The 288358-nt window shown below is 41.7% G+C and overlaps 1 protein-coding gene across 1 annotated transcript; it reads right to left on the bottom strand.

Moving 5' to 3' along the window:
* Positions 1–83429: 83429 nt before the first annotated feature.
* On the bottom strand, positions 83430–261532 carry LOC124744475. The gene is made up of 8 exons (XM_047248929.1): positions 261278–261532; positions 254099–254248; positions 244826–245307; positions 244649–244733; positions 204158–204271; positions 193526–193681; positions 117497–117658; positions 83430–83633 (listed from the first exon to the last, which is right to left on the bottom strand). Exons 1-8 carry the CDS (start codon positions 261530–261532, stop codon positions 83430–83432), a joined length of 1608 nt encoding a protein of 535 aa, XP_047104885.1.
* Positions 261533–288358: the final 26826 nt, after the last annotated feature.

The raw sequence follows: 288358 nt of genomic DNA, 5'->3' as shown, positions 1-288358 counted from the left end.
TATGCAGCTTGATTTGATCTCCCACGCACTAGTTTAAATGCTGCAACAAGGGAACAATGTAGAAATATGTCTATTAATAGGATGGTTCATGAAGCAAAGCGTGGGCAGATGGGCTAAAATTCCGAGGAATCTGTTTAACAAGGATCACAACTACTGTACTATGTTCGTGGGCTGCCATCATGGACAACGAGTCGCCTTGCCTCATGCTTAGTTTTTTCTCACGAACATTGTGGCTGATAGCGATCTCACTGCTCGCAATTATATTTGTTTGAAATGCTTTGGTGGATGACATGAAGCTTCGTTTTGCTGCTTCCAAATGTATTTTTTATCATTATTGTCATCCGTTCTATGCAACATAATAATAAGATCATTTAAATAATTCTTCCAAAACTGCGAAGACTGCAATGAAACTGAATCCACTATAATGCGTTCACAGTAAAATAATTAGAATAGTAATGTGAATGGTAATTTTCTACGATACATTCCTTTAGCACTTATATGCGTTTTTATTTTGTTTCGATATATTCAGGGTGTTCCAGCAGGAATAGTCAATATTCGGAGGTAACAATCATTCGAGGCAAAAAATAAATTAATAAATAAATAAAAATAAACAAGTATACATGGGCTCTAAAATGCATACTTCAAGAGCTACTTAAGTGAAAGCGCAGTATGCTGCTCCACAAACAAGCTGATTCAATGAATAGCTACAGTGGCGAATCTGCAGGCTGTTCCTTGGCACGTCAGGCTACGAAGGTGAGTATTAACTGTAATGCTTTTTTGGCAACAGCTGTTGTCAACACTAAACACAGTAATCTTGTAGGGCGCTGCTAGATACAGCGAGCCAGCTATCCTTTATATCTAAGTGCATGGTAGAGAAACTGAAACGAGGCAAAGAGCTATTTACTTTGAATGGCATAAGCAATAGCGTTGCAATCTCAGTGTCGTATACCTGTAACACTGAACTGTCGTCTAGGCTTCACTACTTTCACTATGGAACCTGTTGTGCCGTTGCGGCTAATATCAGAAGTGACTTAACAGCGACCTGTATGAACAGGAGATAGACTGTCCCGTTTGATCAAACAGTTGATGATCCATAGTTCATCAAACATGTGATGCCGTAGGTACGGAAAGATTGGAGAAATCAAATCATTCAACACTGGTCGTAATAGAATTTAGATGGATTCTGAGGATTCCTTCAGCTTCATACAACGTGCCTCGGTCTGCTATCACCACATGATTTAGAGACGACAACATAGACGCCAGCCTGCAAAGGTTTTGGGATGCAAAGAAACTGACTACCAAAACCAAAAGTAAACATGGTTACTAGTGAAGCTTGACTGAAAACCTTAGGTGAATCACAACAGGTCCCTCGAAGACTGGAGCATCTAGAGAGGAGATTTAACAGGCAACCTAATCTGAAAAGGGGATGTTCATGCATGACTTTACTGAACTATAAAACGTGAAGATCTCTCCAAAATTTTATCGCTCACATCATGCTCTCTTGGAGATGTGCAGCTCCCCTGCTTCTGCCGCTTCTAATGGAATATTTCGCAATCGTGCATTGGCGGTAGATTCTACTATCCAACTAGATTTATTTTTCGTTATTATAAAAAAAATCGCTCCTTTAATGTGGCTTGATCAGCTGAAATAGCAAAATGTAGCACCTAGTGCCTGTCCATCTCAGTAATAGGAACTTGCAGAGGACTCTGGCGGGAATCACAATGTGTACCGATACACGAACACGACTGTGGCGAGCCACTTATGGAACCGCTCCTGCAGCATTTCGTGGTTAACAGTGGCATCAGATGTTTTGCTGCCCAGGTCCTAAGTGGATGAAATTTTAGATGAGGCAGCTATGGAAGCCAAATTTCAAGATCTTCAGACTCATTTGATTCAACTACTTGCTTCTGGGGATTTCCATTAAGAAAGTGGTCTTTCAGTAGCCACACGGTTACGGAACAAATTCCAGTTCAGAAACCTCGTTGCCTTGCCGTCTCACTGGTGAAGAAGCTACATAAACATTAGGCATCTTATGGCACTGTGACTCTGATGCACTGCAGTGCCATGCGCAACTCATGAGTCACCAATACTCAAAGGCTAGCAAGCCTAATGTTCCGTCTAAATGGCATCTCTTTTAGACCCATTGAGACCTCTGGGCCAAGCAGTCATAAGTTGTTACGGCGCCAGTGACAATTAAGCCTTGATTGAGATGAAATTCTTCCTTCCAGTCTGATTTAGAAATGGAATTATCTGTATGTGCATTGCCTTCCCTATATGGTATCTTGATAGGAATGAAAACCATTCCTTGTCCTTATTCCATTAAATTGAAAATTCATGCTTTTTGTGATGCTTCAGAAGTGCATCTGGTATGTATGTGTGTGTGTGTGTGTGTGTGTGTGTGTGTGTGTGTGTGTGTGTGTTTGTGTACACATTAGACGCTCTCTTTGAAAAATACCAATGTTTTAATCTCTTCGGCTGCAGCCAAGTCTCGTGTAGACTTGACCAGCAACGATCTCTTCCACGACTGACATTATGTGGTGCTGTGCTTCTCACGCGAATCAGCGCCTTAGACATCATCAACAATAGTGACATCTATCTGTGAATGAACTCTAAAATAGTCTTGTCCTTGCTGAAATATAGAGCCAGTCATTGCAAAACCTTCGTTCCCAGTAGATTCTGTGATATTTAGAGACTGAGTTCAGCTTCCAATTGCAGAAATATCAAATTTAAAGAGCACCCTTTTGATCATTTATTACGTGGTGTTAATCCCGCATCTTTCAGTTCACTTCTTCAGTGAGGGCCTGGCCCTTAATGGCTACCCAATTACGATCTAAACTGTGGCACTTGTCCTTTACTTGCTGTAGAAGATGCACCGGGTAGAAGATGTGTGCAAGTATCCTTGGTGTGAGTCAGCAGTCTTGATGTTGTACTGTTGTGTTTGTATTACTCATTGAAGAAAACTTAACAGGGCCTTGGTTTACGCACTGGGGTTAGCTCGCAACTCTAGGTAGCAACAAGCAGCCTAGATAACTGTGCCACTCACCACACAGGAACGCCATAACGCTATCAAAACCGCCTTTGCCGCCGTTCAACATAGTATGGTAACGAGATCGCTTTGTTAAAGGCCAGTTCTGCTATTCCGTATAATAGCAGGTTAAGGGATTTGCACCCATTTGTTGACACAATAGATATATTACAGGTGGGAGGGAGTCGAATGAAGGTCGATGTACTGTATGACGAGCAACATCCTATAATCATACCTCTTCAGCGTCGTTTGGCGAAAATTCTCAATTCTCACCATTTATGAACACGAAAATCTCTTGCATGCTGGGTCAAAATGTCTGCTGTCTATGTTGCCTAGGTTTTGGATTCCCAACAGGCCTAACAAAAGCAAGTCAGTTACTGGGAAATGTACAAAATGCCTTATGTTGAAGTCCAAGACTGAAGTTCAACTTATGGGTTAATTACCAGTATATAACGTAAGCCAGACTCGTTCTCCTCACTACTGTCGAGAGAAATATGTAGGCCTATTACTGGGAAGCCTGGTGGAAGTCGGAGTAAGGTTAATATCAATATCTATATAGTTTCATTCATTTCAATGCCAACCAAGGCCATCCATCTAGATTTAGTTAGTGACTTAGTAACAAGCTCATTTCTCGCTGCCCTCAGGAGATTCATTGCGAGAAGAAAAAAATTTTCTCACTTGTGTAGTGATAATGTCATTACATTTTTAGTTGCACACAATGAGTTTAATAGCTTTTGTGATGATGCTATAGTTGAAAATGTGGTGAACTTTTCGACTTCAAAGGGAATCAATAAGAATTTTGGTCCACCTTGTGCTCCTCACTTTGGTCGATTGTGGGAAGCGTGGGCGAAATCTATGATTTCAGACCTCAAATGTGTCACTGTGAATGCAGTTGTGACATTTCAAGAACTAACTACGATGCTAATTCAGACAGAAGTGTCCTTAAATTCAAGGCCGTTGTGTGCTGTCTCTGATGAGTTAGATTCCCTATCTGCCCTCACTGACATATCCGGAAAGGGCAGCCACTTTGCGCCCATCTTGACCCCTCTATCATTGGGATTCTGAACAACAGGCTGCACAGGTGGCAACCTGAGCACCAGGTTCATCAGTACTTTTGGAATAGATGGTCCACTGAGTACCTGTATCAGCTGTAGCAACGCGGTAATCAGCATCTGAAGCACCCCTAGTTCTGCATCATGTGCTGGTCGAAAAGGATAACTTTTGCCTCTCATGATTTGGAGAGCGGTGTTTTGGAGCAGCTCTTTCTCGGCCATGTTAAGCCTGTGTGTGTAGTGATGGTGAAAGCTGCCAATGGGCAGGTTAACAGGCTCGTAACAAAACTGTCCCCTCTCCCTAAACAGTGAACCACTGATGTGTTCTCTCTCTTTCGCTTTGCAGTACACAATGAAAGCTCATGGCTACTTTGCTATTTACAGCAACAAACCGTGCCTCACAGTGTCAGGATGGGAAGCTGTAAATGTTTTCTCATGGATTGATTGACAGTTATCAGTATAGATTTATATGCCCTGATATTGTGTCTACTAACATCAAATTTTATTTTATTCCATAATCTGGAATTAACTTTCTCACTTACTGTTTATAAAATTTATGTTTGCTTTGCAAATGATAAGAATGATTTCAGAGTGGGAGTGTGGTGAGATCTGCAACTCACTTTGGAACCCCTAGTGTCATCTAGTGTGATCCTGCAAACTAGTGAGATCAACATGTCCAGTATATTTTGCTTCCTGTCGGGAAATGTTGTAACTTTGTGTGCGTCTAATGGAGCCTTCCGGGCTCTTTGTGCACGCAGGTACTGTTGAGTGACCACGGAGAGCGCATGTGTCAGGTAGCGTGAAGAGTCTCCCAGTAGCAGACGTATGTCTTGACCAGCCAAGGACCACAGGTCGTGGGAACCTTTTGAACGTTACAAAATATTGCGCGAATAAACTAATTTTACATACGAATATGTGTTTTGTCTTAATACTGGAGCGCAAATACGAGGAGGCCAGCGAAGGAAATGTACCAATGCAGCGCCAGTGAATTGCGTGCAGTGACCAGAATATGAAATGAAAGAACAACAAGTTCCTTCCACTACAATATGTGGACTCGCTTATGTACAGGGCATTTACATCTGGTTCATCGTCAGCAGCTGTATCTAGAGCTGTTGCTCCATAAAATACTGTAGTGTGGTCTAGAATCGATCACTAGTTATTGCATCCAAATCACCTATGGTGAACTGTACATATCCATCGCTGCTCCCTCTGTGGCAAAATTACTGTGACCTCATCCACTTCGGAGAGCATTCAAGATTCCTAAAGACTCTTCAGATTACCACAAACAAAACAAACATTAGTAGAAAATACAACAATTCTCTAAATGTAGGTTATTTTCCTTACTAACCTGAGAAGTATTTGATGATGCTGAATGTTCTTCGCCAATTGTCGATGCATCTGTTCACCAGAGACACAGTCTGCATAAATCTTAGCACAAGATAAAACCAGTGTTTCCTTGGTTGTCTGATATTCGCCAAGTTCTCCTCGATCTCTTGCTCTAGCAGGCTGCTCGTAACTGTTCTGCACAGCAGAAAAATTGTCGCTCAAAACTTCAAACTCAGTCCCAAGCACCTGCATCAAGTGGATAAAAAAAATGTCCGTGCAGAATGAACACACGCTCGCGATAGTCAGGGCAACGCACTGAGCTGCGTACAGAATCTCGTAAGTGGGTGACGCGTAGACATCACCAGGTAACCAGAGTGGCAGCGGCAGCTGCCGGCCGCTTTCGTCGTCCCCCAGAAGAGCTCTGGACACCAGCGGTGATGACAACCAGTCAATCAAACCGGTGACGACGGCCACCTTGCGAGCAAATTGAACATATTGTTATCCATGTCATTAGCCAGGGTACGTTTCGTTTACAAGGGGCGCCCAGAAAGTAATGCACCGCATTTTTTTCTCAGCCGAAAACAATGCTACGATGCGAAACGTTACGTATGTATTGTTTGAAGTCTCCTTAGTGAGCGCGCCAAGCCTCCGTCGCTTGCGACAGATAGCGTAGCTGCAGCACGTTACAAGCAACATGCCGTCGTTGAATTTCTCACTGCAGGAAAAGAAACTGTGGGGAATGCCACAAACGCTTCTGCATAGTCTATGGAGCATCCACTGTCGACAGAAGTACAGTTAGTAGCTAGGCACGGAGGTTAATGTCATCAGAAGGCAGTTCGGAGGAGCTCCACGATTTGCAGCGGTCGGGGAGACCTTGCACGGCTGTCACACCTGACACACCTGACCTAGCCCCGACGGTCTTCCACTTGTTTCGGCGATTAAAGGACACCATTCGTGGAAGACATTTCGCGGGCGATGAGGAGGTGATTCACACGGTGAAGCACTGGCTCCGCCACCAGAATGAAGATTGGCACCTACATGGTACACATTTCCTTGTTTTGCGCTGGAGGAAACCCTTAGAACGGGATAGAGGTTAAACTGAAAATTAGGGTGTGTAGATAAAACACCATTTTTTCGTGTATGTAATTTTCGTTGTATTCAATAACGAATTGTTGAAGAAAAAAATGCAGTGCATTACTTTCTGGGGAACCCTCGTATAAGGAGGGGAGAGACACAAGGCATCTTAGGCAGCTGCAGCTCGAAACACTTTCGAGTACCTACGCCTATTCACAGTAAGTTGATATGAAACTTCAGCGCGGGATTAGCCGAGCTCAGGCGCTGCAGTCATGGACTGTGCGGCTGGTCCCGGCGGAGGTTCGAGTCCTCCCTCGGGCATGGGTATGTGTGTTTGTCCTTAGGATAATTTAGGTTAAGTAGTGTGTAAGTTTAGGCATGATTATCTTAGCAGTTACGTCCCATAAGATTTCATACACATTTGAACATCTTTTTTTGAAACTTCAGCGCACACTCCGCTGCTGAGTAAAAATCTCATCCTAGGAACATCCTCCAGGCTGTGGCTAAGCCATGTCTCCGCAGTATACTTTCTTTCAGGACTGCTTGTTCGAAGGAGAGCTTCTGCAAAAAATGGGACGTTACTACGTAAACCTAACTAACCTAAGGACATCACACACAACCATGCCCGAGGCAGGATTCGAACCTGCGACCGTAGCGGTCGAGCGGTTTCGGACTGAATGGCCTAGAACCGCATGGCCACACCGGCCGGCGCTTCTGTAAAGTTAAGAAGGTAGGAGACGAGGTACTGGCAGAAGTAGAGCTGTGAGGACGGGGCTTTAGTCTTGCTTGGGTAGCTCAGATGGAACCCTAGGTATGCCACACACGCCTGAGCAGAACATTGAATTCTTGGCCGCCTTTCACCCAGATGACGTTTATGGTCTTCTCACAAACTGACAGGTATGATTGGGCTCCCCAAAGAATTTTATGTGCATTTTGACGCCACTTGGGTATCACATTCATATCGAAGAAAGTGTTAGGAAGGGAGGGAGGGGAGGGGGGGGAGGGAGTGGAGGGCAGTTGTGCTTGCTCCATTCAAGGTGTGGAAGACTGTGTTAATACCTAAACATCCTGGTTGTAATACAGTTGAAAATTTTCGTCCTATCACGTTACTGAATTTTGGTTATAAGACAGTGGTGAAGGCGGTAAACCGCAGGATGTCAGCCTTGCTGGGAGCTGCTGTCAACGAGTATCAGAGTTGTCTATCTGGCCGCTCTGCTCTTACCTCTGGAGCCGAATGGTATGGTGTGATTTCGGTTGGACTTTCTGTTTCGAATTTTGGAGATGATCGAGTTTGTTGTTGAACCTCGTAGGGGGCTATCGAACATGTTCACAAGCATTTCACCTTCGGTAGTTGTGAAGGGGCAACTGACGGCCATCCGTCTGCCAGTGCCACAGGTGAGCTCCCTCTCGATATCTTTGTTCGTCTTATGGAGAGAGCCGCTACTTGGGAAGGTGCGTCCCAGCTTCAGAGTTGGACGCTTTCTGGAAGAACCCTCGGTGTTTACGCACTCGCTAATAATGTAACGGTTTTACTCTATCGGCAAGCAGATATATCTCTGCCGAAGGCGATCATCGATGGTTATTGGCGTGTCTTACGAGTGGCACTTAACGAGGGCAAGAGCAAACTCCTTACATTAAGGGGTCCACTGCTACGGATCGTCATACGCCCCTAGGACCTGTTATTGACTGTTGTCCGTTCCATATGGCGACTTTCAGTTGTGAATCCAGGGACCCTACTGGAATATGAACGACGTTCTCTTTCCCTTCTTCAGAAATACTAGTTTTGGACAGTGTATATTGTGCAAGGCCTATTACATCGCACAACTACTCGTGCTTCTCTCTATGATGGCTAAGAAATTGAAACAGCTGTCTGGTCGCTTTTATGGTAGCAAAAGATCCTCAAGTGTGTGTCGGTGTGTGTTGCTCTGAAACAAAGTTTTAATATGCCAGGAAGTTTCCAGATTAGACTAATTATATCGCGCACACAGCCTTCTGAGAAACCATTTTTTCTGCAGTCCTTACGTGAATGGAATGAGAAGAGCGCCAATAAACAGCTGATACAATGGGACGTATTCTGTGACCTGCGTTCATAATTGAATTAGGAATATAGATGAGGATGAATATGCAGAAGCAGTGTGAGAGTTGGCGTTCAGTAACTGTTACAAAATACTAACAGAGGAGAAAGTAAAGCGATGGGAGAAAAACGCAAAGGAGACAGTGGTTCACAACTTTTAGGGTAGTATATATGTTGATGAATTTAACGTCAGTGCTCGACAAAAGTTAATAAAATTGCATTGTTTACTGATAAGTTGTTCTGTCATTGTAAGAGGAAGTGCCCAAGCTGGGAAGAAAAGCAAGAACAAGAGGGATGTGATCTGTTCGTTTTACTTTCCTTGCAAAAGTATCAGAATGTTCTGATTCAAGCTATAAAATGGAGCCGTTGAAATTACAAAAATCATAAAATTATAAAAATGCTTGCTTGGTCAGAATTAGGCGCAGTTTGTGTGAAGTTGATGTAAGTTGGGACTCACATACTAAGAGAGTATTGAACAGAGCCATACAGTATCGCTGAGGGAACTTGTTTTTGCGTAATGCGAAACTGAAACTAGCCTAGTGAAAATCTCAATTGATTTCGATAATCACTTGTTTCTAACATTTCTTGGCTCGATTTTGTAGCTGGAAGAGTTTGGCTAACAGTGTAATAAATATCACAACTCGGAAGAAAATGTGCGCCAAAGGGTGCTCAGTTAATACCTTGTATAAAATCTATACTTTGGAAAGAAACCGAGAATATCGTATACGGCGTTTCAAGTCACATTGTCTTATTTACGGTTATTTGAATTTCTTAGCAATGAGAAACTGTTTTGTTTCGTTACAAATACGACTTCTAGATTCGTACCTGAGTGGACACATACGCATTGTGGGGCGAGATGCTGAGTCGCGGGTAACAGCAGCGGCACAACATTGTGTCGTTATAATCGTGTGCCAGCGGCGATTCGGGGGTAGTCAAGTAAAAACTATACGAAGTACGTACTGGCGATGAATTACCATACACTGTTCAGAACATTTTTGATTCTAACCGATGCAAGATTTCAGAGACATATCATTAGCAGTCTCTTTTCAGTGCCAGAATGTTAATTACTCTATTTAATATGCTAGAAATTAAAAGTGAAGGAAAACGTAGAATGTCCGTGAACGGTTAGATACGTGTATATATTTCGAGTGGATGTGTTACCTTTCAGGGGCTCACCTGTGTCGCCGAAGTAGGCGCTATTGGTTGTTTGAAACAACAGTATTGATATCAGCTGTTATGGAATGGCCATTTCTTATAGTAAATCACTTGACCACAACCCAGAAATTTCAAAGTGGTCGTTGCCACACTGGAAAGAGGAACCCTTCTGTATGTGCTGACTATCGGTCACAACGTAAATTGCACCACATCTGAGTAATACAGACTGGTTCCACCTAACGCGACCACTAGACGGGATGTCTCTCTAGGTTCCCAGGTAAAGCAAACACATGTACAGTCACATTATGGGTACAGACAATGCTTCCTTTAAGAGTATCCTTTGATCTTGTTCTATGAGAATTTTCATTGTTATTTTCTACTGAAAAAAGACATTTTGGTCTTGACCGTTACATTTTAGGCATAGTTTCCTAAAGCATACACTTGAATGTAACATACGAACCTTTAAAAGCAAATATAGACGTTCCACATGCCTCTGGCATCGGCGTCGTTTGCACTCATCGCCTGTTACTTCGTTATGCTGCAATCTGGTCTTAATCAACAGTTGTATCAGCTGCCGGAAAGTGGTCCCATGCTCGATAAATAGGGCAACCTGAAATTTCAAGCACAAATCAATTATTATGGTAACAACAAGAGCGAACGTTTGCAATCTACAGGTGCTTCACGTAACTTCTGCACAAAGGTATTTACAGAAATAATCGTTCCGTTGTTTTTCGACTTAGTCACCGTGTTTTCCTGTACACAACCTGTCTAATGAAAAGAAGTCGCTTCCATCTGTTATTTTTGGCAAAGTTGCTTGTGAGTGACAAGATGACCTAAAGTCAATTTTTTATTACTATATAAATAGCTTTATTATATCATAGAAAAGTTCTGAAGCAGATAATTAGAATTAACCATAATGGAATCGCCATTTTGAAATAAAATGGGAACGTGAAGACCATTATCTAATACTAAGGACGACACTGGAATTCGACTAAATTTTATTAGAAAAACCCTCGGATAACAAATCAACAGCGTTCGTCCATCAACAATCTGTAGTTCTCATGCATACGTTCGAATCATTGTAGCTAATTACAGTAAGGACGATACAGCAGATTTGACCTTGGGAGAAGGAGAGAAAAACTTTCTACTGTGACATGGAAATATACAGCTTCTTACTGGGCGCCTTCCATTCTAGCAGGAAGCAGTTTAAAATATATGCTGCTCAGGAACGCGCACTCATCAGAGCAGTAGACAAGTATGTATTCTCAGAAATATATGCCTTCTACTCAGGTGTCATATGAACGTTGTCAAAAAGTAATTTCATCAATGGGTTGATGCACTGCGATGTCACTGTAAGAATCTCCAGCTTGTAAAACAGTAGTTTTCGTCACATTCGCGAATTAATGGGACATGTAGCCCATATCGTATTCTTTTTTCGTCTGAAATGAGTTACAAATTACGAGCATAAGCTCAGCTATGTCTGCTTTAAACTTAGAAATCCTAATTAAGTTGACCTGCAGACGGAATTGGTGGCATACTTTTACTTAATATCGTTCTATGATGGTATCTTCTGGGACAATGCAGTAAAGTAATTAGTCCACGGAAGCGTGATGCGTGCAATAAGAATACTGAGTAAACTCGGTAACCGAAGGTCTTACAGGAATTTCTTCAAGTTCTTTGTGGTTCTTAAACTTGTATACCAGTGCATAAACTGTACTTTCTTGTGGTACGTGGGGTTAGTAGCAAAAGCGAACTTAGGATCAACTGGAGAATTTACAACCACAATACTAGAAGTAAATACAATTGCCAGACAAACTATGCTTCCCTATCAAGGATTCGTAATGTGTTGCAAATGTCTACAACAGATTCCCTATCAAGGATTCGTAATGTGGTGCAAATGTCTATAACAGATTACCCTTATACATGAAATTAAAAATTGAAAATCCTCAGATATTCAACTACAAAGGAAAAAAGTTGTTTGTTAGTTACTCCTGTTACAATTTTTATTAGTATTTGGAGTCTGGGATGTAAATAAGGCATGCTCCTAATGTTAATATTACAGATCTTGAATTTGCCAGTGGCTTTTTATTTTTTTCAAAATAGGTGTTTTCTCACGATATGCAGGATGATTATAATTAAAGTTAAACTTCTAAACCGCTGTAGAAATAACACCACTGGTCAGAATGACGTCAAATTGCAACGTAATATTATCGGAAAAGGGAGAAAACGTATGGCAGAAGAAAAAGAAATGGTTTCAAAATGTAGCAATAGATGGCACTGTAAGCATCATAATTTTACAAGGTCGGCTACAAATGACAAATGACACAACAATGCCTAAGATGTACGTTTGACGTTAAAAAAAAAATGTGTGTGAAATCTTATGGGACTTAACTGCTAAGGTCATCACTCCCTAAGCTTACACACTATTTAACCTAAACTATCCTAAGGACAAACACACACACCCATGCCCGGGGGAGGACTCGAACCTCCGCCGGGACCAGCCGCACAGCCCATTACTGCAGCGCCTAAGACCGCTCTGCTAATCCCGCGCGGTGACGTTAAACAAACTGTACTACTCAGTGTGCATGGGTGTACAAGTGTGATACTGTTAGTTACATACGCCCATCCATCACGGCAAGGTCATATCAGATCGGATGGGAAAAAATCGGTTTTTAACAGCCCTGAGGCCAAAAACCGCATAAAAAGCACCAATCAAAATCACATGGTATTATTAATTACCGTGTAACTGGCGCAAAATATGTTCAGTATACTGTCCACTGTTTCCTGCAACAAGTTAAATTCGAGAAACAGCATGTTCCAGAACTGATCGAAATGTTTCCAGGATCAAAAATGGCTCTGAGCACTATGGGACTTAACTTCTGAGGTCATCAGTCCCCTAGAACTTAGAACTACTTAAACCTAACTAACCTAAGGACATCACACACATCCATGGCCGACGCAGGATTCGAACCTGCGACCGTAGCGGTCGCGCGGTTCCAGACTGTAGCGCCTAGAACCACTCGGCCACTCTGCCCGGCATCCAGGATCACGTTCAGAATGTGTTGGGCAATGCGTGCCTTCAGTGCACCTAATTTTGCAATCGTAACACTCAGCACAACATCTTTCAGATAGCCCCAAAGCTAGAAGTCACACGGATTAAGATCAGGTGATAGGGACGGCCAGGCTGTAGGGAAATGGCGGCTGATAATTCTAGCATTTCCGAAATGGCGCTTCAGCAGCTGCTTAACTGGATTTGCAATGTGCGGAGGTGAGCCATCTTTCATAAAATGATCCCATCCACACATCCACGCTGTTGGAGAGCTGGAATGAAGTGGTTGCGCAAAAAACACTCTTAGCTCTTACCAGTGACGGTACAGGTAGAAGGAACGGAAGCACCTGTCTCTTCGAAAAAAAATACGTACGTATGGTAAATGATGCCGAAAAGGCGCACCACACAGTCACCTTTTCAGGATGAAGTGATACTGATTGATTTTGGATGTGGATTTTCCGTTGCCCATATTCAACAATTCTGTGTACTGACATATCCTGTCGGATGTGTCTCGTGGGGTAGCCGCGCAGTCAGTCACAGTTCGTGCGGCTCCCTCCCCAGCCCCCCTCCCCGTCGGAGTTTCGAGTCCTCCGTCGGGCATGGGTGTATGTGTGTGTGTGTGTGTGTGTGTTGTTCTTACCTTAAGTTACTTGAAATCAGTTTAATTATTGCGTAAGCCTAGCGACCGAAGCCCTCAGCAGTTTGGTGCCGCAGAACCTTACCACAAATTTCCGGTCACATGGAAGTGGGCTTCGTCTGTCCACAAAATCTTCCATGGCCTACCAATGTCCACTTCCATGCGAGCAAGAAATTCTAAAGCAAAGGTCTCTCTTGCTGGCAGGTCAACAGGAAGTAATTCGTGCACATGGGTAATTTTGAATGGATAGAAAAGGAGGACGTTCTGTAAGATTTTACGCACTGTGCTCACGGGTATGTCCAACGTTCTGGCAATTCTCCGTGCACTATAGTTTGCACACCACCACACGTCTCCTCCTGCATTGCTGTGGCCACTGCTTCCACTGACGTCGAATCAATTCGTTCTCTCCCTCTACCAGGTTGCACGTCAAAAGAAGTCGTCTTTCCAAATTTCCGAATCATTTTCTCCAGACCAACGGCAGGAATCGGACCAACTTGTTTTTTCAAACCCTTCAGTGTCCGGAGCGACGTTTGCATAGTCATCATTCTTGTAATATAGCTTTACAAGCAGAGCGCGATCCTCCATTGAGACAGTCATGGCGAACGTCGCAGACGCGAAAGGAGGAAAAGCCGTGTACCCGGCGTGTTTACACCAACTTCAATGGGTCGTGCGCATGACAAGAGTTTTCATTTACGTATTCTGACACATACAGCGCCATCTACTGATCAATTTCCAAACTATTTTTTCTTCTGTCATACGTTTTATCCCTTCTCTGACAATATTCCGTTGCAGTTTGACGTCATTCTGACCAGTGGTGTTATTTCTACAGCGTTTTGAAAGTTTAACTTTAATTATAATCATCCTGTACATAAAAATATAGGAAGTAATTTGGAAGTAATTCCCGCAGCCGTCAGTATGAGAGTCCACTGTTTCCGGTGTGATACTTCAGTGGAACCATGAAGGGGCACGTACAGCACAAAAGCGTACAGGCCTACTTTGTCTGTTGACTGACAGAGACCACCGACAGTTGAAAATGGTTGTAATGTGTAATAAGCAGAGATCTATCCAGACCATCATACAGGAATTCCAAACTGCATCAGTGTCCACTGCAAGCACTATGACAGTCACTCGGGAGGTGAGAAAACTTGGATTTCGCCGTCGAGTGGCTGCTCATAATCCACGCATCACACCGGTAAATGCCAAACGACGCCTCGCTTGGTGTAAGGAGCGTAAACATTGGACGATTGAACAGTGGAAAACGTTGTATGGAGTGACGAATCACGGTACGCAATGTGGTGATCCGATGGCAGGGTGTGGGTATAGCGAATACCCAGTGAACGTCATCTGCCAGCGTGTGTTGCGGTGTTATGGCGTGGACGTGTTTCTCATGCACCCATTCCCGTTTTGCGTGGCACTATCACGGCACAGTCCTACATAGATGTTTTAAGCACGTTCTTGCTTACAACTGTTGAAGAGCAGTCAGGGGATGGTGATTGCATCTTTAGACACGCTCGAGCATCAGTACGTAATGCACGGACTGTGGCGGAGTGGTTACACGATAATAAAATTCCTGTAATGGACTGGCCTGCGCAAAGTCCTGACCTGAATCCCATAGAACACCTTTGGGATGTTTTGGAACGCCGATTTCATGCCAGGCCTCACCGAGCGACACCGACACCTCCCCTCAGTGCAGCACTCCGTAAAGAATTGATTGCCATTCCCGAAGAAACCTTCCTGATTGAACGTATGCCTGCGAGAGTTTAAACTGTCACCAAGGCTAAGGGTGGGCCATCTCCCAACTGAATTCCAGCATTAGCGATGGAGGGCGCCACCAACTTGTAAGTAATTTACAGCCAGTACTTTTGATCACATATTGCATCTTTTTTTAATCGTTTAGCAATTTGTTTTGATCTTCTGATGACGTAACTAGTCGATAAGCGACGGCATCATCTGCAAACAACCTAAGAGGGCTGCTCAGATTGTTTCCTAAACCGTTTATATAGATGAACAGCAAAGGGCCTTTACACTACCTTGGGGAACACCAGATATGACTTATGTTTTACTCGACAACTTTCCGTCAATTACTACTGACTGTGACCTCTCTGACAGAAAATCACACATCCAGTCACATAACTGAGACGATGTTGCATGAACAATACAATTTCGCAGCAATGTCGTCGATAGTATTCCCATTGCTACCGCGCAGAGAAGGCATTGACTGTGTTTTGTCGCTAGCGTGCTTTACATACGACTAGAATTTTTTGGGATTTTCTGCGAGGTTTTGAGACAAAGTTTCGCTATGGGAATTATTTCTGTTATAGGCATCTCGCACTGATTTCTGCGCTAAATTTCGAGCTTCTGTAAAAGATGGCCAATCTTGGAGATTTTGCGTTCGTTTAAATTTGGCATGCTTTTTTCATTGTTTCTGCACCAGTGTTCTGACCCGTTTTGTGTACCATGTGGGATCAGCTTCATCATTTATTAACTTATTTGGTACAAATTTCTCAATTGTTGTCGATACTATTTCCTTGAATTGAAGCCACATCTGGTCTACACTTGCAATGTTAATTGGGAGGAGTGGCAATTATCTCTCAGGAAGTCGCCAAAAGAATTCTCATCTGAATTTTTGAATAAGTTTATTTTTCATTTGATTTTAGAGGATATGGGGGTTACAGAATTCAGTTTCGCTATGACAGTCCTGCGTTGACTAATCCCTGTATCCATTTGGATGTTTATTATTAGCTCAGGATTATTGGTTCCAAAGAGGTCAAGTGTGTCTTGACAACCGTTTCGTATTCGCGTGGATTCATGAACCAATTGCGTGTAATAATATTCAGAGAACACCTTTAGGTTGTCCGCCTGCTTAGTTGAGTGGTTGCGTGCTTGCTTACCATGCAGCGGTCCCGTGGTCGATTCACGGCCGGGTTGGAGATTTTCCCCGCTCGTGGACTGGTTGTTGTGTTGTCCTCATCATTTCATCCTCATCACCGGCACGCGAGTTGCCCAGTGTGGTGTCTAGTGGAATAAAGACTTGCACTCGACGGCCGAGCTTCCCCGGATAGGGCCTCCCGGCCAACTATGCCATATGCTCATTTCATTTACCGTTAGATTCTTCGCAAAAATTTCGGCTGAACTTGTCTTTGAAAAGTAGTGCTTTCTAATAGCGCTTTGAGCTCTGGTACTTTCCCAGCACATCTACAACAATTTACAACTGTTATACCGATGGTTCCTGTATCTGCGTTCTTCCTACGTTCGATCTGCACCCTTTGAGACTTAAGAACTTCTTGTATTTCTCCGAGACCCTCTAAACTAAAAAACCGCCCAGTCCACGCCATACAGTCCCTGCTACCAGTGCAGCCTCCTCCTGCGTGTAGTGAGCCCATGACGGTGTTGGAAAGTTCGACTTTCTGATACGGTGTCTGTAGAGCTATTAGGCTGCTGTGATTGTACAGTATATGGTACGTTCACACCTCACCCGCAACATAACACGGAAGTTGTTTCAAGTACAAGTGTCTGTAAGCTATATTGTAGTTGATTTTTTGTTGCTAAATGCACCAGGACATTGTGCATACTAAAACGGCACGGACATTTATGGTTTTGATCGGCCTGCGGCATTCGCCAGGTATCAGCTCCGCTGAACACCAGTTCAACTTCAATGAGCGATGTAAATGGCATGTCCCTGCATCTGTCGCAAAATGGTTAGCGTTGCTACATCATTACAACTAGCACATCTCATTACAGCAGTGGCTCATCGGATGCTGATATACGGAAGACAAGAGAACAACATTTTGATTATGTAGATATAATTGTAGTCCGATTAAATTACTTTATAACTGAACTTTACACGTTGGAACTGGTCTCCTCCAAATAGAGCTCTCACTGTCCGGCCCGAACCGCTTACCGTTGCCAGATTGCTACAACAATAGGTGACTTTACTTGCAATTTCTTGTCCGGAATTCTTTCTTGTTAGGATACAGAATCATGGGTCTCGCACTTTTATTTCGTATTTCATCACAACCGCCCACTCACACACACACACACACACACACACACACACACACACACACACACACACACACAAAGAGCGATGCTAATGAAATGCACACTTCCAAAAGCCATACTAACCAAACACTACTGGGTAGCTCCACAAAAGTCGCAATTTAACATCACAAAACCGCCTTCGTAATCACAAAGGTCGGCTTATATCAGATAAGCCGAACTTTTGGAGGCTGCCATTCATCTTTGCGACTGGAGCACCAGAGTCATAGATTTAACCATTAACCGAATGTTGTGGCGTAATACAAGACCCTAGCGTGCAGAAGGTAGTGGATAGCGATTTTTTTAATTTCGAAATTCAGTAAAAGAGTTTCATTATTTTTTATTCAGTTTATTTGTTTAAATGTATTTTTTATTTCCAATTCTTTGATACTTTATTTTAATCAATGTACTGACTTTTTTTATTTGCACTTATCTATCTTCCTTTCATTCTTTTTTCCTGCGAAGAACATTGAACAGTCTAGATAGCATAAATATTTCGTTACTTAAAACAACTGGTTTCGATGGACTTTACTGTCATCTTCAGGTCTTTTTGTTATGAAATGTGCTCGTTTTGCGTTGGACCTCACACCAAGTTGTCATGGGGATAAAAATTGGCATATTATAAAACGTTTGTGATAATTAAAATATTTAAAAACGTAAAATACCTTGTACAGTAGACCATATCCACATATACATCGCTAGCGACATCTTCGTGTTATATATGGTGATTTTTATCCACATGACAACTTGGCGTGAGGTCCAATGCAAAATGAGCACGTTTCATAACGAAAATATTGTTGAAGACCTGAAAACGACAGCACAGTCTGTAGAAACAGATTATTTTAAATAAAAGAATATTTACGGTATCTTCGTTGTTGAATGTTTTAGCAAGTAAAACTGATTGATCCTTGGGTTTTCTCAAAATGATGAAATTGTGTCATTATTTTTTCGTTTGGTATCTGTCTTTGTCGCCTATAACGTGCAACCTAGGGCCAACGAGGACCGCTGTTACGCTTTCGTATGAAGCAATTGCGCAACGATTGAAATTCACGAGATCCAGTTTCATGGCGCTATACGGTAATTTGGAAAAAGCTTATGGGTACTGAAGGCGGCAAAATGAATTGCCGAAACTGGATGGTTTCAGAATAAAATAAAATATCTTAAAGCGTACGGCTGTTGGTAAATTTTATTGACACTGAAAAGCACGTACCAGTCGATGTCCCCTGACCGTAATGGACCAACAAGGAACTCCCAGCGTTGTTGCGCGTTACACGTTAACAGTATTTGTGAAGTGACCAGCGGCAGCCGGCAGACGAAGTAACAATACTGCAGCGGCAAATGACGGACGTCAACTACCGAGTAATTTTAATCGGACTACTACTGTCAAAAACTACATGCAGCAGAAACCATCACAACTGGAATACTCGCCCTCATCCACAACAAGCCGCAAACGATGGCGATACAAAAACACTGTGCGAGCTCTTCCAACTCTTGCGGAGTGTCCACGCACAGCTTGAGAGCTGCGCTGACCGTGAGGAAAGCGATGGAGGCGAGTGTCAGGCAGCCGCGAGCGGCGGAAACCAGGCGGCAGGCAGCCTCCTGTGGCTGCCACATCCCAACCAGCCGCATCAGACCCTCTCCGGGGCCCAGTAGCGACTCACGATCCACACTCAAACGGGCCATGACCGCTCCTGCGACACAGAACCCGAAACACAGTATGTTAGAAATTATCGACTTTCTTGTCCACGAATGAAGAATCGAATGTCTGTCCCTGGCAACATACTTGTCATCTGGCAATTGAATTATACCGCATTAATGCACAACATCAAAATACATCATAAGGTGCAAGTCTCACGAAAAAGAAAACCAACCCTCTTTTCGGCGAAACTAATTCTCCTTGACTTCTTAAGTAATAGAACCCAGTACGTTGTCCTTGATGGTGAGTTTTCATCGGAGGTGATGGTATCGTCTGGAGTGCCCCAGGAAGTGTGGTAGTTCCGCTGTTCTTTTCTATCTACATAACTGATCTTTTGGATAGGGTGGATAGAAATGTGCGGCTGTTTGCTGATGATGCTGTGGTGTACGGGAAGGTGTCGTCGTTGAGTGACTGTAGGAGGATACAAGATGAGCTGGACAGGATTTGTGATTGGTATAAAGAATGGCGGCTAACTCTAAATATAGATAAATGTAAACTAATGCAGATGAATAGGAAAAAGAATCCTGTAACGTTTAAATCCTATATCAGCTGTAAATTTCGTATTCTGAAGTTAAACTAAAGGTATGATAATCCGTCACCAGCAACAATACTGCTTAGAAAAGCTCACTGAACGAACTGAAGACATTCGAACAAAAATGCGGACATAGTCATCCCTTTGGGTGTTTTTTGTTTTCGTATTACACAATGCCCGACTTCTGCATCTTGTCCACTGGATAAGAATATCGCACGAATGTTAAATGGTAGCAATTCAGCACGTTTCCCAGTTTCCGGGACTTTCTAATGTGGAAAATCATTCATGGGATAACAATATTTCTTGAACCGAAAAAACCATTTTGTGACGTGATTGCTCCGATGGCATTCAACCCACACATGGTACAAATGTTTCGAGTGCCATATGCTGCGTTCACATGTTATTAAATACATAGGGAACAACCGTCGCAAATTATAGACGTTTTTCCATTTGAGTCTCTATTTTGCAGCAGTTGAGAAATATTTATAAGTTTCAAGTACGCGAAATCCAAAACGTAGCCTGTCATACAAATATCAGAACTTCAAGAAAAAATTACACTTTATAAACACACTAATAGTAAAATACTCGCCTGCACGCCAGTCATAAACGCTTCAGATTCATAAATCGACCTAATTTTGCTTTAGGTAATTATTAAAAGTGGTACTAGTTTACACGCTTCAGTATTCCGCACGTATTACCCGATTCCGATATTACTGTACTTGGCCTCTCGTGGACTTTATCAGAAACACACGGTAGGGATGGCGGTTATCACTGAAAACAACCAGTTTTCGGTTATACCGTTTTCTTCAGCACCAACTTAACCGCACTGTCATAACCACTCAAAATAACCGGTTTATGAGGTAACCGATTTTCAGTTTCTTATCCCCATTATTTCCAGTAGCAAACTTAGCAGTCGATGAAAGATTGGAAAAATTTTACTCCCTCAGTATAAAGATATATAAAATCAAAATATTAACTTAAATAGGTAAATAAAGTAAAACTTAGTCCGTGTACCATTTGCTGCTTTTTTGAACAGCGATAAGCGGTTGACTACTACAATATATCCCCGGTATTCTCGTACTTATTCTCCGTTTTTGAGAGCTGCAACCAGACAAAGACATATTATGTGTACACAGGCATCAGATCAACGGCTTTCTATTTTCAAATACTATGAATGAACCGTTAAGTTTCAAGTTTTCTCCTTACAGTGTGTCACAAGTTTGTTGTGGCTTCTCCCGTATTGAATCTTTTAAAGCAAATAGAGCATTTTACTTTAGTAACGCCGCACTTCGGTAAAAAAACTTCCAGACTAGGAATGGTGTCATTCTGTAATACAACTGATGTCCGGCTACGACAGTGGGAAAGTTCCATACAGACCAGATGGGGCAAGTCTTGCACATTGCATGTACACGTGTACTATCTAGTAGACCACACCACATGGTTACATGTCCGTTATTGCCGCAGTAATGTTGTACCCCTTCATATACCATTTGTTTGTTGCTGTTTCTGTCGGCATTGTTATTAAAATAACACTGATCGCTTTTCCGATTTTCTGTAATAACCCAATATTTCACAGCAAAGAAAATTTTACAAATAAAACTTGCCCATTCTGTGACAAAGATCTGCTTATTTAAAAACGAAAAGTCGTAGCACCGCTGCTATGGCTAATTGTTACTCCTACTTTTAACCCGGTTATTAGTACAAAAGAGCATATGTTATAACAGAGACCAAGAAATACCGGAATATACCGGTTATTCAGAACTGAGGTACCGCTATCGGCTTTAATCGGTCTGTTTTTCCCATACCTGCACATGTAATGATGTTGCAGTAAGCAATCACAGTGGTGACCAAGGAAAACGCATCGTATCGTGAATGACATCAAGACAGTTGCGCATATACTATTAAGTGGTTCTGCGTGTCCTCGTGAAATATTGCGATAAAAAGTCACGATAAGTCGACAGAAGCGCCCTCAATCCAAAGTGCAGTAATATTGTGGTCGGCTAGTACTATGCGCGTGAGGAGCGGCCGGACCACTGAGTTACTGCAAACCATTCACTAGATTTATCGAAGTTACTTCCCGCAGCCCGGCCGGCAAGCCGCGCGGTTTAACGCGCTGTTTCCCGAGCGGGAGGCGTTTTGGTCCCCGGCACGAATCCGACCGGCGTGTTAGTGTCGAGGTGCGGAGTGCTGGGCAGCCTGTGGGTGGTTTTTAAGGCGAATGCGGACTGGTTCTCCATATTCCGCCTCAGTTTCACTGTGTCGGCGATTGCTGCGTAAACACCGTTTCCACGCACGCGTACACCATAATTATTTTACCACGCAAACATTTGGGGCTTAATCTCGTCTGGCACGAGGGCCGAACCGCACAATGACCCACGGTTCACTGTGTGGTAGGGGTGGGGTGGGTGGACTACTGTGACGTGGGGTTGTGAACCACTGACGGCTACGATGGGACGAAGCCTCCCTGTCGTTTCTAGGTCCTCGGTTTAATACATACATACATACTTTGCTCAGAAAAATCGAAGTGCACTAGTAGAAAAATTTATGTTTGCCAATGCGAGAGCAGAAACCTGCCCCAAGAGCGCGGCGTCGCGGTCACCTGAGTGGACAGCGGTTACGTGAGGTCGCTGGTGGCCGGTGGCAGATAGTGGGCTAGCCGTTGGCCGCTGCATGACGAGGACACTTGAGAGCATAAATTGTTCTGATCTTTACAGACCTGCGAGCTCTTACGCAAAATGTTTCGGCAAGGTTTTAATCTCACTGGTGGATTGGAAAATGGAGCAGATTGTTGTGTCTAGACAAGACAGCCTAGACACAATGAGAGGAAGCCGAAAGGCACGCGCTTAAACTCACGCAGTCTGGCGTGAGGTCTGAAACAGGATACGTAATGAATGCTATAAAGAAAAGTACGTAGCTTCTGGAATACTTAACTTTAATCCACATTTGTAGAACATCGCTCTTGATGATACATTAATAGAATCTCAATATCAATTGAATACGGCACCTTGCTAGGTCGTAGCAATTGTAGCTGAAGGCTATGCTAACTATCGTCTCGGCAAATGAGAGCGTAGTTGTCAGTGAACCATTGCTATGAACGTCGGCTGTACAACTGGGGCGAGTGCTAGTACGTCTCTCTAGCCCTGCCGTGTGGTGGCGCTCGGTCTGCGATCACTGACAGTGGCGACACGCGGGTCCGACTTATACTACCGGACCGCGGCCGATTTAAAAGCTACCACCTAGCAAGTGTGGTGTCTGGCGGTGACACCACACAGATTATCCTTGAGACTGTATCCGACTGATACTTTTGTGGATATATTGCGGTTTACAAATTAAAGTAAGGAGTGAACTTCAGTGTGTTACTTTGCATCTACAAAGCACGAAGTTTGTACCTACACCACATGCAGCTACAGCTGTACAGAACCTCGAGTGGAAAACAACACGTCCTTTCCAACTTTTCGCTTCCTACGATGTTGAAAGAGCGTGCACTTGGCCGGACTTAGAATTCTGTGAAGCTCCCAATTTTATATGCAGCTTATGGGATCGAGTCTGACAGTTTCCATGCCAAAGACCGAACTTAGCTCTTGATACGCTATGAGCTCAGAAGCATCGACACCTCGCCTCTCTTACCTGCCGTGTGTAGATCTTTGCCAGCAACGCAGTGGCTGGGCATCTACTTCCGCAATTTAAGCTGTTTCCCAAGGATCACGTTTACGGAAATAATTTATGAAAACCCTGAAGAAATTTAAGTCCTTTGGCGATGCCTCATTTCAATTCGTGACTTACAGCCTATCTTTTTACGAATTCGTCTCTGCATCACTATCTAAAAAATACACACGTCACATTTATAATACATCTCGTCATCTGAAAACAGGACTTTAAAGTACCTGTCACAAGCTTCTGGTATCCGTAAAAACGTCTGCCTAATATCATACGACTGAGCGTCATAACACGTATCAAGTGAGTTCGAAGCTCTTAACACGAGCGAAGTATCCGTCTTTTAATGCCATAGGTCATTATTGTTCGTCTATTCTGCAACTGTTAGCTGGAGAAAAACACAGTGATTCCGAGAATAAAACTTTTCAGAATGTAAGCGAGACGGTTATATAGTCTTCCGTCATTTATGTTGCATGTTTATTGATGCCTGAGGAGCTACGCGATTATTCGAAAATGTTTTCAGCGTCCCTCTGGTATTAATGTCGACACAGTTTCTGCTAGTATTGTAATTCTCGCAAACGTTAGTGGGGTGAAATAATTCGCTAGAGACATAAAAGAAATTAAGAGGTTTATGATCCAGTAAACTCAGTTTTAAACATTGCAAATCGTCGATCAAAGTTTTGCGCGCGATCTGTCCATTATAATCAATTACGTGCCAGTCCCACAATAAATTTAGAACCTGTGGTTCTCTCCTTCTCACTTCTCTTCTGATGTTCTGTCTTCTGTTAAGAATCTCATAAGTATCCTGCCAGATGAATAATACCATTTAATGGTGTTTTACATAATCTCGATTCTCTGAAGTTTCTCTTTTCCAATCACAGCGTTATACTGTCGCAGAGCGTAAGTGATAACAAGACAGTAAATGACTCATTTGCATATATAAATGAGTTCTCGTTCCTCCATGGGCAGTATTTTGCCACTGTTACTATTAATTCTTGTTGCATCTCCTGCCGATATTCTAACGAGGACGACATAGCATTGTGGTACAATACTACCCTCATACACGGGAAAAAGACAGTTCAAATCCACGTCCGGTAATCTCGATTCTTTGTTTCTGTCGTCTACCTAAATATATTAAGGCAATGACCGGTACGTCCCCTGTGAAGAGGAAACGCCATATTTCCTCCCCCATCTTCCCCCACCCGAAAATATACTTTGTCTCTAACGAACTCGCCGTATACGCAACGTTAAACTGCGATCTTCGTTTCGTGGCAGATAGTGAAATTATTTCTTGAATTCGATTAACACATCTGTTACTCGACATAGTTTAAAAAACAAGATTAAAAGGTCTGGCTTCCTATCACATACACATGGAATACCTTAGTATACGGCATCGTTATGTTGCTTACGAATGAACTATTTTCTTCTTCATTCTAATTGCATGGATCTCTATAACATTAATTAAAAATCATTACGTATAGAAAAACTGAAATTGTCTCGTAAGCAGTTCTGCAACAATAGGAATTATTGCTACCATTTTGAAGTCTTTGAGTTGTCGCACACATAATAATATTATCGTTGCTTTCATGTTCCATTCAGTAGTACCTGACAGATGCCATGATTAGTTCGAGGAACATTGAAAGAAATAAAAAACGAAGCCAGAAGTATACGGTTAAAATTAGAGCGAATACTATAGTATGCATGTGAATAATATTCGAATACTTTAGTATGAATGTGAAGAATGTTTGAATGCTGTAAGTCAGTTTGGAGCACAATAATCCCACTGCCGGACTTCCCTGAAATGTTTTTTCTGTTGTGTAGGATTTTGTCTCCAGTTCTGCATGAGAATTGTACTCTTGTAATATGTTCGTCGCTTAATTCCTGACTATGTGTTTGTCTCCCCTTTCTCTAGAAGCTAAAGGCAATAAATTGCAGCCCATTATTTCCGGCGAATAAAGTGTAGGTAAGGAAGTGGTCTTCCAAACTTGAAGTGTAGCGTGCTTTGTAAACAATTTATATAGCAGTTTCCAGTAAAAACGTGTGTATCTCGTAGTACCCACGTTTTTCGGTTATCCGCGCGGTCTCCAGCCAGCTTCAACCTGGATAATCCCGCGTTTCCTGTATTATCATGTTTTATGAATAGACACAAATAGTAAGTAGAGGTAGGCCGCGCGGCGTAGCCGCGCTGTCTCGGGCGTCTTGCCACGGTTCGCGCCGCTCCCTTCGTCGGAGGTTCGAGTCCTCCCTCGGGCATGGAAGTGTGTGCTGTCCTTAACGTAGGTTAGTTTAAGTTAGAGTTAGTAGTGTGCAACGCTAGAGACCGATGTCGTTAACAGTCTGATCCCATAGAACTTACCACAAATTACCAATTTAAATAGAGCTAATGAGACGCCAAGAGACGCAAAGGCGAAATAACTGTGGAAAAATGGGAAGAAATCGATAAAATGTTGGTCGTCAGGAGGACTGATTAAGCACATAGACGTGTCAAGTCGATCTTCGGAAAAATTAATAACAAAGAGATCAACATTATAGTCCAAGATGAATTCTGTTGTTAAATGCGGAGGAGAGAACGGTGAGGAAATTTGTGATAAGGCCTTATGAGACCAAACTGCTGAGGTCATTGGTCCCTAAGCTTATGGACTACTTAATATAACTTAAACGAACTTACGCTAAGGACAACACACACACCCATGTCCGAGGGAGGACTCGAACCTCCGACGGGGGGGGGGAGCCGTGCGGACCGTGACAAGGCGCTCATAGACAGCGCGATTACAACGCTCGGCGAGAACGGTGAGTGGAAACTGCAAACTGAAGTCATCTACGAAGGGGAAAAATTGTCTGGCAACATGACAGAAGAAAAACTGGGAGTCGAAATGGAAGAAAAAGGAGGTTAAGAAGCAGAGTTTAACAGTAGAGGAACGGTTAAGGATGATGACTGTTTGTTTCAGCATGATAGTACAGTCTGTCATGAAGCGTCTTCTGTGAGGCAACGGTTTTAAACGATGACGTTCCTGAACCGAACTGGCCTGCCGGAATTCCGACGTGAACCCAACGGAACACATGTGTTATATACATCGAATTCGCTCCTAACTCCAAAATCCAACATCACTACCTTCTCTAGTTTCGGCTCCTGATAAAGAATGGGCCGCATTCCCCACAGACAATCAAACACCTCTTTTAAATGGCTCTGAGCAGAGTTCAAGCCGGCCTAAAGTGGAAGGTTGGACACACCATATATTAATGTGCGACAATAGCTGTCCGGTGGTGTGTAGAGTTATAGATTACATGGTTTCTATACATTTAAATTATCACAGGCATTACAAGCAGAGACTGTGAACTTAAGTGGAAATAATGTGACCATTTGAGGCAGATACCTTATACAACTAAGATCCAAAGATGTAGGAGGCAAACACCGTTGCGGCAGACTTGGTGCTGACCGGACGCATTAGTTCACTTTAGGTCGAAGCATTTGTATAACAAATTTTTGCTCTTTATTGGTTTTCGTATTATATTCCTCAGTGTTCCACTTCCTTCATTTTTTAGAATGTTTATAATGACAAACCGGTAGGGCTTCGAACTATAAGAAATCAGTTCAGTGTAAAACCCTGTGTTACTGTAGGTTCGAACTATCAGCTTAATAAGTCACAGCTGCAAAATTCTAACACGAATTCTTTACAGACGAATGGAAAAACTAGTAGAAGCCAACCTCGGGGAAGATCAGTTTGGATTCCGTAGAAACACTGGAACACGTGAGGCAATACTGACCTTACGACTTATCTTAGAAGAAAGATTAAGGAAAGGCAAACCTACGTTTCTAGCATTTGTAGACTTAGAGAAAGCTTTTGCCAATGTTGACTGGAATACTCTCTTTCAAATTCTAAAGGTGGCAGGGGTAAAATACAGGGAGCGAAAGGCTATTTACAATTTGTACAGAAACCAGATGGCAGTTATAAGAGTCGAGGGACATGAAAGGGAAGCAGTGGTTGGGAAGGGAGTAAGACAGGGTTGTAGCCTCTCCCCGATGTTGTTCAATCTGTATATTGAGCAAGCAGTAAAGGAAAGAAAAGAAATATTCGGAGTAGGTATTAAAATTCATGGAGAAGAAATAAAAACTTTGAGGTTCGCCGATGACATTGTAATTCTGTCAGAGACAGCAAAGGACTTGGAAGAGCAGTTGAATGGAATGGACAGTGTCTTGAAAGGAGGATATAAGATGAACATCAACAAAAGCAAAACAAGGATAATGGAATGTAGTCTAATTAAGTCGGGTGATGCTGAGGGAATTAGATTAGGAAATGAGGCACTTAAAGTAGTAAAGCAGTTTTGCTATTTGGGGAGCAAAATAACTGATGATGGTCGAAGTAGAGAGGATATAAAATGTAGGCTGGCAATGGCAAGGAAAGCGTTTCTGAAGAAGAGAAATTTGTTAACATCCAGTATTGATTTAAGTGTCAGGAAGTCATTTCTGAAAGTATTCGTATGGAGTGTAGCCATGTATGGAAGTGAAACATGGACGATAAATAGTTTGGACAAGAAGAGAATAGAAGCTTTCGAAATGTGGTGCTACAGAAGAATGCTGAAGATTAGATGGGTAGATCACATAACTAATGAGGAAGTATTGAATAGGATTGGGGAGAAGAGAAGTTTGTGGCACAACTTGACCAGAAGAAGGGATCGGTTGGTAGGACATGTTCTGAGGCATCAAGGGATCACCAATTTAGTATTGGAGGGCAGCGTGGAGGGTAAAAATCGTAGGGGGAGACCAAGAGATGAATACACTAAGCAGATTCAGAAGGATGTAGGTTGCAGTAGGTACTGGGAGATGAAAAAGCTTGCACAGGATAGAGTAGCATGGAGAGCTGCATCAAACCAGTCTCAGGACTGAAGACCACAACAACAACAAACAAGAACTGTAGGTGTAGGAAACGTGCACCAGCGTCCAGCAGTTAGGGAGCCTGCGTCAGTTGCAATAGAAAGAAGAAGGTTCTGCTGTTAGGTACTTCTCATGGCAGAGGTGTAGGCCAGCATTTGCGAGAAGTGTTGGGGAATGAGTACCAGGCCACTAAAATTGCCAAGCTTATTGCCGAATTGGCTTAGATGATCTTTAACGTAGAGGAGTTACGCAGAAATTAAAAAAAAATAAATAGTTGAAATGGGTCTGAGCACTAAGGGACTTAACATCTGAGGTCATCAGTCCCCTAGAACTTGAAAACTACTTAAACCTAACTAACCTAAGGACAGAACACACATCCATGCCCGAGGCAGGATTCGAACCTGCGACCGTAGCAGCCGCGTAGTTCCGGACTGAAGCGCCTAGAACCGCTCGGCCACAGCGGCCGCCTCAGAAATTTTACGAAAGAGGATCAGGTAACTATTGTGGGTGCAGGTAGGAATAGTTTCGATAGGGACGGGAAGTATGATATAGCTCGTTCCATCGAAAAGATAGCTACTCATATCGATGGCGCAAAAGTACATTTCATGCAGCTGTTTCAGCGTCATAATCGGCCTTATCTTACTAGAGCCGTCAGGCATATTGATATTAAGCTTGAGAAGGCACTGATGGCGGAGGGCATAGCTCACACTGTAGTCATGTCACTTGAGTCTCTCAACAGGGAGGGTTTCACAAGGCATGGCGTGCTCCACAATAGATATGGAAGGCTAAGTTGGCTAAGTTTGTAGGTGACAGCATAGTGGGTGGTGGTGGGTTCACTCATGGGAAAATTTCTTTAGTATTTGGTGTTAGAGCTGTACCTTCTTCAGATTGACGTCAGCTGGTAGTAAACCTGTTTGAAGGTGGTCTCTCTAACAAAGGAACGTCTTTCGACAGATGTTAGTTTTCGAAGTAATGACAGACTTAGCATATTTCACTAAAATATACACTGAAAAGCCAAAGAAACTGGCACCCCGCCCCCCCTAATATTGTGTAGGGCTCTCGCCAGCCCCCAGCAGGCAGAAGTGCCGCAACTCGACCTGGCATGGACTCGACTCTTGTCTGAAGAAGTGCTACACGGAACTGACACTATGAATCCTGCAGGTCTGTCCGTAAATTCGTAACAGTACGAGGAGGTGGAGATCTCTTCTCAACAGCACGTTGTAAGGCACCCCAGATAGGTTCAATAACGTTCATGTCTGGGGCGTTTAGTGGCCAGCGGAAGTGTTTATACTCAGTAGAGTGTTCCTGGAACGACTCTGTAGCATTTACGGACGTGTGGGGTGTCGCATTGTCCTGCTGGAACTGCCGAAGTCCGTCGGAACGCACAATGGATATGAATGGATGCAGGTGATCAGACAAGATGCTTGCTTACGTGTCACCTGTCAGAGTCGTATCTAGTCGTATCACGGGTCCCATATTACTCCAGCTGCACACGTCCCAAACTGTTACAGAGCCTCCACCAGTTTCAGCAGCCCCCCGTTGACATGGAGGGTCCTTGGATTCATAAAGTTGTCTCAATAACTGTACACGTCCATCCTCTCGATGCAATTTGAAACAAGGCTCTTCTGACCCGGCAAGATGTCCAATGTCGGCGTCGACGGGCCCAAGCCAGGAGTAAAGCTTTTGTAGTGCAGTCATCAAAGGCTCTCGGCTCCGAAAGCACATATCGATGATGTTTCGTTGACTGGTTCGTATGCGGACACTTGTTGATGGTCCAGCATTGAAGTCTGTAGAAATTTACGGAACAGTCGCGCTTCTGTCACGCTGAACGACTTTCTTCAGTCGTCGTTGGTCCCGTTCTTGCAGGATCTTTTTCCGGCGGAAACGATGTCGGAGATTTGATGTTTTAGCAGATTCGTAATATTCACGGTACATTTGTGAAATGGTCGTACGAGAAAATCCCCACTTCATCGCCAACTCTGAGATGCTGTCTCCCATCGCTCGTACGACAACTGTAATGTGGCGTTCGCTGTGTTTTTCAGTGGTTTGGTATTTAACTAATTTGTAAATGAAAATGATACTCTTATTTTATTACATCGAGTAGTTACTAAATTATTTTTTCTCCCGGCTAAAGATTTGGTCAAGTTGCTAAAGAACTCCAAGTTAACGTTGTGTTAAAGTGTTGTCTGTAAGTTGTGTAAGTGGCGCTAAATCACAGTTCATACAACAGATTCTATACAACTATTGATTAAGATGAAAGCAGTTATCTTCAGCAAAATGATCATTAAAACCACCGAATAGCAGCCGCGCACAACACTGACATATGTTACCTAAAACAATATTCTTCGCAACTCGTGCGTAATTAATTTCGGCTCCATACATCAGCTAGAAAAGTTTGTTATAACGATCGTGCTATGAGCACTGCTTTTAATGAACCAATTCGATTCGAATTATTTTCATTAAAATGAGTTCGGAACCACCGGTGCACATTTATTTTTACACATTTGTATTACGTTCGGCATTTATTCCTGCAGAGTTGCGTAATTTGAATTTGCCGCTGAGATAATTGTTAAGATGGCGGCAGACAATTGATAGAGACTTTCTATTGTTAGACCAAATAAGTAAGTATTTGAAATGATTATTAAACATTACTTTCATATTGGGCACTATTTAGACTTCATCAAGCAAACATCTGATTTTTTTCTAAGGAAAACACAGACAAAAACGCGATACAAATCGCTATCATCAATGGCTGCGCTCTTTGCAGCGGAAAGAAATAATTAACACAGATAATGCTTACTGAGAGAGGAATTAAAGTTACAAATAATTATTCACTCATATTTATAATATTAATGAACTCTACTGTCAAGTAATAATTAACAAATAATTATAATTTCTTAACAGACCTCAGTTTGACACGCGTCCGCAACCTACAAAAGCCAACCAACAAAAGGTAAAAAAAAGAAGGAAGACAAACGCAGATCATAAAAGGAATTTACATTTATCATTGTCTTTGTATGATACACATCGATATGTCCAATTACATCATAGAATATTATATAAATAATTAATATATATAATCGTTTTCATTGTCTTTCATACGTCGAATAGATAATGTTTATAACTGTTAGAGGCATAATTTCCTGTCGTCGCACTGTAGCCAAAAATTTATCACGTGGATGTTACAGTAACATCAAGTAAAAACTGACTTAAATCTTAATAACCTGCCACTGTAGCAGCAGTAGCCGATCTAACAACTGCGCTAGACACTTGCTGTATTATATAGGCGTTGCCGACCGCAGCGCCGTATTTTGCCTGTTTACATATCTCTGTATTTGAATGCGCATGTCTATAACAGTTTTTGTGGGCGCTTTAGTGTACAGGGTATTAGATTAAAGTTAGTGAAATCCTTATAGATATTGACTCTGATTATTGGTGTATCAGTGTACTGCTTAAATATTGTGACAATTTAGAGGCTTTCTTTACGAAGATACATGTTAGCTGGCTGTTTTTCTACGAGTTCTTCGCGGTCTGGGAAGTGGCCGTGTACGTGAAAAACGGAATTCCATCTGAGTCCAATGATATTTTAAAACGCTGCATGGAACGGGTATTTAAATGTTGTGCAGGTGTGATTGAATTTAGTGGAAGTAAACTTTTATTGTTGTTATTTATAGATCCCCTGACTATAATTTCAGAACAGCTAAAGCAAGAGGGGGTTCTAGGTTAATTTTATAGGAAATACCAAAAACTAGTTGTATGTAGTGACTTCAATATTAATTGTGTAAATGAGTGTGCAAGAAAGAGGATGCTGGTAGGTACCCTTAATTCATATCATCTGGTGCAAACTATTCTTTCCAACGAGAGCGCAGGGAGGAGTAGCACAACCATAGAAAACATTTTTGTTCATTCTTTATTACTAGAGGGGCATGCTGTTAGCAAAAAGGTGAATGGCCCTTCAGAGCATGACGCACGTAACTTAATGCTAAAAGCTTTTTTGCCGTCGCATCTTAACTATAATTATAAACAATTTATAATAAGTAATTCAGTTCCAATAGCGATCTTTTTAAGACTCAATAAGGAAAAAGAGTGGTAGAGCGTCCACAGTGCTAATAACCCAGACGATAGATATAATACTTTATTCCATACATTTCTCGTGCTATTTGAATGTTGCTTTCCATTAGAACGTTCAAAACAGGGTACTAAAGGTTTGAGTTGCTGACTGGTGGGATAAAAGTTAGAAGCAAGCACAATCGAGCTGTAGTAGTCCACTAAAGACAGTATTGTAACATAGTTACAAATGTTATTAGAAAGGCGAGAACTATGTCGCACGCAAATAGAGTAGGTAATACTCAGGATAAAATTAAAACCACATGGTCAGTAGTGAAGGAAGTGTCTGTCAGCAGCGCCGGATTGAAAATGTAAAGTCAGTGCATAATGCAAATGTTTCAGTTACTGATAATTCGGCCCTATGTACAGTATTTAATAATCACTTTCTGAATATAGCAGGTGGACTAAATCGAAGCTTATAAGTCTCTTAGAAATTAGCTTTCCGAGACTGCTATCTGAATTACTCCTCCATGATACTGACAAAGGGTAGATTGAGTCAATAATTAAATCACTAAAGACTGAGGACACTCATGGACATGATGAAGAATTTAGCAGAACAGGCCTACCAAAGCAATGTTCTCCATACGTTAGCCAAGTACGGTGTGATCAGAAAGTCAGTATAAATTTGAAAACTGAATAAATCACGGAATAATGTAGATAGAGGGGTACAAATAGACACACATGCTTGGAATGACATGGGGTTCAATTAGAACCAAAAAATACAAACGTTCAAAAAATTTCCGACAAATGGCACTTCATCTGATCAGAATAGCAATAATTAGCATAAGAAAGTAAGGCAAAGCAAAGATGACGTTCTTTACAGGAAATGATCAATATGTCCACCACCATTCCTCAACAATAGCTGTAGTCGAGGAATAATGTTGTGAACAGCACTATAAAGCATGTCCGGAATTATGGTGAGGCATTGGCGTCGGATGTTGTCTTTCAGCATCCCTAGAGATGTCGGTCTGTCACGATACAATTGCGACTTCAGGTAACCCCAAAGCCAATAATCGCACGGACTGAGGTCTGGGGACCTGGGAGGCCAAGCATGACGAAAGTGGCTGCTGAGCACACGATCTCACCAAACGACGCGCGCAAGAGATCTTTCACGCGTCTAGCAATATGGGGTGTTTTTTTGTTCTAATAAAACCCCATGTCATTCCAAGCATGTGTGTCAATTTTCACCTCTCTATTTACATTATTTCGTGTTTTATTAAGGTTTCAAATTTATACTGACTTTTTTATCACCCGGTATTTAGCCGTATCTGCAAATTTTTCTTTCGGAGTGGCTTCCTGACCTATTAAAGTACTGAGTAGCGAATCCACTTTATAGTAAAGAAGAAAAAGGTAATGTAGACAATTTCACACCTATTCCTATGCCATCAGTGTTTGCTAAACTTATTAAAAGGGTGTTGGTTGGTTGGTGGATTTGGTGGGAGGGGACCAAACACCGAGGTTGTCGGTCCCATGGGGTTAGGGAAGGATGGGCAAAGGAAGTCAGCCGTGCCATTACAAAGGAACCATCCTGGCATTTGACTGGACCGATTTAGGGCAATCACGGAAAACATAAATCAGGATGGCAGGACGCGGGTTTCAACCGTCTTCCTCCGGAATGCGCGTCCAGTGTGCTAACCACTGCACCACGTCGCTCGGTGAAAAGGGTGTACATGCAAGGGTAACTGATCATTTCGGATCACGTAACTTCTTGTAAAATATGTAGTTTGGTTTTAGAAGTGGTTTAACAAATGAAAATGCTATATTCTCTTTTCTCTGTGAGGCTCTGAACAGATTAAATAAAAGGCTTCCTTCATTTAACTAAGGCGTCTGATCATGTTGACCACAAAATATGACTGTAGAAGTTGGACCATTGTGGATTAGGATCGTGGCCCACAATTGGCTCACCTTTTACTTTAAGAACAGACAGCAGCATGTCATTCTCCAGTACTGAGAATGATTACGACTTGCATCCCTGTGAGACACAGTGAAGTGAGGGATGCCCAAGGGGTCGGTTCTGAGTCCGCTACTGTTTCTTATTTTACTGAAGAATGCTGTGTGCAACATTGACACAGTCTCAAATAATGCCGTTCAAGACATAAGTTCATGGCTCATAGAAAATAAATTGATGCTACATCACAGCAACTAGTTTCCAACACATAGTGCAACAAAAACTGACATTTTGGTTACCCGGAATGGGCATATGATTAGTGAGACTGAACGGTTCAAATTTTTAGGCTTTCAGATATATAATAAGCTGTTGTGGAAAGCCCAAGTTCAAAATCTTGGGCAGCGCGGGATAATCCGAGCGGTCTAATGGCGCTGCAGTCATGGACTGTGTGGCTGGTCCCGGCGGAGGTTCGAGTCCACCATCGGGCATGGGCGTGTGTGTTTGTCCTTAGGATAATTTAGGTTAAGTAGTGTGTGAGCTTAGAGACTGATGACCTTAGAAGTTAAGTCTGTGAATTCTGACATTGGCCTCTCAGTACATATTTTCCTTAACGTCGTTGTTGTTGACAACATCAGCTTATGTCTCAGTTAGCAGCTGTCACTCTGTTAATACTGGTCAGAAATCGAGTCTGCATTTGGAATGCACTTCCTTGACTCTTGTGCAGAAAGGCTGCATCTGTTTTCAGTAAGATGCCACAAGAATTCAAATATCATAGCTACAGTCAGCGCACTCTCAAGTCTAATCTGAAGAGTTTCCTCATGGCTCAATCCTAGTCTGTCGACGATATCTTGGAAAAATTAAAAGATTAAGCTAATTCCCCTTTTACGTTGTTGGTTATGTTGATTTAAACTTATGACTTTTGGTTTGCATAGAATTCGTATGCATTTTATTTTATCTGTTATTAGTCTTCTGTTATAATTTTATGTACAACCTCGTTGCATGATAATGGAGACTTGTTCCTCAATTTAGTTCTACAAAACACGATATATAAATTAAAAAAAGCAAAATAAATAAACTAAACCAACATCTGCTTTTTCGGCTGCCGTATGCATTGTGAAGTCTGACTAACTTCACGAAGAAGTAGTGTCATCGGTACAACAGCAGAGCACCGATTGACGGGCGCTTCTGCAGACGGCGCGACTGTGATTAGCGACGCTATTGTCTTGTTGGCTCAAATGGCTCTGAGCACTATGGGGCTTAACTGCTGAGGTCATCAGTCCCCTAGAACTTAGAACTACTTAAACCTCACTAACCTAAGGACATCACACACATCCATACCCGAGGCGGGATTCGAACCAGCGACCGTAGCGGTCGTGTGGTTCCAGACTGTAGCGCTTAGAACCGCTCGGCCAAAGCTGCCGACTTTGATCAAGGTTCACACAACTTATGTCACTAAATTTCCCTTTGAAGGCTCTTTACAATTTCACAGGAAACGTACGTAACTCTATTACAAAGTATAATTCTACAGGTGTAGACGTCAAAAATTACTTGCATATGTCAAAAATTGCACCAGATTATGCTCTATAATTCAGTGCTATGTATTTACTCTTTTTGTATACAACTGTGGAGGTCCATCTTAGCTACATCTATGTCTTTGAAATCTGCAAAGACGCAGCTTACTCGTTAAATGAGGACTTCACAGACCTGCCGTTTTGCGGGAAAAAATCTGTGGAATCTTGAAAAAAACAAACGTAAATGTACAGCTGATCCCCTATTTGCTATTGACGATCTAAATTACTATTTGGCCACGCCGACAGCTTTACTTGACCATCGCACCAGGGCGCAGGCCATCGAGTCCCTTAAACTGTCCGTGAGTGGGACAAACGAACATTTTTTTATTTCAGTCGGTAAAACGCAACGTAGCCGGGAAGTCCATTGTGCAACTTCGTACGGCAGCTGCACGACACTATAATTTGCTGATCACGGCGCAACTAATCAGTCTTATCATTGATGCACTGCTGCCCAAGAAACGGACAACTTTTACCATTCTTTCATTTCCAGCATCTTCCCAACAGCTTGGAAGCATTGGCTCATAAAGCCATTACCCAAGAAGAAATGTACCAAACAACGTTCCGACTACAGGCCAATTTGCTTTCTACCAGCATTGTCCAAAGCTTTAGAGTACATAGTCCACGAACAGCGTACTAATTATTCAACGTCAGATGATCATTTAGATGAATACTAATCCGGTTGCTAGCAAAATCGCACCACGGAAAACAACAGTTGATTATGCTTTGTGGATTTCAGCTCTATTTGTGAAACTCACAAGACGAAGTTTTTCTTCAAGTGCTGTGCAATCGCTCAACTCACGCCTGGCGTTCTGCCCATGATCGGAAATAAAAGCTCACAGTGGAAGAATGTAGCCTCAGAGGTCCCGCAAGTATCAGTATTGGGCCAATTACTTTTCTCATTTTATGTTAATGTCAACTATTCTCTCCCGCTGCAAATATCAACTACAGGCTGACGACTTTCAGTTATATCTAAGTGCAAGAGACCTATATATGCTGATTTACTTGCTTTATCAGAATGGGCGCAGAACATAGATTTCAAACACAACCTATTTAAAACGTAACCAGTCTCAACCGCTCACAAAAGACTTTTTACCTCGCAGTTCTGAGAATTTCTTCCATTCATAATCCTAAAGGTCACAGAAATAAAGTCTTTTTTGCAAAGAACTTGGCCATAATTCTGGGCCACCACTTAGATTGGTCTGAGCACACAACTGCAGTCTGTAAGAAGGTGTCAGTGACCAGCATCACTTCCCTCACCACAGAAACGTAAAAAAATTCCTTTAGAGCTTAAAAAGAAGTTCGTAAATTCACTAACACTCCACATACTTGATTTTGGTGACGCTGTTCCCCAAGGACTTTCGTACGAAAGCTCACGTAGGCTAGAACTGGCGGTGAATGCTTGTGTGCGATACATGTGTGTCGTACACTGTTTCGACCATATCATGCCGCCGTACAAACAATTATCGTGGGTAAGTATCGATAGGTGTACAGACTATCATACTTAATCTGTGCTTTATCGTGTTCTCAATCACTGCACTCCCTCTTATTCATTTCAACTCTTACACTATTGTCTCAACAGTACAGCAGAAATACTTGTTCTCAACAAAGCAAAGTCCTCCATGAATCATCACGTATTACTGCTATGTTTTCTAAATCATTTTCTGTTTCAGAAACCTGACTTAAAATATCAGACAAATGAAATTTCTCCCAAATTTCAAAAGACGGCTGATGACCCACCCTCTATCAAAGTAGCCAACTCTCCCACATGTATGTCTGCAGCTCACTCTCATCAACCCGCAGAGCCCCACAACTTTTCCCTCCCCGTTATCAGTCGAGTTCTACATTAAAATTCTTTTCTTCCCTAACAGCCACTGTCACTGACATTTCAAACTTCTCTTCCTTTATCCCTTTCGCTTCTGATAATACTAAACAAGGCTTCATATTACTTTATATGAGATTGTTTGAAAACATACTTGTTGACTTTTTTATATATAATGTAGTACAAAATTCAGTTTTGAACAAATTCTGAGGATAGTACAAACTTTTTGCAGTGTTTGAAACTAATTAGCATTTTTTTAATGTCGGCATGTGCCTTAAAAAACCGAAGTACCACGGAAAGAATAACATCAATTCAAAAAATTTAAACATATTTTACTACTGCACACCACTTGTTTAAAGTATTCCATCTTCGTTAACACCTACTGTCAATTCTTAGTTTCCCAAGAGCTGCACTGGACCATATGGTGTGTTTTCAGGTTTTCGATTTTCAGAGACATACTGTTGTAGCTGAGGATAATTTTCTGCCTAGAAAAGTTTCTCTCCACATCACACTATATCACAGGGGCATATCTGAAGGTGTCGAAGTCAGTGCAGGCCAGTTTTGGTTCATCGTCTTCAAATTTTGTGGCATACCGAGAAAGACTGTCATCAGTTTTGCACGTTGTAGAATATCCAGTATACCGCTGGAGAACACTTCACCATTTTTTATTCACTTTGATAGTTACATGCCCACAAACTCGCCCCAACTCACTCTCCCTATGTTGCACAAAGTCAACAGCATCAGCAGCTTCCAGTCGTGTGACGGCGTTTGATACCAATGAAAGTTGGATTTTATGTTTGCGAAGTTTCCAAACAAGGTATTTGTAAAGATCTCTTTTACAGTTTTCACACCACTTGACTCTTCGCTATCAAACTCAAGAAAGATTGTCTTCATTTTGGTGTAGTTGGTGCAGTAATACTCTACAGCACTAAGCCAAGAACCCCACTCAATCAGACCGGGCTGAGAGGGGAGGGTAGTGAAGGCACTTGTTACTTGAATTTCTGCACGGGTAGCGGAGCTCTCAATTCGATTTTTTCCCCCAGGAAATTAATTTGTCCACAGTAGGGTAATAGGATTACACATCCTCTCCAACACTGTGTTACGCATGTGCAAGGCAAGTGAACTACACCATACTGCGGTACAAAATCTAAACCCCTTAGGCTGCTTTAGCCATGTATGAACTACTATCTTTTGCTAGTAGCAAAGCGTTGTCTCTATGCCCACCACCCGACCACAGTGGCTTCATAGGGTTGTGAAACTAAATGATAGTTGTCTAGTTGTTTACTCTCTCGAGATCCCAGACCCATCAACGCTTAAAACACCACAAGAACAACATTTGTAACATAATGCTCACCAACATCTGTTGTTTCGTCTGTGACACTTAGACCACTTAGTCAGCAACACTGAACCGTGTTTTGCGGAGCAACTCATCGTTGCGTATGGATAAATATTTCTTTCTCAATGTAGCTTCAACTGAAAGTGGATGTGTTGTGTATTTATCTGGAACGTTGATTGCTCAGCTTCTCCAGCGCGATGTTGCAAGACACCATCATTTCACTCAGTTCCTTGAAGAATGATTGCACAGTTGATGATGGGTCCTGCTGTTGAAGCACTTTATATTCTACATGTTGAATCAGACTGAGTTTGGACCACGTGTGCCATTTTTATTACGCCGGAAGCAGCCATCTTGGCGTAGAGAGCTTTTTATGGATCCCATACAACAATATCTTACATCAACCAACCGATTAGTGTGTTACACTGCTCACTACAGTCCCGAAAAATAAAGCTTTGTAACAATTGATGTGTTTATTTGTATGTCATCTGAAACATGTGAGTAACATTTTTGTCTTTTTTTTGTTGTGTCTTTAAAGATGTGACAAATATATCTATTTTTGGCGAAATGTTACCTAAATATGGCCCATTACTAATAAAGGCGCTTCAGTCTGGAACCGCGCGACCGCCACGGTCGCAGGTTAGAATCCTGCCTCGGGCATGGATGTGTGTGATGTCCTTAGGTTAGTTAGGTTTAATTAGTTCTAAGTTCTAGGGGACTGATGACCACAGATGTTAAGTCCCATAGTGCTCAGAGCCATTTGAACCACTTTAATAAAGGTGTAAATATGACTTTATATGAACAGTAATAAAACATTTTTCTGTACTGCACTACCCGGCTTCGGATATAAAGCTCAAGGAAAAACATATGAATTTCATTAAAATCAGGGACACAATTACTATTATTATTACTATTGTTATTACTATCAGAAATGTTTCTGTAATGTCTTGGGTATTCTTTGTTCCTCGTCAGATGTGATAGAAGGCCGTAAGACTCTAATCAGGTCGGGCTGAATAATGAATAAATAAATTAATAGGTGTTACTGTGAGAATATCCACATATGCACATGAAGGTTGTCGTGGTGTGTCAGTGCGATAAAGTCGCCTCGCGCTTCTTGCCGTGTGAATCCTCTGTTCACGACGTTTTGGAGGACATGTTCTCTCCTTTCATCTTTTGTCAAATGCCCGAGTCCTGCTGTCTGTCTCCCCATATAGTCATCAAATATGGCGGACATTTAAATCCCAGTACCAGTCGTTCGCAAACATTTAACCGCTTCCGGACCCCAAAGATAATGTTAAAGTGTCAGCATAAGATATACAACACTTAACAAATGACGGTAAATTTCATCTTAATTTGCGATCCAAAATTACGCAAGACCCTTGGGGAAATGTTGTTACAGTTTTTAACTAAATTACCCCTCCCCCACCCCCCTCCCCCCCAATAACCCTAATACCGAATTTTCTTGGTTGTCAATAAAATAAGCATGAAATTTCCCGGCAGATTAAAACTGTGCCGGACCGAGACTCGAACTCGGGACCTTTCCGTTTTGGGGCAAGTGCTCTACCGTCTGAGCGACCGAAGCACGACACACGTCCCGTCCTCACCGTGAAGGGCAAAGGTCCCGAGTTCGAGTCTCGGTCCGGCACACAATTTTAATCCGCCAGGAAGTTTCATATCAGCGCACACTCCTCTGTAGAGTGAAAATCTTATTCTGAAAATACGCGTGTTAATACGAGTCTTTTAATGTTTGACAACTGCCACAGTGCGTCATTTAAACTAAACTCTTGCTGTGTACCACGTCTACATTTCACTGCAAGGAACTTCCTCATGCTTTACTAATGTTTTAAGAAACAGGGACAATGATGTCACTAATAGGATGCCTTAGAGGAACCAGTCACTGAAAGATTACAGTGTCTGATTGGCAGACTGTTCGCTGACACTATCAACCGCTGTTTAATGAAATGCTGAGTGCCTCGACTCCCACCTTATGCCTTGCAATGAAAAATATCACAAAGCACTGAGAGAAAATGCTCTGTCTCGGCTGACAAGATTTAATGTCAAGCGAATTTCGGTTGCCTCCACAATAATACTGTGTCAGGTATAACTCGCTGTGAACATAACAGACGTAATTATGAAACCAAATCACAGCTTCTCCGTTAAACTATGCTGATCCACTGCTGATTTTCCTCGCTGGTCGCTCTTACGTTGTGTATTGTGTTCAGTCCAAAGTACTGGACACAATCACAGGGAAAATTAACGTTATTTCTGCTATATCAAAGAAAACCACACAAAAATTCTCCGTCTGTAATTATGCTTTCACATTTCATTTATGCTATATTACATGGCATCACGTTCAGCTCTCAGTTTCTAAATTATCGTTGCAACAGGGCCATGGGGGTTACTATTTAATTCTCCTGATTTATGAAAAATGTGACCTTGAGTATCAGACTACTCTATGCCATGTCAGAAAAAAAATTTAATCACATGCAGGAATCAAATATCATTTTTTTTTGTGTAAGAAATGATAGCTTGACATTAGAAATGACGAAAACTTCAACGATAATTGAAAGCTACATAATGAAATAATACAAAAAGTATTGCATACATTACACATCTTTCGTCAACATAGCAAAATAACCAATTATGCAACTGAATGGTAGTCATATAATATACAAACGGTCAAAATTCTTGTAGTTAAATATAAATAAAGTATTGAAAAATGCAAATCTAGGAATGAAAAGGAAACACTACTATATTTTTTTACAAATAATTTGAGAAAACATCATTTAATGTAAACATCTGAAATATGAAAACTTTGTTATTTTTGCACAAGTGTATTGGACTACTGAGAGTAATTCCAGGTGCATCAGTGCGATCTGTGCATAGGAAAAGTATGAATCCGTTAATAACTGAATATTAATGTCATTTTTAGAATTGAAGTGAATAAGTTCGGAAAACATTCATGAAAAACATTATCTTGTATTGGTCGACACATTTTGGTCAAATAAATATATTTTACCACTTTTCCATATCAAACACAGTTCAAGACAATTACGTTTCGGATTTGTGTAACAGAAATTACTTGTTAATTAATTCACTTGCAGACTCTTAGTATATCCTTTTATGTCACATTTCTTGTTTGGGTGGACCTTAAGAATTTCTTCAATAAAGTTCTTTGTTCTTACTTCCATCATAATTTCATCATGTGTTAACCCCATACTCTCATGATTTAAACAGTTCATTATACTTCCTAAAAGTACAGTAATTCCCCAGTAACTGTTATGTTGTTAGCAATTTGGTTTACAGATCCTCTATACACTCTTACATAATGTACTGTTGGATTGCCGGCTGGGTGGTAGATTCCTACATATTTCAGTTCAACACCAGATTCCATCAGTGTATTTTGCCATACTTTAGACATCAACTGGGACGAACAACCCAGTGACATCGTTTTACGATTACCTACTTGCACAAAGTAATTTTTAAGCATTTTCTATCTTACTACAACAATAGTGGTTTTTCTTAAAGACTATAGTTTAATATATATATCTCCTGTGCCGAGAATATAAACAAATATCGTGAAGTTTTTGGTAATTGTTCGAACAAGACAATAGCAGCTAATTCTAACACTTCATTAAGTAAAATGAGTTGCCTTTTCAAATTTGGAACTTTTACCTTTTGACACTTGTCACATGTTATATACACTCCAGCACTTCCTAGACATACTGTAATAAATTACTACCAACATTAATTTTCCCAAAAAGTTTTCAGCTCCACAATAACCACATGGTAAATATACACAGTCAATAAGTACTCGTACATGTTTTTCTGGTCAGCACGCTTCCATTCAGTGTTCCTATCTTTGCCTAAACAGTTTCCCTTCAAATGCTCGAAAGTGCTTAGGCAAATTAGTATCTTCTGGTTTCCCCAATCATTTTTTCATCAGTTTTAAACATTCATCATTATTTTGTTCCCTACGCAAGTATTTATATATACTGTTTATTTCCTTCTGTTAAGACACTTCCTTTTAAAAAAAACATTTTCAACTTTTCCTTCATAATTATATCCCCATCATTCTCCTTCATTATCACAGGTTGCCTAGATGAAGCATCCAGCACTATATCTTTTTCCCAATAAATGTATAATTTTAAAGTTAGATTGCTGTAAATAAAGTACCCAATGTGTTAGTGTACTGTTCACCAGCTCACATAAATTAACCTAGGTCAAAGTCTTATGATCCATAAAAATAATCATTTTATGCACTCAAAGAAACTTTACCCCATATGGTAGCAAATGCCAATTTTTCTCAAATGCAATAATTCTTTAAACATTTAGTTAGTCTTCTACTTGCAGATTCTATTATTCTGTGCTGTTCACTTTTATCAATTTCTATCAGTTCGAAAAATTGACATCCAATGCCACACACACTGCTGTCAGTGCTCATACAAAATGTTGGCTCCGATTTGGGTGACAGCATCTTTTCCTCACCCAAAGCAACTTTCAACTTCTCAAAACTCTCTTGATACTGTCATTTCCCAATTCAAGCTTAGTTTTTCGCTTTTATCATTTTCAGTTCCTTCAGTTGTCACTATATATCCCTGAAATTTTGACTCTGTCCCAGCAATTTCTGAACTTTTCTTCAATTTCAAAGTCAGGTCACCTTTTTGTAATCCATGAAATGCCTTTTCCATAACTCTACAATGACTCCCAATCTTTGATTCCTAGTAAAATACCATACACATATATAGTTTTTTTAGTTCAGCTGCTTCCCCATAATGGAGTATAATGCTCTAATGAACAATAGGACAGAAATGTTTATCACATATGTGAGAACACATTATTGGTTACCTTTTTATGCAGTAAAAAGTTGCAGTTTATTTATAAGACTCCTTAGATAACGGCATTTGTCAGTAAATTGGTGTCAGGTAAAGAATTTTTATAAATTTAACAACGATAACCCTTGTATAATATCTTCTTATTGTCTGATTTATCAAATTCGCTTTGCACCATAGCACTGGACTCTCCAGTGTCTATTACTACCCATACACAGAGTGCACGTCAGAACCACCTCGTCAGTTTCAGACGCACTTTCATTCCCACACCAAGTCCAGAAAACCAAATCTCCTCTGGAGAACGTGACCTGATGAAGTCCTCACTCCTCTGCCGTACGCCACGGAATCTTGTCCTCTCTCTTCCATGGATTGCAGCCAAATCCTCTGACCGTCACACTATCTGCCTAATTGCGGAATAGATTTGTGTGGAGTTTCCACAACAAAGTAAAACTGACAATTGGAAACTCATAGAACACTCCCGCCCTAATTTCCCATCACTTGGCGTGCCATACAGCCTCTCCCCATAAGACGAGAGAAACTGTTCCTCCAACCCCACCACATTAACACGCATCCACTGTGATATTTATGATATCACGGACTGTGGTCCAATCAACAGATTGAGATATTGCACACATGTGAAACCGCGTGGTCTGGAGTGTCAACATAACCTAGAAAAAAAGTCACATCTTCCGCTGATCGAGATGATACTGATCTTAGCTGAAGAAGGAAGCAATACGTGGCCGCCTGCCGAAATGGTGGACTGCACTTCACATCGTCTTGGAATAACTGCAGCTCTCACATTCCCATGGAAGTCAGCAAAAGAATTTATGAGAGCCGGCCGCTGTGGCCGAGCGGTTCTAGGCGCTTCAGTCTTAACCGCGCGACTGCTACGGTCGCAGGTTCGATTCCTGCCTAGGTTAGTTAGGATGAAGTAGTTCTAAGTTCTAGGGGACTGATGACCTCAGATGTTAAGTCCCATAGTGCTCAGAGCCATTTGAACCATTTGAATTTTTTAGAACTGTTTTTCCTCTGGCTACAGGGACAACATGCTGTGGCCTCTGCTCCTGGCTCCTCACTCCTTGTGAGCAGTGATATCGGGACTTCTGTCGGGTCCTTTGTGACAGCTTCTGCTGCGAAAGCCCCATCATAGCTACCCTTCTCAGAAATGGCACCGTTAAGCCTCACTTGCAGCAGCCATGGCTGTCTGGCCAAAAACAAATATCTGTATGCAAATAGCTATGACTGAATTCAATGTTACAACCCTCTCTAATAATATTACTGACCATAGAGCATCTGATTATCAGTTTGACTTTCAAAATGTAGCTGCAATAGGGCAAGCAAAGCCTAATGCATGCCAGAAGAAGACGAAACCGTAGTACAGCTTGGAAAACATTTACAAACACCACAGTGTTGCGAGCTAACATCCCATAGATTTTCGGGCTCACATGCGGTTCTTCTTCGTCGAAATGTTTTGGCTCAAACTCGTTTAAGGGGTTCAACCGAACGTGTGACATTACACGCCCAAAATTGGACACCTGTGACCATTTGGCTAAATTGTCTGGCCGATGGCAAGTTTGCGAAATACAGTGTTAACATAACCTATAATAACAGCGGTAATAACCTCTGGAACTAAATTAACGACTCATAAATAATATAGGCCATACACTTGCGATTAGGTTATAGTGTTTAGGCCTCAATAGACAATAGACGTCTGTGAGTCCCCTATCTCGTGGTGAATCTGCGTCCTATGAGGCACCCGGTCCTGGACGACAGGGTTCGTTTCACAGTTCCTGAAGGCTGACTCTTTCGGCCACATACTTAAATGAGAGTAGAATGCTCGTTATCTCACAGTGTGCACAGGTGGGATGTGCGTTTATTGGCAAAGTCGTCGGGTGTAAGTACGACCTAGTGAGAGCAATCTGGATTCCTACATCTAAACAAATCATTGTTCTTTACAAGATAATATTGCCTCAGCACTGTGTTCTTCTTTTCTCTCTGTTTTTCTCCCTTGCTTTCCACGAAAAAGGATTCTCATCTGGCTCTTTTGCTGTGTCCGTAAGAGAATATGGTATTTAATTTTAAGTGCAGTATTCTTGAGATACAAATGGCTGAACCTATTCTCACGGTAATCTTCTTCAAATGGTACAATTGAGCAGACATTTGTGGACCTCTGCTGCTGACAATAAAACAGTGGTTTTTGGCGTTGTTCTACTGTCACTTCAGAAAAATATGAAAAACTCTCAGCGACAGGTTCATTCCATTGACAGCTGAGGTAACAGGTATTTCATCACTGTAGGCGTATATGATAACAAATTCGAACCACATATAACGCAAACGACACATAAAATGGTGTTGAAACAGTCGCATCAATAAACGGTGTACCCCCATCTTCTGACAATGCAGACATGTGTTCTCACATTCAAATAATCATAAAAGTGCCAAACGGCAGTCTGCAATAGATTGCCCCAAGAATCTTGTTGCAATTCGGCAATGGTTCTTGCAGGCTCTGGGGGATGAATAAGTTCCTGCCTCATCATGTCCTACACATGTTCAGTTGGCGAGATATCGGTGACCTGTAAGGATGTATACAACTTGGTCTATAAATGTGGGAGTGTTCCACAACCCACTGCTGGAAGCAGCGACAGGATACCGTACACTGTGCCCAACACCCGCAGCAATCCGTCGATACATCTCTCCATCTTCCCACAGTCCCACGTGACTCCGTTCAAATAGCTGAAGATATTCAACACGAATATGTACTCATTGGTGGGGCATGGTTGTACTCTAGAATGAATAATACAAACACTGAGCACCATATGATCACTGATGAAAGTGGCAAATGTATCACTACCGCTTCAACCCCTATGAACGTACGTATTATACCTGTGTGACATCGAACACAATCCTTAACGGTGATGCACTTTTTTCCGTCAATGTATTTTCTGAAAATTCAGACATTTTATGTCACGGAAGTCCACTTCCAAGTCTCTTTCCAATAGCAGCGGAGGTATATCAGTCCTGGGACAAAGTGTCCATTGTTCTCCATATGTAGACAGACTGGTCATTTACCTTATAATCCTATCTCCCCTTATCTAAAAACAACTGCTCATTTAGCCTCTTACTTTCCTTTATTTAAGACCTCATTAATGGCTCATAACTGTCATATCAAATACAACAATTTAAGTTCCAAGATGGGCACTGAGTAGTGCAATTGTGCTTATGTTTACACAGGTAACCACATGTTTTTAGCCTAATCTTAACTATCATAATTTTGATCCAGAAATGCCAACTTCTCATAGCTCACTTGCGCAGTGCATTCTTATTAATCCACCATCACCACCACCACTAGTCTGTCCACCACCATCACCGTTCTTCGCTACAAAGCGTCATACAGAGGGACTTAACATTCATACTCTGTACCTCAGTCTATCATCACCATCAAACGTATGGTGATATCTACAGTTAAAAAGACGCACGTCAATGTTTAACATCAAGTAACTCCACAGTGCAACCTTAATTTTCCACGTTTCAACAAATATGCCCTTTCTACTCTGTCTGTTAAAAAGTTTGGCTAGCCTGACACTATAATATTACAGTAAAAAACAGCAGAAATATTCCTACAAATGGAATGGGCGAGCTATGTTTAAGAACGACCACCACTGTGCATTATTGAAACAAATGCACTGATATTCCAGTAGTTCAATATTTTAAAATTATCACAGTGAAGCAGATATGTGAAACGATTACCACATTGCAATCATTTACCAAATTGCATGGACGTCACACATTAAACAATTTCTATAGTGCATTATTTAACAACAAATATGCTCATGCTATGTGTCAAATATATATTTTACGAAAAGGAACTTATCCATGCAATATTAGCGTGTTAAAAAGCAAGGATGTCTCTAACAGGCGATATAATAAGACTCTGATAGCATGTAACGCTGCGGACTTGTAAATGATGAGGGGAACATTTCTACAGAAAGTAAATACATCACTAATATGTGTCGCCACCATCAGATTATGTATAGGAGAGCTAAGCACTTTATTCAAAAGCACGCAAATGTAGCTTGCATTCTCTACACAGTGTATTCCTATCGCACCACAGAACACGCTCTTACAGGAAGTCACACCTGTCTTTGCCGCACCCCTCGCCCCACTGTGATTATGTTGGTATCCTGATGGCTGCCGCATTGCTTCTGAGCATGAAACGCCGTTTTCGCCAAGGGCTCCCTACAACAGCCACGCGTGAAATAACATATGCATCCCCACCTCCCTGCACTCACAAGGCTGCACGGTAGGCACAGGATCCTTGTATGATCGGCTGAGATTTGCCGCCTCCAGCGATGTACTGGCTGCTGTAGGAATCAGCGGTATTAAAAAAACTTACACGTTCACTCAGGGAGAACACTTAACAAAGTGTGTTCCAGAATTTGCTCCCATTTCAGTATTTTAAGACTGACGGGAAGTATCACTACTAACGGACATAAATGGGAGATCCATACATTGGTCGAGTCGCTAGCCGTACTGAAAAAGAAAAATCATGACAGACTAATTAGTGATTAGCGAAGCTGTGTAAGTGCTTCGTTTCTTCTAGGTATTGTAGCATAATACCCTCTAGGACCCCCCCCCCCCCCCATGAACCATGGACCTTTCCATTGGTGGGGAGGCTTACGTGCCTCAGCGATACAGATAGCCGTACCGTAGGTGCAACCACAACGGAGGGGTATCTGTTGAGAGGCCAGACAAACGTGTGGTTCCTGAAGAGGGGCAGCAGCCTTTTCAGTAGCTGCAAGGGCAACAGTCTGGATGATTGACTGATCTGGCCTTGTAACAATAACCAAAATGGCCTTGCTGTGCTGGTACTGCGAACGGCTGAAAGCAAGGGAAAACTACAGCCGTAATTTTTCCCGGGGGCATGCAGCTTTACTGTATGATTAAATGATGATGGCGTCCTCTTGGGTAAAATATTCCGGAGGTAAAATAGTCCCCCATTCGGATCTCCGGGCGGGGACTACTCAGGAGGATGTCGTTATCAGGAGAAAGAAAACTGGCGTTCTACGGATCGGAGTGTGGAATGTCAGATCCCTTAATCGGGCAGGTAGGTTAGAAAATTTAAAAAGGGAAATGGATAGGTTGAAGTTAGATATAGTGGGAATTAGTGAAGTTCGGTAATGCGGGAGTAGGTTTAATAATGAATAGGAAAATAGGAATGCGGGTAAGCTACTACAAACAGCATAGTGAACGCATTATTGTGGCCAAGATAGATACGAAGCCCACACCTACTACAGTAGTACAAGTTTATATGCCAACTAGCTCTGCAGATGACGAAGAAATTGAAGTAATGTATGATGAAATAAAAGAACTTATTCAGATTGTGAAGGGAGACGAAAATTTAATAGTCATGGGTGACTGGAATTCGAATGTAGGAAAAGGGAGAGAAGGAAACATAGTAGGTGAATATGGATTGGGGGACAGAAATGAAAGAGGAAGCCGCCTGGTAGAATTTTGCACAGAGCACAACATAATCATAACTAACACTTGGTTTAAGAATCATGAAAGAAGGTTGTATACATGGAAGAACCCTGGAGATACTAAAAGGTATCAAATAGATTATATAATGGTAATACAGAGATTTAGGAACCAGGTTTTAAATTGTAAGACATTTCCAGGGGCAGATGTGGACTCTGACCACAATCTATTGGTTATGATCTGTAGATTAAAACTGAAGAAACTGCAAAAAGGTGGGAATTTAAGGAGATGGGACCTGGATAAACTAAAAGAACCAGAGGTTGTACAGAGATTCAGGGAGAGCATAAGGGAGCAATTGACAGGAATGGGGGAAATAAATACATCTACATCTACATCTATACTCCGCGAGCCACCTTACGGTGTGTGGCGGAGGGTACTTATTGTACCACTATTTGATCCCCCCTTCCCTGTTCCATTCACGAATTGTGCGTGGGAAGAACGACTGCTTGTAAGTCTCCGTATTTGCTCTAATTTCTCGGATCTTTTCGTTGTGATCATTACGCGAGATATATGTGGGCGGTAGTAATATGTTGCCCATCTCTTCCCGGAATGTGCTCTCTCGTAATTTCGATAATAAACCTCTCCGTATTGCGTAACGCCTTTCTTGAAGTGTCCGCCACTGGAGCTTGTTCAGCATGTCCGTAACGCTCTCGCGCTGACTAAATGTCCCCATGACGAATCGCGCTGCTTTTCGCTGGATCATGTCTATCTCTTCTATTAATCCAACCTGGTAAGGGTCCCATACTGATGAGCAATACTCAAGAATCGGACGAACAAGCGTTTTGTAAGCTACTTCTTTCGTCGATGAGTCACATTTTCTTAGAATTCTTCCTATGAATCTCAACCTGGCGCCTGCTTTTCCCACTATTTGTTTTATGTGATCATTCCACTTCAGATCGCTCCGGATAGTAACTCCTAAGTATTTTACGGTCGTTACCGCTTCCAATGATTTACCACCTATGGCATAATCGTACTGGAATGGATTTCTGCCCCTATGTATGCGCATTATATTACATTTATCTACGTTTAGGGAAAGCTGACAGCTGTCGCACCATGCATTAATCCTCTGCAGGTCCTCCTGGAGTACGTACGAGTCTTCTGATGTTGCTACTTTCTTGTAGACAACCGTGTCATCTGCAAATAGCCTCACGGAGCTACCGATGTTGTCAACTAAGTCATTTATGTATATTGTAAACAATAAAGGTCCTATCACGCTTCCCTGCGGTACTCCCGAAATTACCTCTACATCTGCAGATTTTGAACCGTTAAGAATGACATGTTGTGTTCTTTCTTCTAGGAAATCCTGAATCCAATCACAAACCTGGTCCGATATTCCGTAAGCTCGTATTTTTTCCACTAAACGTAAGTGCGGAACCGTATCAAACGCCTTCCTGAAGTCCAGGAATACGGCATCAATCTGCTCGCCAGTGTCTACGGCACTGTGAATTTCTTGGGCAAATAGGGCGAGCTGAGTTTCACATGATCTCTGTTTGCGGAATCCATGTTGGTTATGATGAAGGAGATTTGTATTATCTAAGAACGTCATAATACGAGAACACAAAACATGTTCCATTATTCTACAACAGATTGACGTAAGCGAAATAGGCCTATAATTATTCGCATCTGATTTATGACCCTTCTTGAAAATGGGAACGACCTGCGCATTCTTCCAGTCGCTAGGTACTTTACGTTCTTCCAGCGATCTACGATAAATTGCTGATAGAAAGGGGGCAAATTCTTTAGCATAATCACTGTAGAATCTTAAGGGTATCTCGTCTGGTCCGGATTCTTTTCCGCTACTAAGTGATAGCAGTTGTTTTTCAATTCCGATATCGTTTATTTCAATATTTTCCATTTTGGCGTCCGTGCGACGGCTGAAGTCAGGGACCGTGTTACGATTTTCCGCAGTGAAACAGTTTCGGAACACTGAATTCAGTATTTCTGCCTTTCTTCGGTCGTCCTCTGTTTCGGTGCCATCGTGGTCAACGAGTGACTGAATAGGGGATTTAGATCCGCTTACCGATTTTACATATGACCAAAACTTTTTAGGGTTCTTGTTTAGATTGTTTGCCAATGTTTTATGTTCGAATTCGTTGAATGCTTCTCTCATTGCTCTCTTTACGCTCTTTTTCGCTTCGTTCAGCTTTTCCTTATCAGCTATGATTCGACTACTCTTAAACCTTTGATGAAGCTTTCTTTGTTTCCGTAGTACCTTTCGTACATGATTGTTATACCACGGTGGATCTTTCCCCTCGCTTTGGACCTTAGTCGGTACGAACTTATCTAAGGCGTACTGGACGATGTTTCTGAATTTTTTCCATTTTTGTTCCACATCCTCTTCCTCAGAAATGAACGTATGATGGTGGTCACTCAGATATTCTGCGATTTGTGCCCTATCACTCTTGTTAAGAAAATATATTTTCCTTCCTTTCTTGGCATTTCTTATTACACTTGTAGTCATTGATGCAACCACTGACTTACGATCACTGATACCCTCTTCTACATTCACGGAGTCGAAAAGTTCCGGTCTATTTGTTGCTATGAGGTCTAAAACGTTAGCTTCACGAGTTGGTTCTCTAACTATCTGCTCGAAGTAATTCTCGGACAAGGCAGTCAGGATAATGTCACAAGAGTCTCTGTCCCTGGCTCCAGTTCTGATTGTGTGACTATCCCATTCTATACCTGGTAGATTGAAGTCTCCCCCTATTACAATAGTATGATCACGAAACTTCTTCACGACGTTCTGCAGGTTCTCTCTGAGGCGCTCAACTACTACAGTTGCTGATGCAGGTGGTCTATAGAAGCATCCGACTATCATATCTGACCCACCTTTGATACTTAACCCAGATCATTTCACATTCGCATTCGCTAATAACTTCACTGGATATTATTGAATTCTTTACTGCTATAAATACTCCTCCACCATTGGCGTTTATCCTATCCTTGCGGTATATATTCCATTCTGTGTCTAGGATTTCGTTACTGTTCACTTCCGGTTTTAACCAACTTTCCGTTCCTAATACTATATGCGCACTATTTCCTTCAATAAGAGATACTAATTCAGGAACCTTGCCCTGGATACTCCTGCAGTTTACCAATATTACGTTAACTTTTCCTGTTTTTGGTCTCTGAGGACGGACGTTCTTTATCAACGATGATAATGTCCTCTCTGGTAAGCCGTCAGGTATTTTATCGTTTCGCCCAAGGGGGGGTCCCTCTAACCTAAAAAACCCCCGTGTGCACGCCACACGTACTCTGCTACCCTAGTAGCTGCTTCCGCTGTGTAGTGCACGCCTGACCTGTCTAGGGGGGCCCTACAGTTCTCCACCCAATAACGGAGGTCGATGAATTTGCAACCATTATAGTCGCAGAGTCGTCTGAGCCTCTGGTTTAGACCCTCCACACGGCTCCAAACCAGAGGACCGCGATCGACTCTGGGCACTATGCTGCAGATATTAAGCTCAGCTTGCACTCTGCGTGCGATGCTGGTTGTCTTCACCAAATCAGCCAGCCGCCGGAAGGAACCGAGGATGGCCTCAGAACCCAAGCGGCAGGCGTCATTCGTTCCGACATGTGCTACTATCTGCAGCCGGTCACACCCAGTGCGTTCAATAGCTGCCGGAAGGGCCTCCTCCACATTACGGACGAGACCCCCCGGCAAGCACACCGAGTGCACACTGGCATTCTTCCCCGACCTACCCGCTATTTTCCTGAGGGGCTCCATAACCCGCCTAACGTTGGAGCTCCCTATAACTAATAGGCCCGCCCTCTGTGACTGTCGGGACCTTGCCGGAGAATCGGCCACTGGCCCAACAGGCGAGGCATCCTGTGGTAGCTCGGAAACGATGTCATCACCACTAGGAAGCACCCCGTACCTGTTGGAAAGGGGTAAGGCAGCTGCCACGCTGCCAGATCCCACCTTCGCCTTTCGGCCAGGCACGCGCGAGCCCACCACTGTCCGCCATTCACCCTGGAGTGATGGCTGACCGGTAAGATGCTCACTGCCGGAAGACGCAGCGACATCAGGGGTTCCATGTGATTCCAAGGCCACCGAAGTAGGCATAGGTCTCACCACAGTTGCCCCAACGCCACTACGAGCCGTCGTCTGCGCCTCGAGCTCGATGAGCCTAACAGACAAAGCCTCCACCTGCCCCCGAAGAGTGGCCAATTCTCCTTGCGTCCGCTCACAACAACCACAGTCCCTACACATGACTATGTTTACCCTACTCTATACGGTGACAAATTCCCAAGATAATCTTCTGATGAGCTACTCTGATAATCAAGAAACACTCACTGAAATACGAGACGCGAAAACTACGCTAGGTTTTCCCAGAAAAACTATTTAAAAGCTAAGCGCAGCAAATAAGTACTAAAACGCTTTATACAAACAGTACTCGCTGCTGCTGGTGCTCTCGCTCTGGCTGTCACAAGACAACTGCTGATTCAAGTGACTAGTGGCTAACGGCCGCGAAACAAACAAAAGACGGTTTTAGGGCGCTTTCTGTTGTAAACGATCAAGAAAACACTAAGAAATCTAACACGAAAACTACGTAAAGTTTTATCAAGAACTGTTAGTTACTATGCAGAGCAGATAAACACAAATAGAATCCCTTCCTTAGTGGAAGGTCGTAAACAAAATGCAAAATAAACGCTTTATACAAACAGTACTCGCTGCTGCTGGTGCTCTCGAAGAAGAATGAGTAGCTTTGAGGGATGAAGTAGTGAAGGCAGCAGAGGATCAAGTAGGTATAAAGACGAGGGCTAGTAGAAATCCTTGGGTAACAGAAGAAATATTGAATTTAATTGATGAAAGGAGAAAATATAAAAATGCAGTAAGTGAAACAGGCAAAAAGGAATACAAACGTCTCAAAAATGAGATCGACAGGAAGTGCAAAATGGCTAAGCAGGGATGGCTAGGAGATAAATGTAAGGATGTAGAGGCCTATCTCACTAGGGGTAAGATAGATACCGCCTACAGGAAAATTAAAGAGACCTTTGGAGATAAGAGAACGACTTGTATGAATATGAAGAGCTCAGATGGAAACCCAGTTCTAAGCAAAGAAGGGAAAGCAGAAAGGTGGAAGGAGTATATAGAGGGTCTATACAAGGGCGATGTACTTGAGGACAATATTATGGAAATGGAAGAGGATGTAGATGAAGATGAAATGGGAGACACAATACTGCGTGAAGAGTTTGACAGAGCACTGAAAGACCTGAGTCGAAACAAGGCCCCCGGAGTAGACAATATTCCATTGGAACTACTGACGGCCGTGGGAGAGCCAGTCCTGACAAAACTCTACCATCTGGTGAGCAAGATGTATGAAACAGGCGAAATACCCTCAGACTTCAAGATGAATATAATAATTCCAATCCCAAAGAAAGCAGGTGTTGACAGATGTGAAAATTACCGAACTATCAGCTTAATAAGTCACAGCTGCAAAATACTAACACGAATTCTTTACAGACGAATGGAAAAACTAGTAGAAGCCAACCCCGGGGAAGATCAGTTTGGATTCCGTAGAAACACTGGAACACGTGAGGCAATACTGACCTTACGACTTATCTTAGAAGAAAGATTAAGGAAAGGCAAACCTACGTTTCTAGCATTTGTAGACTTAGAGAAAGCTTTTGACAATGTTGACTGGAATACTCTCTTTCAAATTCTAAAGGTGGCAGGGGTAAAATACAGGGAGCGAAAGGCTATTTACAATTTGTACAGAAACCAGATGGCAGTTATAAGAGTCGAGGGACATGAAAGGGAAGCAGTGGTTGGGAAGGGAGTAAGACAGGGTTGTAGCCTCTCCCCGATGTTGTTCAATCTGTATATTGAGCAAGCAGTAAAGGAAACAAAAGAAAAATTCGGAGTAGGTATTAAAATTCATGGAGAAGAAATAAAAACTTTGAGGTTCGCCGATGACATTGTAATTCTGTCAGAGACAGCAAAGGACTTGGAAGAGCAGTTGAATGGAATGGACAGTGTCTTGAAAGGAGGATATAAGATGAACATCAACAAAAGCAAAACAACGATAATGGAATGTAGTCTAATTAAGTCGGGTGATGCTGAGGGAATTAGATTAGGAAATGAGGCACTTAAAGTAGTAAAGCAGTTTTGCTATTTGGGGAGCAAAATAACTGATGATGGTCGAAGTAGAGAGGATATAAAATGTAGGCTGGCAATGGCAAGGGAAGCGTTTCTGAAGAAGAGAAATTTGTTAACATCCAGTATTGATTTAAGTGTCAGGAAGTCATTTCTGAAAGTATTCGTATGGAGTGTAGCCATGTATGGAAGTGAAACATGGACGATAAATAGTTTGGACAAGAAGAGAATAGAAGCTTTCGAAATGTGGTGCTACAGAAGAATGCTGAAGATTAGATGGGTAGATCACATAACTAATGAGGAAGTATTGAATAGGATTGGGGAGAAGAGAAGTTTGTGGCACAACTTGACCAGAAGAAGAGATCGGTTGGTAGGACATGTTCTGAGGCATCAAGGGATCACCAATTTAGTATTGGAGGGCAGCGTGGAGGGTAAAAATCGTAGGGGGAGACCAAGAGATGAATACACTAAGCAGATTCAGAAGGATGTAGGTTGCAGTAGGTACTGGGAGATGAAAAAGCTTGCACAGGATAGAGTAGCATGGAGAGCTGCATCAAATCAGTCTCAGGACTGAAGACCACAACAACAACAACAACCCTCTAGGAATCATTAACAGCATTTCGATATTGCTTAATGTCTTTTGGAGACGAAATAATGTGATTATAGTAGTGTTTACATAATGTGGAAAGGAGAGGGGACAACTGTATTATCATCCCACAACAGTTCTAACGTACAACAAATTCATACAAAAAAGAGACTGCCATACACCGCACTTGTTCACCAGTCCTCTCGGCTATCGCTTCACAGTACAGGATCTTTACTCGATAGGACCGAAGGAAGACAAAAAAAATTCCTAAGAAGGGTGAATCCTATTCACATTATCGAGAAATGGATTGGAGAATGTCAAGGACGATCTTTCCCCACGTAGGCTCGCACGCCATTCAGAAGACGATTGGGATGATTGCACTGATGCGTTTCAGTTAATAAAATAATACGAGCATCGGGTCAGATTTGCGAATGATTTTATTCGTAGTCGAAGAAACTTCAATACAAAGACGAAATCGACTCATGCAAACTAACGTATTGGTGGATCACAACAAATCTATTCCTAACTTTTGTCATGGTAGCGACACAAGTGTGGGGTGACCAATTAAGCTATTCTGGTACGTCAATATTGTAATCGAACTGTAATCGATGTATCTTCTTATTGATCCTCATTAAGTTACGTTATTTTTGTGCAGACTCGATTGTCAGTCCCTGCGCTAATCGTCGATCTCCTACAGATCACCCTGCATTTCATTAGAGTTGTCTGACGTTGCAACTTTCAATAGACAGTGTGTAACGTTCTTCAAGTACGAAACTGCCTCTTATTCTCATACAATCCGCGTTTGTGTTTCTGTTGTGTGGCTGTTGATTGTCACTATGTTTTCGTCTCTCTATAAACTGTGACAGACTAAGTCTCAAACAGTGAGGATGGGTTCTATGCCTCCATATTCACGGCTATAGACTGTGACTCTGTTCTCCTCCTCTCACCAGAAACCGAGAAAAAATAACTCTCAAAATAACTCTCAGGATTACTGCCTAACTTGTCGACTTTTGTGAGCAGTTGTGATCCGAATTGCTACTTCATTGCACGTCCAACGCGGTTACTTAACTGAAGAGTAACACGTACTTGTTTGGAAGTTCTATTGATAGAAGAGTCGGGATCCTCATTGTGAAAACAAGTCATCAAAATCTAATTCCAAGAGCTATACTAACGTGTGTTCCTGTAACTTTGAAGCTGTCGTTGTTTCAGCTTTCTTCGGTGACCCCAGTGTTGACCAGATATGGGACATGTGAACTAATACTGGATCAACTATCGTTATTGACCACTGAACTGCGAGATTTTATGGAAGCTATACCTTCTCCCCAGCAGGCTCGGAATCGACGTTACTGCTCTCTAAAATTTTAGGCACTACGTATTACATCTAAATGGTGTTCCTTACTCATTCCCATTAAAAATTAAGTACGAATGTTATCTTGACAATAGATATTTTGTGCAGAAGATTGGTCGTGTAAAAAATTTAAACAAAAAAATGAATAGTTGAAGAGTGGACGATACATCTGAATGATAACAGAATCTGACGACCAGCAGTAAAATCAATGTTCGCTGTAATTGTACATTTCTATCGTTCTCATCACCAGTGTATGATTAAATTTAGAACCAGTAAAATCAGAGCTAAGGAAGCGGAAATATGTTGTCTGTAAAACGGGCAGCTGCTATTAACTGCCCGGTCATCAACACTGCACCATTTTTCCCGAATTTTTCGGAAAAAGAGGGCCGAGAAGGGCAATGCAATGCCTCTCGTCTCTATGAGCACCGTGTTGCCCACAACATAATCTCTTTGATGGTTTCGAGCAGTAAGCCACTCAGTGATGCAAAACACCTCTCTTGCTGCGTTTACCATTGCTGATCGATTTTAACGTCATACGCAGATTAAACGATCCCATGACAAAACGCGTTGATCTTCTATTAATCCAAGCTTGTAGGGATCTCAAGTTTAGACAGATCCTAAAAGTATCTTGTAATCCACTCATGTGAATGAATTATTACACTTTTACGTGTGGTCATTGCACATTAACTCCATATGGACAGTAACTCCTTAGTGATATATATTTGGCTATTACTGCTTCCACTGATAGTGTAATTGAACAGTAATGGTGATTTGGACGCTGTTCGCCCATTTACATGCATCTAGATCCCTGTAGCTATCACATTAACCATGAAACAGGCACATCATTCACGATCTTGTGCAGTGATGCGCTATATACTGCAACGTTTTCCATTATTGTGATCCCACACACATGATTCTATACTGACTGATGAAACTTTCGAGTGGCTGCTTGGAGAAGTATACCGACCATACGATCCTGGAAGCCACATGATATCTTTCTTTCTCAGATCACGCACAACCAGTCACATGACTTGATTTTATCAGTATTAGTTATGAGTAATTAATTAAACCTAAATGAGTAAACTTAGAGCACAAGTGAGCGTTTTGTTTACATAAGGGGAACTAAAGCTAGTGGCTGGTTCCTTTACATAAGGAGAACAACGAACCCTTTTTCCCAGGCACGACACATCTCCAATATCTCCAATGTCACAAACAAATTATTGTCTGCAGGTAGATTAAAAATTTCTGTGGTACGATCTGACAGCTGTAAACGTTAAACACGACCTGTATACTTCAATAAATTCGACTAGTTGTCCTCTGTAACTTAGCGATAACTGTGAAACGTCCACTTAGAAAAATTATACATAACTGTGCTTAAACTGACACACAGTACTTTTAGCGCAACGCAATCGGACTTTCAATAATCCCGACAAAGGAATGGCCCTGACTATCAATAACCTATACCTTTCATGAATCACTTACCTCACAAAAATCTTCGTTACTCAAACTACTGCTATACAGCGAGCGCCACTACTGCCCGTTAAATAAAAGATTCTAATTACTGAAGTCACTAACTACTGATAGGCATAGTTAGCAAATGAAAGATTTTGATAGAGAACAAACAATTTATTTACCGTAATAGTGTTAAAAAGTCATTATATATATATATATATATATATATATATATATATATATATATATATATATATATATATCAGTCCATGATATCCAATATTACAAATTTACTCTTTCTGATGGACACACGTCCAGATCGTCCGCTCTCAAAATTCCGTCATCTCTCTCCCCACATCCACCACTGCTGGCGGCTCACCTCCAACTGCGCAACGCTACGCGCTGTTAACAGCCAACTGCCCAACACTACAATAGCGAATATTACAACAATGCTAACCAGCCACAGACTGCACACAGCACAGCCAGTGATTTTCATACAGAGCGCTACGTGGCGTTACCAATATAAAAACCTAAACAGCCTACTTACGACTGCACCTTATCAAACTTACTTTTTCTGCACAATATTGTGGAGACCAGTCTTAGCTACCACATACTCGTACACTCATGAAACTTCTAGTGAGGTGTCAGTGCTAGTACTTTGTCGACATACAGGAAGCCTGTTGGACTGATTTACCACAAAATGCGTTGTATTTCTTTTAAAGCACTATTAAAATATGATCTTGGTAGGAATTAGTTCAGTGATGTCGCAGATCATGTAGAATAAATACACTGTAGATCTGCAATAGCAGCTAGTGGCGACTCATTCCGACCGAATTTTTGCATTTACCAGATCTTACACTACCGTCTCTCTAGGTCTCCTGACGCGTCGACACGTCATTACCGTTCAGCTACCAGCATTGTGTTATCCGTACAGGTTTTCTTTACTGATTAAGAGATTTCATGTCTACACTGTGTAAAAAAGTTTCGTCTAATCGCAGTTTTACCCTACGTGATTTTCATAAATATCAGGCACTTATGGACAGGGGTGAATAATCGAAATGTAACCCCAGAGGAAAAGGTCATTTCACGTGTCTTAATCACTTTGTAACTTCACAATAGATAATTTGTTGCTCCCTTTCTGAATCGATACTGATTGCACGTACTCACTAACTATAAACTGCGTATTCGTAACGTCTTAGAACAACCGTAATTTAAAGAAATTAGGCAAAAATCAATGGTGAAATCGTCAAGGACTGACCATGAGACAGAGTCTTGCAACTGTATAGACAGTTGTGTAACGATGTCTACTTATTTGGTGTAAGTATGTGGGAAGAGTTCTAGAAGTATTTTTTTTCTACTTTGTGGAATACTTATGTTTCTCTAGTATAACTGTTTAATGTCAGTTACATTGTTTGTAAAATGCACTTTGATCAGAGAAATAAGCGACCTAACGTGTGATCTATGGAACAAGTCACATAAGCTAGTGGGGAATTTTGAGATCCGAGAATAGAAAATGTGGTAATCTATGAAAAGACGTGAAATTTCAGCGATGCAGCATACGACTATTTTCGTATTGGTTAGGTTGTCTTCTGGATAAAAAGCTGGTACAACCTATGAATGTATTCGAGGGAAAGAGCTTGATACTGAGAATTATTAATCGTTCGAGTCTCTTTCGAGAATAGTTAATCTCGAGACACGGAAAGAAAATATACGTAAAGGCGAGACTTGTTTGTATCAGTACAGTATTTTCCTATTTTGTGTTTGGTAATATAGCAAACACCACAGCACGTAATAAACAAACGGATCGTCTGACAGCTTCCCGGAACTTATTTGTTATATTTGATATTACCCTTCTCAAGTCTTCAATTACATTGGACTTCTCTTACTGTTCGTGTTTTTCATTTGAATCTTTCAGAGTACCTATATGTTGTCTGTATCTGACTGCAGTGGGCGGTAAACTTAGATATTTCACCTATTGGACGCTATAAATTTTATGCCACGCGTACAGTTTCACCCAGCTCATCTGGATCAAAGATCTTACGTTATCGCTGTTCACCAAAGAGGTAAATGGACTCTCGCTTACTTGTTGACAATTGTATGTCGCCGCTATTAAGACGAATTTACAACAGGAAAATTAAGCTAAAGCCATATCTGACAGGGAACATCAGTCAGCATTTAGTGCGCAGGGGATTATCAAGACTTTGCACAACAAAACAAAGATATAGACAAAATTGCTTGAACTGTAGGAAACGAAATTTCAAATTTGTGACACCTTACATTGCGTTAGCTGTTCTACATTAGTGTTTCTCTTAGGTTTTTAGTCATGTCAAGAACGTGTGTGTAAGATTTTTATGAGTGAATCTTATAAAGAAACAGCATATTTCCCGTAGTCAGAGAAATTAACGATGATTTACATTCTCTGTCTGAGAAACTGTAAATAAATCTTCAAAAATAACACTTCTAGAATTAACTTGTGAAATATCACCTGCCAACTATATTTTGCGATATCACTTCTATAGTAATTAAGAAATACACCTCCTTCCTCAGTCATTGCACTTAGGAGGAGGGCATCCTGGATGTTCTCAAAAATGTTAAAAGTGTGTGAATTCTTAAGGGACCAAACTGCTGAGATCATCGGTCGCTACACTTACACACTACTTGATCTAACTTAAACTGACTTATGCTAAGAACAACACTTACACACCGATGCCCGAGGGAGGACTTGAACCTCCTGCGAGAGGGGCCGAGGAGTCCGTGACAAGGCGCCTTAACTACGCGGCCAATCCACGCGGCTTGGATGTTCTGGACTATTTTATCTGCTTTTTATTTTCTGACCAGCAAGCCACGGCTGACTTACCGGTGGCTTTGCCATCTCTTTTAGGAAATACTCAAACGGATGTGGTTAAAGTTTTAAGCTTCTGTGACTTGTCCAACGTTTTTACCAAGATTTTAGGCAGAGGGTTTTAATTTGCTCACAGGGTGACTGGCTAGCCCATATTTTACGTAAGTGGCCAGCCAGTGAAAATTTCCTGTGGCATCCTTGACACTCCTTTCTCGTTTTCCTTACGTTTTATTTTCTTGTACAGCATTTTTCATCTTTTCTCGCATACTTCGCATGTATGCTTCCATTTTACTAAATTTGTGTCTTGTAATGTGTGTCAGGGCGCTGATGACCTCGACGCTGAGCGCTCGTGAGCGCCAACACACACACACACACACACACACACACACACACAGGAAATACACATTCATAAAGTAAACTAGAACGATTTAACTATGAACTTCGGTTGGTGATTAATTGGATATAAGCTTCACACCTCGCTATATGATATAACTGTAGTTACATGTAATTTAATGTTATTTTTCTTGTAATGTTGCTACCAAATATACGTCAATTAGTCCTGAGTTCGTGATCCGTTCTGTGTGTCCTGAGTGCTACCACAGTGTAAGGCATATTTATATGTGGTGGATGGAAAAGGATTCTGTAAAGCCTATATTGTATGTAGAACTGAAAGATCACTGACGACTAAAAATGTGTAAATATTTTATTGAACTGACGCTAGCAGTGAATTTTTGTTCAGTACACACAAAATTATCTTTGGTCTGAGTCATTTACGAGAGCTAGCGGAAGGAAGACCATGTGATAGTTGTAAAAGGGTGTCTCTGCAGTATATTGTTGCACATAACTATGTTCAGCGGAAGTAACATAGCATGTAGGTTAAACGTCTAGCAGCTGGAACATAATCTTCTTACGTATCCCATCTTTGATTAACTACATTATTTCAACGGATAATCATAAACTATTCCACAGATAATTCAAGAACATCATCCGTCTGTAGTGTGTGGAGCTATACCGAAGAACAGGGACTGGCCCTTTGCATCTGTTTTCTGTATACTACCCACAGGGTCTGACCCCAACAACCATGAAGTGGGACCCATGTGAATCCCTATTAGACAATTCACACATTGTCCTATAACAATTGTAACGGAAAATTTATCTCTAATGATAAGTCTTTAATCTTTTTAATCCATGTATGTTTATTCTCTTATAACATTTTGAGTATTTATCATATTAACGCGGGAAAGAATGGTGTGGCCCCAAATACTGGAGGCTATGTGCGTAACTGCGTAAAGTTTTACGTCAATGCGGGAGATATTTCAAATTTCTAACTCGTACGAATCGTTTATATCTCATTCCTACCAAATAAGTATATGGTATCATTGTGAATGGTGGGACAGTTACCTATTTTACGTTGTGAATATGTACTGTAGCCTTGGGACAACGCATTATTCGTAGACATAAAAGGAGTGATGTCATCACCGTCACATAGTGGTTCAAATGGCTCTGAGCACTATGGGACTTGACAGCTGAGGTCATCAGTCCCGTAGAACTTAGAACTACTTAAAACTAACTAACCTAAGGACATCACACACATCCATGCCCGAGGCAGGATTCGAAATGGAGAGAAGGAAACGTTGTAGGTGAATATGGATTGGGGGTAAGAAATGAAAGAGGAAGCCGCCTGGTAGAGTTTTGCAGAGAGCATAACTTAATCATAGCTAACACTTGGTTCAAGAATCATGAAAGAAGGCTGTATACATGGAAGAATCCTGGAGATACTAGAAGGTATCAGATAGATTATATAATGGTAAGACAGAGATTTAAGAACCAGGTTTTAAATTGTAAGACATTTCCAGGGGCAGATGTGGATTCTGAACACAATCTATTGGTTATAAACTGCAGATTAAAACTGAAGAAACTGCAAAAAGGTGGGAATTTAAGGATAAACTGAAAGAACCAGAGGTTGTACAGAGTTTCAGGGAGAGCGTAAGGGAACAATTGACAGGAATGGGTGAAAGAAGTACAGTAGAAGAAGAATGGGTAGCTCTGAGGGATGCAGTAGTGATGGCGGCAGAGGATCAACTAGGCAAAAAGACGAGGGCTAGTAGAACTCTGTGGGAAACAGAAGAAGTATTGAACTTAATTGACGAAAGGAGAAAATATGAAAATGCAGTAAATGAAACAGTCAAAAAGGAATACAAACGTCTCAAAAATGAGATCGACAGGAAGCGCAAAATTCCTAAGCAGGGATGGCTAGAGGGCAAATGTAAGGATGTAGAGGCTTATCTCACTAGGGGTAAGATAGATACTGCCTACAGGAAAATTAAGGAGACCTTTGGAGAAAAGAGGACCACTTGTATGAATATCAAGAGCTCAGATGGAAACCCAGTTCTAAGCAAAGAAGGGAAAGTAGAAATGAGGAAGGAGTATATAGAGAGTCCATACAAGAATGATGTACTTGAGGACAATATTATGGAAATGCGAGAGGATGTAGATGAAGATGAAATGGGAGATACGAGAGTGCGTGAAGAGTTTGACAGAGCACTGAAAGACCTGAGTCGAAACAAGGCCCCCGGAGTAGACAACATTCCATTAGAACTACTGATGGCCTTGGGAGAGCCAGTCCCGACAAAACTCTACCATCTGGTGAGCAAGATGTATGAGACTGGCGCAATACCCTCAGACTTAAAGAAGAATATAATAATTCCAATCCTAAAGAAAGCAGGTGTTGACAGATGTGAAAATTACCGAACTATCAGTTTAATAAGTCACAGCTGCAAAATACTAACGCGAATTCTTTACAGACGAATGGAAAACTAGTAGAAGCCGACCTCGGGGAAGATCAGTTTGGATTCCGTAGAAATATTGGAACACGTGAGGCAATACTGACCTTACGACTTATCTTAGAAGAAAGGTTAACTAATGGCAAACCGACGTTTCTAGCATTTGTAGACTTAGAGAAAGCTTTTGACAATGTTCACTGGAATACTCTCTTTCAAATTCTAAAGGTGGTAGGGGTAAAATACACGGAGCGAAAGGCTATTTACAATTTGTACAGAAAGCAGATGGCAATTATAAGAGTCGAGGGGCATGAAAGGGAAGCAGTGGTTGGGAAGGGAGTGAGAAGGGTTGTAGCCTCTCCCCGATGTTATTCTATCTGTATATTGAGCAAGCAGTAAAGGAAACAAAAGAAAAATTCGGAGTAGGTATTAAAATCCATGGAGAAGAAATAAAAACTTTGAGGTTCGCCGATGACATTGTAATTCTATCAGAGACGGCAAGGGACTTGGAAGAGCAGTTGAACGGAATGGACAGTGTCTTGAAAGGAGGATATAAGATGAACATCAACAAAAGCACAACGAGGATAATGGAATGTAGTCGAATTAAGTCGGGTGATGCTGAGGGAATTAGATTAGGAAATGAGACACTTAAAGTAGTAAAGGAGTATTGCTATTTGGGGAGCAAAATAACTGATGATGGTCGAAGTAGAGAGGATATAAAATGTAGGCTGGCAATGGCAAGGAAAGCGTTTCTGAAGAAGAGAAATTTGTTAACATCCAGTATTGATTTAAGTGTCAGGAAGTCATTTCTGAAAGTATTTGTATGGAGTGTAGCCATGTATGGAAGTGAAACATGGACGATAAATAGTTTGGACAAGAAGAGAATAGAAGCTTTCGAAATGTGGTGCTACAGAAGAATGCTGAAGATTAGATGGGTAGATCACATAACTAATGATGGAGTATTGAATAGAATTTGGGAGAAGAGGAGTATGTGGCACAACTTGACAAAAAGAAGGGATCGATTAGTAGGACTTGTTCTGAGGCATCAAGGGATTACAAATTTAGCATTGCAGGGCAGCGTGCAGGGGAAAAAACATAGAGGGAGACCAAGAGATGAATACACTAAGCAGATTCAGAAGGATGTGGGTTGTGGTAAGTACTGGGAGATGAAGAAACTTGCACAGGATAGAGAAGCATGGAGAGCTGCATCAAACCAGTCTCCGGACTGAAGACTACAACAACAACAACGACCGTAGCGGTCGCGCGGTTCCATACTGAAGCGCCTAGAACCGCTCGGCCACACCGGCCGGCTCACATAGTGGAGTATTGTTGAACTAGTGATTCACGATCACTCGCAAAAATCACTCCCATTTACACTCATTATCCAATAGTTTTTCGACTTTGGTACAATGTCGAGTCCAACGATATTCGTCACTGTCATCATGCATTTCGTAATAATTGCTGTTCATTTGTAACAAGATATAACCTGTCACACCTAGTAGGAATCACATAACATGCACCAGCTGTTATAATATCATGTTAAAACTGATGCTGCTAGAACTTTAAATGACATAAGTTTTTCTACCGGTTTCCAAGCAGCTAAATGAAGAGATTAACATGTGCACTAATACCGTTTCTGACGAGTAGCTGTAATCACCATCGAGGTATTAACTAATTTTGTGAAATTTACGGGGAAGATGTTGAGGAAATTCGCGTGTATTTTCGAGATTATGTATCCTTATTAATTTTTCCTATGTTTTTACCATTGTTAGCGTCGTCATTCGTATCGGTAGTAGGAGTAGCTCTACCGTCACACAAACTATTGTTATTGCCGACTGCAGCTCCTCCGTCTACATCTGTACCCTACAAACCACTGTGAAATGCGTGGCAGAGGGTACTCCCCATTGTAACAGCTATTGTGGTTTTTTTCCGTTCCATTCACGTTTGGAGAGCGGGTAGAATCACTGCATAAATGCCTCCATGCGCGCTGTAGTTAATATAATCTTGTCCTCATGATCCCTAAGGGCGTATTCTACCAATAAACCGACGCTGCCTCTTGATTTACTTATGACTGGGCCTTGGTGATAGTGCCCTTTCGTATCCCTACAATGTGTTACATCCAGTTATTTGTATCGGTTGACGCATTAACATCATAGTCGTAGGACCCTATGCTTTCTTTTTCGTTTACTGAAACGCACAGTTTTACATTTCTGTACATTTAAATCAACTTGCCAGTTACTAAACCTCTTTAAAATCTTATCAAGATCTGCCTGAATATTTGTGAAGCTTCTTCCAAACAGTATTTCATTATAGATCACTGCACCACGTGCAAAAAGTCTTTGGTTGCTATTAGCATCGTCCGCAAAGGCTTTAATATACAACGTGAACAGCAAGAAGCCAACACACTTGCCTAGGGCAGACCCACACTTGAAGTTACTTTGAAATCTGTCGATGACTCTCCATCCACGGCAACATGCTGCGTCCTCCACACTAAGAAATACTCACTGCAGCCACAAATTTCACACGACACACTAAAAGATTCTGCTTTTGATAATAAACTTAAAACAGGCACAGAGTCAAGCGCTTTTGGAGAATCAATAAATGCTGCATCTTCTTGATAACCTTGATCCAAAGCTTTCAGTATGTCACGTAAAAAAAGTGTGCCAGTTGGGTTTCACATGATCGATGTTTTTGAAGTCCACACTAGTTGGCATCGGTGAGGTCATTATGTTCGAGATACCTCGTTATGTTTGAGGTCAGAAAATAATCTAAGATTGTAAGACGAATGGAGGTCAAGAATATTGATACCTGTTTAGTGGATCACTTTATCTTGACGCCACTGACACTGTTATCTATTTCAGTCATCTTTTCAGTGGTACGATAATCAAATAGGGCAATAGTCCTGGATTTTCCTTTGCAAAGGAACTTTTGAAAACAGAGTTACGCATTCCTGCTTCAGCCTTGTTACTATCAATTTCTGTGTGTCTCGTCCATGAGTGAGTAAACTCTGAAGCCTCTAGCAGCCTTTACTAACGACCACAATTTCCTTCGGTTTTCTCAATGGTCTTTTGAAAATATACTGCTAGGGTATCACAGAAGGCTTCACTCATTGTTCTCTTGACAGAAAGAAGCGTTTCATTTAGCATTTCTCTATCTACACTCGTATGCTTTGTTTTGCACTCATTATGCAGTAAACGATGTCTCTTTAAAAGTTTCTTTACAGTGACTGTATACCATGGAGGGCCCCTCTCATTATAAGCTGCCTCAACTAGGTACATATCCACCCAGTGCATGGTCAGCTACTCTTTTAAGCGTGAGCCGTAGTTCCACTACATCCTGTCCTGAGTTAAAAGTTTCAAGTTTCTCATTGAAACATGTAACTATTGCTTCTTTGTCTATGTTTTCTGAACATATAAATTTTTCTACTTGTTTTACTCGTCTTTCGTACTTGCAATAACTGCTTCATGGTTACTGTTACCAGTTCCGCTGCGGACGTCCTCAACCAAATTAGATGTATTTGTTGCCATTAGATCCAATATGTTTCCATCATGAGTAGGTTTCAGAACTGTCTGTTGAAGGTACTTTTTCAGAGAAAGCATTTAGTAATATTTCACAGGAAGTCTTGTCATGCCCACCACTTACAAAATTGTAATTAGCTCAGTTGATTGCTGAATGATTAGAGACTGTTCCTATGATTGCAGTATTATTGGGGAACATACGCTGGTATAATTAAGTTCTAGTTACTTTCTATACAGTTTTACGTGAGTGCTTGTGTAGTTTCTCAAGGAAGGTCATACCGAATTACTTCCGCAGTAAATGTCATGTGTCAGTACTCATCCTTTCATGATTACTGTCGGATTCGCAGCAAAGCTATTTTCATTATGTTCCCAGCTTATTAACCTATTTGATGCTATAATCAGTTTTAATCTTAGATTGATATGCCGGATGAGATGAAATTACTTCAGTATTTCGCAAAGTATTGCAATAATAGACCTTGTGCAGAGTTATGTTACGTAAGTCAATGTTCGAGTTTGGTAAATAGCAGAGGACTGCTGTTTCCGTTCTATGGTGAGTGTAACAAAGCAAAGTGGTGAACACGCCATTGACAACTCGACTGTTAAATAAAAGAGTAACATTTTTTCAACAGGTAATGTGGGAGCGTTCGAAATTCATAACGGATTTCTTTTACACTGCGATTAATGTGTTACTAATCCATACAAAATCAACAAGAACTGATGAATGTATATGTATGAGAGAAGAAATGTCGATTACATAACTGAGTAATCCCTTCAGAATGACTTTGAGGTGTACATCGACATTCAAAGAGTAACATCTACTACTGTATATGAAAATGTCAAAGAAGACCTGCATCTTCGCAAAACCTTTCCAGTCATAGACTGCTTGAATAGCAAGCAACTGCCCACTTTGTACTACTGGTCTTGAGGCAAGTAAAATTATTCGTTGTTCAAGAAGTTCGATTGGAGTTCTAGATGAAAACGTGTCGCTAATAGCTTGAATCCTTTTTTTAAACGTATTATTAATACATTTCGTTCAATCTACTTTCGCAAACAGATCTCTCGTCTTGTGTTTATATGAGAAAATTTGCAGACCGTTGTTACTCGGGAGTGTTTAATCATTTGTTTCAGAAGCTCCTTCATTCATTATCAATATCTGATGCTGCGCTCTCCCGTAAAAATTTGTAACTAATGTCTCTAGAGTTATGTACGGTACATCAGTGCCTATAAACCTCATTATGGGAACCAGTGTGCAATTGTAGGTGCAGTTCATGGTTAGACTGCATCTATATGTCGCGTAAACTTTTGATTTTGGGAAACACATGCATCAACTGCAAGAGACACAGCGACCGTTGTACTTAATGTAAAGAACATAACCACACTTCATATCATTTGATTTGTTTTGACATGTTCCTCTCGTCAGACCTGGACGTCGTCATATATTCCCATATGGGCAAAACGTTACAAGTGAAATGCACACCTTGGTGCCATCGTCAACACAATGTGGCCACGTTCTATACAATCACTATGATTTTTGTGGTACTTTCACGTATCGGCACTTGCACTGGAAGACTATGTACTCATTGTTCCTAAAACACAGCATGCCCACTCCCGTGAGAAAACGTATTTGTCTTCTGTAGATTATTTATGCGGACGATGAGAAACTTTATTATACAAGTCGAGTTGACAAGATTAGATAGTACGCTACAAATTTTGCTTTCGTGACTAATGACTAATTTTTACACCATCCCATACCATTCCTCGTCACTTTACCTTCATAGTTCCTGCTCTTTTCGACTGCCCTCTAACGACTGCTCGCTCACTCCCTGTTTGCACGTTACGCAGGCACCACCATGCTCACACTTACTTACAGTGTTGCTGGTCGACAGAGAACATTGTGAAGATCAAAAGGAGAGTCACCAACTGCGGTAGACCCTCAACCGAGACTATTTTCTGTTGAGTTTATTTTAGAATCCGTACCTTCTGTGAGATGTGATATATCGAGTGCAGCGCAGAGTGACCATGCTATGAAGTCCGCACGACAAGCTGCGAAGTTCCTCATCGACAGACGTAAAGGCGGAAACGAGCTTAACTGAACTGGGCTCCATTGGATACCGGTGATGCACAGCGACCATTGAATATTCAAATGTAAGGAAGGACAGCAGTGAGTCGCAGAAATCCATACTTTATTGCAGATCTAGAATTTCTCTACAACATACACATCATCGGCGCATTACCGGAATAGGCATGTAGGTGTGGACATTTCGGAGCGTAAGGTACTGAAAATTGACGCTGACATTTATATCACAGTTGGATGTGTACCTTATTTTCTTCATCTACTAGGAATCGATTGTCTAGAGTGTTCCCTTTGTACTCGCCATCTTTGTTCGTCTTGTATTACGAAATAATTTTACAGTAGCTTTTGAGTTTTCTAAAATGATCAAAATTTCCTTCTGTATTTGGTAAATATTTCATGTAGGTTAGTATGAATAAATCATACATGCATGCTTACATTTGCACCAGACAAAACTATGGCAGCCATAACACCTATATGTTTGAGCCACAGCACACCCCGAAGAATAACGGTGTTTCACATTGATGCTATGTAAATCTTACTAACAATTTTAGATACCTTTTGACATACTTTGTTGACATCAGTATCGAAAGTTTAATAAAATTAACTATAACATTTTATTCGGAAACCTACTTATGATCGAAGTATACTAGGCCAGTAGCAACTCATTTACCGGTTCCCTTTAAGGCACTGAAACTGGTGTCATTGGTTCTTACATCCAAGACAGAAGGCGTAAATGTTGAGCTAGTTCCAGTAGAGACCACAACAACAGGGAGGGTACCGCCGTAGCAGGAGTGCCACCAACAGACTGTGGACAGTAACAAGGAAGTCGACTCCAACAGCTCGTCATATCCCTACAGTCGACATATGAGGGAGACACCAATCTTCCACTCATTTTCAAATTATGCCTACGGCACCATGCGACCTAGACCGTTCTGCTCTTCCAGGCTTGGCCAAAATCAGATACAGAAATATCGTGTTTAATTTTCTCCTTACTCCGTCCATTTAATGTTCAGTACACCACCTTGATGTCCTGGACACTGCTCACGGATTAACTAGTGATTGCTGTCCATCGAACTTTGCTTCCGCATACCATACGGCCTCCGCTTACGAACTGTCCCTGTGATTCCGTTGTGTACTGTGTTGCGCATGCAAATAAATTCTTGTTGAAACAGTACAAGAAGAACATGAGGAAGTTACATGACTGCTAAAGTACGAAGTGCAGCTAAAGCAAGAAGAAAGGTTTACACGTTCAGTAATGTAGATAAAGAGGTAATCGTGTCATATCAAAAGGAGGAACCCGGGTTCGACTCAAGTCGGTGTCAGGGATTTTCACCTGCCTCTAGATGACTGGGAGTTTATGTTGTCAACATCATTTCACCTTCATCCATCAAAGTAGCGAGATTGGACTGAGCAAAGGTTGGCAATTTGTACGGGAGCTGAAACCCCACAGTTCAGCACCCCACAAATCAAACATCATCAAGTTTAAAAGAATATTTGTCCGTTGTTGTTGTGGTCTTCAGTCCAGAGAGTTGTTCGATGCAGCTCTCCATGCTACTCTATCCTGTGCAAGCTTCTTCATCTCCGAGTAACTACCGCAACCTACATCCATCTGAATTTGCTTAGTGTATTGATGCCTTGCTGACCCTCGGCGCTTCCATCCAATACTAAATTGATGACCCCTTGATGCCTCAGAACATGTCCTACCAACCGATTCCTTCTTCTAGTCAAGTTGTGCCACAGATTCCTCTTCTCCCCAATTCTATTCAGTACCTCCTCATTAGTTACATGATCTACCCCTCTAATCTTCAGCATTCTTCTCTAACCCCATATTTAGAAAGCTTCTATTCTCTTCTTGTCTAAACTATTTATCTTCCTTGGTTCACTTCCATACATGGCTACACTTCATACAAATACTTTCAGAAAAGACTTCCTGACACTTAAATCTATACTCGATGTTAACAAATTTTTCCTCTACAGAAACGCTTTCCTTGGCATTGGCAGTCTACATTTTATATCCTCAAGACTTCGGCCATCATAAGTTATTTTGCTCCCCAAATAGTAGAACTCATCTACTACATTAAGTGTCTCATTTCCTAATCTAATTCCCTATTTATAATTCAGCTGATTTAATTCGACTACTTTCCACTGCCCTCGTTTTGCTTTCGTTGATGTTCATCTTATATCCTCCTTTCAGAACACTGTCCATTACGTTCAACTGCTCTTCCAGGTCCTTCGCTGCTTCTGACCGTTAGTCTGTCTGTCACCGTTAGTGATTGCAAAAGTATAATTGACAGCGCGTCACTGGAATGCGCCAGCTTTACTCTCAAAAGAACACACTCAACGATTGGTGGCCTGTGCAAAACCATCCTGGAAACGCAACTAAGAGCACTGTTTGCCACTGCAGAGACCGTACTGTGAAAGACTTAGTAAAGACAGAAGTTTTCCGCCGGCAGCCGGCTTTCCGCGCTCAGAAAAGATATTATTCGCTATACCTTGGAAGCATAACGAGAAGCTAACGTTCTTGCCGGTGTGCGATGCCGTGAGCCGTAAAGCAGCGGAATAAAACCGCTAGAATGCTTGCTGGACTCTTATACATGAAAGTCCGCCCACAAGAATTGGAAATTGGCCCCCGGGAACGAGAAAAAGATATACTGCCCAGGAAAAATCGTCTGTTGGTTGGCACTGAATATCGTCAGCCAGTGACAAAATGTGAGAAAATTTCAGCACTCTGGAAGAATGGGAGAACAAGAGGCCTGTATCAATGCGGTGAGTTCGATGGAGTAGGGATTCGCTGAACGTATGGTGGAGATACTCCGACAGGAATGAGACTTCTTTCGAGAGACTTCGTGTTTGGACTTCACTTCAACACTCTGTATTCAGGTTTTCACTTATCCTTGGGAGTAGTCCGACGCCGTGATGACTTCAGATTGCTAGGCGTTGTTCAGATTCTCATTCCAGTCTTTCCTGGATTTCATACTGATCCAGTCCCTATTCTCACAAGCATTTAGCTTTATTTCCTTTTCTGAAGTCGTCTTCTGTCTCCCACGTGATGCTGATTCTGCCGTTCAATTTCAATTCTGTTACGAGTTTTGACTCTCCTGCCAATCAACCATTCCCAGGATCATCTTCATCCGACTCAAATTAGTTTCCTTGGGTGCTGCCTCTGTAATCCTGCTGCATACCAAACTTCGGAGAACTGACCCCTCGTAAAGGTGCTACAAGCACGGTGAACGCTCCAATCGTTTAGCGCTCGGCAGCGGACGGCGGCGCTGGTCCTCCCGGACTCCACAAACGAAATAGTCCATTCAACCGCCAACAGTGGCCAGCCATCCCTCAAGCGTTGCCCACTCACAGAGATGAATGACAAAACAGCAGACTAAGACGCACTCCGCCGCAGACCGACGCCTGACGACAACCAACTCTACATCTACATCTACATCTACATGATTACTCTGCAACTCACATTTAAGTGCTTGGCAGAGGGTTTATCGAACCACAATCATACTATCTCTCTACCATTCCACTCACGAACAGCGCGCGGGAAAAACGAACACCTAGATAGATACTCCTCAAGCTACCGGACAGCGCGTTGCGGCGGTTACCGCGCATTATTACTAGTCATTTCCTTTCCTGTTCCACTCGCAAAAAAGGGTGAAGTAAAACGACTGTCTATACAGGGCGAGTCACCTAACATTACCGCTGGAAACACCTCCCAAACCACAACAAACACTGAAAAACCAATTACACAGACCGAAAGTGAGGAGAGAGGCTTGTGGAATTGGCTAATATACAAACCATTGAGAAATGCACGGAAGTTAGACTTTCAGCACATACATTTTATTTATTTATTGGAAACCTGTTATTACTTTTAGCACAACTGAAAATAGAAACAAATACTAAATCAATGCCTTTTGTTACATTGTAAAATGTTACGTTCATCCGAAGTAATTTGCAACGTGAAGTTGACGCTTCAAGCCTCATACCTCCTTTTGTAACAAACAGCAAACAGGATGTGTAGGGGTATGTTTACGAAGCTACGATGTTTACGAGTTTGTCTGTCTCAGTGTCTGGATTTAGCGCTTGCTGAATTAGTCCTTGTACTCAGAAAAACTGTAGTACACTGTGTTACCGGACGCCTGTGATAGTGTATTGTACACAAGTAAGAATAGAAGTACGCACATTAGGAACTTGAGAAGGTTGCAAGTACAAAAGTGTGTACAGTGTTAAAAGAACTGTAAAAATGGTTTATTCTAACTCAGAAAGGCAGAGATGATACTCATCTATGGATAGTCTATACAAAATGGAGCTGCAGCCATCAGGTTGTATGCAGAAAAGTACCCGGACAAAGATCATCCTACGCACCGTACATTTGAAAACAACTACAAACAATTGTATGCAACAGGTATGGTCGTAACACACATACGGGTCTGTAAGAGATCCAGCAGAGGAGAAGCAGGTGCAGTTGGTGTGTTAGCTGCTCTTGCCGTGAACTCACACATGAGTTCAGGTTACATTGCTACAGGCAGTGCAATGAGTCAAAGTACTGTAATGCGTATACTTCAGTGTCACAAATTTCACCTGCATCATGTGTTGTTGCATCAGCAATTACATGTAGATGACTTCGATAATCGATTGAATTTCTGTCAATGGGCATTAACAGAGAATGCGTTGCAGTTCTACCTGTTTACCGATAAAGAATGTTTCACAAACCACGGCGCAGTGAAATTACAAAACATGCATTACTGGTCCGTGGACAATCCTCCTTGGCTTCGACAGATTAGATTAGATTAGATTAGATTAGTTTTTCGTTCCATAGATCCGTGCTGAGGAGATCCTCGTGGATGTGGAACATGTCAAATTTTTTTAAGGTGAAATAACAATACTAATAGTATGAATATATACAATACATCGTTTGTTTCTATTAAAAAATTCGTCAATGGAGTAGAAGGAGTTGGCCACTAGTAAGTCTTTCAGGCTCCTTTTAAACTGATCTATATTTGTAACTAAATTTTGTATGTTTACTGGCAAATTATTGAAGATGTGTGTTCCTGAGTAGTGGACCCCTTTATGAACTAAAGTAAGTGCTTTTAAGTCCTTGTGCAGATCATTTTTGTTCCTGGTATTGTATGTATGAACTGAGCTGTTTGTTGGAAAAAGAGATATATTATTTAGGACAAATTTCATTAATGAGTAAATATACTGAGAGGCAGTAGTTAGTATACCCAGTTCTTTGAAGAGGTTTCTACAGGACGTCCGTGAATTTTCTCCTCAAATAATACGTATTACACGCTTTTGTACTCTGAAAACTTTTGTTTGACTTGAAGAGATACCCCAAAATATTATATCATATGACATTATGGAATGAAAGTAGGCAAAATGCAAGCTTTTTCATTTTTATGTCGCCTATGTCTGCTAACACTCGCATTGCAAATACAGATTTGTTAAGGCGTTTCTGGAGTTCTGTGGTGTGCTCCTCCCAACTGAATTTATTATCAAGTTGTAATCCCAGGAATTTAAGACTGTCAACCTCTTCTATCTGCTCTTCTTCGTATTTTATGCGTATGCTGGGTGGAAACCTCTTACAGGTTCTGAATTGCATATAGTGAGTCTTTTCGAAGTTTAATGTCAGTGAGTAGGCTTTAAACCATTTATTAATATCCATGACAATATCATTAGCAGATCTTTCTAGAACTACACTTGACATACTATTTATTGCAATACTTGTGTCATCTGCAAACAAAACGAACTCTGCTTCTGGCAGTGTAACCGATGAGAGATCATTAATGTACACAAGAAAAAGCAATGGCCCTAAGATGGATCCTTGTGGGACACCACATGTAATTTCTTCCCATTCTGATGATGACTGATGACTTAATTCACTAGTCCCTTGCACTGACACCCTTTGTTTCCTGTTAGTGAGGTATGACTTGAACCATTTTGCAGCACTGCCCGTGACACCATAGAATTCTAATTTACTTAAAAGGATGTTGTGGTTCACACAATCAAATGCCTTTGACAAATCACAGAAAATACCTGCTGCTTGTAAATTGTTATTTAATGAATTAAGTACATTTTCACTGTAGGTGTAAATAGCCTTCTCGATATCAGAACCCTTCAGAAATCCAAACTGTGTTCTTGATAATATGTTATTTGTGGTCAGATGGTTGAGCAGCTGCCTGTACATTACTTTTTCTAAAATTTTTGAGAATGCTGGCAAAAGTGAAATCGTTCTGTAGTTTGATGGTATCTCTTAATCCCCTTTCTTGAATAGAGGCTTAATATCTGCATATTTTAGCCAGTCAGGAAATGTCCCAGTTATAATTGACTGGTTACACAAGTAACTTAGAATTGTAATAAACTCACAAGAACATGCCTTAATTAACTTTGTTGATATTTCAGGTAGAGCGACAGCGATCATGGCATGTAAATGTATGGTGTGAAGTAATTGCTGGCCATCTCACTGGTCCTCACTTCATTGAAGGCACCCAAACAGCAGCAAAATACATCGAGTTTCTACAAAATGATCTGCCAACATCGCTAGTAAATGACCCGCTAGAAAAGCCTAGACGTGTGTGGTGTTAACATGATGGTGATTTTGCACATCCTGCAATTAACACTAGGCTGACTCTTGACAGAATGTTCGACGGGCGTTTCATAGGACGTGGCGGACGCATAAACTGGCCAGTCCGTCCTGATCTTACACCTTGAGACTTATGTGGGGTACTTTAAAGGAGAACGTGTACCGTGATGTGCCTACAACCCCAGACCATATGAAACATCGTACTGAGGGAACCTGTGACAACATTATACCAGACGTACTGCGTCGTGTAAGACATTCATTACGCTGTAGTGTAGTAATTAGATTGCAAATGTGTGCAGCAAATGATGGGCACCATTTTGAACATTTATTGGCCTGAAATGCGAGGACACACTCTTTTACATTCTGTAATTGAAAACAAAAAACAAATTTGTAAGTTTAACTACAGTCTCATGCTAATGTACATTTTCTTCTAAAAAATCAGTGCCGTACAGTATTCTTCAGAGAAAGAGACAAATAAAAATGTTAGCATTTAGACGTAACATGCTGCTCATATCTCATCTGTAACTACTTTATAACACTGTTGTTTTTCTATCCCTAATGTATTCGGTTCTCTCCGATACACACGATTGAACTGCTGAGGAGTTACACAAGCGTCAATTTTACGTTACAAATTACTCTGGATGTAATTAACATTTTACAATGTAAGAAACGGCATTGACTAAGATTTTCCTATTTTCAGTTATGTTAAAAATAATAACAGGTTTCCATTTTAAAAAAATATACATAAGTATATGTTGAAAATCATACTTCGTGCGTTTCTCAATGGTTTGTATTAACCAGTTTCACTAACCCCTCTCCTCACTTTCGGCCTGCGGAATTGGTTATTCAGTGTTTGTTGTGGTTTGAGAGGTGTTTGCAGTGGTAATGTTAGGTGACGCACCCTGTATGCCTCCGTATGCACTCTAATTCTTCGTATTTTATCTTCATGGTTCTTACGCGCAATGTATATTGCAGGCAGTAGTATCGTGTGGCAGTCTCCTTCAAATGCTGGTTCCCTAAATTTTCTCAATAGTGTTTCTAGAAAAGAACGTCGCCTTCCTTCCAGTGTTTCCCATTTGAGTTCCACAAGCATCTCCGTAACACGTGTTGTTCGAAATACCGGTAACAAATCTAGCAGCCCGCCTCTGAATTGCCTCGATGTCTTCCTTCAGTCCGATCTGGTACTGCTCCCAGACAGTATAGCAGTAATCAAGAATAGGTTGCACCAGCGTCCTATATGCGGTCTCCTTTACAGATGAACCACTGTTTCCTAAAAATCTCCTAATAAATCAAAGTCGACCATTAGCGTTCCGTAGCACAGTTCTCACATGCTAGTTTCATTACATATCGCTTTGTAATGTTATGCACTGATACTTAATAGACTTGATTGTGTCAAGCTGGACACTAGTAATACTGTATCCGAACATTACACTTTTGTTCTGCCTACTCATTCGCATCAATTTACAGTTTTCCACGTTTAGGGTTAGCTGCCTCTCATCACACCAAGTGAAAATTTTGTCTAAGTCGTCTTGTATCTTCCTTTAGTTACTCAACTTCGACACCTTACCGTACACCACGGCATCACCAGCAAAGCACAGCAGATTGCTGTCCTCCACGTTCGCCAAATCATTTATGTATGTAGAGAACAACAGCGGTTCTATCACTCTCCCTTGGGGCACCTCTGACGATAACCTTGTCTCTGATGAACATCCGCCATCGAGATAAACATACTGGATTCTATTACCTAGGAGGTCTTCGAGCCACCCACATATCCATGAACTTCTTCCGTAAGCTCGTAACATCGTTAAAGCCTGCCAAACGCTCTCCAGAAACCTGTAAATATGGAATCTGCCTGTTGCCTTTCATCCACAGTTTGCAATATATCATGAAACATCCCCCTAGCAATCTGACTTTCAATAATCCCTACAAAAGAATGGCCCTGACTAACAATAAACTATACCTTTCATGAATCACTTACCTCACAAAAATCTTCGTTACTCGAACTACTGGAATACAGCGAGCGCCAATACTGCCAGCTAAATAAAAGATTCTAACTACTGAAGGCACTAACTACTAATAGGCATAGTTAGCAAATGAATGATTTTGATAGAGAACAAACAATGTATTTACCTTAATAATACTCAAGTCATCATATATATATATGCTCTGGGCGAGAGATTCACGACAGAAGCAGGCTAGGTAAACGGCCAATGGCGTAATGTATTATTTCTCAAACCGAATTGGGATTTTATCTGGACCTGGTGATTTATTTACTTCCAAATCTTCCAGTTGTTTCTCTGGATGAGGATTGCTTATTACAATGACGTCCATAAGGGACTCTCTCTAATTGACAAATGACAGAATGTTTGCACGATTGTCTTGTGTGAATGTTTTCTTGAACGTGAAATTTAAAATTTAGGCTTTTGTTTTGTTATCTTCAACTGCCGCACCGGAATGGCAAACAAGGTACATAGGACCAGATTTTCTCGAGATCTCTGCCAGACCTTTTGCTAAGGTGCGACGGTGGTCGTTGTATACTTCGCACGTAGTTCTTTTCCCAGACGCACGAATCCCTACTAACCTCCTTTTGTCGTTATGTGTGCGTTCTCTTTTATACCGAGAATGTATCATCCTTTGCTTCCGAATTTCTTTATAAAACCATGATAGATCTCTTCCATCCTTTATCCACTTACTAGGCACATATTTCTCAAGACCATGATTTACAAACAGCTTAAACTTTGCCCAAAATTCCTCTGCACCGTACTTACTTGAACTAAGTGATGTCAGTTCACTGTGTAAGTGACTTTCTGCGCTGCTGACGGCCGATTCAAAGCTCTCCTCGGATCTAACTAAGAAAGCAGCTCTTCGTGGAACCCATTTGTGTCGCGTCTGCTCAGCTCAAGCACCCTCGTATACTTTCTTCAATGCTGATTTTATTTTGCTGGTTACTGTAATAAGTTGTATTGACCTTACAAGCTACGCTCACCTGTCTGTCATTCCTATTTGCAGCACACGTCCAGTGAAGGAGTGTTTTGATAAATGTTGATCAATTCTGTCACACAGCAAACTTGTAGTCAAATACCGCTCCATTAAATATCAATTGTCCAGCCGGAAAAATTCGTGTTTTTCTCCTAAAATTTAGGCTCTGTATCCCTCAACCATCTGAAAGCTTCATTCAGAGTGAGACACCACCACTAAAATTTCTCAGTCACTTCCTTTTAGGGTCCAACGTGGGACTCGAACATTTTGTTTCCCAGAAAGGGGCTCCATATATGCTACAGTTACCACACCGTGAAATTGGTACATATATATGTAGTGGAAAAACTAATGATGGGACGGATGCTGTATGATATACAGACGCAATAAAGAATGAACAGTGGCTACTGCGTAATAGGTGCACAACCAAAACTTGGGCTACAGATAGAGAGATGCTGGATAAATTACATTTTTCTGTCAAGAGGGCAATGGGCGAAGCTTTCAATAACCACCTTACACCGTCTTATGGAGAGACCTCCAGCAAAACTTAGGGTACCATAGTTAGTGTGCAGACACACATGGGTGGCACAGAACTGAAACTGAGCGCAGTTAGGCACAGAAGAGATGTTGAAACGGTTACGAACCCTCCTCTAAAAAGGAAGATACAGAAGTACTGTCCAGCTTACTTCTGACGAAAAAGCTTCAATGAGTGATGCAGATATTAGTCTCATTGGTGTTGAGAAACAATTAAAATAAGTAAAATTGAGTAAGGCTCCAAGCCTGTCCGATTCTACACAGAATGTACCGTTGAGTTAACTCCCATTTCAATTACAAACTGAGCCCACTGATTGGAAGAAAGCGCAAGTCACACTCATCTATAAGAAGGGTAGCTTATCTCATTGATTTCCATCTGTCGCAATATCCTACAATCTATTCTGAGCATTTGTCATTGGTGATGTAGTCGAGTCAACATGGGAACGCGCAATTTTAGCCTGCTGCAGAGCTCGATGATCAACAATGTGCGCTGAACAGTGAGATCGGAAACACTTGTCCCAGCACAAGCATTGTACCCTGTTGTCAGATCTGCCAGAGATCACCATCCATCCTGTTTTAATGAGACGACAAGCCTTTGACCCCCACATTAGTGATTGGGTGTGGACGTCCAACATGGTACGCCTTCTCATGGTTACATTGCCTTTCAACCACTTTCCATAGAAACTCACAGCAGTGGCATGTGAACAGCAGACCAACTTCACCCTTTTCGAGATGTTCGTTCCTATGCGCGAGGCCATACCAATCTGCCCTTTGTTAGTGTCGCTTACGTCAACGGATTTCCCAAACTGAGGCCCATAACATCGCTAGAATAATGCCAATTTGTCTCTCCTCCGCATATGTAACATCTTTTCCTCGTCACGTGTCCACAACGCCACCAGGCAGTACACAGCCTCGCAATGGGCAGTGATTATAATGTTCGGCTCATCTGTGCATGTTCCATAATCTGGTGCCCTGTGGAAAGCCACACGTAACAACACTCACATAATCTTACTGGTCACTATGTTCTGTCTGATCTCTGCACATCAATATGAGGGCTACTGTCCCGCTATGTTTTTCCCTAGCAGCCTGTTGAATTTCTTAATGCCACAAAGGAAGTAGCGAATGGTTTTGCGTATGGGTGGGTGCACAAGGTATAAGAGAGACTCAGTGCTTACATCCTAGATGAGTGGCGTGGACTGCTTTGGTAAAGTGTCACACAGAACTATTTTTGTGGAATTTGAGAAAAGTTTACTTCTTCCATTTTTCGGCGTGCACTCAGCCTCGTGATGCCAATTGAGGAGCTACTCGACCGAATAGTAGCGGCTTCGGTCAAGAATACCATCATAACGGCCGGGAGAGCGGTGTGCTGACCCCCGGCCCCTCATATCTGCATCCTCCACTGAGGATGACACGGCGGTCGGATGGTCACGGTAGGCCACTCGTGGCCTGAAGGCGGAGTGCTTTTTTTTTACTTCTTCCTTTACGAAGTGTGAGCATTATTTTTTGATAGCGACCTTTTCAGGTAAGGGGCTGAAAAGTTTTTGGAGAGTAAGTCACGTGTTTTATTACAATGAGGGAGAGCGGTAAGTGTGAAACTCGTGAAGTTAAGTGTCAACACGCCATATCATTAGAGCTGCGAAAAGGCTTATTAGCTTGTCTGGCGTCTTACGCCTTATACTTTTCATTAGTACCAAAAGGACACCGAGGAAGGATCGCCACCAACATTGTTACAATGAAATCACCCATTTCAACGTAAATGACATGTTATGAAGGAAATTTAGAATCTGTGCATCCTCCGTCTTGTATCTTAATCCTCTCTAGGCAAGGGAGAAGTGAGAAACACCTTAGTGAAGGTGAAGAAATTGCAAATACTCTGTAGAATAAATTTAATTTCTCACATTAGTAAAAACACACCTTTGTTTGCAATTCATTTGTCAATTAATTTAAATGTTGAAAACACATGCTACTAAATGTATGTTACATCATTTGTGTACAGTATTTGAATAAATCATAGTTCGCATGATATTCTTACGATATGGACTGTACTTTTTCAGTTTGTGTTAGACCGCCAATCCTTCACAGACTGCTGTGGAAATGATAAAGCATGTTCAACAGCCCATACGTTCCATTTAGCACCTGTGGAAGAAAGGAAATAACAATGCGATAATTGAGCTTTTATTTTTTCAATTGAAGGTTAAGTAAAAGGTTACTTTCATACGTTAATGAAAACTAAAGTAAATAAAACTATCGTAAATAGAACAGTTCTTAATACTTATTGTTATGATTGCCTCAGGTTTCTGCAAAAATTAGGTGATTAAAAGTTGGTCACATTACAGAAACAAAAGCAACAGAGTTCTCTTACAGTTATACAGCACATTCTCACACAATGATATAATTGGTTATCAAGTTCATCTGTATCATATGTACTATTCCGCACTGAAACTTCACATGACACTAAAGTGCCGTCAGATAAAACTCATTACCTAAAATTAGAACTAGTCCAATCAGCTTATCTTTATTTGTTGGAACACGCATTGCATTTTCGGTAACGGTCATTTGAACCCTACTCATCAGCCTCTGGTTTTTGCTAGCCCAACATCAGCCGTGTTTGTAGAACAAGTTATGAAACTTGGTTTCTACCCATTTATGCAAACCACAAATTACTTTTATATTACTTTTGACCAAAAATGTTTCTTTGAAAAGTGTGAAAACGAAACACATCTTACAAAAAAATTACCCACCGCCAGGAACACGCAGCCCCGTAAAGCGGGTATCCACGTTTGAAGTACGTTTCAGTTTTGAATGTGGGCTCGAAATGCGAAGTTATAATTTATTTATTCTATAGCTGCAGGTTATTAATATATTTGTGATGATTGTAAACGAAATAACGAAAAAGGCGTTGAAATAATTGGTGTTAATGTGTGATTGTGCTTGCTAATAGATGATTTTGGTTTCCGGAAACTTATTAGGTGAATATATGGCCAAGCTACCCTTCGCGTTTTAAGTGGATAACGCTTCCAGAAAGCCAGTGTACGCTGCATGAAATGACAACTATCTGAAATGGTGGATACGTGGGAAGTTCAGTGCAGTGACATATGTATTTCAGATTGCCATGACAAGGGTGATCTTCCCAACAACAGACTGTCTTTCCTGGGCCTCCTAAACTATTCATTGGACCACAACAGAATAGAAAAATGATGTTCATTTGATTAAGATTTCAGCACCTATGTGTTGATGTATGGGTGCCAGTCGTCCCACCATGCACGTTCTCTTTTGTAAGTGAGAAAGAACCGTAGGTAATTAGAGACGGATACAAAATTTTTTACTAAGCCAGTAGGGTTATTGTAAGTTTATTGAAGGAGATCCCACACACTACAGGGATGTTATTTCCCGGCTGTTGGGAGATGGATCAGTACTGACCTGGAGCAGCGTCTGCTTAGACAGCTTGGTCGTCTTCCCTACTGTGATCTCGACCGGTCGCACTGACGACGTCATGAAGATCTGCAGGCTGCGTCTGAAGCGGATGTCGCACTCTGTCCAGCCACAGCTGAAAGCCGACTGCATCAGCTTCTCGCTCTGAAACACGGAAATTTGAGTGTTATGGAATGCAAGAGCTTCCATGCAAGACACAATACCTTCCTAATGAAATAAAAAGTTTTATTTCTTAAAAGTGTACTTCAACATCTTCATTTCAGTCGCATTCAACGAGTTGGTGTAGCAGGTAGACCAGAGTTTCCCAAGATTTCTGAGACGATTACCCCTGAGTGCAATCAGAATTGGCTATTCTCGCCCCCCCCCCCCCCCCCCCCAAAGTTTCCAGCTAAAAAGATGAAAGATATTTAGGTTTTGTAGCTGTTTTATTGAATCACAAACTAATGAGTCAACGAGAAAACGGGTACTGATTATTTATAACAACCTTCTTTTATGAATAACGAAACAATTCTCAGTGGGTCTTCGATGCTATCTACAACTGCATCCCAGAAAAGAAAGCTAACTATCCACATTGAGGGCAGACACTTGTTACAGAACGTGATTCCTCTGCACCACTCCTCCTCCTACCAACTTTCGTATCAATCACACCGTGCACCCCATTTAAAATCAGCCAAGTTAAAATGTGTGTCACCGTACTCAGTAAATCGTTTGATTTCTACTGGAGTCCTTGTTTTTGAAAGGGCAGAAATTGGAAGACTTTAGGCTACCAATCTTTTGTCGGACCTGATGTTTCCCAATAATAATAATAATAATAACACTGTGTAGGCCCTACAGTAATGCAGTAGCCATAATAGTATGGTAGATGCTTACTGTTGTGTTGTACAGTAATTTTATTCGTTTACTGTTGCAATGTGAATAACGAGGCAATTCCTGTTCTGCTTCATAAAATACCTACATCTGTGGTCATCAGTTTTTTCGTAACGATTCTCAAGCAGTCATTGTTGCTTTGTGGAGTCTCATTCCAAAATCATATATTGTTACCATTTCCGATTTCATACCACAACGTATAGGCTTTTATTATTATTGTTGTTGTTGTTATTATTGTTACTGAGAACACGAATCTTATGTGATGTCGTATGACACACCGTATTATAGAACATTACTGAAAACCAATGAGATGCATATGCATACATACTTGTATATCATTCGGCATGCTCACAGTCCAAGAGAAAAGAGTGTCGATGAGGAAACTACGCAGAGTCTATAAAATTATTCCTCTAGTAAACAAATCCAAACCAAATCATATGTTTCACTGATCTAAAACTTAAACGTGTACGCAAGACGATCCGAAGAGATGTGCTAACTTAAGGTGGAATTCCTAGCTTTATGACCAGCAGTAGACCAACATATTGGTTAATGTGTCCTAATAGATGAGGTACTGGGGTAAGGTTTAAGAACTGTTAACTCTTACCATTGCCTGGAACCTAAGGACTTATTCGGAATCGGAGGATGGACGGGGATACAACATTACTGTTCATAATGTTCTGTCGATAGCGACGCTTTTTTTTAAATGATTAATAGTTCACCAGTTTAATTAGCAAATAGGGGAATAGTATTTTCTTTATCATGCTGATATTTGATTCTGTCCCTGCAAAACATACGTCCATTGTTTAACGTCATGTCGCATATTTTGCAACACTGGAGGTTTAATACAAGAAAGAAGGTTTAAAAGATATTGAGCCTGTGTCTGGGATTCCCATTTGAACCTGACAGTTTTCAAAGGGTGTAATGTACTACACCGTTTTCTATTAAAAGTCAGTCTCGCCTTCTAAAGTGCGCAAGTACTATGTAATGCAATCAAAAGAATATTTTGCGCCATATTAAAATAGCCTGGAGATGTAAACTGGAATAATGGTGCAGAGGTATGTTGCTGCGTATTATAAAGTTCTTGAAGTTTGCATGGCTAAATAGAGACAAACACTTTTCTTTTAATAGACCATACACTTTGTATGTTGAAAGATTTGTTTGTGCGTGATATACTGGTATAAAAACATAATTCCAATGGTATTAACCATATGAGGTAACATTATTTCGGAAAGAAATGACTCAAAAATGATTTACATTTATTGAGTATTTTTTGTTACGATTTGTTGGGCAAGGAGCAACTGTTTCGGCCGGAGGAAAAATGCGCCAATAAAAACTGAACTTTACATAGTGCAGTTAACATACGGTTTTAAACTTCTACACATATCCCAACTGAACAGCCATGCTAGGAGTGTGCGATGAAGACATCGCTGTTCGAAGGAGCTCTCAAAGAGTCCACACAGGAGCTAGGTGAGGCAGGTGCGCAGCACTTCGGCAGACCTGGATATGAGTGATTTTGTGCACACCCAGACTCCAAGAATAGAAGCAGTTTTGAGAGACGTATCGAAATTAGCCGTTTTGAGACATTTCTGTTCCTTTCAATGTGGGAAACTGACCACTAGATGTCATGATAGGTGGACGCGTTAGTATAAAAGGATATGGGGAGTACTGTGTTGTCAACAGAAAGGCAGTGGCAGCAGAATGGATCGCTCAGGAGAGCTCAGTGGCTTCGAACGTCGTTAGATGTCACTTGAGTATTAAATCCATAAGGGACATTTTGACGCTCGTAAAGCTGCCGAAGTAGATTGTTGCCGATGTGAGTGTGAAGCAGAAACGCGAAGAAAAAGTCAGATCTAACCCAAGACCAGATAGACCCTTTGTAGTGACGTGCAGGGACCGTGCAGCATTGCGGTTTATGGTTGTAAACGATCTCATGAAATCTGCGGAAGAAATCACTGGTGCGTTCTAAAGTGATACCAGCAATTCACCTAGTACAGTTACTATGCTTAGGAACTTAAGAAGAATGGGGGTACAGTGGTCGAGCAATTTCTCATGTCACACATTTCTGTAGTCCGCCACAGCAGGTCCCAAGCCCGGTTGAGAAAGGAGGAAGGAGAGGAGTAACATCTTTTTTAAAAATCTCGGTGCACATGGGCCAGGTGATAATACAACGTGTCGGTCGCAACGGTCGACAAGGTAACATGGGACCAGGCGTTCCCCACAATGACTCGAAGGGCGGAAGGAGCAACTCTTTCTGCTGGTATTTAATTAAAAGAAAGTGAACGCGACGTAGATGTCTTAAGCTCTGGTCGGCGTTGTACCTAGGAGAAGGTAATCTGATTTAAAATCCGGTCTTCCAGGGTGGGGTTGTATGATGGCCTGGCTACCTATGCATATAAAAGAAACAACAACTAAGTCTCTAAGGAAATAGGCGGATAGTTGTCAAAGACGATGACAAGGCCATGATGAAAAAAAACGAGTTGCTGTTAAAGATATATTATCTTTAGGTACATGGAACGTACGAGAATATTTTAATACAAGGGAGTTAGAGTTTACAGAAAATTTTAAACAAAGAAATAGGAACATTGCTGAAATAACAGAAACAAAGAAGAAAGTGGGAGGAACAAAAACTTTAAACAGTTAAAGATTAATTTACAGTGAACTAAAAACGAAATAAGCAGTGAGTGGAATAGCGTTCATATAGGTAAGAAATGAAAAGAAATTTAGATTGTTATGACTACATAAATTACAGGATAGTAACTGCTAGACTCAGAATTCATTCAGGATATTTATGTGTTGTAGGCGTATACGCAGCAAATGAAATAAAAATTCGAAGATTCTGAAACATTTTATGAAGAGCTCCAAAAACAAGTAAATAAATATAATAAAATTGAAATATGTTAATAGCAAGAGGCTTAAACGCAAGAACTGGAAAGTTAGCAATAATTGGTGCAGTAGGTTCATTGGGGGAAATTACTTTAAATCTAAATGACAAGCTGTTAAGAGATTTTGCTACATTTAATCACCTGAAAATAACACTTACTTTCTTCAGAAAGGAAGACATAAACAAATACAACTGGAATGCAAGAGAATCATGCTCAGTAACTGACTGTGTAATAGATAATAGAAAATAAGTGCACGAATTCGAGATTTCATGTATTTAGGGGTAATGATTCGGCTCTGATCGTTTCCTAGTCCCTTCGAAAATTGAAATAGGGGCAACATGGAAAACAATAAAATGTTGAAATACTAAGTTCATCCTCTACAGGAAGAAAGGGTAACGAACTTACACCAACAAAACCTCTCACAGGAATTGCAAATGGTTGAAACTAAAAGCATTATTGAAGAAGAATGGAAAAGATTAAAATCAGCAATGCTGAAAATATCTAATGAGCTAAGAAAAAGTAAAGTATTAGGTCAGTAAAGGGGCCTGAAAATACAGAAGACAGCAACTCCTAACAATAATTTTTAAAAAAGCAGGGTGCGTAAAATGCTCATTTACAAACATGAACAAATGAAGCCAGGGAAATACGTAATCAAAAAGTAAATAAAACAAAGAATTTCATAAAACAGTACTACAGTGAATCCTGGGGAAGATTCGTTGCTAATTTGATACATAACATTCACAGAAGACAGAGTATAGCTTTCAAATTTATGAAAGAAGTGAATAAGTGGAGAAAGATACTGCAAACATTAATATATTAACAGAAAATTAATGGATACACCATTACAGAAATTTGTTGTATGATGGAGATAGTACAGAAAGTTATTGTGAAAAAATTTACAATAACTCTGTAGTTGAAGTACAAATAAAAGAATTAAAAGCGACCTTAGATGTACCAAAAAATAAAAAATCTGCTGGCCCATATAGCATTAGTGCTGAATTAATGTGATATGGAGAATCCATTTTAGAATTTGATTTTCTCCGTTTTTCAAATATGTACTGGAAGAACTGTTCTGAACCTAAAGATCTGAACTCAACTATAAGTATTTCTCTATTTAAAATAGTCAGTAGGAAAGACAGGAAATTATCTAAGAACAACTCTACTAAATCCAAGATATTAAATTTATGTCAAAATTTTTAGTCAAAGATTACACACTATTAATGATACAATAACCTCAGAAGAACAACCAGGCTTCAGAAACGGATGTTTGTGTAATGATAATATACAGATAGTAAGACAAATTATTGAAAAACACCATAAATATAGCTGAGAAATGCATTTGCATTTATTCAGCATAAAAAAGGCTTTCATAAGATAAACGGATACACTTTGTTGAAAATACTGAAAATAAAAGGTTTCCTTGTTAACACCATAAAGAGTCTACGTAGAAATACAAAAATAGTTGTAAGTTCATGTTTGTAAATGCCAGATGACAGTTTAATCAATCAAAGCAATCGACGAACATGGAGTCTTTCACCTACTTTATTTAATTTGTATATTGACGACCTAGCTATGATGGAATACAGTTAGACATTAAAACATAGTTGATGACAAGATAATTACACAAGAAATACAAAATACTTTACAAAGAGCGGTATACAGATTGAACCAAACCGCAATATATTAAAACATAACTAATTTGTAAATAGACAATGACAATGCGTTTCAAAGGAATGAGTCCAGTCAGATCGAAGACAATAATAAATGAGAAAATTTTAGAACAAGAATCCCATTTCTGTTATCTGGGATGTGATATTAGTTTTAACTGTGAAAACTACAGTGAGAAGAAGGTTTTTGAATATCAGACCATTTCCAGAACAATTGGAAGAACTTTGGGACGAAAAACATGATAATAATTACAAAGGAAATTCTATAGAGCTATGGCTGTACCTGGTCTTGTATATGCTTCCGAATCGTGGACAGTAACAAAACAGGAAAATCGCGTATATAGGCAGCAGAGATGAAGTTCATGAAACATTTAAGAGGCTGTAACAAAATCGATGAAATGAGAAATGAAACAAAAAGTATAGTTTTAAAAATCTTTGCAGTTTAAGACAAGATAGAAGAGTACATAATAAAGTAGAATGATCATTATGATAGCATGACAGATTACAGATTGCCAAAGACGATAATGTATTATCGGCCGATTGGAAGGAGAGAACCTGGTAGGTCTCATAAGAGACTGATAGAGGATGCTAGGGACTGGAACGGGTGATTACAACACCTTGTTCTTGAAAGGAGATGATGATGGTTTCTGTAGTCAGTGCTGAGCACCGCTCGAGACGACCTAAAGAACGACGCCACTGTACAGTCGACAAATGGAAACGAGTGACCTGAGTGATAAAACACTCTATATCCTGTGGCAATCTGATGGGATGCTTTGGGATTGGCGAATACTTTTGAATGTTACCTACCAGCATATGTAACGCCAGCAATGAAGTACAAAACAGGTAGTGGTATGGTCGAGGAGTTTTGACAGTTAGGGTGGGGTCCCCTTATTGAGCTTAAGAAAATACTAAATGCGGAAGGCTATGAACACATTTTATAGTATTGTCTACTGCGTAGGTCGAGAAACACTTCAGAGCATGAATGCTTCCTGTCATAATGTAGCATCTGTGTGACAATGGTTTGTGGACAATAACATTCCTAAAATGGACTGCGCGTCCAGAGTTCAGACCTGAAGCCAGTGGAACACCTTTGGTATGAGTTAGCATTTCGACTTCACTCCATACCCCAGCATCCTACATGACTAGCTTCCCTGGTTTCGGCTCTTGCGGAAGAATAGGCTGCCATTACTCCAAAGACGTTCAGGAACCTCATTGTAAGCACCCCCAGTACAGTTCAAGCCTTCATAAGGGCCAAGGATGGACTCACGCCATATTAATGCCCACCATTAGGTGGACAGATACTTTAAATGAAATAAGGCAGGTACTCAAGAACAAATTCATCTCTGTGAGGTCATCAGTATGATCAAAATAATTTTCATTAAATTTGTAGAATTATTTATAAAACTGCATTGTACAAGCAGAGATGAGTCGTGCATTAAGAAGTGCTGTGCTAGAAGTACGGGAGAGCAATTTGTTATTTTGACGGTCTGTACTGTAGGATCTACTCCTAAATTGGAATGAAATATAGAAAATAATCAGAATATAGGTAAGAGTCGAGAAGAACATATTTCTATGATAATTTTGAGGTCTGTAGATGAAATGTTTGGATACAGAAAGAACTGTTGACATTACAAAAGTTTTGTTTACGTAGTAAAATATCATAAGACAACTAAAGTAATGAAGACATAAATCTTAGTCTTGCACAGAGAAAGAAAAGTTTCTTCAGCAAAAGGCAACGTTTATGTGGTAGTGTAGTCCTATCTTGGAAGGAATATAATAAATTATCACTTTGGATCATATTGTAATTTCAAAGTGAATCAGAGAGAAGCCGAAGGTTCGAGATGTAGTCGGATGTATTTGAATCCCCTAGTCACATGAAACAAGTAGAACTAATGAAACATCGCAAATGTGCATCGTGCCGGGAAACCTGCCGACTATACACAGAGCTATTCCATTTGATGAGTGTGAACTCGCCTCACTCACTACCTCGCAGACATAATGTGACGCCCTCTTTCTTTTCTAAATTCCACAGAAGACCTCCTGGGACTGAGGATATTGCGGAGCTCCTGGCTTTAGCGTTGAAAATGGGTTGCACCCTTTCGCTTCAAAACAGCGATTAACTCTCCAGAAGGAAAAAAGCTTTGAAATTATAATAACCACTAAATAATGAACTCATCGGTGTGTGCTTCGAATACGAATCACGTAAGTGTGCTATCACGCCCAGAGGACCACTCGTTGCTGATCGACTGCCATGTTACTTTCTCCCCAGAGCCATCGGTATGGAAGGAGGTGGCACGACCAAACTGCTCTCTCAGCTTTTGTGAGTTTTCCACAGGTTTCAGCCGCTACCTCTCATTCAAGTAGCATCTCTGTTGACCTTACGAGCGTGAGTGCACCGTTCTATCAATGAGAAGTCCTTAGCAATACTGGGTGTTGAACGCTGGTCCGTCGCACGGCAGACATAGGTGCTTACCGATCAGCTACGGAGGTGGACACTGTCACATCTCAGTCTGACTGTGGAGCTTCATTTGTAGCCTAATGTGTAAAAAGTTACAAATTATTTGTGAGACTAGAATTTGAGTACTGTTAAATTGTAGTATGTCAAGGGTCTTTTTTCAGAGAATTTGTAGTTGAATCCCAGTAAGTGGAGACATTGGCAGGAGGAAAATTTCAATCTTGGTGTAAGTCGCGCTTACCGGAAGCAAAAGTGACTGGCAAAAATGACAGATATCATTTATATTCTCCGTCTGAAATACGTTCAGCCGTTACTTCCGCACTGGCTTTATTACAATAGGGAATGTTATAATTACATATCTTAGCTAACATAAATTATTATTACTCGTAGACCCTAAAACTGATAAGAACTCCTGATGGCTGGTTTAGTTTCGCATTCTATATCATTCCCTTGCGCAGATATGACAGCATACGAATTCCTGAAATATCTTAATTTTTATGGATAATTCGGACTTTTTTCACACATAATATGAAATGAAAGCAGCACGAGCTACGATAGTAACAAGGTAATACTTCGCCACCGTTGACAGTAATACACCTACCTTATCGGTTAAGACCTGGCCAAATATGCAGTACATTCCAGTTTCGTAGAGGACGGGAGGTATTGTCATAAGCGCTTTCAGTGCTTTTGAAACGTTTCCGTCCCTCTGTAATAGCTGTCAATACGACAAACATTACAGTGTTAGCAAGTTTATAGTAACTTATTATCCTGTGGGGGTAATAAAAAAAACATATACACACATAATGGGTTCTCTACTAAGCAGCACACAGTTGTACACGTAAGGCTATGGAGCTATAAACTGCCATAAAAATAAACCTAAAAAAAAGATAGAAAAGTGGTAAATCATGTTAATAAAATGGTCCCGCTCTCAGTCTTTTTCTTTTTTCAGAAAAAGAGGCACAACTTACTAATTTGTGCCGGTGAAGCGTTGCAACACCAACGACAAATATATCAGGTGGTAAGGGAAATATAATGGGGGTGGAAACTTCAAAAGTCTCCTATGCCCATAATGATGAGAATTTTAAGAGGACCTTCTTGAACTATTAAAACAACATAGTTTAGCCACATTTGCTCTTCAAGTAAATGAAAATCTTCCGGAAAGATACAGTTCAGTAAGTTAACCCTTTTTTTGTAATTTCAATCACTAGAGTCTTATAGTGTAGTAACTCATATTTAAGAAAGAAAACTATCATGATCATAAAACATGCTATAAGATTCATCTACTACCAGGTTTTAGACGACTACTTAAGAAGTGTAAATGGAGCATAGTGGCATATGAATAATTTCTTGTAGATAAGCAATTACAATCGAAGAGGACAATAATGCACGTAATTATTACACCAAATTAAAAAACACCATTCATCATTTCACACTGAGATTGAGTTTGCCCAAAAGGATATGCACTATGGTGTAATGAAAATTTTTGTTCACCTACCCAATTATGTAACTGTCTGACAGAAAACAAACTGAACCGGTTTCTCGTTTGACACCACCTTTTGTACAGAATAAGAATTTCTATTTATGTAACATCTCACATCTGATGGGTTCGAGATAAGACGCCGGTTCCGGGAAGAGCAGGTGTGCTGGCACCAGATTGATTGACGATGGGAGTTGATGTGCTGACCAGTCTGGGTGCAGTTTTTAGGCTGTTCCTCACGTCCCACCAGGTGAAAACTGGGCTGGTGCCCTGGTCCCCCCCCCCCTGAGTTACACAATTCGCAAACATTTAAAAAAATTTCGCTCACTTTCACAGGAATAACATTAAACGTAGACGTATGGCGTACACATATTTCGTCCCAGGGGGAAGGGGGAGGATGGGGTAGGGGTTAATGGCTTGGTACAAGAGAGGTGTGCGGCCACTCCTTGAATTAACCACGCCAAATTTGTTAATAACCATGCCAACCAGCGTCGATGGGGGTCGAAGGCACAAGAAAAAAATGTCAATGATGATTACTAATATAGACCTGAAAAAGCTTGTAAATAGTCAGAATGTAGCCACATTGAATATGAATATGTAATATGGACGTAAAGTGATATACTTGTCATCATTCTGAGTAAAAATGCGTGAAATATGAGGATAATTAACTATCAATAAAACATCATCAACTTGGCCTCGTATTATGTGGAGAAGAAAGCACATCTGCAAGACATATGCTCCAGAAACCGAGCAAGTACAAACAAATGGAGCACTCGAAATTTTAAAAGCTACACATTCAGAAGCCCATAATTGCGTACTCTTGCTAGCGTGATTGTCCTTAAAATATGAGGTAAATGTTTTCATGGTTTAGTTTTAGTTTAGTTTCATGATACAATGTTCCATAGATCATTTTCACCATTATTTTATCGATATGATGTGGAAAAAGTCAGATTACAAGATATATATACACACACATGAATAGTGCCAATTACAGATATTTTTAGTTCTACACATGCAACTGCATTTAGAGGTACATATCTTTTTTACCAATTCTGAAACAGAAACTCGTCGATGGAATGGAAGGATTTGTCCAAAAGAAATGATTTTGAGCTAGATGTAAAAGTTGATCTGCTACCTGCCAGACACTTTATGTTGTTGGGAAAATGATCAAAGACGTTTGTTGCTGAATAATGTACTCCTTTTTGAGCAACTGACAGCTTCAATAACGGATAGGAAAGGTCATTTTTCCCTCTGGTGTTGTAGGTATGAACATCACTGTTCTTCGCAAATTGAGAAGGATTATTTATAACGAATTTCTTTAGCGAATATATGTACTCTGATGGTGCAGTTAAAATACCTAACTCCTTGAACAGGTGCCTACATGACGTCCTTGGGTTAACACCACTAATTATTCCCACTGCACTCTTTTGTGCAATCAATACTTTATGTCTAAGTGGTGAATTACCCCAGAAAACTATTCCATAAGACGTTATTGAGTGAAAATATGCAAAGTACGTTAGGAGGCTGATCTGTTTATTACCAAGACTTGTGATTATATGAAGAGCGAAAGAAGCTAAGTAATATGCTTCTTCCAGTTCAAGTAGTCATCAATGTGTACATCAGAAAATTTGGAGAAATCTACCCTGTTAACTGAGCCCTGTTCATATTCTACATCTATTGTTGGTGTCACTCTATTCGGTGTACAGAACTGGATATAGTGAGTTTTTTCAAAATTAAGGAAGAGTCCATTTTCTGAGAACCACTTAATAATTCTTTGAAAGACATCTTTAACAATATCTTCAGCTGCTTTTTCTGGAACGGAATTTATTATAACACTCGTGTCATGAGCAAAAAGTACTAGTTCTGCATGCCGAACGTTAAGTGAGAGGATATTCACATGAATAAGGAACAGCAGAAGACCAAAAATTGAATCCTGTGGGGCTCCCTTTATGATAACTCCCCATTCACTAGAATTTACCACCCTTCCAACACTATTTGTGTTATTCAGCACCACCTTTTGTTTTCTGTTCGTTAAGTGTGATTCAAACCAGCTTGGTGTATAGCCTTCAATTCCATAAAACCTGAGTTTTTCTAAGCGTGTGACATGATCAACACAGTCAAATGCCTTGGAAAGGTCACAAAAAATACCAACTGGTGATAATTTGTTATTTAGATCTTGTACTATTTGATGGGTACATGTGTAGATACCATTCTCAGTATAGTAACCCTTCTGGAATCCGAATTGTGACATGCTGAGTAAATTATTTTCACTTAAATGTGAGACTACACTTGAATACATAACTTTTTCGAATATTTTAGAGAATGAAGTCAGCAATGAGAATGGTCTGCAATTATTCAAGTCACTCTTGTCCCCTTTTTTTATGAAGAGGTTTGACAATTACATATTTCAATCTGTTTGGAAAAATTCTCTATGCCAGTGAAGCATTACATATATCACTAAGGACTCCATTTATTAAATTAGAACAACACTTCAGAATTCTGTTAGAGACTCCATAAACATCACATGAGCTCTTGTTTTTCAGTATAATTCTCTTAATTTCAGTGGGGGATGTTGATGCTATTTCTAAAGGCCTAAAGTCCTGGGGAATGACATTTTTAACATATTTTTGGCTTCTTCAGCTGAACCCTTTAACCATATGTTTGCTGCTATATCCAGCAAGTGATTGTTAAAAATACTTGCAACTTTTGAATTATCACTCACAACATCATTTTTCACATCATCATTTAACTTTATTGCTGTAGTATGCTGTGCACTGTCAGGCTGCCCTGTCTCCCATTTGACAATAATCCATAGAGTTTTAATCTTACTATCAGCATTATTAATTTCAGTCATAACACACATGCTTCTTGACTTCTTAAGAACTTTCCTTGGAATATTACAGTATCTTTTGTAATAAGCAAGTAACGTCATGTCTTGACTTATTCTGGCCTGTCCATATATTTCCCTCTTCCTCTTACACGATATCTTAATTCCCTTAGTAATCCATGACTTACTTGACTTTGTAATGGCTTCTTTGGATAACGTTTCAGGAAAGCAACTCTCTAATACTGAGAGAAATTGATGGTGTAATAAATTGAATTTGGCATCAGCATCATTTTCTGTGTATACTTCATCCCATTCTACCTCTTCTCGGCTGCTCTTAAAACTCTGTACCCTATTCGCATCAATAAGCCTCCCAGCCTTGTATGAACCTACCTGAAGCCTATGAGGTGCTATATGTGTTATTTCCATTAACTGTGCATCATGATCAGATAACCCATTAACAACTGGGTACACTTTAATGGTTTCTGCCTGAACACTGTCTATGCAAATGTTATCAATAAGTGACCTACTATCCTGCTGCACATGAGATGGAAAATTTACAACGGATACTAGATTGAAACAACCGAACAAAGATTCTAGCTGATTTTTCCTATCTGTGTTTTTTAAGAAATCTATGTTAAAATCACCACAAACCACTAACTGCTTCTTTTTGTCAGACAGGTATCTCAATAAAGCCTCTAGATTTTTCATGAATAGCTGAAAGTTACCTTGAGGGGACCTGTAGATTCTTACAATTACTGTGGAAGTATATTGCAGTAGCAACTCACAAGCACATGCTTCAAGAATCTGATCTACACAGAAACTATTTGTTTAAATATTTTTGACTTTGTGTCCAATTTTTATATAAGTAGCAACTTCTCTTTTTTCCATGTTCACTCTACATTAATAAGATGCTAATCTGTAATCCCTTAAATTTAACTTTTCCATCGCTGCGGTTACATGGTGTTCAGAGAGAGACGAATCATCTATAGCTTCAGAATTTAACCAATTTTCTAGGAATACAAGAAGCTTATCTGTCTTATTTTTCAGTCCTCTAATGTTCTGGTGAAACACACAAATTTTATTTATTTGGATACTGCTACAGACATTATGGCACTGTTCTGTTTTAATCTCTTTCAATACTCTCTGTCTGTAATCTGATTATAACCTAAAAAATGTGTCCCTCCGACTCCAGTAATCACAGGTATTTTGTCTTGTGTGCATGTGGCCCCCTTATACTGTCTGCAAGAAGATCAACTAATCTATCGTTCCCCTCCTAGTCAGGTCATCCCAATCGCATCAACAGGCACAGCACAGATATGAGATTTAGTTTCTGCCAACTCACCCCCCCCCCCCCCCCTAGCTACCTGTTAATACGGTTGACAGCCGTATTAACCCAGGGCTGGTCATGGCGCTGCAAAACATTCACAAACCCCACACGAGTGTGAGCTGTTGCTGCACCTATTACATACAGGTCACACCTAATACTATAGTCCAAATTGCTCATCAGGTTGTTACCTGCTCCTCCTACTATAAGAAGATAGTCCTCCCCATCATAAAAATGGTTCAAATGGCTCTGAGCACTATGGGACTTAACATCTGAGGTCATCAGTCCCCTAGAACTTAGAACTACTTAAACCTAACTAACCTAAGCACACCACATACATCCATGCCCGAGGCAGGATTCGAACCTGCGACCATAGCACTCGCGCGGTTTCGGACTGAAGCGCCTAGAACCGCTCGGCCACAATGGCCGGCCCTCCCCATCATAATCTTTGCACAAGGCCCCTTGGTTTTCTGTAACTTGGCTAAGCTTAGCACTGGGTTTCACAATGCTTGTGACCTTGATCTGGACTCCTAGCCTATCCTGTAGCTACTGGCCTACACTTCTCCCATGGCTGCTACCTAACAGCAGGACTCTTATATTTCTGCTTGACTTTACTCCCGACCTAGCATTACAATTGTTACTATGAGTCCACTGCGCCCTACTTTCCTCAAAAACTGTTTGAGACTCATCTACTTCAGGTAACAAATCAAACTTACTGCTCACTGGACTCTGAAAAGTTGTTTCTGGGGTTTTCTCCTTCTGACTACTACTTGTTATCTGTTCCCAGCTCCCATTGTCTCTTTCCCCCTTCAACCCGTCTAATTCGAAGTACACCATTTCTAGTTCAGCCTGAAGGGCACAAATCTTTTTACCCTGTTCCACGATAATCTACAACTCCATTGGTGAGCCTCATCTGGCACTATAACAGCTTCCTCGCTACAATCACCGCAGTGAAAAACTAACCCACAGTCGCGATATTTCACTCTCGTGCTGACTAATCAACGAAAACATCCGCATTTGTTACACATGAGGGCAGATTAAACAATACAAATTACACTACAAACAAACAACACAAATACAATCAATACTAACGATTCCGCTACACCAATTAATAATTAGTAGAGAGTAACTTAGCTTCTGGTGAGATGAGCAGAGAACCCTGTTACTCGTTCGTGAGTTTCTGTGTACTACTGCACTTGTGTTTCCTTCTCCACCAGTTTTCAGTTCCATTATATCCTCCATTGTGGTTTTACCCGCTTTCGTTAACATACTAGAAGTCCAAACACACTTTCGTTGTACTAATCTCGGTAGTTCTCCAATTCACACAAAATTTGACGATTACTGGAAGTCGATGGTTGAAAGTGAGACTTTCATATTTTACCTATCTCGTTACTATTTTTCGACATGTAGCATATTCAAGTTCTACATCATATACCCCAATGTCTTGTAACATCATACACAAATAGAAATACTGGGAGACGATCCAGTCTCTGTTCCTCATTAGTGGAGGATTTCCTTATTTTTATTCCTTCTCTGTGCTATAAAGCTGGGTGACAACCGTCTACAGTTACTAACAAGACTATCAATTAAAAATCACACGGCAAAGAGCCAATAGCACCACCAAAGTCTTCATATCAAAACGAAGACTAGGTTATGTATTAGTAATTGTTATTGAAATCAGCAATGTAAAAATCATAAACAGAGTTTAAAATCAGTAAGCCAATGTTCGCCTGCTTCACCAAGCCATTTCATGGACTTTAAACAACCTAGTCTGAAACCTCACGTCCCACAGTACCTCGCTTGTACTAAGTTCGTCGTTAATACTAGGATAATACAGTACACGTGCCTCGCAGAGATCCCGGGTCCCAATACGATTGCCGTCTCCAGATTTGGAGAGTCTCTCGTTAGGTATGCGAGTTTTTATGATCTTACAGACCCTATCGCATTGTTCAGTCCCTAACTTGTATGATGCAGTCTAATCAGTTCTACAACGCACAGCAAATATATCCCGATGATAATTTTCAAACCAAGAAAACCAGAGAAAGTGTGATTTGAGTGGCGTTGGTAACGTCCAGGAACACGCTCTGCTACGTTCCGAAGCAATCTTCGTCAACTATAGCACTGCAGTGAAGAAGCTTTCATAATACATGCAGAACCCGCAGGGTACTCCTAATGTGTAGTTCTGACGTGTTTTACAGTAACAGATTTTACATATTCCAACTCAAGGGATGCCCCGAAACAGTGCGTCATGCTGTGAGGATTCCGTAACGTCTCAAAATAAGGTATCTGTTGTGAGAAAGGCTTCCCAGGGAAAGTGTAAGGGACACAAGGAAAAAGACTTTATTATTTCAAAAGTAAATGTCATAACTATTAACACATTTATCCCACTGTGAGGCAAAATGTTCAAAGCCTCCTTGGAAAAATGTTTGTGGTTGACTTCGAAAGGATGATTGTACCCAGGCGTGCACCTCTTTGTCAGAAGCAGATCGACACCACTTAATGTCTTTCTTCATGGCTCCAAAAAAATGGAAATCGCATGACGACGGATAGGGACTGTATGGAGGATGTGTTAGGACTTCCCACCGAAACTCCCGCAGCGTATTAGAAACAATATTGGCAACATATATATACGAACAAAACTTATGCATATAACCGACGTATCGAGCTTTTGTAATTACACTTTCTGTATACTTTTTACTGAGTTCTGAATATATGTAATTACTGTGTTTCACACATCCTATCAAAAAATCGGAACAAAGCGAAGACTGCTTAAGTATTTCATGTATCACAGTAACATTTATGAGAATTCCTTTTTTTAAAGAATTATTTTCACCTCTTGAGAGGTTAAATATTTCACGTATGTTACACATAGTCTTTTCTCTCATTCTATGCACATGGTGAGCTGCTCGGTTACTTTCCGAAGTCTCTGAAACTGTCTAGTCGGTGAATTCTCGCCTATATCAGCAAGTCGATTAGGTAACTTCCCTACTTGTCAGAAAGCAGTCGTGAATTACAGTTCACTGCAGCTCTTGAATTAAGCCCACGTTGTGTTGGTATGTGAATTGTTGGCTTGGAGCTAAAGAACTGACGTCTTGGTAGTGTACTTATACAACTACATGTGTACTTTGCAAGACACCTTATGGCGGGTGGCAGAGGGCACTTCGTCTATCAGTGCTTCACTCCCCTTACCTTTGTTGGTAAGAATCCGTTTGGCCTTAAGTCTCTCAAATTTTATCTTCATGGTCTTTCCGCTAGTTATACTCATACATAAGCAATATTTTGTTGACTATTAAAGGAATACACGATCACAGAAATTTAATAGTGAACAACTCTCTGATGAACAAAGCCACTCTTCTAACTTTTTCCATTTGTTATATTTCCTCTGTCAGTCCTGTCTGGTGTGGATCACAGACTGACGAACAGTATTCACGTATATGGCGAACAAGGGTTTCGTAAACTACCTCCTTTGTGGTTGTATTACACTTCTTGAGGATTCTTTCAATGAAGCTCATTATGGTACCTGCTTTACCTGCGATTAGTTTTATGTGGCTGCTCGACTCGAAATCGCTCGGTACTCATATTCCTAGATACATGTGTTTGTTCGCCAATGTTGCAATCGGCAAAAACAGCTATTTTTGCCTATTTATTCGAAATATATTGCCTTCATTTACGATGAGTGTCAACTGCTTGTCTCTACACCAGGTGGCTATCTTCTGCTGCTCTTCCTTCATTTCGCTACATTCTTGTAGTATTGCGACTTCTCCATATACGACGGCATCGTTTGTGAATAGCCTCATGGAGATTCTGACGTTATCAACTAATAAGGGTACCTTACGTATTTTCTTCATACTTATAGCACATGAAGCTCAGTGTCCAGACATCTTTTTTGTTATGGAATTCGATGCGATTAAAAAAATTCGCGTTTGAAGATTGGAATATTTCCGGGCACTGTTTAGTACACTTCTGGCTTACTAAAGTATTTTCTGGTAGTTGAATTCGTAAAGTCTGTAGCTCGAAAGCCACTAGTGTCTTCGTTTATTTTACTTTTCTTTAAATTTCATATTTAATAACAAAAAGAATCATTAGTATAATTTTTATACTTTTATTAAAATTCCTTATTTAGTAAGAAACAGAAATGTTACTAAACAAAAATTCTCTCACATTATTTCATGACAATAATGTCTTTATCCCAAATTAAACTTTGCATGAAACTGCGAGTATCAGCAATAAATTAAAAATTTGTAAATTTTATTACAAAAATGCAGAACATCAAATAGAAAATAAAAATTTTTTATATGTAGACATTTAACAGTATTATTTCTGCTTTATTTTTTCATTTAAGAAATAAATTTCGATTGTCTATATTAAATTATAGCTTATTTTCATAGACCAATAGTAAAAAATAAAAAATGTTATTTTTATTAAAATGTAATTTAACATGTATTGATGAATATTTACATTTGTTAATCAATGTGGAAGTAAAATAAATAGAAGAAAAGTTGCGCCAAGCGAGATTACTTACCCTACCTACTCAACCACCGACTAGTTCCTTACTAATCTAGATATGTTTTGTGCTAAGCAGCACTTGTGAATTTTCTAATCTTCCTTCGAGGTGTTTCAGAATTGCTTCGTACTCTATTGAGAAACTAATATCGGAGCAATGACCTCCAAGTTCTAAAAGTATGAAGAAAATCGAAGAGAGTTCCTTGTAGTCATTCAAATGTAATGTAGATCCAATAACACTAGGCTGGGGTACGCCCGAAGTTACTTTTATATCTGAATTTTGCTCCCCATTCAGTTTCACTTGCTGTGTTCTCTGTGCTATTAACTGTCCAATCCAAACACAAAGCTGTGTCTATATTCCTACGTTCGTATTTTGTTCATTAGGTAGCAGAGCGGAACTGTACCGAACGCCAGCTGGACGTCAAGGTGTTATTTAGGAAGCCGGTATCTACCGACTTCTGGGTCTCGTGAACGGACGGAGGATGCTAGGTTCCACACCATTGTTTTTTCCGAATCGATGTTGCTAAAATAACATGCAGAAAATTTAAAAACAGCACCAATACTGATTTGAGACGACAAGCACGTTTTCGTAGTGAAGGCAAGAGCGAAATGGACATTGTGGCATAGTAGAGTACCTGATGAATGAGGACTCTGCGTTCAGAACACTATACAAGAAATTGGTCTTCAGATCATCAATAAGCCTCTCAACCCCACTATTTTCCGAAATATTGTGGATGAGGCACAAATATAGACATCACTCTCGCAGATACGGAAGAGAGAACACATTGCAGACTGGAAGGTATGTGATGAATTTGCAACCTACCATAATCTCATTTAATTCACAATAACAGACACAGGCAATGACTTATACGATAACATCGAGTACGAGCAGCTATAAAATCTACGCAAAGCCAACTGGGAATTTTAAAGGCTGAATTCAAGCTACAACCACTGCAAGGAACGGTGTATGATGTTAACGCAAAAACCTACGAATTGGTGCGATCGTTGCAGACGGTTCAAGAGAAATCGATCCCATTATCTGTTAGGAAGTCATAAGGGTTTTCAATTCCCTGGAGTTGCGCCCTATAGTCTTTAAGACGCAGAGCAGGGAAGGCAAAAAGATACTACCAGAAATTCTTATGCGAAACAGAACGAAAAAGAAGGCTGAGCCTCTATCGAACAGTCAAACAACAATATGAAGAACTAATACACAAAATAATACTGTAAAATGGGAGGTGTACGTTAAGGGCCAAATGGTAACAAATTTTTGGGGATTTACCTACAAACTTGAACAAACAATGCTCGATCACCCCCTGTATAATCAACCATGATACGATCCAATGCACGATGACGACGGACTGGTAGACATTAAAGTAGTATCTACCCAGAACTTTGTTGCCGAACGATACGACGATGGAAGACATAGAGAACCATGAGCAGCTTCGCTCTGAATTACAAGAGGAAGCGAGGATGGTGATAATGAGGTTAAAGAAGAAGAAAGCACCAGGACATGATAGAATACTGGCAGAAGTGTTGTATCATCTAGTGGACCAGATTCACACGTGTATGTTAGTGTTGTTAAACGAATGTTTTATTCCGGGATAGGTACCCAGAATCTAGAGTATCTCGAATATAATTATACTTAAAGAAGGGGAAGATAAAGACCCAAGAGGACTGTAGTATTGTAGCCCGATATCTTTGGTAAATGCTCTACTCAAAGTACAGAAAAATGTTCTGTGTCGTCGCTTTAGGGATCATAGACAATTAGTAGGCATGAGCGCCTTGCAGTACGGTTTTAGGAATGGGAAATCCACCAAGTATGCGTAAGTATGTAGGTACCTCCATATAATCATTGGCAAAAAACAAAACTTCCACGCACGTGAACAAAATACAGTACCAACTTTTGGCCAAGAATGTTTTCAGCTGCCACTAGATGCAGTAAGAACCTACTACAAGGCAATGTTAATTCCTAATGTTAGTTACTGGACGAGCGTTGGGCTCTTAGGGGCAAAAAGATATGGACAGCACAGACGCTACGGTGAGCACAGAGACGTGTACTCTTGCGCTTGACAGACGCGTATAGGACGACACCGAGGCTGGTGAAACTTGGCTAACGATACGTGGTTTGCTGCCTATGGCGCAGCAGCAAGGAAGAGATGTGCACAATGTTAACTTAAAAAGGCAAATATGGTTAGGTAAAGGACGTACTGGGCAAAAGAACCACTTGAGAGCCTTGCATTGATAGAGAATGGAAAGAAATCTAGGACAGGGTAAAAACAGAGAGGGGAACTCACCAGTTCCTTCCTAACAAAAAGAAAGATTAATATCATACTTTCTTCTGACCAAGGGGGCTATACACTTTCTCTCGGGACGTGGGCCATATCCCAGCTACTTAATAGAAACGAATGTGGAGCAATCGGCACCACAAGGCACACTTTCTGGGAACGGACCATTAGACAAGGTGTTACAGACCAATACAGGAACTTTTTTGGTTATACAATAGTCCATAACATAATAAAGAATGAAAAATTGTGGTATAAGCTGAACTCGCAGTTAAGCTTATGAAATGAAAGCTTGTAGGGGTGAGAAAAGCAAGAAGAGGCCTGTATTATGGAAGTTTTTTTCTGTGGCAGAGGAGTGGTATAGATAGGCCGCTGCCGGACTACCTTTCTGTAAAGGTTTTTAAATTATAATAAAGAATATTAAAAGAAGAGGCCATACATTACGACAAGACGAGGCACCACAACAGAATGTCCTCCTGCAACAACCTTCCGAAAGTAGTATGAGGCGAGCCTTGGCGAAGACTACGAAGTATTTTTCGGGACCCTGACATTCGTCTCTCAATGCGTACACGTTGGGTGGCACAGCAGCACATACCATGTGAATCCTGAGTTGCACCTGCGAAGGGGTGCCGATTGAGCTGTGCGGCTATCTATCCCGATACCAAGTACAGTAGTGTAGCGTAGTGGACTGTTGTGTAGTGAATGTTGTATAGTGGTATAGTTCAGAATTATAAATTTACAAAATGTGTTATGCAGCAGTCTACAGCAGTGTAGGAAACCTAGCATGTGCCTTCTGGAGTCCAGATGAATATATATCTGTGCACCAGATGGCGAAATGGAGTATGTAGACTTTTTTCCTTTTAAGTAGATTGTTTCCTCCTTGAACATCATAATTGACCTATACAAACACGTCTGAAATTATTCTAAAATATTATGTGCGATATTCATATCAACTCATGTGCAACATTTGGTCTGTTCTTGTACCTAGATAACAGTCTAAAGGAAAATAACACATTAAATAAAAATAATATTTCATGTTGCGTCCTATATTGGAGATTTTCGGACTTCAGAAAAGATGCGATAAAACTGTTGCTAAGTGTGGATTTTGGGCAAAATTTTTTAAATGTTGGCAATAGTTCCTTTTGATATAGGTCCCAAGTCGCTGGTACTAACCCATTCACGAAAACTAGAACGCATTTGTCTTAAATCTCCAAAGCTGTCAATCATGAAATGAATTCCTTAGAGATAGATGCCCCAAGCATGTGTTGCCGCTATTCTGTATCTTTTCAAGACCGTGATGAGCGTTAATGTGACTTTGCTTCTCAGCTGAGACACAATTTATAAAAGCTAACCACAGCATCACCGAAACAAGAAACAGATTGTGTGGCAACATCATACTCAGTCTCAAAGATTTTGGGAGTGAGACTATTTCACTTATTAGTGCAAATCACGATATATGGATAGAAATGCAATTCTAAAGCAATGAACAATTGGCCTTCTGTTAAAGTATGAAATATATTTCTTCATTGAAAAAAATTGTTTCAGGGTTTTTGGGAAATCTTTATTTTTCAACATTAAGTCTACTGTTGGACTGATGACTCTTTGTTGGTACTTAAATATCACTAAGATACTAAGTGTAACTGTATATCTTCTTCTTGATGATTTCCAAGTACTACTTTCAGTTTACAGAAAAATGTTTTCTGATGTCAGTATTAGCATAAGTTTAGTGTAACTAACCGACATGTCCCTATAAATATACGTTTAGTGTAATTAACCAACTGGAGTATGAAATTGGTGTGCTTGCCAGATACAGTGTGTGGTCCGTATAATGATCTACTGACAGCCTGACATTCGAGGTCAGTATAATTTAAATCGACATTCTGTGACACGTCGGGAATTCTTTAATACATTGTGACTGACACTTATTATTTCGCCTGGGTTAATGCACTCAGAAGATACCTGCGTTCGAAATACGCCGTAGTTCGATCGAATGTGTGGGAGAGAATGACGTAGAACCTGGAGGTGATCCTAGCAACTGAATATTTGCAGCCCAGAGGAGCCTAAAGTGTACATACCGCGTGTGACTTCCTCCAGCGATACCTCAGAATATCGTAAGTTCTTAGCTATATCGTAGCTGTAATTAAAATGGGTGGATTGTACACAAACATAGACAGATCGTTCAAAAATGGATACGGAAAATCACACTAGAAGCACTCCCTTTTGTCCACGAATTAGGAGATTCTCCCACACTATACAATTATGAACAGACAAATATGTGTACATAGAAAGAACATTCACAATTATTTCATAGCAGGGAGAAAGAAATGAAACTCCAAAAGAAGAAGTAAGATTTTCTACCGTTCATACCAAGACACCAGCGGTTTGAAAAGACGGGAAACTAACGGAAGTTAATTTTGTCCATTGTGCAAACACGTCTCACAGGAAAACTGGTTTTCCACTTATTTTTATAATAACCTGTATCGAAAGCATTCTATATTACCTTAATTTTCTTTTCCACCTCGTTATTTGGACCAAATTATGAGGTTATCTGAAAGTTTTTTTCGTAGAAATAACTTATTTATTACTCACCACGGCAGCAATAAATAGATTTGCACACAGGTTAGCCATGTTGACGAACAGGAGTATAAATATGGGCACGCTCATTGTCGTTTGCAACAGGGAGATGGATCTGCAACAAAATTACGGCAATATTTTTAACCTGAAAGTAATGGAACCAACAGAAAATTTTCTTTTGATTTTGTAAGTGTAGCCATCTATTCTCCAGATCACTTAATAATGCCTTCATTTCGTATTATCTGAGGACATGACACACAGGAAGTCTGTCATAGAATTTTTACAGAATCTATCGCCTTTCTAAATCTCACCAGTGAGACATGAAGTAGTCCACAAATCCTGAGCACATATCCTAGAAAAATGCAACTTCTTCTGGTAGTTACTTCACCCAAAATTCCTCGCTTACTAATTTTACTCGTTACCAATGGCTATACGCATTGACACAGCAATTGTGAGTGTAGATCTGAGATTACGAGGTGATATCAGGGGAGTCGATTGTACGGAATCAGTATGTAGCAATGACAAAGAAACGACGTAGATACATTATGGGAAAGTGAAGAAAGCTTCGTAGCTGTAGTATTAATATTGACGTGATTGAACTTTTTTCGCTAGTTTCAATGTAAGTAGGTTGTTTAGGTTTTCATGTTGGTAACGCCACGTAGCGCTCTGTATGAAAATCACTGACTGTGCTGTGTGCAGTCTGTGGCTGGTTGGATTCATTGTTGGAATATTCGCTTATGTATTGCTGGGCAGTTGGATGGGAACAGCGCGTAGCGTATCACAGTTGGAGGTGAGCCGCCAGCAATGGTGGATGTGGGGACGGAGATGGCAGAGTTTTGAGAGCGGACGACGATATGGACGTGTGTCCGTCAGAAAGAGGAAATTTGTAAGACTGGATATCATGATCTGATATATATATATTACGACTTTTGAACGCTATGAAGTTAAATACATTGTTTGTTCTCTATCAAAATCTTTCATTTGCTAACTATGCCTATCAGTAGTTAGTGCCTTCGGTAGTTAGAATCATTTATTTAGCTGGCAGTATTGGCGCTCGCTGTATTGCAGTAGTTCGACTAACGAAGATTTTTGTGAGGCAAGTGGTTCATGAAAGGTACAGGTTATTGTTAGTCATGGCCATTCTTTTGTAGGGATTATTGAAAGTCAGAGTTATACACTATTTCATCAACAGTACTCAGACACTTACTGGTGGGGTGCGTCCACCTTTCGCCTCCGACGTTTAACTCTGCTGGAAAATCTTTCAGTGAGGTGTGTCTTTTCATACGGCGGAATGACATATTCTTCTATAAGAGCTGAAACCAAAGAAGGTAGTGATGACGGACACTGGGTTCTTCGATGAAGTCAACGTTCAAACTCATTCCAAAGGTGTTCCATTAGGTTCAAGTTGGGGCAATGGTCACACCAGTCCAGTTCAGGAATGTTATTGCCCACAAACCATTGTTGTACATATGCGGCTTTATGACGCGGTCCACTGTCATGCGGATTCAGTCACTGCCTCCGATCTGGTTCTCTCCCGTACACAGTACACAATGCTGTAAATGTCATATCCTTACACATTCAGCATTTTAAGCGCAATAAAGAGTACACAGCCTGTCCACTAAAACACCCCCATACAGTCTCACAGCCTTATCCATGTTTCACTGTTAGCAAGTAACATTCTCCACGCTTTGGCCAAACTCAGATCCTTCCACAGGATTGCCACAGCGTATAGTTTGATTCACCTCTCGAAATCAATCATTTCAAATCCTCTGTTCTCCAGTGGCATCGTTGCTTACACCACGTCAAGCGTCGCCTAGTATTTTTTACAGAAATGTATGGATTATGGAGAGCTGCTCGACCGTTGTACAGCATTATTTTTAAGTCTCTAGGCACTGTTGTTATGTTGGCTGGACTACTGGTAGCACTTTCGAACTCTCCAGTGATTTGATCCGCTGGTTATATGTGATTTTCCACAGCGACTGCCCGCAGTGCTCGATGGTTCCGGACCATCAGTGTTAGAGCCTCCGTTGTCTTGATTTAGCTGTGGTTGTTCCTTCGCGTTTCCACTTCACCTAAACAACAACCGTTGGCAAGGGCAGCTTCAGAAAGGGTGATATGTCCCTGATGAATGTATGAATCCGGTGATATCCTGTTATTAGACCACTTTCGAAGTCACTTACCTCTCGTGGCCGACTCACTCTGCCGTTACCGTTTTTCTGCTTCTCATGACATGTAGAGGTCAGTTCTGTATTCCATGGGGGTGTCCGGACATTTTGATCACATAGAGTATTTAATCCAACACTTTGCAATATTCTATTCCTCTCTGAAACAGGAAGCTGAACTGACACTGTTTGCTGATGATACAAGCATCATTTTTAATCCAGTAAAAGAAAGTCCAATTGAAAATGGAACAAATAAGGTATTTGGAAAAGTCATTAATTGGTTTTCTGCAAATGGGCTTGTTCTAAACTTTGAAAAAACAAAGTACATCCAATTTTCTGCTGCAAAAAGTACAGTTCCTTCAATAAATATAACACATCAACAGAAGTCAGTAGAAACGGTACAGCACACTAAGTTTCTGGGTGTACATATATATGAGAATCTTAATTGGAAAATTCATATTTTGGATCTCCTAAAGTGACTAGGTTCAACAACTTTTGCGATCCGAATAATTGCCAATTTTTAGGATATAGAAATTAGTAAGCTAACATACTTTACATACGTTCACTCTCTGATATCACATGGAATAATATTTTGGGGTAACTCAACATTTAGACAAAAAGTATTCACTGCTCTAAAGAAAGTGGTTAGAATAATGTGTGGGGATCATAGTCGCACATCTTGTAGGCATCTTTTTAAAAGATTGGGAATTCTTACAACAGCCTCACAATACATGTTCTCACTAATGAAATTTGTTCTCAACAACATGGACCAGTTTAAAAACGACAGTGATATTCATGATTATAATACCAGAAAAGAGAAAGACTTACACTATCCTTAGCTCAACCTATCTTTGGCACAGAAATGGGTAGAATATGCTGCTATAAAAATTTTCGACAAATTACCAGATGAAATAAGGGGTCTGACAGACAGCAGTAATAGCTTCAAAAATAAATTGAAATCCTATCTCCTTGACATCTTCTTCTATACCATAGATGAATTCTTGAATAGGAATAAATAAATCTATAAATAACGTATATGCATTTTGTGCCATTTAAGGGAATGGGGTAAATAATAGCAATACTAATCTTTAACTCTGTAGTATATATATATATATATATATATATATATATATATATATATATATTAAGAAGATTTGTTTCATATGTGCATTTCTTGTTCATTTGACACATTCCACATCATAACGACTACCGTACCGTGTGATTGATCAATGGAACACGCAACCAACCAACTAACTTCAAAAAAATGGCTCTGAGTACTATGGGACTTAACATCTGTGGTCATCAGTCCCCCAGAACTTAGAACTACTTAAACCTAACTAACCTAAGGACATCACACACATCCATGCCCGAGGCAGGATTCAAACCTGCGACCGTAGCAGTCGCGCGGCTCCGGACTGATCGCCTAGAACCGCTAGACCACCGCGGCCGGCTAACTAACTTCCTGGGGTGTTGTTACTCCGGGGTGGATGAAAACCCATTGGCAGTAGTGACCAGCGGAACTCATGCAACGGCATTAGGCCAGGTATACGCCCTACTGAGCTATTTCTCATGCCTTCCCAGAATAAACGAACAATAATGTGAATCGTAGAATGAAGCCCCTTTTTATTTAGGATCCATAGTGTCATGGCTGTGAAATTTCATCAGTGTTAGAGAACGCACGGTGCATGCAACGCAGGATCGGGAGGAAGTGGAGGGCTGGGACCCAGCATTCCCAATAAGCAGAGCTGAAAGTACTGTGTTCACAGCAACGGTAGCTGCAGGGCAATAACATATCTGTATGCAACACCGTCTAGAAAGCTGAGTAAACGAGGAAATATTAGCAAGGCCAACAATGTTTGAGCGTAATCCCAACCAAGCATGGTCTATTCCAGAAATTAGGAAGGCAGTCAGGAGAAAATGACACTACAGGAGGAACGCGCCCCAGAACCCTGAAAAATCAGGGCAGAGAAACGATTCCGTCGTAGTAAACAGTTAGTCGATGTTGTAGTACCAGTCAACTGCACGTTACACGTCGCAGAGTCGTTGGGAGGAATACGACTTCCGAGCTTCAGGGCACTATATAGCGACACCTTCATGCTGCTGCTACAAGGCTCCAGAATTTTGTACATATTCGACTATGGACAACAGAGTTTCTGATAAGTATCCAGCAACAGTTATTATCTTGAGTCTTCTGCCCGTTAGAGAAGAAAAGTACTATAGTGTTTGTCTACAAACGCAACGAGCCGTGTATGATATTTTCTGCGTGCCTTAATATAAGAACCCACAAGCGCCACCTTGCACATGCCTCCAATTGTGACTAAGGTGTCAGACAGTGTACTGTCTGACCGAGTCGCAAGCAGAAAGCTCGTGTCTGATAGCAATATGTAGAATGCAGGCGCGGGGAAGGCATACAATACTAAGTGCTTGATTCGCAAGAGTGAGTACCCACTGTAAGACAACTGTTAAAGTAACATTAAACGATTGGGAAAATAAATAGATTTTTAATTTAATTCTTAAGTGGCTGCTCCCCTATTCACTTCCTAAGAATCGCAATCTCTCCTCTCCGTTCGAGACTCACCACTGCTAAGCAACCTAGGAGACTTTCCCCCTATTGCTCTGTTAAAGCTTGCTTAGTAGACTTCACTATAACAACATCGTCGTCAACGTACTAAATGAACTACCCAGGCCACTCTTCTACCCTAGCTGCTTACTGGACCTATGTCGGGATGTGACATAAAAATTTGATCACATGTGTAAGAGGCGTGCTTTGTAGTTGCACTAGGAAGCGGGGAATCGGGTGACAGGGTATCGGACGAGAAGCAGGAAGACTAGAAATCAGTCCTTCGAGTTGTCTGCAGCAAAAAGACCAACGACTAGGCCTGTGAAACAGATTTAAAAACGCAGAAGCCATCCCGAGACCCTGTCAGAAACTTGGCGATATGGTCTAGGCCAGGCGACTTGCTGTAAAGTACAGCAGAGGAAGAAATACTTACCGAAGCACTACAAGAAGACCAGAATAACTACATAAAGAGTGCAGGCAAGCGATAAGAGGAGTAGTGTTAAGACTACGTGCAGAACGTACTTTGTATTAACGTAAGATGGTTTCATCTAGTAATTGAGAAGCTAAAGCATCAGTTTATTAGTAAGTACACTGAGGTGACAAAAATCGTGGCATAGCAGGAGGCACATATACACATGGCACTGGTCTCGCGTACACAGCGTATACAAGGGCAGTACATCGACCCAGCTTGATTTGTACTCATGTGATTCGTGCGAAAAGGACTTCGACGTGATTATGGTCGCAGGACGGGAATCAACAGACTCTGAACCCCGAATGGTAATTTCAGCTGGACGTATGAGTTATTCCCTTTCGTAAATCGTTAGGGGAATCAATATTCCAAGAGCCACTGTATCAAGAGTGTGCCGAGAATACCGGATTTCAGGTATTATCTCTCACCATCGACAACGTATTGGTGTGGTCAGATGGGTCCCGATTTCAGGTCGTAAGAGCTGACGGTAGGGTTCGAGTGTAGCGCAGGTACAACGAAGCCATGGACCAAAGCTGTCAAAAAGGGACTGTCCAAGCTGATCGTGGCTCTGTAATGGTGTGAACTGCGTTTACATGGAATACACTGGGTCGTCTGGTCCAAATGAACAAATCATTGACTGTAAATGACCATCGTCGGCTACCTGGAGACCATCTGCAGCCATTCATAGACTTCGTGTTTCCAAACAATGATGGAATTTTTTGGATAACAGTGCGCAATGTCACGTGGTCACGCTTATTCGCAATTTATTTGAAGAACATTCGGGACAATTCTAGCAAATGTTTCGGCCACCCCAGTCACCCGATATGAATCCCATCGATCAGTTACGGAACATAATCGAGCAGTTAGTTCGTGCACAAAATTCTGCACCGGCAATGCTTTCCCAGCTATGGACGGGCATACAGGCAGCATGGCTCAATATTTCTGCAGGAGACTTCCAACAACTTCCAACATCGCCATGAGGAGCTCCTTCACTACGCCGGGCAAAAGAAAAGCCCCGTGTACTGCAACCATAAAGCATGTACCCAGTGTTCCCAGAACACTAAGAAAAGTTCGTGAATGTATATCTGTTTAGACTACTGGAAGTGCAAAAGGCAGTTTTACAACAGCAAATAGAGAAAATTGTTAATGAGGATATAATCATTTAAAGTTAGAGACCATCAAACGCTCCTGTACTGCTAGTGTCGAAAATACGAGATGGCACTTTTCCAATCAAATATAGACTCAGAACAAATGACAGAAAATTGTACGAAATTTCTAGGAGATAAACCTTTCCCATTTCTAATATAGGTGATATATTGTACCAACTGCGGAAAGTGAAGTATTTCTGCACTTTAGACATCGGCAGTGAATATTATAAAATTTAAAATGGAACAAGCAGTTAGGGAAAGTACAGCATTCACTGCAAATTACCAGTGTAGTTTACAAGAGAGTGACAGTGTAATCAAAGTATTCTCGAAGTACATTTTCGAGAGTAACTACTGTCATTTTTGCAGGATTGCAAGAGAAATACCGTTTAGTGTATTTGGATAAAATAATTTGCTATGGAGTTCATTAAAGTGACATAATGAGAAGCTGCAAGAAGTCTTAGACTGACCAAGGACACATAGGATACAGTAACAATCAGATAAATGCAAATACCTGAGAGAGGAGGTGATATTTATAGGGCGCAACATGAAGAACAAAGGTGTAGAGACAGATGAATGTAGCGTGTAAAAGGTGAAGAACTTTCCAGTTCCAAAGTGGATGGAGGAATTAAAAGGGTACATAGAGTTCGCTGGATATTATTGGTTGCTCATCCCAAGATTCAGTAAAATTGTGGATCCATAACAGATACTGTCCAAGACTGAGGTGCCATAGGCGGCCGGAGTGGCCAGCGGTTCTAGGCGCTACAGTCTGGAACCACGCGACCGTTATGGTCGCAGGTTCGAATCCTGCCTCGGGCATGGATGTGTTTGATGTCCTTAGGTTAGTTAGGTTTAAGTAGTTCTAAGTTCTAGGGGACTGATGACCTCATACGTTAAGTCCCATAGCGCTCAGAGCCATTTGAACCATTTTTGAGGTGCCATATGATTAGGGAGATCAGCAAGAAGCAGCATTTGAAGAACTGATTAGGATATCCTACCATATTTAGCTATCGAGATTTTGGGAAACGACAGATGTCAGCTGACAGGCATTAGGAGCAGTATTATCACAGATGGAGATACACATAGTTTTACCAATCATCTATGCCTCACATTACTAAATAACGAGAAAAGGAAGTACTCTGCAACCAAGTTAGACTGCTTAGCACTAGGAGGGACACTGTCCCTGATATTCGATGGAATTCAATTGTTGTGAAGACCTGAGATACCGTTATAAATATCAGGGTTATCATTCACATTTCCATTAAGACGTATAGTGAAGAGGTTAGACGAACTAAGTGTGGAAGGAAAAAGATTGTAGGATGTGAAGTAACTGGTTAATAAACAGAAAAAGGAAATGGACTACGAGACAAGAGTCCAACCCTATTCGATAGTGTAATGTTAATTATAGCAATAGTTATTTATTTCTGCTGCTCGCACTGCTCATGATGTAGATATTTATACACGTATCTTACAGACTGTTTCGGCAGTCGAACTCGTTGAAACACAATCTATGTTAAGGCTGCGGTAGTTGATACAACCGAGTCTGCTTCATTGTGAAAGACACCTGATGTAGCCATCTATGAGAGACGTCCTCATGAAGAAGAGAAATATGTGTACTTAAAGAATAAGTTGTAGAAAAACAAGAATCACCTGATCACCTGAGTAGATTGTGAGAAACACTGTGTGACCTCAAATGTATTTACAGTTTTTAAGGAATTAATGGCACGTAAATTACTTTAGGGGACGCGCAATGCACGTAACTCAGGAAGTGGTGCCACCCTAGCGTTCCCACCATACAGATGAAAAAGTACTGTGCTTGCAGCCATGGTCGCTGCAGCGCAATAACGAGTATATATGAAACTCCGCCTGTTCTTAAAATCAGTGAAGAAATATTAGTAATGTCAGTCTTGTGTGAGAATCATTGCAAAAAGAATGGGCTTTTCCAGGAATTAGAAAGCAGTCTTGAAAAAACGACAAAAAGAGAGAAAACATCCAAAAGCCTTGCAAAATGAATATATAATCGGCCAGGGCACATAAGCAAGTTAGTCAGTAGTGAACAATGGTAGTCCGATGCATTAGCAGCAGTCAAGCACGCAGTACTATACCCGAGCCTGAAGGTATCATATAATGACACTTTCAGGATGCCGTAAGAAACCCCCAAGAAGTCTGTACGCATTTGACGATGGGGAACCGACTTTACAATAAGTATCCATCAACTCTTATTGAGTTTTCTGCCTGTTAGAGAGGAACAAGCACTATAATCTTTCTCTTTAGTTGCAACGGGTAGTAGTTGGAATTTCCTGCCTGTTAGTGTATAAGGACGAACATTCCTTGTCTTACAAATGCCTACGATTGTGGTTCCGTATCAGATTGTGTACTGTCTGATCGAGTCGTAAGCGGAATGCTCGTCTCTGATAGCAAAAGATTGAATGCAGAAACCAGGAGTTGCCGCAAAGACATACAATACAGAATGCTAGGTTGTACCCATTGATTTCCAAGGATTTGCATCTAGTGTAAGACACCTCCTCGAATAAGATTGAACTACTGGGAAAGTAAATGTTTTTCTAATTCAATTTTTTTTAATTTAATTTTTAAGTGATTTCACACGTGTTCCCTTCCTACCTTCCACAATAACATGTGGGGCTAAGCAACTTACGAGACGTTTCCTCCTCTAATTTCGTTTAATTCTACTTAGTAGACCTCAGCTCACAGTCAAAAAATTTCGGGCAACGTGCTGACTGCACTACACAGGCCAGAATTGGCGGAATTCCAATAACAGAGAAAGTCGTCAGCTGATAGGTCTTGCCCCTTCTGACACTTGAATCGTTGCCTGTCAGCCTCGTGCAAGGCATTCCACGACATGGTGTTGGAGGTGCTTCGTTCATAGGCAATGGATCGTGTGCTGTTTCTGGCGTCTCCACAGTTCCTTTAACACACCTTCCTCCAACTGAACATTTGCCACGCTCCGAGATCCAGCAGTTTCCAGTCGGTCGGGGTTGTCACGTCTTTGAGATGTGACACGATTCGGTAAACGTGTCCGTGGGAATCGTTCCACATACAGGTGCCTTAAGATTCGACTCATGCATTGCGCCTCTCCGTAATGGTATGCATTTCATCTAATTCATTTAAAGTGTAACCAGAAATTAAGAACGAGTAAAACACCTGTGCAAACTTTTACGTAAACAATACGTAACATAAACTATAATAACGCAGTTGTTTATCCACAGCCGTAGACACCGCCACCAGCATTGAAAACTTGCCCTTCTCAGCAGTAGGATATCATTTTGTTACAAATTAGATCCCAATGTCAATATCTTGCATACGAAGCAGTCGAAACAACTACGAACGATGGCCCAAGGGAAGTCCAGTTTCAAACCATTCAAGGACACCTAGAGGGGAAACAGTAAACCTATGACAGTTGCGTCTCGTAACAAAAATGTTTGTTTTCTCTAATAACCATGTATTTTCTTTACACCACTTTAAATAAATGATAAACAGTCTACACTCGTACTTGTGATTCGCTAAATATACTCAGTTTACCTTAAACATTACAGGTGGAGATAAAGTAAAAATAAATCGTTACATTAATAAATAGCTAAATGACAGTTAAGGGGAGGACTGAGGGACATGAATATATTTTATGCAGCTACATTACAAAGGATCATTCATAACCTCCGAACGAAACTAGAGAATGTAGCAATGGATATGAATCATGGTTTTGCATAAGATTCTTAAATATCTGAGAACAGTTTTGACTCATTTCAACATAGCGTGTACTAACAGAGCTTGAGGTACAGGCCAGTGATTCAATTAGCACGTTTTTTCTTCAAAACGTAAACATTTATTGAAGGTTTTGTTGAGACTGAAGTATATTGTTCTTTCTTTATTTATGTTAATTATTATTCACTTATTGAATTTTATTACGATTAATTTTTTCCTGTTATTTTTTCTAGTTTTTTTCTGGGTGTAAGAGTGCTTTGGGATTTTATTTCAGTTTCAATAATTCAGTCCAGTAATGATTTCTTTAATTAGTGCAGTGATAGATCTTTCATTGGACTTCATCAGGACCGTGGGTAATCCACCATTGGAAAAGGAGTTATACAATTACAACTGCTGTTGGTGGCCCTGGAGGAAATTTCAGGTTCTTCAACTCAGGAATATTTCCAGAATGAGATTTTCACTCTGCAGTGGAGTGTGCGCTGATATGAAACTTCCTGGCAGATTAAAACTGTGTGCCCGACAGAGACTCGAACTCGGGACCTTTGCCTTTCGCGGGCAAGTGCTCTACCATCTGAGCTACCGAAGCACGACTCACGCCCGGTACTCACAGCTTTACTTCTGCCAGTATCTCGTCTCCTACCTTCCAAACTTTACAGAAGCTCTCCTGCGAACCTTGCAGAACTAGCACTCCTGAAAGAAAGGATATAGCGGAGACATCGCTGCTCTTCATGAAATATCAAATTAAATAAATAGCTGTAGCAAACAAAACTATTCCAGGGTTGTAAGATACTTTCCTTACTAACCTGAGAAGTATCTGATGATGCCGAATGTTCCTCGTTAATTGTCGGTGCATTTGTTCATCTAAGTCATATTCTGTACAAATGTCAGCACAAGATAAAGCCAGTGTTTCCGTAGCTGCCTGACATTCGCAAATTCCTCCTGCATTTTTGACACTAGTAACCTGCTCATGGTTCTTCTGCAAAGCAGAAAAGTTGTCACTTAAAACTTCAAACTCCGCCCCAGTCACCTGCATCGTGTGGACGAAAAAAATGTCAATGCAGGCAGTACACTCAGCAGCGACAGTCAGACCAACGGACTGAGCAGCGTACACAATCTCGTAAGCGGGTGACACGTAGGCATCGAAAGGTAGCCAGATGGGCAGCGGCAGCTGGCGGCTGCTTTCGTCGTCCCCCAGAACAACTCGGGAGACCAGCGGCGACGACAGCCACTCGATCAAAGCGGCTACCACGACAACCTGGCAAGCGAAATAAACCTATTGTGAGCCGTGTCATTAAGGGGGTACAGTAGATTTACAAAGAGGAGAGACATAAAATAACTTAGCTGAGGCACGAGACACGCATTGCTTTCTCGAGTATTCTACACCACTGACATAATCTAGGTAAAATTAAATGGAAATGGAAATAGAAAAGGTCACCATTCATTGCTAACGACAGTCACGGTTTAACAGAAATTTTTAGAGCTCGCAAAAACTAACGTGGCCGTGGACGTTGACAATTGAACCTCCAACAGCAGTACAGTACCCTGCCCTGCCTCACACTCTGCACAAGTGTTACACGTCAAGTCACCTTGTGCGCGCTCTACTGTAAACCATATTGCTCTTTTCATTCTCTACAGTTGGACATGATTGAAAAACTAGGTTGGTGTTACTTGTGAAATATATGTAATTCCGTAAGGCCACCTGTCTGAAACTTTTTCTCCGTGATGGAATCTTAAAATAAGATTTCAACTACAGACTCAGCTGCGAGGAGCTCTGATGGATGAATCTCTAGCAGATCTATATACTTACCATGTGGAGTGGTCGGAGAATTATCTGGGTCTGGATCATATTGTTATTTGTTTTATGCGACGCCTGGTGTAAGCCTTTTGAAGTGGAGATCATCTCTCATGGCTTGTGTATCGGGTGAAAATATAGACCCAGATCGCAATGTAGTAGTGATGAAGAGTCGGCTGAAGTTTAAGAGATTGGTCAGGAAGAATCAATACGCAAAGAAGTGAAATGCTGGAGTACTGAGGAATGATGAGATACGCTTTAAGTTCTCTAAGCCTATAGATACATCAATAAGGAATAGCTCAATAGGAAGCACAGTTGAAGATGAGTGGGTATCACTAGAAAAGGAAATCATGGAAGTAGGAAGGAAAAATATAGGTACAAAGAAGTTAACTGCGAAGAAACCATCGGTAACAGAAGAAATACTTCAGCTCATTGATGAAAGAACGAAGTACAGGAATGTTCACGGAAATTCAGGAGTAAAGAAATGTAAGTCACTGAGGAATGAAATAAGCAGGAAGTACAGACAAACTTAAGAAGAAATGGTTGCGGAGAAAATGTGAAGAAATCGAAAAAGAAATGATTGTTGGAAGGACTGACACAGCACAAGGAAAGTCAAAACAACCTTCTGTGAAATTAAATTGTGAGGGTGTAACATTAAGAGTGAAATTGGAATCCTACTGTTAAATGCAGAGGAGAGAACAGATAGTTGGAAGGAGTACATTGAACCCGTCTATGACTGGTAAGATTTGTCTTATGTGATAGGAGAAGATGGAGTAGTCGATTTAGAAGACATAGGGGATGCAGTATTAGAATCAGAACTTAAAAGAGCTTTGGAGGACTTAAGATCAAGTAAAGCCTAAGGGGTAGATAATATTCCATCGAAATCTCTAAAATCTTGGACGAAGTGCCAACAAAACAACTATTCACGCTGGCGCAGAACGTGTGAGTCTACGGTCTTTCTTTCGGAAAAATATCCACTCAATTCCGAAGACTGCAAGAGCTGACAAGTGCGAGAATTATCGCACAAGCAGCTTAACAGCTCATCCATCCAAGTTGCTTATAAGAATAGTATACAGAAGAATGGAAAATAAAAGTGAGGTTTTGTTAGATGACGATCAGTTTGGCTTTAGGAAAGATAAAGGCACCAGAGAAAGAATTCAGACATTGCTGTTAATAATGGAAACAAAGCTAAAGAAAAATCAAGACACGTTCACAGGATTTGTCGACCCCGGAAAAGCGTTCGAGCATGTAAAACGGTGCAAGATGTTCGGAATTCTGAGAATAATACGAATACGTTATAGGGAGAGGTGGGTAATATACAATATGTGCAAGAGCCAATAGGAAATAATAAGAGTGGACGACCAAGAACGAAGTGCAGGGATTAAAAAGGGTGTAAGACAGGCATGTAGTCTTCCCTCCTAACGTTCAGTCTGTACATCAAAAAAGCAATGATGAAAGTGTAAGGTTAAGGAGTGGAATTAAAACTCAAAGTGAAAGAATATCAATGATACGATTCGCTTATGACATTGCTATCCTGAGTGAAAGCGAAGAAGAACTACATTATATGCTGAATGGAGTGAACAGTGTAATGAGTACATAATATGGACTGAGAGTAAATCAAAGATAGACAAAGGAATGAGAAGTAGTAGAAATGAGAACAGCAAGAAACTTAACATGAAGACTTTTGGTCACGAAGTAGATGAAGTTATGGAATTCTACTTCCTAGGCAGCAAAGTAACCAATGACGGACAGAGAAAGGAGGACATCAAAAGCAAAGTAGCCCTGGAAAAAAGGGCATTCCTGGCCAAGAAAAGTCTGCTATTATCAACGGATTTGAGGACAACATTTCTGAGAATGTACGTTTGGAGCACGGCATTATATAGTAGTGAAACTTGGACTGTGGGAAAACCGGAATACAGACGAATGTAGAAAAACTAAGGAATTAGGAAGTTCTGCGCAGAATCGGAGAGCAAGGGCTATGTGGGAAACACTGACAAGGAGAGGGGGTAGATGATACTACATCTGTTAAGACACGAGGGAATGACTTCCGTGGTACTAGAGGGAGCTGTAGATGGCAGAAACTGTAGAGGAAGAGAAGAGATTAGAATAAATCCAGCAAATAATTGAGGAAGTGGGCTACAAGTGCTACTCTGAGATTAAGAGTTTGCTATAGGAGAGGAATCCGTGGCAGCCTGCATCAAACAAGTCAGAAGACTGGTGACTCAAAAAAAGTGCATTTTAGTGCCGTATCTGTGTGTGTGTGTGTGTGTGTGTGTATGTGTGTGTGTGTGCGTGTGTGGTGTGAGGCGGTGGAGGTTGCTGTGTGTGTGTGTGTTTGTGTGTGTGTGTGTGTGTGTGTGTGTGTGTGGAGGTTGTTGTTAGCGATGGTGAGTCTGTGATAATGTTGATGGTGTGCTGACGGTGATCAATGATGATGATTTAAATGACAGAATGGAGAGGCTGACCCTGTGTCAGTACATGGACGTTTCCTCTTGAATGCCATCAAGGGTGCCGTCTATGCGACATTCGCAGTTCATGGATGGATATCCAAAAGGTTTTCACGTGTATTATGAATTGTGGAGGCGTACTGCATCCTGTCATCCACCACCAAGGACTTTTCTCGACCTCCAAACAGCTCTGTCTTAGGAAAAGGGTTGACTGCCTGTAGAGCTCTTGAACCGCACCAAACCCAGGATTCCACAGAGTTGGCAAGCTTACACGTCAAGTTGAGGTTGCTATACAATAAGAATTTTACTGCATTGTATTTTAAATGTGCATTTTCGACATCAGTACTTTTCTAATGACTATTCTGAACATGGTTATATGCAAAATGTTTATTGATTAAGCGTTACCTTGTGTGGCTCACGTCTGAATGTTGAGTAACCGACGTTTCCTTACCAGATCGTCTCACAATTAGAAAAGTAATACAGAAAGAACGGCTTCGATGTTGCGAACAATACTTCAAACTTCCCATCGACTGCAGTCAAAAGAGCAAACACCTCGGAAACAAATTGAAGGTGACAGCGTGGAAGTGCTATGTGGTATTACCTCGTTCCATAATATGTAAGATCTGATACAAGTGGTTCAAGTATTTTGCTAAATTCTTATGAATAAATCAATCTGTTGCTGATTTGATGTGAAGTATTACACTGTGAAGCAGAGGGGTCTTAATGACTGTGGTAGTAGCACCTCTGTTAACTATAATCTACCGTATGTCCCTTGAACAGAAGACCGTGACCAGTAGTCAGAAGAAAGCGCAGATCAGACACGTCTACAAGTAGGATACCGTTCAAAATCGTTGAAATAATTTACTATAGAATCTTATAACATATTCTAGGTGGTATCTGGAACACAATGACATTCTCTGTGCCAACCAGCAAAAGTTCCGGAAACAACCTGGTGTAAAACCAAGCTGTCACATTTCTGACTGACATCCTAAAAGCCATCGATCAAGGTAGTCAAAAAGAGGCAGTATTTTTTATTCTCCTTAAATCACTTGATTCAATAGGATACCGACGCTTATTATCGAAAATATTATCATATTGGGCATGAAGCGAAACGTGTCCCTGGAGGGAGTCTTTCCTGATAGATAGGTCAAAGCATGAAAAATCGTAGATATATGTAGATGTACCTTCCAATATGCCCCAGAGTAGTGTTTTGGGACCGTTACTGTCCATACTATATATTAATGTCCCAGCGGGTAATATAATCGTGACCTCAGACTTTTCGCAGGTAATGTGGATATCAGACGGAAGTATTATCTGGAAAATGCTGGGCAAATATTCAGTCTGATCGTGAGAAGATTTCAAAGAGGCGCTAACATTTACGGTTTGCCTTAAATCTCCAGACATGTGATACCGATCTCTTAACCAAAGAAAAAAATTACTAGTGAACCAGAATTAGAACCTGTCAACGCATCAAAATATCTGGATATAACGGTTTGTATGATATAAAACGGAACCATCACATTGGCTTGGTCGAACCCTGCGTAAAGCTGGTGACAGACTTCGAATTATTGGTAGAATACTACGGACGTTCTATCAGTCTACACACAGATAGCTTACACTCAGCTGACAAAAGTCACGGGATACCCCCCCCCCCCCCCCCCCTACTATCACGTCGGCCCCCCTTTTGTCCGGTGTAGTGCAGCGTCTCTGATTATTAATCAAAACGTCCTGGTTCCCGGGTTCAAAACGCGAGAGCGCTTAAATTTTGATAAATAATCTGCATTGGCAGCCGAAGACTTCCAGCATAAGAAGTCACACACATTCCGCCAAAGGCCTCGTCAAATACGGAGGAGGTGAGAGGTTCAGGACTCCGTCTTGTCCTTAAGGTGGGGAACTGCCCCTAAAGGCGGAAGAATCAGCAATGATGAACGGCATGAGAATGCAAAAGACAATGGAAATCACTTCATTAAAGACTCATAATGTGTATCCATAGAACTGGTGGCCTATAATTGAAAAAAGTGATATGATGATATCTCCATCGACAAAAATTCCGGAATCGCCCTCATTCGGATCTCCAGGAGGGGACTGTCAAGGGGGAGGTGCCAATGAGGAAAAGACTGAATAACCAACAAAAGGATGACGTTCTACAACTCGCATCGTGGAATGTCAGAAGTTTGAACGTGGCAGGGAAACTACAAAATCTGAAAAGCGAAACGCAAAGGAACAAAGGAAAAAATACATGGATTTCTGGTCAGATGAGTGTAGGGTAATACCAGCAGCAGAAGAAAAAGCCACAATGGGAATAGGATTCGTTATGCATAAGAGAGTAGAGCACAGAGTGTGTTACTGTGAACAGTTCAGTGAAATGTTTGTCCTTATCAGAATCGACAGCACACACCAATAGCGACAACGATAGTTCAGGCATACATGCTGACTTCGATATCAGAGGCTGAAGAAACAGAGAATATATCATGACGGGATTGAAAGGGTAATACAGTATTTAAAGGGGGATCAAAATTTGATAGTCATGGTGGACTGAAATGCAGTTTACGGGAAGGAGTGGAAGATAACGATACAGGTGTGTCTGGGCTTGTGACAAGGAATGAGAGACGAGAGAGACTAATTGAGTTCCGTAGTAAATTTCGGGAGGTAATAGCTAATATCTGTTCAAGAATCACAAGATGAAAAGGTATACATGGAAAAGGCTGTGTGATACGCGAAGACGTCTACTAGATTACATCACGATTAGACAGAGATTCCAAAATCAGATATTGGATTGCAAGGCGTACCCAGGAGCAAATATAGAGTCAGATCACAATGTAGTAGTGATGAAGAGCAGGCTGAAGTGTAAGAGATTTGTCTGGAAGAATCAATACGCAATGAAGTGGGATACAGAAATACTAAGGAATGACGAGGTAAGCTTTACGTTCTCTAAGGCTATACGTACAGCAATAAGGACTAGCTCAGAAGGCAACACTGTTGAAGAGGAGTGGACACCTCTAAAAAAGTCAGTCACAGAAGTTGGAAGAAAAACACAGGTACAAAGAATGTAACCGCGAAAACCATGAGTAACAAAAGTAGCACTTCAGTTGATCAATGAAAGAAGGAAGTACCAGAATGTTCAGGGAGATTCCGGAATACAGAAACATAAGTCACTGAGGAATGAAATAAATAGGAGGTGCAGGGAAGCTAAGATGAAATGGCTGCATGAAAATTGTGAAGAAAACGAAAAACAAATGATTATCTAAAGGACTGACTCAGCATATAGGAAAGTCAAAACAACCTTCGGTGAAATTAAAAGTAAGGGTGGTAACATTAAGAGTGCAATGGAAATCCCACTTCTAAATGCAGAGGAAAGAGCGGTAAGGTGGAAAGAGTACATTGAAGGCCTGTATGAGGGTGGAGACTTGTCTGATATGATAGAAGAAGAAAGAGTAGTCAATTTAGAAGAAATAGGGGATCCAGTATTAGAATCAGAACATAAAAGAGCTCCGGCGGACTTAATATCAAGTAACGCATAAGAGATAAATGACATTCCATCAGCATTTGTAAAATCATTGGGGAAGTGGCCACAAAACGAATATTCACGTTGGTGGAGAATGTGTGAGTCTGGCGACATACCATCTGACTTTCGAAAAACTGTTATCCACACAATTCCGTGGACTGCAAGAGCTGACAATAGCGAAAATAATCGCACAAGCAGCTTAAAAGCTCATCCATTCAAGTTGCTTACAAGAATAATATACAGAAGAATGGAAAAGGAATCGAGGATGTGTTAGATGACGATCAGTTTGGTTTTAGGAAAGGTAAGGGCATCAGAAAGGCAATTCTGACGTTGCTGTTAATAATGGAAGCAAGACCAAGAAAAACCATGACACGTTCACAGGATTTGTCGACCCGGAAAAAGGGTCCAATGATGTAGAATGGTGCGATGTTTGAAATTCTAAGAAAAATAGGAGTAAGCTGTAGGGAGAGATGGGTAATATACAATACGTACTACAGCCAAGATGGAAAAATGAGAGTGGACGACCAAGAACGAAGTGTTCGGATTAAAATGGGTCTAGACTGGGATGTAGTCTTTCGCCCCTATTGTTCAATCCGCACATCGAAGAAGCAGTGATGGAAATAAAACAAAGGTTCAAGAGTGGGATTAAAATTCAAGTTGAAATGATATGAATGACACGATTCGCTGATGACATTGTTATTCTGAGAGAGAGTGGAGAAGAATTACATGATCTGCAGAATGGAATGGACACTCTAATGAGTACAGAATTTAGATTGAGAGTAAATAGAAGAAAGACGAAAATAATAAGAAGTAGCTGAAATGAGTACAGCGAGAAACTTAATATCATCGGTGATGGTCAGGAAGTAGATGAAGTTAAGAATTCTGATACCTAGGCAGTGAATTAACAAATGACAGACGGAGGAAGGAGGACATCAGAAGCAGACTAGCACTGGCAGAAAGAGCATTCATGGTCAAGAGATGTCTACTAGTATTAACATAGGCCTTGATTTGAGGAAGACATTGTTGAGAATGTATGTTTGGAGCACAGCATGATATTGTAGTTAAACATGGAATGTGAGAAAGCCGGAAAAGATGAGAATAGACGTGTTTGAGATGTCATGCTAAAGGCGAATGTTGAATATTAGGTGGACTGATAAGGTGAGGAATGAGGAGGTTCTGCGCAGAATCGAAGGTGAAAGGAGTATATGGAAAAACAATGACAAGGAGAAGAATTAAGATGATAGGACGTCTGTTAAGATATCAGGAAATGACTTTCATGGTTCTTGAGGTATCTGTAGAGTGCAAAAACCGTAGAGGAAGGCACAGATTTGAATACAGCCGGCAAACAATTGAGGACGTAGGTTGCAAGTGTTACTCTGAGATAAAGACGTTGGCACAGGAGAGGAACTCAAGGCGGACCGCATCAAACCAGTAAGAACACTTATGACTCAAACAATTGCGGAACTAGACGTGGGACGGACTGAACAAGTCGTTGGAATTCCCCTTTATAAATATTGAGTGTTGTTGCTTCTATAATTTAGCAAGTGTTGCCGGTGCAGGATTTTGTGCACGAACTGGCCTCTCTATTATAACCCATAAATGTTCGATGGTATACATCTCGGACAATGTTGGAGGCCAAATCATGCGCTTGGATTGTCCAGAATGTTCTTCAGACGAACTGCCAACAAGGGTAGTCTGGTGACATGGCGCATTGTCATCCATAAAAATTTAATCATTGTTCGGAAACATTAGGTCCATGAATGGCTGCAAATGGTCTCCAAGTAGCCGAACATAACCATTTCTAGTCAATGATCCATTCAATTGAACCAGGCAACCCAGTCCATTCGATGTAAATGCAGCCCACACCGTTACTAAGATACCACCAGCTTGTGTGTGTGTGTGTGTGTGTGTGTGTGTGTGTGTGTGTGTGTGTGTGTGAATTTCTAAGGGACCAAACTGCTGAGGTCTTCTGTCCCTAGACTTACACACTACTTAAACGAACTTAGGTTGAGAACAACACACCCATTCCCGAGGGAGGACTCGAACCTCCGGCGGGAGAGGCTGCGCAATCCGTTACATGGCGCCTCAAACCGGGCGGCCACTCCGCACGGCACACCACCAGCTTGGACAGAGCCTTGTCGACAGCTTTGGTCCACAGCTTGGTTATGCCTGCGTTACATTCGAACCCTACCATCAGCTCTTACCACCTGAAATTGTGTCTCATCTGACGAGGCCATGGTTTTCCAGTGGTGTGTGGTTCAACCAACATGGTCACGAGCCCAGGCGATTTGCTGTTAGCAAATGCACTCGTGTCTGTCGTCTGTTGCCATAGCCTATCAACGCCAAATTGTGCCGCACTTTCCTAAAGGATACGGTCGTCGTACGTCCCAAATTGATTTCTGCGCTTACGCCAAGCAATATTGTTGTCTTTTTTCACTGATGACTCTACAGGAACGCCGCTGTTCTCTGTCGTTATCAGAATGCCTGCATTGTCAGTGGTGAGCGGTAATGCCTGCAGTATGTTATTCTCGACACACTCTTGACACTGTGGACCTGGAAAATTTGAAATCCCCAACGATTTACGAAATGTAACTTCCCACGTGTTGAACTCTAACTACCATTCCGCGTTCAGAGCCTGTTAATTCCCGTCGTAGGGCCAAAATCATTTCGGATACCTTCTGATATGAGCCGCCTCAGTATAAATGTCGGCTCCGTCAGTGCATTTATACCTTGTGTACGCGATACTACCGCCATCTGTATCTGAGCCTATCGGTATCACTTGCCTTTTGTCACCTTAGTGTACAGCCATATTATTAGAACAAATAATTGATCTTTGGCCATGTTTTTCATGAGGTTCTTCCGAGTTATTTTCTATCCAAAAATGACACTTTCGTCACAGATGTTACATTTCAGACACAGTCTTCTAAAACATAAATTTTAATGTGAAAATCGAACCTGTAAAATCAAATACACACGTTGCACGTTCCTCTGGTAGCGGCGTCTTGTGCACTCATTGCCTTCTCCTTGATTGTGCTGCACCCTGGTGTCAGCCAACATCTGCACCAGCTGCTGAAGCGTCGCTCCGTGCACGATAAATAGGACAGCCTGAAATTTGAGTCACACGACAGTTACTACGGCGATAAGAAGACCAATGTAAAGTAATTAACAGTTAATTCACCGTAAGACTTGTACAAAGTTATTTACAGATTTGATCGATCGTTTGGTTTTTGATTTAGTCATCATGTTAGGGGGCACTCAGCTTGCGTAATAAAACGCAATCATTTTATCCTTTTATTCGTGACAGCGTTCCTTGTAGTAAGCTAAATGACATGAAGAATTTTTTTAGTATTATGCAAATATGTTTATTATATAGAAAACATACTGCAATGTTCTCTCTCAACTAAACACATACAAATGCCGCTGGATGTGTTCTTATGAAATAAGATGGGAACGTTAGGTCAATGGTCTTATGTCAAGGCTAACATGGTCATCTGATAGTAGTTAACAGTAAAAACCGTCGGAAAAGAAATTAAGATGGCTCTAACTGATAACAGCATATATTCCTCATTCATTCATTCGAATCATTCAAACGAATTACAATAAGGACAATGCAGCAAATTTGACTTTGGGAAAGATGAACAGGTTTACCGAGGAAAAAGCTGTCGATTGTGGCATGGAAATATTCAGTTTGTCGCTCAGTGACTTCGGTTTGTCTCGAGGTAAGCTGTTGAAAATATATGCTGGACAGAAGAGCATATTCTTAAGAGGATTAGACAAATACATATTTCACATAAGTGCATACTTTCCCCTCTGGTGTTGATTGAGTGGCTTCAGATGCTTCTGTTTAATAAGTTAATGTGGTCAACAAGAAATCCACAGCTTGTAAAATAGTAGCTTTCATAGCGCTCATGCATTAATAAAACAGTCAGCCTATATCGGATTCTTTTCTTGCCTGAATGAATCAGACATTACGGACGTAAAATATTTTACCCGCCAAAAAACCCTCGAACAATATTTTAAGCACAAATAGCCCAAAAGCAGATTATTCCACTTTTAATCTAACCAAAACTAACCTAAAGTAATCCCTCTTACACTTTAAGATACATTTCTTATAGTGGTCTTATAGATCCTGACTCGCTCTGGAGCAATGTGTCCTTGAATGGATATCTGGGAGTTGGAGTACTCTTCAAAAACTGTGACGTTTGCTCGTGCCTCTAGTGTACGTATAAAGGCTCCAAACGTACCTATACTAAACAGAGGCATGTGAATAATGGAAGAGGTTTACAGATGATTCAAAGCAAACAGTGCAACCCATACTCGTACAACTAATTTAATTACTTAGTTTTGTGCTCAACACACCTTTTGTTCTATTAAATGGTGTAGATTCAGTCATATGACATTATATTTACACATCTATGTGTAATTAGGAGTACATGCTAAACATGAACAGGTTTTTTTTAATACAGTTGCGAAATAGTATTTCCTACCCATCACATTTTACTTTTTACATAAACAGAACAGACTCGTATTAAGCAGTTCCAAAGAAACTACGATAACTTACTGGCAATGGAAATAGCTACCAGAGAGCACACACTTGAGTGTGAATTGCTTGGGCATCCAGATGAATAATAAAATGAGTTGGCACTGGCACTTGTATAAGCTAACCAAAAGTTCAGTTCTGCCCGCTTTGAACCTAGAAATCTTTCTTGTGTTGCTCAAAAGATCAAAGTCAGTGGCACGCTTTCCACACTTTCAGTATCGTTCTGTGGCGGGATCTTCTAGGGAAATGAAGGTAAGATCAGAAAAGCAAATTTCTCTACCGAAGAGTGCAGTAAAATTACTGAGCAAAATCAGTAAATGTAGATTGTCATCTAGCATTTAACGTCGGACAGCTCGCAATGTGCTGCCACATTCACTACGCACCTGTCTGTAACAAACTGTACTCGAGTCATCCAATAAAATACGGGTGTCATACACGGTACCTCTTTAGGTGGAACAACTCTTCCCGAGACATTTAGATGCTCCGTTTATTTTAGCGCTTGTAGAGAAACACCGAGAAGGGAAATTTTTCAGGACGATATCCAGATCTTTCTTCATTACGTTCCACGACGTTTGTGGGTTGTAACTGTGGCGCGTTTGAGTTTATGGGCTATACTGAATTCTCAAAGTTGGCGATCAATTACACTTTTACATTTCTAATCAGTGGTGTATTTTATGCTTTGTGGAGGGGGAGTAATTTCAGGTCAGCTGGTTGCATAAAGCAGTTAGTGATTAGACCAAAAAATGAACAAAGTTCATTCTCAACCCGGAAATCTTCGTTGTATAAATTGTAATGCCAAAGTATTCCTTTCTCGACTAGATTCATCGTTAATTAGCATATTATCGCTTTCACAGATAAGGTCAAATTCAATTGTAGTCGTCAGTTCACAACTTAGTGTCGCTACAAAATAATGTATTTCATTTCGTGCAAGCACAAGTAGAAAAAGAGTGTATAATAAAAAAGTTGGTGTTTAAACTGTAATGACAAATACACGTGCGTTGGTGAACAGTTATATTAATCAGTTGTAAGTGAATTAGCATTCGTTTATAAAGGCCAACAAATAAAACAGAATCGTTGCTCGGTGGCTTAGGGGCTGAGAAATCTTACGAGCGTTGGTGGTCGATAATAGACAAATAAGCAACCAAGATAATCTGGAAAGGCTAGAAAGACCGTACAAAAATATGTTCCATGTGTTTCAAACTTCAGATTTAAGGCCGCAGAATTATAACGAGCCAGCATGCTGAATTTATTGGTACGTTGTGGGGCGGCTGGTAGGAATTGTTATGGTGGTTTATATAAATATGTTTGAATGGAGAAACACTTCCCGGCCGATTAACTATATGAGGGGCGGCGGGTGGAATTAATTGTTATATAATGTTCCTATTATTTAGAATGTTATTTATGCTGTCTTTCGCCACTCTCAAGACTGGCTCTCTAACTACAATATTGGCAACCAGAAAGAGATTAGCAAAACGTGAAGCCTGTAATTAGAATTCCTAATGCCCACTTCATCTGAGAATACACTTATAGTTACAGCTTATAGCTCTGATGAATTAGGAGATTGTCTGGGATTTATAATCAAAAACGGTCGTGAAAAAACGTTCTGTATTCTGAAAGTCACAAATGAAAACAAAAGAATCCACACAATCTATCTAACAGAGCAGTTCAGAGTCTAATGCGCTGATGCAACTATAAATGTCCAAATTAAATGTTTAAATGAATGCTCGCCATAATTTGATGATTAGGTTCATCACACGCCACGCTAAATAATGGTAGAATGTTTGTCCCGCGGCGGCACGTGAAATTACGACAATACGCAAACTGAAGATCGATAATTAAAGTCATCCCAGAAATAACATTTCACTCGAAAATGATTTCCTGGTTACGCGTATCCCGAGTAACTTACTACGGCATCCCAGGCTGTTTATTGCAATGATACCGACGCGACGCGACTTCCGACACAGATGGCGTGCTATCCAGCGTCTGGAGAGAACTGGGGCCTTGCTTCCTCGCGCAGCGTTCTTATATATAAAGCCGCGGTGCGGACGGCTAAGGGAACGCCTGATCAAATCGGCTCTACCGACTAGCCGCTGGGCTAGTAATGCACCACATTAAGTTATTGAATAAATCATAGCTTCTTTTGCTGATGGCCGATGAAGCTCTCAATTTAAATGTGCATTCAGCACACAGGTAAGTAATCATAATAAAAGTTTGACGTGGCTAAGTTAAATATTTTGGGCGAGAGAATTAATTTAATTACACTACACGCAGTAGATGAGCTCTGAACCTGCCCTTTGGAGATACGCTATCGCTATAGTTTTACAGTTATTGAGTTGAAACTTCTCACATCTTTATGGTTATAGCGGATCTCCCTTCTACTTAAATTTAAACATCCTAGCCTTATTTATTAGCCTACTTAATCTATCTTGCTTCCTTAAGTTTTAAGACAAAAACCAGAAAATTATGAATTTCAACTAAAATCTTAATTTGTGAGATCCAAAGTACTGTTTCTATTAAATTATTATTGAAAAGCAATCTAAGTATAAATTTTTAAATCTCTAGCTCTTTTCTGTTGCGCCAATGATTTTTACAGAAAAACGTCCAAATTTCGAAAATGGTTAAAGTTATTGAACTGATATTCAACACATATTAATTTAGTATTACTCCTGACATGCTAGAAACATTTTAGGTTATTTACTTGATTTTTAAAGTATTGCGCAACATTTATGACGTCAGAGCTAGTTACAGCGGACTGGCTGGCACACAATGGAAAGACTGATGTGCATTTATTACGGCATGAGAAGGCTGCTTCCCTACAACGTCTATATCTAATACATAAAAACAAGCTACCTACGAGAGGCCACACTGAGGCAATCCTCAGATTGGTGCACATCCATCAGACAAAGTAACGAAAAAGTAGAAAGCGTGAAAAAATTGTGCAACAAATGTACATTAGCAGCCGTGATATCTGCAAAAAAAAATTTTTAAATATCAAACACGAAACAGCTTTAAACAGTTTTGAAATAGAAACACGGTAACTGTTAGATTCCGTATTAAGTTTCTACAGTAAAATGTACCTGAAACACAACAAACATTTTTTTGAGTCATCATCCTGACTGGTTTGGTACTGCCCGCCACGAATTCCTCTCCTGGGCCAGCCTCTTCGTCCCATAGTAGCACTTGAAACCTACGTCCTCAGTTATTTGCTATATGTACTCCAATACTTGTTTTCCCTCTACAGTATCCTCTAGTACCGTGGAAGTTACTTCCTGGGCTCTTAACAGATGTCCTACTATCTTGTCCTTTCTTCTTGCCATTGTTTACCACGTATTGCTTTCCTCTACGATTCTGCACAGAACCTCCTCATCCTTACCTTATCAGTCTACCTAATTTTCAACGTTCGCCCGTAGCAGCACATCTCAAATGCTCCGAGTCTCTTCTGCTCTGGCTCTGTCACTGTCCATGTTTCAAGGGCAGAAAACTTTTGCTCAAATTGAGGCCTATTTTGATACTAGTAGACTTATCTTGGCCACGAATGCCCTTTCTTGGCAGTGTTACTATGCTTTTGATGTCTTCTTTGCCCCGCGCATCTTTGGTTATTTTATTGACCAGGTAACGGAATCCTTTAACTTCATCTACTTCGTGACCATCAGTCCAGATGTCAAGTTTCTCGCTGTTTTCTTTCTGATAGTTCTCATTACTTCCTTCTTTCTTAGATTTACTCTCAGTCCATAGTCTGTATTCATTAAACCGTTCACTCTATTCATGAGATCTTGCCATTCTCCTTCACTTTCACTGAGGACAGCAATGTCATCACCGAATCTTAACATTGATATCGTTTCACCTTGAATTTTAATTCCACTCTTGAGCCTTCTTTTATTTCCCTCATTGCTTCTTCGATGTATAGATTGAACAGCAGGGGCGAAAGACTTCATTCCTGCCTTACATCCTTTTTAATCCCTGCACTTCGTTCTTGGTCTTCCACTCTCATTATTCGCTCTTGGCTCTCGTACATGTTATATATTGCCCTTCTCTCCCTACAAATTACCCCTATTTTCCTCAGAATTTCGAACATTTTTGTACATTTGACATTTTCAAACGTTTTTCCAGGTCGACAGATTCTATGAACATGTCTTCATTTTTCGTTAGTCTTGCTTCCATTATCAACTGTAGCGTCAGAATAACCGTTCTGGAGCCCTTACCTTTCCTCAAGCCTAACTGAACGTCATCTTACTCATCCTCTTCCGACCTATCCAGCTTTACCCTCTGCATTTAACGGTGGAATTCTCATTGCAACCCAATTACGATCACTCTTGATTTTTATTTCACCGAAAATTGTTTTGACTTTTCTATAAGCTGAGTGAGCACTTCCAACGATCTTTTTCTTTTTTATAGATTTCTTCACATTTCTCATGTCACCATTTCGCCTTAATTTCATATTTATTTCATTATTAAGCACCTTGTACTTCTGTATTCCTGAATTTTCCTGAACATTTTTTACTTCCTTCTTTCTTAGATCAGATGAAGCGTTTCTTCAGTTTGACATGTTTTCATATCACTTATCTTCTTTGTATCTGTATCTTCAATTCCAACTTCTGTGACTGCCCTTTTTAGAGATGTCAATTTGTATCTATATTTTTCTTTCCAACTTCTGTGACTGCCCTTTTTAGAGATGTCAATTCATCTTCAACTAAACTGCCTACTGAGCTATTCCTTCTCGCATTATTTATAGCCTTAGAGCACTTAAAGCGTATCTCTTCATTATTTAGTGCTTCCGTATCCCATTTCTTTGCGTATTGATTCTTCCTGACTGATCTCTTAAACTTCTCCTACTTTTCATCACTACTAAATTGTGATCTGTGTCTATATCTGCTCCTGAATACACCTTACAACCAAATACCTGATTTCGGAATCCCTGTCTGATTATGCTGTAATCTAACTGAAATCTCCCCGTATCTCCCAACTTTTGCAAGTACATCTCCTCCTCTTGCTATCCTTCAACAGAGTATTCGCTACTAATAACTGAGATATACTGCAATACTGAACTAGTCTTTCTTCTCTCTCATTCCTTGTCAGAAGCACATTTTGTTCTCCAATCATTCCTTCTACTCCTTTCCCTACAACCGCATTCCATTCCCCCATGACTTTTAGATTATCACCTCCCTTTACGTACTGAACTACCTGCTCAGTAGCCTCGTGTACTTTCCCTACCTCTTCATTTTCAGCTTGCGACGTCTGCATGTCGATTTTGATAAGAACCGTTTATAATAACACACTCTTTTCACCACCTTCCTATTCATAACGAATTCTACTCCCGTTATACCATTTTCTGCTGCTGCTGATATTACCCTATGCTAATCTGACCAGAAATCCTCGTCTTGTGCCTAGATTGAACCTTATCATTTACCTTTTTAATTTTTCTGCCTTCCCTGCGACGTTCAAACTTCTGACATTCCACACCTCGACTGTTTGAACGTTACCCTTTCTCTGATGGTCACCTGCACCTTGGCAGTCCCCCCTCGGAGATCCGAATGGGGGACTATTCCCAAATATTTTGATAATGCAGTGACTGTCATGACACTTTCTCGATTACAGGTCACATGTCGTATGGATACACGTTTTCTGTCTTTAACGCAGTGGTCTCAACTGCCTTCTGGATCTTCATGCCGTTGGTCAAGAATCAACATTCTTCCGTCTTTAGGGGCAGTTTCCCACCCCAAGGGAAAGAGAGTTCCCTGATCCTCTGTCCGCTCCTCCGTTCTCTATGGTAAGGCACTTGGCACACTAAGATTGACTTCTTATCCCGGAAGTTTTCGCTCTCCGTTGCTGATGATTTTTACTCAGACTTCAAGCGATGGCGCGTTTCGAACTCGGGACCAGAAAGTTTTAATAACTAATCAAAGACGCTACTTTTAGATCACGGGAGACCAAATCAGACTTCCATAATTATTTAAGCGGCATATCATAACCGTGAAAATGTTTCCACATGTGGTAATGATACATGAAAAAGATGGTCGTTGAAGTGAAGTGAGTTCTGCTAACGGAAGCAAAGAGGGGATTCACACGAGGAAAGTAGTGCTGCTAAGAGTGGAGGGGAAAGTAGTTTGAAAAGAACTTGGTCTCAGTGACTTGAAACGTATGATTCTAAACTCGTCTACGATATATCCATTTGTTTCTGGTGTCCGCTTGTTTGACAAGTATATGCCTCCACATTATAGCCATGACCTTGTGTTTCCAGCTCAACCAAATACTCTTAATAGCGTAAATCTGTTCTAAAGAGAGATGTATGAAAATCACTGAGGCGACTTTTCACCCAGAAATCACAGTTGTTCAACGACGATGGGATTGTGCATTCGCCTCAGTCTTGCGAAAGGTAGTCGAAAGATATAACTCTTATTTCGTATGACATACTTACTTTAAAATGAAACTTCTCTCTAGTTTGCGTTAAAAAGTTTCTTTACAACCCTTACTTCACATTAAATCGTAGGCTTCTGTACCTACCTGTGGAAAAATATAGAGGGTAGAGCTGTATTGTCAAGTTACAGATTAAAAAGTACATAATTTCGGAAATGCAGTCAATACAGTGCTTGCTGATGCAACCTGGGCTAATACTTGACTATCCAATTTCCAGTTTAGTGGTAGTCACACTCATTCTTCGAAATACATGCAAGTGTTTATCTCTGCAAGACTCGATCGCATCGCAGAGTTCCATCTTTTCTCTCAGATGAAAGTGCTGTCGACGTTACTGAACATGTTATCCGTGAACATTCTTGTTCAAAACGTATCGAAAAACTCGGATAAAATACAGTTGTACTGTTATTATTAAACGAATCTTTCAGTCCTTCATTCTCTCCTAGCAGAATTACATCTATCTGGAGCTTTCAAGTCATCTACCTCTGGAGGGCTATGAGTAATCAAATTTCATTCGCACAGATATGAAATTCGACATATCGAATCCACAAACTCTACAAAGATGGATGCATGTTTGTGTATATGTGTGAACTGCTACATATTTTCCTAAACCAACAGATCGATATCCACGAAATTTGGTACAGATGAGGATTACCGTCAGGCAGCAGTTGTTTTGGGAGTAAGAACCAGCTGCCCATCACAGTTCAGGAGATTTTCGGTTTCAAACAACGAGATGCATGAAAAATGTCCGAGTAGTGCATGACGTTTAAATTTATTACTTAGTTCCTACCATTTCTGTTCAAAGTAAATTTTGCAGACTGTATGCACATACGCTGCTGAATGTCCCCACATAATTATAGCACTGTATGCAGCATACATAAGGAGATATGACGACATAAACACTGAGATACCTGAAAAACTGCTTCATCCTGCATGATGTTTAAATTTGTTGCTTCTTCACTACTAGCTCTGTTTGCAAAATATCTTGCAGACACACTTGCCGTGCTCAGATATGCCGCTGAATTTACCTAAACAAATATATCATTTTACGACACATAGTTCAAGAGATATGTCATGTAAACACCGAAATGCGTGAAAAAATGCCGCATGATGCCTGAAGATTTAACACATATATTCTTTACTCAAGACACTCCTGCAGTCGAGTGAGCTTAAGTAGATCACTGATACCTGGCAGCGCTTTTGACAGCTTTTAATTGCGAAGTGCAAACCGCTGTAGGCGAAAACAGTAACCGTTCGTAGAGCTATAACAAAACCATTGCCTCAGAGACTGTACTTATATCTCTGCACATTATACAATTTCTTTGTGTGACTGTTCCATTATTTCAACGGTGTTTCCACATACAGAAGGAAACCAAATTTTTCAATATTATACTGCAAACACAGTTCTGTGTTTCTTTTTTTTTTTTTTCTTTTGGCCTCTAATAGAAAACTGACGAAATGTATATCCGAGCAATGTCAGGTATCAAGCTAGTTTTAATATAATGTCCAATGAGTTCTATTGCGTGAACGTATTTTATAGCAGTGAAGTCACCTTTTTGTATTAATGTTTCACAGAGATAATGTTCCAATGCTAAAAATCGTCAAAAGCTTAACTCTTAGATGCTCTAAATATGATTAGCTTGTTTTATAAGGTTTTACATGTGGGTAAAAATCACAATTTTTTCCAGTTTCTGTAGTTTAAAATGAAGTCGTTGAAGTGATTAGTCATATCTATCGAAAATGCCGAGTCATATTCCAAGCCCGAAATAGAAAACCCTCTAATGGCTTAAGTTGTACCTTTCAGATTCTGGAGAGCCACCAAATTTCCGCACTATTGCAAGTACTTCTAATATAGTCTATAAAGAAAGAAAAGTAAAATAACGACGCACCACACAGCAATTATACAAATGTGATGGAAATCGGTGTGTCTGAAGTACATGTACAGACAAAGAGTTATTAAAATTGCACAAAAATTGGATGATTTATTCAAGAGAAAGGTCTTCGCAAACTGAGCAAGTCAGTAACGAATTGGTCCATCTCTGGCTCTTATGAAAGCAGTTGTTCGGCTTGGCAATCATTCACAGAGTTGTTGGATGTCCTCCAGATGGATCTCCTGCCGAATTTTGTGCAAGTGACGTGCTAGATTGTCAAAATGTCGAACAGCGTGGGCGCCCTGAAAAAAAAGAAAGTGGGGGGAGATCCGGCGACCTTGCTGGCCAAGTCAGGGTTTGAAAATCAGCAGCAGAAACTCTCGCAGTGAGCGGGAGGGCATTATCGTGCTAAAATTTATGCCAAGGGTGGCTTGCCATGAGAGGCAATGAAATGGATTGTTAGAATACTGTCGAAGGACCGCTGTGCTGTAAGGGTGCCACGAATGCTGATCATCGGTGCTCGAAGCGAGTTTCATCTCTGAAGACAATTCTGGTGCAGTTAATGAGATCCCAGGCCGAAGACGAGTCTGGAGATGGCCCGGGCAGGGGTGCGGTACCAGTCTGACTCTCACCAGCCCTACGGCCCGGTAACAAGTGGTGGTAATCTGGGGTGCCATTTCGCTTCATAGCAGACCCCATTGTGTCATATGCGGCACCCTTGCAGCACAGCGGCACGTCGGCAATGGTCTGTGCCCGTTTTGTTACCCTTCATGACAAGCCATCCCGGACATACATTTCAGCAAGATAATGTCCGTTCGCACACGGCGAGAGTTTCTGCTGCTCGTCTTCATGCTAACCAACTTTTTCCTGGCCAACAAGATCGCTGGGTCTCTCCCCAACTGAGAGTGTGTGGAGCACTATAGACAGGGCCCCCCAACCATCTAGGGATTTTGACGATTTGTAGGGCCAATCGGATGCAGTTTGGTACGATATCTCTGGAGAATATCGAAAAACTCTAGCAATCAGTTCCAAGCCGAATAATTGCTTGCGTAGGGTCAGAGATGGACCAATGCGTTGTTGAATTGCACAATTTGTGAAGGGCTTTCTCTTGAATAAATCATCCAGCTTTTTATGAAATTATCATCACTTATTTGTCTCTAAATGTACGGCACATATACCTTTTGTATTTGAGTATATAAATAAATTGTGCACTAACACAAACCTCAGTGTTCTCCTTCATAGCGCAGAAAAGGTAGTAAATTTACCAGGACTTTCTCTAAGCACAGACAGCATTTGTCCTTCTATGTCTTCCATTGACCTCGTCACTGATTTGGCAGAAGATCTAACAGTTTAGAGTGATAAACTCCTGGCCAGTGTACGATCTCTTATCTATTATACGAAAACACAGTAACTGGCTTGCAAAGCAGGAAGGTGTTCGCTTGTTTTCCTTTTAAACATATATAACTCCGACATCAGTCTAGTTTTTAACGAGACAATTTTGTTGTGATAGTCAACACCTATGAGAGATGACTACTGGTTCGTAGGCAGCTATTCGTAATATCTCTTGATGTTGTATTTATTATGAACGAAAACATATTCATAATACATAAAATATTCTATTATGATCCGACGCAACAATCAATCAATGAAACTGTATCCCTCCAAAACAAAAATATTTCCTCTATAATTACAAACAAGACAGTTTTTCTTTTGTTGTACAAAAAGATGTCTCTGTCCATTAAAGATCTGTTTCCTCTTATATGTCTTTAACCAAACACTATTATTCTGCCCGTGGAAACATACCGCTAGGTGAATAGACTCTTCTGTAGATTCCTAGGTGCAGAACCCCTTATGCTGCATGATAAACGCCGAATTGACTTTTGTGGCTGTGTGATTGTGTAGCCCGCGAGAAAATGTGTTTCTAATCGCTGTATAGAGACAATAAACTCCGAAATATTAAACAGCAAAAGAATATTTCAGTGTTCTGTGAAACTCGTAGAGTACTACAACCAATATATCACATATCGTTGCTTTGTTATCTTTTTATGTTCTTTTCAATCAGCGAAATTTTTTGGATTTTAGATAAAGAACAAAGTGGCTGTGTATTCACTTCGCCGACACGTTTACCGGTCTAGCGTCCCAGATCTGCTGAAATCAAAGTATATTGTGATTGCGTCAATTCAGTAAAAATAGCCATAGATAGCTGGCGCTATATGTTGATAAAAGGGGTCAACATCCGTTTGGAAGAATGTTTCGTGCCAACGGGACGTATTGTCGTGGACTGTCACACCTCCTAATGCACTATTTCGGGTACACCGAATGATTTGTTTGATTTTCTTGGCGTAGAAGGGAGCAGATAGCTGTCTTTCTTTGATTATGGTAACTGAATACGGATTCTTGGTAGTTTCTCGGCTGCTGACAAAGGTGAAATGGCACTGATGCAAAAGCGTGTTATTACAGCGAGGGGCTAGCTCAAACGAGGCGGCAGCAGCAGGGAATTACCAGCAAGGACTGCACTATGCGTTTATTGTAAATCACAGCATCGGTTATAAATTTTAATTAATCGGGTGGAAACTCTGTGCAGCACGACTGCAAAATCTTGCCTGTAATTCAAAAAGATTTGTTGTGATATTCAAATGAGAGTTAATTAAAATGCAGAAGATTCACAGATCACTGCTGTGAGATGAAACCGGGGCGACCTGACACACCTGTATAGAGACGGCGAGTGAGGACAGAGGGTTCCCTTATGTCGTGTAGGTCGCAGTGGTGACATCCGGTACTGACCAGACATCAACTCTACTGACTACCGACTACCAGCATTTTCTGGACCGATTTATGGAAATGATGGTAAACCTAAGTATGGATGGTCGGACGCACTCTGTGCGTAACTGGCATTGCAGTAAGACTGATACCAAGAACCTGGCAATCAGGCAGTTTTTGAATGGTAAAACCGGCTTATTCCTATTACCTTGTGACCTGAAGATGTTCCTTTACACGTAAACCGATTGTGACGTAAGAAACTAACTTGTAACAACAGCTGCGGTGGTTTTTATCAACATTAAAATTGTTTAGCTTTAGAGGCACAAAATGATCCAGATTAGTTTCGGCAGTATTGCGACATCACCCTTCGTCAGTCAGAAATTTCAAGGGAGCAACCGTCAATCTGCAGATTCCAGCCACCGTCAACAAATAATGTCTGGGTGCGGACTAACATTACTAAGTGTCCTACGACCACAGATGTTCGTAGTGAGGATCATCCAGGAGTTTAAGTAGTAATTCCGGCGCATGTTGTAAATGATGATACCGCACACAGTTTTATTAGTGGTCTATCAAAGCTCATGAGCTAAGCTTCACGTGCACCCAACGCAAGAGCGTCACCCAAAATAACTTATCAAATACGGAGACAGTATCAGATTTTATTGTTGACGGCGCTGGAACTGTCGAATTTATGTTTCTGATCTAGTTTCTTTGGTCGGCGTGTGCGAGTTCGGTGGTCATCGCGTGACCAGTCTTGTACGGTATTTGTGGTGCCTCAGGTCCCTGTGATGGTACAGAATGGGGTAAAAAAGTAAAGTCGATGACATATTTGATTGGGAGACCCCAACGGGCACATCACTCCTTCGCGCGGAGTGGCACCTTTTCTTCGCGAAGTGTGATATTTGTGTGTCACGTGTATCTGATACGTTTAGATGTCTGTAATGAATGCGTGTATGTAGAATGGTATCATGCTTGCGTTGCATGATGATGAGAGGACGGAGAGCGTGAAACCCGGAGCGGGCACATAGCCGAATAGCACCAAGGTGACCGCCGAGTGTAACGTGTCCGTCAGGCTGACTGACCACCATCAACAGTACGACACGCCCTCGCTGCGTGAGACACTGCGAAGAGGTTTGGTACTTAAATCAAGGCACTGGCACAAGGTCTGGGGATCGGGAATTGTACTCTACCACCCCTCGTCCTCTTTCTGGAAAGGCAACTGGAAAATTCCGAACTGCGGTTCAAGTACCCCGGTGGTTAGTCATCCAAGTACTGTCCACTTCTGGCGTTGCATAATTTCGGTGATCTGACGGTAATCGATGTGTTCAAGAAGGAAAGGCCATTGGCCTACAGTATGGGATACATTCACACATCAAGAAACCGAACTTCTGTCGATCGCTGAAGAACACGGAATTATTTTCAATAATCTGTGTATGCTACAACGTAGCTGTAGTTTTTCTACTGAACACGCTTGGACTTCATTGAGGGGCGCACCTGGTCTGTTCCCTGCAGTCGACGCGTATTGATGCGCAACGCCACAGGTTTAGTATCGAAACATCTCAGTACAGCACTAATACAATGGATACTAATGTGCAGGTGGCTAGACGAACAACGTTTTGTTAAGGTAGACATAGTATCTTCTCACACATTTCATTAAACCGAAACTAACATGAGCGAAATACTCGCCTTGATCCACATTACGCTGCAAATGAGAGCGACAAAAGAACAATGTGCGACGTCTTCCAACTCTTCAGGAGTGTCGACGCAGAGCTTGAGAGCTGCGCTAATCGCGACGAAAGCGATGAAGACGAGTGTCACGAAGCCGGATAGGGTAGACAGGAAGCGGGAGGTAGCTTCCTGTGGCTGCCAGATTCCCATCAGCTGCATCAGACCAGCTCCAGGACCCACCAGCGACTCACTGTCCACACTGAAGCGTCCCATGACCGCACCTGTGACACTGGGCCAGAAAACACATAATCAACATAGTGCCTCAAGATGGAAGACATCGATTGCCCGTCCCATGTTACGTACTTGTCATCTGACGACAAAATTGTATATCATCGCTGTCAAACATTCAAATACGCCAAGAAGTGTGAAACACTTAAAAAATAGAAAACTTCATCTCTTACCGGTGTAACTGTTTCTTTTATCGTTTTGAACACATCCGGATGATGTAAGCTTCCTCCACCTTAACTGCTGCCCACTATTCTTTCCCTCTTACATTGCATTAGCTTATTACTCTCTTCCTTCCACAGTGTTTCTTTCCTATGTCTCCAAAATATTTGGTAGCCTCGAGCTAATGCGTTCCTCTTGTAAATCGCTGTATTTTTGTTTTCTTTCTGAGAAATTTCAATGTCTAATGTGATAATTTTTAATATGCAATCTACGGATTTACTTGAAGAATATACTTCTTTCCATGACTTTGTCCGAGAACCTTTCTGTCGGTCTGTATTGTCCTGGTTTCCTTCGTCCATATAAACCGACTTCTGTTCTTCGAAGTCTTAATATTATTGCGGCCACATGTAGTAAGCGTTGCTTCACGCAGTGGAGAATGGCAAAACAGAGGCAGCCGGCGATCGAGGCGTTGCGAAGTAAGCGCGGCACAGATAGCCTTGCTAGAGTTGCAGTCTACCAGCAAGCTGACGCAAGGACGCCCACAGACTGAGCGCCGAGTGAAGTCTGGAGAGTGCTGAGTAAGGAGAAGTGAGGCCAGCACGCAAACTTACGCTGCAATATACTGCGGGAGTAATAACAAGAAGCTGCCAACGAGGGTAAAAAACGTCCTCCTGCCGGATATAAATAGTGGAGCGCAGGCAGCAACGGACAGAAGCCATCAGGAAGCAGTTCGGATCTGAGGACGGACGTGGTCCGTGTCCGAATGTTCAATCACCGTAGGCGACGCTTCCGGAAGTCTGTTCCAGCTCGCAGGAATCATCCGTTCGCCGCCAGATGTCAACTTCAGCTCTGGGGGTCGGCCGAGTTCGGTCGGCACCCTGGCTGACTAACTACAGCGAGAACTTCCAGCAGGACCGGCCGCAGCGCGGTCTTGGTCACAGGCGCCGCCGGGGACTGACGCCCGGACTTCACGGCAACATGGCCCCAGGGCGCGTCGTCCATCCATGACGGGACCTCGCGGTCATCGCGACTGATGGCTTCCCAGCCGTCGGTGCAGTAGGCATCGGCAGCTGACCTCACGGCGACGCGGCTCCGTGGCCGTGCCGTACTGGGGCGCCGAGCGGCGACGAGTTCATCTCAACCATAGGGCATCCTAGCTTCAACGGAGCACTGGTGGCGCTCGTTGCGCGCATTGTCGGAGAATCTACACAGCAGCAGCCAGGCGAAGGGATCCGCAAGGCTCGGCAGCGACGATGAGAGAGAAATTGTAAAGAAAGTTCAATAAACGATTGTAAAACCACGCCGTCTCAGTCTTTGGCGCAGACACTGCGCCTGCATACGGCCGTAACAAGATGCTCAGAAGCCGTAACAAGTACTTCAGAAGTCGTAACAAGTGTCCATCTGTCATAACAATATCTACATGACCTTATTTATCGTCAATCCTGTTCCTATTAGCGTCAGACACTCTGCTGCATACTGGACATACTGGACATATTAGAGAATCACTGTCTGCTAATTCCTTAGATCTGCGTTGAACAAAGGATTGATCTATTTATGGTTTTCATATTGGATGTTGTCTCCTAGCTGAGTAGGAGGTGTGGTGCCACAGTAAAGCGAAAGTTGCTTTCGTGCTCGGTTCCAATCCCATCGGTGTTTCCTGTGATAGATCTATAGACGACCAGATCGCATATCAGTAAGGAATTCTTAAGAAGACTTCTCCATTACTCGTCATCTCGTCACCTCCAACACTTGTAGTCCAAGGGTGAAAAACTTACTGCACGCTTCATAATGCACTTGTTTTTCTGTTTATGCGCAGTAACTTTTAATTTGTAGCGAAAACACAAATTTGGCACAAAATTTAACTAGGTTGCTTTATGCGTCTGCTCCAACTAGACCATTTCTGTATTACTTGAGAATGACATAGGATAGCACTCACACACAGACTGTTTCGAAATCCAGTGTGCATAATGTCTTACTAATTTGTGACGATTTAGGTACTAATGTGTTATAAATAAATCTTAATTTATTAAAATAGACTTTTGTCTTATGGTTGTCATGATAAGCTGTGATTCGTTTGTGTTACTGCAGTGATATTTTTATAGCGATTCCCTTTAGTTTGTTAAAAACACCAATAAAAGTAAGAGAGAAATTATTTATTAAACTGTCTCACATTATGTAAAACAATCTGACAACTCTTAGGTAGTTAACCGAGTCCACGGTTATAGAAACGCACTGATTCGAAGTAAACGATGTCCTCAAGTAAGGTCTGCAGGGAATTTTTGTGAGGAAAGGAGTTTTCTTGATAGCTATTCGAAAAGGAGCGACAAAGATAAAGATCTGAGTGCGTAAAAGTAGAAGAATAAGTGCAGGAAGGTAGGGTAGGATGACTTACGGAAAAAGCAACTACACTGCTTCTTTCGAAAGTAGCGACACTTGATGTAGTGTTAGTGGCTCTTCTTTACACTGTCGTCAAATGGCGTCTCAGTTATTGATAACAAATGCTAGCTGCTATGAACACAACATCACAACACAGTGGAGCAATTCATAGTATACTATGTCCTTTTTGTACCACCAGAGCTAAAATATTATTCGTTGACATTTCCCTTTGATTCAGGAGGTGCCTTTTGATAGTGTTCACTGCTTATGAAGTTATGTGTCATAATTGGTTACAATATTGCTCGCGAGTGCCGGATAAACGAACTGAAGACGTTGAGATAAAAACGCAGATGCAGTCACCCCTTTGAGTTTTAGTGTTTTGAATTACAACTTGCAGTACTCTTGCCTCGACTTTTGAACATTTCCCATTAAATAAAAATGCCGCACGAAGGTTAAATGGTGCAGCTCATCAAATTTTCCAGTTTTTGGAATCTCCGGCTGTGGAAAATCATTCATGCCAGAACGACCTCCATGAACGCATAAAATTATTTTCTGACGTGACTTTCCGATAGCACTTGACCCACACATGGCACAAACGTGTCGAGTGATCTTCTCTACCTTGACCCGTCAATTAAACCCAAAGCGAACAATATCCCGCAAATGATAGACTTTATTTGATTCGAGATTCTATTTTGTAATGCTTAAACAACATTTTAAGACTCAGATATTAAAGATGTTAAACTTGGCTTTGAAGCAAATACTATCACTTATGTAATAATGGCACACGGTAAATGGAATCATAGTAACCCCCCCCCCTTGCCAACTTACCAGACATAAACGTTTCGAACTCATATTAACCGAATTTTGTTTTATGTAACTGTTAACTATGATGCTAGTTTACACACTTCATTATGCGTAACGCAGCATGCTGTGTCAACAATAACGGCACTATTGCGTTACTGCAGTGTTCACTCTGTTTATCCAAATTATTTCCCCGACAATTCATTTTACAGCTGTAAACAATTTTCTACTTGCCAATGCGAGAGCAGAAACGCGCCAAAGATGCGTCGAATCCTGGTCACGTGAGCGGACACCGATTAGTGTCAGGCGGCTTGTAGCCCATGGTAAATGGCTGATGGCCGGAAGCTGGCAGCCGCTGCATGATATTTGCAAATAACTTTATAGTCTGGGCAACGACAGCCACGACAAATCAGGTTGCGAACTATAACAGCTTCAGCTATAAAATTCTTTTATTCTTAGGCACTACCGATTTCACAGCATTTATAGCTGCATCTCCAGGTGCAAACTGGAGTCATGTCATAATAAACGTAGCATATTATGGGGATACCCAGCGTTCATACTCAGTTCCATGCAATAGATTTTACGCAAAAAGGCATATGGTGGAAATCGCTCCTGTAAAACCGAACATCGTCATGTAGAGGGGAACGCCCACTGTCACCCGATATCCAGCCTACAGCCCTTAGGCTAAAAACTTTTGTCGCCATAACAGCAGTCTATCAGGGAAAATGGACTGATTATGAATGCTGTTTTTCTCATAATACGTTATGTATATGATGACTTGGCTGTAATTCACATCTGAAGATGTAGTTGTTAAGTGCTGTAAAAAAGGTACTGCGTAACAGTAAAAAGATTTTAAAAGCTGAAGCGCTTTTCTTTCTCTCTGATCTTTACAGAAACACTAGCTCTTTTGCGGAAGTATTTCTGGAAGGTTTTGCCAATAGTGATGTGTTAGATTGTGTGAAGTCTTTGAGATTTCAAGTGGCCGATACTTTTTTGTACAAATGAAACTCGCTTTAAACAGTCAAAGTAAGGTGTGGACATGAACTCGTATATTTGCGTGTACAGTTCATAATGTCCACTCCAAGACAACGGGTAGGTACAACACTACAACAGCTCGAATGGAAGTACAACAATTTCTCCAAACACTTTCGCATTCTGCAATGTCGCCAGATTGTACAGATGGCCAGTCAATTTTATTGGCGCCGTATATGAACGATGTGACTTAGTCTGTACCTCCGCCCGACAGTCGCCAGGTTTTACGTCAAAGACTGCACGTAACACTTGATACGTTAGTAACTCAAGAGCGTTGATAGCTTGCCTCTGTTTCTCACGTCGCTCTCTTACCTGCTGTGTGCGGACCTCTCCCAGCAACGCAGGAGCTGAGCATCTTCTTCCGTAATTTAAACCATTTCTCCAGGATCACGTGGACGGCAATAATTTAACGAAACCCCGAAGAAATTCAGTTCCTTTGGCGACGCCTCATTTCAGTTCGTGACTTATACCCTACCTTTTCACGAAGTCGTCTCTGCATCACTACTTGAATAATACTCGCGTCATGTTTATAGTAAATAGCGTCATTTGCAGTAAAGTATCTATCACCAGTTTCTGTCCTCCGTGAAAACATCTACCTAATATCATACTACTCAGCATCATAACACGTATTACGCCATTTCGAAGCTTTTAAGATGTAAACCGTCAATTGTTTCATCCCTTGAGTCATTATTGTTCGGCTAATGCCCAGTTGTTAACTAGAGAAAAACACAGTGATTTCAGGAAGCACAACTGCTAATATTACAGAATAACACTGCTCGGAATGGAGATGAGATCGTTATATAACCCTTTCTCATTTGTTCTGTACGTTTATTAGCCGCTGATGGGCTACGCGCCTATTTTAAAATGCTTCTCTTGCATCTTTGATCACCAATTGCGATTCAGTATCTGCTAATACTGTACTTTTCGCAGATGTTCGTAGGCTGAAATAATTCGCAGGGGACGTAAAAGAAACTGAGAGGTTTACCCTCCAGTAAACTCAGTTTTCAAACATCGTAAGTCGTCGTGGAAAAAAAATTTTCTCACTTCCGGTCCATTTAAATAACAAGTACCACTTCTGTAAACTATTCGACTTGTCATTTTATAAATGTAGTAAATGGAATTCTCTCTTTCTCATTTAACTCCCGTCGTTCAGCATTCTGTTAACAGTCTCATAATACACCCCCGTTTCCTAGTATGGAATCGTTGTAGTTTTTCTTTTCCAATTGTAGCGGTACACCCTCGTAGAGCCTGTAATGCTGCTTGTCCTACATGGGGAAATCCTGAGAAATGTTCAGCGCCTTGGAATTGACTACGATGTCCCTCTATGGTAACAGAACAATAACTGATTCTACATCTGCATCTACGTAACTAATCTCCAAGCCACCGTACGATGCGTGGCGGAGGGTACCCTGTAACACTCCTAGCCATTTCCTTTCCTCTACCATTCGCTAATAGAGTGAGGGAAAAACGGCTGTCTATATGCTGCCTCAGTATGAGCCCTACTTTCTCGTATCTTATCATCGTGGTCTTTACGCTCAATGTATGGCGGCAGGAGAATCGTTCAGCAGTCAGCTTCAAATGCCGGTTCTCTGAATTTTCTTTGTAGTGTTCCTCTGAAAGAACGTCATTTTCCTTCCAGGGATTCCTATTTCAGTTCCGAAGCATCTACGCAACACTTACGTGTTGCTCGAACCTACTAGTAACAAATCTAGCAGCCAGCTTCGTTGTCATCCTTCTATCCGGCATGGTACACATCCCAAACACTCGAGCAGTACTCAAGAAGAGGTCGCACCAGCGTCCTGTAGGGAGTATCCTTTACAGATAAACCACTCTTTCCTAAAATTCTGCCAATAAACCGAATCCCTGTGCATACCGGGGGGAGTCATTCCGGATGCGGAAAGGGTGCTTCCGGATGCCATGAAGAGTACAGAATGCAGTCAACTGCAGGTGGTGGCCCATGACGATACCAATGACGTGTGTCGCTTTGGATCGGAGGAGATTCTCTCTGGTTTCGGGCACCTAGCGGAAAAGGTAAAGACTGCCATCGGATTAGGGCGGAGCTCACCATCTGCAGCATCGTCGACAGAATCGACTGTGGCCCTTTGGTGCAGAGCCGAGTGGAGGGTCTGAATCAGAGTCTCAGGCGGTTCTGTGATCGTTAAGGTGCAGGTTCTTTGATTTGCGCCTTCGGGTGGTGGGTTTCCAGGTTCCGCTTAATAATTCAGGAGTCCATTACACACAGGAAGCGGCTACACGCGTAGCTGGGGCTGTGTGGATGAGACTGGGAGGTTTTTTAGGTTAGAGGGTCTCAGGAAGCCACAGGAAGGGCGTCCGTATAAAAGGGGCAGGTAAAATACAGTAAGGTAGTTGTAGAAAGCTTCAAGCCCTAATAGAAAGCACTGAAGCACAAATAGTTATAGGTACGGAAAGCTGGCTAAAGCCGGAAATAAGTTCAGCCGAAATTTATTCAAAGGACCTAACAGTGTTCGGAAAGGATAGATTAAATACAGTTGGTGGTGGAGTACTTGCTGCTGTCAGAAGTAGTTTACGTTGTAGTGAAATTGAATTAGATGGTTCCTGCGAAATAGTATGGGTCGAGATTACACCTGACAATCGGACTAAACTATTATTTCGATCGTTTTACCGATCCCCCGACTCAGATGATATATGCTGAAGAGTTCAAAGAAAACTTGAGTCTAATTTCAAATAGGTACCTCACTCATACAATTATAGTCAGTGGCGACTTCGATTTACCCTCGATATGCTAGAAAAATTATACGTTTAAAGCCGGCGGCAGGCATAAAGCGTTATTGGAAATTGTACTGAATGCTTTCTCAGAAAATTATTTTGAGCAATTAGTTCATGAGCCCACTCGAAGCGTTAATGGTATCGAAAGCATGCTTGCCCTCTTAGCAGCAAATAACCCTGGACAAATTGGAAATATCTTGACGAATACAGGGATTAGCGACCACAAGGCAGCTGCTGCTAGGCTGAATACCGTAACACCCACAACCACGAAAAAGTAACGCGAAGTACGTCTATTTAGAAAAGCTGTTAAAAATACTCTTAACGCCTTTTTAAGAGACAGTCTCCACCCCTTCCGATCTGATCATGTAATCGTCGATAAGATGTGTAATGCTTTCAAAGAGATAGTATTGACGGCTAATGAGAGATATATACCACATAAATTAATAAGTGATGGCACTGATGCCCCACGGTACACAGAACGGGTCAGATATGTGTTGCAAAAGAAACGATAAAAGCAAGCCAAATTTTAAAAAAGGCAAAATCACAAAGATTGGCGAAGTTTTGCAGAAGTTCTAAATACAGAGCACGCTTCAATGCAAGCTGCTTGTAATAATTTCCATAACTGAACTCTGTTTCGGAATCTGACCGAAACCCAAAGAGATTCTGGTCATATATATAGCACACCAGTGGCAAGACGCAATCAATACCTTCACTGCACGATAACAACGGTGAAGTTAATAAGGGCAGTGTCAGTACAGCAGAGTTATTAAATACGGTTTTCCGAAAATCCTTCACCAAAGAAGGCGAAGTAAATATTTCTCAATTTCAATCAAGAGCAACTGCGAAGATGAGAAACATAGAAACAGATATCCTCGGTGTAGCAAAGCAGCTTAAATCACTTAATAAAGGCAAGGCCACCGGTCCAGATTGTGTACCAGTCAGGTCCATTCAGAGTATGCTGATGCAATAGCTCCATATTTAGCAATTATATACTACTGCTCGCTCACAGAAAGTTCTGTACCAAAAGACTGGAAAATTGCTCGAGTCGCACCAACCCACTAAGGGAAATAGGAGTAAATCCGTTGAATCACTAACGTCCATTTGCAGTAGGATTTGGGAATATATACTGCGTTCGAACATTATGAAGTACCTCGAAGAAAACGATTTGTTGACACATAATCATCACGGATTCAGGAAATTTCGTTGTTGTGAAACACATGAGGTAACTAGCGCTATCGACAGGGAATGTCAAATTGATTCCATATTTTTAGATTTCCAGAAGGCTTCTAACCAAACTGCGTGGCTATGGAATATCGAGTCAGTTGTGCGACTGGAATCGTGGTTTCCTGTCAGAAAGGTCACAGTTCGTAGTTGTAGACGGAAAGTCATCGAGTAAAACAGAAGTAATATCCGGCGTTCCTTAGGGAAGTGTTATAGGTCCTCTATTGTTACAGATCTATATTAACGACATAGGAGACAATCTCAGTAGCCCTCTTAGATTATTTGCAGATTATGCGGCCATTTACCATCTTGTAGTCATCAGATGACCAAAAGGAATCGAAAAATAATTTAGATAAGATATCTGTGTGGTGGTGAAAAGCGTCAATTGACCCCGAATAAAAAGTGTGAAGTTATTCACATGGGCTTTGAAACAAATCCTCTGAATTTCGATTACACGATACGTCACACAAATCTGAAGGCTGTAAATTCAACTAAATACTTAGTGATTACAATTACAAATAAACTAAATTGGAACGCTCACATAGATAACGTTTTGAGTAGAGCAAATCAAAGACTACGATTCATTGGCAGAACACTTAGAAGGTGCAATAGATCTACTAATGAGACTGCTTACACCTCGCTTGTCCGCCCTATTCTGGAGTACTGCTGTGCGGTGTGGGATTCGCATCAGGTGGAACTGACGGATAGCATCGAAAAAGTTTGAAGAAGGGCGGCTCGTATTGTATTATCGTGAAATAGGGGAGATAGTACGACAGACATGATACGTGAATTGCAGTGACAATCCTTAAAACAAAGGCGTTTTTCGTTGAGACGGGATCTTATCGCGAAATTTCAATAACCAGTTTTCTCCTCCGAATGCGAAAACATTCTGTTGGCACCCACCTACATAGGGACAAATGGTCATCACGATAAAATAAGAGAAATCAGGGCTCGCATAGAAAAATTTAAGCGCTCATTTTTCCCGCGCCGCGTTCGACAGTGGAACGGTAGAGAGTGAGCTTGAAAGGTGGTTCATTGAACCCCCTCCAGGCACTTAATTGTGAGTAGCAGAGTAATCACGTAGATGTAGATGAAGCCGGGCGTTCGCCTTCCCTACCAGAGGTCTTAAGTACTCGTTCCATCTCATATTGCTTTGCAACGTTACGCACAGATGTTTAAACGGTGTGCATGTGTCAAGCAGGACACTAGTAATACTGTATCCGAGCATTACCGTTTTGATCTTCCTACTCAACCGTATCAGCTTACATTTCTCTACATTTAGGGCCAGCTGCCGTTCATCACACCAACCGGAAATTTTGTCTAAATCGTCTTGTATCTTCCTACAATCACTCAACTTCGACATCTTACCTTACACCACAGCATCATCAGCAAACAACCGCAGATTGCTGTCCACCTGGTCCGCCAAATCATTTATGTATATAGAGTTCAACACCGTTCCTATCACACTTCCCTGGGGCACTCCTGACGATACCTGTATCTCAGATGAACACTCGCCGTCGAGAACATACTGGGTTCTATTACTTAAGTAGTCTTCGAGGTACTCACATATCTGTGAACTTATTCCACATGTTCGTACCTTCGTTAAAAGCCTGGAATGGGGCACCGTGTCAAATGCTTTTCATTTGAATGTTGTTGTTGTGATCTTCAGTCCTGAGACTGGTTTGATGCAGCTCTCCATGCTACTCTATCCTGTGCAAGCTTTTTCATCTCCCCGTACCTACTGCAACCTACATCCTTCTGAATCTGCTTAGTGTATTCATCTCTTGGTCTCCCTCTACGATTTTTACCCTCCACGCTGCCCTCCAATACTAAATTGGTGATCCCTTGATGCCTCAGAACATGTCCTACCAACCGATCCCTTCTTCTGGTCAAGTTGTGCCACAAACTTCTCTTCTCCCCAATTCTATTCAATACTTCCTCATTAGTTATGTGATCTACCCATCTAATCTTCAGCATTCTTCTGTAGCACCACATTTCGAAAGCTTCTATTCTCTTCTTGTCCAAATTATTTATCGTCCATGTTTCACTTCCATACATGGCTACACTCCATACGAATACTTTCAGAAATGACTTCCTGACACTTAAATCAATACTGGATGTTAACAAATTTCTCTTCTTCAGAAACGCTTTCCTTGCCATTGCCAGCCTACATTTTATATCCTCTCTACTTCGACCATCATCAGTTATTTTGCTCCCGAAATAGCAAAACTCCTTTACTACTTTAAGTGCCTCATTTCCTAATCTAATTCCCTCAGCATCACCCGACTTAATTAGACTACATTCCATTATCCTTGTTTTGCTTTTGTTGATGTTCATCTTATATCCCCCTTTCAAGACACTGTCCATTCCATTCAACTGCTCTTCCAAGTCCTTTGCTGTTTTCTAAATAAATTCGTTGCATTCGTCTGTGGCTGATGTTCCGTTAGTGTTACTTTCAATTCCTGTAGCGTCTCCTAACGATATTGTAACGTTTTGTGTCGCCCTTCTTCTGAATAAAGAACCTCATAGCGAATCACAGAACGAGGTAGCACTGTGGTAAAACAATGGATTCGCCTTCGGGGGAACGACGGACCAAATCCACGTCCTGACATCCCACTTTAGTGCTTCTGTGGTTTTCCTAAACAGACTAAAGCAGTGGGCGGGATGATTCCTTTGAAGATAACACGGGGCATTGAGAACACGGAACATTTCCCTTCTCATCTTCCCCCATCCCAGACTGTGCTCGGCTTCTAGTGAAGTCACCGTCAACGGCACGTTAAACATTGATCTTAATTTCGTAAAACATTGTGCAACTATTCTTTGGATCATTGCATTTCCCTTAGTCGAATGCAGTTCGTAGACAAGATTAGAAATTAGAGGAATATCTGCTTATATGAAATCGTTGAGCCAATTTAGAATTGTCTATGCGAGACTGTACAATGCAGAGTATAAATATTATCTTCTTTTTTTATCAATGGCCACGTCGTTATAACTTTATTTAAAAACTCGTATTCACCCAAAACTGAAATTCTTCCGTAACCTGAATTGTGTAGTAATGCCAATACGTTGAAATCATTTTGAAGAAATTGAATTATTGTGTACATAGTTATATTTTTGCTCTTTTCATTTGACATTCAGAAACAGTAGACAGATAGCGTTTTGATATGTCTTACGCAGTGCGGTTTGCTTAAACATCGACTTCTAAGCTCGAAATGAGAATCCTGTGCTGTATATTGGTTCTACAGCAAGTTCTCGATTAATTACTCGGTTTGAGGATCATCGACGCATAATGCGGCGATTCATTAAAAAATAAGAATACAAGAAACAAGCTTGAATAATTCTATAATAATACTTTTGCTTAGAGATCTCTGTTGTGTTTATGAGTAGTGTTTCATGCCCAAGAAGCACCCGCAGCTCCCTGCAGTATTTTTCGTTGTATAAGATTTTACATAGCGATACATGCGAGAAATCTGTAATTTTAACAAGTTTGCCGGCGAATTCCTATCTGTATGTTGCCTAACCCTTTCTCTGGGACTTCAAATTCGACATTTTTCTACACACTACGTAAGGCAAATAAAGCGTAAGTAATGCAGTGGTCCTTCAGATGTGATGTGTGGCATGGTTTGTACATACAGTAAACGTCAGTTTCTAGTAAAAACGAATGTATTTTGGAGTACTCATGCATTTCGGTTATCCGACGTCTCCATTCCGCATTACCTCGGGTAAGCGGAAGATTTTTGAGTAGAGCCGTGTGGGTGTTAGGGAAGGTAATGAGACGCCAAGAGAAGCCAAGACGAAATAACAGCAGGAAAAGTGTGAAGAAAGGTAGAATGTTATATTGGTCACAAGGAATAATTCAAGACAACATACGGGAAAATTAATAGTAAAGGCGTTAAAATTAACAGTGCAAGAGAAAATTCATTGTGAAACTGATTGGAGACAGTGGGAAAATGTAAAATCGTTCATTAAAGGACCTTACTAGGGTTAGGAATTTTTGGTAGGAGAAGAAATGGAAGTCGTTATAGAAGACATAGTATTAGAGTTTAACAGAGCTTTGGAAGACTGATCAAATAAGGCAGAAAGCACAGATAGTTTCTTTAAGAATTACCGAAATCAGTGGAGTTAGAGACAACGAAACAATTATTCTAATTGGTTTGTAGAATCTATGAATCTGGAGACACACCGTCAGAAAAAAAATATTATTCACACAATCCCAAAGATGAAAATGGCAGTGCGAGAACTATCGCAGAATAATCAACTTTCCACTGCATGCATTGAAGTTGTTGAAAGAATAGCGAACAGAAGAATGGAAAAGAAAATTGAGGACCTCATAGGTGATGAAAAGTTAGCCTTTAGGAAAGGTAAAGGCATCAAGAAGCAGTTAAGACTTTGCACTTGATAATGGAAGCATGAAAAATGAAGACACGTTCATGGAATTTGTTAACGCACGAAAAGCGTTCTACAGTGTAAAATGGCGAAATTCGCACGGAAATATATAGAAGCTATAGGAAAAGACGGATCATACGCAATGTGTACAAGTCTCAAGAGGGATAAATGTGAATGAGAAACCAATATCTATGTGCTCAGCTTAAGGAGGGTGTAGGGCAGAGAAGGACTCTTTCACCCCTACAGTTCAAGATACACACCGAAGGATTCTTCACGGAAATAAAAGACAGGTTCGAGAGTGGTATTAAAATTATAGGTGAAAGGCTGTCAGTGAAAAGATTCACTAAAGACACTGCCACCTTCGATGGCAGTGAGGAAGAATAAGAGGACCTGAGTGAATAGTGTAACCATCATTCACTCTATGTAGAGGAGAAACAAAAAAAAAAACAAAAAAAGACGAAAGTAAAGACGGGCACCGGAAATGAGATTATTGATAAACTTAACATAGAAACTAGCTACCACAAAATAAACGAAAGTAAGGAATTCTGTCACCTTGGAAGCAAAGTAACAAATAACGAACAGCCTATGTACTCATAAAAAGCAGAATAGCGTAGGAAAATTGGGTGTTCATGGCTGCAGGAAGACTCTTAGTATCAAATATTTAGGCAATAATTTCTGAGAATGCATATTTTAGCACAGTATATTACTGAAATGAATCATGGACAGTGAGAAAACCGGAAAGAAGGCAATCGAACCATTTCAGATGTGGTACTATGGGGAATGTTTAAAATTACGTGCACTGCTGAGATAAATCAGTAACAGCGTGCACTGTACGTGCTTGTCCGTTGTCCTGCAAAATGACAGTCAGGTCCTGCAGAAAGTGTCATCACTTCCGTCTCTAGGCTGGTCGTAGGTTATGTTACAAAAATGAACCGCATAGAGACAGAAATGACGACACTTTCTGCAGGACCTGATAATCATTTTGCAGGACAATGCACAAGCACGTACAGTGCAAACTGTAACTGGTTTGTTTGACTGATGGGGCTGCTAAGTGCCATACCACCTACTGCCCTCCACTGACTTAAGCCCTCGTAAGTTCAACTCGATTTCTAAACTGAAGGAAACATTTCACGTCATTCGCTTCAGAACTGCTACAAATTCGTCGGGCAATAGACCGCGCCGCTTGCACTGTGAACACGACTTGCACTGCTAAGAGTATCCTACGACTTCCACATCGCTAGCAACGGGTTATACACAATGCTGGTGATTACTTTGAACGTCAGTAAACCTTTGAAACACTTACCTATTTTGTACGAGCGGTAAATAAATAGTTGCCACTATTAAAGTTCCAACCCTCGTAGATTCGAATAGGCGTATCTTGTAGTAGTTTTGCTGATAATATGAGACTAGCGTGAAGAGCTACATCACTCGCTCTTTGCACTGGAGGAAACAACGATGACGACGAATACGACTTATTCCATTCAGGTACTGTGGAGTCAACTAATTCATAGGTGAAACCTGAGTTTCACTTGATATATAAAATCATTCATCTTACAAGAATACTGACAGGTGACGTCATTGCCGGCCGTTGTGGCCGAGCGGTTCTAGGCACTTCAGTCTGGCACCGCGCGACCGCTACGGTCGCAGGTTCGAATCCTGCCTCGGGCATGGATGTGTGTGATCTCCTTAGGTTAGTTAGGTTTAAGTAGTTCTAAGGTCTAGGGAACTGATGACCTCAGATGTTAAGTCCCATAGTGCTCAGAGTCATTTTGAACCATTTGACGCCATCGACAACCGCTAATATTTCGTCAGGTCCAGCGCTGTGCAACAAAATTTAAAACGTCGATATACAGGGCTAGGCCGAAGAAGGAAATAATAATACGGCATATGCGAAAACACAACACACAGACACCATAAACAACGAGCACAGCCCCACAAAAACGACCATCGGTAGGGAAAAGACTTAATTAACCATTAAATCTGCCCTTCTTTTCTCTGGCCATAGGGAGAGCAGGATTCCAAGCATAATATAAGCAAAAATCTCCGACTCTATTTAGATAATTGCTTGCTAATTTAATCTCAACTGGTTTCTTACAAAAAAATTATGGCGCAGTCGCACTAAAAACAAATGAGAAGCTGAAAGGCTACACCTCTAGACTTCCACCTCTTTCAGTAGGTGCACGAACGTGCAAGAATCTCTGTAGTGTTGTGTTACATAGGATGACCCACACGAAGACAACAATTAACAACATTTAATTTTCTCGACTGTTGACGGGTGTGTAACGGTTATGCTGTATACCCTGGTCCTCCATGGTCTTGATGACTTGATGGTTTGATGACATGATACAGCTGCAAGCGATTCAGAAGACATCCGCCTTATGCAAACCGAGATTACTCTTTACAGACCCTAAAAGAAACCAAAAGAACCCTAATCGTAACGTGCGTAAGGCAAATAAGCCGTAAACGTAGCTGCCACCTCATTATTTGTATTATTCTCATGATTCACGGTTGATCAATAGCGCATCGCGAGCCTCATCTGTCTTTCACTATTCTGGCGTAAGATGGCTTTGGGGTGGGAGAAACTTCCAAGATCTAAGAGGACGTGGGTCAAACTGAGTCAAGAGTGCAAGAAACTGTTTTCTCAACTTCTCTGAATTTCAATATGAAACCATGATGAATATTTTGCATCCTTACTCCGTCTACTCCTTGCAGACAGCTATACAGGTCCATTTCCAATAAGACTTTACTCTGATTCCTGTACGGCCACCATGTGGGAACTAGATTACGTCCATTCATTGTCCAGGTTGGATGCTAATCACTGCTTATCCGATCTTTCAAACATTAAAGCTCTCCTAGCGTACTTCTTGGATTTACTCATAATAACTTTAGTGACCATTGTCACTATTTAACAGCAATGTGTTACTTGACAAAGAATCAATGTTCATGTCAATATCTACACTCCTGGAAATTGAAATAAGAACACCGTGAATTCATTGTCCCAGGAAGGGGAAACTTTATTGACACATTCCTGGGGTCAGATACATCACATGATCACACTGACAGAACCACAGGCACATAGACACAGGCAACAGAGCATGCACAATGTCGGCACTAGTACAGTGTATATCCACCTTTCGCAGCAATGCAGGCTGCTATTCTCCCATGGAGACGATCGTAGAGATGCTGGATGTAGTCCTGTGGAACGGCTTGCCATGCCATTTCCACCTGGCGCCTCAGTTGGACCAGCGTTCGTGCTGGACGTGCAGACCGCGTGAGACGACGCTTCATCCAGTCCCAAACATGCTCAATGGGGGACAGATCCGGAGATCTTGCTGGCCAGGGTAGTTGACTTACACCTTCTAGAGCACGTTGGGTGGCACGGGATACATGCGGACGTGCATTGTCCAATTGGAACAGCAAGTTCCCTTGCCGGTCTAGGAATGGTAGAACGATGGGTTCGATGACGGTTTGGATGTACCGTGCACTATTCAGTGTCCCCTCGACGACCACACGTGGTGTACGGCCAGTGTAGGAGATCGCTCCCCACACCATGATGCCGGGTGTTGGCCCTGTGTGCCTCGGTCGTATGCAGTCCTGATTGTGGCGCTCACCTGCACGGCGCCAAACACGCATACGACCATCATTGGCACCAAGGCAGAAGCGACTCTCATCGCTGAAGACGACACGTCTCCATTCGTCCCTCCATTCACGTCTGTCGCGACACCACTGGAGGCGGGCTGCACGATGTTGGGGCGTGAGCGGAAGACGGCCTAACGGTGTGCGGGACCGTAGCCCAGCTTCATGGAGACGGTTGCGAATGGTCCTCGCCGATACCCCAGGAGCAACAGTGTCCCTAATTTGCTGGGAAGTGGCGGTGCGGTCCCCTACGGCACTGCGTAGGATCCTACGGTCTTGGCGTGCATCCGTGCGTCGCTGCGGTCCGGTCCCAGGTCGACGGGAACGTGCACCTTCCGCCGACCACTGGCGACAACATCGATGTACTGTGGAGACCTCACGCCCCACGTGTTGAGCGATTCGGCGGTACGTCCACCCGGCCTCCCGCATGCCCACTATACGCCCTCACTCAAAGTCCGTCAACTGCACATACGGTTCACGTCCACGCTGTCGCGGCATGCTATCAGTGTTAAAGACTGCGATGGAGCTCCGTATGCCACGGCAAACTGGCTGACACTGACGGCGGCGGTGCACAAATGCTGCGCAGCTAGCGCCATTCGACGCCCAACACCGCGGTTCCTGGTGTGTCCGCTGTGCCGTGCGTGTGATCATTACTTGTACAGCCCTCTCGCAGTGTCCGGAGCAAGTATGGTGGGTCTGACACACCGGTGTCAATGTGTTCTTTTTTCCATTTCCAGGAGTGTATTTAAGTTGTTTGGATGACAGACAGCTACTAAGATTTATAGTCTACTGATAGAGAAAGAATTCGCAAAATAAATTACGTTTTAATCTGTCGATGTCACAATAAAATCTAGAACATAAAGTACCATGTTGTGACAAACAGTGTTAGACGTCAGCTACGAATAGAAGCCAAACTACATCGACATCCAGGGGATGTGTACGGAGGTGTCTTCCGTTTTCTCCAAGCTGTAAATGGAGAATGGTCGTAGATAATGCCCGCAATTATCGCACACGGAGAATTTTATTGATATTGCGTAGTGTTCTGCGTTGACGGACTTGGTGTGCTGTATGAATCTAGCGATTCAGTTGTGACCAGAGAGACTTATCGCGTAATGGTGTTGAGGTGTGTGTGTGTGTGACAAAAAGTCAGCTACTGGATTGTTAATGCGTCGTAAACATGGTTAGCAAAGGGACTGTTCTCGAATTATAAAAAATTAGTTATTACGACAAGTACTACCGTAGTTTACAAGGGCGCAAGTTACCAATAAAACTAATTCTTAAATTTATATCCCAACGAAATGTTATCGTACGTATGAAACGAATTATGTGAAGCAATATCCAGTAGTTCCCTACAAAGTACGTAATGCAATGTGTTTTAGAGAGAGAGAGAGGGAGAGAAAGAGAGAGTGAGAGGTCCGTATTACAAGAAATCTTCAAGAGCTTAAACGATCAGAATCAGAAATAATATAGGAATGTTGTTGATTCACGTGACTTTTCACTGTCGATCGATAATGCGAGCTTGCATTAGTTTATGGAGCTACTGTACGCAACAGGCTGTGTAGCATAGAAGTTATATATTCTCAGGTTGTCATTTCTTTCGATTTTCTACAATGCGAAGCGTTGAAAACTATTTTTTGATATTCCGATTAAATTATTATACGTTTCAGTCATAAGATCAGTTGTTATAGCGTGACGTTACAGGCTCCAAGTCTTGTCAGAGATGAACGAGGGGAACTTACACTGAGGTGACAAAAGTCAAGGGATTTCATATCCGTATACAGGGTGTCCCATTTATCTTGATCACCCTAAATAACTGTTTGTCCAGATGCAAATTGCAAAATGTTTCAAGCAAATGTTCTTTAGCCCTCAGGGGAGACATCAATCAGCATGATTTCCTCCGTTGTAGCTTTGTTTTTTACAAAGAATGAGCAGTGGTATGACTTTTTGAAATGGCGCCCTGCATTTTTTATTCGGTAATTCATCTCCTCTCCTAAACGCCTATTCAAAAATGCATCACAGTGTACCATTCACTGAAACACAACGTTATTAACTACATAACACAACACTGACGTTGACGCTCCCAGCGCTTAGTGCAGGTACTCGGTTTAATGAAACACATCCACGTGCTAACGTTGACAGAGGACAAATGTAAGCATATTTAGAATGCGCACCCGTCATTCCGTCAACGATCGTGAGTTGAAGAGTTGTGTGAGAAGAATGTACATCCAAAGAAGAGAAGGTAGAAATGTTACTCATCTATGGGGAATGTAAGTTGTCAGAACAGTAATTGCAATACTGTTTTGTTATTTTCAGGTACATTTAGTACAGTAGTTTATTCCTCTTAAATACTGTTGTGTAAAGTAGGTGTACAGTAAAGGCTGTCCTTCCTACAAACTGCATCGACATAACGTTTCTTTTATTTTTCTTATTGTTGTTGAAGGTAGGAGAAATGCTACGCAGGCAGCGGAACTGTACAGAGAGCGATATCCTAACAAGAACCCACCTTCCCGACGTACGTTTTCTCGTCTTGCTGCGACGCATCAGGAAACGGCAGGTTTCAACCCAAGACAACGCAATCATCATAGCACTTGCACAGACGAAGCTGCCGAAGTTACTGTACTCGCTTCCGTTGATATGAATCCAAATGTGAGCACACGACAGCTTAAACATGAGATTGGCATTCCTAAAACCAGTGTACATAGTATTATTCTTACACGTCACCGGTTCCATCCTTACCATGTACACCTACATCAAGAATTGCATGGGAATGATTTCCATAATCGTGTACTGGTCCGTCAGTGGTCACAGCAGCAAATCCTCGCCATCCTGAACTTCTTCTCCAATGTTCTATTTACCGAGGAATGTTCCTTCTCAAATAAAGGACAGGTAAGTACAAGGAACATGCATTATTGGTCCAGCGACAACCCACGATGGCTTAGACAGGTGGAACATCAGCGTCAGTGGAGAGTTAAGGTCTGGTGTGGGATGCTTTGTACTATAATTATTGGCCCTTATTCATCAATGGTAGCCTAAACGGCACAGCGCAGGCCAACTTCCTCAGACGAATTCTTCCTCCTCTTCTGGATGAAGAGCTGCTAAGAACCAGACTGCTTATGTGTATCAACAAGATGGATGTCCAACACATAATGCCTTGCGTGCACGCCGTGTTCTGAACCGGAAGTATCCTGCCAGATGGATTGGTCGAGGAGGAACAGTTACTTGGCCTGCCAGGTCTCCTGATTTAAATCCTCTGGATATTTTTCTTTGGGGATGCATTAATGACGTTGTCTGTCGCGATATTACAACAACTCCGGAGGATATGCAGGAACGTATCGTGCTTTCTTGTAATTCTCTTCAGCGGGCAACACTGGAAGTAGTAAATAATTCTTTCATTCAACGAGTGCACCAGCGTATCGGCGTCCAGGGTCACCTGACGGCTAAAGAACGTTTGATTGAAACATTTTGTAATTTACATCTGGACAAACAGTTGTTTAGGGTGGTCAAGATAAATGGGACACCCTGTATACAGATGGTGGTATTGTCACTAACAGAGGATAGGAAAGGGCAGTGTATTGGCCTCGCTGTCGTTTGTACTTATTCAGGTGATTCATGTGAAAAGGTTTTCGATGTGATCATGGCTGTACGACAAGAATTAACAGACTCTGAACGAAGGATGGCAAGAGGAGCTAGACGCACGGAAGACCCACAGTGTCAAGAGCGTGCCGAGAATATCAAATTTCAGTCGTTGCCTGTCACCATGGACAACTCAGGGGTCGGCAGCCTTCACTTAACGACCGAGAGCAGCTGCGTTGGTGAAGGGTTGTCAGTACTAACAGACAAGCGACACTGCAACTACAGAAATCAACGGGTAATGTACGATGAACGTATCCGTTATGACGGTGTAGCAAATTTTGGCGTTAATGGGCTATGGCAGCAGACGACCGACGAGAGTGCCTTTGTAACCGTACGACATCGCCTGCGGCCCCAGTCCTGGGGTCGTGACAAGATCGATCACGGTGGTCTGATCGGATGAGTCCCGATATGAGTTGGTAAGAGCTGATGGTAGGGCCCGAGTGTGGGGCTGATCTCCAGAAGCCATGGATCCAAGCTGTTAACAAAGCACTGTGCTAGCTGATGGGGGCTCTGTAACGTGTGGGCTGTGTTTACATGGGATGGACTGGGTGCTCTGGTCCGACTCTGCCGAACATTGGCTGGATATGGTTGTGTTCGGCTACTTGGAGACATTTGCAACCATTCATGGACTTAATGTTCCCAAATCACGATGGAATTTTTATGATGACCTTTCACATGTCACCGAGCAACAATTGTTTGTGATCGTTTTTAAGATCATTCTGGACAATTCGCGAGCCCGACATGAATCATACTGAACATTTATGGGACATAATCGACGGGTCAGTTCGTGCACAAAGACCTGTCGTGGCAACACTTTCTCAGTTATGGACGGCTAGAGAGGCAGCAAACCTCAGTATTTCTGCGGGGGCTTCCGACGACTAGTTGAGTCCATGCCACGTCGAAATGCTGTATTAAAAAGAGCAGCTTGAGGTCAACAGGATGTTGCAACTGTCCCATGACTTTATTCACTTCAGTGTGGTTGGCGGTTGGAATGGGTGAGATTTGCTCAGGTACCTATACGGGATGTGGACACTATATGTTTAGCAGAGACTGAGAAAGGGACGTGCGGGATTAGCGGCGAAATGCCCACACGTGTTCCTAGGACTTTTAACTTGATTCAGCGAAAGGTGGTTCTTGTGTGGTGTTAAGCGTCTGTTATTGTGTAATAGTCACACGAGTTCTGAGCACTAAGGTCACTATTCCATCGACAACAGCCCAACAATTTAGGACTGATTTGAAGTATAGAATTAGCCGTTGTTTTAATTGTTTACTTTGGTTCACTTGAATTAACTTCGGCAGCTGTGTCCTGATGAAATAACTTACCAATACGGTATTGTGGATTGTGGATAGTCGTCGAATTAACTGATGAACTTCGTGCAAGGATTTGTGCTAATCCGTAGACGGTAGAATTATTGCAGGTGGGAACTTAGACAGGATCAGTTTTTTTGCAGAAGCTCACCCGGAATGAACGGTTTAAATAGTGTGGCAATTTTGATGGCCCTGAAAAGAGTAGTGGGCCCCTAAACGGCACTCGTAGCAGCAGGGGAACGGCGGCAGCGGAGCACCTGTAGCATCGGCCACCTTCTGCTGTTTCACACAACTCGTGACAGCGACCGCAGCGGCTGTTTCGATACATGTGGCAGTGGCAAGCGGAGCAGCAACAACACTTTGACCACGGAGCAGACGATGGCGGAGGCAGCACACCGGTTGCGGAATACCAAAGTTAAGAAAACGAAGCAGATGCATTTATTTTTCTGTTCTATTGTCAGTTATTTCGTTAGCCAGAATGAATTACTGAATGAAGAGGAATCTAAGCGATAACGACTCAGTGAGCAGCAGAGAGCCTGGTAAGTCATCTAGGTCGGAGTTTCAAAGTGAAGAAGTTGCACTTACGTTAGTGTTCAGATAAATTGTAGAAAAGTGCATCCATGTGTACCTGCAAACAAATTTCGAAATTGAAACAGACAATCTAAATAATACACTTGAAGAAAATATCAAGGATATTAAAACTAGTTTCGACACTAAAATCGGCGAGGTTGACTCATTAGTTTGAACGAAAAAGTGCAGGGAGATAAAATAAAATTAGAACTACGACGATTTGCTGTAAAGTAAGATTTGTTTCATTTATAAAACTTTAAGCGTTTATCGCATAAAAAATTCAGGAGGCATTACCTTCCAGCACACCCTTGTAAGAACTAAATTTGGGCAAGAAGAAAAGAAAGTAAATACAAAAACAAATTCAGTGAAAACTGAACAGCAAGAAAACTGATAAATGTGGACATCCAAAGACGAGACAAAGGCTGTTGCATGAGTGGAGTTCGTGAGCTCTGCAGAACGAACCTCGATGAAAAATCGAAGATAAAAGCAGTGATATTGAAAAGTGCAGCACTAGGATAAGTAACTTAGAATTCTGCAGTACTGCAGCTAGTAGAAATAATCCTGCAATGCAGAGTCCGAGGCTAAGATTTCCTTGAGTCTTCCAGAGACAGTTTTTTATTCGTATGAGCGATGGAGCTTACGTTTATAAAACTGCTGCTGGAGGGTCCGGTTCACACGTAGGCGAACCAGGACCCAGTCGATTACATACCATATGATGTGATTGAGCGTTTAATTTCCATTGAATGCTGCAGTGAAGCAAAGCAGGTATGTTTGCAGAACGAATCATTAAATGTTCTAGTACAAAGGACATGGTTTTCTTCGTAGAAATTCTATAGTGAGGAACTTATAAAGCTAATTCATATCGGTAGACCCCTACATGTATTCAACAACGTTTCCACCTTGAAGACAAGAAAACATACAGTGGTCTTAATTCGTAGTCCCACAGGTACAGTCAAAGATTTCTTACACTTCGTAGCAAAGCTGGATGAGTCAGCGATGCACAAGTCGACTGGGTGAACGAAAAGCGGCTATATGGCAAACAAAATCCACACAGGCCTCACTGGGCATTTAGTGGAATGAAAAGGAGCTATAATAGCTGGAGGAAGAATCAGGATAGATCTGAAGGAGCCAACAACTTTCAGAGAGGGAACTGCCACCGAAATAGAGTGTGCGGGGCTGAAGAGGCAGCATGGCATGTCTGACAGAAGAGAGCAACCAAGGTAAAGTCGAGGATCTAAACTGTGTTTTAGATGTGGCCCAAGACTAGAAAACTAATGGTAATTTAACGAGGACTACTAAATGGAACTACAAAAAGAGAATCAAAGGGAAGTTGTTCTGTAAAGACAGTAGTAAGGAAAGCAATGAAAAGCGAATCTGTGCAACGAATGCAATTTTAGGAAATTATGTGTTATCGGTAGGATTGAAAAGGTTCAACAGAACTAGAATGACAAACGTAGAAGGAAAACGGGGAAGATGCTTGTGAAGATGGGAGTGACATGAAAAAAGTGATCCGAATAGAATGAAACAAAAATTAAAATGTATGGGTTAGTTATCAAGCAGTCGTATATTGTGTCTGAGTCGCTGTGTGCTGGGAGTTTTCATGGAATAAATGTGGCAGTTGACGATGAATGGTGATAACAACAAACTTAAGATTAGTTGGAGGTTGTAGAAACATCTGAATTTTGTTGTTAAGGTTGTGGGTCATGTGGGTATGAACAAAGTAGTGGAGTAGAATTATTATAATGTATACAGGCTGATGGATTCATGTTCCAATAGTTTTAATTGAGTAATCGTGAGCTCCTGTCGTTCTGTTTAGTGTGATGAAATTAAATTTGGTAGTTGTTGAGAAAATAACTTAGGATTGGTTAAATGTGCAACCTAGTACAAAATCGTTCTCGAAAACATGTGTAATGGGCGATTACAAATCGCTCCAGTAACCACTCTTTGGCTAAGTTGGCAGTAGAGTAGTCGATTTCTTACTGAGTGTCCCAGAAAATGAAGTGAACTGCAACTATGACAGCACTTGATAATCAAATTAACAAAACACAAATGTTAAGTAAATGAAGAAGAGAACCGTTTATGATTTAAAAGTAAACAAAATTACTTTTAATAAATATAAACGATTTCACTTGTGAATGGTGGCCTCATAATAGAAGAAATGAGATAGTATCGGCTTGCACATAAACAGTTCATCAGCGGAGTTCCTAAATGGGCACAGTGGAACTAGCAGTATATCAAATCTGAGCCCAGTGATCTTCCATACCAAGTTAACATAACATCTTGGCACTCAATTAGAACGTCTGAAAGCGCCTTAACATTATAAAATGGAAATTTAAAGTTGAATTTGTGATACTATATTCATTAGATAGTAGTCATAAAGCTGTCCAATAGCATTTATTGGGGTTACTCAACAGCTGTAATAGTTCTAGAGACACAAATTAAACTGCCTTTAGTTATCTCCAGCCCACTGCGGCATCCCATGTAACATAGTGTTTCAGCTCCCTTCGGAGTCTAAATCCACCGAAAGTTAGAGTTCTCGCAATCTGCGAATAGCTATCCGTGACTTAACGAATTATGCGAGTAGTATAGCCTAACACATCTCACACAGTTTAAAACAGTAGCAGATTCAGGGTTCGATTCTGGGAGGGTTACAGTTTAATGTTGTCTCCCCACATCCCAAATATAACTTGCGTCACCCTCACTTTTAAAGTACCATAGATGCCTACAATATTAATAATAATAGCAATAATACATACGGAGTATTGTAATATATTAGGTTGGTGCATGAGTTCATAGCGCTTTTGTTCTGCATATTGGTATTCCGGGTGCTATGGGCTTATTTACAAATTGTTATTTTTATACTGTAGTTCACTGTTGTTATTTGAATTTACATATTGTCATTTCATCGTTTGGAGGTAGTGAGTGGAGCTGTGGAGCTGTGGACACTAGAAAATGGACTGCCACATCGAGAAATCAGAATATTTCTGACATATTTGACATATTCTGACATTAAATAGAGACGTGGCAGCAGCGAATGTAGCCAGAAATATTTGCACCATGTATGGCTACAATGCCATTTGACAGAGCATGGCCAGAAAATGGTTTTCTCGTTTCAAGGAGGATCGTTTTTACGTTAATAACTCTCCACGTTCAGGAAGAACTTCGGGGTTTGATGAAGATCATTTAAACGTGTCAATCCACAATAATCCACGTTAGTGTAGTCGATAACTAGTAAATGTGATGAACTGTGATCGTTCCACCAACGCGACACATTTGAATGCAATGGGGAAGGTTCAAAAATCGGGTGGGTGTATCGCATCTTCTAACCCAAAATCACAATTATCAGCGGGTGGTCATATGTGCTTCTCTGCTTGCTCGTCAACTTGCTCGTGAACAACACCGACCATTCCTCTTCTGTATCGTTAGGGGTGAGAAAAAATGGTGTCTTTATACAACCGGTATGGTGTACTAAGAACTGCATTCCCACAATGTAACCATCACTGCTCACATTTATTGTCAACAGCTGAGATGTCTTGCAGACACAATCCAAGAACAACGACTAGGAAGCCTTCTGAAGTGATGCTGTTCCACAATAACGCTAGCCCGCATTATGCTGGATTGACAAAAAGACTATACACGAGAGGGTTTTGGAAATCTTCCAGCACCCGCCTGACTCACCTGATCTTGCTGCCTAATAGTTTCACCTTTATTGCTCTCTTTCCAAGAGCCTTCAAGGAACTTCCTTTCCGAATGGAAATACGCTCCGAACATGGCTAAACGATTTCTCCGCCTCAAAACCACGTCATTTCTACAGTCACGGTATCTAAATGTTACACCAGCGTTAGCAGACTGTTGTAAATAGTGGAGGAGTATATATTATTGATGACTAAAATCTCTGTAACGTGTTTCTATTGTTTTTATAAACTTATAGAAAAACGCTACGAAATTATGCGCCAACCTAATAATAATAATAATAACAATAATAACAATTTGCAAACATTCTCTCCAAAAATTTGAGATTAAGTATGTCACGCAAATGATTTAAGGATTACAATAGCACAAAACTCTGTCGACATTCAGAGTATCAAAATTTTCGTAATATAAAATGTGCACCAGCCATTACAAGTATGTCACAAAGCTTATTGATTATAAACTATTTTGGCTATGCGAATGTGTAATGTAGGAAAATTCTGCTTTCAAAGCGTTTCCAATTATGTCCAGGAAATCTGTATTTATGTTGCTTCTTTTTTCCTCAGTGATCGGTCTTTTCCTTTTGACTTCCCTTACGCAGCTTGCTGTGGTTTGCGGGTTCTACCTGTGCACTCTCGAAACGTGTTGTACTTCTTGTTGACAGCAGGTACAGTCAACCTATGGATGGACGCTTTTACCAGGATGGAATGGTGCTGCTCAGGATACAGTCCTTTCCACAGTGACAACCCTCTGGCAAGCAATTGAAAATTATTCTCTGCTAAACGGCGTTGTAGCTTCTGCAGCTCTTTGCTGTTTGTGAGATTCAAATTATATATCACTTTGTCCTCCCAAAGTCAGATATGACACTTGTAAGTTGTTATATGTCACAATATAAACATTTCTGCTAAAAAAATTGGGACGAGAATCATGTCACCCCCTCCCCTGTGCTTGGATCTTCGCTTGGCACTTTTAAGTCTTTCACAAGCAGCATGACTGACAAATGTCTACTGCGCTGCCAACAGCTAAACATTCACGATACCAACCGTTGAGACTAATGAGGAGGGCGTAAGGACTCGACGCCTTAGATGATCTTCATAGGATTTGAAGCTCAGTGTTCAGACATCAACATCGAAAAGTTTACGACTCATTTCACAAACTAAACTTGAAAAACTCGCTTTTAAAGATTAGAAAAGTTCCAAGACCTGTTATGCACAAAAAAATGATTATTTGTTTACTTACGTAGTCCATACGAGTAGCGTGAAAGTCAGGTAATCGTGAAGTTCCAGGTATTAATCTGACTTTCCTTAATTTTGTTTGGTTGTTTGGTTGATTCACAAACTAAACTTGAAAAACTCGCTTTTAAAGATTAGAAAAGTTCCAAGACCTGTTATGCACAAAAAAATGATTATTTGTTTACTTACGTAGTCCATACGAGTAGCGTGAAAGTCAGGTAATCGTGAAGTTCCAGGTATTAATCTGACTTTCCTTAATTTTGTTTGGTTGTTTGGTTGATTCGATGGAGGGGATCAAACAGCGAAGTCATCATTCCGATCGGGTTAGGGAAGGAGGAAGTCAGCCGTGCCCTTTCAAAGGAAACATCCCGGCATTTGCCTGAAGCGAGTTACAGAAATCACAGAAAACCGAAATCAGGATGGCCGTAGGCGCGTTTGAACCGTCGTCCTCCCGAATGTTAGACCAGTGTGTACTTTTATTTCGATTTCAGTTTAATAAAAAATATTAACGTTAGTTAACAAATAGTGACTCATAATTGTTAATAAAAGTAACGTATTTTATTTACTACTTGTACAAAAACACGCTGAAACTATTTTTTTTCTTCTCCTGTTTTCTGCAAAAAATTACTGCAAAGCAACGCTGTGCATAATACTAACACCTTATCCTCTTTCTGAGTTCAACAAATCACCCTTTACAGAACTATGCTTTCTCAGCCCTTTATGGCAACAAATGTGAAGTTCCGGCACACGTAATGGAAACCAAACATCTTTGCTAGGGCCTGACGTCAGCTGATAGTGGAGCGTTACATTACTAATCAATGTTTATAGGATGTGGAGTGACTGGCAGTGAGAAATAAGTGAATAGTGTACCACTACCTTTCTACATTATTAAGAAACCTATTTGAAAAACATTACTCTACTCTCGGTTGACGAATCACTTTCTGTAAACAGAAGAGCCTTGTATTCTGGAGGGTGGAGTCTCCAGTCTCCATCCGACCATTCTGATTTTGGTTTTTCGTGGTTCTCCTAACTTACTTCATGCAAGTGCCGGGATGGTTCCTACTATAACGCCTCGGCAGTGTGTGTACCATTCTTGTCAAACTAAACGTCTAAATATGTCAATTTATATATATATATATATGAATAAGGTTCTTCTTATTGCTCTTAAATTTAAATACCATGACATGTCCAAAATCCATGTAAAAGTAATCAACAGACGAAAAAGCTACTACTACTATAACTACATAACTAAATAAAATTTCCTCGGCATCAGTCCATCTATTAGTGAAAATCGTATCAAAATCCCTGCAGTAGTGCCTGAGATTATCCATTACATGTAAATAGCCGAACAGTTTTCAAACGTCCTTATAGGGCGGAAATAAAATTAGAATTTTTGGTTTGCTTGTATAGTATACATATGAGGAAGTAAATTCTTAGTGTAATCCTGGTAAAACATTTGGTGGATAAATTAGACATCTTGAAAAGCGTTAATAGGCTTCAAGATATCCAACTGTGTTAACAAGGTTAAAAATTATATTTCTTTACATGTCACCATAATCAGTACAGTTTAAAAAATCTGGGTTTTTGATTCACATGTTAAGAGATTAAAAACTATTTTACCTAGAAGGAGAAGTGAGTATTTGTGCAAAAGTCAGAATAAGGTCTCGGATTTTTTTTTTTTTTTTGGTCAGTAACATATATATTGTGTCATATAGACTGATCGTTTGTTTGAGCTGTGTGCTGATGCATCAAACGTCTAATGGAATTTCACATTCTACTGTTATGTTTAATTTTAGAAACTCATTTTCACTTGGTATCAAGTTTGCGAAAGTTCTAATGACAATGTATTTCGTAAGCGAGGTTCACAGATGTCAAGGAAGACAGCACCAACATTATGACAAATTAACAGTGGGACAGGATTTAAACATGATTCATTTATATTAGGATTAGGAAACATTTTTCTTAGTTTTCAATTTTCCTGCTTCGTTTTATGTACTTAAGTGCATTATGCTTTTGAGTGGACATTTGTAACTAACCATTTCATTTTGTGCTACTTGTGACTCCACTGAGACCTGAGTTTCTCCTGGCGTATACAACTTTCAAATAACTTCCGGGAATTCAGCCAGGTAACACTTTCAGCGACCGCCGATATTTCGGCGGGAGAACACCCCGCCATTTTCAAGGCAAACTGCAACGGACAGGCGACGTACATGCAAATTTAATACCTCGGTTCTCGGACCCAAGCAGGAAAGATAACACACACACACTGAACACTAGTGCCACCAAAGATGGCCAAAGTCAGAGCTATCGATAGTGAGACTATGAATTCGCAGGTGAGGTAGCATTGAGTCTGTCCCTCTGTTTCTTGACAAGGGAGAGAGCCGGATTCCAAACAGAGTTTAAACAGAAACCTCCATCCCTGTTAACAAGGCTGCTCGCTAATTTAATCTCAACTGCCTCCCGAATCACACTGTCCCAATAGCTGGACGTGCACGCCAATATCTCGGTGTTATTATATAACATGGAGTGACCAGTATCCAAGCAATGTTCGGCAATAGCAGATCTATTTGGCTGCTGTAATCGTGTGTGCCGTTTATGCTCAATACATCTGTCCTCCACGGTCCTGATAGTTTGACCAATATATGCCATGCCGCAGCTACAAGGGATACGATATACACCCGCCTTACGCAGTCCAAGATCATCCTTAACGGAACTCAAAAGTGCTCTAATTTTAGATGGTGGTCGGAAAACACATTTCACATCGTATTTCCGTAAAATACGACCGATCTTATTGGACGTGTTTCCTACGTAAGGCAAGAAGGCAGTAGACTTAGGTGTTGACTCAGAATTATCATCAATCACCTGATGTACAGTTGGTCGATAGCGCAACGCACGTTCAATCTGTCTATCACTGTAACCATTTTGACGAAATGTAACTTCAAGATGGGACAGCTCAGCTGGCAAAGTCTCAGCGTCAGAAACGATATGTGCCCTGTGTACCAAGGTACGAAGTACCCCTTCACGCTGAGCCGAATGGTGACAACTATTAGCTTGTAAGTACAAGTCGGTGTGAGTACGTTTCCTGTAGACTGCATGTACCAATGATCCATCATCCTTCCTCCTAACCAACACGTCGAGAAAGGGAAGGCAACCATCCTTTTCCACCTCCATCGTAAAACGAATGTTCGGGTGGATCGAGTTCAGATGTTCTAGAAAGACATTCAAATTCTCCCTACCGTGAGGCCAAACAACGAAGGTATCGTCAACGTATCTATAGAAACAGGTGGGTTTTAAAGGCGCCGACTCCAATGCACGTTCCTCGAAGTCTTCCATAAACAAATTTGCGATCACAGGAGACAACGGACTACCCATCGCAACTCCATCAGTCTGCTCGTAATACTGGTCATTAAATAAAAAGTAAGTGGATGTCAACACATGCCTAAAGAGATTAGTTAAATCAGCACCAAACCTGGCTTCAATTAACCGCAACGAATCAGACAGTGGAACACGAGTGAAGAGAGAGACCACATCGAAACTCACTAAAATATCAGAGTCATTCAGCCTCAGTCCCTCCAAACGACGTAAAAAATCAGCTGAGTTCCTGATATGATGTTCACACCGTCCTACTTGTGGACTCAACAGAGATGCAAGATGCTTGGATACACGATATGTCGGGGCGCCGATGTTACTCACTATAGGCCGGAAAGGAACCCCTTCCTTATGAACCTTTGGAAGGCCATATAACCTAGGGGGAACCGCACTATACGTGTTAAGCCTCTTGATTGTGTCCTGCGACAAACCACTTTTCTTCAGGAGGCTGTTGGTCTTTCTCGCAACACTTTTCGTGGGGTCAGCATCGATTCTGCGATACGTTGAATCAGATAGTAAACGTTGCATCTTTTTCACATAATCATGTTTATTTAAAACAACGGTGGCATTGCCCTTGTCAGCAGGTAAAATAACAATACTGGGATCCACCTTGAGAGAGCGTAAAGCAGCCCTCTCTGCTGCTGTTACATTACTCTTGGGTGGACGAGCCCTAGTCAAAACACGGCATGCCTCCCTCCTAACTTCCTCTGCAGCGTCAGGAGGTAGTTTGCAAACTGCCTGTTCAATTGAACTAATAAAATCAACTACCGGCAAATTCTTCGGAGTGGGTGCAAAATTTAATCCTTTCCCTAGCACGGATAAGGTTGCGTCGTCAAAAGATTTCTCTGTGAGATTTATCACAGAACGTCGAGATATAACATCCGACTCCGCGCGATGAAAACGTTCAAACTTTGCCAAATGCCGGGCAGTAACGGAGTTGTACTCCCAGTCAGCTTGGGTCCATGAGGCACCGTCCAACCAATCCCAAGTGAAATCAGACACTTCAGATGCAACCATTAAATGAAAACGATACAATTCTTTGGAAACAGAATCCAAACGTCGACGAGTAAAACGAATCCTTTCGCGAACAAGAGCCAAGCCAGCACGTTGCTTAATTCGGTTGGCGGCAGGAGAATTAATATGGTGCACAACCTTAGCAAATGTTGGGACATGATTTTCATCACGACACCTCAATAAAAACGACAAAGCACATTGCAGTCTAACTCGACAGCTACGAAGTTTATCCAACTTACGTAAACACCGATACATTTCCTCCCCGTAGAGGTAAACAATGTGAGACCTGAGTTTCTCCTGGCGTATACAACTTTCAAATAACTTCCGGGAATTCAGCCAGGTAACACTTTCAGCGACCGCCGATATTTCGGCGGGAGAACACCCCGCCATTTTCAAGGCAAACTGCAACGGACAGGCGACGTACATGCAAATTTAATACCTCGGTTCTCGGACCCAAGCAGGAAAGATAACACACACACACTGAACACTAGTGCCACCAAAGATGGCCAAAGTCAGAGCTATCGATAGTGAGACTATGAATTCGCAGGTGAGGTAGCATTGAGTCTGTCCCTCTGTTTCTTGACAAGGGAGAGAGCCGGATTCCAAACAGAGTTTAAACAGAAACCTCCATCCCTGTTAACAAGGCTGCTCGCTAATTTAATCTCAACTGCCTCCCGAATCACACTGTCCCAATAGCTGGACGTGCACGCCAATATCTCGGTGTTATTATATAACATGGAGTGACCAGTATCCAAGCAATGTTCGGCAATAGCAGATCTATTTGGCTGCTGTAATCGTGTGTGCCGTTTATGCTCAATACATCTGTCCTCCACGGTCCTGATAGTTTGACCAATATATGCCATGCCGCAGCTACAAGGGATACGATATACACCCGCCTTACGCAGTCCAAGATCATCCTTAACGGAACTCAAAAGTGCTCTAATTTTAGATGGTGGTCGGAAAACACATTTCACATCGTATTTCCGTAAAATACGACCGATCTTATTGGACGTGTTTCCTACGTAAGGCAAGAAGGCAGTAGACTTAGGTGTTGACTCAGAATTATCATCAATCACCTGATGTACAGTTGGTCGATAGCGCAACGCACGTTCAATCTGTCTATCACTGTAACCATTTTGACGAAATGTAACTTCAAGATGGGACAGCTCAGCTGGCAAAGTCTCAGCGTCAGAAACGATATGTGCCCTGTGTACCAAGGTACGAAGTACCCCTTCACGCTGAGCCGAATGGTGACAACTATTAGCTTGTAAGTACAAGTCGGTGTGAGTACGTTTCCTGTAGACTGCATGTCCCAATGATCCATCATCCTTCCTCCTAACCAACACGTCGAGAAAGGGAAGGCAACCATCCTTTTCCACCTCCATCGTAAAACGAATGTTCGGGTGGATCGAGTTCAGATGTTCTAGAAAGACATTCAAATTCTCCCTACCGTGAGGCCAAACAACGAAGGTATCGTCAACGTATCTATAGAAACAGGTGGGTTTTAAAGGCGCCGACTCCAATGCACGTTCCTCGAAGTCTTCCATAAACAAATTTGCGATCACAGGAGACAACGGACTACCCATCGCAACTCCATCAGTCTGCTCGTAATACTGGTCATTAAATAAAAAGTAAGTGGATGTCAACACATGCCTAAAGAGATTAGTTAAATCAGCACCAAACCTGGCTTCAATTAACCGCAACGAATCAGACAGTGGAACACGAGTGAAGAGAGAGACCACATCGAAACTCACTAAAATATCAGAGTCATTCAGCCTCAGTCCCTCCAAACGACGTAAAAAATCAGCTGAGTTCCTGATATGATGTTCACACCGTCCTACTTGTGGACTCAACAGAGATGCAAGATGCTTGGATACACGATATGTCGGGGCGCCGATGTTACTCACTATAGGCCGGAAAGGAACCCCTTCCTTATGAACCTTTGGAAGGCCATATAACCTAGGGGGAACCGCACTATACGTGTTAAGCCTCTTGATTGTGTCCTGCGACAAACCACTTTTCTTCAGGAGGCTGTTGGTCTTTCTCGCAACACTTTTCGTGGGGTCAGCATCGATTCTGCGATACGTTGAATCAGATAGTAAACGTTGCATCTTTTTCACATAATCATGTTTATTTAAAACAACGGTGGCATTGCCCTTGTCAGCAGGTAAAATAACAATACTGGGATCCACCTTGAGAGAGCGTAAAGCAGCCCTCTCTGCTGCTGTTACATTACTCTTGGGTGGACGAGCCCTAGTCAAAACACGGCATGCCTCCCTCCTAACTTCCTCTGCAGCGTCAGGAGGTAGTTTGCAAACTGCCTGTTCAATTGAACTAATAAAATCAACTACCGGCAAATTCTTCGGAGTGGGTGCAAAATTTAATCCTTTCCCTAGCACGGATAAGGTTGCGTCGTCAAAAGATTTCTCTGTGAGATTTATCACAGAACGTCGAGATATAACATCCGACTCCGCGCGATGAAAACGTTCAAACTTTGCCAAATGCCGGGCAGTAACGGAGTTGTACTCCCAGTCAGCTTGGGTCCATGAGGCACCGTCCAACCAATCCCAAGTGAAATCAGACACTTCAGATGCAACCATTAAATGAAAACGATACAATTCTTTGGAAACAGAATCCAAACGTCGACGAGTAAAACGAATCCTTTCGCGAACAAGAGCCAAGCCAGCACGTTGCTTAATTCGGTTGGCGGCAGGAGAATTAATATGGTGCACAACCTTAGCAAATGTTGGGACATGATTTTCATCACGACACCTCAATAAAAACGACAAAGCACATTGCAGTCTAACTCGACAGCTACGAAGTTTATCCAACTTACGTAAACACCGATACATTTCCTCCCCGTAGAGGTAAACAATGTGAGACCTGAGTTTCTCCTGGCGTATACAACTTTCAAATAACTTCCGGGAATTCAGCCAGGTAACACTTTCAGCGACCGCCGATATTTCGGCGGGAGAACACCCCGCCATTTTCAAGGCAAACTGCAACGGACAGGCGACGTACATGCAAATTTAATACCTCGGTTCTCGGACCCAAGCAGGAAAGATAACACACACACACTGAACACTAGTGCCACCAAAGATGGCCAAAGTCAGAGCTATCGATAGTGAGACTATGAATTCGCAGGTGAGGTAGCATTGAGTCTGTCCCTCTGTTTCTTGACAAGGGAGAGAGCCGGATTCCAAACAGAGTTTAAACAGAAACCTCCATCCCTGTTAACAAGGCTGCTCGCTAATTTAATCTCAACTGCCTCCCGAATCACACTGTCCCAATAGCTGGACGTGCACGCCAATATCTCGGTGTTATTATATAACATGGAGTGACCAGTATCCAAGCAATGTTCGGCAATAGCAGATCTATTTGGCTGCTGTAATCGTGTGTGCCGTTTATGCTCAATACATCTGTCCTCCACGGTCCTGATAGTTTGACCAATATATGCCATGCCGCAGCTACAAGGGATACGATATACACCCGCCTTACGCAGTCCAAGATCATCCTTAACGGAACTCAAAAGTGCTCTAATTTTAGATGGTGGTCGGAAAACACATTTCACATCGTATTTCCGTAAAATACGACCGATCTTATTGGACGTGTTTCCTACGTAAGGCAAGAAGGCAGTAGACTTAGGTGTTGACTCAGAATTATCATCAATCACCTGATGTACAGTTGGTCGATAGCGCAACGCACGTTCAATCTGTCTATCACTGTAACCATTTTGACGAAATGTAACTTCAAGATGGGACAGCTCAGCTGGCAAAGTCTCAGCGTCAGAAACGATATGTGCCCTGTGTACCAAGGTACGAAGTACCCCTTCACGCTGAGCCGAATGGTGACAACTATTAGCTTGTAAGTACAAGTCGGTGTGAGTACGTTTCCTGTAGACTGCATGTCCCAATGATCCATCATCCTTCCTCCTAACCAACACGTCGAGAAAGGGAAGGCAACCATCCTTTTCCACCTCCATCGTAAAACGAATGTTCGGGTGGATCGAGTTCAGATGTTCTAGAAAGACATTCAAATTCTCCCTACCGTGAGGCCAAACAACGAAGGTATCGTCAACGTATCTATAGAAACAGGTGGTACACAGGGCACATATCGTTTCTGACGCTGAGACTTTGCCAGCTGAGCTGTCCCATCTTGAAGTTACATTTCGTCAAAATGGTTACAGTGATAGACAGATTGAACGTGCGTTGCGCTATCGACCAACTGTACATCAGGTGATTGATGATAATTCTGAGTCAACACCTAAGTCTACTGCCTTCTTGCCTTACGTAGGAAACACGTCCAATAAGATCGGTCGTATTTTACGGAAATACGATGTGAAATGTGTTTTCCGACCACCATCTAAAATTAGAGCACTTTTGAGTTCCGTTAAGGATGATCTTGGACTGCGTAAGGCGGGTGTATATCGTATCCCTTGTAGCTGCGGCATGGCATATATTGGTCAAACTATCAGGACCGTGGAGGACAGATGTATTGAGCATAAACGGCACACACGATTACAGCAGCCAAATAGATCTGCTATTGCCGAACATTGCTTGGATACTGGTCACTCCATGTTATATAATAACACCGAGATATTGGCGTGCACGTCCAGCTATTGGGACAGTGTGATTCGGGAGGCAGTTGAGATTAAATTAGCGAGCAGCCTTGTTAACAGGGATGGAGGTTTCTGTTTAAACTCTGTTTGGAATCCGGCTCTCTCCCTTGTCAAGAAACAGAGGGACAGACTCAATGCTACCTCACCTGCGAATTCATAGTCTCACTATCGATAGCTCTGACTTTGGCCATCTTTGGTGGCACTAGTGTTCAGTGTGTGTGTGTTATCTTTCCTGCTTGGGTCCGAGAACCGAGGTATTAAATTTGCATGTACGTCGCCTGTCCGTTGCAGTTTGCCTTGAAAATGGCGGGGTGTTCTCCCGCCGAAATATCGGCGGTCGCTGAAAGTGTTACCTGGCTGAATTCCCGGAAGTTATTTGAAAGTTGTATACGCCAGGAGAAACTCAGGTCTCACATTGTTTACCTCTACGGGGAGGAAATGTATCGGTGTTTACGTAAGTTGGATAAACTTCGTAGCTGTCGAGTTAGACTGCAATGTGCTTTGTCGTTTTTATTGAGGTGTCGTGATGAAAATCATGTCCCAACATTTGCTAAGGTTGTGCACCATATTAATTCTCCTGCCGCCAACCGAATTAAGCAACGTGCTGGCTTGGCTCTTGTTCGCGAAAGGATTCGTTTTACTCGTCGACGTTTGGATTCTGTTTCCAAAGAATTGTATCGTTTTCATTTAATGGTTGCATCTGAAGTGTCTGATTTCACTTGGGATTGGTTGGACGGTGCCTCATGGACCCAAGCTGACTGGGAGTACAACTCCGTTACTGCCCGGCATTTGGCAAAGTTTGAACGTTTTCATCGCGCGGAGTCGGATGTTATATCTCGACGTTCTGTGATAAATCTCACAGAGAAATCTTTTGACGACGCAACCTTATCCGTGCTAGGGAAAGGATTAAATTTTGCACCCACTCCGAAGAATTTGCCGGTAGTTGATTTTATTAGTTCAATTGAACAGGCAGTTTGCAAACTACCTCCTGACGCTGCAGAGGAAGTTAGGAGGGAGGCATGCCGTGTTTTGACTAGGGCTCGTCCACCCAAGAGTAATGTAACAGCAGCAGAGAGGGCTGCTTTACGCTCTCTCAAGGTGGATCCCAGTATTGTTATTTTACCTGCTGACAAGGGCAATGCCACCGTTGTTTTAAATAAACATGATTATGTGCAAAAGATGCAACGTTTACTATCTGATTCAACGTATCGCAGAATCGATGCTGACCCCACGAAAAGTGTTGCGAGAAAGACCAACAGCCTCCTGAAGAAAAGTGGTTTGTCGCAGGACATAATCAAGAGGCTTAACACGTATAGTGCGGGTCCCCCTAGGTTATATGGCCTTCCAAAGGTTCATAAGGAAGGGGTTCCTTTCCGGCCTATAGTGAGTAACATCGGCGCCCCGACATATCGTGTATCCAAGCATCTTGCATCTCTGTTGAGTCCACAAGTAGGACGGTGTGAACATCATATCAGGAACTCAGCTGATTTTTTACGTCGTTTGGAGGGACTGAGGCTGAATGACTCTGATATTTTAGTGAGTTTCGATATGGTCTCTCTCTTCACTCGTGTTCCACTGTCTGATTCGTTGCGGTTAATTGAAGCCAGGTTTGGTGCTGATTTAACTAATCTCTTTAGGCATGTGTTGACATCCACTTACTTTTTATTTAATGACCAGTATTACGAGCAGACTGATGGAGTTGCGATGGGTAGTCCGTTGTCTCCTGTGATCGCAAATTTGTTTATGGAAGACTTCGAGGAACGTGCATTGGAGTCGGCGCCTTTAAAACCCACCTGTTTCTATAGATACGTTGACGATACCTTCGTTGTTTGGCCTCACGGTAGGGAGAATTTGAATGCCTTTCTAGAACATCTGAACTCGATCCACCCGAACATTCGTTTTACGATGGAGGTGGAAAAGGATGGTTGCCTTCCCTTTCTCGACGTGTTGGTTAGGAGGAAGGATGATGGATCATTGGGACATGCAGTCTACAGGAAACGTACTCACACCGACTTGTACTTACAAGCTAATAGTTGTCACCATTCGGCTCAGCGTGAAGGGGTACTTCGTACCTTGATACACAGGGCACATATCGTTTCTGACGCTGAGACTTTGCCAGCTGAGCTGTCCCATCTTGAAGTTACATTTCGTCAAAATGGTTACAGTGATAGACAGATTGAACGTGCGTTGCGCTATCGACCAACTGTACATCAGGTGATTGATGATAATTCTGAGTCAACACCTAAGTCTACTGCCTTCTTGCCTTACGTAGGAAACACGTCCAATAAGATCGGTCGTATTTTACGGAAATACGATGTGAAATGTGTTTTCCGACCACCATCTAAAATTAGAGCACTTTTGAGTTCCGTTAAGGATGATCTTGGACTGCGTAAGGCGGGTGTATATCGTATCCCTTGTAGCTGCGGCATGGCATATATTGGTCAAACTATCAGGACCGTGGAGGACAGATGTATTGAGCATAAACGGCACACACGATTACAGCAGCCAAATAGATCTGCTATTGCCGAACATTGCTTGGATACTGGTCACTCCATGTTATATAATAACACCGAGATATTGGCGTGCACGTCCAGCTATTGGGACAGTGTGATTCGGGAGGCAGTTGAGATTAAATTAGCGAGCAGCCTTGTTAACAGGGATGGAGGTTTCTGTTTAAACTCTGTTTGGAATCCGGCTCTCTCCCTTGTCAAGAAACAGAGGGACAGACTCAATGCTACCTCACCTGCGAATTCATAGTCTCACTATCGATAGCTCTGACTTTGGCCATCTTTGGTGGCACTAGTGTTCAGTGTGTGTGTGTTATCTTTCCTGCTGGGTCCGAGAACCGAGGTATTAAATTTGCATGTACGTCGCCTGTCCGTTGCAGTTTGCCTTGAAAATGGCGGGGTGTTCTCCCGCCGAAATATCGGCGGTCGCTGAAAGTGTTACCTGGCTGAATTCCCGGAAGTTATTTGAAAGTTGTAACTCCACTGTCACTTTGTTTTGTTGAGCTCAAAGTGAAAGTGTTGTGACATTACAGACTCTAAGCCTTGTCTTATGCAAACGTGAGAAATGTAGGCAGCGCCTGGAACGGGCGACGTTTCCAGGTAGACAAGAAAACATTGCTTAAGTACCTTCTTGCAGGATGTGAGCATTGTATGACCAGCAATGACGGAGGAAGGTGAAGAACCAGGTGAGCGGCGAAATCTCAGCTTTAGGTTGGAAAACTTAATGTCGTACAGCAGGTGTGAATTGCTATAAGCGGACTTAAGCGTGTATTATTGTACAACGGTTGCGTGACCTCTGAGGATTTACGCCAATGTTCCAGTCACATGTATGATTAGTGTGTGTTGAATCCCAAAGTAGCGAGCATCGAAAACATGCCCAGGGACTGCGGACGGGCGGCGTTGGGTGGGAATATGGGGCTACCGAGTGACGTGCCGAGATAGTCCGCGCAATTTCGATAAACACAGCATGCAGGTGTGCAGTGGTTAACACAGGTTCCTGGTAAGCAAGAGATCCCTGATTGGATTCCAAGTCCGGTACAGATTCTCGATCGTCACTTAAAGTTCCGAGGTGGCCGATATCAGTAATCCCTTCCCTTTCCTTTTCTTTCTCCCCCTTCCACTTTCAAATGTTCTAGTCTCTAGCAATTTACCCTTTACTATTATACAACGGTTTCACGAGTTATGAGCTCTTATGCCGATGATACAAGCCGCCAACAATTGTAGGCTTGATCTGAAGTACAGAATAAACTGCTTTTTTCACTTGAAAGTTTTGTGTTCTCCTATGCTAAATTTGGTAGGTTTTCTTGTTTGTAGCAGTTCCCCAGGACTGTGGATAATCATCGAATAATCTGAAACATTTAAAGTGAGTATTTCTGATAACTCCAGACGGCAGGATTCTCGCAGTATATAAGGAAAATGTTTGTATTTTCATACAGACACTTTTTCATTACAGAGTGAGATTAATTATTTGCTGAAGAGGACAAAATGACGGCTTTGCAACGGAAAATAACTAATTGTTAGGTTATTCAGGGTGTGTATAATGTCCTGTCTACCACTGTCATTGGGAAGGAGAAATGAGCATCTGTTTTAGGTGACTTACAAAGAGGTACGGGAAAGTGGACCAAAGACATGAATCTCTCTTCTGTATAATCATTTTAAATAACCAGCATGGATTGTTCAGTTATAACGCATTTCTTCACCACTATTTTGTTTACTTTTCACAATCACACACCAAAAAAGTTTTGCATCACCCAGGATCCCAGAACTCCTCAAGATAGACGTTGACTGTGGATATTGTATAACAGACACGGTCCCTTTGGCTGTTCAAGGATGCCACTAAACCAGCGCAAAGATATAAACAACCATGCATGAGCTGCGCTTGTTAGATGGAGGTGCTCCGACAACCTATGGGTTCCAGTCATTCCACCAGGAAGGAGGTGCACGGTCAACACCTCGGTTCTATTGCGTCCGCATTGTTGCTTTGTGACAGGAAGTGCTTTTAACAAGGGAAGCGTCCAGGCGTCTCGGATTGAAAGAAAGCGATGTTGTTAGATACAAACAGACAGGAACTATCGACGACATGCCTCGCTCAGACCGCCGAAGGGCTACTACTTCAGTGGATGACCTCTACCTATTGATTATGGCTCGGAGGCACCCTGAAAGCAACGCCACAATTTCGAATAATGCTTTTATTGCAGCCACAGGACATCGTGTTACGACTCAAACTGTGCGAAACAGGCTGCATGATGCCCAAATTCACTCCCAACGTCCATGGCGAGGTCCATCTTTGCAACCACTACACCATGCAGCGCGGTACATTTGGGCCCAGCAACATGCCAAATGGACCGCTCAGGATTGGCATCACGTTCTCTTCACTGATGAGTGTCGCATAAGCGTTCCACCAGACAATCGTCGGAGACGTATTTGGAGGCAATCCGGTCAGGCTGAACGCGTTACACACACTGTACAGCGAGTGCAGAAAGGTGGAGGTTACCTACTGTTTTGGGGTGGCATTATTTGGGGCTGGTGGTCATTGGAGGCGCCGTAACGGCTGTATGATACGTGAATGTCGTCCTCCGACCGATAGTGCAACCATATCGGCAGCATATTGGCGAGGCATTCGTTTTCATGGACGACAATTGGCGCCACCATGCTGCATGTCTTGTGAATGACTTGCTTCAGGATAACGACATCGCTCGAATAGAGTGGCCAGCATTTTCTCCAGAACATGAATCCTATCGAAAATACCTGGGATAGATTGAAAAGGGCTGTTTATGGACGACGAGACCCACCAACCGCTCTGAGGGATCTACGCCGGATCGCCATTGAGGTGTGGGAGAATCCGGACCAAAAGTGCCTTCATGAACTTGTGGATAGTATGCCATGACGAATAAAGGCAAGCATCAATGCAAGAGGACGTGCTACTGGGTATTAGAGGTACCGATCTGTACAGCAGTCTGGACCACCACCTCTGAAGGTCTCGCTGTCTTGTGATACAGCATGGAATGTGTGGTTTTCATGATCAATAAAAAGGGCGGAAATGATCCTCTTTGGCCCACAAAGTAGATAAGAACACTGTTGCAGAAAGAACGAAACAGACATTCCAAATTTAAATAGAAGCAAAATTTCCAAGGATGTCGATTTTTTACAGAAGCTCGAGATTTAGCACAGACTTCAATGGGAAATGTCTATAATAGTTTCCACGGCGAAGCTTTGTCTCTAAACCTCGCAGAAAATCAAAAGAGATTCTGGTCGTATGTGAAGTATGGAAGCGGCAAGACACAATAAATGTCTTCTCTGCGCGATAGCAATGGAAGTACTATCGAAGACAGTGCTGCGAAAGGAGAGTTTTTAAACAGATCCTTCCGAAATTCCTTCGCCAAAGAAGACGAAGTAAATTTTCCAGAATTCGAATCAAGAACAGCTGACAACATGAGTAACGTAGAAGTAGATATCGTCGAGGTAGTGAAGCAACATAAATCACTTAACAAAAACAAGTCTTCTGGTCTAGATTGTATACCAGGTAGGTTCGTTTCAGAGTGTGTTGGTACAGTAGCTCCATACTCAACAATCATATACAACCGTTCACTCGACGAAAGATCCGTACCCAAAGATTGGAAAGTTGCACAGGTCACACCAATATTCAAGAAAGGTAGTACCAGCATTCCACTGAATTACAGGCCCATATCACTAACGTCGATACGCAGGAGGATTTTGGAACATATATTGCGTTCGAATATTATGAATTACGTCGAAGAAAGCGGTGTATTGACACATAGTCAACACGGATTTAGAAAAAATCGGTCTTGTGAAACACAACTACCTCGTGAAACATAACTAGCTACTAACTGGCACAAAGTGTTGACTGCTATTGACAGGGGATTTCAAATTGATTCCGCGCTTCTGGACTTCCGGAAAACGTTTGACACTGTACCACACAAGGGGCTTGTAGTGAAATTGCGTGATTATGTAATATCGTCTCAGTTATGTGACTGGATTCGTGACTTCCTGTGAGAAAGGTCACAGTTCGTAGTAATTGACGGAAAGTCAGCGAGTTAAGAAAGAAGTCATTTCTGGCTTTCCCCAAGGTAGTGTTACAGGCCCATTGTTGTTCCTTAGCTATACAAACTGTTTGGGAGGCAATCTGAGCAGCCGCCTTAGATTCTTTGCAGATGACGCTGTCGTTTATCGACTAATAAAGTCATCAGATGATCAAAACAAATTGCAAATCGATTATGAAAAAATATCTGAATCTTTCGAAAGTGACCATTGACCCTAAATAACGAGAAGTGTGATGTCATCCACATGAGTGCTAAAAGGAATCCGTTAAACTTGGTTATACGACAAATCGGTCAAACCTAAAGACCATAAATTCACCTAATTACTTAGTAATTAAAATTACGATCAACTTAAAACTGAAGGAACACATAGGAAATTTTGTGGGTAAGGCTGACCAAAGGCTGCGTTTTATTGGCAGGACACTTAGAAAATGTAAAAGATCTACTAAAGAGACTGCCTACACTACGCTTGTCAGTGCTCTTTTAGAATACTGCTGTGCGCTGTGGGATACTTACCAGATAGGATAGACACAGTACCTCAGAAAAATTCAAAGAAGGGCAGCACGTTTTGTATTTTCGCGAAATAGGTGAGAGAGGGTCACTAAAATGATTCAGAATTCGGGGTGGACATCATTAAAACGTAGGCGTTTTTCGCTGCGGCGGAATCTTCTCATGAATTTCCATTCATCAAGTTTCTCCTCCGAATGCGAAAATATTTTGTTGACACCGACCTGCATAGGGAGAAACGATCACCATAATAAAATAAGGGAAATCAGAGCTCGCACGGAAAATACAGGTCTTCATTTTTTCCGCGCCATATTCAAGACTGGAAGAATAGAGAATTGTGATGGTGGTTCGATGAACCCTCTACCTGGCCCTTAAATGTGATTTGCAATTATCCATGTAGATGTAGAAGAACTTAATAAGTAACGAAGGACCATATGCTCAGAACTGGTCGTGCGTTACGAGGCTGATTCCGAGATTATTTCTGCTGCAGGACGTTGGTTTCGACGTAGACCAAGGTGGCGTAACGCCGTTGCACTCAACGTAGATTGTGTTTAAAAATAGGTTTTTGTAGCCGAAAGAGTAAGAAATGATATGGTGTATTGTAATCCTGAATATAACTAACCTACTTTCAGAAAGAAAATATGTTGCGTTAAGTGCATTACTTGTTGATGATGATGTTCGGTTTGTGGGGAGTTCAACTGCGCGGTTATCAGCGCCTGTACAAATCCCCAATCTATATCCAGTCCAATCTGGCCAATTTCATGTATTATGATGATGATGAAATGATGAGGACAACACAAACACCAAGTCCACGGGTGGTAAAATTCCCAAACCCGGCTGGGAATCGAACCCGGGACCCTCTGATCCAGAGGCAGCAACGCTAGTCACTAGACAACGAGCTGCGGATATTACTTGCGCACCTAGTCGATATAAATATGTACATCTATTATTGTAAGAGCTATATTCGACCATTGTCTTTGTTGGCTGGTAAATATAGTCTAACGCTTACAAACTGTATAGATCTGTTAGCATAGGAGGAGAGGGGTATGATGGGAGAGGGGTGTGGTAGGGGGGGTTAAAGGAAGGGGAGATTTTGGGAGAGGTGTGAGGTATGGCTGAGTGATAAAATGAATTTTACGTCTGCATATTCCACTTAATTTCAGAACGAACTTTATTAATGTTAATAATTTCATAATCTACTATTTACAAAACCTGTTATGTAGTGTTACTGCCTAATGTCCGAAAATATGCCGTGTATGGCTTCTTTGTACCTGAGGTTTGTATTTTTCACTTAGTGATTTTTGCGATTCTTCGTGTATTCCACGAACCACTTGTTAAGAATGTGTTTCATGCACAATTCCTTAAACCTTGTTTGTCTTATAATAAAACGTCAAAATCGTCGGACACACGCTGCCACTACCGACCTCGTATGTCATATGGACGCTGTAGGCATCTCTTACAGGAATTTCTCGCTCTGACAGTGATGTGTGCACGCGGAGGCCACGTTATCTTTTTATTGATTTCATGGCCAATTTTCCATTTGTTTGACTGCTGTAATGCAAGACTTACATTAATGGTATGTGATATGTTTTGAACAGTAGAGCTGTAGAGAATAAGTAGCGATTTAATGCATTTTTAAATCTTATTGCTATATACTGTGACTAAAGAACCGCCGTAGATGGAACTAATTTTTCACAAATATATTTTACTGGAAAAAAACATCTAATCCAACGAACCAAACCAAATTAACACTAAAAAATGAGTGAAAAGCTGAAGACCTTTGTTCCCCAACTCATAATCTCGTATTTTTCGAGTTTTCTACGGCTGCACACGAAAACCGGGTTCCACAAGAGTTTACTTGCGGTACGGGCACAACGATATAGATCATTGGAAAAAAATAATATAGTCAATCTTCTACCAAAGTAGTGTGAACCAGGTACAACATTCAACTACAAGACTGGACCGTCGATGGAGCTGCGGAGACTAGGCAGTTTCCGTCGTGGAAGGAGCTGGTCGGCAGCAGGAAGTTGCGTCGTAGTGGAAAGGATTTCCATCTGGCTCGACTTGAACTCACTCTGCATGCTCGCTGCAAGGGCCTACATACGTCGCAAAATAGGTCCCCCGCCCCCCTCCTCTAAGGCCACAATACCTGGGGGCGCAGCTAGGGGCGTCTACTGGAACTGCTACAAAACTTCCATGGTGCAGAGAGATTGCGTGGCACGTAGGCAACCCGCGATGTTTTTGAGCTAGGCGGGTTGCCAGCCGTACAGGTGGAACGCCGCAACATGTCAGTAAAATCTATCGTATTTTATACCTCAGGCCTTTTTGGTAATGAACAAATAGTCCGAAACTAGTCATCAACAAATAAATGTTCTTCCTGTGAAACTTAAGATGATTTTTCGTAGCGATTATTGTAATCACAAAAAAATTGGTGGCTCCATTATAACCCAGCGTTAATCTTGTTTTGGTTTACCTGCTTTTATATTATAATAAGAAAATTCAATGACCAAAACATAGCACACTAAAAGTTCATCGCATTTAATTGTTGAAGTACAGGGATAGGATAAAAGTATGGAAACAGTGCCAGAAATTTATGCTTAAACATAAATGCAGATGCTAGCCATTCCTTCAGGTTAAGTTGTTGTATTTGACAACAAACGGCACCTGTGCAATGTCCTCAAAGCACTGTATGTGTCAGTAGTGGCCACAACAGTGTTCTGCGTAGTTGTGAGAGCATTTTGTCGGAACTAAGTGAATTCGAACCTGGGCAAATTGTTGGTGCTCGTGTGGTGGGTGCTTTCATACCGCAGTAGCTGCTGTGTTTGTTATTTCAGGAGGCACCGTATCGAAGATGTACAGTATGAATCACCTAAAATATTGCGGGAATAAAAACTACTGTTGAAGTGTGGTTCTCACAGCAGCACTGTAATAATAAAGTGTATTTTGTGCAAACACAGACTTTTTTAAATGGAACAGTGCCTACTATTATTAACAAACTAAAAGTAGAATGAATTAGAATGTCAACTGTGTTTGTTGGAGGATTATAGTGCAAGTTGTTTACAAGATATGGTATTTAGAAAAGTTCCCACACTGTTGTTCAATACCTGTGGTAGAACACAATAAAAAACAACGAAAGTGCGTACGATAGTTACGGGGATTCTGACCAGTAATGAGACAATTCACCATCACAGGCTGTGTTCAAAATGATCAACAGCAGTGGCAATATACTCTTCCAGTTAGCTATGGAATGACTGCTGCACACGTGGACACGTGCTAGCATTCCAGAAGAGAGGTCTAAGTTGGCTGCAGTAATACTTCTTTGCATATCATCGGGTATAGTTGGTATTTCCTTGCAGACAGCGTCTTTCGGCTTTCCCCACAGGCGCCAAATCCAGGGAATGGGCCGCCTAAGGCACAGGTCCTCTGTTCCCGAGCCAACAACTTGGAACAATTCATGAAGACATGCTCTAGTACTTCGTGCACTGTGGGTTGTACAACCAACATTTTGGTACCGCTGGTTTCTACTAGTCTGCAGAGAAACGTCCTCTAGCATCCGTGGAAAATGGTCAGCTAGGAGGCTGTAATACTTGTAATCGTTCAGTGTTCCGTCTATGACAAGCGCACCTATGAGCTGACGCTTCACTATCCCACACCACACTTCACATTCCATGGACGCAGATGTTCCACCTGACGAGGCCAATGAGGATTGTCAACGGGACAATACTACATGTTTCGTCGGTTTACCTGGCCATGAGTCCTATATGTGGAATCACTGTACAAGATACATGATATATCTGGAGTATACTGTCTTAGTGCCCATGTACAGAAGTCAAAAAGATTCTCATAATCGATTTCATGCAGCTCTTGATGGAAAGAGATGCGATAGGGCCGGCACCTTATGTCGATGGAGAATGCATAGACACTTGCCTCAGTCGTGCTATTTCCTCGTGCGTTTGCGCAGCAGCTAACGTGTACAATGAGCATGTCGGCTTTTTCCTTTCTTTGGTTAATACCATCATTCACTCATGAACTACTGTTGGGCTGTCACACACTAACTGACCAGCAAGTCGTAAAGCACTCAATGAACACACAAGCACAATGTAAGCAAAAATAACGCCGTAGTACTTAGCAACTACGCAGGTTGAATAGCACAAAGAAGTGTTGGTGTGCAAACGTTTCCAAATACGGTATCTCGTAAACGACTTCCACTAGAATCCAGCAATAAACATCACTGGCATTCTAATTTCTCCTAATTTTAGTTTGCTAACGTCGTTAGGCATTGTTTCGTTTAAAGAAGTGTATGTTTACACACAAAAAATACTTTCTAAGTATTATACACTCGCTTAATTCAATAATAGCACGAGCCCAATTCGTATTAGGCTAACAACACCAGCCCCTGTTAAAACTGCACATCAGTAGCAATTTCCATTTCAGCAATATTTGCGGTTCGTGTTTTAGGTGATTCACCCTGTGTATCACATACAGAGAAAGAAGACTAACAGTATCCGCTAAGTCACAACTCGGACGAAAGTGTGTGTTGAGTTATCGTGACAGACAGTCATTGAAGGGTATTGTGACGAAAAATAAGAGGACAACAGCTGGGAAAATCAATGAAGAACCGAATGTCCCACTCGCGAATCCTACCAGCAGCAAAAATTCACGATTGGAGCTCCCTCAGCTGGGAGCTGTTGTAAAATTTCGGCCGATTTTACGTCGTAAGAGCGAAACACGGTGACGATTTGGGCAGCCATATCGTTGTATCCTAAGGGCCCCATAAGTACTCCTTAAGGTCACAAGTATTATGTGACCAATATGGCTGATCAGGTCCATTCGATGGTACAATGTTAGTTACCAAAGGTTGGTGTTGTATTTCAAGACGACAGGCCCCCTGTTCACACATCTAGCATCGTCCAGGACTGGTCTCGTGCGCGGAGGGAGGATCATGGCCGCCAAAGTTAACAGATCGCAGTACTGTTGAGCCTGTATGGTATATTACGGAGGGAAGCGCACTTGATCGCTATCCACCATCGTCTTTACATGAACTTGCAACAATTTCGCAGGAATTATCGTATAAGACTTCTTTGAAAATCGTACCGGTCATATATTTATCCGTTCCGAGACATGGTTGTTGTTTTGAATGCCACCAGGTTTCTTACACTGTTTTAGGCAGGTAAATGTGTTTTTGGTATTTCATTATTTGGGCCACACCTCTAGGTTTGCTTTGTCAATATTTCACAAAATTTTGTAGGAAACTTACCATTTTAGGGCATCCAAAGAAGACTTTGATGCATGCTGGTAGCCGTGACGATACAGCTGATATCAGTGTGACTGGTTTACTTAAGTCTTTCTAGGCATTCCAAATGGCGTACACTGCTTGTAATTCGTCTTTGTCATTTATCTGACAGTGATTTCAAATGAGACTTCGCCTTAGATTTAATGAATTCTGATTCTCCTATACCCTTTACTGGGGTCGTTGGGGACAGATCAGGAAACTCCGATTCCTGCTCCAGCTGCTGCAGATGATCTTCTTTTGGCTTCGTCTGTCATTTATGGAGTTACATTTCAAGCATGAAGAGGTTCACTCAAATGAATGTGTGTTTGTGAAAATGGTGAAAACTGGTTTACACAGATTTAATACTTCATAGTATGTTATTTGGTGCCCTTTTATTATAATAAATTCCATCAAACCAGCACCTATTTTTTGGTACACATCTCCTAAAATGCATGTTTTCACTAACAGTGAAATTAACTAAATGCTTCATAGCACTCCTCTGGAGACATAAATTCACTTTATTACAAACATTTCAAGCAGTTTTCATACCCATCATAATTATTAACATTTAAGAGCTAGCAAACTGACATTCATTAAAAGTTACGTAATACATCTTGTACCTACCACACCACTGGTCCCAGAACTTTCCGTTATGTTTATGTATTAGTTTTCATGTTAGCTACAGTGATGTACCAACGATATTTATTGCACGTAACGTACACAGTCAGATCAAAAGTATCCGGACACACGTAATGCGGAACTGACCTGCAAGATGTCATGCCAGGCGAACTTGTCAGTGTAAATGTGAGCGGGGTTATAATGTTTTGTCAGCAGAGACGCAGTAACTACAGGGTGAGTCGATCAGTAAAATTCAGTAACTTCAAAGATTGTCTAGGCATTGGACGTCACCTTACTAGCAAATTCTTCAGAGACGTTTCACCCCTTATAAAGCTGCCCAAGTCGACCATTAGCGATATGACTGTGAAGTGTAAAAGGCAGTAAACAGCCACAGGTAAACCAAGACCAGCCAGACCTCATTGTAATGACGGACAGGGACCATCGAGAATTGAGGAGGGTGCTTGTAAGAAACAGCATCAACTCAGCGGAGGAATCACTCATGAGTTCCAATGAGCTACCAGAAGTCCGGCTGGCGCAGTGACTGAGCGAAGGGAGTTAAAAAGAACGTGGTACAGTGATTCAGCAGCTTCTCACAAGTCCCACGTTTCTGTAGTCAACGCTAAACGACGTTTGAGAGCGACGCCGCCGGACAGCGGATGACTGGAAAGGAGTGAACGAGTGATTTACAGGGATGAATGACGCTATTCTCTGTGGCAATCCCGTGGAAGAGCCTGGGTTTGGCGAATGCCTGAGGAACGTTACCTGCCACCATATGTAGTGCCAACAGTGAAGTACGGAGGACGTGGTAGGGAGTGCCCTTCTTATTAGCGTGTAGTCCCCTTATGTAACTTAAGAAAACGCTAAATGCAGAAGGATAAAAGACATTTTACAAAATTATTTACTCCGTACACTAGAGAGATTATACCAGCATGAGAACGTAAACTATCATAAAGCAGAAACTGTGAGGAAATAGTTTGTGGATGAGAACATTCCTGGAATGGACTGATCTGTCCAGAATCCCGACTTGAACCCATTGGAACAGGTTTGGAATGAGTTAGAATGTCGAATTCACTCCAGACCCCAGCGTCCATCATCACTGCCTTCTTTGGTTTCTGCTCCTGATGAGGAATGGACTGCCATAAATCTGCAGACAAGCAGACATAACCTTCTTTCACGACTGGCACTTTGTCGTAGCATCAGCGATTTCAGCTGCATTAATAAAAAAGAAAACACAGTCTGAATCGCAGGGTCTTTTATTGACGGCTGCCGGTTTCAGTGGTAATTCGTACCATTGTTGACAAACTGCACGTTATGACTCCACACCTGACGCTGATCCACAGGTCAGATGGAAACGGTAGTCGGCAATAAAAGGCATTCCGATCCAGACAGGGTTTTTTTCCCCAAGACCCTTCTTCGAAAGTGTCCCCAGTGGAGTTCATACTCTCATGAAGGCGAAGGGTGGACATCAACACATCCACTAAAAGATGTCTGAATACTTTCGATCACATTGTGTAGTGTTCTTGTCTGCGGCATTGCGCGTGGCACACTCACAACGCAGAATACACGTAGTGTACTGTAGAGCCGGACTGACACTGATGTGCTCCGTTTCCTGGAACTTTTTCTTTTCCGAGCTGCAGTAAAAACAAGTTTGGTTGTTTACATTCACACCGAACTGCAATACAACTATGGCTCCGTTAAATGTCAACAGTGTTTGTACCATGATTACCGTATAAGACTATATATCGCACTTGAAAATAGTTTTTCATATTGAAGACGATCAATTTTTCTACAATATTAGAAAGAATTAAAATATCTGAGTACTTCAAATCTTAAGTCAAGACGCTTACAAGTCATTCTGTGGAACTTAATGATCGAAACGTGCAGATGCGTTGAATAGTTAGTGCAGTTTTTCACTTCGTCGTCTTATGTTGATATCTATGTGTTTATTTATAAATCATAGGAGCACATATACTGTAAAGTTAACAATTTTCCAGTCTTACCAGTACGAAAAATCTTTATTTTGAACAACTTCGCGAAGAGCAGATTAGCTTAGATATATATTTCGTTCCAAGGACCCATCATTTTTTGTGGAACATTTGAAAATTACAGATCCATGTCTAATACATGAATAGTTATACTTCGCTTTCATGTTTATTCAACAAATCTTAAGTTAAGTGGTCCTCCAGCAGACCACGTAAGATAACGGTTGAGCGGTATACTTGCAACAAAGGCTTCACAGTCAACAAGTAAATTTCGTCAACTTTATTAACATGTGCATTACATTCGAGTTTCATTCGGGTCTGTCACCTAGGTGCCGTTTCATTTGCTGCTTTGTAGATAGTAGAGCATATTCAGTAAGCCGTACGTTCCGTTTAAAACCTGTGAAGAAAGAAGAAAAAAGTATTTTTGAAATCATTTCATCATATACGCAACAAGAACTTGAAAGTCATAGACGTTTTCACCATTACAAAGGACTCTAGGAAAGAAAAGATACGTCAGCCGTTCACATCTCTGAAACTATGGTAATTTTAAGATGCCTCAAGTAAGAAATAGATGGCAACTGATAAGTGCACTTGAATTGCCCGAAGCGTTTTTGGGAGGTTAGTCTATCTAAATCGTTCCAATTCAGTAAAATTTTCTGGAATAGATCAAATAATCAAAAAATCATCTGCATGTTCTTGATCCTCGTTTGTGAGAGCTCATTCACAGGATGTTCCTGAATTCCTTTTACAAACTTACGAATCGCGTAGAGATTGCCTATTTGATATTTAATTGAGTATGAAACCATGTAGGTAGATGGTTCGTTTCCGTGTTACAGAACGAAGCACGTAAAGCAATTTGTTCTACGGTACAGGGCTTGTTATGTGGGTACTACCTTTACAGCCGATTACTTATTTAACGTGGAATCAATTTTCAGTGCAAATCAAATATCACATCACAGACAGCTTTTCTTCTTCCACGTATGGTCCATATCGTATTCCACTGCAAGGAAGATGACCATCAAACAAAAGTGTAATTTGTATATGATGACCTATAACGGACAACTTTATCAGTATCTTTGATAATACTTCACATCGGTGTCACTCACCTGGAGCAACATCTGTTTCGACAGCTTGCACGTCTTGCCCACCGTGATCACGATCGGACGCACAGACGCCGTCATGAAGATGACGAGGCTGCGTGTGAAACGAGCGTCAGTGTGAACCCAGCCGCAGCTGAAGGCAGAGTTCGTCAGCTTCTCGCTCTGAAACGTGTTAATTACGCCTGTTACGCACATGAACGACCATACAAAAACTATTACACAGTGATATATTTTTGTTGACGTAACCAAACGCAGTTTGGTTAATCACTGGCATGCACAATAGTAACACAGGGCTGGCAAAATAAAAGTGGTCTGGGAACAATTCCTGATATTTTGAAACAATTTAATGTAAGCATAAAAAAAGCTAATAAAAATTGGAACAGATGTATCTGAGTGTGCGAGCTTGATACCTCATATTACTGAGAGACGAAGTAGTCTGCGCTTCTGATATTCAAAGGAGAACGATCTGCAGGAAGTGGACAGAATGTGGGAAGGGTATTTAAGGCCCTGCTGCTAGTACATCTGCAAGAAGTCACAGATAAACTTGCCTGGAGAGTTTTCTCATTTCCTAGTCGACAGTGTGTAGTGGTTTCAAGAGTCCAGGGAACTAAAATGCAGTAACGATAGCAAATACGGTGTTTATTTCAACAAACGCACCCTCGAGAGCTCCTAAGCAAGGAGATCGTCAGGGTGTGGCCAAGCGCTGGTGAAGATTAGTGACAACATCAAGACAACAAACCAAGAGGACTTCCCGTAAGGAACAATAAGCACTTTAACATTAAAAAAATGGAGGGTCGTGGATTATGGAGAGATGACATATATATATGTGAGAGAGAGTGAAAACAGTGTGAGTAGTAAGTGGCTGGCGACAGAATGAGAGACAACACTTCTACAGCAGCTTGAGGAGCGATCGGCTGTGCGATTGACGAAACGATACGACGTTGGACCATTTCATCTGAATCAGATAAGCGTGAGTGGATGAAACGCGAGCTAGTTTGTCATACGAATAGATGTGGTATTATCAAACTGAATAGCAGACGTTAATGGAAATAACCTACTGAGCTTGCGATAATAGGCAGTACAAGGGCATAGTGTCGTTTACATGTTTCCAGCGCTGAGGCACCGTTCGTAGGCATGGTATATAGTTGATTAACTCTACTTTACCAAGCGGACACGAAATGGTTCAAATGGCTCTGTGCTCTATGGGACTTAACATCTTAGGTCATCAGTCTCCTAGAACTTGGAACTACTTAAACCTAACTAACCTAAGGACATCACACACATCCATGCCCGAGGCAGGATTCGAACCTGCGACCGTAGCAGTCCCGCGGTTCCGGACAGCAGCGCCTAGAACCGCACGGCCACCGCGGCCGGCAGACACGAAATACAATTAACTATAACAGAATAACATTTATTTTGTAGTTCTATTTCTATTCATGTTTTCTTAGGGTAAGAAAGACTTTGAAGTTGATAGTCCTTTTGTCACAGCGTTTTGAACGTATAGTGAGGCTGTCTCCGTAATACAGTGGCTATAATGTGGACAGAGAGGCAAATAATAGTCCGATAAATTGCATTTCCATAAAAACGGGCCAGAGTGAGGCAAGGTACGAGGAAAAATTGGAGTTCAGGAAGAAGAGGTACGTTATAGGAGCAGCATGTGCAGACGCGTGACACAACGAAAGTAGTGCATGCACAAACGTGTGATAATAAGAAGTTTGTGTCAGAGTTTTATGATGACCATACCATAAAAAGCAGAGCATGTCTTATTACACAAAGTAGAATTGAGCTTTACATATCGTTTCTGAATTTTGAGGCGTCCAGATACCAATTATTTGTTTTATCTATACATGCAATCAAAACACTTACTGTCATTTCTCACCATTTCCATCGACAAAACAAAAGAATGTCATTTCACTGATTTGGCTACTAAAAGTCAATTCGGTTTCATGCTAATGATCGACTCACAGAGTATTATTGACGCTAACAGCTGAAATCTTTAGATATTTGTAGGGAGATTATGAGTTAGGAACGCTGCCTGTTTCATTTACGCCATTACCGAGATTTTAATGGACTAAACCTCTATAGACACACCTTACACAAACACGTGAGAAATAATTAAGAAATACGTAATATAATATATAATAAATACAGAAGATTTTTAATGCCAAGTACGAAAAATTCGATGGAAGCAAGTAATTACATAAATTTTGAAAGTACTTCGTTTTTCCAAACACGATTTTATTTGCCTCTCCTTGGTATGGGATACGTTATTTCTATCTAGAAATGCTGGGAACCCTAGTCATGGTTCATACATAACCGAAAAGGCTAAAGAATTACTTAAGTGAAATCACTCAAAGCCGGAGACTGGGTGGAAAAACTTATACAACTGATGTAACTGTTAGAGATATTTCTCATTCGCTTGTCTGACATAAAATTTAATGACTGAAACTAGGAAAGTGAGGGAAAAAACAGTCACATAGTTGTCGTAGTTGCAGAGACTAGTTTCATTCGCTGTTTCATCCGACTGAAGAAACCGGCTCACTACTGACCAGTCCTTCATTAAAAGTAGCCGGTTGTCTCATCACTAAGTAACAGTGGCACACAAAGTACCCCCAACCACACGCCATACGGTGGTTTGCAGAGAGCAGATGTATATGCTGATGTAAATGAGGCCGTGATACTCTGGAGATCACCAAGGAAAGTTGTATGGGTGTCGCTTTTCTCCTTGAAATTTGTTAACTTCCCTCTCTTACATTTTCTAATTAACTAAGAGTGACCACATAAAGTTTTCCTTCCACATCTTCTCATATAGATATTTCTTTTTAATGTTTTCTTCCATTACTGTAATGTTACTTCTTTCATGTCTCCAGAAGTTACCTTCACAACATTGCCATTGAGAATTATTCTCTAGCATACAACTTTTCGTTGCGTATAACTATCAAGAAACAATGTATCAATTTCTGTTTGTACAGGTCATTTATTACTGGGTTTTTCTCCTTCCTGGTGCTTTACTGGCAAAAACACTTATCTTTTTGGCTGCTTGAAAGTATCTGTTGTCTTCTATAATGACGTTACCTGCACACTTATCTTTTTGGCTGCTTGAAAGTATCTGTTGTCTTCTATAATGACGTTACCTGCACAGCAGATCCGTTTTACTTGTTAATTCAGGAGGTACAAATGGTTCAAATGGCTCTAAGCACTATGGGACTTAACATCTGAGGTCATCAGTCCCCTAGACATAGAACTACTTGAACCTAACTAACATAAGGACATGGCACACATCCTTGCCCGAGGCAGGATTAGAACCTGCGACCGTAGCAGCAGCGCGGTTCCGGACTGAAGCGCCTAGAACCTCTCGGTGACAGCTGACGGCTCAGGAGGTACTTAAACTTTGTACGCACTAGGGTCATTAGTGTTTTTTGATATTATGAGGAATTTATTCTTTCTAACTTCAGGTTTATTTCTGGTTTTCGAGGAATTGGAAAGTTATCTTGAACGTGCTAGTTATATCCGAAGGGGAGTTTGTTAGAATTACGACATAGGCTCCGAAATTTACGCAATGTACGCTTTAGCCCTCATTGTTAATGTCTTGCTATTCGTATTCACTACATTTTCTTCCTCAGATAGGGTGAATAATTAAAGTGAACATGCGCACTCTTCTCTTACACCTTTATTAATTTTGAAAGCCACAAATTTCCACTATTTTCTTATTACTATTGTAAAGCTGAAAAAAATGAATGTTTCATGTATCCTAAATCGAATACGGATACTGGAAAGACTTGTCACACACCAGCCGATTGCGGAGAAACCCTGTGCTGTATCCGATAGTACCGACTACAGTTTCTCATATAAACATTTGTAAATGTAAATAGAATGACATCGAATGTTCTGCAATCATTCTTAAAACAAAAAAAGATAAATAAGAAAGAGAAAGACTCAAAATGTTGGACTTCGGTTCCACAACGCTTTCTCTGGCTACTGCTCATGTTTCATGAAACCTAGTCAGAAGATTTTGTTTGTATTGTTCCTGCATCCACGGATAATTGTAACTATGTAAAAACTCTGTTACTGATAACTACAGTTTCTCATACAGGCGTTTGCATTTTATTACGTAAATGAGTTTCCTTGTTCTAATTACAGATATATTAAGGGAAATGAAAGAGTAACTGAATTTCTGATAAAAGGACTATTTACCCCAATAATAGAAAACTGAAACATACATTACTTTTCCACATAAGCTCTCTGTACTTCAACGTACTTTGTCCAACGTTTCACAAGTTTTTAATTCCACCGGAAAAAAAGTTTTGGAAATTACAATGAACTCGGGACCGTTAGCTGCTTACAGGCGTTGCTAAATATCATCGGGTACAGTTGAAAATGTGTGCTCCGACTGGGACTCGGACCCGGGGTCTTCTGCCTATTTGTAGACGCTCTATCCGAAAGAGCCGTCGAGGATACAGGGAGTAGCGCGACTGCACGGACCTATCTCTGGCACGCTCCCCGTGGGATCCACATTTCCAACTTACTGCCCATAAATTACATTTGTAGTGCCCCTGTCCACTATACTCATTACTCGCAGCAGTCAATCTACCGATTCCCGCAAGAGTTTGAATAATTTGAGTGCATCCGCAGTGAAGAAGATCATTGGCCGGTAAGCCTTACCTATATAAAGATGGTATCTGTTTTATGGGACATGTCCGAAAGAACAGATACCATTGGTGATCTTGCAGCTCTTGAAGAATGAAATTACAATAAAATCCAGACCATTAGCTGCTTATAGGCGTTGATAAATATCATCGGGGCCAGTTGAAAATGTGTGCTGATGAACTCACATTGCTCAAACTCTTACGGGAACCAGTAGACTGACAGCACGAGTAATGAGTACGGTGGGCAGGGCACTACAAATGTAGTGTGCAGACAGTAAGTTGGAAATGTGGTTATCGCGGGGAGAGTGCAAGAGATAAGTCCTTGCATTCACTGTATCCTCTGTGTCCTCGGTGGCTCAGTCAGATAGAGCGTCTGCCATGTAAGCAGGAAATTACGAGTCCGAGTCCCGGTTGTGACGCACATTTTCAACTAACCCCGATTATATTTATCAACGCCTGTAAGCAGCTAATGGTCTAGATTTCATTGTAATTTCGTTCTTCAAGAACTGCAAGATCACCAATGGCATCTGTTCTTTCGGACATACATTCACGAAGAAAGTTTTTTGTTGAACCTGTAACCAATTTTACATCGCATCAATGACTGTTGCATCGCTTGCAAATCTTCTTCCCCTGAGCGCTTCCTTCAATTGTCCGAACATATGGAAATCGCTTGGAGCCACGTCTGCACTATGTGATGCGAGTTCCAGCGATTCGAATCCCAACTCCTTTATTGTTCCGGCCGTCCGATTGGCAGACTGTGGCCGAGAGTTGTTTCGAGGCAGAATACGACACCTTCCCAAATTTTCACGCGACGTATGGACCTGATTGCAGGTTTTATGTAGTTCGCAACGAATGACAGTAGTTCTCACTGTTCACAGTTTCACCTCTTGGGGTGAAATGAGCGGCTACTACACCTTCCATGTCCAGAATAGCGTTAGTATAATCTTACCAGCTGATGATTGACGTTTAAATTTCTTAACTTCTGGTTACGATAGGTGTTTCCAAACCGTTCTCGCATCCTTACTTCCAGGTTCGTGAATACACACCCACGTTTCGTCTACAGCAACGATTTGCTGTAAAAATACATCTCCTTCGCGATGATAATGAGCCATATGTTTACGAGAGAGCCGGCCGCTGTGCCCGAGAGGTTCTTGGCGCTTCAGTTCGAAACCACGCTGCTGCTACGGTCACAGGTTCTAATCCGGCCTGGGGCGTGGATGTGTGTAATGTCCTTAGTTTAGCTAGGTTTAGGTAGTTCTAAGTCTAGGGGAATGATGACCTCTGATGTCAAGTCCCATAGTGCTTAGAGCCATTTTTTTACGAGAGTTGGCCATTCTTTGCACACTATGCTGAACTGGCCATTGTTTTGGTATCCCCCTTGCTCACACGTTACGATAATTTTTGCCTGTGGTTTAATATGGAATACGCTGAGCGAGCTGATAACGGACTTAGACTCTGCGCGCACCAGTGGGAGAGAATTATAGCGTACGCGCGCTCTAGCTGTACTACGAGCGCGCATCTGCTGGTGCGCCAGCCTAGCGCCGAGCCAGCCGGGAAGACGCAGAGTAGACCTAGTTTTATTTATAGTAATATGCCGTTTACTCTGTATACCCGATCATATAGCAAAGTTTCTAATGATGACAAAATTCGTGTATGGATGAAAGGACTTGGTGTATTCCTTGAGCCCCCGATTACCAGATGTACGTCTAGCGGTTCTCGGCTGTCGCCCCCGGTTACAGGAGTCAAGGAAAACACTTTATTAATAATTATAATACAAAGTAATATCACCAGTTACAGCTACATTCTCAGCAAGTACACCAAGTCCTTTCATCCATACATGAATTTACTCATCATTAGAAACTTTTCTACACGATCGGGTATGCAGAGTAAACGGCATATTACTATAAACAAAACTAGGTCTATCTGCAAGAGCACTGAAGCACTATGCCTCGTCGACGTGTGTATCGTCATCGTTGCCACCGCATGCCAGTTTATAAACACATAATCAGTATCGAAAATAAACTTGGAGCGAATGGCACTGCACAATCAGTCATTCTTAATGGACCAATTTTTTCCGTGGGTATCGAGTTAATTTTTCACTGGATGTCGCTACTGGAGCAGCTGGCAGTGGGTGGTTTACACTCGCAATTGTTCGCTGTGAGGATGCATCGATACCTGGAGTAGAATCTTTTGCCGACCGAGATGTCATCGCCTACAAGACCTGGCACTGTGGGATCGACCCGAAGACGCAGAGTAGACCTAGTTTTGTTTATAGTAATATGCCGTTTACTCTGTGCCCGTTGGACACTGTAGACTGGCAGTACACCCGTGGATATTTTGATTATCAAATACGCCGGGAGAAACTCAAGAACGACGTACAAAGTATACGTTAATTGTGATTCTTCTTGTTTCCATCACTATACCGTCAACAACTTCCAAATTGTTGTCAGTTGTTGACGTAAACTGGCCTGCCCAATGTTTCCTCGTCACACAGATAACTTCTTTTCTGTTTGAAGCGCTCTGTCCATTTGCAGATCTTGCTTCGCGATAAACAGCAGACACCATTCTGCGCTTGCATTCGACGAATAACTCCCACAGGTGTAACACCTTCCGCAAACAAAAAGCTAATCACTGCCCTCATTTCCTCCTTGGTGCAGAGTGACAATGGAACTGCCATGTTTCACGGTCTGCTACAGTACGACAACTAACGCGGGACTAAGTGTGACAAGTTGTATAGAATTGTTACACAAGAAGCCGGCCTGGGTGGCCGAGCGGTTGTAGGCGCTACAGTCTGGAACTGCGCGACCACAACGGTCGCAGGTTCGAATCCTGCTTCGGACATGGATGTGTGTGATGTCTTAGTTAGGTTTAAGTAGTTCTAAGTCCTAGGGGACTGATGACCTCGCCAGTTAAGTCCCATAGTGCTCAGACCCATTTGAACCATTTTTTTGTTACAGAAGACAGTAGTTCAGCCATGGCTACCAGCATTTTTACTAAGCCCTACGGCGAGAAATTGCAGAAGTCCCTTTACTTGCTAACTTCTCTTCGCATTCGAACAGAGGACTTCGTGCCGTGAACTTCCACGAACCAGCCGAGTTCGTTAAGAGGTCTAGTATGGTACATTCAAATGGCACCTACAAAAAAGAGTCCTTGACATAGAGCCTCCTCTTTCTTTGAATATTTTTTGTACAACTCTTACAGGTGCTGCAAAAATAAACACAAATGTGAAACTTTGCTGTTACCCACAATTCCATAAGAGGAACACGCCCTTGGTGCAAAATTTGTCCCTTATGGTTATTTTAGAGAGTATTGTAAATTGCACGTTTCCCTTTGCAAAAATCTACCCATATTTAATACCAGAAAAGAACTAGGGTACAACGCCCACCCTCCAATGCAGCGTATAGTAACAATTGTGACGATCTGCGCCAGTCTGAATATGTGCAAAAATGACACTCTGGAACTTATGTTGCAATACAAGGTTTTTAAAATTATTCTGTCCTTTCTTGTAGTCTACAGTGCGTATTTATTTTTCATCTCGACGGGAATGTGACGTTAATGTAGAAATAGTTGTCACATTACAAGGAATAACTGAAGGAAATTTAAAACTGAGTTTATAGGGTTTTTCAATCGCTTGGTGGAATCTGAGTGTGATCAGAAGTAGCAGAGACAGTTCCTATTCGGCATAAATTGATTTGTGGACTTCGGAACTGTGGCGTAATACAAGCGAAGGAGCTGGCAATTGCATCTTTTGATGCACACATCTAAGAAATTGCTTACGGAGCTCAATGGTGGTGCAGTATCATACAGGTGAGACAGACTGAAGCACAAGTCGGGAAAGGAACTGAATCTACTCCCTTGAACATACTAAGAAATACCCATAAACATTGACTAGTTCTTCATATTTTACTCTGAACTGTATTTACACATAAACTATATACAAATATTTCCCATCTCTAGGTTCCGATCGTACCTTGCAGAAGTTTAGTCCTGAGCGTAAAGCACAAGCTAGATAGATTGTAATCACCTCCCAGGTATTCTCAATTGGCAATTTCTCTGCTTCTTGGCTGAAAACAACCGGACTCATCTATGGACAGGATCTCAGTCATAAAACATAAAAAGAAAGAAAAACGTAGTGGCCAGTCTCGCAATATTTGGAGGGAGAGACAGTGTCGCTCTGCGTTTTCCTTCGGATGCAGTATAGTGCCGAGTAGTATTCAGAAGATTTTCTGGTAAGGGTGAGACGTCCATTCTGATTTTGGCTTGTGGATCGCCATTTTGAAGCTAAATTCTTCTTCATAACAGAAAATCAACTGTAACTGTCATTTTTACAGTTTACGGACGTTTTAGCCTCTGCTTCATTTTTCTAGTTAAATTTGTTTCTTGAAGATAATGTGAATTTTCGTTTTTTGTGCGTGCCAACCATGAGGCAGGCAAGTAGGGAAGAAATTTTACATTTCCTAGCACTCTACTATTATCATAATGACGGGAATACTCTGAGGGAAGACACTACGTTGAACGTGTGGAACTAGTAAGAACAATATAAAAATGGGTCAAATGGCTCTGAGCAATATGGGACTTAACATCTGAGGTCATCAGTCCCCTAGAACTTAGAACTACTTAAACCTAACTAACCTAAGGACATCACACACATTCATGCCCGAGGTAGGATTCGAACCTGCGGCAGTATCAGTGGCACGGTTCCGCACTGAAGCGCCTAGAACCGCTCGGCCACAACGGCCAGCAAGTACAATATACAAAAGGCTTTATCTTCGCTGTTATGTAATCTTAGGATATAATGAACATACTTCTGTAGTGAATATTCTGATTCACTGTAGTTATCATCCAACATAATATTCCATGTCTTCCCACCGCAGGTTTGAGAAATAATTCAACAAAGAAGGCAGAAGCAGCCAACAGTTGAGATGTCAGTAATTTTAAAGTAATCATAAATACACTGTAAAATAAATATGCTCAGTGAACAGCATCAGTTCGATGGGATACAGCCGAAAAATGTAGACAACTAAATAGGAGGGACGTTCAATAAAGAATTCAAAACATATATTTTTTTCTGAAAGTTGATTCGTTTTATACAGGATTCCAGTACACTTTTTTATTCCCCACTCTTATGGCTATAAAATCCTATTTTTTCAGCGTAATCTCCATTCATTACGATGTTTTACGTCACATTACTGGAAGGGCGTGTATGCCCGCGTGGTACCACTCCACTGGTCGATGTCTTGCTGTGTCAACAACCGTCCCATCAGCCCTGAACTGCTTCCCACGAAGTGCATCCTTCATTGTGCAGTACCGATGGTAGCCGGAAGGCGCGACATTCGGGGTGTAGGGTGGATGAGGGGGAACAGTCCAGTGAAATTTGGTGAGCTCCTCTAGGATGCACAGAGCTGTGTGAGGCCTTGCCTTGTCATGGAGAATGAGGAGTGTGTTTGTATTTCTGTTGTGAATACGCTGAAGTCGTTTCATTACAAGAGTCACAATATGTGGGACCGGCCAGCGCACGGGATATCGGGCAGGTCTGCATGACATTGTTCCAATTATGATAGACACGTCGCCCAGCAAAGTCTCCTTCGATATTCTGCAAGCGCCTATAAATATGTACGATGTTCTGATTTTCCGCCAAAAGAAACTCAATTACAGCTCCCTGCTGGGAATGCACCTCCGTTACAGAAGCCATAGTGACGGCTACGATAACGCAGCCACTAATCAGTACTTCATAGAAACTATAGGGGCTGAGGCGGATATTTTCCACGATGTCCCACAACAAATGAGTTATTTTTGCAACAGAACCAGGCAGAGAAAAAAATGTGTTTCATTACTTATTGAATGCCCCTCGTAACTGAGAAACAATAAGGATAGTAAGTCACCGATCTGCCCCGTACCTCCGCACATTGTGCTGATCGTAGAGGAGCTCAGACTCGTTCACTCAGTAGCGGTAAATCACAAGATGTTATTCTGCGTGTACTTAGTCACTTACCTGGTCGGTCATGATGTGCCCATAAATGCAGTACATCCTAGTTTCATACAGGAGAGCAGGTATCGAGAAAAGGGCATTCAGCGCCTTTCCTACATTTCCATCTCTCTGCACCAGCTATAGGAAGAAAAATATTAACAGTATGAGAACATACATTTCAACAAAGACTGAAAGGATTTACTATAGTTTACCTTAGCAGAAAAAGGATTATGCGATTTAAAGTAGGTTCATTTCCGTAGGAGAACCATGAACTCAGAGTGTTCGGTCAGAGAGTTAGCTGCCCTCTGTAATAAAAAAAAATTGAGTTAATCGATTAACAACGAAATTAAAGGGATGTCTTACGGCGTCCGCCCCGAGCAGATTCAACGAACAAAAGCGAACAAAATCAGATTAAAAAAAAAAAAGAAGTTGTCAGCGCGACAGAATTTCAACCCAAAGGGCCCGGGTTCGATTCCCGGCTGGGTCGGAGATTTTCTCCGCTCAGGGACTGGGTGTTGCGTAGTCCGAATCATTACCATTTGATCCCCATCGATACGCAAGTTGCCGAAATGGCGTCAAATAGAAAGACTTGTCTACCCGACGGGAGGCCGTAGTCACACGACATTTACATTTTTACCATCAGACTGCGTTATTTAATGAGCCGAACGAAACATTTCTTCAGCCAAGCAACTGTTGCTGCTTTCTGAAACACGATACAATTTGCCATAATATGGAGGTAAAGACGATCGGAAACACCACCAAACGTTATTACGAAATGTGGAGCAATTTACTACTTTGTACCTGGCCTTGTTGTTCTGGTACTGCGAACGGCTGAAAGCAACGGGAAAATACAGCCGTAATTTTTCCCGAGGACATGCAGCCTTACTGTATGATTAAATGATGATGGCTTCCTCTTGGGTAAAATATTCCGGAGGTAAAATAGTCCCCGATTCGGATCTCCGGGCGGGGACTACTCAAGAGGACGCGAATTAGTGAAGTTCGGTGGCAGGAGGAGCAAGACTTTTGGTCAGGTGAATACGGGGTTATAAATAACTAATCAAATAGGGGTAATGCAGGAGTAGGTTTAATAATGAATAAGAAAATAGGAGTTCGGGTAAGCTACCACAAACAGCAAAGTGAACGCATTATTGTAGCCAAGATAGACACAAAGCCCACGCCTACTACAGTAGTACAAGATTATATGCCAACTAGCTCTGCAGATGACGAAGAAATTGATGAAATCTATGATGAGAGAAAAGAAATTATTCAGGTTGTGAAGGGAGACGAAAATTTAATAGTCATGGGGGACTGGAAAATGAGAGTAGGAAAAGGGAGAGAAGGAAACATAGTAGGTGAATATGGATTGGGGCTAAGAAACGAAAGAGGAAGCCGACTGGTAGAATTTTGCGCAGAGCATAACTTAATCATAGCTAACACTTGGTTCAAGAATCATGAAAGAAAGTTGTATACATGGAAGAACCCTGGAGATACTAAAGGGTATCAGATAGATTATATAATGGTAAGACAGAGATTTAGGAACCAGGTTTTAAATTGCAAGACATTTCCAGGGGCAGATGTGGACTCTGACCACAATCTATTGTTTATGAACTGTAGATTAAAACTGAAGAAACTGCAAAAAGGTGGGAATTTAAGGAGATGGTACCTGGATAAAATGAAAGAACCAGAGGTTGTACAGAGTTTCAGGGAGAGCATAAGGGAACAATTGACAGGAAATGGGGAAATAAATACAGTAGAAGAAGAGTGGGTAGCTTTGAGGGATGAAATAGTGAAGGAAGCAGAGGATCAAATAGGTAAAAAAACGAGGGCTAGTAGAAACCCTTGGGTAACAGAAGAAATATTGAATTTAATTGATGAAAGGAGAAGATATAAAAATGCAGTAAATGAAGCAGGCAGAAAAGAATACAAACGTCTCAAAAATGAGTACGACAGGAAGTGCAAAATAGCTAAGCAGGGAAGGCTAGAGGACAAATGTAAGGATGTAGAGGTTTATCTCACAAGGGGTAAAATAGATACTGCCCACAGGAAAATTAGAGAGACCTTTGGAGAAAGGAGAACCACTTGCACGAATATCAAGAGTGTTGATGAAAAGGCAGTTCTAAGCAAAGAAGGGAAAGCAGAAAAGTGGAAGGAGTATATAGAGAGTCTATACAAGGGCGATGTACTTGAGGACAATGTTATGGAAATGGAAGAGGATGTAGATGAAAATGAAATGGGAGATATGATGTTGCGTGAAGAGTTTGACAGACCACTGAAATGAGTCGAAACAAGGCCTCCGGAGTAGACAACATTCCATTAGAACTATTGACGGTTCTGGGAGAGCCAGTCCTGACAAAACTCTACCATCTGTTGGGCAAGATGTATGAGACAGCCGAAATTCCCTCAGACTTCAAGAAGAGTATAATAATTCCAATCCCAAAGAAAGCAGGTGTTGACAGACGTCAAAATTATCGAACAATCCGTTTAATAAGTCACAGCTGCAAAAAGAATAACACGAATTCTTTACAGACGAATGGAAAAACTGATAGAAGCCGACCTCGGGGAAGATCAATTTGGATTCCGAAGAAATTTGGAACACCTGAGGCACTACTGACCCTATGACTTATCTTAGAAGAAAGACTAATGAAATGCAAACCTACGTTTCTAGCATTTGTAGACTTAGAGAAAGCTTTTGACAATGTTGATTGGAATACTCTCTTTCACATTCTGAAGGTAGCAGGGGTAAAATACAGGGAGCGAAAGGCTATTTACAATTTGTACAGTAAGCAGATGGCAGTCATACGAGTCGAAGGGTATGAAAGGGATGCAGTGGTTGGGAAGGTAGTGAGACAGGGTTGTAGGCTATCCCCGATGATATTCAATCTGTATATTGAGCAAGCAATAGAGGAAACAAAAGAAAAGTTCGGAGTAGGTATTAAAATCCAAGGAGAAGAAATAAAAACTTTGAGGTTCGCCGATGACATTGTAATTCTGTCAGAGACACCAAAGGACTTGAAAGAGCAGTTGAACGGAATGGACAGTGTCTTGAAAGGAGGGTACAAGATGAACATCAACAAAAGCAAAACGAGGATAATGGAGTGTAGTCGAATTAAGTCGGGTGATGCTGAGGGAATTAGATGAGGAAATGAGGCACTTAAAGTAGTAAAGGAGTTTTGCTATTTGGGGAGCAAAATAACAGATGATGGTCGAAGTAGAGAGGATATAAAATGTAGACTGACAATGGTAAGGAAAGCGTTTCTGAAGAAGAGATATTTGTTAACATCGAGTATAGATTTAAATGTCAGGAAGTCGTTTCTGAAAGTATTCGTATGGAGTGTAGCCATGTATGGAAGTGAAACGTGGACGATAAATAGTTTAGACAAGAAGAGAATAGAAGCTTTCGAAATGTGGTGCTACAGAAGAATGCTGAAGATTGGATGGGTAGATCACATAACTAATGAGCAGGTATTGAATAGAATTGACGAGAAGAGAAGCTTGTGGCACAACTTGACTAGAAGAAGGGATCGGTGGGTAGGACATGTGCTGAGGCATCAAGGGATCACCAATTTAGCACTGGAGGGCAGCGTGGAGGGTAGAAATCGTAGAGGGAGACCAAGCGATGAATACACTAAGCAGATTCAGAAGTATGTAGGCTGCAGTAGGTACTGGGAGATGAAGAAGCTTGCACAGGATAGAGTAGCATGGAGAGCTGCATCAAACCAGTCTCAGGACTAAAGACCACAACAACAACAACCTGGATATGACAACATTTGCTATAAGAAGGTGTCTACATTGTACCAAACTGCCATTAACTAGTAATTTCTGTTGTTCAATTTGTATGCTGCAGTGTTTTATGCGATATTAGATATGTCAGTATTTTTCTTGGTTTCTGTAATCTCACTGTCTATTTAGTTCCCCACTTATTCTTTTCATCCGTTCTCTTTCTGTAATTTGTCCATATAGTCAGGATTGCCCATTTGTTTGTTATTTAACGTTATGAAATGCAACCACTTTCATTTCCATTTTCGAGCAAATACGAATGTTAAGGCATTTTCATCTATGCTCTTAGACATATGAACTGCAAATGCCAATATCCCTCAGCTGCGAACATCTTGTATCATTCCACTATTGAAATGTGGTTCGATATGCTCTCTGTTGTATCCGATTTATCAGAAAACAAGACGACCAGTAGCAAAGGCAATTGTCTGCTCACAGTTTGCTGCAGGTGTTGTCGTTCGGGCGAGTATTTCGCTTGAAGTAGGCAACAACGAAGCCCCGTTTTAATATTACCGAGGTATGTAGCTGACTTCCATGCTTGATCGCTTTCGTTACGTCATGAGTATTCGAACACAGTGCACGTTCTGAAACAAAATCATTTCAAGTCTATAATCAGTAAGCTTTACACTTTATATTCACATTCAGCTACAATCATAACTAGGTAACTTGATTATTCATGATTATGTCATCGGTGACAACACTGCTGTGTTAGCAAAGCGGTAACTTGTGCAAGTTCTTCCAGGCTAGACTCATACATAAATCTCTGTATTGTTTTTGTCTTTACTTGCTCCTCTGGTTTTATTTTTCTGTTTAGAGTTCCTTTGTTTGGATTTACCATGTAATGTTTAATTTCGGAGATATTTAGTGCAATGTCTCTCCATTATGGCGTAAATAAGTCGGTTCGAGGGGTTGGCAGAGCTAGCCTTCTCCCTTCAATTGCAGTCTATTAACCACTTCGGTAAGTACTTTAAAAGGTGCTATGACAAGAGAGAGGAGAAATGCTTTATATTAACTGTTTTATGACTAACATAACAGAAGATTTTACTTACCACGGCAGCGACAAATAAACTGGAACATAGATTTGCCATATTGAAGAACAAAAGACTGAATATGGACATATTCATTGCTGACTGCAAGAGCGAGACAGATCTGTAACAAATTTACCAACAGGTTCAGATGACAACCTTCTTAAATTAAAGTCATTGTCGCCTATTATACATTATGCGAGATTTTTTTATGTTATATCTAGAGTATATACAAATGATGAGGAAAACAACTTGATGTTCTGTTAATAATAAGATATAATTCTGGACATCTGGCATACACTTTTAATGCTTTCAAAGTCCAAAATTTCGGCCTTGAAAAATGCATCTTCCAACTAAACTAACTCATAACGGTATTACACGAAAATGTTTTACAATATTCTGGAGTATTAAGTACATACCTTCTTGCTTTGCACACAAATTTTTGTGGTACATAGTTACACAAATAACCATTCCCTACATAATTTTAATTGGTGTGAGACTATTGTTTCCCTTTAAACAAATTTTCTTTTTTAAGTTGCGGGTCTTAATCTGGCAAGGAAAGATACTAAACCATTAACAATTTTGTGAATTAAATGGAGTACATAGCATATGTTAAGAGTAAGACACAACACAAATAATTAGGATTATAGAATTGTACATGACATTTGATAACTGAAGAGGACGTAGAGGAAGATGAGGTGGGGGTTAAGCTACTGCGAGAAGAATTTGACAGAGCACTGAGACACCTAAGTCGAAACAAGCCCGGGAGTAGACGATGTTGAGGAAACTCTCCCATCAGGTGTGCAAGATATACAAGACAGACTAAATACACTCAGACTTCAAAAATAATGTAATAATTCCATTTCCAAATAAATAATTTGCTGACGAGTGTGAAAATTACCGAAATATCAGGGAGGAGGAGGGAGTGAGACCGGGTTGTGAAGCTGTACACAGAGCAAGCAGCAAAGGAAACCAAAGAAAAATTTGGAGAAGGAATTAAAGTTCAGGGAAATGAACTGAAAACTTCGAGATTTTAGAGTTATATTTTAATTCTGTCAGAGATAGCAAAGGACTTGGAACAGCACTTAAATGGAGTTGACAGTGTATTGAAAGGGGCATTAACAAAAGTATGACAAGACTAATGGAATGTAATCGAATTAAAGTAGATGATGTTGAGAGTATTAGACTAAGAAACGATACTTTGAAAGTAGTAGATGAGTTTTGCTACTAAAAATAACTGATAATGGCCGAAATAGACACGATATCAAATGTAAACTGGCAATGCCAAGAAAAGCGTTTCTGAAAAAGATAAATTGGTTAACGTCGAATGTAGATTTCATATCTAGGAAGACTTTTCTTAACGTAGTTGTCTAGCCGAGACAGACGCAGTAACCGATTTCGTGACTTTTATGAGTTCCTAACCAGGAGTGAATTCTATAATATCTTCTGCGTGCTTTAATAGTTTAGTTTATTGAGTCTCTGCGTGTTAATGTAATATCTAATAGCCACAGTTCTCGCGTTTCGTTTGCGACGGAAACTAAACCGATTTTGTGACATATTACAAGTTCCTAATCAGGTTCGAATTATTTAGTTTCACCTAAGTGCTCCGGTAGTTAAGTTTTTGAAACTTTGCGTATTAATCCAATTTATTGGGCACAACTCCTGCGTTTTCGTAAGTGTCTACAGTAGGATTCCGCAGTATGAGCCAATAGTCCGTTTGTGTGGGTGGTTTAGTTTTCCACGGTCTTTAGTATGGATAGGAACTGTGAAAGTTATGTGCAGATCCCAGACAAGTTGGTGACACTTCGATCTCCACTCCAGGTTGTGATGGCTTCGGTTACACAGCATAAGGCTGAATGGGCACCACTGTTTTGGGACTGCCGTGGGTGTCCAACAGATATCTTGCACGTCCGAGTACTCCAATCGGTCCTCACCAATGGCCAGCCCAGTTACTGCTCGCACTGAGGTTGGACCCTTAGCTGTCTACTAGTGGAAGGTGGACTGGGGCGTAGTAAGAGGTGAAAGACTTCCTAGGTGGCCCACGCAAGGCCTCTCCATTTAGTCTTACAAACAGGTTCCTAGTGCTGTCTGTGGCTGCCCCTGTCGTTGAGCCAGATGCCGTCGCCTGTCCTGTTTCAGTGGAAACCTCTCAGCCTGCACGATCTGGACAATTACAGAGGTTGGTATTATTGGTAGTTGGAAGCTCCAATGTTAGATGTGTTACGGGGCCCATTATGGATATGGCTGCCAAGTAGGGAAAGAGAGGCACTGTGCGCTTCGTTTGCATACTGGGTGCAGTCACACCAGAGGTGGAACGGATCCTCCCAGATGGCATGATGAGCACAGGGTGCATCCAACTGCAGGTGGTAGCTCTTGTTTGCACCAGTGACGTGCATCACTTCGTAACAAGAGAGATTCTCTCTGGTTTCAAGTGGCTAACAGAAGTGGTAAAGGCTGCCAGTCTTGCTTGCGAGATGAAAGTAGAGCTGACCATTTGCAGCTTAGTAGACAGGACCGATTGCGGACTTCTTGTAAAGAGCAAAGTGGAGGGTCTGAATCAGAGGCTCAGACGGTTCTAAGACAGTGTTGTCTGCAGATTCCACGACTTGCGGCATAGGGTGGTTGGGTTTCGGGTTCTGCAGAATAGGTCAGAAGTCCACTACACTCAGGGGGCGGCTACACCGGTAGCAGGGCTGTGTGACGTGGACTGGGTTGTTTATTAGGTTAGAGGATCTCGGGAAAGCACAAAAAGGGCTAAATTCACAAAGGGTGAAGGCTAAACACAGGAAGAACGTAGATACTGGAGCCATCGGTAAACTGTCATAGCTGTGTGGGGAGAGTACCAGAGCTCCAAGCACTAATAGGAATCATTGATGCTCAATTCGTTATAGGCACTGAAAGCTGGCTAAAGCTGGAGATAAGCTCAGCCAAAATTTTTGCGAAGAACCTAACGGTGTTCCGAAAGGTTGGGCTAAACACAGTTGGCAGTGGCGTGTTTGTTGCTGTTACAAGTGGTTTAGTCGTCGCAAAATTCGAGTACATAGTTCCTGTGAGTTATTAAGGACAGAGGTCATTGTTTGCAACCGGAATAAAATAATAATTGAATCCTTTTACCGACCTTCCAATTCAGATGATGCAACTGCTGAAAGATTCAAAGGAAAATAGAGTTTCATTTCAAACACGTACCCGACTCATACGATTGTAGTCGGTGGTGACTTTAAATTATCCTCGATATGTTTGCAAAAATGCATGTATAATTCTGGAGGTACATAAAATGTCATTCGAAATTGTGCTAAACGCATTCTCCGGAAATTATTTCATGCAGTTAGTTCATGAGCCCGTGTGAATAGTAAACAGTTGTGAAAACACACTTGACATCTTAGCAACAAATAATCCGAGTTAATAACGAGCATCAAAACCGATATAGGGATTAGTGAACACAGGGTTGTCGTAGCGAGAATGAATATTGTAATCCCCAAATCCTCGAAAAATAAGCGAAAAATATACCTATTCAAAAAAGCTGATAAAAATTCACTTGACTCCTTGCTGGGAGACAGTATCCACTCCTACCAATAGAAGTGTAGACCAGACGTGGCTTCAATTCTAGGAAATACTATCGGCTGTAATTGAGAGATCTGTACCAAATAAATTAACTAAGGATGGAGCTGATCCTCCTTCGACCACAAAACGGGTCTGAACATTGTTGCAGAAAGAACGAAACAAACATGCCAAATTTAAACACACAAAATCCCCAGGATTGGCGGTATTTTACAGAAGCTCGAAATTCAGCGCAGATTTCAATGCGAGATGCATTTCACAACGAAGCTTTGTCTCGAAACCTGGCAGAAGCTCCAAAGAGATTCTGATCGTGTGAGAAGTATCCTAGCGGCAAGACACAATCAATGCCTTCTCTGGGCGATAGCAATGGAGATACTATCCAAGACAGTGCTGTCAAAGCAGAGTTACTAAACACAGCCTTCCGAAACGCCTTTACGAAAGATGACAATGTAAATATTCCAGAATTCGAATCAAGAACAGCTGGCAATGTGAGTAACGTAGAAGTAAATATCCTCGGAGTAGTGAAGCAACTTAATTTGCTTAAGAAAACCAAGTCTTCTGGTCCAGACTGTATACCAGTTAGGTTCCTTTCAGAGTATGCTGACACAATAGCGCCATACTTAACAATCATATACAACCATTCACTTGATGAAAGATCCGTACCCGAAGACTGGAAAGTTGCACAGGTCACACCAATATTCAAGAAAGGTAATACGAGCGATCCACTAAATTACAGGTCCATATCATTAACTTCGATATGCAGGAGGATTTTGGAACACATATTGTGTTCGAATATTATGAATTACGTCGACGAAAACGGCCTATTGACACACAGTCAATATGGATTTTGAAAACATCGTTCTTGTGAAACACAAGTAGCTCTTTACTCGCACAAAGTGTTGAGGGCTTTTGACGAGGTATTTCAAATTGATTCCGTGTTTCTGGATTTGCGGAAGGCTTTTGACGCTATCCTATACAGCTGTCAGGGAGGTAACATTTCGTAGCTATTGACGGAAAGTCATCAAGTAAAAGAGAAGTCATTTCTGGCGTTCTCCAAGGTAGTTTTATAGACCCTTTGTTGTTCCTTATCTACATAAACGATTCTTCAGACAATCTGATCAGCCTTCTTAGATTGTTTGCAGATGACGCTGTCATTTATGGACTACTAAAGTCATCAGAAGACCAAAATAAATTGCAAAACAATTTAAGAAAGATATCCGAATGGTGCGAAAATTGGCAATTGACCCTAAATAACGAAAAGTGTGATGTCATCCACATGAGTGCTAAAAGGTATTCGTTAAACTTCGGTCTTACGATAAATCGCTCAAATCTAAAGACCACAAATTCGTCATTTGGATTTGCAGCTACTTGTTTTTCCCGTGTCTGCAGTTAAAATTCTAGGATGTGAGGTCGGCCAGTTATGCAAAACACCGTTTATTCAAGCACGCAAACATGTTTCAGCACTACTGTGCCATAATCAGTGGGTTTCCATTTTATTTAATCTGTAATGGGAACATTTGAACTAAATATCCACATAATTTTGTAATTATTTAGTAAAAATGTTTACATTACAGATTAAATAGAACGGAAACCTACTGATGATGGCACAGTGGTGGTGGAACTTGTTTGGGAACTTGAAAAAACGGTGTTTTCCATAACTGGCAGACCTCACACCCTACAACCATAAATTCAACTAAATACGTAGGAATTAAAACAACGATCGATTTAAATTGGGAGAAACACACAAGAAAAGTTTTGGGTAAGGCTAACCACAGTCTGCGTTTTATTGGCAGGACACTTAGAAAATGTAACAGATCTACTAAGGAGACTGCCTACACTACTCTTGTCAGTCCTCTTTTGGAATACTGCTGCACCGTGTGGGATCCTTACGAGATAGTGTTGACGGGGTACACCGTAAAAGATCAAAGAAAGGAAGCACATTTTGTATTATCGCGAAATAGGGGAGGGAGTGTCACTGAAATGACACAGGATTTGGGATGGACATTACTAAGAAAAGGCGCGTTTCGTTGTGGCGGGATCTTCTCACGAAATTCCAATCATAAACTTTCTCCTCCCAATGCGAAAATATTTTTTTGACACCGACCTACATAGGGAGAAACGATCACCATGATAAAATAAGGGAAATCAGAGCTCGTACGGAAAAATATAGGTGTTCGTTCTTTCCGTGCACTATACGGGATTGGAGTAATAGAGAACTGTGAAGGTGGTTCGATGAACCCTCTGTTAGGCACTTAAATGTGATTTGCAGATTATCCATGTAGATGTACATGTAGCTGTTAAGTGTAGCCACGTATCGAAGTGAAACGTGGACAGCCACAGGTTCGACAGAAAGAGAATAGTATCTTGTGAAATGTGATTCTACTCAAGAATGCTGAAGATAACTAAATAGGAGATATTGAATAGAACTGGAAAGACAAGAAATTTGAGTTACAAAGTGACTAAAAGAGGGGATCGGTTGATAGGACACATTCTGACACATCTAGTATTAGAGGATAGTGTGGTGGGTAAAAATCAAAGAGGCAGATCAAGAGATGACTACAGTAAGCAGGAAGGGTGTACCTTGCAGTAGTTATTGGGAGACGTAGGGATTCGCAGAGTGGACTGGAGAGCTACGTCATACCAGTCTTCGCACTGAAGGCGACAACAGAAACATTTGACAATGAGAATTCTGTATGGTCTGATGTCCTCGTTTCCTCTAGAAGTTGCGGCGTTAAATGATGCAGGGAATCCCCGTCACGCTTTTTGTTTTGAGTCTCTGAAGCGTCATCAGTAACAGCTTGAGCTAAGTATACAATATTTTAAAAAGTGACCATGCCAGGAATACTGTCGATCAGCGAAACGCAAACTCGTTAAAAAGCTACGCCTTGTGGTCGTCGGTGGAGCGCTAGTTTAGTTTGAGATGGTTAGGAAAAGGAATAAGTAGTGAGCTTATTTATTCAACCACGTCAGCGTTTAGGTGAAGTGATTTAGGGGATGCAACAACGAAATCACCAGATCGAGATTTAGATGCAAGTGTTTGAGATATTAACCAGTTTGGTAGACCAGTCTTTATCAATCTGCAGTGTCACGCATAATATAGTAGTGCAAACAACTTCCCTGTGTTAAGATATTTGTTTGAATAGTTTCCAGATTATGTGTTATTTTTTGTTGCGAGTTTAGCTACAGCTCCAGCTTTCTTTGTTACCTTTCGAAATTATCGTATGAAATAAAAGACTGGAGTCCTATTTGGTGGTGGGGTTCCTTCATATATATATATATATATATATATATATATATATATACTATCGACAGTTTTTTTTGCTGTTGAATGTTGAATATGAACTAAACTGAGTGTCATAATATAGCAGCTGCTGGAGGATATAATAGACAAACCATTGTACACGCTAGTTCATCTATGTTATTAGCGCTCCCTTGTACCTAATAAGTAAATGTCAGTTTCGCGATATCTGGTTACATCTTTGTCCATTCGACACTCAGCACTCCTTTCCATGTATGTTCACTTTGTTTATTCGTTTTCACTGGAGCTGCTGTATTCTGCTGAAGCCTTTCGCCACTAAGTATGTAGACAGAAAGGCTAAAATGAGCACAGATGACAGGAATTCTTCACTTCCAACCAAAAATATTCATAGCTCTATTAACGAAAAATCGAATGACCTTTGTAGTAGATTTTGAAGTCAAACAATGGCTCTTCCAGCTTGTGATGGAATTCTCCTGCATCTACTGAAAATTAGTAGTTATGTTGGCATGTAAAGGGTACGTAGAGCATGGGATGTAGTTTGCATATGATTCTTAGCTTGTTTGAGCAAATAGTTTTAAAACTGTCACTGAAAGGTTGACTCCATCTTTATGTACAGTTTGATGATGTACAGTTTGAAGATGCTGGGAATGACTAAGTACACTTCGACTCAAGCTATGACCGTTAGGCTTCAGTACGGCAATAAATGATAATATTATAAAACGTTATTCATAGGCACCTCTGGTGTTTAAAAAGATGACTGCACGAAAACTACAAGACATACAGAGAAGAGGCTCATATCAGCGGATAGAGCCTCTGTCCAACTTTCGATTCCTTCCACGCGTTGAGTAGATGCAGGGTGCATCATTGTGGACAGTCGTGCTGGAACAAGAAAGCAGATTCTCTGCTACGTATTGTCATGTATTAGGGTCGCTCCTGCCGACGGACACCACAATGAACAAATTATCAATGGTGACTGCTGCCGTTGTGCCGTCTCCGGCAGGAGTGACTTCAGTGAACTATATTCACGTGCTGTGCTGCCTATATTGATGTTCGACGCGTTACAAACGGTACCCATATTGAGTGCCTTGTAACATGAGTTAAATATTCGGAGAGATGTTATGTCCACAGATGAGTGCCTATTTCCTGTACCACTTGCGGGATTCGTGAAGTCGTCTTCTGCAATCTCCTATTAATAACCCTGTGTATTCAGCTTTAACGTTATTCGTCTCTTTCTCTGCAGCTTTGCTTTAACCTGTGTGCAAGACCTCACAATTCGATTGCATCACATGGCTTGAGTCAATCGGCCGAAGAGACTCGATGCTCCATACACTCCTCACACTCCAGGGCCGGTTGTTGTCTATGGACGCTGACTGCAACAGGACCACATTACGACTGCTGTATTTTATGCACGGAATAAATCTATTAATGTCTTTAGACCTTTACCACTTTTCGTCAAACATCCATCTTGCTTCACTGCACTCATCTACTGCCCTGCCAATCAACTCGCAACACCATCGCAAATAGTAGTGGGGTAAATAAGCAGCCACTCTTATTCCTGATAAGAAAGAGTTAACTTTTACATAGTTAACAGCATCAGAGGTGCATCTCCGAGATTTATGCACTAGCATACTTACATTTTTAGCAATGATATGCTTTCTATGCATTACACAGTGAATTAGAGTATTTTAAGTGGGCTATGATACATGATTTTGATTTGAATGTACGCTGTAGATATGCCAAATCACTGTGCGTTTTACATACGTATTTTTGACATTAACCTATTTTGAAGACAAAAACTAGACTTGGCAAACATTCTCACCGAATTTCTAAACCTTGTTAGTTCAGTTAAGACTTTTTGCATATCTTCCTTCAATCTGTGCCAAGGAGCGACAAAGATTAGAGTACACTGATTTCCATTATAATAACTCATCATTTTTTAATTGTTTCTATTTCTTTTTCATAATTTGTCCATCAAGTGAAATTTCATTGTTTCTTTTGTTGCGGAGCGCTGCTAGTTTATTCTTTTGAGGGCGGTTTATTATATCAGTTATTGTTGCACTTGTTTCAGTGTGTTTTCGACAAATGTCATACGTCTGCCTGGAGTTTTCTCTCCTTATTTTTAAGTGCAGAGCACTTATTTGTTTTTGTGCTGCCTTTTACAGATTTCATTTCATTTTATACAGATTATTTCTATGTAAATGTAAAGATAGTCTTAATTCTCTGGTTGAACCTTCATCAGAAATATTCGATCGTCTACAATTCTGTGCCAGTGTATACATCTACATTTATACTCCTCATACTACTACACGGTGTGTGGTGGAAGATACAGTTCACAGCCATCGTTCTGCTGCTTCCTAGTCCACAAGTGGATGGTTCACACGAAGAACAGCCGTTAGGATGCGATGACATGATTGATGGTCCTAAAGCGACATGCAGAGTAGTGTGAACATATTTTTGGAATATGGTTTCTGGGATATTGTGAGGAAGGCTCACTGTTCTTCACAACGCCTTCCTTACAGCGCCTCCCACAGCACTTTCTAACAGTCTAACATCGATTAAAAACAAAAAAGGGCAGCTCTACACATCAAAGCACTCTATAAATTCTGCGGTCTTTTCTGAACGATTCGAGCAGTTTCTGAGTTTCACATTCAGTTATTTCTGTATCAGTCATTTTCGAGTCCAAATACATGTTAACGCTACGAGACATTCAAGGTAGCAGATATCTTCTAGAGGTTTCACCGACAGCATGTGACCAATGTAATGGGGAAGTTCTGCCATCGCAGGTGCCAGATGTCTTCTAGAGGTTCTACCCACCGCAGGTAGCAGATGTACTCCAAAGGTTCTACCTGTTCTGATGTATCGACAAGCGCCGGCACGAAGACAAAGATCGCAAGAGAAAAGAAGGCGGTGAGACGACGTCAGCCAATAGCCGTTGCGCCATGACAGGAGCGCCATCTAGGCGAAGAGAATGTATGCGCCGCTCCTGCCAGCCTGAGCGGACAGTATTCGTACAGTGCTAGGAGAGCACTACAGTAGCAGTGATGTGTGACCCATACCACTTGCTTACATGGACCTTGTATACAGCAAAGGACTTTGATTGTTTGCATGTCGCCCATCGCTTGTGACGCCATTGTAAATTTAAAGTTCAGTATTGTCATTCTTCTTATTTGTAACAAAAACTATCAGTGTGATTCGGCTTGAATTCTTGTATAGCATTCCAAGAACGCAGCATCGTTCTGGCTCCCTATGCGAGACGAGTGGGCAAGACCGCACATTTAGAGACGAGAACTACGCCAAATTTCACGCCTGACGGCCACAGAATTTTTTTTTTCTTTTGCTGGCAACTTACTTTTCTCTTGTCTTTACTTTGCAAGGCTTTTTTCGCTTTAACAGTTTTAACAGTTTCTTGTCGTTTTTGCTAATCCGTGTTTTCAGGTGGGTGTTGCAGAAATTTTCTTTGCGTTTTTTACTTGCTTGCCTTGCCTGTTTGTTGCAACTGCGTCTTCCAATATGCCCACCCCACCTGTCCCGCCCCCTGTTCACGCGCCACAGCCGCAAGCGTTAGGTGCCACACAGCTAATGCAAATGTTTCAGTTCTAGATGCAACAGATCTTCACGCTACTCAACACAGTGCAGTAGCTGCTGGCGAACACTGCACTCCCGAAAGAACAAGCACCACCTAGTACAGCTGTTGTACCACCTTTTCGATAATTTTGCGAACAAGAAGAGGAATGGCTCGAGTGGTTGTCTGAATTTGAAGCCCACGTCATCGCCCACAATGTACCAGGTACTGTGAAACTTCCATGTCTATTACCAAAGGTGGGAAGCACAGTGTTCTGCCTCATCAAAAACTCTATCCTAACGCCACTCTGAATGAACTTCGTTATGAACAGATGGTCAGGCGCTTACAAACTATTATGACCAACAAGAGAATGTGGTAGCAGCTAGATGTCAAGTCTTTAATAGCAAAAAAACAGTCATAACAAACTTGTCGTGAGTAACAGATTTGCAAGGTATGACAAGGAAATGCAAATTCGAATGTGATTGCGGTGCTTTATATTCACATGTTGTTATGCAGCTGGCCGTTGTGGCCGAGCGGTTCTAGGCACTTCAGTCTGGAATTGCACGATCGCTATGGTCGCAGGTTCGAATCCTGCTTCGGGCATGTATGTGTGTAATGTCCTTAGGTTAGTTAGGTTTAAGTAGTTATAAGTTCTAGGGGACTGATGACCTCAGATGTTAAGTTCCATAGTGCTCTGAGCCATTTGAACCATTTGTTATGTTGCGTGATGTGATCGTGTACAATGTGCCTGAAGTCAAACTCAGAGACCAGAGTTTGAAACAGTCCGATCCATCATTTCACCTCGTAGTGCAAATACTCGATCAGTGTGATTCTGGTGCCTTGTCAGTTCATACAGTTGAGCAGCCATTTTTTGTCAGGTTGAATCCCTTGTTTGTGATCGCACCATTCTGCAACGGTGGCTTGTGCTAACCGCGCCATGTAAACAACGCTGCACGCCACGTAAACAGTTCGCTCAACAGGCGGCTAGACAGGTGAACAGAATTAAGTCTTGTCCTCGGTGTTATTAATGGCACAAACGCCTAGACTGCCCTCCTGCCAAGCTCAATGTTATGCTTGTGGTAGGAAAGGAATGTACAATCCGTATGTTTCAAAAGGAACACACACAAGAATTTGGCCTTCTCACAAAAGCCTCGTCACATTACCCATCTCATTAATGCATTATATTCAAAGTCTGCAACAAGCATTAGCTAAACAAGCAAGCTTGCCTTTTCTTCAGTGATACACAAGTCGAACAAACTTTTTGTTCGTTTAGTTATTTGTAGCAAACGTGTGAAATTTCAGTTGGACACGGGTGCCCCTGTAACAATGCTCAGTCGTCACACATGTCAACTGTTAGGCACCTCATGCCTGTCTAAAACTAGCATGTAACTGACAGCTTAAAATAGACAAGACATTCCCATTCTCAGAACATGTACTTTGCCTGCCATGTATCGCTAACGTATGCGAATAGTGAATATTACAGTGCTACATTTATGCGACTGTGAGAACATATTTGGTCTTGATTCTTTTGATTTGTTTGGTCTAACAGTCAGGACAATGCGTTGTCAGTGACCACATTCAATGCAAAAGACAATGTTCCTAGCTTGCTAAAAGAATTCCTGGAGCTCTTTCCCGAAAGTTTAGTCAAGGCTAAAGGTGTTGTTGCACATATTACTCTCAAAGGCAATGCTTTGCCGAAACTATCCTGGCCCAGAACTGTTCTCATTGCATTACAGGACAAGGTCGCTGCTGAACTTAAAGAACTGCAAGATAGCGGAGCTATTTCGCCCATATAAGCTAGCCGATGGGTAAGTCCACTGGTTTTGCTCCCCAAACCTTCAGGTCGCATTTGCCTCTGTGTTGGCTTTAATTCTACAGTCAACCCACAAACTGTAATTGATACTTATCCAATACCACGCCCAGAGGATCTAATGGACAAATTAGGCGCTGCACGCTATTTTTCAAAAATGTGCGCGATGTATAACGTCAAATACTGCTCGTCGAAGAATCTCAAAAAGTGTGTGTAGTAAATATTCATTTGGGCTTGTTAAAATATTTGCATTTGCTTTTTGGCAGTGCTTCCGCATCTGCCATTTTTCAACAGTATTTGGAACAGGTAACTGCACAAGCGCTAAGCTATTCAAACTATATGGACGCTATTGTCATAGGAGGTCGTACACCTGAAGAATATATTGCAAAGTTTCGTGCTTTGTTTCGTTTGTTATCTGATGCAGGACTGAAACGTAGACTGGTAAAGCGTGATTTTTTTTTTAAACCTGAGTTGCAGTATCGTGGTCATGTCACAAACAGTCAAGTTGTAGCGGGCCGGTGTGGCCGTGCGGTTCTCGGCGCTTCAGTCTGGAACCTCGTGACCGCTACGGTCGCAGGTTAGAATCCTGCTTCGGGCATGTATGTGTGTGATGTCCTTAGGTTTGTTAGGTTTAAGTAGTTCTCAGTTCTAGGGGACTGATGACCTCAGATGTTAAGTCCCATAGTGCTCAGAGCCATTTGCACAGTCAAGTTATACATCCTTTTCAGACGCATTTGTTAGCCATACGGGATTTGCCAGTGCCTCGCAATACGACAGAATTGAATCAGTTTTAGGGAAAATGAACTATTATATTCGGTTCATACCGAATGCTGCGCAAATAGCGGTTCCATTGCTTCGCTTGCGTTGCAAGAATGTCACCTTCGTTTGGACAGATGAGTGCTACATAGCTTTTCAAAAAGATTAAAGATGCATTGATCAGTGGCCGATGCTTTGTTCACTTTGATCCTGACAAACCAGTGGTATGGCAAGTTGACGCTTCCTCTTACGAAATCCGTGCAATGCTTTCACACAGAATTCGTGATAAAGACAGGTCTATCGCCTTCACATCAAAAGTATTGTCAAAAGGTCAGTGTAACTATTCACAAATTGAGAAAGATGCTTTGGCTATTGTGTATGGTGTCACCAAATTCCACCACTATTTGTATGGCAGAAAATTGTACTTAGTGATGGCTGTCCAAAAATTGCAAAGATGGGCTTTGTTGTTGTCTCAGTGCCAGTACGAGATTGTGTACCGTCTGACAGCTCAACATGGTAATGCAGATGCGCTTTCATGTCTTCCGATTGGTCCGGATACACTTTGACACTTCTGCTGCATCTTCATGTCACATCGATGCTCAAGATTCTGAATTGCTTCAGTCTTTTCTGCTGAACATAAGAAGATTGCACAGGCCACGGAAGCTGATTCAGATTTCAACATTTTGCTCAAGTCCATTCGCACGTCTTGGCCTTGTTCTAGCATAAAGATCTCTGTAGTGCGTCGATGCTTTGCACATCGGCATAGTCTCGCTGTACAGGAAGGTGTGACTCTTGTTTAGAATTACAATAGACAGTCACGTGTGTTATTCCCTAAAGCTTTGCAAAGGGATGTATTGCAATTACTTCGCCAAGAACAATGGAGGATTGTTCGTACGAAACAGTTGGTGCGTCGACACTGTACTTGGCAGGGTATGACGCCCAAATAGAAGAGATGAAGTCAGTGTCACGCATGTGTGGAAAATCAGTCTGCTCCACCACAAAAAGTCTCTGCTTGGCCTAAGTCGCAATCACCACGGCAACGTGTGCACGTAGACTTTGCAAAACATTTTTTGGAACACTCGCTGTTTGATTGGTTCAAATGGCTCTGAGCACTATGGGACTTAACTTCTGTGGCCATCAGTCCCCTAGAACTTAGAACCACTTAAACCTAACTAACCTAAGGACATCACACACATCCATGCTCGAGGCAGGATTCGAACCTGCGACCGTAGCGTTCATGCGGTTCCAAACTGAAGCGCCTAGAACCACACGGCCACACCGACCGGCGCTGGTTGATTGCCTAGAAGCTTTACCTGAAGTAATAGTGTCAGACAACGGCCCTCAGTTCAAGTCAAATGAATTTGAAACATTTTTTGAATGCAATGGTATACATCATCTAACTAGTGAACCGTTCCATTTTCAGTCAGTCCGCAAAGAGGAACGTTTTGCCAGGACATTCAAGCAGCAGATGGCCAAACTTCGATCTGCACACACAAAGAATCAAGCATTGCAGCTGTTTCTCCCCTCATACCGCTCGCACCCACGAGATGGACCGTCCCCGGAATTACGTCGCGGCCGCCGCCATGCAACACTGCTGCACATGCTCCACCCTCCTCAGCATCAGGCACCCAAAGAAGGCGGGCAAGTATCACTTGGCGCCGCATGACAGTGTCTTTTACATGGTTTTAAGCAGCAGTAGACGGTGGGCGTGAGGTTAGATCGTCTGTCGACTGGGCGCTTGCATGAATCTTATTTCAGGTCCAGATGGCTTTCAAAATCAACTTGGCCTCTCTCACGTGCATGATGATCTTGCAGTGTCTCTTCCACCAGAATCATGGGTCCAGCGGACAGCGCGGCCGTAACAGCTGCTAGAGGGTGTCTACACGACACCTCGTGGACGCGTACCCTTCTGGTTTGTTTTCTGGGGTACGTTTCCGCCAGAGCGCAAGCTGGATGGTGGGATACGGCCAGAACCTTGATGTCTCTGCATCATGGCTTCAGCACGAAAACTAAGATCGCAAGAGCAAAGAAGGTGGTGAGATGACGTCAGGCAATAGCCCACTGACAAGGACTGCACAATGACAGGAGCGGTCTCTAGCCAAAGAGCATATAAGCGCTGCTGCTGCCAGCCTTGGCGGATGGTATTCGCACAGTACTAGCAGAGCACTACAACAGTAGTGACATGTGATCCATATCAACTGCTTACATGCAACTTGTATACAGCAAACGACTTTCATTGCTTTGATTGTTTGCATGTCGCCCATTGCTTGCGACACCATTGTAACTTTAAAGTTAAGTATTGTCGGTCTTCTTGATTCTAATAAAAACTATTATGTGATTTTGCTTGAATTCTTGTATATCATTCAAGGAACGCAACACGCTTTTGACACCTTATACGAGACAAGTGGACAAGACCCCACACTACCCACTGTAGGTGGCAGATGTCTCCCAGAGGTTCTGCCCACTGTCACTGACAGATACCTTCCAGAGGTTCTGCCCTCTACAAGTAGTGGTGACTGTGGTGACACTGATGACAAGGGACTGCTTAAAACTCAGATGGCTTCCATCTCTTCTGGCAAACCTTTCGTATCTGTTAACCCATGGTCTAGAGGTAATTAGTAATCAGAGCACCATCAACCCTATTTCGAACCGAGCCACCACATAAATTTTGAAAAAAAAAATCATCAATGGCAGCCGAAGGCTTTTGGCATAAAAGGTCACCCTCGTTCAGCAGCCATAGACCTCATCAAAGAGGATGAATGAGTGGAGAGAAGTTCAGGGCACTCCTTTGTCCTTGCGGTGGCAAACTGTCCGTAAATGTAGAAGAATCAGCAGTGATCAACGGCATGAGGATGCAGAAAGCAATGGAAACCATTGCAGTAAAGATACATAAAGTGTATCCACAGGACATGTGGCTTGTAATTGAAAAAGTGTAATGATCTCTCCATTAGCCAGAGATCCAAGATTACTCCCCATTTGGATCTCCGGGATGGAACTGCAAAGTGGAAGGTGACCGTGAGAAAAAGACTGAATGACCAACGAAAAAATAACGTTATACGAGTCGGGGGGGGGGGGGGGGTGTAATGTCAGAAGTCTAAATTTGTTAAGGAAGCTAGAAAATCGGGAAACAGAAAGGTTAAGTCTCAGACTAGATATAGTGGGGATCAGTGAAGTGAAAGGGAAAGAAGACAATGATTTTTGTATGGTTGAGTGCAGCGTAATATCAACAGCAGCAGAAAATGGCATAACAGGCGTAGTATTCGTTATAAATAGGAAGACAGAGCAGAGAATGAGTCACTGTGTACAGATCTGTGACAGGGCTTTTCTCCTCAGAATAGACAGATAAACTACACCAACAACGTTAGTTTAGGTATACGCGCCAACATCACAAAGAGACAGAGAATTTATATGAGTATTTTGAATGGATAATTCAGTACGTAAAGTAAGACGAAAATCAAATAGTCGTTGGGGATTTGAATGCTATTGTAAGGGAAGGAATAGAAGAAAGAGTTGTGGGAGAATATGGCCTTGATACTGTGAATGGGAGAGGATTAAGACTAATTGAGTTCTGCAACAAATTTCAGCTAGTAATAGTGAATACCCTGTTCAAGAATCACAAGAGGAAGAAGCACACTTGGTAACTGCTGGGAAATATGGAAAGATTTCGGTTATATTACTTCATAGTCAGACAGACATTCCGAAATCAGATACTGGATTGTAAGGCCATACCAAAGAGCAGATATAGACTCAGATCACTATTTAATAATGATGAAGAGTAAGGCAAAGTTTAAGAGACTACACAAGAAGAATTAGTTTTCAAAGATGTGTGATGTGGAAGTACTAAAGAACGAGGAGATATGCTTAAAGTTCTTCAAGGGTGTAGATGTTGCGACGAGGACTAACTCAGTATAGAGCTTAGTAGAAGAGGCGTGGACATATATGAAAAGGGCAGTCACTCAAGTTGGAAAGGAAAACATTAGTATAAAGAAGGTAACTGCGAATAAACCTTGGATAACAGAAGAAATACTTCAGCTGATCGATGAAAGATGGAAGTACAAAAATGTTCAGTAAAATTTAGGAATACAGCAATACAAGTCACTTAGAAATGAAATAAATGGAAATGAAGACATCGAAAAGGAAATGATTCTCAGAAGAACTGAAGCAGCATATATAAAAGTCAAAGCAGCCTTTGATGACATTAAAAACCAATCGTGGAAACAATAAGAATGCAACCAGTTTTACTCTGTTAAAGGCAGAGGAGAGAGCAGATAGGCCTATATGAGGCGGAAGCTTTATCTGCCCTGAGAGAAGAAAAAACAGGAGTAGATTTAGAAGAAATAGAGAAATTAGTATTAGACACAGAATTTAAAAGAACTTAGTAAGATTTGTGATCAAATAAAGCTGGAGGGATAGATAACATTCTGTTAGAATTTCTGTAATAATTGGGAGGAGTGGCAAAAAAAAAATTATTCACGTTGGTGAGTAGAATGTATGAGCCTAGTGATATACCATTTCACTTTCAGAAAAACATCATCCATACAATTCCGAAGACTGCAAGAGCTGACAAGTGCGAAAATTATGGCACAATCAGCTTAATAGTTTATGATCCAAGTATATGACAAGAATAATATACAGAACAACGGAAAGAAAATTGAGGATGTGTTGCCTGCCACTGTGGTCGACCGGTTCTAAGAGCTTCAGTCCGGAACCATGCGGTTGCTACTATCGCAGGTTCAAATCTTGCCTCAGGCGTGGATGTGTGTGATGTCCTTAGGTTAGTTAGGTTTAAGTAGCTCTAAGTCTAGGGGACTGATGACCTCAGATATAAGTCCCATAGTGCTTAGAGCCATTTGAACCATTTTTGAGGATATGTTACATGACGATCACTTTGGATTTAGGAAAGCTAAAGGCTCCAGTGGGACCATTCTCACATTGTTTTCTACAAGAAGTGGCTAGCAACCACAGTTTAGTCAACAATCAGCCACCTTAGTGAATTAGCAGTCTAGTTAAAAGTTGATTAACTCTCTACAGTAAATTGATTTCTTAAGATGGATAGGATGTGTGACTGCTGTGTACGGACGCAGGAGGAGCTGGCCACTGTTCGCGAACACCTGAGCGTGTTGATGGCCGCGGTCAGCCGTCTTCAGGCTGCTGCCTCGGAGTGTAGCGGCAGTGGGGAGTCTGGTGCGTCGCATGGTACACCCCAGGTGTTACATGCTTCACCCACTGTCCCTGCTGTCGAGCATCTTCGCGGGTACCGGGCGCGGTTGGGCCACCCTCTCCCCAAGGGGAGCGGCGGGTTCAGCGGCGTTCGCGGCGCACGAGGCGGAGGGTAAATGTGGCGGCTGGCCGTGTGGCATCGCCCGCTCTGCCTGTGAGTGGACATGTGGCCGCTCCTTCAGCAAGGTCCGAGCAGGCACAGGGGGGGAGGGGTTTATTAGTTATTGGGAGCTCCAACGTTAGGCGGGTGATGGAGCCCCTTAGGGAAATAGCGGAAAGGTCGGGGAAGAAGGCCAGTGTTCACTCTGTCTGCTTGCTGGGGGGGTCTCATCCGAGATGTGGAGGACGCCCTGCCGGTGGCGATAGAGAGCAATGGGTGCACCCGACTGCAAATTGTTGCTCATGTCGGCACCTATGACTCCTGCCGTCTGGGTTCTGAGCTCATCCTCAGTTCGTACAGGTGGTTGGCGGAATTGGTGAAGGCGGAAATCCTCGTTCGCGGGGTGGAATCAGAGCTAACTATTTGTAGTATCGTTCCCAGAACCGATCGCGGTCCTCTGGTTTGGAGCCGAGTGGAAGGCTTAAACCAGAGACTCAGACGATTCTGCGGAGATCTGGGGTGCAAATTTCTCGACCTCCCCTATCGGGTGGAGAAATGTAGGGTCCCCTTGAATAGGTCAGGCGTGCACTACACGCCGGAAGCAGCTACAAGGGTAGCGGAGTACATGTGGAGTGCACATGGGGGTTTTTTAGGTTAGAGAATTCCCTCCCGACAAGACGCCTCCTGAGACGCGGCAGGGTAGGAGTAGGCAAAATGCAACAGGGAATAAAAATATTAATGTGCTAATAGTAAACTGCAGGAGCGTCTATAGAAAGGTCCCAGAACTGCTCTCATTAATAAACGGGCATAACGACTATATAGTACTAGGGACAGAAAGTTGGTTGAAACGAGATGTAAACAGTAATGAAATCCTAAACTCGGATTGGAATGTATACCGCAGAGACAGGCTGGACAGTGAAGGGGGAGGCGTGTTTATAGCGATAAGAAGTGCAATAGTATCGAAGGAAATTGACGGAGATCCAAAATGTGAAATAATTTGGGTGAAGGTCACGGTTAAAGCAGGCTCAGATATGGTAATTGGATGTCTCTATAGGCCCCCTGGCTCAGCAGCTGTTGTGGCTGAGCGCCTGAGGGATAATTTGGAAAACATTTCGAGTAGATTTCCCCACCATGTTATAGTTCTGGGTGGAGATTTTAATTTGCCGGATATAGACTGGGAGACTCAAACGTTCATAACGGGTGGCAGGGACAAAGAATCCAGTGAATTTTTTTTAAGTGCTTTATCTGAAAACTACCTTGAGCAGTTAAACAGAGAACCGACTCGTGGCGATAACATATTAGACCTTCTGGTGACAAACAGACCCGAACTATTTGAAACAGTTAACGCAGAACAGGGAACCAGCGTTTATAAAGCTGTTACTGCTTCGATGATTTCAGCCGTAAATAGAAATATTAATAAAGGTAGGAAGATTTTTCTGTTTAGCAAAAGTGACAAAAAGGAGATTACAGAGTACCTGACGGCTCAACACAAAAGTTTTGTCGCAAGTACAGATAGTGTTGAGGATCAGTGGACAAAGTTCAAAACCATCGTACAATGTGCGTTAGATGAGTATGTGCCAAGCAAGACCGTAAGAGATGGAAAAGAGCCACCGTGGTACAACAACCGAGTTAGAAAACTGCTGCGGAAGCAAAGGGAACTTCACAGCAAACATAAACATAGCCAAAGCCTTGCAGACAAACAAAAATTACGCGAAGCGAAATGTAGTGTGAGGAGGGCTATGCGAGAGGCGTTCAATGAATTCGAAAGTAAAGTTCTATGTACTGACTTGGCAGAAAATACTAAGAAATTTGGGTTTATGTCAAAGCGGTAGGTGGATAAAAACAAAATATCCAGACACTCTGTGACCAAAATGGTACTGAAACAGAGGATAACAGACTAAACGCCGAAATACTAAATGTCTTTTTCCAAAGCTGTTTCACAGAGGAAGACTGCACTGTAGTTCCTTCTCTAGATTGTCGCACAGATGCCAAAATGGTAGATATCGAAATAGACGACAGAGGGATAGAGAAACAATTAAAATCGCTCAAAAGAGGAAAGGCCGCTGGACCTGATGGGATACCAGTTCGATTTTACACAGAGTACGCGAAGGAACTTGCCCCCTTCTTGCAGCGGTGTACCGTAGGTCTCTAGAAGACCGTAGCGTTCCAAAGGATTGGAAAAGGGCACAGGTCATCCCTGTTTTCAAGAAGGGACGTCGAACAGATGTGCAGAACTATAGACCTATATCTCTAACGTCGATCAGTTGTAGAATTTCGGAACACGTATTATGTTCGAGTATAATGACTTTTCTGGAGACTAGAAATCTACTCTGTAGGAATCAGCATGGGTTACGAAAAAGACGGTCGTGTGAAACCCAGCTCGAGCTATTCGTCCACGAGACTCAGAGGGCCATTGACACGGGTTCACAGGTAGATGCCATGTTTCTTGACTTCCGCACGGTGTTCGATACAGTTCCCCATAGTCGTTTAATGAACAAAGTAAGAGCATATGGACTATCAGACCAATTTTGTGATGGGATTGAAGAGTTACTAGATAACAGAACGCAGCATGTCATTCTCAATGAAGAGAAGTCTTCCGAAGTAAGAGTGATTTCAGGTGTGCCACAGAGGAGTGTCATAGGACCGTTGCTATTCACAATATACATAAATGACCTTATGGATGACATCGGAAGTTCACTGAGGCTTTTTGCAGATGATGCTGTGGTGTATCGAGAGGTTGTAACAATGGAAAATTGTACTGAAATGCAGGAGGATCTGCAGCGAATTGACGCATGGTGCAGGGAATCGCAATTCAGTTTCAATGTGGACAAGTGTAATGTGCAGCGAATACATAGAAAGATAGATCCCTTATCATTTAGCTACAAAATAGCAGGTCAGCAACTGGAAGCAGTTAACTCCATAAATTATCTGGGAGTACGCATTAGGAGTGATTTAAAATGGAATGATCATATATAGTTGATCGTCGGTAAAGCAGATGCCAGACTGAAATTCATGGGAAGAATCCTAAGGAAATGCAATCCAAAAACAAAGGAAGTAGGTTACAGTGCGCTTGTTCGCCCACTTCTTGAATACTGCTCAGCAGTGTGGGATCCGTACCAGATAGGGTTGATAGAAGAGATAGAGAAGATCCAACGGAGAGCAGCGCGCTTCGTTACAGGATCATTTAGTAATCGCGAAAGCGTTACGGAGATGATAGATAAACTCCAGTGGAAGACTCTGCAGGAGAGACGCTCAGTAGCTCGGTACGGGCTTTTGTTAAAGTTTCGAGAACATACTTTCACCGAAGAGTCAAGCAATATATTGCTCCCTCCTACGTATATCTCGCGAAGAGACCATGAGGATAAAATCAGAGAGATTAGAGCCCACACAGAAGCATACCGACAATCCTTCTTTCCACGAACAATACGAGACTGGAATAGAAGGGAGAACCGATAGAGGTACTCAGGGTACCCTCCGCCACACACCGTCAGGTGGCTTGTGGAGTATGGATGTAGATGTAGATGTAGATACTGAAAGCAAGACTAAATGAAAATAATGACATGTTCAGAGGATTTGTTTACGTGGAAAAAGCGTTCGACACTGTCAAATAGTGCAAGATGTTCGAAATTCTGAGGAATATAAGAGTAAGCTGTAGGCAGAGACAGCCAAGAAGGAATAATAAGAATGGAAGACCTAGGACGAAGTGCTTGGATTAAAAAGGGTTTAAGATAGGGACGTAGTCTCTTGCCCCTACTGTTCAATCTCTAGTCGAAGAAGCAATGAGAGATATGAAAGGAAGGTCACCAATGATAAGATTCGCTGATGAAATTGCGATCCTCAGAGAAAATGAAGAAGAATTACGGGATCCGCTGAATACGATGAACAGTCTATTGAGTATAGAACGTAGGTTGATAGTAAGTGGAAGAAAGACGGAAGCAATGAGAACTAGCAGAGATGAGAACAGTGAGTAACTTAAAGTCAGGATTGGTGATCATGAAGTAGATGAAGTCATTGCGCTGCGTAGGTAGCAAAAAAGCCTATGATGGATGAGGCAAGGAGGGTATGAAAAGCAGACTAGCACTGGCGAAAACGGCTTTCCTGGACAACAGAAGTTTACTAGTATCAAACATAGGCCTTATTTTATGGATGAAATTTCTGATAATGTACACTTGGAGCACATAATTGTAAGGTAGTGGAACGTGGACTGTGGGAAAACCGGAACAGCATTTGAGATATGGTACTACAGATGAATATTGAAAATTTTGTTGACTGATAAGGAATGGGGTATAGAGCGGTAGGACATCTGTTAAGACATCAGGTAATAACTTCCTTTGCACTAGAGGTAGATGTGTTGGGTACAGAGAAATTCTTGGCGGGCTACATCAAACCAATCAGAAGACTAATGACTCAAAAAGAAAAAACATTGACCGTGACAACACTGAAGAACCTAAGGTGTAGGTCGAGATATCTGTAGCTGATATCGTTGCAGACTGGATGGGGCCATACAGCTGGCCCCATTTCTGAGGTCTGCAGTCGCTCCTGGAGACGATGCTACAAATCACGAAATGTACTTTCACCCAGCAAGAAAGATTAGCAGTCTTCATTACTTCGTGCAGCTTCCGAGAGGATGTGAGGATGGCCTTTGAGAGGTGTTTTAACATGAGCTCTGAGCTAGAGCTGGCTGCCCCTAGTCAGTTCAGTAGTTGCAGGTGGTGACTCCTCCGGCAATCACACTAAGTCTACACTGGATTACTTACAAACTTGGCTGTTATTTCTCTGACTGCTTCGTAATATACATTTCCACTTAATTCTCTGCCCTTTTTGTAAGTCGAAGGTCAATTGCAGCTACGCGATCTTTGTGTAATCTACTGCTTCAGAAAATAGGGTCTTTGTTTAGCCTAACGAAAATTCTTTAACACTAATAGCTAGTTCTGATATAACAGTCATTTTTCCCTATATCATAAAATTGCTTCAAATTATCCATCTCTTTTCATATTGACCTTGCACTTATATCTACTTTGACAGATTTCTTTATATTATGTAAGTTTTTTATTTTCTTTCCCTTTCTGAAATTGTTCAAAAAATGGTTCACATGGCTCTGAGCACATGGGACTTAACTATTGAGGTCATCAGTCCCCTAGAACTCAGAACTACTTAAACCTAACTAACCTAAGGTCATCACACACAGCCATGCCCGAGGCAGGATTCGAACCTGCGACCGTAGCAGTCGCTCGGTTCCAGACTGTAGCGCCTAGAACTTCTCGGTCACCCTGGCCGGCTCAGAAATTGTCCTCAGTAGTACTTATATTTGTTTGAAGTCAAAATCAGCTCCCATAACCCAGTGACATGACTGGTTAAGTGGTAATTAGCTTCCATGAACTAGTCCCATGAAGTCTTACTTTTCGACGTTTTCTTTGAAAAGCGTTCTGAAGTAATTTGATTACCGCATTTGATGTATGTAATTAAAATACTTCGATACATATAATCTCTTTCAAGTAGATGATTATGTTTTACTTTACATTAGGTAATTAAAACAAATGCACCCGTAACTTATATCAGTGTGGTTAAATCCACATATTGTACAAGTTATTTGGATGGAATAGAACAGACAGTCTGTGAGGGTCTCCAGTTTCAGTATCAATCATACTGGAAATTAACCTTCATTGTGATGTGAAAATGTACTAAAGATAATTTGATTTATATGACTCTTGATAATTCTGACAGGGACTGTTTCACACCACAAGAATGACGTCACATGTACACTAATAAAAGACGTTGCCCAGCCGATAGTGGGTACATACGAAATAATTTTTCGGTAATTTACGCGGTTGCAGTTTCAGACGACACTATGCATCTACAATTCCCGTCAGTAGTCTGGTGGCAATGATAACAACCACCACCTCGACACGGGACAATTCATTATTGTCTCAGATCAACGACCACAAGGTAAGCTCAACGACAGGAACTGTGGACATGAGACATGTGGTATCGACAGATAGGATGCCACGGCGTAGCTGCCAGTTAAGTTGGCACTACGACAGACAACAATGACAGTGCCCTCTAGTAGGCGCTGTTCAGCTCTACGAGCACCACTGGAGATTCTCCCCATTTGATCAGATGGCCGGGACACTTCGCTTCAGCTTCACTTCATATACTTTGCTCTACTTACGACGGGTTTAGGGATTGCTCATCATTAGAAAGTTATGTATGCCCTGTATATATTCATGCACCAGTAAACCACTTTTACTTTCTTGCAGTACCGACGTGTATTACCTTTTCCTGCTCCTACTCACTTCCTTCTTTCGGCCAACCTTTCAGTTTTCGGGAGGAGACCCACGCGCCGACTTCCAGGCGGGATACAAAAAGACACTATTGTACTGACGGACTTATACAACTAAATATTTAAATGTATGAGTACTTAGATCTCAGGATCCATCATCCACCTGACATTAAAGCTGCCAGTGGTAAGAGACGGGCAATTCCTAGACCCTGAGGTGACTCTTATTGGTTCAGGTGTTCTTTCACCAACAACCAATACCACATAATCTAACGTACTCCCGCAGTCGTTATGACCCGTCCTCACCACTTGAAATGCACAGAAATATCCCCGATGAACCATGGACCTTGCCGTTGGTGGGGAGGCTTGCGTGCCTCAACGATACAGATAGCCGTACCGTAGGTGCAACCACAACGAAGGGGTATCTGCTGAGAGGCCAGACATACGTGTGGTTCCTGAAGAGGGGCAGCAGCCTTTTCAGTAGTTGCACGGGCAATAGTCTGGATGATTGATTGATCTGGCCTTGTAACACTAACCAAAATGGCCTTGCTGTTCTGGTACTGCGAACAGCTGAAAGCAAGGGGAAACTACAGCCGTAATTTTTCCCGGGGGCATGCAGCTTTACTGTATGATTAAATGATGATGGCGTCCTCTTGGGTAAAATATTCTGGAGGTAAGATAGTCCCCCATTCGGATCTCCGGGCGGGGACTACTCAAGAGGACGTCGTTATCAGGAGAAATAAAACTGGCATTCTACGGATCGGAGCGTGGAATGTCAGATCCCTTATTCGGACAGGTAGGTTAGAAAATTTAAAAAGGGAAATGGATAGGTTAAAGTTAGATATAGTGGGAATTAGTGAAGTTTGGTGGCAGGAGGAGCAAGACTTTTGGTCAGGTGAATACAGGGTTATAAATACAAAAGCAAATAGGGGTAATGCAGGAGTAGGTTTAATAATGAATAAAAAATAGGAGTACGGGTAAGCTACCACAAACAGCAAAGTCAACGCATTATTGTAGCCAAGATAGACACAAAGCCCACGCCTGCTACAGTAGTACAAGTTTATATGCCAACTAGCTCTGCAGATGACGAAGAAATTGAAGAAATGTATGATGAAATAAAAGAAATTATTCAGATTGTGAAGGGAGACGAAAATTTAATAGTCATGGGTGACTGGAATTCGAGTGTAGGAAAAGGGAGAGAAGGAAACATAGTAGGTGAATATGGATTGGGGCTATGATATGAAAGAGGAAGCCGTCTGGTAGAATTTTGGGCAGAGCATAACTTAATCATAGCTAACACTTGGTTCAAGAATCATGAAAGAAGGTTGTATAAATGGAAGAACCATGGAGATAGTAAAAGGTATCAGATAGATTATATAATGGTAAGACAGAGATTTAGGAATCAGGTTTTAAATTGTAAGACATTTCCAGGGGCAGATGTGGAATCTGACCACAATCTATTGGTTGTGAACTGTAGATTAAAACTGAAGAAACTGCAAAAAGGTGGGAATTTAAGGAGATGGGACCTGGATAAACTGAAAGAACCAGAGGTTGTATAGAGTTTCAGGGAGGGCATAAGGGAACAATTGACGAGAATGGGGGAAAGAAATACAGTAGAAGAAGAATGGGTAGCTTTGAGGGATGAAGTAGTGAAGGCAGCAGAGAATCAAATAGGTAAAAAGACGAGGGCTAGTAGAAAGCCTTGGGTAACAGAAGAAATATTGAATTTAATTGATGAAAGGAGAAAATATAAAAATGCAGTAAATGAAGCAGGCAAAAAGGAATACAAACGTCTCAAAGATGAGGTCGACAGGAAGTGCAAAATGGTTAAGCAGGGATGGCTAGAGGACAAATGTAAGGATGTAGAGGCTTATCTCACTAGGGGTAAAATAGATACCGCATACAGGAAAATTAAAGAGACCTTTGGAGAAAGGAGAACCACTTGCATGAATATCAAGAGTTTTGATGGAAACCCAGTTCTAAGCGAAGAAGGGAAAGCAGAAAGGTGGAAGGAGTATATAGAGAGTCTATACAAGGGCAACGTACTTGAGGAAAATATTACGGAAATGGAAGAGGTCGACAGGAAGTGCAAAATGGCTAAGCAGGGATGGCTAGAAGACAAATGTAAGGATGTAGAGGCTTATCTCACTAGGGGTAAAATAGATACTGCTTACAGGAAAATTAAAGAGACCTTTGGAGAAAGGAGAACCACTTGCATGAATATCAAGAGTTTTGATGGAAACCCAGTTCTAAGCGAAGAAGGGTAGGCAGAAAGGTGGAAGGAGAATATAGAGAGTCTATACAAGGGCAACGTACTTGAGGAAAATATTACGGAAATGGAAGAGGATGTAGATGAAGATGAAATGGGAGATATGATACTGCGTAAAGAGTTTGACAGAGTACTGAAAGACCTGAGTCAAAACAAGGCCCCCAGAGTAGACAACATTCCATTAGAACTACTGACAGCCTTGGGAGAGCCAGTCCTGACAGAACTGTACCATCTGGTGAGCAAAATGTATGAGACAGGCGAAATACCCTCAGACTTCAAGAAGAATATAATAATTCCTATCCCAAAGAAAGCAGGTGTTGACAGATGTGAAAATTACCGAACTATCAGTTTAATAAGTCACAGCTGCAAAAAAAATAACGCGAATTCTTTACAGACGAATGGAAAAACTGATAGACGCCGACCTCAGGGAAGATCAGTTTGGATTACGGAGAAATGTTGGAACACCTGAGGCAATACTGACCCTACGACTTACCTTAGAAGAAAGATTAAGGAAAAGCAAACCTACGTTTCTAGCATTTGTAGACTTAGAGTAAGCTTTTGACAATGTTGATTGGAATACTCCCTTTCAAATTATGAAGGTGGCAGGGTAAAATACAGGGAGCGAAAGGCTATTTGCAATTTTTACAGAAAGCAGTTGGCAGTTATAAGAGTCGAGGGGTATGAAAGGGAAGCAGTGGTTGGGAAGGGAGTGAGACAGGGTTGTAGCCTATCCCCGATGATATTCAATCTGTATATTGAGCAAGCAATAAAGGAAACAAAAGAAAAGATCGGAGTAGGTATTAAAATCCATGGAGAAGAAATAAAAACTTTGAGGTTCGCCGATGACATTGTAATTCCGTCAGAGACAGCAAAGGACTTGGAAGAGCAGCTGAACGGAATGGACAGTGGCTTGAAAGGAGGGTATAAGATGAACATCAACAAAAGCAAAACGAGGATAATGGAATGTAGTCGAATTAAGTCGGGTGATGCTGAGGGAATTAGATTAGGAAATGAGACACTTAAAGTAGTAAAGGAGTTTTGCTGTTTGGGGAGCAAAATAACTGACGATGGTCGAAGTAGAGAGGATATAAAACATAGACTGGCAATGGCAAGGAAAGCGGGTCTGAAGAAGAGAAATTTGTTAACATCGAGTATAGATTTAAATGTCAGGAAGTCGTTTCTGAAAGTATTCGTACGGAGTGTAGCCATGTATGGAAGTGAAACGTGGACGATAAATAGTTTAGACAAGAAGAGAATAGAAGCTTTCGAAATGTGGTGCTACAGAAGAATGCTGAAGGTTAGATGGGTAGAACACATAACTAATGAGGAGATATTGAATAGAATTGGGGAGAAGAGGAGCTTGTGGCACAACTTGACTAGAAGAAGGGATCGGTTGGTAGGACATGTTCTGAGTCATCGAGGGATCACCAATTTAGTATTGGATGCCAGCGTGAGGGGAAAATATCGTAGAGGGAGACCAAGAGATGAATCCACTAAGGAGATTTAGAAGTATGTAGGCTGCAGTAGGTACTGGGAGATGAAGAAGCTTGCACAGGATAGAGTAGCACGGAGAGCTGCATGAAACCAGTCTCAGGACTGAAAACCACCACAACAACAACAACATCATCTGACAGAATTAAAGTGCCCAGCCCTTGCAAGGTAAGGAGATCCCAGATGAAGTCACGATTAGGCATCAGGATAACAGCCGTCATATACGCCCAAAATATTTCAGTGAGGACGGAGTAGACTTTACTCTAGATACATGATCAACTGTTATCTGTACTAAATCTTTTTATTACTGAATCACCTTACACATTGGGTTCAAGTGTGTAGTTCTTGAAATCTAAAATCCTCCTTAATTAGCATGATCCTGACAATCAATTCACAAACTAAATGAAATTAATCATGATAAACATGAATGCATAACAGCTTTTCAAAAGCATTCCTACATGAGTAAAGAACCCCTAGCTTAACTTACAATAGAATGATCACAAAACAATTTACCCTCCAAAATATTACACTCACAACACTTCAATATGTCCTGTTGCCTATACTACTGTAGCTAGACAATAACGTATGGTTACCGATACCTTTTTCGACTTTTAAGCCCTATGAACACACTTGCGATACGTGGCTTGCATGGACACAAGTGAATGAGAAGAAAATATGTAACACAACTCCCATCTCCAATCTCCGCCCATACGCTAACTATTCGCGTGCAACCTTATGTTCTCCACGTCTTCATCACGTGATAGGCGAGTAATTGCTAAAAATAGTGGTGCTTTTCACTGTGGCCTGTTTTCTGTTTTCAAAAAAGAAACATAGCGACAATGTTTTTCGTGCTTTTCAAATACTTACCATTGTCATTCTGAAAGCATTTCTTTCCCAGAAGCTTTCCCAGCCACCAGGTGTGGTCTTTCTACGCGTTTTCTGTCCCGTCGTCTCTGCCCCATTGTTAACTTTATTTTGTGCTACTCAACATTTTCGTAAATGCAGATTCACTGATATGCTAAGGTGTTTCTTTCCATTCCACGCAGGTGTGAGTCAGCGAATTCCGCTTACTGGCTTATTGTTGGCTAATGGTGCCTGCGTCCTCGCTACGACGGGTCAAAGGTGCTTTCCGTGTTCTGCTTCTCTCGACGGGTGGAAAATCCCTACGGCCACTTCAGTTCTATGAGACTGCGTTACTACGTGACTATAAACAAGCAAAGTACGGAATTTTTGTTAGTATCGAGTTCATGTCAGGCACATATGAATGATTACTCTCCATACTATGCAAATTAGTATCACTTTACTTGAATTAGAGCACACATCGTATCAAACTCCTCGGCTTGATGAGTCGATTACATTTATATATTTAAAATATTATATTAAGGGGCAAAGTTATACCACCACCTTACAATAGTAGTTGTTTAGGTTGACAGGAGTAACCATATGACTGGTATCCACAGTTTCCCTTCACATAGACACCCGCAGTTCAGATGCTCTCCTTGATTTACCTTCAGGTGAATAAAAGTAATCACCACAGCTATCACTTCAACTTTTTCAGCGCTAGGCCGAAAGTTAATTTCACATTTTACATGTAATATTCTTCCTGAAGTTTTTATTTTTGGTCTGTATCGTATTTTAGTATGTTTAACATTGTCTTAATTGTTTTAAAAGCATTTTGTGATGTGATATCAATTCCCGACATTTTCGCTACTGTTACAGACAGCCATGCTCACGACACGGTAATTTTTAGTTACTGTCTTACGTATACGGTATGGTTAAATGATGATGGCGTCCTCTTGGGTAAAATATTCTGGAGGTAAAATAGTAACGTGTATCCACAGGACATGTGGCCTGTATTTGAAGAAGTGTCATGATGATCTCTCCATTGGCAAAAGATTTCAGAATAGTCCCCCATTCGGATCTCCGGGAGGGGACTGCCAAGGGGGAGGTTACCATGAGAAAAAGATTGAATAATCTACGAAAGGATAACGTTCTACGAGTCGGGGCGTGGAACGTCAGAAGCTTGAACGTGGTAGGGAAACTAGAAAATCTGAAAAGGGAAATGCAAAGGCTCAATCTAGATATAGTAGGGGTCAGATGTGTATCGGGTAATATCAACAGCAGCAGATAATGGTATTACAGGTGTAGGATTCGTTATGAATAGGAAGGTAGGGCAGGGGGTGTGTTACTGTGAACAGTTCAGTGACCGCGTTGTTCTAATCAGAATCGACAGCAGACCAACACCGACAACGATAGTTCAGGTATACATGCCGACGTCGCAAGCTGAAGATGAACAGATAGAGAAAGTGAGGATATTGAAAGGGTAATGCAGTATGTAAAGGGGGACGAAAATCTCTAACGCTATAGATACAGCAATAAGGAATAGCGCAGTAGGCAGTACAGTTGAAGAGGAATGGACATCTCTAAAAAGGGCCATCACACAAGTTGGGAAGGAAACCTTAGGTACAAAGAAGGTAGCTGCGAAGAAACCATGGGTAACAGAAGAAATACTTCAGTTGATTGATGAAAGGAGGAAGTACAAACATGTTCCGGGAAAATCAGGAATACATAAATACATGTCGCTGAGGAATGAAATAAATAGGAAGTGCAGGGAAGCTAAGACGAAATGGCTGCAGGAAAAATGTGAAGACATCGAAAAAGATATGATTGTCGGAAGGACAGACTCAGCATACAGGAAAGTCAAAACAGCCTTTGGTGACATTAAAAGCAACGGTAGTAACATTAAGAGTGCAACGGGAATTCCACTGTTAAATGCAGAGGAGAGAGCAGATAGGTGGAAAGAATACATTTAAAGCCTCTATGAGGCTGAAGATTTGCCTGATGTGATAGAGGAAGAAACAGGACTCGATTTAGAAGAGATAGGGGATCCAGTATTAGAATCGGAATTTAAAAGAGCTTCGGAGGACTTACGGTCAAATAAGGCAGAAGGGATAGATAACATTCCATCAGAATTTCTAAAATCATTGGGGGAAGTGGCAACAAAACGACTATTCACGTTGGTGTGTAGAATATATGAGTCTGGCGAATTACCATCTGACTTTCGGAGAAGCATCATCCACACAATTCCGAAGACGGCAAGAGCTGACAAGTGCGAGAATTATCGCACGATCGGCTTAACAGCTCATGCATCGAAGCTGCTTACAAGAATAATATACAGAAGAATGGAAAGAAAATTGAGAATGCGCTAGGTGACGATCAGTTTGGCTTTAGGAAAAGTAAAGGGACGAGAGAGGCAATTCTGACGTTACGGCTAATAATGGAAGCAAGGCTAAAAAAAAAATCAAGACACTTTCATAGGATTTGTCGACCTGGAAAAAGCGTTCGACAATATAAAATGGTGCAAGCTGTTCAAGATTCTGAAAAAAGTAGGGGTAAGCTATAGGGAGAGACGGGTCATATACAATATGTACAACAACAAAGAGGGAATAATAAGAGTGGATGATCAAGAACGAAGTGCTCGTATTAAGAACGGTGTAAGACAAGGCTGTAGCCTTTCGCCCCTATTCTTCAATCTGTACATCGGGGAAGCAATGATGGAAATAAAAGAAAGGTTCAGGAGTGGAATTAAAATACAAGGTGAAAGGATATAAATGATACGATTCGCTGATGACATTGCTATCCTGAGTGAAAGTGAAGAAGAATTAAATTACCTGCTGAACAGAATGAACAGTCTAATGAGTACACAGTATGGTTTGAGAGTAAATCGGAGAAAGACGAAGGCAATGAGAAGTAGTAGAAATGAGAACAGCGAGAAACTTAACATCAGGATTGATGGTCACGAAGTCAATGAAGTTAAGGAATTCTGCTACCTAGGCAGTAAAATAACCAATGACGGACGGAGCAAGGAGGACATCAAAAGCAGACTCGCTATGGTAAAAAAGGCATTTCTGGCCAAGAGAAGTATACTAATATCAGATACCGGCCTTAATTTGAGGAAGAAATTTCTGAGGATGTACGTCTGGAGTACAGCATTGTATGGTAGTGAAACATGGACTGTGGGAAAACCGGAACAGAAGAGAATCGAAGCTTTTGAGATGTGGTGCTATAGACGAATGTTGAAAATTAGGTGGACTGATAAGGTAAGGAATGAGGAGGTTCTACGCAGAATCGGAGAGGAAAGGAATATGTGGAAAACACTGATAAGGAGAAGGGACAGGATGATAGGACATCTGCCAAGACATGAGGGAATGACTTCCATGGTACTAGATGGATCTGTAGAGGGCAAAAACTGTAGAGGAAGACAGAGATTGGAATACGTCAAGCAAATAATTGAGGACGTAGATTGCAAGTGCTCCTCTGAGATGAAGAGGTTAGCACAGGAAAGCAATTCGTGGCGGGCAGCAACAAACCAGTCAGTAGATGATGACCAAAAAAAAAAGTAGTCCCCCATTCTGATCTCTGGGTGGCAACTACTCAGGAGGGCATCGTTATCAGGAGAAAGAAAACTGGCGTTCTCCAGATCGGAGTGTGGAATAACAGATCCCTTAATCGAGTAGGTAGGTTAGAAAGTTTTAAAAGGGAAATGGATAGGTTAAAATTAGATATAGTGGGAATTAGTGAAGTTTGGTGGCAGGAGGAGCAAGAATTCTGGTCAGGTTAATACCGGGTTATAAACACAAAATCAGATAGGGCTAATGCAGGAGTTGATTTAACAATGAATTTAAAAAAAAGAGGAGTGCGGATCAGCTACTATGAACACCAAAGTAAACACATTATTGTAGCGAAGATAGACATGAAGCCTACGCCTCCCACAGTAGGACAAGTTTATTTGCCAACTAGCTCCGCAGATGATGAAGAGATTGCATATATGTATGGTGCAATAAAAGAAACTATTCAGATAGTTAAGGGAGACCAAAGTTTAATACTCATGGGGTAAAGGAATTCGGTAGTAGGAAAAGGAAGAGAAGGAAAATTAATAGGTGGATATGGACTGGGGGTAAGAAGTGAAAGGGGAAGCTGCCTGGTAGAATTTTGCATAGAACATAACCTAATCATAGATAACAATTTTTTAAGAAGCATGAAAGACAATAATATACGTGGAAGAGGCCTGGAGACACTGAAAGGTTTCAGGTAAATTATATAATGTCAAGAAAGAGATTTAGGAGCCAGGTTTTAAATTGTAACACACTTCTAGGGCAGGTGAGGACTCTGACCACAATTTAGTGGTTATTAACTGTAGATTAAAGTTGAAAAAACTGCAAAAAGGAAGTAATTTAAGGAGATGGGACCTGGATAAACTGAAAGAACCAGAGGTTGTAGAGAGTTTTATAGAGAGTGTTAGGGAACTATTGACAAGAAAAAGGGAAAGAAATACAGTAGTTGAAGAATGTGTAGCTTCGAGAGACATAATAGTGAATGTAGCAGAGGATGAAGTAGATAAAAAGACGAGGGCTAGTAGAAATCTTCGGATAACAGAAGAGATATTGAATTTAATTGATGAAAGGAGAGAATATGCAGTACTTGAAGCAGACGAAAATGAATACAAATGTCTCAAAAATGAGATCGACAGGAAGTGCAAAATGGCTAAGCAGGGATAGCTAGAGGACAAATGCAAGGATGTATAGGCCTATATCACTAGGGGTAAGATAGAGACTGCCTACAAGAAATTTAAAGATACATTTGGAGAAAAGAGCACCCCCTATAAGAATATCAAGATGGAAAACCAGTCCTAAACAAAGAAGGGAAAGCAGAAAGGTGGAAGCAGTATGCAGAGAATCATACAAGGACGATGTACTTGAGGGCAATATTACGGAAACTGAAGATGACGTAGATGAAGATAAATTGGGAGAAATGATACTGCATGAAGAATTTGACAGGGAACTGAAAGAACTAAGTCGAAACAAGGCCCTGGGAATAGACAACATTGCATAACTACTGATAGCCTTGGTAGAGCGAGCCATGACAAAACTCTGCCATCTAGTGAGCAACATGTATGCGACAGGTGAAATACCTTCAGACTTCAAGAAGAATATAATAATTCCAATCCCAAAGCAAGCACACATTGACAGATGTGAAAATTATCGTATTATCAGTTTAATTAGTCACGGCTGCTAAATACTAACACGAATTCTTTATAGACAAATGAAAAAAATTGGTAGAAGCCAACCTTGGAGAAGATCAGTTTGGATTCCCCCGAAATGCGGGGAACACGCGAGGTAATACTGACCCTACGACTTGTCTTAGAAGATAGATTAAGGAAAGGCATACCAACGTTTCTAGTATTTGTGGACTTAGAGAAATCGTTTGACTATGTTGATTGGAATACTCTCTTTCAAATTCTGAACGTGGCAGGGATAAAATACAGGGAGTGAAAGGCTATTTACAATTTGTACAGAAACAAGATGGCAGTCTAAGAGTGGAGGGGCATGAAAGAGAAGCAGTGGTTGAGAAGGGAGTGAGACAGGGTTGTAGCCTATCCCCCGACGATATTCAATCTGTATATCGAGCAAACAGTAAAGGAAACAAAAGAAAAATATGGAGTAGGAATTAAAATCCACGGATAGGAAATAAAATCTTTGAGGTTCGCCGATGACATTGTAATTCTGTCAGAGAAAGCAAAAAACTTGGAAGAACAGTTGAATGGAATGGAGAGTGCCTTTAAAGGAGGATATAAGATGAACATCGGCAAAAGTAAAACGAGGATAATGGAATGTAATCGAATTAAATTAGGTGATGCTGACGGAATTAGTTTAGGAAATGAGACACTTAAAGTAGTAGATGAGCTTTGCTATTTGGGCATCAAAATAACTGATGATGGTTGAAGTAGAGAGGGTATAAAATGTAGACTGGCTATGGCCAGGAAAGCGTTTCTGAAGAAGAGAAATTTGTTAACATCGAATATAGATTTAAGTGTCAGAAAGTCTTTTCTGAAAGTATTTGTATGGAGTGTAGCCATGTATGGAAGTGGAACATGGACGATCAATAGTTTAGACAAAAAGAGAATAGAAGCTTGCGAAATGTGGTGCTGCAGATTAGATAGGTAGATCATGTAACTAGCGAGGAGGTACTGAAAGAACTTGGGAGAAGAGATATTTGTGGCACAAGTTGACTAGAAGAAGGGATCGGTTGGTAGGACACGTTCTGAGGCATCAAAGAATCGCCAAATTTGTACTGGAGGGAAGCGTGGAGTGTAAAAATCGTAGGGGGAGACCAAGAAATGAATACGCTAAGCAGATTCAGAAGGATGTAGGTTGCAGTAGGTACTCAGAGACGAGGAAGCTTGCACAAGATAGAGTAGCACGGAGGGCTGCAACAAACCAGTCTCTGGAGTGAAGACCACAACAACATCAACTTATATATATATGTATACATATATACGTTCCTATGTTCGTATTTTCTTCTGCGTTTTGTTTGTTTCTTGACGAGAAGTTCTGTACAATCGGTTTTACTGTACCTGTAATTGTCGTGGAGGTGGATGTCCTCTCTGTGTCAAATAGTTTGGAATGTTACTAAACAGTCTCAGAGATATATTCTGCATACTGAAATCAAATTTAATTATTTTGATACAATAATATCGAGAACAAGACGAAGTTAAGTGGATTCTGTTGTGCACAATCTACGCAATGCTCACCTTAAAATGGCCTGGTGGTGAAGCACGTTCTTCACTAGTTGTTGATGAATCCACTCGTGTTCAACATTCTCTGTCATTGTCTGTTGACCAAGGGGCTGGTCACTGTTAAGTGTCGACGATCGTCCGACATCACTTTCATTTCTAGAAACATATTCCTGTCTCCTGGTGCTCGTCATACGCATATTAAAGTGTCGCATGGCAGAAATGTTATCGTTCAGAACCTCCAACTCGGCTGCAACCATTAGCATCATATGAATGAAGAAGATGTCCGTGCAGACGCTGGACTCGGCTGCAACCAGAGCACAGAAGGAATGGACAACATACAGGAGCTCGTATGTTGGCGACGCATAGACGTCGACTGGGAGCCATACGGGAACAGGGAGCTGTCGAGGAACCTCCTGGTGGTCCTCGTCGGACCTCATGACGGTGCGGGACAGCAGCGGGCAGAGGACCCAGCCGATCACCGCCGGTACCGCCACCATCTGCACAAAGAAAGCAACCACTTCAACGCCTTTCTGTGCCGGTTTCCACGAAGAAGACGTGTACATAAGGGTTGCCAGAACTTACGAAACCTTTGAACCATTTACTAGTTCGCAAACGGACGCGCCTGGCATTATTACAACTTGCGCCCATCTCAATACGAAAACGGGCAAATCCTGGAGATGGGTAGCTGCAGTTTTAAACCATTCTTGATGATCAAAATGGGCTTTCCACTACATAGCGGAATATACACTGTGATGCCAGATGAGAGTCAGATACGGTTTCTTCACTTATGTGGGCAACAATACATCATTGGATATTGGCAGCTTTGAACATTCCGTGATGTGTGGTCAGGTTAATTAATTATGCAGCGTTGTCGACGAAAGGCGCAGAATGCTTTTCGAGAGCTGGTGCGGCTTACAGCTTGCATCTGTTAGAAGGTTTCATTTACGACAATGTATTGAAGCATTACACATTACTTGGCACTTTTCTCTAATATCTTCTTAATTAATTACTGAGTTAATTATGTTTAGTGAGAGAAGGTATTTTTATTTACAAGAAAATTATGCTCTGCGGTGAACGATAATATTAACTCATTTGACAGAGATTCTGTTTAAAACGTCGATACTTCCAGGAAATGTAAGTAGTGAATGTAAAGGAACTGATAAATATGAAACTGTTTACTTCACACTTGTTCTTCCTGTTATGTCGCTTCTTGTTCTGAGAATCTCAAGCAGAGCAAATGTAGGCTCTGTAGTTGTAATGCTTTGTATCGTTGAAGGTTATTTAAATATATTTACTCTGTCGGCTCCATCACTGATTCTAGCCACCACATTGTCTCCTAAGCATTTATTCCGTTTGTTGTGAGTTACATACATTGCAGGGAAAAATAAAAAATAAATAAAATAGGTGAGGCTGGCGGTCGGACGTCGTTGGTGTTCTTTCGTTAAATGCATTTCTATTCGGGGGCAGAACCCCATGAGGTATTTTTGCCGATCATTTTAGTACAGCAAAATCATGATTCTGGCTGGTTTCTGTTTCCAAACAAGGACGCCCGGAAACCTAGTCACTGGACTAATATAACTGAAAATGACTGAACGAATACGGATGGGCTCCGCAAGATAATCTGAGAAGTAAATATCATAGAAAATTAAATACGCTGTACTGCAGCGCGCAATTTACGCAAACGAACCTATCCTCAATGTGAGTTGCCTCCATTTCGCGACTGTTGTGTAGGACTGAATAGCATCATTTACAGAACTCTTACTTAAAGTCACTCCTTTGAGAAATGTATTCTATCATCATCTCATTGCTGACACAGGAGACAACGCCACAGGGTATCTGTCAGTTTCTGTAACGAATAGACAACAAATTTATAGATCAATCTAAAAGTTAGATCACTAAATCCAAAAGTATTCACGGTAGTGTGATACCGTCGTAGCGGAAATACGTTTTTATTAACAAAAAAAGTTAACAGAACATATATATATTTATCGTTGGCTACTTTGGTAAATGTAACCATCGAGTCATCTATTGAATGGGCATTTATTGGTAATTGTGTTACCAGTGACATATAGATATTAATTATAACAACACTAAAATCAACACCTTTCGAAGGAGTTGTTCTCCGAAACTGGCAGGCAGCACAGAGTTCTTCTGTGACTTCGAAACTAAAGCTTAATCTAAGTGGGCGTCCAACACAGCAATGCGTTGCTATTAGAAATAGGCGTAAGGGTCTCCGAAACGAACCCGCCACACTTTACTATCCTTTATTGTATGGGGCCCCAATCTTTAGTTTATGAGTCAATGCACCACTTCTGTAAACTGCAGACTTGATGAGGATATGCGGCGTTTGTTTTACTACAGGGAACATAATCACAAGTGCATGTCATTGGGAACGAAATTTATAAACAGTCACTTAACTGATAATTTACTGTCTTCAGAAATATGCCTCGTCTGAGCTAAATGAATGTGCTATGATCATAATGACGCAATGCTATCAGCATTTGTCAGAATTTACCTAAAGTAAAACGTGTGCTTGATCTAAGGACAGAGCATCTGTGAGTCAGCACTATTTTTCATTTGAACCTTACTGCCAATCTCTTACAATAATGACATGTCATTCCTGGCACCTGTTCACCAAACAGTAATACTCTTAGAACTATAAATGATCTTCACTTTTAAAAAAATCACTTCCATTTGTTAATGCGAATATTTTTCGAATTATTGATTTTACACGTTTTTATTTTGGGACATGGAATGGCAGCCCATTACACAACAACGACTGTCAGTTTGACGACCGCACTGGTGATAAAAACAGCTCGTTTTCGTCGCATTGTTGTCCACATACGACCAACGTGTCTGATTAAGCTGACTGAGACTATCATTGGGCCATTATTCCGAAACACAGCGACACCGTCCTTGCAGTTATCTGATCCTCCACGAATATGTTCATACGGGAAATACCGGCTTCTGGAAGAGTAGTCCGTCGTTTACTCTTTAACTCGGTTTCTTGCAACATTACACACGTCTCACAAAAAAATCTTACTTTGTTGCGGTTGTGAGCAAGTATCATCACCAGAATTTACTCGGCGAGGGAGACAGATATCAGGGCATACTAATTCTGTATAATCGTGAATGCGTGCTATGTTTTTGTTTACATTCCAAGTTTGTCCCGAGTTGAGTGAGGGTGTGTGAAACACAAGTCGGATGGCAATAAATAGAGTAGCCGTTGGCATAATTCGATAGGTGTATATATACAGAGATAAAATTTCACCCCCTCTCTGCTCTCTCCAATCAAGAAACCAAAAGCAACACGTCACTTCGCAAGTGGGGGAGAGTGTTGACCTGCAGTATGGTGTAGCTCGGATACACAGTGCCTCCTGGTCGGTGTTTGAATCTAGTGACCGAGTTTACGACCACATCAACGAAGGCACACTAGATACGGCCATAAGCTGTTCCAGGCATTTTCTACATTATGTTGGACTAAGACGGCAAGAGCTGACAAGTGCGAGAATTATCGCACAATCAGCTTAACAGCTCATGCATCCAAGCTGCTTACAAGAATAATATGCAGAAGAATGGAAAAGAAAATTGAGAATGCGCTAGGTGACGATCAGTTTGGCTTTAGGAAAAGTAAAGGGACGAGAGAGGCAATTCTGACGTTACGGCTAATAATGGAATCAAGGCTAAAGAAAAATCAAGACACTTTCATAGGATTTGTCGACCTGGAAAAAGCGTTCGACAATATAAAATGGTGCAAGCTGTTCGAGATTCTGAAAAAAGTAGGGGTAAGCTATAGGGAGAGACGGGTCATATACAATATGTACAACAACAAAGAGGGAATAATAAGAGTGGACGATCAAGAACGAAGTGCTCGTATTAAGAACGGTGTAAGACAAGGCTGTAGCCTTTCGCCCCTACTCTTCAATCTGTACATCGAGGAAGCAATGATGGAAATAAAAGAAAGGTTCAGGAGTGGAATTAAAATACAAGGTGAAAGGATATAAATGATACGATTCGCTGATGACATTGCTATCCTGAGTGAAAGTGAAGAAGAATTAAATTATCTGCTTAACGGAATGAACAGTCTAATGAGTACACAGTATGGTTTGAGAGCAAATCGGAGAAAGACGAAGGTAATGAGAAGTAGTAGAAATGAGAACAGCGAGAAACTTAACATCAGGATTGATGGTCACGAAGTCAATGAAATTAAGGAATTCTGCTACCTAGGCAGTAAAATAACCAATGACGGACGGAGCAAGGAGGACATCAAAAGCAGACTCGCTATGGCAAAAAAGGCATTTCTGGCCAAGAGAAGTCTACTAATATCAGATACCGGCCTTAATTTGAGGAAGAAATTTCTGAGGATGTACGTCTGGAGTACAGCATTGTATGGTAGTGAAACATGGACTGTGGGAAAACCGGAACAGAAGGGAATCGAAGCATTTGAGACGTAGTGCTATAGACGAATGTTGAAAATTAGGTGGACTGATAAGGTAAGGAATGAGGAGGTTCCACGCAGAATCGGAGAAGAAAGGAATATGTGGAAAACACTGATAAGGAGAAGGGACAGGATGATAGGACATCTGCTAAGACATGAGGGAATGACTTCCATGGTACTAGAGGGAGCTGTAGAGGACAAAAACTGTAGAGGAAGACAGAGATTGGAATACGTCAAGCAAATAATTGAGGACGTAGGTTGCAAGTGCTCCTCTGAGATGAAGAGGTTAGCACAGGAAAGGAATTCGTGGCGGGCCGCGTCAAACCAGTCAGTAGACTGATGACAAAAAAAAAAGACCTGAGGTTATGTTCTGTGCGGCGGTTTCAAATATTAGTGATCTACATATTTACGAGTATGTGCTATATAACATAAGGAGACACCAAAAAATTTCCGTTCGAGGTCCCTGCAGTCCAAACTCTGTATGCCAATCAGGCAAAATCTCTATGAGCATTGAAGGAGTCATCCCACTGATGCACCAGGTTGAAGATACCCCTCTGGTAAAACACCGTATCCTGCTGTGAGAAGAAGTCCCCAATTGCCTGCTGTGCATCGTCGTCCAAAAGGAATCGTCGACACATCAAGGTCTGTTTTAAGCTACCGAAGGTCTGATAACCGTATGGGGAGACCTCAGGACTACAGGGCGGGCACTCGAGTGCTTCCCCTTGTTCGTAATGGATGAGACTGCCCTCTCCGATCGACAGTCGTCTTGTGATGAATTGCGACCAGCACGGAACATAGTGCAAGATTTCGCAACGGTGGTTTTCGACAAACATGTTTCCCCATACATATTATTCATTCTCCAGTAGATGTCTGCCGGTGTTTATCCATCGGCGGACACGAAAAGAACAACAGCGCGGTGATCCTGTTTGGACGCATTTGTTAATAACGTCGCCATTTTTCACGTTTCCGCATTTGCCGCACGCACGTCGGAAAGACACGAATGCTATAATGATTTCCATATACATCCCCAGCCCTGATTCTGGGGCTTATATACCACCACTGGAGACGCGCTACGTTGAATGCACGCTGCAGCAACGCCCTCATACGGAAAATTTTCGGAAACTCGAACTCGGAACCTTTGTCTTTCGCGGAAAGTGCTCTACCACCTGAGCTACACAAGGAAATTTCTTATCAGCGCACACTCCGCTGCGGAGTGAAAATTTCATTCTGAAGGTTAAAAACTAGTTAAATAATGTTTACGTAATCTTTCAGTTAAGCCATACTTCATTATGTGCTTCATCTTATAGATGAGACGGGTCGTTTTACGATGGAGAATTTTCTCTGTCTTGAAAATGAAAATTTGTCTTAGTTGCTAATAGGTTCTATTTCAAAATCTTTTCAACTTATAACGAGTTCTTGATAAACTTCTTTCTTCTTCTTACGTTACCGGTCGTAATGTAGCACATGAACTGTTAAATAAAGTGTTGACAAGATTTTCTCTACTGCAGAGTTGAACAGCATATTTGTTGGTAGGTACGTCGTCATGTTTTACCTAGGAACAGTTTATCACTTTTGGATAAACGTTACTTTTCCGGAGCAGATTCCATAATTCCAGTAAAAGATTGCAGCATACAAAGTGAATACTTATCATTGCAAAATGAAATATAAAAATGTATTATAGAGGGCTGGCTTGAAGTGTAAGTCTGAAAAGAGTTCCAAGATACATCACTGTCCAATACTTGCCGTAGTCTCCAATACGGCACGGACCCAAACTTGACGCACTAGCTAAGGAAGTAAACGGTACACTATCTCAGTACTTCAGTAAGTTCCACGGAGGAAGGCATTGGATCACAACGTCGAGACGTGGCATGACATTGTCTGTGTTATATTGCGTACTCCATCTTTCTCGACATACAGTAACACAGTATGTGACGCGCGGTCCGGCTGTTAAGAAACATTTTCTCAGTAGCTAGTAGACGTATCAAGTTCAAATTTATGTCACAAATTAATGTCTCTCTTCCTTGGTGACGTAAAAATGTTGAGCTTCTAAGTCACTTCAGTCAAAAGATTTATTTATGTCACAATTTTTATACTCAACAACTCACTCGCCATAACGTATACGGTATTTCCCCTTGACATAGGATCATGAAATTTGGCAAGAAGCAAGGTTTCACAATACAAGTAAGGGAAAAAATCCTAAAATTGGTAATTTACAATTACGTAACAAGAAAAAGTATTTTCTTTGACATTTTTATCCGTCTTTCTATTTGTGTGTCCATCGGTTAAGACTCTTTTTCTCTGGAACAAGTTCATGTATCAAAATTAAATTTATGTCACGTATTAAGGTCCATCGTCCCTTGGCGGTGTAAAAGTATTAATCTTCTAAGTCAAATAAATCAAAAGGTACGGCGATTATGTCACATATTTTGACACTCAAAAACTCAGTCATAGAATTCCCTTGGCCTAGAATCATGAAATTTGGCTAAAACCAAGTTTTCACAGTGCAGGTAATGAGAAGATTGGGAAATAGTTAATCTGTGACTAAATCACATGAAAAAATATACCATTTTTCATTTATCCGACTTAAAACTTAAAACGCACTGGAAAGTCTTGAAATCCCTGGTACCTTTGTATTGCCGCTATCATTGTCGATAACAGGCAAAAATTGTGAATATCCAGGATTCCCGGACTGGATGAGCTGTCTAAACACATAACTTAATTTGTACGGAAACCTCAGTGCGCGAGACCTAGTCTCACTTGACCAGTTATTTTAAATGACCCACCTATCCTTTTTCTACGGAAACGAAAACTAGATATACTGTCAGTGAGGCAGACTTATTTTCACTGCTCTAATTCTCATGCCCTCGGAAATACGTTGACTATAACGGAGGGTAACGGCCCCAATGTTTCTGCCGACACGCATAGAGTAAGGCTTGTCAACAGCAGATTTCAGGACAATTCAGGAAATCCTCATTACGGCATTACAGCATTACGGTAGAAACTGTTGCGCCTTTTCCATTATTTAAAGTCTAAGTGATAAGGAACTGAGCAGTGAAACCAAGTCTGTCATCACTAATTCTACCTCTAGTTTTCATTTCGGCAGAATTAATTATACATATGCCATCGGGGTGAAAGTGGTGTTTGTTTACTTGTAAGTAGTATCTACATCTACATCTACATTTATACTCCGCAAGCCGCCCAACGGTGTGTGGCGGAGGGCACTTTACGTGCCACTGTCATTACCTCCCTTTCCTGTTCCAGTCGCGTATGGTTCGCGGGAAGAACGACTGTCTGAAAGCCTCCGTGCGCGCTCTAATCTCTCTAATTTTACATTCGTGATCTCCTCGGGAGGTATAAGTAGGGGGAAGCAATATATTCGATACCTCATCCAGAAACGCACCCTCTCGAAACCTGGCGAGCAAGCTACACCGCGATGCAGAGCGCCTCTCTTGCAGAGTCTGCCACTTGAGTTTATTAAACATCTCCGTAACACTATCACGGTTACCAATTAACCCTGTGACGAAACGCGCCGCTCTTCTTTGGATCTTCTCTATCTCCTCCGTCAGACCGATCTGGTACGGATCCCACACTGATGAGCAATACTCAAGTATAGGTCGAACGAGTGTTTTGTAAGCCACCTCCTTTGTTGATGGACTATATTTTCTAAGCACTCTCCCCATGAATCTCAACCTGGTACCCGCCTTACCAACAATTAATTTTATATGATCCACTCCTGTCCACTGAGTAAGCCACTCACATAAGGCACATCCGGCCAATTGCTTTTTACAAACTTTGCTTCATGTCGAAAATATGTGAGGTGGTGAAGTTAGTTAGAACATGCTGTATAGTTGGAGTGATAGTTCGATACATTTTTGTTGGATGTTCTGCGGCAAACTTGAGTTAAATGTCGTTTCCAGCACTTAGCTGATGATACTACAAGTTCTTATTCCACCCTGTCTAATGTCTACTGCAAAAGAGATCTCAAGCATATGTCATAACATAGCATCTTAAAAATGGACAGGTCTAGAATACAGTTTTTCTAGGGGCGGCAACGTACCTAGAGTGGATTTACCATGTTACTAACACAGCCACTACGCTATCAGTGATAGTACCGGGTGATAGAAAAGTCAGTATAAATTTGAACACTTAATAAACCACGGAATAATGTAGATAGAGAGGTAAAAATTGACACACATGTTTGGAATGACATGGGGTTTTATTAGAACAAAAAAAAACACTCCATATTGCTAGACGCGTGAAAGATCTCTTGCGCGCTTCGTTTGGTGATGATCGTGTGCTCAGCCGCCACTTTCATCATGCTTGGCCTCCCAGGTCCCCAGACCTCAGTCCGTGCGATTATTGCCTTTGGGGTTACCTGAAGTCGCAAGTGTATCGTGATCGACCGACATCTCTATGGATGCTGAAAGACAACATCCGAAGCCAATGCCTCACCATAACTTCGGACATGCTTTACAGTGCTGTTAACAACATTATTCCTCAACTACAGCTATTTTTGAGGAATGATGGTGGACTTATTCAGCATTTCCTGTAGAGATCATCATCTTTGCTTTGTCTTACTTTGTTATGCTAATTATTGCTATTCTGATCAGATGAAGCGCCATCTGTCGGACATTTTTTGAACGTTTGTATTTTTTTGGTTCTAATAAAAGTCCATGTCATTCCAAGCATGTGTATCAATTTGTACGTCTCTATCTACATTATTCCGTGATTTATTCACTTCTCAAATTTATACTGACTTTTTGATCACCCGGTAAATACAATGTTGTCATTACGTGTCAAAAACGACAGTTAGCTACCGCCGAGGCTGCAGCTGCGTGTCCTGTTCGAACCTGGTAGTGCAGGTAGACGCTGTTTGACAGCTTCTGGTACCGGCGCCGCGTCCGCTGATTCTCTTCTCCGCTGCCGAACCGCCTCCTGATGTCCTCCATCTGTCGCACCGTCTGCCGCAGCGTTGCTCCCTGTGCCACGAACAGCACCGCCTGTAAGCAGGCAACACGCCATTACCCCTGATTACAGGAAATAGCAGCCGAGTTCAGTCACTTGTGAAGATCGCCGTGCCTAAGGCCGGTAGATTTAGTGCCGAGTCTGGAGCAGAAAGTGACATTGACACCAGACTGTCTCTGGTCACCGGATGATGTTAACTGTTGAGCACCGGAACTTGGCTTCAGACGTTTATCTTCACGAAGGTTGGGTCAAAGAGCGTGACACGATGGGTGGGAGGAGGAGATTTGTGTTTAACGTCCAGTCGACAACGAGGTCATTAGAGACGGAACAAAGGGAAGGAAGGGGAAGAAAATCGGCCATGCCCTTTCATAGGAACCGTCCCAGAACTTCCCAGAAGCGATTTAGGGAAATCACGAAAAACCTAAATATGGATGGCCGGACGCGGGTTTGAATCGCCGTCCTCCCACATGCGAGTCCAGTGTGCTAACCAATGTGCCACCTAACTCGGTACGGTGGGCAGAACGGGCAAGACAGATTGAGAAACGCCTACAGAGTCTGGCTCTGATTTGTAAATGGCTGGCTAATAGAGACTTTCTCAACCTGCCACCAAATAAAGTAATTAGTGGTAATCTCCCCCCATGAACCATGGACCTTGCCGTTGGTGGGGAGGCTTGCGTGCCTCAGCGATACAGATAGCCGTACCATAGGTGCAACCACAACGGAGGGGTATCTGTTGAGAGGCCAGACAAACGTGTGGTTCCTGAAGAGGGGCAGCAGCCTTTTCAGTAGTTGCAAGGGCAACAGTCTGGATGATTGACTGATCTGGCCTTGTAACAATAACCAAAACGGCCTTGCTGTGCTGGTACTGCGAACGGCTGAAAGCAAGGGGAAACTACAGCCGTAATTTTTCCCGAGGGCATGCAGCTTTACTGTATGATTACATGATGATGGCGTCCTCTTGGGTAAAATATTCCGGAGGTAAAATAGTCCCCCATTCGGATCTCCGGGCGGGGACTACTCAAGAGGATGTCGTTATCAGGAGAAAGAAAACTGGCGTTCTACGGATCGGAGCGTGGAATGTCAGATCCCTTAATCGGGCAGGTAGGTTAGAAAATTTAAAAAGGGAAATGGATAGGTTGAAGTTAGATATAGTGGGAATTAGTGAAGTTCGGTGTCAGGAGGAACAAGACTTCTGGTCAGGTGACTACATGGTTATAAACACAAAATCAAATAGGAGTAATGCAGGAGTAGGTTTAATAATGAATAGGAAAATAGGAATGCGGGTAAGCTACTACAAACAGCATAGTGAACGCATTATCGTGGCCAAGATAGACACGAAGCCCACACCTACTACAGTAGTACAAGTTTATATGCCAACTAGCTCTGCAGATGACGAAGAAATTGAAGAAATGTATGATGAAATAAAAGAAATTATTCAGATTGTGAAGGGAGACGAAAATTTAATAGTCATGGGTGACTGGAATTCGAGTGTAGGAAAAGGGAGAGAAGGAAACATAGTAGGTGAATATGGATTGGGGGACAGAAATGAAAGAGGAAGCCGCCTGGTAGAATTTTGCACAGAGCACAACATAATCATAACTAACACTTGGTTTAAGAATCATGAAAGAAGGTTGTATACATGGAAGAACCCTGGAGATACTAAAAGGTATCAGATAGATTATATAATGGTAAGACAGAGATTTAGGAACCAGGTTTTAAATTGTAAGACATTTCCAGGGGCAGATGTGGACTCTGACCACAATCTATTGGTTATGACCTGTAGATTAAAACTGAAGAAACTGCAAAAAGGTGGGAATTTAAGGAGATGGGACCTGGATAAACTAAAAGAACCAGAGGTTGTACAGAGATTCAGGGAGAGCATAAGGGACCAATTGACAGGAATGGGGGAAATAAATACAGTAGAAGAAGAATGGGTAGCTTTGAGGGATGAAGTAGTGAAGGCAGCAGAGGATCAAGTAGGTAAAAAGACGAGGGCTAGTAGAAATCCTTGGGTAACAGAAGAAATATTGAATTTAATTGATGAAAGGAGAAAATATAAAAATGCAGTAAGTGAAACAGGCAAAAAGGAATACAAACGTCTCAAAAATGAGATCGACAGGAAGTGTAAAATGGCTAAGCAGGGATGGCTAGAGGACAAATGTAAGGATGTAGAGGCCTATCTCACTAGGGGTAAGATTGATACCGCCTACAGGAAAATTAAAGAGACCTTTGGAGAGAAGAGAACCACTTGTATGAATATCAAGAGCTCAGATGGAAACCCAGTTCTAAGCAAAGAAGGGAAAGCAGAAAGGTGGAAGGAGTATATAGAGGGTCTATACAAGGGCGATGTACTTGAGGACAATATTATGGAAATGGAGGAGGATGTAGATGAAGATGAAATGGGAGATACGATACTGCGTGAAGAGTTTGACAGAGCACTGAAAGACCTGAGTCGAAACAAGGCCCCCGGAGTAGACAATATTCCATTGGAACTACTGACGGCCGTGGGAGAGCCAGTCCTGACAAAACTCTACCATCTGGTGAGCAAGATGTATGAAAATGGCGAAATACCCTCAGACTTCAAGAAGAATATAATAATTCCAATCCCAAAGAAAGCAGGTGTTGACAGATGTGAAAATTACCGAACTATCAGCTTAATAAGTCACAGCTGCAAAATACTAACACGAATTCTTTACAGACGAATGGAAAAACAAGTAGAAGCCAACCTTGGGGAAGATCAGTTTGGATTCCGTAGAAACACTGGAACACGTGAGGCAATACTGACCTTACGACTTATCTTAGAAGAAAGATTAAGGAAAGGCAAACCTACGTTTCTAGCATTTGTAGACTTAGAGAAAGCTTTTGACAATGTTGACTGGAATACTCTCTTTCAAATTCTAAAGGTGGCAGGGGTAAAATACAGGGAGCGAAAGGCTATTTACAATTTGTACAGAAACCAGATGGCAGTTATAAGAGTCGAGGGACATGAAAGGGAAGCAGTGGTTGGGAAGGGAGTAAGACAGGGTTGTAGCCTCTCCCCGATGTTGTTCAATCTGTATATTGAGCAAGCAGTAAAGGAAACAAAAAAAAATTCGGGGTAGGTATTAAAATTCATGGAGAAGAAATAAAAACTTTGAGGTTCGCCGATGACATTGTAATCCTGTCAGAGACAGCAAAGGACTTGGAAAAGCAGTTGAATGGAATGGACAGTGTCTTGAAAGGAGGATATAAGATGAACATCAACAAAAGCAAAACAAGGATAATGGAATGTAGTCTAATTAAGTCGGGTGATGCTGAGGGAATTAGATTAGGAAATGAGGCACTTAAAGTAGTAAAGGAGTTTTACTATTTGGGGAGCAAAATAACTGATGATGGTCGAAGTAGAGAGGATATAAAATGTAGGCTGGCAATGGCAAGGAAAGCGTTTCTGAAGAAGAGAAATTTGTTAACATCCAGTATTGATTTAAGTGTCAGGAAGTCATTTCTGAAAGTATTCGTATGGAAGTGAAACATGGACGATAAATAGTTTGGACAAGAAGAGAATAGAAGCTTTTGAAATGTGGTGCTACAGAAGAATGCTGAAGATTAGATGGGTAGATCACATAACTAATGAGGAGGTATTGAATAGGATTGGGGAGGAGAGAAGTTTGTGGCACAACTTGACCAGAAGAAGGGATCGGTTGGTAGGACATGTTCTGAGGCATCAAGGGATCACCAATTTAGTATTGGAGGGCAGCGTGGAGGGTAAAAATCGTAGAGGGAGACCAAGAGATGAATACACTAAGCAGATTCAGAAGGATGTAGGTTGCAGTAGGTACTGGGAGATGAAAAAGCTTGCACAGGATAGAGTAGCATGGAGAGCTGCATCAAACCAGTCTCAGGACTGAAGACAACAACAACAACAACAGTGGTAATCTATCCAACTAGTAAGTGGAGGGCGATCGTCATTCGTCATAGAAACGCTAGGAATGAGTTCGGAACTTTGGAGAACTGGGGGGATGGGGATGGAGGGGAGGGAGCGGGATTGAAATGAACTTTGACAATGTGAATCAAGTGGGCTGCGGTGTTGGGGCAAGGAGAATGTAGGTGGTATCCGGGGGCAGAAGTAGTCCCAACGGCGGCCATCGATAATGACGTCTTCATAGGACGGGAGAATCACCATCAAAAGTGCCAGACGTTCTTACCTCATCAGAAATACTGCAAAGCCATTTAAGATTTAACCCAGAGCACTGGCGTGTTCACAGTAACTGGACCCTACTACCTCTCCTCCTACAACCGCCTATAGTGATTGGGTTCAAGAACTTCTAGCAAACACAACGCAGCATCTCATTCTTAATCGACAAAAATCATTAGGCGTAAAAGTTTGGGTGTACCGAAGGAATTTTAAGGTAGCATTACTCTTCACAGACAACGTAGTGTCGTAATTTCCATCAGGCTTTTGGAGAATGACGCTGTTGTAGGCAGAGTAGCCGCAACGACAGAAAATTTTAGCAGGAAGATCTGGAAGCTTGATGCAACGATAAGCTGCTGATCCCCAACATAAACAAATGTAAAGTACTGTACATACATGATGACCCATTATTGAATAATTACACGATTACTGAAGAATCACTGGAAGCAGAAATATGCGTGCGAATCAGTTTAAAGTATAACAATCACATAAAACTAATCACAGGGAAGGCAAATGCCAAACTGAGATTCATTGGTAGAGTTCTCAGAAAATGCAGTCCACTAACGAAGGATGTAGCTTACAAGGTCCTCATTCCACCAATTCTTGAATGTCGCTGATCAGTCTGGGATCCGCACCAAACAGAACTGATAGAGGAAATAGTAGTTGCCTTGACCGCAGAGGCTTGTTTCATTCGACTGAAAAAGCCAACTGAAGGAAAAAACTATCGATTGCCTATTCGACCGTAAAAACCAGTATGTTGTCGCATCACTGCCTGTGGTGCACGAAATTCCCTCTGCCACACACGGTAAGTAGTCTTGTGGACTATAGGTGTAGTTGTAGATAGCCAAATAGTGGTGAGGCCAATATCAATTAAGAAACGCGTACAGAAGTTCACGGTCTAGTGCAAGGTGTGACACCTGTAACACGATTGAATGTTATTGCTGTGCTTGTAAATAGGCGAAAAGGTCCGAAAACGTTTGACTACGCAATCGTCACTGGTATCAGTGAAAGTCTCCAAGTATTTTATACTATCCGACCGTCGCGGCTTTAGACGGAGGGACCATATAAACGTAAAGTTGGGGCAGGCAGATGCCAGAATAGAGTTGTTAGAAGAATTCTAAGTAAATATAGCTCAAGCATAATAGAGGCCGCTTGCCCAACGTCGTTCGATCAATTCTTGAATATTCTTTCGTGGTCTGGGAAAGTCACCAGATTGGATTAACGTAAGATACAGAAAGCAGTCAAAAAAAATGCACAACTCGTCATGGGTTTATTTGGACAGCGCAAGAACGAAGTGCAGTTGGAACACGTTAGTGTAAAAGTCGTTGTGCGACGCAGAGAGCGTTCAAACACGAGTCAAGAAAAATATAACTCCTTAGAATATACACCACGTGTACTGACCATTACGCTAAAATAAGAGAAATTCTGGCTCATACAGAAAGATGCAAAAAGTCTTTCTTCTCGCGTACCATCCCCGAATAGGACAGGAAGGGTGTTGGAGGAAGGCACGTTCTATTGGAATGCACCCCATGCCACTTATCGTACGGTGGCTTACGGAGTCCAGACGTAGATGAAGACGTAGATTGTTGCCGGACACCTTGACGAAAGTACTTATCACTAGCTTCCCAGCCATCGATTTGCCTAGGCAATCTTACCATCATGACAAATAAGTCTAATTTTGGTTCTCTCCAGTCAATGTTACACTCAAACAAGGAACTCGTTGTGTCTGTAACATTCTTTTCGTATAGTATTTAAGCTATTTATATTATATTCTCCGAAAGAGTGTTTCACAATTAGTATACTATTTACAAAAATATATTTGGGAATAGTCTTACGTTCCTCTGTCAGTCAATTTTAGTCTGTCTAAATAGAATCTGGAAAGACTCAAGAACAAATAGAAAAATCTATGATTTACCTGATTCATACAGGTACTGTAAAATGTGATTACTTATTGGTTTTTGTTAAAGATTCTCTTTTTTGATCACTTAAAACATTTACACTAACAGTTTACAATTTAGTTCTCTTGAAGATACAAAAATTGTTCATTCATGTCCTTGTATTGTTTCCTCGGCTGCCTCTTCTTTACATGGGGATTTGTTGTCTGCCTGCACATCTCATAACCATAGTCCCCACTGTTATTGGTTATTTACCTTGCTCTTTATTTGCAACCCTTACATATTTCCCACTTCAGACTCACGTTTAAATGTTGTCTCACTTAAACGGGATGCGAGAATTTTGTTGATGTGTGTGTTTCCTTGTTTCGGGCACCTTAGGCCTAAGATAAGCTGACAAAATAGTTACTAAATTAAACGCTCGTTCTACTTCCGGAATATGTCTTCTATTTGTTTTTATCTTGGTACTACATTGTTTAGTATAGATATAAGTCTACTTTAAGTTATGTTCCAAAGTGCTGTATGCTTGAGCCTTTGTTTCTGACAAAGATTCATCATGTCTCAGTTGCAAAAAGATAAGCAGATATCTTTTGACTGACTCGCTTTTTTTTATACCAATGATCAGCCAGACAGTTTTCTTCACTATACGAAGTTAGGTTAATCACAGTTTAAAACGTGACAAAAACAGTAATTTAGAGGTGTCCTATGCTCTCTCCCTCTCTACCTCTCTCTGTATGTCGGTATGTAGGTGTATGTATGTGATTGTGTGTGTGTGTGTGTGTGTGTGTGTGTGTGTGTGTGTGTGTGTGTGTGTGTGTATGTGTGTGAGTGTCTGATGCAGGAAGTAAATGAAATTTTACTTAATTCATAGATGAGCTGTTTTAGAAACTCCAACATAATTATAAAATAGGCTTAACTTCGAGACCACCCGTAATATTTTAACTAAATGGAAAAAGTCATATTGTCGCTCTCAAAAATGAAGAGTGGCTTGTAAGGGTTACCTTGAAGAGAAATCCGATGCAGATAGAAGTGGCCAGGCTGCAGAGTGTGATCCGCTCAAGCTCTTCCGGAGGGTCCACGTACAGCTTGAGAGCCACACAGGCGGGCAGAAAAGCGAGGGTGGCAATAATGAAGCCGGCGAGCAGTCCGTTGAGGCGGCGTGCGACCCGGCCTTGAGGCCGCCACAGACCCATCAGACGGCGCAGAGTGGCTCCAGGGACCACCAGCGGGTCGCTGTCCGCCGAGGGGGGCTCCATTCTGGTTCCTGCTGTGGGAGGCCCAGACGTCAAGTACAAAGAATGTCTGAAAGACTGCGCAGCGGCAGATTACATGCAATAAGCAATTTTACAACAGTTTGTAAAGTCTCTTCTTCTTTGTCAACAGGATTGTTAGGCTTCAAAGAGACATGTTGAGCACAGTCAGGGCATGATCCATTTACGGATTGTCCACGACTCTTTACTTATGTAGTTATTTACTTGATTATCAGGTTCTGGAGACCATGCTACAGGGTCGCGAAGCGTGTCGGTACATATACTGATTGACAATTGCCAAATAACAACTGTTTCTGCTAAGAAACACCTGCTAATTGATAGATAAAAACTCATAGCTGCTACGGAACAACCGACCAAGGATAGTAAAAGGAAATGTTGAACGCGTGATGTGTTAACTGCAGCGGATCCTATGCATGAATGCTGTATGTGCATTGGACAAATCGTGCAGTACCGTGCTTGTCGAAGGTTGATGTGGAACCGATTACTGCGACGTTCCATCTGGTGTGATAACATGCCTATAAGGCATCATTTCAGTGCTTAGGAACCTGGACGACCAGTTCGACGGGTCGAAGCCGGTCGAGGTCACACTACTGCGGCCATAGTAATGAGTGCGTCCAAACGTATCATCTCGCGAAGATGGAAATGCTAAGCGAAACCACACCGGTGGTCGTAGACCGACCGCCATACCGCAAGAGGATCGAAACACATCCATAACGGGAAAAGAAACAGATATCTCACTCCTAGGCAGATCGCTGCAGACCCTGAAACCTGTATCAGTAGAAGCGTCTCTTCCAGAACCATTTCGCGACGATTGAATCAGTCTGGTACGTACACTTGGTGGTCTGTTAAATGGATGCCAGTTCAATTATGATATCATGAAGAAAGAGTTCATTGGTGAAGGGAGAATGTTGCTTTGGGACAACAACAGTGGTCCAGAGTAGTGTTCTCCGATGAATTCCGCTCCACTGTGACAGGTAATTCTGGCTACCAGTTAGTGTGGAGAAAGAGGGGGTTCACGCTATACATTACAGAATGTTTCTGAACGTCATCCGTGTAACTTGGTAGCTATGGTGTGGGCAGGTATTTTGCACGATCGCCGAACACAACTGCATACCTTTGCGCAAGGTACCAAAAAAATGTTTCAAGTGGCTCTGAGCGCTATGGGACTTAACTTCTGAGGTCATCAGTCCCCTAGAACCTAGAACTACTTAAACTTAACTAACCTAAGGACATCACACACATCCACGCCCGAGGCAGAATTCGAACCTGCGATCGTAGCGGTCGCGCGGTTCCATACTGTAGCGCCTGGAACCACTCGGCCACCCCGGCCGGCCGCAAGGTACCGTTGCAGCATTACTACAGGGAGATTATTCTGGTTCAAATGGTTCAAATGGCTCTGAGCACTATGCGACTTAACTTCTAACGTCATCAGTTGCCTAGAACTTAGAACTAAGTAAACCTAACTAACCTAAGAACATCACACACATCCACGCCCGAGGCAGGATTCGAACCTGAGACCGTAGCGGTCGTTCGGCTCCAGACTGTAGCGCCTAGAACCGCACGGCCACTACGGCCGACGATTATTCTGGATCACGTCCGTCTGTTTAGGGGTGCAGTAGGTCCTGACTTCTTATTTATGTACGACAATACTTTTCCCATACAGGTCGCTCAGGTCTGGCACACACGGGAAAGTGAAGGTACTGAACGTGTGGAATAGCCTGAGTACTGCTCGGACCTAAACCGTGTAGAACAAGCCTGGGACACTTTTGGCAGACGAGTTTCTCAGCGCGCACCCTCTCCACGTACAGTGCTAGTACCGATAATCGCCTTGAGAGACGAGTGGCGCAATATCACCCAAGGTCCCCTCAACAGCCTCGTATGTGGAAACTGTATCATAGTGCCCAAGGAGGGCGTATTCCTTACTGAGATTCCGATATCGACCATTACCTACATTATTTATGTCTGTTATCCTGCTTTCCCTTGTGGTGAAATTTGTACCATTTCTCGTTATAAATATACCATTCCACCTCTTTTACGTATGTTCTGCCCAACATGTCGATCATGAAAGCCTGTAACTATTCTTGTCCAACAAAATCGCTGTTTCTTAACAGCTGTCAAGCAGTGTAGTCTAAAGAGCACTGATTTTTGTCTTGGATTTGAGTTTTTTCAGTTCTGCTGAAAGTATATAGAAACCGAAAAATTGGTGAACTGTGCTCACATTTCTGTACACTGCTTAAGTAAGTCTTATTCAAGTGCACATTCTTTTTACGCCTGGTGTTCACATTTTGAATGTTTCTTCTCACTGAATCAATATTATCAACAACAAATCCCTCGATGGAGTGTATGTAAGGGTCGACGAAGTTAGACACCTGAAAAACGACGTACGCGAAGTTCGTAAACTTATACCGGAGATCAGTCTGACCGCTCGTGTCTTGACTGAGAATATTCTTGGTGTGTGCCAAGAGATGTCGCAGAATACAATACCGTACGAGCTAATAGGGTGATCATAAGCAAAGTGAACAAGCCTTCCTGTTTCATTATCAGAAACATTGGAGATCGGCATTATTGAGAAGGTAGCAGCATTATCTTTCTGCGCTTGATGTTGAAAGTGAAACTTCTATGAAAGCCTTCCAGTTAGCCTCAATCCTAAGAATTTATGAAGATAGATTTTACTCACTGCTTCAGCAGCTTCACACAGTAAAATTTCTATTTAACAAGAGTTCAGTTTCAGAAAATGTTTCCATTGCTTTTGATTTCAATTAGGTTTCAATTCCTTCTCTGACAGCTACTTATTGATGCTGCTAATTGCACTATTAATTACATCATTTACAGTACCTTCCACATCTTTCACAATAAAATCTATGTCGTCCACAAAGTGAACCAATTTGTGTCATATATACTACTGGCCATTAAAATTGCTACACCAAGGAGAAACGCAGATGATAAACGGGTATTCACTGGACAAATATATTATACTAGAACTGACATGTGGTTACATTTTCACGCAGTTTGTGTGCATTAATCCTGAGAAATAAGTACCCAGAACAACCACCTCTGGCCGTAATAACGGCCTTGTTACGCCTGGGCATTGAGTCAAACAGAGGTCGGATGGCGAGTACAGGTCAGCTGCCCATGCAGCTTCAACACGATACCACAGTCCATCAAGAGTAGTGACTGGTGTATTGTGACGAGCCAGTTGCTCGGCCACCATTGACCAGACGTTTCAATTGGTGAGAGATCTGGAGAATGTGCTGGCCAGGGCAGCAGTCGAACATTTTCTGTATCCAGAAATTCCCGTACAGGACCTGCAACATGCGGTCGCGCATTATCCTGCTGAAATGTAGGATTTCGCAGGGATCGAATGAAGGGTAGAGCCACGGGTCGTAACACATCTGAAATGTAACGTCCACTGTTCACAGTGGCGTCAACGCGAACAAGAGGTGACCGAGATGTGTAACCAATGGCACCCCATACCATCACGCCGGGTGATATGCCAGTATGGCGATGACGAATACACGCTTCGAATGTGCGTTCACCAGGATGTCGCCAAACACGGATGCGACCTTCATGATGCTGTAAACAGAACCTGGATTCATCCGAAAATAACACGTTTTGCCATTCGTGCACCCAGGTTTGTCGTTGAGTACACCATCGCAGCCGCTCCTGTCTGTGATGCAGCGTGAAGGGTAGCTGCAGCCATGGTCTCCGAGCTCATAGTGCATGCTGCTGCAAATGTCGTCGAACTGTTCGTGCAGATGGTTGTTGTCGTGCAAACGTCCCCGTCTGTTGACTCAGGGATCGAGACGTGGCTGCACGATCCGTTACAGCCATGCGGATACGATGTCTGTCATCTCGACTGGTAGTGATACGAGGCCGTTGGGATCCAGCACGGCGTTCCATATTACCCTCCTGAACCCACCGATTCTATATTCTACTAACAGTCATTGGATCTCGACCAACGTGAGCAGCAATGTCGTGATACGATAAAACGCAATCGCGATAGGCTACAATCCAATGTTTATGAAAGTCGGAAACGCGATGGTACGCATTTCTCCTCCTTACACGAGGTCCGCAGCTCGTGGTCGTGCGGTAGCGTTCTCGCTTCCACGCCCGGGTTCCCGGGTTCGATTCCCGGCGGGGTCAGGGACTTTCTCTGCCTCGTGATGACTGGGTGTTGTGTGATGTCCTTAGGTTAGTTAGGTTTAAGTAGTTCTAAGTTCTAGGGGACTGATGACCGTAGATGTTAAGTACGATAGTGCTCAGAGCCTTATACGAGGCGTCACAACAACGTTTCACCAAGCAAGTCCGGTCAACTGCTGCTTGTGTATGAGAAATCGGTTGGAAACTTTGTCATATCAGCACGTTGTAGATTTCGCCACCGGCACCAACCTTGTGTGAATGCTCTGAAAAGCTATCACAGCATCTTCTTCCTGTCGGTTAAATTTCGCGTCTGTAGCACGTCATCTTCGTGGTGTAGCAGTTTCAATGGTTACAATAGTTAATGGCCAGTGATATATATATATATATATATATATATATATATATATATATATGTATATATATATATATATATATATATATATATGTATATCGAGAAAAGCGGTGGTCACAGAACAGGAACCCGTGGTGCTTCTCACTTCACTTGTTCGTATTGGAATCTCTTCCTTGTCTATTGATACTGGAGAACAAATTCTGGCTCTCTATTCTAGAGATATGAAGTGAGGCAATGATGGCCCTTTTCACAAATAGCAGAATGTTTTAACTTATACAATATGCATGACGAATCTGTACTCCACGAACCTCTGTTGAAAATACACTCCTGGAAATTGAAATAAGAACACCGTGAATTCATTGTCCCAGGAAGGGGAAACTTTATTGACACATTCCTGGGGTCAGATACATCACATGATCACACTGACAGAACCACAGGCACATAGACACAGGCAACAGACCATGCACAATGTCGGCACTAGTACAGTGTATATCCACCTTTCGCAGCAATGCAGGCTGCTATTCTCCCATGGAGACGATCGTAGAGATGCTGGATGTAGTCCTGTGGAACGGCTTGCCATGCCATTTCCACCTGGCGCCACAGTTGGACCAGCGTTCGTGCTGGACGTGCAGACCGCGTGAGACGACGCTTCATCCAGTCCCAAACATGCTCAATGGGGGACAGATCCGGAGATCTTGCTGGCCAGGGTAGTTGACTTACACCTTCTAGAGCACGTTGGGTGGCACGGGATACATGCGGACGTGCATTGTCCTGTTGGAACAGCAAGTTCCCTTGTCGGTCTAGGAATGGTAGAACGATGGGTTCGATGACGGTTTGGATGTACCGTGCACTATTCAGTGTCCCCTCGAAGATCACCAGTGGTGTACGGCCAGTGTAGGAGATCGCTCCCCACACCATGATGCCGGGTGTTGGCCCTGTGTGCCTCGGTCGTATGCAGTCCTGATTGTGGCGCTCACCTGCACGGCGCCAAACACGCATACGACCATCATTGGCACCAAGGAAGAAGCGACTCTCATCGCTGAAGACGTCACGTCTCCATTCGTCCCTCCATTCACGCCTGTCGCGACACCACTGGAGGCGGGCTGCACGATGTTGGGGCGTGAGCGGAAGACGGCCTAACGGTGTGGGGGCCGTAGCCCAGCTTCATGGAGACGGTTGCGAATGGTCCTCGCCGATACCCCAGGAGCAACAGTGTCCCTAATTTGCTGGGAAGTGGCGGTGCGGTCCCCTACGGCACTGCGTAGGATCCTACGGTCTTGGCGTGCATCCGTGCGTCGCTGCGGTCCGGTCCCAGGTCGACGGGCACGTGCACCTTCCGCCGACCACTGGCAACAACATCGATGTACTGTGGAGACCTCACGCCCCACGTGTTGAGCAATTCGGCGGTACGTCCACCCAGCCTCCCGCATGCCCACTATACGCCCTCGCTCAAAGTCCGTCAACTGCACATACGGTTCACGTCCACGCTGTCGCGGCATGCTACCAGTGTTAAAGACTGCGATGGAGCTCCGTATGCCACGGCAAACTGGCTGACACTGACGGCGGCGGTGCACAAATGCTGCGCAGCTAGCGCCATTCGACGGCCAACACCGCGGTTCCTGGTGTGTCCGCTGTGCCGTGCGTGTGATCATTGCTTGTACAGCCCTCTCGCAGTGTCCGGAGCAAGTATGGTGGGTCTGACACACCGGTGTCAATGTGTTCTTTTTTCCATTTCCAGGAGTGTATGAGTGATTATGCGGAGAAAACTGGTCTCTAGAACACACACTTTTCCACTGTCACATCCCACAACATGAAAGACAGTACGAGACAGCATCGATTGAACGGAACTTAATACTGGTCCAGATTATATATTAGGAATATAGTACGAAAAATAGAGAAGGAAATGATGATACAGACAGAGAAAATTGTTCAAATGGCTCTGAGCACTATGGGACTTAACATCTATGGTCATCAGTCCCCTAGAACTTAGAACTACTTAAACCTAACTAACCTAAGGACATCACACAACACCCAGTCATACAGACAGAGAAAACAAGACTCGTAACTTCACTTGAATTCAGTGTAGGCACTTCAAGTGAGAATTCCGCTGGCACAGAAAAAAGGAACAGATTTTGGAAAGAACGACCAATAATTAAAAAAAGGTTACATTCTCTTGTCGACCACACTAATAGTAAAAGCTGTCGTGCCAACAAGAATATAGACTCGTGTGTACAACGTAAGGACTAAAGTAACTTTCGCATCATGTTTAACTACTAAATAACTTCCCTTGATGGAATTTGGACCATACACAGAAACAACTGTTACAGTATAGTGCAGTACTGGAGAAATACGTAATGAGACGGACAGAAATGGCGTTTTTATTCAAAGACAATAATTGCTATGAGGTCACAGCGCTTTATGATGGTCCCCTGGGCATTATGAAAGGCGGGACACTGTTCTTAATAGAGTGTGTGACCACGACAGTCTGCAGTCAACACTCTGTAACGCGTCCCATGCTGGTCACAGGGTTGGAAAGCAGTTCTCGTGATAGGCTGTTCCATTCTTCCACAGGCGTGGATCACAGCTTATGGCTGGTCGTTACAACCTCATCAATTCATGGTTATTAAGCCACCAATAACCATTCTTATATGAGAGACAGAGGAAGAAGAAACTAAAGACTTTAAATCAACTTGACGAAAACACTTAAATCTAACAATAACATTTGCGGACGTGCTGCGATACGATTCTCCCCAACACATCCCACCCGTGGTGGACCGTATTTAAGTTAGGGGAAACAGCAGGCTAATCTGTTGGCCAAATATCATCTCGTTTCAAGAGCTCCTCCACCTGCGCTGTGCCATACGGTCGCACACTGCCATCCATGAAAATGGCATCACCGCGAGATGCACCCCTCAAACTGTGCCCGTGGTGAGGGAGTACACTGTCACAATAACGCTGACGGCGAGCGTATCGCGTTCAGGGATTGGAGAGACGTACTGCACCACGTCCAAATGCACAAACGGACGTCCAGAAGTTGTCAGCCGCACTGGTGAAAGAAAGCAAAACTATCCAAAAATCTCATTACCAACTTTGTGACCAGCATGGCGGCACGTTGCAAGGTGTACATTGACGCCCGTGGTGATTACACAACCAATTACGAACGATAGCCCGCCGTTTGTAACGTCCAGGGGACCATCTTAAAATGCGATGGCTTCAGTGTAATTATTGACTTCGAATAAAAGTGACATTTCTGGTCGTATAACTGCGCATTTCTTCCACTTCTTCCTGTTCTGTGCCGTAGTAGTTGTTCATCGAGCTACGTTATTTGACAGTGACACGCCGTGTGAAAGTTACTTTGGTCGACAAGTTTTGCACATCGTCGGGCATAGACTACTCAGGCAACTGTAGTAAATCAAACGCACGCACAGGAATCCTTGATGACAAGGAACACTACACTTACAATATACAGGGTGAGTAACTAACTATTGCCACCAAGAATAACTCCGAAAGTATGACAGGAGCTGAAAGGTTTGTGGGACAAAAGTTGCATGGGACAACGGGGGCCATAATATGACGTTGGTTTTTTATTGCTAGGTGGGGTCGCTGCAGAGATATGAAGTTCAAATTTGTTTTTTAAATGGGATAATCATGGATTGGGTGGTATTCCTTATAATATCGGCATTTATCGAAGCACATGCTCTGACAATTCTCTCTCGCATATCAACAGGTGTAGTTGGAACGTCTTTATAAACAATGTCTTTTACGAATCCCCACAAGAAAAAAATCCAGAGGCGTTAAGTCTGGCGAACGAGCCGGCCGCGACTCATCTTCTCCAGGTTCAGTTCAACGTTCTGGGTATTGTCTCTTTAACTCATTTCTAGCCATCAGCGAAAAATGTGCCAGATACCCATCGTGTTGATATCAAATTCTGTTACTTGTTCCTAAAGGTATTTCTTCCAATAACAGTTTCTTGCAGGAATGTGGTGTACTTCTTACCATTAAAATTTCCTTCGATGAAATACTTGACCTATAATTCTGGCCTCCAGAATCCCACACCATACATTTACTGACCACGGTTTTTGGAGTGCCACTTGCCGCAGCCAACATGGATTTTCAGTTGCCCAATAGTGCATGCTATGCAAATTAATATTTCCATGGTTCGTGAATATAGCCTCGTCAGTAAATAACATCAAATTAATAAATGTGCCATCCCTCTGAATCTGAAGTTGAGCTCATCAGCAGAATTCAGTGCGACGCATACGATCCATACCAGTGGAGACTGATATGGTAAGGATAATAGTTATGGCGATGCAGAACATGAACAACACTACTCTGTCTCATGCCAGATTCATTTGCTATTTGGCGCGAACTAACACAACAATCTCACTGTATACAAAGGAAAATTAAAAATAAATTTCGTGTCTGGGTGTTGTACGCATAAAGAATGTGTAAAACGTGTGCACGACAATAATTAGCTTCAGATTGTTCTCGATGAATATACACCAAAAGCACACGTAAACATGTGGTAACCTAGAATCGTGTCTCTGCTCGAAACAGAGACTCCATTAGTTCTCAGATTCTGTAGCCGTCCAGCATGAGGTGTTACGAGCGTATAGTCTATACGTAATACATGCCGTCCAGGGATACAGAGCTTGACGTTCCTGCGTCGGTGGCTGGACGCTCTACAAGACGTTCCTTTCACTCTTCTTTATTTTTCTTCTCAAATATATCACCACTGTTTATAAACCACGGCAAACAGAACTATAAATAACAGTTATAGAATCAACTATGAATCTACACTCCTGGAAATTGAAATAAGAACATCGTGAATTCATTGTCCCAGGAAGGGGAAACTTTATTGACACATTCCTGGGGTCAGATACATCACGTGATCACACTGACAGAACCACAGACACGTAGACACAGGCAACAGAGCATGCACAATGTCGGCACCAGTACAGTGTATATCCACCTTTCGCAGCAATGCAGGCTGCTATTCTCCCATGGAGACGATCGTAGAGATGCTGGATGTAGTCCTGTGGAACGGCTTGCCATGCCATTTCCACCTGGCGCCTCAGTTGGACCAGCGTTCGTGCTGGACGTGCAGACCGCGTGAGACGACGCTTCATCCAGTCCCAAACATGCTCAATGGGGGACAGATCCGGAGATCTTGCTGGCCAGGGTAGTTGACTTACACCTTCTAGAGCACATTGGGTGGCACGGGATACATGCGGACGTGCATTGTCCTGTTGGAACAGCAAGTTCCCTTGCCGGTCTAGGAATTGTAGAACGATGGGTTCGATGACGGTTTGGATGTACCGTGCACTATTCAGTGTCCCCTCGACGATCACCAGTGATGTACGGCCGGTGTAGGAGATCGCTCCCCACACCATGATGCCGGGTGTTGGCCCTGTGTGCCTCGGTCGTATGCAGTCCTGATTGTGGCGCTCACCTGCACGGCGCCAAACACGCATACGACCATCATTGGCACCAAGGCAGAAGCGACTCTCATCGCTGAAGACGACACGTCTCCATTCGTCCCTCCATTCACGCCTGTCGCGACACCACTGGAGGCGGGCTGCACGATGTTGGGGCGTGAGCGGAAGACGGCCTAACGGTGTGCGGGGCCGTAGCCCAGCTTCATGGAGACGGTTGCGAATGGTCCTCGCCGATACCCCAGAAGCAACAGTGTCCCTGATTTGCTGGGAAGTGGCGGTGCGGTCCCCTACGGCACTGCGTAGGATCCTACGGTCTTGGCGTGCATCCGTGCGTCGCTGCGGTCCGGTCCCAGGTCGACGGGCACGTGCACCTTCCGCCGACCACTGGCAACAACATCGATGTACTGTGGAGACCTCACGCCCCACGTGTTGAGCAATTCGGCGGTACGTCCACCCGGCCTCCCGCATGCCCACTATACGCCCTCGCTCAAAGTCCGTCAACTGCACATACGGTTCACGTCCACGCTGTCGCGGCATGCTACCAGTGTTAAAGACTGCGATGGAGCTCCGTATGCCACGGCAAACTGGCTGACACTGACGGCGGCGGTGCACAAATGCTGCGCAGCTAGCGCCATTCGACGGCCAACACCGCGGTTCCTGGTGTGTCCGCTGTGCCGTGCGTGTGATCATTGCTTGTACAGCCCTCTCGCAGTGTCCGGAGCAAGTATGGTGGGTCTGACACACCGGTGTCAATGTGTTCTTTTTTCCATTTCCAGGAGTGTATATATTCTTTTTGATATGATTTCTGTACTGTTCTAGAGTGCAGGTAACACATGAAGTAATTCGTCGTAATAAATAATAAATAACCCATAAACATGTAGTGCAACAAGATCTTGTTGGCCAATGAAACAGTGTAGTTTCAAATTGTAGCAGATATATTGACCTTGCGCCTTGCTAATATAGGGTGGTCCATTGATCGTGACCAGGCCAAATATCTCACGAAATAAGCGTCAAACGAAAAAACTACAGAGAACGAAACTTGTCTAGCTTGGAGGGGGAAACCAGATGGCACTATGGTTTGCCCGCTAGATGGCGCTGCCATAGGGCAAACGGATATCAACTGCGTTTTTTAAAATAGGAACCCCTATTTTTTATTACATATTCGTGTAGTACGTAAAGATATGAATGTTTCAGTTGGACCAGTTTTTTCGCTTTGTGATAGATGGCGCTGTAATAGTCACATACATATCACTCACCATTTTAGACGAAGAGTTGGTAACAGGTAGGTTTTTTAAATTAAAATACAGAACGTAGGTACGTTTGAGCATTTTATTTCGGTTCTTCCAATGTGATACATTTACCTTTGTGAACTTATCATGTCTAAGAACGCATGCTGTTACAGTGTGATTACCTGCAAATACCACATTAATGCAATAAATGCTCAAAATGATGTCCGTCAACCTCAATCCATTTGGCAATACGTGTAACGACATTCCTCTCAACAGCGAGTAGTTCGCCTTCCGTAATGTTCGCACATGCGTTGACAATGCATGATGTCATGCGTTGTCGGTAGATCACGATAGCAAATATCCTTCAACTTTCCCCACGGAAAGAAATCCGGGGACGTCAGATCTGGTGAACGTGCGGGCCATGGTATGGTGCTTCGACGACCAATCCACCTGTCATCAAATATGCTATTCAATACCGCTTCCACCGCACGCGAGCTATGTGCCGGACATCCATCATGTTGGAAGTACATCGCCATTCTGTCATGCAGTGAAACACCTTGTAGTAACATCGGTAGAATATTACGTATGAAATCAGCATACATTGCACCATTTAGATTGCCATCGATAAAATGGGGAACAATTATCCTTCCTTCCATAATGCCTAACCATACATTAACCCGCCAAGGTCCCTAATGTTCCACTTGTCGGAGCCATCGTGGATTTTCCGTTGCCCAATAGTGCATATTATGCCTGTTTACGTTACCGCTGCTGGTGAATGACGCTTCGTCGCTAAATAGAACGCGTGCAGAAACTCGGTCACCGTCCTGTAATGTCTCTTGTGCCCAGTGGTAGAACTGTACACAACGTTCAAAGTCGTCGACATGCAATTCCTGGTGCACAGAAATATGGCAAGGGTGCAATCGATGTTGATGTAACATTCTCAACACCGACGTTTTTGAGATTCCCGATGCTCGCGCAATTTGTCTGATAAGACGCGACAGCAGCTGAAACACCTACTTGGGCATCATCATTTGTTGCAGGTCGTGGTTGACGTTTCACATGTGCCTGAACACCTCCTGTTTCCTTAAATAACGTAACTATCCGGCGAACGGCCCGGACACTTGGATGATGACGTCCAGGTTACCGAGCAGCATACATAGCACACGCCCATTGGGCATTTTGATCACAATATCCATACATCAACACGATATCGACCTTTTCCGCTATTGGTAAACGGTCCATTTTAACACGGGTAATGTATCTCGAAGCAAATACCGTCCTCACTGGTGGAATGTTGCGTGATACCACGTACTTATACGTTTGTGACAATTACAGCGCCATCTGTCACAAAGCGAAAAAAGTGGTCCAACTAAAACATTCATATTTCTTTACGTACTACACAAATATGTAATAAAAATGGGGGTTCCTATTTTAAAAAAACGCAGTTGATATCCGTTTGACCTATGGCAGCGCCATCTAGCGGACCAACCATAGCGCCATCTGGATTCCCCCTTCAAGCTAGACGAGTTTCGTACTTTGTAGTTTCTTCGTTTTATGCTTATTTCGTGAGATATTTGACCCGGTCACTATCAATGGACCACCCTGTATACGCTGTCTGTACTGAACAATAGATTCTCGTTTCCATTTGCTGTAGTGGGCCTGTAGAAAGCAATCTGAAGAAGTGAAAGAGGAGAAAATAGTACAGAAGTATGATCAAAATCATTAACAAAAAAGGTACTCCTCAGTGCGACGACATTTGCGGGATTATAAATGGTAAAATGGTAATGGTATGCTTTCTAAAACAGATTATCGGGTATATTCTATGCTACAGAGGTAACAGAAATACCGTAAGACAGTAAGTGATGAATGAAGACGTAAAGATTACTTTAAATAAAAGGTACTGTCTGGTAAATTTATGAGGCTGACTAATCTTAGAAATTTAAGTCATTTTATCCTGATCACAAACGCCTTCACAGTTTGCACATACCTTTCCGCCATCAAAGTACTTCTATTGTTTCAAAGTTATTTGCTAGTGTTAAATGGAAAATGGTACATTCGTCCAAGCATATGATAATACGCTAGTGTGATTGCAGGGTTTTGATAAGCGTTCTTGGTAAATTAACTTTTGTTGTTTACAAAAAGTTTTAAAATAGTCTTAGATACCTTTGTTTACATGAGATATTAAGTGCTTACATGGTTGTAAGAGAACCTAAGTCATATTCGAATAGAATCACACGCTGTAGGTCTGTATTTGCTTATTTGCAATACAGCTAACACCGCAAAATGGACATTTTTGAGTTATAGGGAGCAAACAATTTTCGAAGTTCTCAGTGCAGAGAACTAAGAGTACATGACCTAAATGAAGTCTCCTTGCACTCGCCTAAACATGTGCTCTGGCAAACTTTGAAACATCCCTCGATGGTGTCATGCTTTTCCAGGATTCCAGTACAGTAAAACCAGAGACGATCATTCTCATAAATGCATAAGAATTGTGCAGTCAATAAGGAATTAGGATTGAAATTATCAAAATTTTCGTAAGTTGTCCTTAGAACTGTGTTACTCTCAGTCTAAGATTAACCATGTCTAAGAACAATTTCGATTTTGTTTTTTTAATTTGTGGTAAGGTCTTATGAGATCAAACTACTGAAGTCATCGGTCCCTAAGCTTACACACTACTTAATCTAACTTAAGCTAAAGACGACAACACGCACCCGAGCCCGAGGGAGGATTCAAACCTCCGACGGGGAGAGCCGCACGGACCGTAACAAGACGCCATAGATTCCGTGGCTACCCCGCGCGGCCAAAATTTCGAAACACTGTTTGATGTAAATCCAGCACACGATTTGTGGAACACGTTCTTATTGAGTAAAGAGACTAATAAGTGTCATGCATCTTTTAACCCGTTGGTAACCGATCTCAATCATCAGACACAATAAAACTACGAGGAAGATATTCTAGCCCATATTTTCATTTCACTCAATTGCGTAGTACATCTCTTTGGATGTATAATCGACTTATACTATGAAGATCGCAACAAAATGTGGCTTAAATGCTCTGAAACCTATACAGCCCTCTCGAATTCATAAAGTAAGAAGATCTTTAAGAATCAGTATGGAACTACAACTTTAATAAAGATAATATTAAGTTCGAAAGAAGTCTGTAATAACATCCCAATAACATCCCAATGTTTAACAGAGATTGGTTAAGATCTTTGAATGGAAATCTAGTACTTTTTCTTTGCATAGAAATACGAGAAAACAGAGACAAAGATGGTGAAACGATGCGTAAGTTCAAAAATCGTTCAATTTATATTCCTTGTTCGAGGAGGCATTTTCTATAATCAAATTGTATTTGATATTACGGTTTAGAGTCCACTTAATATCTTATGAAAATTTTAAAAAATGTGACAAAGAAACGTCCTCGTAGATTAAAACTGTATGTCGGACCGTAACTCGAACTCGTGACCACTGCCTTTCGAGGATAAGTACTCTACGGACTGAGCTACCCAAGGACGACTCACGAACTCTTCTGTCCGTTGTACTGCCACAGTGTTTCGTCTCCTACCTCCCATACTTCACAGAGGTTCTCCAGCAAAACGTGCAGAGCTAGTACCCTATAAGATCGGATGTTGTGGAGACGTGGGTTAGCCACGGCCTAGGAGATGTTTCCGGAATGAATTGTACACTCATCAGCGGAGCCTGCACTGCTATGAAACTTCCTGGCAGATTAGAACTGTGCACCTGACTGACTCACAGTTTTAATCTTTCAGGAAGTTTCGTATCAGCGCACACTTGGTGCATTTCGACTTTACATGCTGGGTTGATATATACACAAAGAATCAAAAGAAACATACGCTGTGAAAAATATTTATCGATAGCCGCAAATGATGACATGATTATCCCTTTAAGGTACCTTCTTGGTAAACTAACTTCTACCGCTTCAAAAAAAGTTTTAAAATCGTCTTAGATACATTTGCTTACACAAGACGATAAGTCTCTGCATGGTTATAAGAAACCCTAAGGCATACATGACAACTTGCGCACTTGAAATTCCTTGAAGAAAGAAATTAAACAAACAGAAAGGAAATAGATCGATCGATGGAAATAAAATCAGGGAAGATGCTGTGACATGAAGTGGTACGAGTGTCAAAAACCCGTCCCAGACAGGACTTCATTCTTGATTTCCTTTTATTAGGCTAGTAATTTCTTTTGCGTTTGTGTTCCTTCTTTTGTATATGCATATTTTAGTTTTGACTTATGGTACTAATGTTTGTTGTAAAAGACCTCAGAGAAGGCTACTTCTGCCGGCCGATGTGGCCGAGCGGTTCTAGGCGTTACAGTCTGGAACCGCGCGACCGCTACGGTCGTAAGTGCGAATCCTGCCTCGGGCATGGATGTGTGTGATGTCTTTAGGTTAGTTATGTTTAAGTAGTTCTAAGTTCTAGGGGACTGATGACCTCAGAAGTTAAGTCCCATAGTGCTCAGAGCCATTTGAACCATTTTTTAAGGCTACTTCTCGTGTTTTTGCTTCAGTGAGATACTGAAGATGTATACTTATTAAATGAACTCTTAATAAACAAACACACTCTTTCTAGAAGGTTCAGGACTAAGAAGGTACCGATTCATGTGTTTAGAGGATTGGTGATGCACAGAAATGAGAACTACAAGATATCGTAAACATTATTCTTGGGTACCAAAAAGAACCAAATACAACTGCGCCATCATTTACGGGTTCAACCGAATGTGTGGATAAACCATACAGTTATTATGTGCATGCCTGATAAGTGATATTTCTTGCATTAAAAGCAGGATATGTTTCTATAGATGTATTATAACACTACATCGTTTCGGATGCATATGATATATTGCTTGGTAGTGATTCTTAGGTAAGTGCTGTAGAATGTTGCAAACTACAGTCTGGAAAAATTCATGAATTAGCTCACACGACAAGTTTTTCAGGAGATCGAAAAAATAAAGGAAAACCTTCATCTTCTTTTAGAAAAAGATAATATTACGAGCCAGGCTATACGTGGAACGAAGTTTCTTGCAAAATAGTTAAGTACAAAAAATACACAATTTACCACAGTCATTTGCAGAGTGCTACCAATGACTTTTAACAGCAGTGCTTTATTAATTCCATTCATTGGCTGCTTAAGCAATAACAGTTTCATTCATTGACGATGAGTGGTTGTACGCGTACCACTCTACAAAACTGGGCTATTATTTACAAACAACCCCGTATTAGCGACTACACGCGACACCAAAATCCGTGCATTCCGTAAAATTTACATAACGAGATGCACATCTGTCTATATCTACATTCACATGGGTACTCTGAAAATCACACTTAAGTGCCTGGACGAGGTTTCATCGAACCACCTTCACAATAATTCTCTATTATTCCAATCACGAACAGCGCGAGGAAAAAAACGACCACCTATTTCTTTCCGTGCGAGCTCTCATTTCCCTTATTTTATAATGATGACCGTTTCTCCCTGTATAAGTGGGCGTCAAAAATATATATTCGTATTCGGAAGAGAAAGTTGGTGATTGAAATTTTGTGGGAAGATTCTGCTGCAACGTAAAGCGCCTTTGCTTCAGTGATGTCCACCCCAAATCCTGTATCATGTCAGTGACACTTTCTTCCTTATCTCACGATAATAGAAAACGTCCTGCTCTTCTTCCAACTTTCTGAATATACTCGGTTAATCCTATCTGGTAAGGAACACAAACAGTGCAGCAGTACTCCAAAAGAGGACAGACAAGCGTAGTGCAATAATTTTTGTTTCCTGTTATGCAAATATGTTTGTGTGTGTGCTTCCGCAAATGGAAGGTCTCATTGCAGACGAATTTTTACGGATACTTTGTGATCGTTCGTGTTCATTCCTCGTGTTAAGTCTTATCACATCCCTAAACTTTAATGTTATTTGCGAATGTTAAAATTGCAGTTAACGTTAATTTCGAATGTATAATTAAAATTCACATTTCTTGTAGTAACATTAATAGAATTAACAGAATGGTTAAAGAATTTTTTTAAATTATACTGTTGAACGAAATGGAAAATTAAACATTTCAGTAGTTACATGAGGCCTTTATTTCAAGCTTTTGACGTCTTGTGTTTTCATAATCTGTTCGAAACTACATTTTTTAGAACTGTGTTAATGTAAAGATAAATTGCGCATTATCCAACTTAAATTGTTCTAAACATTACTTCCAACCCAACGATTCATTTCGTACAACTAGTGGAAGCCGTTTTAAGGATTCCCGTAGCAAAGAGCAGTAAGAGCCGAACGAAGACGAATACATACCCGAAAACTTTTACGATCAACGACTGCACTCAGTCTTTTCCCGAACGCTGCCAGTACGAAACAATTAGCATCGTGAATGGTAAGGTTGTTCAATATAGGTTCTCTAGAACAACAAGATCACGCTGGAAAAGAGATATTATGTATTCGCAAATTTCGCGTAACTGCGAAAGTCGCAAGTACCCACTTCAATCGGCCGGAAGAATCAAACATCCTCTAAACATTACAATTGCGCTTTTAACCAAAGTAATGGGTTACAAAACCTATTATAAGCTCCATACATGGAACACTGAAACAAGCATGTGAGGCTTTCTAGTAAGTTGAGTTAATGCATTATAATATGTCGATAGTAATATGTCCGTATTCGTAGAATTCTTGCACTAATTATAAATTAATATTCTCTCGCGTACTGAATGCGAGTCGAATTGTACTGACAGGAAATATGGAACACGTACGAACATAAACAGGACGGATAGTTACAGGTTTTGTTTGGTCCTTGATTACTACCACGGAAATGATGTAAACCTAAATAGGGAAAGGTTAAATAAATTCCAATACCCTATAGGTAGTATTTCAAGACTGAAAATATGCTGCTACTTCTTACTCCCCGACACCACAGCAACTGCGAAAATAAGCTTAATTTATTAACAATATCCAGAGAAGTGTACACAAGTCTGTACTCCTGCTCTTTATCTGTGGGAAGAATACGAAAGAAAAGTTAGAGTATGGCAAAATTCATGAACAATCAATGAAGATCGTTGCCGAATTTTGTTAAGTGTAGAGATCTGAACCTTTATTGGTCCCAAGAAGAAAATAATATCTCGGTCGTGAAAGCTTTCATACTAAGAAAATAATAGTTACAGACGTTTGCCATCCTTTTTAACACGAGTACTGGTTTTCTCTTTATGTATGAAAATTTAGTTTATAGCACCAAACATTACTTTTGTCGGTGGATGTTTAGATTAGGTATGGCTGGTTAGGCCTCAGATATCTCTGCAATGGACATAGAAACTAACATTTGATGTTTAGATTAGGTATGGCTGGTTAGGCCTCAGATATCTCTGCAATGGACATAGAAACTAACATTTGACTCAGAAATGTAAGTGTAGCTACAAAATTGAAAGTCATCAACGTTACTCGTGTGCCTTACGAAAGCCGAATCCGCAACGACGATCCGCGCAGTTTACGCTACATCTCCCAGGGACCTGTTCGGTTCGGTCAGAAAGCGGCGACTCTGAGGCGCCCAGACTAGTGACGTACCTCTCATGCTTCTGCGTCGGCTGGCTCCGGTCCTGACACGTCGGCGCTGTAGAGACACTGTCCGCCCCTTCCGTTATTTAAGGCATTGTTCCCAGTCACGTGGACCGCAGGTGATTCGAAGAAACGACCGGGACACTTTTAGAGCAAAGGCAAATGTTTCATTTGAGGCTGACAAATATACCCTCAGCTTTCCCGCAGTTGTATCGCTTGCTGGAAAATTTCCGAGACAAATCGATTATTCATACTAGTACAGCACCTGTGAACAGAACTCTAGTATCACCATCATTTCTCTTTCCCGCATTTGGAGCAATATTCACTTAATAATACACTGTTGTTCGATGGAGAACACATTAGGCATTTCAGACGCACGCCGATATTAGTTTTGTGAGGTGGCCTGTTATTGTCGTTGATAGGCCACTTAGCCAGAGAGGTCTTCGGTAACGAACAAGAATAAGGCGGTCCGTAAAAAACTTAGCAGCCAACACAACGCCTTCGCCGTACATGCGACGTTTACTTGTCTTCAGGAAGAACAAATCCAACGTGTGCGAGTGTCCAAGCTGTACGTTCATTAACATTTAATTTGCTGTTTTCAGTGTCCACAAACCCAAGAGCTGTAGAGCGGCAAAAAAAACTTCAAATAAAATTGGATTTTATATAAAAAGGACAAATGATATGTCCACCATATGGACACGGTGCAAAATAAAATCTCTCGGCGGTTTGTGAGATTCCCCATTTTATGACACCGTGGAAGAACTTCACGCGCCACAAAGTAGCCTTTCATGTATGATTGCTAATAACAATGTAAAATATTTGGCTCCCGATGTTTCATAAATTATATGGTTCGTAATGGATCACGTTAATGAGGAGTCCATTTTAAAACAGCTTCACGGTTCACGTCAAGTGTATATTAAAAAAAACATTTTTCACACTTCCACACTTTTGCAATCCCGTTATAGAATTATAAAAAGAAAACATAAGTCTGAAGTAAGAATCGGGCTAGAAGGTTCCCAGAAATCTGAGAGGGAAAGTACTCAATGATTAGAAACGTAGTAATGAGCTGCAACGGTGCACAGTGGGGCCCACATACCACGTCCTCTCTGCAATCCTCGAGGTCTGTCGAACCTCTACGTGTGTCATTACGAGACGCCAGAAATTGATCTGTTTGTCGCTGGCAATTTGTTTCTTCGAAGTTTTCGGTAGTGTTCCCTTTTTTGTGGAATTTGTTACGCAACTTTCTCACACTAATGGAGATTCTACATCTCAGCGTCCGCAAACTTAACGGAGAAGAACTCTAATGTTTACGACGTTCACCTATATCTATAGCACCATTCTGTATTTCACACTTAAGTGCTTGGCAGATTGTACATAGAATAAATTTCAGACTATTTGTCAACAGTTCTCTCTCGAATAACACGTGAAAAAAATGAACACCCAAATCTTTCTGTAGAAGCTCCCATTTCTCCTCCTGTAGACGGGAGCCAATGTAATGTTTTCGCATTCGAAGGAGAGCGTTGGTGACCGAAACTCTGTGAAAGATTTCAAGGCAAAGAAAAACGCGGTTGTTTTAATGATTGGTACTCCATCTTGCGTATCATACACGTGACACTCTCTCCTGCCTATTTCCCGTTAACATAAAACGCCGGTGTTCTTGTATCGTACCAGGCGAGTGTCCAATACCGCACAGCATTACTCTAGCACCGTGTATTGCAATCTTTATTTTTTCTTCTGTGCACACCAAAGAACGTTCCAAACTTTCGCGACACCCCTAAATGTGATTTTTATACTGGGTGCAAAAAGGCAAACACATACTCATAAAGTACATACATTACTGTTTTTTAATTGTTGTGCGACTGCAAGATGCAAATTTTATAAATTTATTGCTGTGAAAATGATTTCGCGATAAACTTTTTATGTTCTAGATATTTTATCAGCGGAAGATTAGTATTCATTGAAGATCTCTCAACACACTGACATGGAGACGCTGCTAAGAGAGAATGGACAAGCGTAGTGTGGGTAGTCTCCTTACTGTGTTTGCTACATCTCCTAGGTACTCTGCCAATGAACTGCTGTCTTTGGTTCGCCTTTCCCACGACGTTATCTATATGATAGTTTCAGCTTACGTTCTTCGTATTTGTTATCCCTTGTGATTTGGTTGAACAGTCAGCAGTTAGATTTTTGTGATTTGCCGAATAACCGAAGTTTAATTGATTCCATTTCATACTCGTGTGGATGAAGTTGCACTTTTAATTATTTAAGGTCAACTTCCACTTTTCACACAGCACAGATGTATTTTGCAATTGGTTTAGGTCTCCTGAAGGTTTTATTACAAGATAAATAACGCCATCATTTGCAAACGATCTAAAAGGAATGCTTTGGTTGTCTCCCATTACACTTCACTGGGAACGCCATACATTGTTTCAGTTTTACTCTATGCCTTTTCGTCAATTACTACGAACTGTCACCTTTCTCACAACTTAGAACATATTCCAGAGACACGCAATTTGATTAGAAGCACCTTGTGAGAAAAGGCATCAAAAACCTTCTGGAAATCTGGAAATATGGAAACAATTTGAGATCTCTTGTCGAAAGCACTCGTTACGTCATGAGAATAAGAAGCTATTTTGTTGTACAAGAAAGACATTTTATGAATCCATGCTACGTGTCAATAGGTTGTATTCCTTGAGGTAATTCATAAGGTTCGAACGCTGGCTGCTGTGGCCGAGCTGTACTAGGCGCTTCAGTTCGGAACCGCTCTACTGCTACGGTCGCAGGTTCGAATCCTGCCTGGGGCATGGATGTGTGTGATGTCTTAAGGTTGATTAGGTTTAAGTAGCTCTAAGTCTAGGGGACTGATGACCTCAGATGTTGAGTCCCATAGTGCTTAGAGTCTTTTTTTTTCCTTTTTTGCCTTACGGTCTTTCTTAAAAACGGGAGTGACATGCGATTTTTTCCAGTCGTTAGGTACCCCTTTCGTAGCTCAAGTGAACTACGATAAATTACTGCTAGAAGGGCAGCAAGTTCTTTCGCATAATCTTTATAGAATCTTACAGGTATCTCATCTGGTACTGATACCATTCCACCATTAATCGATTTTAGTTGCTTTTCAGTTCCGCGATCGGTTATCTCAATATCTGCCATTTCGATGTTCGTACGACGATTGAAAGGAGGGAAAGTGTTACGATCTCCCGCGGTGAAACAACTTCGGAAGACCGAATTCAGTGTTTCGGACTTCTCTCTGTTATCTCTCGTTTAGATGCTGGTATGACCTCTGAGAGAATGATAGATGATTTTGACCCACTTACTGATTTTACATAAGACCAAAATCTCTTAGGGTTTTTATTCAGGTCGGTTGACAACGTCTTACTTTCAAAATCATTGAATGCTGCTCTCATTGTTCTCTTTACGCTCCTTTTCGCTTCTTTCAGCTTTTGTTTGTCAGCTATATTCTTACTCCTCTTGAATCTGGGATGAAGTGCTGTTTGTTTACGTAGCGCTGTTCTAACACGGCTATTAATCCACGGTGGACCTTTCCCATCCATTAAAATCGTACACGGAACATACTTGTCCAAGGCCAACTGAACGATTGCTTTGAATTTTTTCCATTTCATCTCCACATCGTCATCACCGAATATTTGATGCTAACTGCTGAGATATTCTGAAATTTGTTCCCTGTCACCCTTGCTGAACAAATATATCTTCCTACGTTTCTTAACATTCCTTGTATTACTCGTCGTCATAGATGCTGTCACAACCTTATGATCACTGATACTTTCCTTTGTTCGTTCTCTAACTATCCGCTCAAGGTAACTTTCGGGTAAGATATCCAGAACACTGCCACGTGATTCCCTGTCTCTGGCACCAGTTTTGATGGCATAACACTCTCAGTCTCTGTCTAGCAAGTTGAAGTTACCCCTATTACAACGGCATGATCAGGAAAACTACTAATGATGTTCTGCAATTTCTATCTGAGGCGGTCTACAATTACAGATCCTGACCCAGGTGGTCTATAAAAGCATTCGCACACGACTTTTGACCGTTCTTTGATACACAATTTCACCCAGATTAATTTACTTTCGGAATCCGTGACAGCCTCGGTAGATTTGATCGAAATTTTTACTGCAATAAACAGGCCGCTATCATTGGAGACTAACCTATCCTTACGATAAACATTCCATTCTGAACTTAGGATTTCGTTGTCATTGACGTCTGATTTGAAACAGCTTTCTTTTCCTAATACCATCTGTGCATTATAACTTTCAGTAAGCGACAGTAATTCTGAGACCTTTCCTTGGATGCTCCTGTAGCTTACTAAAATCATACAGTACTAATCTTTTTTGTCTCTGATCTGTGAAGGTAAGATTCTCTGTGATTGCTGTAGCTGATTTAACAGGCAAATCGTGTGTGCTCCAAAGAGAGGGGTTCACTAATCTAAAAAAGCCCCATGTGCACGCCACACGTACTCTGCTACCACAGCAGCCGCTTCCTGCGTGTAGTGCACGCCTAAGGGGAATCCTACAATTCTGCACCCCATAGTGGAGGTCGAGAAATTCGCATCCTATACGTCGCAGAGTAGTCTGTGCCTCTGGTTAAGACCTTCCACTCTGCTCCAAACCAGACGACCGCGATCAACCCTGGGTACGAAGGTACAAACAGACAGCCTAGCCTGCGTTGCTAGTTGCCTTCACCAAATCAGCCAGTCGCCGAAAGGATCCGAGAATGGCCTTAGAATTCAAGCGTCAGACGTCATTCGTGCTGACATGTGACACTACGTGCGGCCGCTTGCACCCAGTGTGCTCGATAGCAGCCGGCAGGACCTCCTTCACATCACGGATGAGACTTCCCGCCTTGCCTCCTGTCTCCCTGAGGGGCTCCATCGCCCACCTAACATTAAGTTCCCAATGATTAGCTGACCCACCCTCTGTACTTGTCCTGACTGGGCAGGAAATTCACTCACTGGCCCAACAGGAGAGGCATCCCGTGCTGGCTCAGAGTTATCGTCAGCACTGAGTAGCACGTGGTAACTTTTGCTGAGACGTAGGGAGCTAGCCGCACGGCCTGCTCCCTCTTTCGCCTTCCGCCCAGTGACCTGCGAACCCACCACTGTCTGTCACCCACTCTGGAGTGAGGACGGACCGGTCAGATGTTGCGTATCAGAAGCCGCAGTGACGTCCGGGTCATCAGGGGATTCCAGTAGCATCAAAGGTGTCGTAGGTCTCATCACTGGCGCCCCGACGTCACCGTAACTTTGAGCATTAGCTAGGAGCTTGTCGACGGTAGCCAACGCAGCGTCCAGCTGTTTATGGATAGCAGCCAACTCTCCTTGATCCGCTCACAATAAGCTCAGTCCCTAGCCATATCGTACTGTATGAAATTGGTATAAGGTCTCAAATGGCGCTACTGACTTTGAAAATATACCAAAGCAGAATAAAGGAACACTAAAAATTGCTGTGCAGATTTCTCGCTGTACTCTGAGACCGCAATCTATTAAACATAAATAAATTTCTCTATGAAGTTGATTTATTTACAGATACCCGTTATTAGAAATCCTGTTTGCCAATATGTTACTATACGAGAGAAATATTCAAACTGGAATGCACTGATCTAAGCTGTGTGCCGTCTACTAGCACAAAATTAAAACTTAGTGGCGTGACGGAGTTTCTGGCGACGGGAAAATTTACACCAGGTAGCGCCCTATACAATGATATTCAGAAGACTTAGGCGCAAACAAAATTGTAATTAATTTTCTAACCACCACTAGCCCCCACAATAAAATACACACGTACAGTTCACTTCTTTGCAGAAGCACAGCGACAGCACAGAGATGTAGGAAGGCATTTGAACGTGCATGTATTTTTCAGTTGATTTGAAATATAGAAATATAGCACCCATGTTCTAGATCGAGTTTCCTGATTATGTGTGTCTCGAAGCTTACATATCTCCAAGATCATTTCCTTGCGAATTGGAAAAACTGAAATACAGAACAGTTAGTTCAGTGTCTGTATTTGACAGTTTCTGTGTAGTTCGATGCAAATGTCCTTCAGACACATATTCACCGAACTATACAGACATTGTCAAATACAATACTCCGCTATCGGTATTTCATGCCAAACTAAGGCAAACTGACAAGAAAAGCATTGTCTGTTCCTATGCGGAAATCACACGAATGATATGCGAGCACTGTGGGACGTAGCTTCTACGACATGTGAAAGTTTTGATCGCTCTTGGAGGCCTGGTAAATTCGAGTTTGAGTCCAAGTGCCGGCGAAACCGAACTCCTGGCTACAAAAAATGGTTCAAATGGCTCTGATCACTATGGGACTTAACCTCTAAGGTCATCAGTCCCCTAGAACTTAGAGCTACTTAAACCTAACTAATCTAAGGACATCACACACGTCCATGCCCGAGGCAGGATTCGAACCTGCGACCGTAGCGGTCGCGTGGTTCCAAACTGTAGCGCCTAAAACCGCTCGGTCACACCGGCCGGCTGGCTACACGTTACGCTGCGTCCTTCTTCCAATTTCCCGATGACTCTTGCCCTTGTGAACTCATCCAAATGTTTCCGAGCCACGCTGTAATGCAGAATTCTACCGCAGTGCAGCGTAACTGCTCACTGATTGAGACACGCCGCACCATATCTGGGGGTCAGCCCCGTCTTGCTCTGTAGTCGCAGTGATCTCACGCCACGTAATGTCCAACTTCCTGTGCACAACTGGAAGACCTCTTGTAACATGGTGCCACACTTTCATTTCCCTCCAGAGAGTGGTAAATATGTTACGTTTTTTTGTATCTCTGCCTTAAGTTCAGCTGTGCAGTGCATACATTTTTCTTTAGCTTTGAGAGAGCCCCTGAATAGGACGTCAAAGAGTAAAAATGTGTAGAAACCTTCCGACGTAACAGGCAGAGGCAGCAGGTGAAGAGACAGTTCAAGATAGGCATAAAATAACTACCGAGACTTTTGTCATGCCGGAAGAAGAACCATCATGCACATGCTGCAAAAGGCAGGGCAAAGTGCGAGCGAAGGCACTTACTCGAGTCCGAGTTGGACATAAACGTGCCAAGCTGGGCTATCTGAAATGAGGTGGCTGAATTCTATAAACGAGTTCTTTGGTAACTCCAATCACTGGTGGTATAGCTTGTGTAAGGATTGTCAATGTGTTCAGCGAGAATCACGTTATGTATGATCTATTAACGTAAAGACAAATCCGAGCTCATATTTTTATTCGTATTAGTGAGACGAGCAGATCGACACTTCGCAACCATCTGTAAAATCGAAATTGCAAAGTTACTGTTCACAACGGTAGGTAAGATCATAACTCGCAAGGCTGTATGTAACACCATAATCGATAGTGAGTAATTTATTATGTGAAGTGTAAAGTGTATACTCTTTTCTGCTTAATGTCTTTGCATTACTATAAGTAAGTGGAGTTTAGCGAAATATGTTTTGTGGAATTATAACTGTGTGATTAGATAATGAAACTTTATTAAATATGTTTGTTTATGTATGAGAAACTGCAATGTAAAAACTGGTGCATACTTAGGGATTTTGTATTGTGTGATATAAAAGACATAGTGATTCCCCTCCGCTGCGGAAATAGTTTGGCGCGCTAAGAAAAGGTGGAAGTAGCGGTCAGGCTGAGCGGGAAGCGAGAGAGCACAATAGGCAGTCAGTAGCCAGTAGTTGTAGAGTCAACACCGCAGGTGTCGAATGAGGCGTTCGGTTTCCTCTTCTATGACGGAACGGCCACAGATTTGGTTACTGCTATAAAAGGGTGATCTCGCATTGGGAATGGCTGTAAAATTAATATTTACGTCGCCAAGAAGAAATGTAATAGAGCAATAATCCGCCAGATGAGAGACCAGGTAGCGGCCACGTGCTCGCCACCGCTATTGCACCACTGCTCCAAAAACTTCAGGAGGTTAGAACTGTATATCAGTATGAACCATTGTGTTTGTGTGTGTTTAATTTTGTAATAACAATCCAAGTCTTCAGAATGAGATTTTCACTCTGCAGCGGAGTGTGCGCTGATATGAAACTTCCTGGCAGATTAAAACTGTGTGCCCGACCGAGACTCGAACTCGGGACCTTTGC

The sequence above is a fragment of the Schistocerca piceifrons genome, chromosome 1 (assembly GCF_021461385.2).
Source record: "Schistocerca piceifrons isolate TAMUIC-IGC-003096 chromosome 1, iqSchPice1.1, whole genome shotgun sequence".
Classification (NCBI taxonomy): Eukaryota; Metazoa; Arthropoda; class Insecta; order Orthoptera; family Acrididae; genus Schistocerca; species Schistocerca piceifrons.
This window is presented reverse-complemented; position numbering and strand designations above follow the sequence as displayed.

Excerpts from the sequence above, each read along its gene's own strand:
- LOC124744475 (XM_047248929.1), bottom strand. The coding sequence starts at position 261,532 with ATGGAGCCCCCCTCGGCGGACAGCGACCCGCTGGTGGTCCCTGGAGCC. Across the intron at positions 193,682-204,157 it reads GGCACATCATGACCGACCAG|AGCGAGAAGCTGACGAACTC; the intron begins GTAAGTGACTAA and ends AACACGTTTCAG. Across the intron at positions 117,659-193,525 it reads CGAAACAGATGTTGCTCCAG|GTTGTCGTGGTAGCCGCTTT; the intron begins GTGAGTGACACC and ends TTCGCTTGCCAG.